At 48.1% G+C, this 210,105-nt stretch overlaps 2 protein-coding genes across 5 annotated transcripts; both read right to left on the reverse strand.

The window, feature by feature from the left end:
* Positions 1 to 12,931: 12,931 nt before the first annotated feature.
* Positions 12,932 to 125,351, reverse strand: KCNB1 (potassium voltage-gated channel subfamily B member 1). Of its 2 annotated transcripts, XR_009005512.1 has the most exons (4): positions 124,969 to 125,351; positions 123,023 to 123,755; positions 16,640 to 24,079; positions 12,932 to 14,724 (listed from the first exon to the last, which is right to left on the reverse strand). XR_009005512.1 is itself a non-coding variant. In XM_057529979.1 (3 exons), exons 2-3 carry the CDS (start codon positions 123,587 to 123,589, stop codon positions 22,067 to 22,069), a joined length of 2,580 nt encoding a protein of 859 aa, XP_057385962.1. In that variant the 5' UTR covers positions 123,590 to 123,755; positions 124,969 to 125,351; the 3' UTR covers positions 12,932 to 22,066. The 2 variants fall into 2 exon arrangements, 1 of the variants encoding a protein (XP_057385962.1); XM_057529979.1 differs by having other exon boundaries at positions 12,932 to 24,079.
* An 11,005-nt stretch (positions 125,352 to 136,356) lies between these two features.
* Positions 136,357 to 180,037, reverse strand: PTGIS (prostaglandin I2 synthase). 3 transcript variants are annotated; one of them, XM_057529659.1, is made up of 10 exons: positions 179,873 to 180,037; positions 169,668 to 169,890; positions 167,659 to 167,837; positions 164,995 to 165,138; positions 160,351 to 160,502; positions 150,688 to 150,869; positions 143,079 to 143,247; positions 141,910 to 142,091; positions 139,473 to 139,624; positions 136,357 to 136,986 (listed from the first exon to the last, which is right to left on the reverse strand). In XM_057529659.1, the coding sequence occupies exons 1-10, from the start codon at positions 179,944 to 179,946 to the stop codon at positions 136,842 to 136,844; spliced, it is 1,602 nt and encodes a 533-aa protein (XP_057385642.1). In that variant the 5' UTR covers positions 179,947 to 180,037; the 3' UTR covers positions 136,357 to 136,841. The 3 variants fall into 3 exon arrangements, with proteins under 3 accessions (XP_057385642.1, XP_057385643.1, XP_007185513.2); XM_057529660.1 differs by having other exon boundaries at positions 169,668 to 169,791; positions 179,873 to 180,035; XM_007185451.2 differs by lacking the exon at positions 179,873 to 180,037 and adding an exon at positions 176,747 to 176,784.
* Between the last annotated feature and the right edge of the window lie 30,068 nt (positions 180,038 to 210,105).

The raw sequence follows: 210,105 nt of genomic DNA on the forward strand, positions 1-210,105 counted from the left end.
TTAATTTATTTATTTATGGCTGTGTTGGGTCTTCGTTTCTGTGCGAGGGCTTTCTCTAGTTGCGGCGAGCGGGGGCCACTCTTCATCGCGGTGCGTGGGCTTCTCACCATCGTGGCCTCTCCAGTTGCGGAGCACAGGCTCCAGACGCGCAGGCTCAGTAGTTGTGGCTCACGGGCCTAGTTGCTCCGCGGCATGTGGGATCTTCCCAGACCAGGGCTCGAACCCGTGTCCCCTGCATTGGCAGGCGGACTCTCAACCACTGCACCACCAGGGAAGCCCTAGAAATCACCTTTTGATACATCTGACTTTTGGTTGCCTTCCTGCTGGGGTAGTGGGAAATTTGGTCTCAGTCATTCTCAGGGATCCCCACTTCCCTGGCTTTATTCATTCATTTAACAAATATTTATTGAGCACCCAATCTGTGTGAGGCAATGTTTTAGAGGCTGGGAATACAACAGTGAACAAAGCAGACAAAAACCTCTGCCTGCATAGAGCTGGCATTTTAGCAGGTAGACATTAAATAAGATACAAAGGAAAAATACGTATTATGTCAGATGATTTTAAATGTTCAGTAGAGAAAATAAAGCAAGGTGATGGTGGTGGGGATATGGACTGTGGGTGAAGGTTTGCAGTTTTAGACAGTGGTAGGGTGTCAGAGCCTCGTTGAGAAAGTGACCTTTGAGCACAGGTTGAAGGAGGGAAGAGAGGGAGCTACGTGGTTATCTGGGGCAAGAACATCCCAGACAGAGCAAACAGCAAGTGCAAAGGCCCTGGCGCAGGAAAGTGAGCATGTATGAAACCCTATTGTGCAGTTATATCTCTTGGCACGTGTGCATGTATGGTGTTATGTGGCACACATTTAGTGGTAGATGGGTGGTTGTGCCGTGGATGTGGATGTGTACACATGGATGGAGACGTGCGTACATGTTTGTTCACACAAACATGTGGCTGTGCTTGGCCACGGATGCTGTGCCCGCACAATGCAGGGGATGCCATCCATGCAGATTACAATGGGATGGGACCTCCTGGGGCTGTGCCGTGCAGTGGCCCTGTGCAGATTTATGAGTAAATATTGAAACATAAAAACATGTCTGTGAGAGTAAAGTCAGAAAGAGAAAAACAAATACCGTAGGCTAACACATATATATGGAATCTAAAAAAAAAAAAAAAAGGTTCTGAAGAACCTAGGGGCAGGACAGGCATAAAGACACAGACATAGAGAATGGACTTGAGGACACAGGGAGGGGGAACGGTAAGCTGGGACAAAGTGAGAGAGTGGCATGGACATATCTACACTACCAAATATAAAATAGATAACTAGTGGGAAGCAGCTGCACAGCACAGGGAGATCAGCTCGGTGCTTTGTGACCACCTAGAGGAGTGGGATAGGGAGGGTGGGAGGGAGACACAAGAGGGAGGAGATATGGGGATATGTGTATATGTATAGCTGATTCACTTTGTTACAAAGCAGAAACTAACACACCACTGTAAAGCAATTATACTCCAATAAAGATGTTAAAAAAAAACAAAAAAGCAAAAAAACATGTCTGTGAAAATGTCCATATGTGCATGTGTCTGGACACTTGCATATAAGTGATATGTAAATGTGTGCATATGGATATGTCTTTATTTAAAATGTTAATATTTTGAATATCATGGATTTTTACAATACTGATTTTTAAAAATATTATTTATCTTGATTCCTGAGTTTTTTGGTCTCCCCTTACAATTTATGCCACACACTCCTTACCATAGTCCTGGCCCTGCTCTGCCCTGGGGATGTATATAAAATGAATGTGGGGGAGGCCTGGCTGAGGCAAGGGAAGCCTTTCCTTCTAGTATCTTCCAGCATCTGTGCTCATCAGCACATGACCAGAATCCAAGCCCAGTCTGAGCACCTCTTGTTCCTCTAAGACAAGATTTATTGAGTGTTGCTATGTGCATACATATTTTCATTTCATCCTTACAACCGTCCTCTGGGGGTAGATATTTGTTCATTCAATTGCACATGTATTTATTTATGGCCTACTATGTGCCAGGAGCACCATCTGGTATTCCTGCTGGCCCAGTATACAATGTTTTTGGTAACAGCACCCCGGTTTTTTTGCGGAGAACCTAGCCTCTCCCCCTCACAGTCCAAACGTCTCAGACTTTGGAGCTAGGGGGAGGGCTTTCTGCACCCCTTCCCCTAGCTCCAGGAGTGGGCATGTGGCCCAGGTGGCCCAATCAGCATAGTCAATTCCTCTGGCTATAAAGATTGGTTATGGAATGAGCATATGACCCAAGTTGGTCCAATCAGAGTGAATCCTAGGACTTTTGCTGCCCTGTTGGGAAAAAAGCTCTCTTTCAACCTAGATTTCTAGCTGTAAGAAATCTGATATAATCCTGGAGGGAGGGTCCACTACATGGAAAAAGAGAAAAAAACTGAGCCCTTGGCATCTTTAGAGCCTCTGGATCCAACTATACCTGAAGCTATTGCCTGAAGAATTTCCAGTTCTAAGAGTTTACAATTGGTTTTTAAAGTTAAATCGGTTTGAGAAGGTATCTGAAATCCTGTGCTTGGCATCTTTATACATTATCTCCCTTAATTCAGAGATGAACTCGGTGAAGGGGCTAAGATTATAAAGGAACTGAGCCTCAGGGAAGGAAGCAGCTTGTCCAAGGTCACATAGCAAATCCGTAGTTGAAGCTTGGATTCGAACCCAGATCTCCCTGCCTCCTGAGCCTTTCTACCATTTCACTTTGTCTGACCTCTGGACAAGAGGGTCTGTGGGGATAATAGACAAAAGACCTGAGTCCCATTTTGGCCACTATTTTGCTGTGTGACCTTGATCAAGTCATTTCTCCAACATGAGCCTCAGTTTTCCCATCTATAAAATGGGGAACATAGTAGTGCCTACACCATCTGGTTGTCATGAAGGTTAAATGAAATGACCCATGTAAGTAAAGCGCTTAGAACAGGGCTGGGCAGGTAGCAGTGAACATGAGCTATTATTATCATGGCTCTTTTTTGGAGGAAACGAAGGAGGTCTGGGGGCTTCATCCTTGCCTGCAGCCAACATGCTCACTGCCTCCCTGCTGATCACAGGTTCCCTTGGGTGGCGCCTTCATCCAACTCCTGCCAGATGAGCAGACCTGGCTCACTTACCCAGCAAGCAGGCACTTAAGCAGATTCTTCCCCAGTTTCTCTTTTAATTTTCATTACATAAATTCCACATTTCCTGGAATAAAGATCTTGAGCGGCTGGACTCATTTGGAAATCAAGTCAGCAAAGACCTCATTTATTTTAATGGGGCTGCTAGGTGGCTGAGACAAGGATGGATGGTAGCGACTCCCAGCTGAGCTGCTCCTGGCTGAGCTCTCAGATGCTGCCTTGGAGGAGCAGATTCTTCTAGGTTCAGTGGGGACTGTTTTCATCATGTGAGAGGCTCCTGGATGCACAGACTGTGTTGTGCCCTGGCTTAAACCTCCCAATGGCTGCCCATTGTGCTCAGAGTTACCCTGCTTAACAAGGTGCTGTGTGATGGACCCCTGCTGACCTCTCCCACCTCCTACCCACGACTCTTCTCACTCATCCCTCTCCAGCCAAGCTGGCCTCCTGAGAGTGTTCCTACCTCAGTGCCTTTGCACTTGCTGTGCCTTCTACCTGAAAAGCTCTCCCAGCTCTTCTGGTGGCTAGCTCCTTCTGTCAATCAGATCTTGTCTCACAATCACCACCTCTGGGCAGTCTTCCCTGACTGTCCAGTCATCCTATATCACCACCTGTTTCATTTTCTCCATAGCGCTGAGCAGTTTATATCTTTTTGTTTACTTATTTGCCTATTTGTTTATTGGTTGTCTCCTCTATGAGAATACAAACCCCATGAGAGCACAGATGCCTACCTCATTCACCTTTGCCTCCCTAGGACCTGGCACAGAGAAGGTGCTCAATAAATATTTGTGAAATGAATGCCTGAATTCATTTAGCAAACTTTTACTGAGTGCCTTCCCTGTGCCAGGCTCTGTGCTGGTGCTTGGAACAGAGATAAGACATGGTTGTTGCCTGCATGGAGCTTATAGTCTGGGGCAGAGAGGGACAAGCCACAGTAACTTTTATTGACTGTGACAAGGACTTTACAAGAGACAGCACACTTGATCCTCACTACAGCCCTGGGAACTAGCTGTTACAAGTTCATGAAGCACAGAGAGGTAAAATAACTTGCCCTACGTCACACAGCAAAGAAGTAGTGTAGGCAGAATTTGCACTCAGATGCTTCAGACCCCAACATTTCTTTTCTGAACCACTAGATTGAGCTGCAGCTTGAAATGCCACCCCCTCACCCCAAAGGCCCTCTTTCCCCTTCAGCAATTTCCTGTTTATTAGCACAGGGTTAATTGCCAGCACATCTGACAGCCGAATCATTTGTTTCCTCATTTCCCATCTGCAGAGGGTCAAACCCCCTTCCCCTTGGGAAACCGAGAGTAGATTCCCTTAGAAGTTTTGTTTTTCTGATTCCAATACCCTCTCCCTGACTCTTTCCTTTGATATCCAGGATGGGCAATAAGAAGAACACACACACATTTCAGAAAAGCACAAGAATATCTGCCTGGCCTTAGCTTCCTAGAATGTCTCATCAGAGGCTGTTTAATTAGCCCCAAACCTTTGCAGCCCGGCACCTCCAGACATGCTGCCAGCTGGCTCTTCACAAACAGCTTGCCTAATATTTGCTGTGGGGACATGTGGCCATCAGGAGGGGGCATGTCCCCAGACAGGCAATGAGCTCAGGACATGGGCATCGCCACACCTGCTCCTCTCCCCGAGGACGGGGGAAAGAGCTGTGCAGCCACTGACAACACAGTGTTTTTTGAGCTTGGGTCGTGTGTGTACACTTGTGTGTGGGCAGAAATGTAGACAGAGGCCAAACCAAGGCCGATGAGGGCCCGGAGGGAGGGACATGGAAGCGTGCACCTGCAGTGTGGCAGTGGCCAGTGGCTGTGCTGGACCTGCTTTCCCTTGTGCCATTGCTTCTCAGATATTTTTGACCATGAGTTGCAGGAAGAAGTATTTTTGCATCATGACCTGTATCACACACACACACACACACACACACACAAGTGAAATGAAAGTTTCATGAATCTGTACTCACTTTATTGTGAGCAATGCATGCTGATCTATTATGTTCTGTTCTAATCTGGTCTAGTCTATATCATTCTTTCATCAAAAAAGTTCTAGTTGTGACCCATGAAATAGATTTCAAAGTCCCCTAATGCAGGAATTTGTAATCTGGGTCTGTGAACTTGGATGGGCAAAACTCTATAGCTTTATTTTCACTGACTTCTAGCTGAAATGTAGCACTTCCTTTAGTTAGAAATATAGGCAAAAAAATTTTAGTACCATAAGCAGTATTTGTGACATTGTCACTAACAAACAATATAGATTATTTTGCATCCCATTATAGCTGTTTCAGATGCCTTGAAACAGCCTATAAATGCTTCTCTACCTCAAAATTATGGTAGTTACTAGACCCACTGCTAGGTCCTGTTATTTGACTTGCTAAGAAGCACATGTATCATTGTATCATGTATTAAAAATATTTTGATAATTGCATTTCAACAGAATATGTTTCTTTTGTAAACGTAGGTATTTTATTTTATGCACTTAAAATTATTATTTGAGAAGGGGTCTGTGGACTTCACTGGACTGCCTGGGGGTCCACAGCACACAAAGTTTAAGAAGGGGGTCCCAGCTCACAGTTTATGAAACACTGCCCCAAGCTGTAAGCTCTGGGAGAGCAGAGCCCTGGAGTCTCTAACTGGTGTGTGCCCCCTGAGCCAGCACTGAAATCACATTAATGGCCAGTGTTTGAGTAGCACTTACCATGTGCCTGCCTCTATACTAGGCACTCTATGTGGGTCATTTGTTTTAATCTTTACACCAACCTTGTGAGATAGGTACTATTTTTTGCCGTGTCTCTTTCTGTCTCTTTACTCAAGTTCATTTTTCTTCTTAGCACCAGATGTGTCATACATTTTAACTCTGTTGATTGGCAGCCTTCCCCTCTCGAATATTGGTCTCTCTCTTTAAGGCAGAAATTTGCTTTGCAAATTCCAAGTCCCCCGGGGGACAGGGCCGAGACCAGGGTGAGGTGAGTGAGGAAGTCATCTCTCATGCGATATTTAAGGGTGTGCCCCAAACTCAGTAATCAAGAGAAAGCATATTAAAAAAATTAATGCAAAAAATCCACCATTAACAAGATATCAACATTTCAAATAATGACAGAATCCAACTCTGCACTGGTACAATTCTGCCTTGGTCACCTCATCCCATTCTTGGCCCTGAGGGACTTAATTAATATATAACCATTGCTTAAGGGAATTAGCCTTATTCTGCAGATGGGAACACTGAGGCACAGAAACTAGAGACCTCCCTGATGCCATATAACTACTAAATGGAGGAGTCAGGATTTTGAACCCAGGCAGTCTGGCTCTGTACAAGCCCTCTCAAACCCTGCACTGCTCTGTCTACTGAATTATTATGCTTGATCCTTTTGGTAGAGGTAGTAACCTGGTAAAATTGGACAGACCTGGGTTAAAATCTTGGCTTTGCCTCTTCCTAGCTAGGTGACCTTGGACAAGTCAACTTACTGCCCTTTGCTTCAGTCCCCTTGGCTGCAAGATGCAGGTAATAACAATGTTTTCCTAGTAGTGCTTAGTGAGGATTGGGGGAGATAACACATCGGAAGGGCTTAGCAAAGCATCTGGGACAATAGGAGATCTTGGGTCACATCCTGTTTCCTGCAGGCACCTGTGATCTGTGTGTATGCATGTGTGTATATGTCTGGTTTTTTTCAAAGCCCCCTCACCTGTTTCTAAGGTGAATAAGTGTGGGCTCCCTCTTTAGATTGTTACCTTCATGAGGGCAGGGACTCTGCCCAATCCAGCAGCAAGCAGAGGGTCTACTACCCAGTAAGTGCTCAATAAATGTTTATGGAAGGCAAGAAGGCATGAAGGAGGGAGGAAAATAAAGAAGGGGAAGGAAGGAAGGGAGGAAGGAAGGAAGGAAGGTAGGAAGGAAGGAAGGAAGGAAGGAAAGGAGGGGGAGAGGGAGAAAAGAAGGAAAGAAGAAAGAAACAAAGGAGGGAAGGATGTCTTATTTTATCTCAGAATTGCAATGCTTATCCATAGCTGACATGTAGAAGATGCCAATATATGTGTGTTGAGTGAATAATTATTATAGCTTTATAATAAGTCTTGAAGTTGGGTAGTGTCAGTTCCCCAATATTTGTTCTTCTTCAATATTGTGTTTTCTATTCAGGATCTTTTACTTCTTCATATAAACTTTAGAATCTGTTTCTTGATATCCACAAAATAATTTGCTGGAATTTTGCTTGGCATTGCAGGGAATCTTTAGATGAAGTTGGGAAGAACTGACATCTTGACAGTATCAAATCTTCATATCTGTAAGATGGAATATCTCTCCATTTATTTAGTTCTTTGATTTCATTCATTATACTTTTGTTGTTTTCCTTATATAGATCTTATACATATCTGTTGGATTTATAACTATTTCAGTTTTTTGGTTGCTAATGTAAACAGTATTGTTTTGTTTGTTTGTTTTTTAAATTAATTAATTAATTTATTTTTGGCTGAGTTGAGTCTTCATTGCTTCGCGCGGGCTTTCTCTAGTTGCAGCGAGTGGGGGCTACTCTTCGTTGCGGTGCGCGGGCTTCTCATTGCGGTGGCTTCTCTTGTTGCGGAGCGCAGGCTCTATGCGCGCGGGCTTCAGTAGTTGTGGCTCACAGGCTTAGTTGCTCCGCGGCATGTGGGATCTTCCCGGACCAGGACTCGAACCCGTGAACCCCTGCATTGGCAGGCAGATTCTCAACCACTGCGCCACCAGGGAAGCCCCCTAAATAACTTTTTAAAAACATTTCTTTGATTACATAGTTACAAGGGGGAACCTTGAGACCATAAGGTTGCAGCTGGTTATGTTGTTCTCAGTAGGGCAAGTGGCATCCTTGGGTTTGGCAAAGTTCAAAGAAAGTTCAAGTTCTCATTGATGTAAGGATGTGTCTGAGACCAGATTCTCAATGGCAGACGTTTCCATTCTTATATGCCTGAACTATGATGACTCCATTATCGTCAGAACAATAGCAGAGAAGGAAATATCTGGGTAAATAAGATAGACTATTATGTTTCTTTTGAGCTCTTTGAAGTATGTTTAATGTTTGAAAGTGAAAATTACAAACAAATAAAAAAATAAAAACATTTCTTTCAAGGCAGGTATACTGGCAACAAATTTCTTCAGTTTTTGTTTGTCTGAGAAAAATCACTATTTCTCCTTCAGTTTTTTTTTTTTTTTTGGACACGCTCTGCCTCTTGCAGAATTTTACTTCCCCGACCAGGGATTGAACCCGTGCCCTGGGTAGTGAAAGTGCCGAGTCCTAACTACTGGACTGCCAGGGAATTCCCTCTCCTTCACTTCTGAAGAATAATTTTGGAGGGTCCAGAATTGTAGGCTTTTTTTTTTTTTTCTTTCAACACTTTAAATATTTCATTCCACTCTCTTCTTGCTTTCATGGTTTCTGAGGAAAAGCTGGATGTAATTCTTATCTTTGTTCCTCTAGAGGAGAGGTGTTTTTTCCTTGGGCATCTTTCAGGATTTTTTCTTTTTCCTTTCCTTTCTTCCTTTTTTCTCTCCCTCCCTCCCTTCCTTCCTTTCTTTTTCATTTTGGTCAGTTAGTTTAATAGGCATTCCGAGGGAGAAGAGAGGGGAAGGAACACGTGGTATTTAAGGAATTTCAGTCTTCGGCATTGCAGTTCCCCCAGCCGGGCTCAGGAGGTCTTCCTATTAATGATCCCGGGACCGATAAGATAGGTAACAGTGGAGGTTTGGGGTATTTGGGTTCATCATGACAATAAGTGCCACCATCTACTACTACCGTCTACTACTAAGACTATGGGCCAAGCCTAATGCCATGCCCAGCACTTAGGTCTAAACTGACACAACGCTGCAAAATAGCTGCCACACTCGGCAGGCACAGGCGAGAATCAGAGACCTGAGGAGGGGACTCGCCCAAGGTCACACGGTAGTCGGGACTCACCCCTCTGCTCCTCCTTTCAGCAGCGCAAGGTCAGCGCTCAGTAGGACAACTGCTCTCGTGCATGCACGTCCCGGTGAAGATAGAAGTCTGGCAGGGGCTCAGTCTTTTCCGATTTTACCTCCCGCCTCGGTCAAATGAGCCAACATGTGCCGCCACACATTCCACGACGACCCACCGTGCTCGAATCCCCGCCCCCTTCCCTCCCCCACCCCCTCCTGGGTACTCACCTGCACCCAGCTGCAGCCCAGGACAGCCTTCTGAGCTTCTGGAGGGACGATGATCGGGGGCGAGAGGCCCTGGTACAAGAAGTGAACTGTGGCGACCCCCGCCTGCCGAGGCGTCAACGAGAGAGCGGCGGTGGAGCGGGACCCGGATCCCTGGAGAGGTGGATTCGACCGCGCTGGAAAGCAGCTGAGCAGCGGCCGCTGGCTGGGCCACCGCTCAGCTCTCTCAGGAGTTATTCTTATCTTTGGTTCTCTATAGTTTGAAAATGACATGCTTGGGTGTAGGGTGTTTTTTGTTTGTTTGTTTTGTTTTTGTGTTTTGTTTGCATTTATCCTACTTTGTGTTCTCCCAACTTCCTGGATCTGTGGTTTGGTGTCTGACATTAATTTGCAGAAATAGACAATCATTATTTTTTCAAATATTTCGTTTGTTCGTCTTTTTCATCTCTTTCTGGTGTTCCCATTACATATATGTTAAACCTTTTGTAGTTACCCTACAGTCCTTCTATATTCTCTTCTCTTTTTTTCAGTCTTTGTTCTCTTGGCTTTTCAGCTTTTGAGTTTCCCCTCTGCTGGAGGGAGGAATTTACATTCTATTGGAGGGAGTAAACAATAAGCAAAATGAACACATAAAATACAGTGTGTCAGAGGGTGGTAATCGTTATGGAGAACAATTAAGCAGAGAAGGGGATGGATTGGGAGATGTGTGCATGTGAAGGGGGGTCAGTGTGGGAGGCTGCTACTATAAATAGGGAGTGAGCCACTGTGACTAGCCTGGAGAAGATGTTCCAGGTAGAGGGGAGAGCCAGAGCAAAAGCCCTAGGGTGGAAGTGTGCTTGGTGTATTGGAAAATTGGCTGGTGGCTAATGTGTGTGATGGGAGTGAAGGAAGTAAAGAGTAATAAGATAGGAGGTCAGAGAGGGTGGAAGGGTCTGAGAGGGCGGCCAGAAATGAGCAGCATCACTAGATAAACCCATGGTGGGCATGTGTGAGGACAGCAATGAGGCCAGTGACAATGGAGTGAAGCATCCTTAGGGGAGAGCAGAGGGAGATGAAATCAGAGCGGCAGGCAGGGGCCAGGGGATGTATGGCCTTGTAGACAATGCCAAGGACTTTGGGTTTTATTCAAAATGTGATGGGAAGCCTTTGGAAGGTTTTGACAGAGAAGTGACATGATCGAACTGACAGTTTGACAGGATCCCTCTGGCCACTGTGTTGAGAAGAGCCTGAAAGGGATCAAAGGCGGAAACAGGGAGCCTGGTCCGGAGGCTGCTGCAATCATTAGGCAACAGACAATGACAAGCTGGCCCAGAGCTATGGCAGCGGAGGGGTGAGAAGTGCAGATTCCAGATCTATTTTGAAGGCAGAGCCCACAGGAACCGCTGACAGGCCATTCATTTCAGCACTGTTTGTTACAGCAAAAGTTTGGAAGCAACCTTAATGTTCAGCTGTAGGAGACTAGCAGTTACTGTGTACAGTGGAATAGGACATAGGCTTGCAAAAGAAGGAGGAAGCTCTCTGTGTATCCATACAGAATGATTTTCAAGATATATTAAATGAAAAAAGCAAAGTGCAGAACAGTGTAAATGTTACTATTTGTGTGGGGTAAAACCAAACACACACACACACACTTATACGTGTGTGTGTGTGTGTGTGTGTGTGTGTGTGTGTGTGTTTGCCAAGAATGTCTCTGGAAGTATATATGAGGAACTGGTAGCAGTAGTTGCTTCTGGAGACAGGGGCCTGGGGTCTAGAGGTGTGAGGGAAATTTCACTTTTCAATATACTTTTTGGATTTTGAATTTTGTACCTCTTCCAGTGGTTCTCAACTGGAGGTGATTTTGTCCCTCAGGGGACATCTGGCCATGTCTAGAGACATTTTTGGTTGTCACAGCTGGGGAGAGGGTGTTCTTGGAATCTAGTGGGTGGAGGCCAGGGGTGCTGCTAAACATACTGCAGTGTGTAGGACAGCCCCCATCACAAAGAATGATCCAGCCCCAAATGTCAATGGTGCTGAGGCTGAGAAACCCTGATCTATGGAAAAAATTAAGGTTCCATTTTTTAAGGACAGTCTTTTATTCTGAGATACTATTTTGTGGGGGAGATTTGAAATATCTTTTGTTTTACTAGGAAATGGTGATAGTACATGGTCGTTACTTTGGCACAAAAAAAAAAAAAAAAAAAAAAATGCCAGCAAGGCTTATATACTTCCCCAAACTGAACTGGCAATTTTATTGGCCTATGAAATTCTAAAGTTGGAAACTACTCTTTCCAGGCTTTGGAACGTTGTGGTTTTAAAATATGTCCACAAATTCTTCTATACTTTTGTCTTTATGAGGTGCAATTCCTCTTAACTTTTTTCTTTTTTTTTTTTTTGCCATGCAGCATGTGAGATCTTAGTTCCCCAGCCAGGGATCCAACCCATGCCCCCTGCATTGGAAGTGTGGAGTCTTAACCATTGGACTGCCAGGGAAGTCCCCAGTTCCTCTTATCTTGAGTATGAGCTAATGAATAGAATTTGGTAGAAGTGATGCTGTCTGATTTCTGAGACTAGGTCACAAAAGGCATTGTACTTCCTCCTTGCTTTCTCTCTCTTTGATCACTCACTCTGGGAGAAGCCATCTGTCATGTTGTAAGAACATTCAAGAAGTCCTGTGGAGCGGCCCACATGGTGAGGAACTGAGGCCTCCTGCCAACAGCCAGCAGGGATCTGAGGCCTCCTGAGTCATGTCAGAATCAGATCTTCCAGCCTCAGTCCAGCCTTCAGATGACTGCAGCTGATGTCTTGATTGCAGTCTCATGAGAAACTGCCCCCCACCCCACCAGCCAGAACTACTCAGCTAAAGACCCTCCTGAATACCTGACCCACAAAAACTATGAGATAATAAATGCTTCAAGCTACTCAGTTTGGGGGTAACTTGTTACACAGCAATAGATAACTAATATAGAAATCATCAAGCCCTGTCAATCAAGGTGATCACAATAGGGCAACGTATGAGCAGGGTAGCCTGTCCACAGATGTTTTTCTTTGGCTACTACAGGACCAAAAGAAAAAAACAGAATTAGTTGTTAACACTAAAGAGTTGGGATACTTCCCATAAAAATCAAGATTTCTGACTTCTCTGAAAAAGTCTGAGGATCTGGCATTGCTGGGCCTGCATCTCTGTGTGGTGACAACCAGCCAGAGATGAATAGAGTTCACCCCTTTAGACAGGGAATGTGATCTTCAGTTCGCCACACTCACCACTGCTCCCTATGTGTCTTAGCTGGGTTGCTTTACTCAGTTATGTTACCTGCTTAACTTCTGTAGGCATTTGAGCTTATAAATTGTATTAGGAGACATTTTTATGAGGTATCAAGGCTAGGAATACCCAGGCATCGTTGACATGAGAGTCAAATGACCAGAATTGGGGTTCCATGGACACAGCGTGGGTTAGGTTACCACTGCTTGCATATTGGGATGACAAGTCAGTAATATTTTCATGCCTCCTCTCTTTCAGATGAAGAGAAACAGTCAGCGCTGCTCTTCCAGGCCCCCAGGCTCTCCAATTCAGCCTCCCTTACAGATCTTCACACCCTCACCTCCCTGTGCCCTCCAGAAAATAAACCACCAAGCTTGTTTTCTCCATACCTTTTTTTATTGAACTCTGCAGACTCATTAAGGGACCATTTGCTTAGCAATTCTTAAACATTTGGACGTATTTTACAAGACAGGACAGCAGCTGGAGGTCACAATTTCATCTCATCACATGCATAAAAAGACACTGGGTTTTTTGTTGTTTGGTTTCCTCGTGTGTGTGTGTGTGTGTGTGTGTGTGTGTGTGTGTGTGTGTGTGTGTATGATGCTCATTTTCACCTTTACAGGAAGGACTAGAGACATCAACTGACCAGAGATGAACAGAACCCATGAACGTGACCCCGAGAAAAAGCGGCTAAGGACATTGGTCATTTATGGCTAATGTGATTGGCCCCCATTATGGGTGGGGCGATCAGAATGGCTTTGCTGGCAGAAAAGCCTCAACCTCACGCCATGGTTCCTGGGAGAGACAGAGGGTCTTAGCTGATGGGATCAGGGAGCATGCTACCATGGGGGGGCATTGGGCTCAGAAAAAAGGAAGACCATTGGCTCTAAAAGCTGGAGGACAGGCTGGCCCTGTTTTCCAGCTCAGCTCCCACGGCTCAGGGAATGCGATCCAGTTTCCAGATATCAGCTCCCACATTCCTGCCCCCAGCAAGTCCCAGACCAGGGGAAACTGTTACCTTGGACCCTTGGCTTAGCCTATTGGAAAACCACCTTGTAGTCTCCCATGGGCTAGTGTGAGCTAAACTAGAGCACGAGGCTGAAAATGCAGGATAGGAGGGTCAAAAGGAGGCTGGGCTGTCCCCATAGCCCCCTGGAAGTGTAGCTCTGAGAAGACCCTTAGGGCAGAAAATTTGACCGTCATCTTGACCCCTAATTGAGTCAAAGAACAGATGGCACTGATGGGGCTTACGGGCTTCAATGGGAGGAGCCTCCCACTTCTCCTTCCTTCCCAGTTAGGAATACCTCAAGCCAGGTGAGAACGAATGAACTCCTCTCTCCACTCACACATTCACTCATTCATTCATTCACTCAGAAGTCACTCATTTACACAGTCACTCAAAAAAAAAAAAAAAAAACACAGGTTGGGTGACCACTATGTGCCAAAGTCATATGTTGGGGGATAACCCTGAGTTCCTTGACCTTGGAATGAAGCCAGGACAGGCCTGGAGAGCAAAGGGGCCAGCTGCACAACCCAGCAGCTGCTGATCTTCCTCTTCCCCACCCTGCAGGCATCCAGAGCTCAGATGTCAAGCTCATCAGAGAGAGAACCCAAAGCCCTGGTGAAGACCAGGGAGCCTGAGCCCCGTTGTGGAGAAGTCCAGATCTCATGGGCATCTTCTTTTTTTTTTTTTTAATTTATTTATTTTATTTATTCTTTTATTTTTTTGGCTGCGTTGGGTCTTCATTGCTGCGCGTGGGCTTTCTCTAGTTGAGGCGAGCAGGGGCTACTCTTCACTGCAGTGCGCGGGCTTCTCATTGCGGTGGCTTCTCTTGTTGTGGAGCACGGGCTCTAGGCGCAGGGGCTTCAGTAGTTGTGGCATGCAGGCTCAGTAGTTGTGGCTCACAGGCTCTAGAGCGAAGGCTCAGTAGTTGTGACACGTGGGCTCACTAGTTGTGGAGCATGGGCTTAGTTGCTCCGTGGCACGTGGGATCTTCCCTGACCAGGGCTCGAACCCGTGTCCCCTGCATTGGCAGGCGGATTCTTAACCACTGTGCCACCAGGGAAGCCCCTCATGGGCATCTTCTTCTGTGCTTCCCTCCTTGTTTTCCAAACCTGGATCAGTTTAGGGAGGCAGGACGTATGCAACAGTCCATGCAGGACTCTGGAGAGCTTCCTAATGGGACAGAATTGGGAGTTTTCTTCATTTTCCAGAATTGTCATCTCATTGCAGCCAGCAACTTGAGCTATTTCTGTAGGGCAGAGCCTCAGAGGGGCTTGGAAACTGGGTTTTTGTTTAATTTTGGGAGGAAGGCAGCTGCTCAGACTATCCGTCAAAACCTATGGCCTTGCCTCATCCTATAATGAAGCAACCTGAGACTTCCTGGACTTGGGGTCACCCTGAGGATGAAGCCCCACTTCCTCCAAGCCCACCATACACAGTTAGATGGAACTTTAAAACCTCTTTTGTCAAATGCTGTCCTTGGCGAATGCGGTATCCAGACTCACTTGGGAAGGGGCTACTGAGGTGGGAGAGTGGGCATTCAACCTGCAGGTAGCCGAAGCCTCGTTTTGTTGTAAAACTAGATTGTGGCTGTCTCTTTCTTTTGGCCCTTCTGGACTTACTTCATTGGGTGGGGACTTTCAAGGGTCTTGAATGGGATTTCCTGTTTTATTTGCCAAAAAAAAAAAAAAAGCCCTTTGGGGATGGTACCATTTGCTATTGCCTGGCCAGTTTGTTCATTACGCAGCTGGCGAGTGGGTTAAGGATAATTGTATCTCTTGTACAGAAAGCCTGAGGCCTACGAGGGCCCAGGGCCTGGGCAGAAGGGCTGAAGCACCGTGAGAAGGCCACCCAAACGGCGGGGGCGGGGGGGGGCGTTGCTCCTTGGCTGGCCTGGGGGAGGGGAGCACGAGCCTCAACCCACACAGTGTGGTCCCTGTCAGGGAACTGGAGGTGGATAAGCGACCAACAGAGTCACTAAAACTGTCCAAGATGGGGAGCAGAGAGGATCAGGGTATCCTGCTGCCACTTCCCTCCCTGACATCGCCCCAGAAAGCTCCGCATTCTAGAATCTGAGTTTCTGCTAACTGTGCTCTCTGCCTCTGCCCCAGTGGCTTGAGCCTGTGCTCGGATGTTCAAACCACACACACGCACACGTGCATACATTGGAAGGGGGTGGGGCGGAGGTGCTGGAGAGAGAACTTCCCCAGACGTTCAGTTCAGTCAGCATGCAGTGCTAGGTTCCCTCAGCAACATCCGTTTTGTACATCAACTAGCCTGTCTTTAAACACCTGTGCTGTCAGAGAGCTCATTACCCAACAGGGCATCGAGTTCCATGGTGAGGCAGGCCCACCTATTAGAAGTGCTTCCTTAATTTGAGCCAAAATTGACGGCCCTGTCCCTTTCATGCAGGAGAAACTTTCAGAGACTGGCATGCAGACATAATGTGGGCAGGTGGGCTCTCCTTCAGGTGAATTGCATCCCCATCCCCGCCAACCTTTAGATCTCTCCAGGATCTTTGCAAGAAGGAATGGAGAGTTAGCAGTGAAGATGAGGAGGGGTCACTCGATTAACAGAGTCCCTTCCAAATCCATGTCTTCAAGATGGCATTTTGGGGAGTTCAGGAGAAATTCCAGGTTAAGCCAATATCAAGGTCAGTGGATGGAAACCCAGACTACACAACTTCTAGATGAAAATGGCCACAGGCAAGGGTGTTTGCTTATCTGGGCATCAAACCTAGCAAATGACTGGGAGACAATTTTGTTGTTGTTGTTCTTGTGCAGTAGTTTAAAAAAATCTTGTCTGTTTTATTTGGCTCTGGTTCAAACCAGATTACCAGGAATTTGGGGGTGGGGTGGGGGTGGGGGAAACGCTTATTAGAATCTTAGTCCAGAATGACACATTTGTACTTCGGATGGTTTCATCTTGGGGTTGACCCAACAGGGATGGCTCACTGCCATCTGGGGGTCCTGATTTGGCTCAGATCTCTGACCTGGGCAGAGGCCAGAGCCCTGTAGCTGACAGCGAGTTACAGGGCAGGTGGGATATGAAAATCTATAGGTACAAGATGGAGACTATCTGGGCTTACTTCATCTTCCTGCATGAGCTGATGGATGGAGAATCATTTCCTGCTGAAGATCCTGCTTCGTGAGATGTCCTCTGCCCACCCGAGGCCTGGAAACCGCCTGGTGGAATTAATTATCAGGATAGTCCAGACACTCCCCGAGGCCTGGATAGGCGGAAGCTGGAAAAATACCACTGCCCTTGCCACGAATCTCTGGCTCTGTGGAGCCAGGAAGCTGGAAAGGGAAGGGGAGATGAGATGGCAGATTCTGGGGACACGTCTTCTCAGGATTTGGCTGCAAGCTTGTCTGGCCACTGTTTTTTGGTAAGCCTGTTGGAAATGGATTGAAATGAAGAACTGATAAAAAGTTGATGAGATCTGAGGCCCAGGATTTTCTCTAAGTTTCGTAAGAACCTGAAAGTGCCCTGACCTTCAGATCCAATTGATGTCACAGGGGAGCAGGGCGCTGGGCGTGGCAGCAGGCCAGCCAAGAGGGGTTTAGGTGTCTTCTGAATCTCAGAAATGCCAGAGGGAGGCTTTCTCGCACGAGATTTTAGATTCCAAGATCTCTGGAAATGAACAAACTCAGTCCCTTTAGATCCCCGGAACGGTGTGGAGGATGAGCTAAACCAGCCCACATCCCATCCTGATTTTGAGGGCCATCTGTAGCCCTGCTTCCCCTGGTTTCACTCCTGCATCTGTGTTCTGGATTTTTAAGAACAATAAATAGAACAGACAGAATGAGGAAAGTAACAGGTCAACAGATTCTAGGCCTTGTGTCAGGAAATGCCTGCATGAGGAAGTCAGACCCCAAAGTCTTTCCCCACCTCCAGAAAATCAGAATCAAAAAGAAGAAGACAAAAAACGATCCAAGGAGCAACAGGAGGAAATGAAGGAGACCAGAAGATATCAGCTGCGATTATGACCAACAATAAAACCCCTAAGATGTTATTCTGTATTACAAAAGAAGAAATTAGACTCAATGGCCCAATTATAAATTTGCTAAAAATACATATATATATATTTTATCTGAACAGAAAAATAGACTACTCTGAGATGCGTGGACATCCTATGATGTAGTCACGCATCAGATACTTCTAGAGCCAGAAAAATGGCAACAGAAAATGCAGAGGTAACTCTTATTTCTGGGTGTAGCCAGGGCTGGTTTGAGTCGCCCGGGTTGAGTGAAAGCATTTGGATGCTGTCATGTAAGCAGTGGGATGTGAGGAAATTTTAGCTCAGGGCTGCAGGTTCTCCACTGTCCTGCTGGGGGAGTCAGGGGAAGCCCCCTTTTAACGCCTGCCAACTTCGCAGCAGTAGAAAAAGTCCTTTCTCAAAGGATCACATGCTAGAGGCTTCTCGCCACATTGGATTCAAAGTTACTTGACTGGAGGCTGAAGCCCGGGGTCATGTTACTTGAGACTAGTTGGCAGAGCAATGAGGAAAGGAGAGAGAGAGAGAGACACCTGGCATTAGTGACCCTTGTCCGGGGTGAATTTTAAATTTCCCCCTGCCCATGGACTATACACTCCAGCCATAACTTGGAGCAAGACAGAAATATACAACAGTTACAAACATCAACAATACATTACAGTTTTACAGAAGAGGATACGGTTCTGTTTTTTCTCCTTAGAAACGTGGATCTTATTCAGAGAAAGGGCAGGGGTGAGGCTTACAGTTACTAAGACACGGCGGAGGAGAGGTTAGGAATCAGTCTGAAAAAGTTTGTATCACCAGCAATTCAAAGGGGCAAGCCAGGTGGGTTGAAAGGAAATGGCCTCCTCAGGATTTTGCCGTTTCCTCATCGTCATTTTCTTCCTTCTTGATCCCCAGTGCTTTTAGAGAAAGGGGCTTCACGGGAATGAATGTTCTTTCCTCTTTTTTCTTTCCCCATTAAGTGTGCTTAAGGTAAAATTCCTAAAGAAGGCACTGAGAAATCTACTGCACCGAAGTCCTATTGTTCTTCTTTACCCCAAAGTAAAAAGGTGAATAAATGGACTCCTCCAGAGCTTTCCCACCTCTCTCTGCTGGTCTTGGGCAGTCCCCTGTGTGATCAGGACACAGAGCTACCTGGTCCCTAGCCCTTTTTGATAATGGTGTAAGTTTGGTGGGGTTCTTGATGAGTTTTACTGACTTTGCCAAAGGGACCAGGCATCCATTCACCTCCGGTCCCTAGATTCATTTCTTTCCAATTCATTCATTCATGACTTGTTTTTTTCCCACTTTCGTTGGTTTAGGAATGGGTGGTACATGGACCATCAAGTTAAAGCAGTATTTGCCTCCAAACCATTGCTTTCCTCTCCTCCATCAACACCCGTCTATCAAGGTTAGCTTCTCACTGGAGACTCAGGTAGATATCCCAGTGCGCGTAAACAGGTACAGGTAGGGTGTACACATATTAAGAATCTGGATATGTTTCTTTTTGGCAGGTGGGGGCCTGGGAGAACTTACAATACTCTATTTTGAATCGGCACAGGGTAAAAGCTATATTCCTACAATACATCCACAAGTAAAAGGAAAACCCAAAACAAAACGCAATACTTTCTAAGCATAGTATATGCTGAGTTTCAGTTATTCTGTTTCTATAAGAACTCTATAGGACTCTGGCTATTAAGCCTGAAAAGGTAGGTTCTTAATGATACTTCTGAATTCATCCTTCAAAAGTGACTCAATAAAATGCTACTTTAAGTTCAGACAAAATACATGAGGAAGGAAGGGGTAGGTCCTGCATGACCACACAAGGCAGAAAGGGCCTTTGGTTAGAGACAAGGAGAGTTGCACCAATTGGTTATTAGTTTAAAAAAAAAAGAAAGAAAGAAATCACTTCTAATCTGTACACTTCTCGTCTGCTTCAACCAGCAAATGAAATGCCTCGATTTGAAGAAGGGGTGGTAAGTTCCTTCTCGCTATATATGGCTATATTTAAACATGTTCACTTTCCTGATATGTAAAATAGACTATATTATTATTATTAATTTTCACAGATAGCATCAGCTCTAAAAAATCTGAATCGGAAATCACAACTATTTACTTTTATCAAAAAGCATTTGTTTGTTTTCCCTGAATTTTCACATTTGTGCTGATGGCAGATGTAAATGGTGATGGCAACAAAGAGACGTGAGATGGCCCAGGGAGGACTGTTCTGCGGCCTTTCCTCCACAGGCCCCCGCTTGTACTGTGTGCTCAGTAAAGCACCTTGGGAGCTTCCTCTCTCTGGTGTGCCGCCAGCACAGGATGACCTCATACTCCCTGCCCCTTAAACCCCTTTGCATTTGCTGCGAGAGTACTCCGAAGATACTTCCAGAGTCAAGATACTTTGTTAGCGCAGCAGAAAACAGGACTGCACCCTCTTGGAGGGATTTACAATCCTTGGAGATGCTGAGAAGCAGTATGAACCGGGTGCATACGCAGCAGAGAACACGCGTTTTTAAGGGCAGTGGAATGATCCCATGTCATCATACCTGTGACAGGTTGCCCAACCTCATGCCACTGTGCAGAGGGCAGGCAGAATGACGCCATGATGTCTGTGCACTGACAGGTGGATTGTGCCATTGTACTAACAGGCAAACCAACAACATATTCTATGAAGGACAGGGAAACCATGTTTTGTTCCATCAGGAAGACGTATGCCTGGCACTGTATTGAGGATCGACAGATCTACCCTATCGTACTTGGGACCCCATCCTTCGAAACTGTATTAGGAGGACAACATCGGTTCACTGTACTAAAGACAAGCAGATCAATAATGTGTCATCTTTACTGACACATGGGCCAACAGCTTGGCATCCTGCTAACCAGCAGCTCCACCCCGTGTTACTGACCTGAGGAATGGCCAACACTACCATGCTGTTGGACTAAAATCAGGCAGGTCAACGCCAGGTCATCAAACTAAGACAGGAAGACCAACACCAAGAGATAGACCAGAACCGCTCACAATGCACACAGATACTTATTGCTTTTGTCGGTACTGGCTGCATTGATGGCTGCAGAAAGGAGAGCTGAGCTGTTAGTACAGACAGTGACACTGAAAACACACCAACACCTGGTCGACAAGAAAGAGAACAGAGTAAAACACCCAATGCCCAACCGTCTACTTCATTCTTCTGAGATGTTCCTGTTTGCTGTACACATGATTTTATAAGGGGCCCAATGCAGAGGCCAAGAACCCTTCCTGATGCAAGAGGGTTAAGGGGAAGCTTCAGGGCGGCAGGGAAGGAGCCCACAGACTTTGACACAGCAGACAGCAATACCAGCACAGTATCACTCACCGTGGCCAGACACACGCCTGGAGCAAAAACCCAACTGTAGTCCCAACAAGTGGCCCACGGGAAATCATGCTTGTTTTAAAGTGCAAGATGTTGACACTGTCCCTGGTAGAACCTATTTTTGAAAAACATAAAGTGCTTTTTATTTTAACTTTTTTTTTTTTCAAACTTGAATATCACAGGAAACAAAAAAGAATTTCTATTATAGTAAATGCTTTCCCTGCCCCAGCAGGAAGTATTCAAAAGTCTGAACTGGGCATTTCAATTGGGGTTTTTTCTTTTCCTTTCGTTTTTTTCAGGTAAAAAAAAATCAGATTTTATTCTGTTCTTCGGTAACATACAGTCTCTTTGAATAAGCTATTCTTCTGCATATTTGACACTTGCATATCTTTTGAGTCTACACTAGCGATGTACAGAAAGCATTTTCCTTCTATAACCCTAAAGCAATGCTCAGAGTTCATACTGTTGGCTGAGTGCCCGCCTTCTGAACCCTTCCCAGATTGCCAGGGGGCAAGTAGAATTGAGTACAAGTGGTGCAACTCACCCTGATGATATCTCAAAATAAAATCTCAGGTACTACGGAATACTGAAGTCAATGAAGACATTTGAGGAAGGGTTTTGCGCTGGGATCGTGGCTTATGGTGCAGTTTTCCCCATGACACAAGCATTCCCTGTAGCCTTCTAACAGTGAGATCCATCCAGCAGGTGATGGACAGAAGTTCCTAGAGGTGGCCAGGCAACACCCAAAACCAAATTGGTCAACCCACTCTTTTAACACCAGCCACTTTTTCCGGCATCCTTCTCCAGCTGAAGCCAGGAGGGAAGGAGATCTTGCCCTCAGAGGCTGTGATGGAAAGCCACGAGAGAAGAATGGGGAGTAGGTGGCCTTGGTTATGTCTAGAACGTGGTAGTGGTGGCTGTGAGTTCTGCTCTTGTCATCTTCCAAAGAGGGCCGTGGAGCTGTTACAAGGAGGCGGCATACCCTGTGGCTTGGCCAGCTTCCATCTGATGGACCCGTTAACGACTCTCAAGGTTTTAAGGGAGCTTTCTCTGGTCTCTCTTCTTTCTGGGGGCTTTGCCGAGCCTTTCTGTCTCAGAGGTCATGCAGAAAAGCTCCACGGCAGGTAAGCTGAACAGCACTCCTCTTTGGACCCTGCCACAAGTCTCTCCTCCGTGTGGAGGTGGTTCAGATGCTCTGATCCCGTGTGCTTCCATGGGCTCCTCCCCCCGGCAACACGCGGACGTCGGGGGAGATGTGGTTCTCAAGCTTGCACTTTTCCTGACCACTGGGAGTTTTTCCAGTCAATGCTTCTGTAGAGTAAATACAGTTCTGCCTTAAGAACTTAGGGGAGGTGGGTAAGGGGGAGCTTTCAAAGTGGTTCTTCTCTGATCTTGTCCCGACACTGAACTTGGGACTAGTGTTCCCGTGGAGGCTCTTGGGGGGGCTGGAGTCCACACTGTAGAGCACTTGCCCCTCATCATCTGTGTCCGCATCAATGTACTGGTGGATACCTGCTTCAAAGTTGAACGCTATTGCTGTGTGTTTCTCTGGCGACCGGGGGGGTGTCCTAGCACTTGCAGTGGTGTAGATGGAGGACTCTGGACTCAGCACAGGCCTGTCCAAGAGTGTGGCACACTCCAGCCCAGCAACAGCTGCTGCAGCACCCCCCCGGTTCCTAAGAGGGTCATGGTACATCCCCAGAACGGGGACTAATGGTCTGGGATCGCCCTCCATGAAGTTGACTTTAAGTGCTCGAAGCTTCAAGGGGTTGGTGGTCTTCATGGAACTCTTGGGGCTCTCAATGAAGAAAGCAGAGGGATGGCTGGCATCAGGGGTGGGGTTGGCCTCCACAAACCTACTACCAGTGGCACCCAGAGCTCCCTGCCAGCCAACCTCTGGGGCCATGCCACCTCCAGTTTTGCTGGGGAGTGATGCCAAAGGGCTGTGGGAGAATCTGGTGGCTTCAGGGAAGTCTGTGGCACAGCTAATGAAGCTATCAATGCTCGACATGCTTCGCATGTCAATGACCCCTTCTGTACGAGTGGGCAGAGGGGCTACGGGGCTGGGGATGCTCTCCATTTCAAGTTCTTCCTTTGGTTTGCTCTGTGTTGCTGACTCCTTAGTATTGAGGATGGGTTGAGATTGTGTCTTGGCCATCTTATTGTACATGTCTTCCAACTGCTGGACGTTCAGGTGCTGAGGACTAGAAGACGATCTGGCCTTCTCAGGGGATCCCTGCTCCTTGGTTTCAAAGGACTTACTTGAGCTGGTTTCGGACAGTGTCCTCTTTGTCCATTTCCATTTGTTGGGAGACAAGTGATTATCTTGCACTACTTTGTCTTTCTGACCCACATTATCTCCACTTTTCTCAACCACAATGTCCATCACCTCGATGCTCCGGGGGAATGCATCCTTCATGTTCATGGATACGATGCTGCCATTTCTCTTGGCTCTCTCCAGAGCCTCTCTCCGCTTGATTGCTTTCTCCTGCCTCTTCTGCTCCTTGTAGAACTCAGAGAAGTTATTGACAATGATGGGGATGGGAAGAGCAATCACCAGGACCCCTGCAATGCAGCAAAGACCCCCCACAATTTTCCCCAGGAGAGTCTTGGGGTAGATGTCTCCATACCCAACAGTCGTCATGGTGATGGTGGCCCACCAGAAAGAGGCTGGGATGCTTTTGAACTTGGTGTCATCCTCATCCTTCTCGGCAAAGAAGACAAGGCTGGAGAAGATCATGATGCCCATGGCAAGGAAGAGGATGAGCAAGCCCAGCTCGTTGTAGCTCCTCCGCAGAGTGAAGCCCAAGGACTGGAGGCCAGTGGAGTGACGTGCGAGCTTAAGAATGCGGAGAATACGCATGATGCGGAAGATCTGGACCACGCGGCGGACATTCTGGAACTGCAGCACACTCTTGTTAGATTCAGTGAGGAAGATGGTGACATAATATGGCAGGATGGCCAACAAGTCAATGGCGTTGAGCGGGCCCTTGAAGAACTTCCACTTTTTGGGGGAGGAGAGGAACCGCAGCAGGTACTCCATGGTGAACCACGCAATGCACACGGCCTCCACGTGGGCCAGCTGGGGGTTGTCTGTGGTCTGGCCAAACTCATCAAGGCTCTGCAGCTCGGGCAGTGTGTTGAGAGACAGGGCAATGGTGGAGAGGACGATGAACATGATGGAAATTATGGCAAGGATCTGTGAGGAGAAGAGAGTGGAATTTAGTTATCAACCACCAATGGGATGGTCATCCTAATACTCTGGGTCTGCAGGACATTCCTCAACATTCAAGAGCATTTTCATAGCTCACTAATTACCTAATGACTGGATGTTTGAGCTAAAAAGATTATTTATTCAAATCCATTTATCATATAGACGTGGAAACTGAGGCCCAGAGAACTGAAATGATTTCAAGCTAATCATCAAGCCCAAGGGTCAGTCAATTTTTTCTATAAAGGGCCAGATAGTAAATCTTTTAGACTTTGAAGCCCATGAATTCTTTGTTGCAACCACTTAACTCTGCAGTTATAGCATGAAAACAGCCTTAGATAATACATAAATGAATGAGCATAGCTGTTTCAATAAAACTTTATTTACAAAAACAGGAAGTGGGCTGAATTTGACCTGCAAGCCATAGTTGGCCGTCTCGTGATCTAGACCAGTGGTTCATAACTATTATGGGGTGGGGTACCGCTTTCCCGACATTATACTAATGATAATATCAATAGTTACCCTTTATCGAGCATTCATTGTATTCCAGGCACGAAGCTTGTCACTTTCCATGCAATTCCTTATTTCATTCTTACAACAACCCCGTTAAGGACTGTACTTCCAATGAAAAGATGAGGAAACCTAGGCTTCCAAAGCTAGTAAGTTGCAGTATTTTAACCTGGATCTGTCTGACCCCAATACATGAGCTCTGAAGAATGTGTTAGAAATGAGATGAAAGCTACAGACCTTTTTGCTAAACGCTCAAGGTTTTGCAGATGATTTTCAGGGAGGCCTAGACATCCTGGTCTCATGTTATTAACTCCTGAGTGTGACTATGAATTTTTGAGGCTAAGGATCACAGCTTAACTACCTTTGAGTCCCCTGGATCAAGAAGAGGGTTTGGTCCAGATGTTTGGGCTCACTGGATGTTTGTTGAATTTAATGGAACCTAGGCTCGTCTACAGCTTATGCAGAAATGCAAGCAGATGTAATAAATTGCTCTAGGGTCTTTTTTTCAAAAATACAAATCCAGTCACATCACTCTCCTGCTTAATAAATTTCCAGGATTCTTCAGGAAAAAATCTAAACTCCTAAACTTATCTATCAGCCCTCCTCCCCACCCCCCAAAAGCTGTCCTCTTCTCATGGGCTTGTGCCTCTGTTTCTGCTGCCCCTGCTAAAGGGCAGCGGGTCGGGGTGGGGTCTCCATGCTTGTATCATTTGATCCCGGCTGCCGCTGAGTGGCCCAGAGATGGACAGAAAACCCAGGCTGGGCTGAACCAGTCCACCATGGAAGATTTGAGTTCAGGGATCCAGGGGTGAGTGGGTTATGGGGGTGGTGAGCCTCTGAATTAAATGGTCAAGTACAATCCAGGCCTGAACCAGCTTCATGATAAGCCCAAGCCTCAAGCGACTTTTCACCCACGTTGTAAGGGATCAGAAAAACCATTAAAAAATCAGAGAAAGCTGAACCTTTTAGAGAAGCCAGAGATTAAAGGGAAGAGGCAGAGAGAAGGAGCAGACAGGACACAGGAGATTTGAAAAGGGTGTAGAGGGCCACAGTTAAAAGCTTGGGCTCTGGTGTCAGGTTGTTTTGGATTCAAGTCTCAGCGCTTCCACTTCCTTACCTTTAGTCAGGCATTTAACTTCTCTAAGCCTCAGTTTCTTCATCTGCAAAATGGGATGATAATGACAATATCTATCTCAGAGAGCTGCTGTGAAGATTAAATGTGTTAACACATGCAAAGCACTCAGGACAGGTTCCAGCAGCACCTAGTGCATGTCTAATAAATGTTAGCTGTCATCACAGGGGAAATAGCTCAGCCCACACCCTGTCAGCCCAGACCACCCAGCCTCCGAGGGGCCAGCTAGTCTTTGCTTCTCGCCCTTGTTTTGAAACTGCCTGCCGTATCCTGAAAGTAAATGCTGCTGCTGCTTGGGTGAGCATGAGAGGGTTCTGTCCCCTGCAATAAATCCCTGATCAGGACATATGGTTGCCAAGTCTCTCTGAGTTTGACTCTGACCCCTCTCTTTGGCCTCTCCTGCCGCAGGTTCCCAAATTTCACGCTTCCCTAATCACAGGCTATCGTTGGTCAGTTCTGCAGGTCTGTCCCTCTTCCTCTCTGTCCAGTGAATTCCAATCCATCTTTTAAAACGCAGCCCATATGGCCCCTCCCTGCAGAGGTCATCCCTGGAGGGGCCAGCCACTCCATCCTCTGGGGTCCCTCGTCATTTTGCCAGCCTTGGGGTTCTTAGCACACTACAGCCTACTACAGGTGTGTGTGTGTGTGTGTGTGTGTGTGTGTGTGTGTGAATGTGTCCATCAAAGCCCAGAATCTGTGAGCTTTGTGGGGACAGGGATGGATTCTGAGATTCACCTCTGCACCCTCAGCACCTAGGACAACGGGTTTTCATGTTGTTTCTTGGCTGTGGCTCAAGTTCACGGCCATTTATGGGTCCGGTGCCTTGGGCATTGCAACTTTCCTTGCCTCAGTTTCCTTATTTGTAAAATGGGGATCTTCCAGTAGTTCTTAACTGGGGATGATTTTGACCCCTCCCCCTTCCCTTGGGGACATTTGGCAAATCCTGCAGGAATTTCTGGTTGTCACGATTTGGAGGAGGGGTGATACTGGCAGCTGGTGGGTGGAGCCAGGGATGCTGTTAAATACAATGCACAGGGCAGTCCCCACCATGGAGAACGGTCAGGCCCCAAATGTTAATAGTACCAACGTTGAGAAACTCTGGGCTATACCAGTTGTCAGCCCCTCAGGAGCTGTAGAATGAGGGAAAAGAGCTGTTAGCACAGAGCTAGGCACAGAGTGGGTCTGACCTTACAGAGCAGCCAGCTGGGACCTCGGGCTGAGCCCCTGCAGTGGAGCTGCTACAGTTTCTGACTCCTGGCCCTGAGGGCAGCTGCAGGAGAAGGAGCAGATTCCTGGGGAGTCTGTTCCTTTAAGAGCTGGGAGATCTCGTTTCCCCCTGAGGCTGGCAGGGGAAGCCTGCTCCAGTTTCTAACCCCCAGACAACTCCAGGGAAGGCCCACATAATTGATGTCTGCTGACAGATGCATGAATTATGCACCCACCTATTGTACAGTCCTTAGCGCTGTTATTCTAAGGCGGGCACCCCCTCTTTGTACCCCAGAAAGTGCTCTCCCCTCCCGTCCTCTCAGCCTGAGGATGCTTAGGAAAGAAGAAAATGCAGGCAGAGGCCTCACTGCATCCTGGAGGGGGGTGTCCGCTGCTCAGGGTTGGGTTGGGAGGGTCAGAGGGTGCCAGGCCGCCTGCCCTGGCACATGCACTCATCAAATAGCACTTGTGCTAATGCAGTGTGACCTACCCTTCCTAGCCCTGCCCACAAGACTGCTTTCTCTTCCAGACCTGCTGAAGCCCTTAGGGTCAGGGTTACACTTCCTGACTGGGGAGCTCCTGAACATGAGTTAAACCCTCTGTGCCTCAGTCTCCTCATCTGTAAGACGGGGGTGGGTCACTGCAAGGTGGCAAAGAGAATTCAATGAATTCATAAGGCCCTTAGATCAACTTTTATTGCTTTTATTATTTCACAACATTATACTTATTTATAAGCTGGTTGGACTTGGCTCTGAGCAGTAGTGTTATTATTCCCACCTGGCTGAGTGGCCTTGGACAAGTCACTTCCTCTCTCTGAGACTCCATTTCTTTATCTCTAAAATGGAGATGAAAGTAATTGAGCACCTACCACATAACAGCCACTTAATATATATTTTATGTTATTAAATTATTATTTGGATAATTTATTGTCACCCTTACCCCCAGCCTCTGGACTGGTTGCTTCTGGAGGTCCAGGACTAGGTCTGTGGACCCCAGTGCCTGGCTAAGGCAGCAGACATCCTCTAAACAGTCTTGAACCCAAATGAACAGTGTTGATTTGGTCTCTGGGATGGGCTTCAGGGATGGGGGACCAGCCAGGCCAGCATTGAGTCCTCCCGGCCCCAGCTCAAACCCCTGGCCAGGTCCCTGCATTTTCAGCCTTGCTTTCCTGGATCTGAGCCCAATCGGGTTTGGGCAGGACTCCAGGAACCCAGGGAGCAGAGGCAGGAAACAGGACCAGGACTCAGAGGCTGTCCCCAAATTCCCTCCCTGCAATGAGGTTCTGAATCCTGTAGCCTACTTGTCTGCACCGAGCGTGGGAGGGGGCTTTGGTCCTCTGAGAGAAGAGATTAGCAGGTAGGGGTACCCAGGGGGGAATCAAGGGTTCTGGAGCCAGGCCTTTCTCATCCTAAAAAAAATTGTTGGCTCTGGTGGTTAATCACAGGATGCCTACCTTTGGCTCCAGCAATAAACAGACTGTTTATCATTTGCTCTGAACACTTCCCTGCTCTTCCAGGAATATGGACAAGGCACAGAATGTCTGTGCAGAAAAGGGTCCAGGCTCCTTTCTGGAAGGATGGGGAGACTCAAGCAGAGAAGGGAAGGGACTAGTCTATGGTCACACAGCCCATTGGGGTCAAGTCTGTGCAGCGACACTAGAAGCTCTGGCCAGCAGAGAGCTGCACCTAGTATTCAGGTCCTGCAAACTGTTTTCATACACATTCATCTTCATAGCAGCATTATTTGTAAGAGGCAAAAAGTGAAATGAACCCGAATGTCCATCAACTGATGGATATACAAACTGTGGTCTATCTATACAATGGAATATTATTCAGTCATATAAAGGAATGAAATACGAATACATGATACAATATGGATGAATCTTGAAAACATTATGCTGAGTGCAAGAAGCCAGACACAAAAAGCCACATAGTGTATGATTCCATTTATATGAAATGACCAGATAAGACACACCTATAAAGACAGAAGGCAGGTTAGTTGTTGCCAGGGTGGGGACAGGGATTAACAGTTAATGGGCATGAAGGATCTCATGGGGATGATGAAAATGTTATAAAATTGATTTAGGATGATGGTTGTACAACTTGGCAAATTTACTGAAAAATCATTGACTTGCTCACTGGAAATGGTGAATTATATGCTATGTAAAATTAGCCTCAATATAAGTTATATAAAAAGTTGCTTTCCATAAAAACTATCCTATTGCTTTTAATCCTCACAACCACACTGATGGGTCACAGGAGAGAAGCAGAAATCTGAGCAAGCTACAGCCCTGCTGTAATCCCTGAAATGGCTCCCCATGAAGTTCTGATCCTTTTGCATTTAGTTGGCATATATTTACCGAGCACTTACTAAGTGCTATGCTCTTTGCTGGGGATGCAGCATGGATAAGAAAGACAATTTCCCTGGCCTTAAGGAACTGGTAGGGAAAGGCAGACAAGAAAACCCATAAACCAATAAAGGAGCAAGATGATGTCAGATAGTATTATGTGCTACATGTTACTGAGAAAAACAAACCAAGGAGTATCAGTAGAGAAGCACTGGGGGTGTCCACATGAGGTTGGGTGGTCAGGACAGGCCTTTCACAAGAGATGTGCTGGTTCTGAGACTTGAAGGTGAGGAGTATGTCATTCAAAGATCTGAGCATTCCAGGTACAAGCATAGCATGTGCAAAGGCCCTGGGGTGGGAATGAGCTTGGTATATCAAGCAACAGAAAGAAGCTCAGTGTGGGTGGGGCTGCATGAGCAAGGCGGAGATGAGGTCAGAGAGGCAGGAGGCATAAAAAGGAGATTTGGCTTTTGTATTAAGTCCACCTTTCTTCTCTCTCCAGACCATTTCCTCCATTTCCCATTGCATACTCCATAATGAATCCTGGCAAAACCACTTACAGTTCCCAAGCCATGCTGCCATGGTTGCTCACACCTCCAGGCCCTTGTCCATGCTGTCCCTTCTGCCTGGAGTGCCCTTCCTCCCCTACTTCTCCTGGCTGATTCCTACAGCCTGTTCTGGCCTCAGCTCAGAGGCCACTTGCTCCAGTGAGCCCTCTCTGACTCCCAGTTGTGGGTTGAGAACACCCACCCTCTGGACTCTCACAACCCTTGAGTTTGTCCCTTCACGGCACTGATCTTTCCAAGCTGGAATTTTCTCCTCTGTGTCCCGCAATACAATGTCAGCTGCATGAGGGCCCAGGCTGGGTTTGTATTGCGTTGCTGTATCCCCAGCTCCTGAAACAGTGCCTGGCACAGAGCAGGAGATCCCTAAGTAGTTAATAAATGAATGATCAAGCAAACGAAAGAAATGGAGGCTCAGAGAATGAAGTGACTTTTCCAGGGCCACACAGCTTGCAAGGAGTAGATCTGGGACTCCAGTTCAGGTCTGTGCGTCTCCCCAAGACGTTTTCAAGGACGTAGGAGGTGGCAGTTTCTGGACCATCAAACCTTTTGCTCCTTTTATGGTGCTTCCGCTTCCCCAGCTTTAAGGGGGGATTACAGATGGGGAGTTTTAATCAGAAGGGTCACTGGCGCAGATCCGATTAAGGGGATTGGGAGCAGGCTGATGGTTTTGGCTCCCTCCTGTGCAGGTAGGGGCCTCTGGTGGGGGGGTTGGTGAGAAATTGGAGTCGGGAGCCTGCAGGGGGCGCTCGTGGCACAAAGGGACAGGAATCCAGGGACAATAGAGGATGAAGGCCTTGGGGTGAGCCAGGCAACAGAGGCCTTCACCATGAGAAGGCAACCGAGACACAAAGATGGAAACAGGGTGCAGTGACATTGCTGGGTGTGTCCCAGGCGTTATAAACCAGAGGCTTTGGGGCTGAGAAATTTATTTTTACTTATTTGTCCAAGTTTCCAAATTAGGAGATTTCTCATAAAAATCTAGATTTTCAGATTTCCCTTGGAACGTCACATGCTGTGTCTACACATTCAACCTGCATTCCCCATGGCAACAACTTGCTGGCGCTAAGGAGTAGCTGTCCCTTTAGACAGGGCACGGGCTCCCCAGTGTCCACAGGCCCCTTCACTCCTTTCGTTATCTGTCAGGTCTCTGTAGGTGTTGGGTTTGCCCCCTGGACCCACTGATATGACATTGAAGACAGCAACACTTACCTGACCTGCTACCATATACGAAGAACTTTCCAGACAAGACCTGCATCTAGTTGCACACGTCAGGAGCCTAAGGGTCACACTTGCCACATCCAACCCCATCCTTTGCCTCCATATCCAAACTGTCACCAAGTGTTGTCCATTCTGGCTCACAAACATCTTTGGATCTGTTCCATTCGCTCCACCTGCTAAACCATGACCCTGTCCCAAGTCACCTTCACCTCCCATTGGACCACTGCAAACTGACCTCTTTCTGGTGTCCCCAAAGCCACTAGATGTCCCCAATATCTATTCTTCACTTCTTTCATTGTAATAGAGTTTTAGCGGGACAAAGGGTTACCCAGAATGAAGACTACATTTTCCAGCTTCCCTTGTAGTTACATGTGGCCATGTGACTAAGCTTGGCCAATGGAATGTGAGCAAAAATGATGCTTGCCCTCTCTCCTTTTCCTCTTTCTTGCTGGAGGGGAGGCAGAGGTGATGTGCAGAGCTGGAGCAACTATCTTGGATCTGAGATGGAAGCTAACCCCTGCCCTGGACTGGCCCTTTACTGAAGAAGTTTGCCAGCTCCTGGTCTACCTCATAATATCCATCTTGTTTAAGCTGCTGTATTTTGGGGTCTTACAGTTACAGTCACTTAGTCTATATCCTGCCTAACTCTCCACCCTTGTCTTGTTCCATGCTCCCCTTTGCTTTCTCATCTCAGGCACATTAGCTTTCCTTTGGTCCCTCATAGTCTCCATGATCCTTCTTGCCACAGGGACTTTGCTCATGCGGTTCCTTCTGCCTGGAATGCTTTTCCCTCCACTCTGCTTGGTTAACTCCTACTCATCCTTCTTAGCTCAGCTCAGGCATCACCTCCTCAGGGAAGCCATCCCTGACCAGGTCAAATTCCTAATTGCAGGCTCTAGTAGTACTATGCCCTTCTCCTCATAATGCTGTCCAAGTTGCAATTTTACTATAATGCCCACCTCTGTAGAATGTAAGCAACTGGAGGGCAGGGGTTGTGTCTAAATAAAGAATGTTATTTCATCCCCCAAACAACCCCAAACAATCTGCAGGGTATGCTGTGTCCCCTCCCTCCATTTTATAATGGGGAAAGCTGAGGCTGAGAAAGACTATATCCAAAGCGACAATTAGGGAAGTGGTAGAGGCAGGGTTTAAATCCATGTCTACTAGACTCTGAAGCACCCACACCCACTTTTTTTTAAACACTGAGGACCTTTCTTATCCCAGGATCCTGGGGTCTGGATTATGGTTTTTAATGTATGCCCTCACTTGAACCATCTTCCCTAGGTGACCTGACTCTTCGCAAAAAGCTCTGGGTTGGGTATCCTCTTCCTACCATGTCAACTAAGTTCTCATGAGCTTTGCCAAAGCAGGAATTCTAGAAGCGGTGCTGTTACAACCTCCTGCCCATCTGAGGACAATGTCTCCGATGGGGGTGGGAACTTGACTCTGATCCCTATAGAGGGAGGAGGTGATGGGGAGAAACGTGGGGCAGTGTCCTTCCTGCCTGAGTGATCGCCAAGTCCTGATATTTGCTGAGGGCATGCGGAGCTGAGGAAGGGACTGTCAGTCTTAACGGTGATGAATGTCCATCCCTGCTGCAGAGAGCAATGTTTTGAATAAAAAACAGGGAGCATAGGAGATGTTAGGCAAGGGCAGTGTCCACAGGCTCTGCCCAGCCACAAACCTGTCCTCTTGCCCCCTGAGTCTGACAGGATGGGGAGTGGGAAGGGTAGTCTCTGAGAGCTTGGCTGAGGTGGTTGGGTTGCTAAAAGAAACTAAATGTGTTAGTCTGGATGCTGGGATTGGGTACCACTCTGGCTAATGTCAGAACGATGGCTCTGTGAGTGGTCATTTTGACAACAGTCAGTTTTGCTGGTTAATGCCCAATATACATTTAGAAAGAGGCATCTGGGTGACTTAACAATAGTTCTTTTTCACATAGCATTTTAGTCTCACTAGAGATTCATATTGAGGTAAAATGGATGTGTGGATAGTCTAGAAACCTACTTTCTAATTCTAGCTGGGCATCCTTAGGCCAAGTGTCTTCACATCTCTGATCTTTTTCATGCAATATCTACTGAGGGTCTGTAGCTGCAGGAATGGAGGTCTCATGCTCAGAGGATGGAGCTACTGGATTCTCGAGTCACCACTTGGAAGAGAGCTGTGCGGGGTTGTTACTGTATCCTCAGTGGGAATCACATGAGTCAGAAATAAACTTTGACGTATAAAGTCATGAGACTGTGTGTTCGTACGTACTGCAGCATAATCTAGGTTATTCTAATTCATCCGGTTGAGTTGGAGTGCAGGTTCTATCCTCTGGTTTTAGCTGAACTAGTCCTTGCACACAAAGATGAAAGGCTTACAAAGATCCTCGCAAAGAAACAACTGCTCGGAGATAGTATTAATAATCCAAGCCCAGGAGAACATCAAGACAATAGCTAAACTGATACTTCTCCTCCTGGTATGAGTCCTTCAACAGTAACAATGTGAGGTTAAAAACAATGATGATCTCATCATGTCATCATTATCAGGGAGACTCTGTAATATGGATTTTCACCCACTCTCTTTTACGGTGATCCCTGGCTTCATTCACTCATCGCATATAGGAAGAAGGCAGGATAAGTGAATTAAAAAAATGAATGAATGGACTAGGTCCAGTGGGACGGAGGTACTAGAATGCACTGGTTAAGAACTAGACCTGCATTTTAATCCCAGCTTCTTAATTTTCCAGGCTTGAGACCTTGGACATGTTACTTAACCTCTCTGAGCCTCAATTTCCTCATCTCTGCAATGACGATAACCAGTTCCTATTTCACTGAGGATTCATTGAGACAATGGCTGGCACACAGTAGAGGCCCAGTGAATGTTAGCTGCTCATTTTTTTAAAAACTAGGAGGAAGACTTCAGCTCAATGTGAGACTATACGAAGGTGGGAGCCGTTACAATTAGTTATTATTATTATTCATTGGAGGGAGGCCAAAGGGTGGGTATCCTTTACACAGCTGTGTAAATTTACACAAGGAACTTCACCTCAGTTTCCTTGTCAGTAGAAAGGGAATAATAATACCTACATGGTCAGGTTTTTATTAAGATTGACCTCATTCATTCATTCAATGATGCCAGGTACCATTTTAATCTCTAGGGATACAGCAGTGAACAAACCAGGCAAAAATCCCAGCTTGTGTAGAGCTGACCATCTTGTAGAGGGAAGGGATACACAGTGAACAGTAGCAAGTCAACAGGATAATTTCAGGTGGTGAAAGTTGCTAGGAAAAAATGAAGAAGGTCAGTGGGAAAGAGAATGACCATGAGGTGGGTTTACTTTAGCTGAGGTGGTCAGGGAGCGCTTCTCTGTGGAGGTGACATTGAAACTGAGACTTGAATGATAAGGAGGAGTTGCTATGTGACCATCAGTGGGAAAAGCATTCCAGGCAGAGGGAACAGCAAGTGCAAAGGCCCTGAGGTGGGAACGTGTTGGGCCAGTGTGAAGTAGGGCTACTGAAAGGGAGAGGAAGAGGAGGTGAGGTGAGAGAGGTAGTGGGGGCAGGTGTTAAAGGGTCTCCAGGCCACACACACTAAATGTAGAACATGTCATGATTATTAGTGGTATTATTAGCAGCAGTCTTCCTCTGACTCCCTTCTTCATGACCGACTAAGGACCTGCTTTGGAAAAGACAATCATTCTGGAGGAGTCCCTCAGATATTCAGCCAAGAATCCTGTCAGGTCAATTTAGCCAGGATCCCCTTTTTCCCTGATGTTTCCTCTTAGTAATTTTCCATCCACTGACCCCCATCTGCTCCCTGGCTATAAACACCCACTTGAATGAAACTTACAAGCTTTTGCACAGTAAAGGAAACCATAAACAAGAGGAAAAGACAACCCTCAGAATGGGAGAAAATATTTGCAAACAAAGCAACTGACAAAGGATTAATCTCCAAAATATACAAGCAGCTCATACAGCTCAACATCAAAAAAACAAATAACCCAATCCAAAAATGGGCAGAAGACCTAAATAGACATTTCTCCAAAGAAGATATACAGATTGTCAACAAACACACGAAAGGATGCTCAACATCACTAATCATTAGAGAAATGCAAATCAAAACTACAATGAGGAATCACCTCATGCTGGTCAGAATGGCCATCATGAAAAAATCTACAAACAATAAATGCTGGAGAGGGTGTGGAGAAAAGGGAACCCTCTTGCACTCTTGGTGGGAATGTAAATTGATACAGCCACTATGGAGGACAGTATGGAGGTTCCTTAAAAAACTAAAAATAGAACTACCATATGACCCAGTAATCCCACTACTGGGCATATAACCTGAGAAAACCATAATTCAAAAAGAGTCATGTACCACAATGTTTATTGTAGCTCTATTTACAATAGCCAGGACACGGAAGCAACCTAAGTGTCCATCGACAGATGAATGGATAAAGAAGATGTGGCACATATATACAATGGAATATTACTCAGCCATAAAAAAAATAAAATTGAGTTATTTGTAGTGAGGTGGATGGACCTAGAGACTGTCATACAGAGTGAAGTAAGTCAGAAAGAGAAAAACAAATACCATATGCTAACACATATATATGGAATCTAAAAAAAAAGGTTCTGAAGAACCTAGGGGCAGGACAGGAATAAAGACGCAAATGTAGAGAATGGACTTGAGGACAGTGGGAAGGGTAAGCTGGGACGAATTGAGAGAGTGGCATGGACATATATACACTACCAAATGTAAAACCGATAGCTAGTGGGAAGCAGCCGCATAGCACAGGGAGATCAGCTCTGTGCTTTGTGACCACCTAAAGGGGTGGGATAGGGAGGGTGGGAGGGAGATGCAAGAGGGAGGGTATATGGGGATATCTGTATACGTATAGCTGATTCACTTTGTTATACAGCAGAAACTAACACACCACTGTAAAGCAATTATACTCCAATAAAGATGTTAAAAAAAACAAAAACAAAAAACATCCACTTGCTCATGCTGTATTCAGAGCTGAGCCCAATCTCTCTCTTACTGTAAAATCCCATTGCAGTGGTCCCCACACATGTCTCAATGGTCCTGAATAAAGTCTGCCTTACCATCTTAGCAAGTGTCATTGATTTTTTTTTCTTTGACACCTTTCTTCTCTGGACCCCAGTAGCCTCTCATTTTCCTGTTATAAAAGGGAGTCAACAGAGCCTTTGGCACCTTCTCGTTTGCTGCTCTGTGGGCCTGGAGAGCCCTTTCCCCACTCCCTCTCTCTTACACAGTTTGCTTTCTGACTTCTTTCAGGACTCAGCGGAAATGTCACCTCCTCAAAAAAGCCTTTTCAACTTTCCGCAGACTGAATTAAACGCCCTTCTGATGTGTTTCTCAACTCTTTTATTGCCCCTGTCATAGCAGTCTTTTTAAGGTAGAAACTAGGCCTTGTCCCTCCCCTTTTCAGCCCTCCAGTGGCTTCCTACTGTGCTCAATATAAGGTTCCATCTCTTATGGGCCTTACAAGACCCTGCCTGATCTCATCCGTGTTGGCCTCTCAGATCTCTTCTCCTCTGCTCTCTCCCACACAATCCCTCTCCTCTAGCCACACTGGCCATCTATCTGCTCCTCAACATGCCAGGATCATTCCTGCCTCAGGACCTTTGCACTTGCTGTTTTCTCTCCCTGGAATGCCGTCCCTCCAGATTTCTCTATGGCTGGCTCCTTCTTATCCCTCACATTTCCTCCTTAGAGAGGCTGTCTCTGACAACCTGATCCAAAAGAAACTCCTCCCTACTCACTCAATCTTGCCATCCTGTTTTACCTCGTTGGGGATTTGCCACAATCTGCAGTCATCTTGTTTATTCATTTGCTCACTCATTTATTTTTTTCTTCCCCACTGACCTTGGTTAGCACTATGAGGGCAGGGACCATGTCTATCTTGCAAGGCTGGATCCCCCGTTGCCCGGCACTGAGCTTGGTATGGAGTTGACACTCAACAAATACTGGTGCAGTAAATGAACAAATGAATGGATGGATGAGTGGATGGCTGTTGGGTGGGTGGATGGATGGGTGGGTGGGTTTAGAAGCCATGGCCTCAACTAGACCACCCAAATGTAACAAGTTTATTGAGTACTCACCCTGCATGAGACACTATGGGGAAACACAAGCTGGAATTAGCAGCTGAACATCTAATAATAATGACATAACAAAAACAACTAGTATTTATTGATTACTCACCATGCCAGGCACTGTACCAACTGCTTTACATGGGCAGTCTCATTAACTCCTTAAGTCAACCCTAAGATGTAGATACTCTCATAATCCCTGTTTTGTAGTTGGGAAAACCAAGGCACAGAGAGGCAAGGCTTCCTGGAGGAGGAATCCTTTGGGCTGGACCTTGAGGGCTAGAGATGGATTCCAGCAGGCAGAGATGAGAGGAGGAGGTGTTCTAGGTGGAGGTAACCATACGTGCAAAGGCTTGGAGGTGGGGAATGAGAGTCAACCTGGTTTGGCTGGGGCGGGTGTGCACAGAGAGAGAGGCTGGCAAGAGTGGAAGCCACCACCTACTAAGCGCCTACTGCATGCCATTTACTCACTCAAGGCATTTCCTCACAACCACCCCAGGAGGCAAGTTTTATCACCTCCACTTTTCAGAGGACCAATCTGAGGCTTGGAGCAGCTAAATAACTTGCCCAAAGTCACACAGCAGAATTAGGGTTGAACTGAGGCCTGCCTAACTCTGGAGTGGGCATGCTGGGTCAGAGGGGTATTCAGGGGTCGAGAAGAGAGAAGACAAAGGCAAGCTGTTAAGTGAGCATGTACTAAGAGCCAGGCACAGCATATTATCTCATCTAATTCTCACAAGTACCCAGGCGGTAGGTATTTTTGTAGAGTTTTTTTTGTTTTGTTTTTTTGGCCACGCCGTGCAGCTTATGGGATCTTAGTTCACCTGCCAGGGATCGAACCCTGGTCCCGGCAGTGGAAGCACGAAATCCTAACCACTGGACCGCCAGAGAATTCCCATGTAGTTTTTGATGTTTAAGACTGTTTAGCATTTTTTGGGGAGAATCAACCCTTTTCCACTCTTATGTATTGAGTGAAGTTGACCCTATTCCCCAGTCCCAGGGAGGGTAAGAATGAGATCAAAGCTTACCGGTTAGGATAATCTATCCCCCTGGACACAGTGATTGGTTTAGCAGTGTGGGCATGACTCAAACTGGCTAATCAAGTTTCATCCTGGGATTGTTTCTGGAATTATTGGGAAAGAGGTACTCTCTTTCGTCAGAGACTGCTGAATTGACAAGATATCAACCTATGGGGGCCATAAAGTAATCTTTGGCCCTCTGGAAAGAATCTGTCCAAGAATATAGCCAATGTAGAGGGACTCAATGCTAAGAGACAAAGGCAAGTTTCTGATGACACTATTTGAGTACCTGGATACAGCCATTCCTGAAGCCATTAGCTTTGGACTGTCAAATAATAGGAACCAATCAGTGCCCTTTTTTTGATTTGGGTTTATGACTATTGCAAATAAAAAGTGAACTGGCTAACAAAATTCTTAACTTCATTTAACAGGCAAGATAATTAAGATTCATAAAGGTAAAGTGACTCGCCCAGGATCACACAGCCAGGAAGTGACTGAATCACACTGAGATATAACATAGAAGGTGCCTGGCATCTAATAGGTCCTCAATAAATGCCAGTTCCCGTTCCCCACAAACCAAAGAATGGCAGAGTAGAGGACTGGAAGAGATATGCCATGTGGAGCTCCAAGCTGCTGCTGGTCAGATTCCGGATTCCATCTGGAAACTTCCAAACTGTGTTGGGGTCTGGCAGGAGTGGGAACCAAGGCTTAGGAGTTGGCGAATAAAGTGAATCAGCTGCCAGGATGTCAGTGTTTAAACAAAACTCCTGAGGATCTCACTCCCTCCAAAAAATGCCATCTGAGGGTCCTGGCTGCAACCCAAGGTTTCCAGGGAAGGTCCTGAAGTCCTAACACTTAGAAACTTATACTTTGTAGGAGCATGCGCAGATAATGGTTTCAGTATTGCCAAGGATTCTGTGGTCATTGAACTTTTCAGAGCTCCTTTTCACTGGAGCTGGACAAAGAATAAAGGGTTTAACCTGCAAACTCTGACACTGAACAGAGTTGGGTTGTAATCCTGGCTCTTGCCAGCTGGGTGACCTCTGGTACATTACTTAACCTCTCTGAGCCTTGGTTTCCCATTGTGTGAAATGGACAGGAATGGAGGAAGTCAGGCAAAGCAGGTAAAAGCTTTTAGTTCAGAGTTTAGAATCTCTCTAGTCTTTGGGCCACACAAGTGAGTTCTACATACAGGCTGAGCCCTGGCGTAGACGATCATGTCATCTCTCTGAGCCTCAGTTTTCTCACCTGTAACATGGGGTTCAGAATAGTCTGCACCACACAGGTGTTTGTGAGGCAGGGAAGAAATCATGGGGGGAACATGCGTACCCCAAACTTCCACTTGGTGCCAGTGAAGGGTGAGTGTCTGTGACAAATACGAACTGAGGGCTGGAGGGCCCCACCTACCTACAAGCAGGTGGTTTTGGCCCACACCGTGGATGATTTGCCAAAATGTATTTCCCCTACAAATCCAGATTTCCAGCTTCTCAAAAGGAAAAAAAAAAAAGCAATCTGAAGCTCTGGCTCCTCTGAGCCCCTGTTCCTCTGTGAACGCTGGGCTGGGGCTGAGCACCAGCTAGCCCAGGCCTGTGCTTTTCAAGTCTTATAAGCAGCCCCCGCGAGTTGTTTATGAGGCCTACTTGGCCTCTGCAGGGATCTCAGTTTGTGAGCCTAGGCATAAATCATTAGAAGTGTGGCCAGCGATGAGGGAAAGAATTAAACAGTGCCAGGGAAACAGTCATGGGCCCCTTAAGGAACGCTGGGTCCGCAGCTGGCTCCATGGGATGCTCTGAATCAGGGATGTGGGGCTGGAATCCCCACCTGCTCTAGCTCCTCACCCCTTCCATACTGTGGCCTGCTCTTCCTGGTCTGTAGGAAAGCCGTGTTGTTGCTTCCTTAGAGCCCCTGATGCATTTTTTCCCCTGCTTCCAGACCTCTCTGAAGCCCTCCCCACCCCCATTCTCCACTACCCACTCTGCCAATAAAACAAAGTGATGGGATTAAAAAAATAGGGAGGGGAGGAGTGATTACTTCAGTTCAAGTGGCCAGGAAGGGCCTCTCTGAGGAGCTGACATTTGAGTGGAGATCTGAGGGATGCGAAGGAGCCGGGCATGGGAAGACCTGGGGACAAGGTGTTCCAGGAAGAGGTAACAGCGAGTGCAAAGGCCCTGAGGCAGAGAAGAGATGGTAAGAGGAAGAGAAGGGAGAGCTGTGTACCCGGAGCTGGGAGAAAGGTAAGGCGTGTCAGAGATGAGGTCCAAGAGAGAAGTGAAGAAAGCCTTGAAGACCTGATAGGATGTTTCTATTCTGAGAACCACACAAGCCACAGAGGGCTTCTCAGCAGGCTAGTGACACGGCCTAACGTAGATTTTAAGATCCTCCAGCTGCATTTGGTAACGGCCTGTAGGGAGATTGGAATAGAAGCAGGAATCTAAGCGAGGAAGCCTGGCAGGTGTCCAGGTGAGAGATGGTGGTGGCTGTTGAGAATACAGAAGAAAGGTTTAAGGCATATTTTGGATGTGAAACTAACCACATTGCTGATGGCTCAGACGTGTGAAGTGAGGGAAAGAAGAATCAAGGAGGAATTCCAGGTTCCATCCTGAGCAACCAGGAGGCTCGTGGTGGCCTTTTCTGAGATGGGGAGGACGGGGAGGAACATGCTGGAGAGGCCAGAGGAGCACCTGGGGCCAGATCATGATGGGCTGTGAACTCTGGCTGAGGGGTCTGGAGGAGGCCCTGCAGGCAATGGGGAGCTATGGAGGGCTTTTGAGCGGTAGCAGAATATTCATTCAGTCATTCAACAAACGTTTATGGGCCGAGGTGATCCACATTCTGCTCTCTTCCAGACAGTGATGCACCCCCCAACCAGCAATGGGTTTAGGGGCGCAAATCACATTCCTGAGACCAGAGCGCTGATAAGGAGATCTCACCTGCTGGTCCATGGGTTCCCTTCCCCTCCTTCTCCATCCCCTGCTTTAGGAGCCGATGTGCATTTTAAAATCTTTATTTACTCACTGATTGCCTGTCCTCCCCTCTAAAAGCTCCATGAATGTAGTGACCATCTTTGTCACTTCTGTGTCCCCCATGCTTAGACCTGTGCCGGGCACACAGTAGGTGTTCCATGACTATTTATTGAGGAACCAAATTTTTAAAAAAGCCCCAGTCTGCCATCTTGAAGGACCAAGTGAGAGGCTATCAAGCGCCGGCCTCAGGCCTGGAACACAGCAGACGTTCGGCAAATGGTGATGAAAATGCATGGAAAATATAGGCACACTGTCTGCAGCACTGGCCCAGTGTCTGGTGGGTCTTGAGGCCTTCCCCAGTACAGGATGGGCCTGAGGGGTGGGGACAGAGAGGTGGCCTGTGACCCACCCTCCTGGGCCCCTGTCTCGGGCCTAGACTGGAGAGGTAGGCGTGGTGTCTGAACTAATCCCAGCTAAGCAGCCAGACGTGTAAGGATATGTAATCCGAGGCCTGAGCACACACTGTCCTTTCGGCTTTAGCCTGACCTTGGCTAGGATGACCCAAGTCGAGGTGGACACCCCGGCCCCCCAAGGTCCCCCAGAGCTGAGACCCTCTACACAGCCAGGGACAAAGACAAAATGGAGCCCTTCTCTGAAGGCAGAGAGTGACAAACTCACCCAGGCCTCCCCCACCTTCCACCCCTGCCAATGTGGGGAGTGCATCTCTGCACCCCTCCCCCATTCCTGCATCTCTGTCTCAGAGTCCTCCCTGATGTGGGAAACACTGTACAAAAACATTGTGTCAGGGAAGAAAAGAAGGATCCATTCATTCAGCAAATATTTATGGAGCCTAAACTATGTGCGAAGCCCTGTTATAGATTCTCAGGACAGCAGTGACCAAGGCAGACCTTGTCTTCAAGTCTCTGACATTTGGGTCGGGGGAGATGATATTAAATGAGGAAACATAAATGAACAAGGTTACTTCAGATACCACAAAGACAAGAAAATGGGCTAATGGGATAGAGTGTGACTGGGTGTAGGGAGGGCATTGTTAGCTGTGGTGGTCAGGGAGGGCTTCTTTGAGGAGGTAACATCTGACCTGAAGGAGAAGGATTCAGCTGTTTAAGATCTAGCAGAGGAGTGTCCAGTCAGAGGGAAGAGATTTTAATCCTCCTAAGTTATATAAATTGGCACCATTACCTCCGTTTATTGAGTACTTACTATATGCCAGGCCCTGCTCTAAGCAATAAGTTGTTTAACACTTAAAACAATCCATTATTGTTGTCCCATTTTATGGATGAGGAAACTGAGCCACAGAGAAGTTAAGTACTTTGCCTAAGGCCACACAGCTAGCAAATAGCAGAGCGGGGATTTGAACCCAGGTCTGCTCTCTCCTACAACTTAGGATGAGTTTTCCCCCATCCTCAGGGCACAAGGAGGAGAAAAATTAATTGTTGAGCACCTACCAAGCACCAGACCCTTTGACCTCTGTCATCTTTGCCTGGCCCTACCTCTGAAGTCCACCCACTGGTTTCCTGCCATCTCTTTCCTCCTCCCCTGTTACAACCTTGTCCACCTCCAGCTCCGGGAGTGGCCACGTGACCCAGGCTGGTCCAATCAGCATATTTCAACCCTCTTAGACACAGTGATTGGCTGGAAGGATGGGCATGTTACACAAGATGGGCCAATGAGAGCAAGTCCTGGGACTTCGGATGTAATCCTGGGCTGGAGAGGAGCAGTTCTCTTACGAAGGGGAATGTCTAGCTGGGAGATGAGGAGCCAGGAAGCCCAGAGAGCTTGCCTGAGAGTGAAGCTCAGCCAGGGGAAGGCAGAGACCAAAGATGGAGAGAGACTAAGTTGCAATGACAAGTCCTGACAATATGGTTCTAGGGCCTGTGTATCTGGGCCAGAAGCCAGAGCAACTTCTTGACTTTCCAGTTGTTTGAGCCAATAAATCACCTCTCCCTTTCTTTTCGAGCCTAAGCCAGTCTGAATTGGATTTCTGTCACTTGCAACTGAAATCAGAATATTTTTTTCCTCCTGGAATGTCCTCCCTTCTCTTCTCTCCTCCTACCAATAGTACTGTTCTTACGACCATCAGGAATATAACCATCATTGTCATCACTAATGCAATTACTACTTTCATTAATACTTCTATTACCACTGCCAGTAATAACACCATCATCACCACCATGAACATATGACTGCTGGGGCCATTATTGCTGCTATGATTGGTGCTGGTATTACTACTATTACCTCTATTAATGTCACAATCTCCATTTGTAAACCTCCCTTGTTTACAAAGCCTTTTCACCATCCATTGCAAGGGCAAGGACATCATTAAGGTTTGCACAGGTGATGGAGTCTGCCTACAGCCATAGGCAAGGCTACTCAGATTAACATTCATTCACTCCCTCACCTACTCATTCATTTATTGAAGAGATGCCATTGACTGCCTTCCGCATGAGGATGGGCTCCATTAGATGCTGGGATGCAGCAGCGAATATAGACCTGGTTCCTGCCCTCGCTGGGTTGCCAGTCAGGGGGACATTCCAAGAAGTTTCCTCACAGCCCACACAAGAAGCCTGGCCAGGATCATTCTCTCCTATTCAGGGTTCTGAGACTATAGTAGAGGAGGAGCCCTGTCTGTAGGCAGAATTGAAGGACTGCTGTGGATTTTACCTCTTACCTGAGCTGCCTTGGCCAATGGTCTCAGCCTCTCAACATTTCTCCCCAACTAGACAGTGAATTCCTCGTGTGTGTATGTGTGTGTGTGTGTGTGTGTGTGTGTGTGTGTGTGGCGGGGGTGGGGGGGCAGGGCTTGGGGAGTATGGGTTGAGGTGGGGAGAGAGCCTGACTTTACTTCTCTGTCTCTGCACAGTGCCTAGTATAGGGCTAGGCACATAGTAGGGGCTCAATAAATGCTTATTAATGGATTGTTTTTCAGAGGCAGAACTAAGTCTCCTTTCTTCCATCCACGCAAATTTCTATCCATTCGTTTATCTAACATACATCTAACTCTTCCTTTCACCTACCCTCCATTCTTATATTCAGGCAGCCAGCCAGCCATCCACCTACCAGTCTACCTTTATCTGTCTACTCATCTATGCATCCATTCACCCAACCATATACTGTCCATCTTCCTCCCTCTCACTCTCCTTCCATCCATCTATTCATTCATCCAGCCAGCTTTCTATCTGTCAATTCTTTTCCTTTTTTAAGATTTATTATTTATTTATTTATTTTATTTATTTTTGGCTGTGTCGGGTCTTTAGTTGTGGCACGCGGGATCTTCGTTGAGGCATGCGGGATCTTTCATTGCAGTGCACACGGGCTCTTTGTTGGGCACATGGGCTTCTCTCTAGTTGTGGCGTGTGGGCTTTCTCTTCTCTAGTTGTGACGCGTGGGTTCCAGGGCACGTGGGCTCTGTAGTTTGCGGCATGCAGGCTCTCTAGTTGAGACGCAAGAGCTCAGTAGTTGTGGCAGGCTGGTTTGTTGCCCCGTGGCATGTAGGATCTTAGTTCCTTGACCAGGGATCGAACCTGCGTCCCCTGCATTGGAAAGTGGATTCTTTACCACTGGACCACCAGGGAAGTCCCTCCATCTGTCAATTCTTCCACTTTCCTTTTCTCTCTTCTTTCTCTTCCCTCCCTCCCTTCATTCTTTCCTCCTTCCACTCATTCTCCATTTTTAAATTCATCCATCTTCTCTCCACTTAACCAGCATCCACCATCCTTTATTCTTCTACCATCCATCCATCCATCCATCCATCCATCCATCCATCCATCCTTTCCTCTCTCTCATTTCCTGTGTTTGTCTTTGTCTCCATCTTTCTTTTAATCAATTATTCATTCATCCCTCAAGCATGTCAGGCCCTGTGTCAGCTGCCACGGGTAAGGTAATCACCACTTGATTCCTTCCTCAGAGAAATCACATTTAAACCAGACCGGTGACTCCTCAGGACCAGGCTCCCTTTTGCTGTCCCTATAGTCTCTCTCCCGAACCCTCCAAGGGACCCCAGCTCTCATCCAGGCATGTTTTTCTTGCCTGTGCTTGGAATCTTCCCTAGAGTTCCAGCCCACAGCCCCAGCAGAGATTATAAACACAGCCACTTTCTCCGGCTGTTGCTAGAGCTGTTCTTAACCCCTGCCTTCAGAGAACACAGCCCTGGACAGGGCCAAGTTGCCACACAGCTCTGTGCAGCTGTGTACGAAAACAGTACAGTACTGCTTAAGCGCCTACTGAGTACTGGCATAATGAGGGGAGTAATGAAGAAGATGACCTAAAATTTCAGAGTCCGAAGGCTGCTCCCTGGTTCAACCCTTTCCTTACATCCATTCTAGGGTAAGAGGCTGGGAACAGCCCAGAGAGGAGAGTGACTAATCAAGGTCGCCAGGCCACTCTGTGGCAAAACCAGGATTAGATTAGGGGTCTCCTGACCTGGGGCTCCATCCCCTTCCTGACTGGTCCCGGCCTCTACCCATTCTCCTTGGGTAATTTAGGTTGATTCCAGCCTCCAGGTTTTTGTTCTTGCTATGCCTCTTCCCAGCCTCCTTCTCTAGAATGTTAACATTTTCCTGGCTCTTAGCAATTTGCGATGAGTTTGCAAGATTGAACAAACAAACAAAACCTTGATTCTCTCAGCCACTTTTGAGGCACTCCGAATTCCTCCAGGGCTTCTTATCTTCCCTGACAACCCAGGCCCAATCCCTCGCTTCCTTTTAAAACTCTTCCTTCCGGTTTCCTGAGGAGTGCTCTGTCCCTCCCCCTTAGAGCCAGCCAGGGGTGGAAAACGCAGTGGTCTACAGGGCCCAGGCAGGAAGTGCAAATAACTCCAGCTGGCTGGATGTAAAATTCCAGGAGCGGGGAGGGGTGCTCAGGCTACTTCTCACCAGCTCCAGGAGGGAACAGAGGTGACCCAAAGGTGGCCTAATTTTCCAACTTCTTAAGAGAAACCAAAAAAAATCTAGTTTTTTCCCTGAAATCTTCCAAATTGTTAACGCTGGCAGCTGATTAAAATATGTAAATGCAGTTCAATTCAGACAATACACATTAGCAGGCTAGATCTGCTTCTCTCTTCACAATCTCATCTGGTAGATAGTTCCCTCCTCCTGCACAAATTGCCACAAGAGAGCCTCGCTCCAAGAAGAGATTATTGCTTTGAATACAAATGACACAATCATAACAGTAGCAGCTACCTCAAATTCGATAACCAAACACTCAAATCACCACTATGAGATATTGTTGTCATTTTACAAATGAAGAAAACGAGAGGCTCAGAGAGGTTAAGGAACTTGCCCAAGGTCACACAGCTAAATGACAACCTGGATTTGAGCCCAGGTCTGTGTGACTCCAAGACGGTGATCTAGCCCAGTGGTGGTGGCGGTGCTGTCCCTTTGGAGGCATTTTGGAAATGTGAGGGTGGGCAGGCATTTCTGATTGTCACGTGATGGGGTGGGTGTGCTACTGGTGTTCAGTGGGCGGGAGCCAGGGATGGGAGAAGTCTTGTGATGTACAGTCTTGCATCAAAATCTCACCCTGCCTCCAGGACAATAGTGCCCCCAGTTTCTCCCTTCCCCCACGTTGGTAGCTATTATTATATGCCAGCTGTATGCCAGGGACTTGAGATCCAGCAGCACAATGAGGTAGGTACTGTCAGTAACCCCACTTTACAGATGAGAAAACTACAGCTTGGAGGCGGGTGGGTGGTGACTTGACAAAGGTTACATGAAGTGGCACCAGGGCCAAGACTAGGGTGAAAAAATTAAAGGGTGCAAAATGGAAGGGAGTCCCTCAAAACTCAGTAATCAATATAAATAATATTTTAATGCAATATTTTAGAAAATCAAACTTAATGCAAAAAAATGCATGATGAACAAAGCATCTATATCTCACATAAAGACAGGATCTGCCATGTTGAGCCATCCTGGAGTCTGAAGGAAAAGAAAAAATCAATAATACTGATTCTGGATTTTTGTGCCTCGCCTGCCACCCCCAAGCCCCGGCCCCAAGGCCACACTAATGGTAGGTACCCTGTCTCTCTATCACTAGCCTCAGTGAGACGGGGAATGGGGAGGCCAGTCTTCCACCCGCAACTCGCCAGGCCTTAATTGCGACTGGTTAAATTATAGGCCTCAGAAAGCCATGATTTGTAAGCAGAAGACAGACAGGCCTTTAATTAGAGCCAGGAGGGTGGGTGGCTGGCTAATACTAAGTTCCGTAATAAGAGCTGTATTTCTGAATTCTCTGGCTTGATCACACCCATTCTGGAGGCCTCTTTGGAAACCTGTTCATAAAAAATAGTGTAAACAGCTATTTCTACCCCGGGAGAAGGAAAACGACTCTGCAGCAGGGCGACCATAACAAGGGTGGGCTCTGGGGGCAGTAGGTCTGGGACAAACTCCAGCCTTGCCACTGACCTGCTGTGTGGCCTTGGGCAAGTCACAGCCCTCTCTGAACTTCTGTTTCCTCATCTGCAACACAAGGATGAGAAAGACCTACCTTGCTGGTGGTGAGGATGATTAGAAATAATACACAGTAGGTTCATATCCCTCGTGGGTTTGTTTCCAAGGATAACCACGTGAGATGAATCATGAATCACCATCCTTTACTCTTGAAAATGCCTACCTTTAAATTGGGAGGGCCCAAAACCTGGAAGTTCAAAAGGCAAGAAGTAACGTCCTTCACTTCAGACGCGGTCTACCTCTTTGTGACTGGGAGGCCCATGTCTAAATTAGGGCCGTTAGGGAAAGGTGAAAGGATGAAGGAGGAAATAAAGAATTGTTCTTTTTCTGTCTCTTTTCCTTCTCAAGCGAGAAAAATCCAGTTCTCATGTATTAGATGCTTGGGTAAGAAAGTCTGTTCTAGCTAAAAGTCTGTGGCTCATAGAAGCACTCGCTGTGGTTCTGGTTTGAAGAAACAACTGCCGGGTTTCCAGACTTCCTGAGCTGCCTATTTCTGGCTGTGAGCACACATGGGAGCTGGTTAATGTCTACAGAGCTAGTCTGGAGTGGCTGAGAATTCACAGTGGATTCAGCCAGGGGCGGCTGACTTCCTTGGTAGCTTTAGCAGGAATGAGTAGCAAGGCTCGTTCAGACTGGTCAGGAGGGAATCTGTGCTGGTGTTGCCTCCTTTATTTCCAAGGCTAATTGCTGAGGATGTGCACAGATTGGAAAAAAACACAAGCTGCTCTCAGTGTGCAAGGCCCCTGATAATGTAAATAAAGTGTAAATAAACCATTAGGTTGAGGATAGAAGGAGCAACAGATAACAGAGTGGCCTGCTCAGAGACTGGTTGGAGGTCGGCGCCAATGGTTCTGTGGGGGGGGCGGGGTACTGCCCACACGGCAGGTGCTGGAAAAGTTCGAGGGCGTCCCAAGGGTGGGGGAGAACACTGAGGCACTCAGTGGGCAGAGGCTGGCATGCCAGGCGACCTGTGACGCACGCATGAGGCAGGGCTGCTTATGATTTCCTGACTCCATCTAAACACATCAAATATCTTCTGCCAATGCCAAGGTTTAACATACCCTGAATTTTCCAGAAATGCAACCATTGAATAAAACAGCTGAAGAACTGTACTTTCATCTGTTCAGGACTTTACTAAGTTACTCACCACACTGGAAAAACCACGTGGCTGATGGCAACGCCACTTGTGGTATTTGGGCTGCCGACATACCTGTAGCTCTCTGTTTTTGTCACTGTCACACAGTGCTTCTATGTATAGGGTAAGCATCTGACACTTCATCGTGTTTTCTGGTGTCATTGTCGTGACCAGGCATTTGCATATTGAAATGCATGAGAGTTTAATATAAATTATTATCCTTATAATTCTCCTTTCTACTAAAGTTAGGGCATTACATATATTGTTTTGGCGGGGGGAGTTATGTATACAGGTAAAGTATATTATCTACTTTTTTTTTTTTTCTTTTTGGCGTGTGGCATGCGGGATCTTATTTCCCCGATCAGGGATTGAACCCGTGCCCCCCGCAGTGGAAGCACGGAGTCTTAACCAGGGAAGTCAAGTATACTATCTATGAATTTCATTTTAGGGCAGTAAGTGGTGAGAGGAGTTAACAAAATATTTGTTATATGTAAAGGGGGCTTGGGGTTGGGCGAGTGGAGAACCATTACCGTGAATGATGTGTGTGTTTATACATCTTCCCTTCTCAGGGCTGCCTTCCTTGACCCTCTCCTCCCTCCCCGATGAGGGCATGTCTCTCCGCTCATGCTTTCAGGGCCAGGCTGAGGCATGCACTGTACAACCCTGAGAGTGAACATCTTAAATTTTATGCCCTGGGCACCTCACTCGTCTCACTCTCTTCCTGGCCCTGCCAACACGAGTTTGAATATTTGTATGATTCGCTGCAACGCCTGCCTCCACTGCTTCACTGGGAGGTCCAGTCCAGGGCCCAGTCTGCCGTGTTCATCCATGATCCTGCAGCGCCTAGCACTGTGGTGCTTGAGGCACTGTGGTCACTGGCTGAAGGAATGAAGGGCTGGTATATTTCATATATATGTAAATAAAAATGAATTCATTTCAACTTTATGGCAGGACGAAAGATGATCAGCTCTGGACCAGGCGCCAGGTCTGCAAAAGCAAGTAAGACACAATCCTCCTCCCTGTCTAGTAGCAGAGAGACAGACATGCAAATTATCGCAAAGCAGAGTGGGGCGTCCCAGGGAGAAGGGGGAGCCCGCAGCCTGGGAGAAACCAAGTCCATCTGGGGGTGGGGAGAGGGAAGACTTTCTACAGGAGGCACCACTTGAGTCCTGGGGGAGAGCAGTTTGCCAGGCAGCTACCCACCATCCAGTCTAACCGGCTATTTTATAGACGAGGAAACTGAGTCTGGTTCTAGGTCCAGCTCTGCCACTGCCCTGCTGCGTGACCTCAGCAAGTCTTTCCCCTTCTTTGGGCCTCACTCTCCCCATCTGTACAATGAATGACCTCCAGGGTCAGCCTATCTTGTAGGACAGAGGTCTTAAACTGGCAGCTCTCAGGCTGGATCTCACCTGCTGATGGCTGTTACCTGCCTGATGCCAGGATGCGTTTGAGCTGATGAGCTATGTCTGAGGTCTTCACGAAGGCTAGAAACTTTATAAATTAGATGCCAACATTTTAGATTACACCCGAAAGCACTGGTTTTCAGCCAGGTGTGATTTTACTCCCCAGGGAACATTTGGCGATGTACCCCCTACGGAAGGTTTTGGTTGTCACAGTGGGCGTGGAGTGGGGGCGGGGGTGCGGCCTGAGTGACATCTAGTGGGTGGAGGCCAGGCATGCCGCTAAACTTCCGACAGTGCAGACCCCTACCCCACCCCACCAGCAACGAATTCTCCCACGGTGCTGACGTCGAGATGCCCTGGCTAAAAATCAAGGCCTTTTTCTGGGCCACACCAGCTCCTGGGAGGGTCCCACCGGATCCCATTGTCGTTCTACTTGGCAATTAATCACCAGCCTTTCTCTGTAGTCTGGAATTGTTCTCTGTTTTGTTACCATGCTTTTTCGCTTCAGGCCTAGACTCCCTGCTAGCCTCCAGCTCCCCGGGAGCAGGGCGTGCCTCTCCTGCTCACTCTTGACTTCACCTGACTTCTTTGGTTCAAACCTCGAGGCACCTTGGACACAAGGCCTGCATGTTAAGACCCTTCTTTTCCACATGGGCACAGGTGGAAGCACAGAGGGTGACACTGGCTTGACCAAAGTCACACAGCGAAGGAAGTGCTAGGGCTGAGATTTGAACCCAGGCACCCTGACCCCCAGCTCGTTCTCTGAAGCTTTGTTTCTGAGACTTGACCTCCTCTGGGGTTCAGGTTTTCTATGTCCTCTCTGCTCACCACCCTCTATGCCTTTCTGGTTAGAACTGAGCCTTAACGTTACGTTGGAAACAGAAACAAACGCTGTCTTTGAATCCTCCCTCTCGGTGATGTGCTGAGGCTTTGAGTTAGATCTCAGAAGGACTTTCTGACAATGGTATGTTAGGGTGGGACGAAGGAATGGCATGAATGGGGGGGATAAGGTGGCACACAACACGGGGGCTGAGAAAACAGGCTCTGGAGACAGAACTGAGTTCTAGTGTTTGGGTTTCACCCTAGACTAGGACAAATTCCTTTACGTCTCCGAGTCTCAGTTTCCCTGTCTGTGAAATGGGTGCCGTGATCCTTCCTCACTCATTGAGTTGTGAGGATTTGACGGGAACATGCACGTGGAGGGCTGGCCCAGGGCCTGTTCAATGAGGGGAGCAGGGGTGGCTGTTAACTCCAAGGTCTGTGGAGGCAGGGGTGTGACTGGAGAATTCTAGAAGGTGACAGCGTGTCTTCCTCTCCAGAGGGTAGAGGAAGGAAATGGCCCTTTCAACTGCCTTGCTTTCTCTTTTAGGAATTCTCCCCCACACACCTCTCTGCCCACTTTCATGCCACAAATTTCTCATCCCCCAACCTTAGCCAGCAGCCCCCAGGGCGTTGAGTACTTCACCAAGAGAGGAGCCTAGAAGCTTTGCTCGGCTCTTCTCTGGCTGCGGCACGTTTCACATTTTATGTCCGCTCAGTCGCCACGTACTGGACACTTTATGTGGGCCCGGCACTGTGCTGGGGCCGCAACAGTGAATGAGGCAGGAAGTCACGGTCCTCAGGGGAGAGGAGGAGCCGACAAGCAGATAAATAAAGGCAGGCAGCGAGGGGGTTAACAGGCAATGGGGAGAGGTGCCTGTGGGAGGGAGGCAGCTGGTCAAGAAAGGCCCCTCGGGCTTCCCTGGTGGCGCAGTGGTTAAGAATCTGCCTGCCAATGCAGGGGACGCAGGTTCGAGCCCTGGTCCGGGAAGATCCCACATGCCGCGGAGCAACTAGGCCCCTGCGCCACAACTACTGAGCCTGCGCTCTAGAGCCCGCGAGCCACTACTACTGAGTCCACGTGCTGCAACTACTGAAGCCCGCGCGCCTGGAGCCCGTGCTCCACAACAAGAGAAGCCACCACAGTGAGAAGCCCACGCACCGCAATGAAGAGTAGCCCCCGCTCGCCACAACTAGAGAAAGCCCGCGCGCAAAAACGAAGACTCAACGCAGCCAAATAAATAAATAAAATAAAATAAATAAATAAAATTAATAATTAAAAAATTAAAAGTTAAAAAATTTTTTAAAAAGAAAAAAAAAAGGCCCCTCTGAGGTGCCTGCACAGCTGAAGTCTGAGCATGAGCACATCAAGACAGAGGAAACAGCAAGTGCAAAGGCCCTGAGTCAGGAACAAGGTATGTTTCAGGGCCAGAAAGAGGCCAGTGTGGAAGAAGCAAGGGAAAGGAAGGTCAGAGATGATGATGGAGAGGCAGGAGGGAACCAGATCACACAGGGTTTTGAAGGCCAGAGTGAGGAGCTTCCAATTTTTTCTAAAAACCCAGAGGAAGAGGAGGCTCTGGGTGCAGGGTGGAAGAGCTGCCTTTCTGCTGGGAGTGCCAGGGCTCATGGATACCAGCCTCAATCCTGCCTCCTCACTTTTGCTCAGGCAGATTTGCCTGCCTGGGATGCCCTTTCCTTTCCCCTCACCTGTCCAGCTTCTCTTCAGCCCACCCTTCCTCAGGAAGCCCTCCCTGACAGCTGAGCCCATGGGGACCTCTTCCTCCCTGACCACCCCTCTGACATTGAAATCCTCTGGGAAATTTTGCTAACAATGTAGATTCCTGGTCCTCCACACAGAGAATGATTCAGGAGGTCTGCAGTAGCACCCAGGAATCTGCATTTTTAACAAACTCTTCCAGATGATTCCGTTACTGGGCCTTAGAGAGACAGTTGCTGGCATTTTCCCAGAGCAACCTCAGGCAGTAGGGTGGGTGGTGTGTATATGGAAGGGGAGGGAAGGGGGCAGTCAGTGGAACCAGAAGACCCTGGGTTCAAATCTCAGCTCTCCTGCTTACCCAGCTGGGTGATCTTGGGCAAGTGCCATCACCTCTTTGAGCCTCAGTTTCCTCATCTATAAAATGGGCATAGTCACACCTAACTTGAAGTGCTGTGAAGGAGATCTGTCCGCATAATGTGCTTAGCCCAGGGGGCGGCCCACAATTGGTGCTTAATAAACCCTGTCTGGTCTTCACCCCATAGCAGCTTCCCGAGGGCCTGAATGAGACCAGTTAACACACTGAGGTTTGTTGTGTACCAGGCAATGCTATCTAGACCAGGGGTCGGCAAACTTTTTCTTTAAAGGGCCAGACAGCCAATATTTTAGACTTTGTGGGTCACATGGTCTGTCGCAACCACTCCACTCTGCGCTTGGCACAAAGGCAGCCAGAAACAAACAGAAACAAATGGCCTGGCTGTGTTCCAATAGGACTTTATGGACAGTGGAATTTGAATTTCATATAATTTTCACATATCACGAAATTTCTTCTTTTGATATTTTTCAGTGACTTGAAAATATAAAAACCACTCTTAACTTGCAAGCCATACAAAAAGGGGTGGTGGGATAGACTTGGCCTGTGGGCCCTGGGTTGCTGACCACTGCTCTGGACACTTTGTGTGTATTCACTCCTGGAACCCTTATGAAATAGGCATGTTATTACAACTGAATTTTCAGATGAGGAAATGGAGGCTCAGAGAGGCTAAGATCCTTGTGCCAGGTCCATCTGACCCCTGTTGCGAGAGATGGTGGTGAGATTTGGACGCAGGCAGAGCTGGTTCAGAGCCCTCACTGTTAACACTGTGTTCTCCTGTCCTGTTGGGGCTCCACACGCCTTAGATGTATACACCACATTTCAAGAACCAGTGACCTCTCCTTATTGAGAGAGAAAGAGAAGAAACAACTTCGATATTGTTTAAGCCACTCCCACTTGGGTCTCTATCACAGCAGCCAAATCTGTATCTTATGTAAGTAATTCGTAGAATAATTGGGGGGGGGGAGGGTGGCTACTAAGCAGGGTGGTTGACGATGGCCTTTCTGAGAGGAGACGTTTGAGCTGAGATCTGACTGTGAGAAGGAGCTGATCATGGGAAGAGCCCTGGCAGACAGTCCCAGGCAGAGATCCGTAAGTGCAAAGGCCCTGGGGTCGGAGGAACTTTCAGGGCTACCCTACCTTTTAATTCACATCCCACTAACAGGCTGTGCTGTGATCATCCATGGGGTTCTCCCTCCTGTGGCAAGTGGCTTGATTTCTCATCTGAGAAATGAGATAAGAATAGTACTCTTTTCATGGGGCTTTCGTGAGGATTGATGAATGCATACCTGGTTCTTAGGATGGTGCCTGGTCCATAATGGGTGCTCAATAAACGGTGGATCTGTTTCCTGTCTTCTCTGAAAAGAGGTGGCCTTGGAACTGCATGCTTCCCAAGTCAGAGGGGAGTGTCACCAATGACTTAATGTGCAAGAACAGCTTTCTCATGTGGAAATTTTCTCTCTCTCACACCCTTCTTGTCTCTCTTTTTCTACTCCCTCCATCCATCCATCCGTCCACCCACCCACCCATCCTTCCTTCCTTCCTTCTACCATCTATATACTTACCCACCACCTATCTGTCCCATCTACCCACTTGTTCATCTATTGTTTATCTATCCACCCATCCACATGTCCACCCACCCATCCATCTGTGTATCTATCTATCTATCTATCTAGCCATCCATCCATCCATCCATCCAGCATTTATGGAGGGCCTGTGCCAGATTCTGGGGATGCAGAAACTATATAAACTCAGTCTATGCCCTTGAGGAGCTCAAAGTCCCTTAGGCAAATAAGTACCTAAGCTGCTTTGTAAAACATGACAGAGAGTAGAGAGTTTGAATTTCCACTCTGCCACCTCTGCCACTTCTCTTGCATGACCTCAAGATAGTGACTTTACCTCCTTCAACCTTAACTTTCTCATCAGTAAAACAGAGGCAATCATCTCTATCTCCAAAGATTAGATGAGACCAGAAAGATAAAGTACTTCTTACAGAGCTTGGCACATAATAGGCATTTAAAATATGGTTCCTATTATTCTAAGCGGAAACACAGGAAGTTTTCTTGGAGGCTTCTAGGCTTGACGTAAAAGGATGGAAAGAATTTGGCTACGTGAGAGTTAACAGGGGAAAGTTAATTCTAGGCAGAGGGCATAACAAGAGCAAAGGCAGAGACAGGGAAATCCAGGGTTCACAGAAAGGCCAGTGGAAGAGGAATCTCTGGTTTCCCTCCCTCAGTGTTCTCGGGGCAGCAGGTCCAGAGAACTGAAAAAACCAGAGAGGGGAGGGTGGGTGCAGGACAGGCCCTGAGGGGCGAGGACCTGCAGTCCAGGTGATCCAGATAGCCACAGGCAGACAGAACTGGGTCATGGGAATTAATCTAGGCCACAAGGTGGGCTCCCCTCCACCCACCCTCTGGGCTGGCGGGGCCTGGCTGGGTGGGAAGAGGTTTGCTTTGACACTGGGCTGTCCCATGGGCGTCTCAAACTTAACAAGGCCAAGCAGTGCTCTTGAGCCCCTACTTGCTCTTTACTGGATTTGGCCTGTTTTGGCAAATGGCAGCCCCATGCTCCCAAATCCCTAGGCCACCAACCTGGGGGCCCTCCTTGACTGCTCGCTGCCCTGTGGGCTCCACCTGCAAAACGGATCCGGAGTCTGACCACTTCTCCCTGGTCCAGGTCCCTCCACCGCCACCACCCTGGTCCAGGTCCCTGAGGTATCCTGCAAGGACGGCAGTGGCCTCCGCACAGTGTCCGCGTGTCCTCCCTTACCCCTGCAGTCCTTTTCCTACTCCGAATGATCTTTTAAAAACATACATTGATCCTGTCACTGCCCTGCTCAAAAGCCCCTAGGGGTGTCCCATGAACTTGGAATAAAAGCCAGCGGCCACACCATGGCCTCAAGGCCCTGCTTGATCTGGCTCTGGCTGCCTCTCCCATCTCATGCCCACCCCCTCGCTCACACTGCCCTCCCGGCTGCTCCTCCAGTATCCCAGACTGGCCCCAACCTCAGGGCCTTTGCACGTGTGGTTCTCACTACTCCTCCCTAGATCTCTGCAGGTCTCTTTCCTCCTCACCCTTCAGGTTTCAGCTCAGAGGTTACCTCCACAGAGAGGTCTTCCTGACCACCTTGGTAAAGCAGCCCACCCACCCCCCCTCACTTGTTATCCCAGGATCCTCTTTCAGGGCTTTTAAAGCACTCAGTCATTTGTTTCTTGACTTGTTGATTGTCTCATACACTAGAATGAGGGGGCAGGGACTGTGTCTGCCTTCATCCCCTGTGTATCCCAGCTCCCTGGTACAAAGGAGGTGCTCAATAAATGTTTGTTGGATGAATGAATACACAAGGCCTTCTCCAGTGGGGAAGTTGAAGAGACTTCTCAGAATCAGAATCACAGGCTCATGGGAGTACTTTTGAAACATCTGAGTGGTGAGCTTCCGAAAGATCATCAGAGCCACCATGCCCGTTATACAGGTGTGGAATCTGAGGCCCAGAGAGGGGAAGGAACTGGCCCTCAGGCACACAGCCCTGCTGTGGCAGAATTAGGGCTGGGACCCAGGCTTCCCTCTTTTCAGCCTCTCAGCCGGGGGCTTGTTCTCTGTCATGACCTCATAGAATCCTCCCGATAACCCCCTTCCCTACCTGCCCCCCTCCACCTTTCCAGAGCCTGCAGACCCTGCCACACTGGCTGCCCCCTCCTCACAGCACTGCACCAGCCACCCCACCTTCCTTTGCCCCAAGTCTTCTAGACTTGTTGGCTTCTGGAAAGCCCAGAAGGAAGCAGAAAAACTGCAGCCTTCTCCCCTCTGGGGTGGCAGTGGGGTGTTGGAGAGGCAAGATCACTGGGTGAGGGGTTTTTGCTACCTCTGGGGTCACAGCCAAGGGTAACCCAGCCCCAGAAACCCCTGCCCAGACTCAGCCCTAGTCCTGCCAGGCCTTGGCTGCCCAGAGCCCTCATTGCCAGTCAGAGGATTATTCCTTGACCTCCTGCAGATCTAGATGGGAGGGCTGGCAGTACGCAGGCCCGGGCAGGCCAGGGTTTGCAGCTCTCCTTGGTCCAGTGGCTTTGGGACAGCCTCTTCTTTCTCTGAGCCTCAGTCTCCCCGTGTGTAAAATGGGGTGAAACTACTGACATTGCAGAGAAATCAATAGGAAATCTTTTCTTGCTTCCCACAGAAAACATCAGCAACCACAGTTTGAGCACCTACTGTATGAACTTTTCTAAGTGTTTTAATTGTAGCTTTTAAGCCTCTACAAGGGCCACCTGAGTAAGAGCTACATTTACAAAACAACCCAGAGAACATACCACCCCCTGAAATAAACGCTCCCCACACAACATGGATCCTGATGATGACATTCTCTGGCTTTTTTTGTTCTTGTTTTTTCAATGGTGGTTGTGACCCACTAAATTGATTCTATGACCAGCCGTTTGACCCGCCGTACTGTGTTAACTCACTTAAACCTCTCAAAACCCTATGAGAGAAGAACTATTAATACCTCATTTTAAAAATCAGGAAAGAGCTTGCCGGAGTAAGCGATGGGGCTTTGAGACCAAGCCAGACCTCAAACCTTAACCGCTGTGCTCAGCTGCCCCTTTAAGGGCTGGGCTGGGTAAGTAGGGCCCCTTCCTGGGATGGGGTGATGGAAACCTTTCCACAATCCCCTGGCAATTTCCCTTCCTTGGCCCCAGGCAGCTCCTCTTTTGGTTTTCCTAAGCAAGATGTCAGGTTAGTAAAACAGATCCCAGAGTTTAATTAAAATAATGAGCCGTGCCGAAGGAAGGGCTCTAGGGCCAGCCAGAGTAGGGAAGATGAATTACAGTTTTGTTCGGGGAAGAGGTAGGGAGGAAGGGAGGGAAGGAGAGGGATGGTGAGTGAGTACGAGAGGGAAGATGATAGGAGAGAAGAGAAAAGAAGAAGAAAGAGAAGGAAAGAGTGGGAGAGAGCAAGAGAAAGGAAGAGCAAGAGAAGGTGGTGGGGAGAGGGTGATAGAGGAGAGAGACAGACAGACAGACAGACCTGAGAGGGCAATCATGTTTTGAGTTGGTGCTGCTCACATTCTTGCCTCCTCTAAGCCCTCCTCCCAGAGAATCCCAAGATCAGAATCTTCTACAAGATCCGAACTTGTCACTCCTCTGCTTCAGAGCTTTCTGTGGTTCCCCCGTGCCCTCAGAATAAACCCAGACTCCTAAGTGTGGCTCTCAAGGCCCTGAAAGATATGGCTCCTGTTGCCCCTCCCGCTGTCTCTGTCCCCACACCCCTCCTCGCCTCCCCACAGCCCATGTCCCCTCTCCCCGTCTCCGCGCCGGGCTGTTCCACGGGGCCATACAAGGGCTCTGCTCTCTCCTCACTCCTCTTGCCCCAGATCACACTGGCTCCTCCTTCAAGGTCTCTTTAAATATCATCTGGGGACACAGGGCTGAACCCGACTGGCAACACCCCATTCCTGAGCTCACAGTTCAGAGCGGAAGCCGGAGCACACACAAGTAATGAATAAAAGGAGGTAAGATTTAAGGCACTGAGTGGAAAAGCAGTGACCGACCTTCTGAGCACTCTCTGTGCCAGGCCCTGCTCAGAAGGCTTTATGTGCATTTATTGCATCTCGCTCCAGCCCCAAAAGGTGGGCGTTAGTACTGTCTTCACCCCTGTGAGCAGTGAAACAGGCTGCTTGCAGCTTGTCGGGGCAGAGCCGGTTCCACTCGGGAAGCCTGGCTTTGAAACCACCAGGCTTCAGGGTGGCTCCAAAGAGTGAGGAGATGGGCGAGGAGGGCAGGTGGGTGGGCACAAGGAGAGGGAGGCAGTTGATGTTTGGTGGCCTCGGAAGGTGATCTGCTCAGAGAGAGAGAGGGGCTGGCCATGCAAAGATGGAGGAGTGTGTTCCGGGGTAGCTGCACGGTGGGATATTCTGAGCCCAGCCCACCTCAGCACCCCATGAGTTCCCATCCTTTTAAAAATGTGCTTGCCCCGGGCCAGTGTGGGCACTGGGAGAGGCCACAGTCAAGTCCACTGAAGGCCTTGGTGAGTTCCAGACCAGTGGCAGGTCACTAGGCTCTTTCCTCTCTGTGGGTGACCTTGGGGAAAGGTCTAGGGGACCCAAGAGGGGAGGGGCCATCAGTCTTTCCAGCAACCAGAGGTCAGGGGAGGGCCATGCCTGTCTCTTGGAATATAATGTCTTTTCAGTTGTCACTGAATGAATATCAACAAATGGCTTCATTGGGAATTCCCTGGTGGTCCAGTGGTTAGGACTCCACGCTTCCATTGCAGGGGGCACAGGTTCGCTCCCTGGTCGGGGAACTAAGATCCCACATCCCACGTGCCACATGGTGTGGTCAAAAATAAAAAAATGTGAAAAAGAATGGTTTCATTCATTCATTCGCCCATTCCAGCCTCACCATGGCCCGCTTGCCCTCTGAAGTCCTCTGTAACCTCATCTCCTGCTCCTCTGCCCCGACATGCTCCATTCCAGCCTCAAGGGCCTTCTTGCCATTTCCCAATATATTGAGCTCATTTTTTGTCCCAGGGCCTTTGCATTGCAGTCCCTTCTGCCTGGAAGTTTCTTCGTCCATTTTGTGATGCTATCCCTAATCGAGCCTCAGCTTCCAGGAAGGGGTTGGAGGTGCGCAAAAGAGGGGCCATTCCACCCAGACCTCATAATCCCTAAGGGTCTTAAACAAGAGTTTTCATGATATAGACATAAGGTTCCTCACTGCACCATTGTTTATTAGATCAGAAAGTTCAGAAACAACCTCAGTGTCCATCAACAGGGGAAAAGTTAAATCAGCAGTGGGTGAGCCACACAACGGAATACTATGCAGCTGTAAAAAGGAGCAAGGTGGCTCAATACACATAATAGCGGATAATCCCTGAGGAATGACGTTAGCAAACAGAGCAAGATGAGAACAATGTTTGTAACCAGTCCCCATTTCAGTAAAACACAGAAAAAAGGATCTACACATACATGGATTGGGATGAACTTGTATATAGATAAATTGTTTCTGGAAGGGATAAGAAGAAATTGGTAACAGTGGCTGCCTCTGGGGAGGAGGGCTGGGGGAAGGGGCAGGAGAAGGACTTTTCACTATGTGCCCTTTTGGACACTTTGATTTTCATACCAAGAAAATATATCACCTATTCAAAAACCTGACATCCCAATATTTTTAGGATTTTGACCTTAACTCTAGATGGGTTACATACATAAACAGGGACACGGTGACGATGATGAAAAAAGGCCATGTTCGTCAAACCTCACCATCTTTGTATCCCATTACTGGCTCATGCCTCGAGAACAACATGAATTTAAAATACAAATATATAAGTACATAAAACAAATCCTGTGGTCATCTTGTGAGCCTCACACATACATTGTGCTGTAATTTTGTGCAGGTGGGCCAAAAGCATGAATTTGTTCAATTTAATATTTTAAAATTTTATTCTATTTTATTTATTTTATTTATTTGGTTACGCTGGGTTTTAGTTGCGGCTGGCAGGCTCCTTAGTTGCAGCTCGCTGGCTCCTTAGTTGCAGCTCGCCAGCTCTTTAGTTGTGGCATGCAAACTCTTAGTTGCGGCATGCGCGTGGGATCTAGTTCCCTGACCAGGGATCGAACCCGGGCCCCCTGGATTGGGAGCTTGGAGTCTTAACCACTGCGCCACCAGGGAAGCCCCTAATATTTTAAATGTACCATAACTTTTGGGATGTCTTCATTTGGGGGCTTTTAAAAAAATAAATTAATATTCCAGGAGTCTCAAAAAATAGAAGTCTTCCAGGCTTCTCTTGGCCTGAGGGACCCTGTCCCGGTTTCCCTCAGGGAGAGACCAGGGAAGCTCAGAGAAGAGGAACAGTAAACCCACAGTCCCACATTTAGCCACTCCCAGGGGACGATGACAAGTTCACTAGGATGCAGAGGCTGGGCCAGGCCCGCCCCTGGGAACGTGGCCCCTGGTGAACGGGGGCAGGAGGGAATACCAGCCTGGGAGGCTGGTCTGGCTACGAACTGGGGGGACCATCTTGTTTTTTAGCTACCGTTCTGGGAACTGAGCTAGAAGCTCCACCCAGTTCTGTCCGAACCCACAGCCCAGGCTTTTTAGCCACTAGATCAAAGTGAGAGATGTTGATACTGTATGTTTTCACTTACAAATCTATAAAATGAAATAAACATCAATATAACAAAACTGAAACAGACTCACAGATACAGAGAATGGACTAGTGGTTACCAGAGGGAAGAAGGGCAAGATAGGGGAAGGGGATTAAGGGGTATAAATTACTAGGTATAAAATTAATAAGATACAAGGATGTAATGTACAGTACAGGGCATATAGGCAATATTTCATAATAACTTTAAATGGAGTATAATCTATAAGAACATAGAATCACTATGTTGTACACCCGAAACTAATATAATATTGCAAATAAACTATACTTCAATAAGAAAAAGTGAGATATGTTGATCTAGCGTGGCTGTGACATGGCTTGAACCAAGGTCAAAGTTTCCCACTAGCCTGCAGGACAGCAGAAATGACCAAATGTCACTACTAATGAGGTACACGAGTTTAACACCTTTGTGAGCATTGCCCTTCACTGTCTTCAAAGCTGGTGCCCAGCCTGCATCTTACTTCTCACGGCCACCCTAGGAGGTAGCAGGATTGGTTTCATAATTCTCACTTTACAGACAGGGAAGCTGAGACTCAGAGTGGGGAGGGGACTCGTCTAAGGTCACACAGCAGGGGAGTATCATACATGGTAGGTGTCTCCAGTCCAGAGCTCTCTCTGAGACACCACCTGGGGGAAGCCAGGGTGGGCCTCACCCAGTGCCTGGGTCCCCAGGGCAAGGATAGACAAGGCCCCCACCTCCTCAGGTGGGCAGAGACCAGGTGACCTAGTCTAGACTGTGCTGCTGAGCCTGGGGGTGGGGGGGGGGAGGCACGTGGAGGCACCAGTGACAGGGAATCTCAGGGTATCTAATGGATCAGTGAGACCTGTCACATCCGCCTTCAAGAGGTATCTGGAGTGTACCCACCTCTCACCACCCCGACAGATGCCCCCTGGCCAGGCCACCATCCTCTTCTGCCTGGATGGCTGCGATCACCTCCTCACTATCTTCCTGCTTCTGTCCTGATCCCTACAAGAAACCCACTCCATCTTCCACATTCATCTGGAGGGATCCCGTCAGAACCTAAGCCGGGTCATTTCACTCTTCTTTGCTCAAAACACTGCCATGTGTCCCAGTGCGCTCAGAACAGAAGCCGAAGTCCTTACAAGGCCCACAAGGCCCTGCGTGGTCGGCCCCTCCTTCCCTCTCTGACCCGTCTCTCTCCACTCCTCCCCTCGCTCACTTGGCTCCAGCCCCGCTGGCTTTCTTGCTGCTCCTGGAACACACCAGGCACTCTTCAGCCTCAGGGCCTTTGCGCTGGCTGTTCCCCTCTGCTGGAACACCCCACCCCGACATACATACTCATCTCCTTTCTTCATTTCTTTCAGGTCTCTGCTTAAACGTCACGTCCCCAGAATGGCTTACCCTGACCTACTTCAAGCGGCACCAACCTCCCATGAATATCTGAATATCTGTGTCCTTACTCCTGACATATTACATCTATGCATAGATATTATATATTTAATTGTGTCCTGTTGTTTTTGTTCTTCTCTCCTTTCTAGAATGCAAGCTTCATGAGCTGGGGAGGCTTGGTTCTTTTCCTTCATTACTGTATCCTCGGAGCCTAGCAAGGGGCTAGTGGACAGTAGACACTAAATAAAGATTTGCTGGAGAACAAACAAATGAATCCAGGTCTCCAGACAGACTCCTCAGAACTCCGACTGGGCCAAGGAGCTCTGAAATGCCCCATGGATCTTTCTCTCCAGGAAATGCAAACCCTGCTTCCCACTGGGGTTGGGTAGTTTGCTGGCCACATGCCCAAGTCACTGCAGTGACTATACCCATTTGGTGTGTTTCTGTGATTGAAGGCAAAGCGCGCTCTGTTTCCTCAAGGTACTCACACAAACACAATGAGAACGTTTTGGGGCTCAAGGTAAAATTTGTAGAGTGAAATGTTGCTCCAAATGCATGGTTTACAAGGAACCAGAAATGATTTCTTTGTAAACAGGAAATGAGATCTTATGCAAAATAAGCTTTCCTTGGGGTTGGCTCCCTTTTTCAAAAGGCCATTATTAGGCAGAAAATAATCATTCATAATAACGATAGTTACCACTAACTGAGCAGCTATTATGGGCGAGGCACTGTATGAAGTACACTGTCTACTTCATCCTCATGATATCCCTGAATAGTATTCCTGCCTGCCAGAAAAGGAAACGGAGGATCGAGAAGTGAAGTGATTTGTCTGATGTCCCACAGTCACTAAGAGTAGAAGACAGCACCCAAACCCTGGTCTTCTCACCCCAAATCCAAGAAAAGGTCCTCTAAGGACACTGGCACTAGCATTTGCTAAGACAACCGTGCAGATAAGGACAGGCCTGCTGGCCAGGGTCTGAGAAAAACAAAGGATTCTAGATCATCCAGATGACAAGGGTAGCCAGTCATGCAGTACCCGGAGTTCGGGCTGGGGTTACACGTCACTGCTGGTGTGTTCCTGGAAGACAACCAGAGAGCTCTGGCCACTTCCCCCTAAAAGCTCTGGTGAAAGGCGAGGAAAGGTGTGTTTGGAGAAGCTTCTTTGGATTCCATTAAAGCAGGTGCTTAGGGGCCTGGAGCCGCCACGTGCATGTTGCCCCACCGACTCACTGTTGGGTCTCCCCACTTCTGAGAGGATGTTGTGACCCAAGGCTGAGCAAGAAGGCCTGGATATCCAAGTACACAATCCCTCGGGGATGGAGGGCAGGGACGCTGGCCTAGGGGCATAGAACAGACAGGGTAGGGACCTGCTTCACGCTTGGCCCATGAGGCAAAATGAAATCTGGCTCAAACCAACTATTGCCAACCTGAGGTGGTAAGGAGAGTCTTGTCCTGGGGCAGGCCCTTCTGGTCTAATAGTCCCACGCAACATCTGCCTCCAAAACCTCACGACCTACTGACGAGCCATGAACTTACCAGTCACTTGAGTCTTCATGATCTTTACCTCTCCTTCCATTAAGAGGGGAGGTCTGGGTCCCTTCCTCCTGAATTTGGGCTCTGCAATTGCTTGTTCAGTGGAGTATGGCAGAAATGATGGGGTGCCAGTGCTGGGACCCAAACCTTGAGAAACTGGCATCTATCACTTCCTGTTTCTCGGTATGATCACTCTTGGAGCCCAGCCACCGTGCTGTGAGGAGGCATGAGCTACTCCATGGAGAGGAACTGACAGCCGGGAACGACTCCCCGGGCTGGGCTGTGTGAGTGAGCCCCCGCTGAGGTGCCCCCGTGGATACCACGTGCAGGGTAGAAATGAACTAGCCCCACCCAGCCCTGCACATGTTGCAGATTCATGGACAAATAAATGACTGAGTTTGTTTCAAGCCACTAAGTTTTGAGGGTGGCTTGTCATGCAACAAGAGATAACCAGAACACCTCCCCAACTTGGAAGACATTTCCTGTGTCTTGCAGGAACCCCAAATCCAGGTGTAGGACGTTAATACCAACAGAGAGGCCTGGTTATTGAAAAGAAGGCTAATAAATCAGGCCAGAAAACTTCACCTGCTGACTTTCCCCCATCTCTCTCCAGTCTCGTCAACTAGAATAGCTAAGTATAGTCTTGGACTCTTCCCTATTTGAGATAGAATCCTCTGTTAACCAACACCCACCCCCCCAGATCCTCGATAGTCAGGGGTGAAGGTGGCAAAGGTGGAGAATAGATGTTTCCTTTAATTCAGGATTTTAGATATTTTCATGGAACATGGAATCATCTGGTAGCTATAGTCCTATGTGGAATATCAAAGGAAAGAAGACCATTGCATAGGAAAGCACCAGAAACCTCTCCTTCTGCCCTTCTCTTTTAATGATCATGTGGGGCTGCCATGGATATGGAACTGGGAAGAGATGGGGGAAATTCGGCCTGGAAAATCTTCATGAACGCCCCTTTCTCTAGGTCTTGGACTGGCTTCATGGAAGTGATTTGCCTGCTTTTCATGGAAGTGGGTTTGTCATGTGGTTTTAAAAGTCTCTAAAACTCTGTCTACCAAACTGTCCCTCTCTTATTTTAAGCTAGCTTGAACTCCCCAAAGGGCCAAGATGACAGGACAGGCCCAAGGAGTGCCAATAGAGGGATCCTAGCCATGACAGTCAAGGCCCGCTCTGAAACTGACAGCACCCAAAAAGCTCTCGTCAGCATTACCTTGGAAAATTCTCTCAGGAACCCGGTGAAGGTGACTGGATACAAACTGTGGTCTATCCAAAGAATGAAATACTACTCAGCAATAAAAAGGACTGGAGCACAGATGCACCATGGCTAAACCTCCAAAATAAATTGTGCTAAGTGAAAGAAGCCAGACACAAAAGGCCACATATCATATGATTCCATTTCTATGAAATGTCCAGAAGAGGCAGATCCACAGAGATAAAACATAAATTAGTGGTTTTCTGGGCCTGTGGGTGGGAATGGGGAGTGAATGCAAGTAGGCGGGAGGGTTTTGGGGGAAATGTTCTGAAATTGGATCATAGCGATGGCTGTACAACTCCGTAAATATACGAAAAATTATTGAATTGTACATTTAAAATGAAGGAATGTTATGGTATATAAATTATTCCCCAATAGAGCCATTTAAAAAACCCAGGGAAGTCAGAGGGAGGAGCCGGGGGTGGGGACTGGGGGGTAGTTAAGGCCTCCTGGAGCACAGGAGATAAATGGGTATGTACTGGTTAGAACGGATGGAAGCTGTGATTTTCTTAGTCGCCTAACTGGGGAAAGCAAGGAGCAGAAGACCTCTGACTTCCTACTAGTTAAAAAGAGATTATATTGTGACGGGGATAAAAGCTGAGAATCATAATGATAACGGCTGACATTATTAAGCGCTGATTCTTCACCACCAGGTGCTGCGCGAAGCAGTTTACACACATGAACTCCTTTGCTCCTCCCAACAGCCCTATGAACTGATGCTGGGAGAAAATTCTCCATGGGTCGCTCCATGTCTGCGTGTCTTCTGAGCAAGAGACACTGAGAGCTTTGTACTGGACTCTCTTCTCAAGGATGTCTGTATAGCAAGCAGCCTTGGAAGATAGAAAGAGTATCTCCCTCTGGGGCAGAGAGAGTTGTTTCCCAATCGCTATAATAAAGATAAGGTCTCCCTCCAGAGCAAAGGCTGCGTGGGTTTGCCAGCAGCCCTCTTATAAGATTGGGGGTTTCCTAAGCCCGGGGATCCTCAGTTGTGACAAGTCCAGGTGGTGCAGCATCCAGCTGGGTCACCTTGCAGTGCTCCCACGGAACCTGGGGGCAAAGACAGCTGATGCCAATGTGAAGTTCATGCCACCTGCCGTGCTGCGAGTAATAAAGTCCTTTGTCTCCTGACCCAGGGGTCTCGTGTCTGCTGCTGGTATCTATTAAACTGTGGCAGGCTCACTTGTTAGCTTGCAAGCAAAGTAAAATCTCAGAACCCTCCACAGTTCTTGACAGTTGGCGCTCACATCACCCCCATTTTACAGATGAGGACTCTGAGACCCAGAGAATTAAAGCTTCTCGTTCAAGGTCACACAGCTAGCAAGTGACAGAGCTGGGACTGAAACCCAGACAGATTGGGAAAGGCAGGAGATCTGAGCAGGGGACTGGCGAAGGTAACACCTGGGAGTGACAGGAGCTGAAAGCTCCGAAGATACACAGAAGGTCGTGCCTCTCAGCCTCCCAACCCCATACACCCCCAGATGCTGCCCTCCCCACATCCGGCTGCTGGGGCTGAGCAGCCGTTTGGGACGGCTGCGATATATTTAACGGTGAGTCACGCTCTCCCCCAGCAATCAGCAGTGGCAGGCTCGGGAGGATGCAGGGAGCATCTCCGGGAATCCAAGCCTGAGGGTCGCCATGGCAACCCCACCCAACTCGCTTGCCAACAGCTGGGATGCCAGTGCCTGAATCAAGGTAGAAAATAGTCTCATAGGCCGAGTGCGGCCAAGGACAGGAGCAGGCCTGCCACACGCCATCACTGGTGGGTTCACCAGGGGTTGCTGCAGGAGTCCTGAGGACTTGGTGATCAGGAAGTCTCATAGGCGCGCTGGTGAGCTCAGAGACCCCCCATGGAGGCCTGATGTCCCTGGCCTGCTGCGATGAGGGTACTTGACTTGACAGGTACTCTGGTGAGCACCATCTCTTTCTGCCTTTGTTCCTCTCGGTTTGTCTGTCTCTCTCATACATACCCACCCTCATGAAGGCCCCTCTCCATCTGAGGCTTCTGACAAAGCATGATTACAACAGCTACAGACTGCTGGCAACCTGGGGATGTTAACCACAGACCAACATCTTCCAGGATAATTTTGAAGACTTCAGAACCTAAGACAAAACAGCCACACCCACACTCCCACACCAAATATCAATATTCTAGTGAAAGCAGTTTGGAACCCATTCATTCATTCATTCATAAATTCATTCATTCATCAACTTGATGTCTTAATTGTTCATTCTGAATTAAATTCAGGCTCCTACAGGCCCTGTATAGATGTGGACCCGGTTATCTCTCTATCCTCATCCCCTTCCACTCTCCTCCTTTCTTACTCCACTCCAGCCCACTAGCCTCGTTGCTGCGCCTCAAAGATAGCAGGCTCTTTCCTGCCTCAGGGCCTTTGCACTTGTAGTTCTAACTTCCTGGAAAGTTCTTCCTCCAGATAACCACAGCCTGACTCCCTCACTCCCTTTTCGTCTCTGCACAGGTGTCATCTCCTCAGAGAGACACTGTCAACACCACCCTAGGAGAAAGCTCCCAATCCAGCCTCAAGGATAAGGTCCAATGTATCTACGTCACGTATAACACAGACTGTGACTTAGATTCTTCTATTTGTGACAAGGAAAGGGAAATTGAAAATTCGTGGCCTGTAAATTGAATCTGGCCCACAGATACGCTTTGTTTGGTCTAAATAGTGTTTCCAAAACATTGAATTAGTTGCTAACATTCACAAAATTGGGGAGATTTCATTTTAAAGTACCGATTTTCAACTTCTCTTGCAAAACTGGAGGATCAAGCTACCCGTTCCTGCATCTCAGCCGCTGGCGGGGGCTGAGCAGCGGCCACCCCTTTAGACAGAGCGTGAGAATTCCTGTCTGCCAGGTGCACCACTGGGCCCCCTTCATTTATTTACACAGCCACGCGCAGCCTCTGGGGGGTCTTTATGCTCGCAATCCAGGTCTCCAAGCTGAGGTCACTAAGCTTGGTTTTGGATGGAGGGAGTGGGACATCACAGTTTTTTTTTTACCTTAATCAGTTAGAATTGAGTTTCTGGACTAATGCAGGCATTCTAGGTGAAGGCACTGAGTAAGCAAAGGCATGAAAACGTAGGGCAAGTTCTAGGACTGCCAAGAAGTAGTATGGAGTGGGAAGAGGTCAGCAAAGTCATTCGGGACCAGAATCTGCAGGGCCTTGAATGCCTTGTTAAGTCCTCCAACTTTTCCTGAGGGTAGCGGGGAGCCCCAGAAGATCGTGGAGGAAGGCAAGGGACACGGTCAGAGTCAGCAGGGGTGTGGGGAAGCAGGAGTGAGGATCACCCATGATATCAAGTCTGGCTCAGGGCTCTCTTGGGGCCAAACCCCAGCCTAGAGAGCATTCAGGGGTGAGAGGGGTGGTGTCTTCCACCAGCCCCTCAGCTCCCGGCTCCTTCCTCTGGCTGTCTGATAATAACTGTTTTCAATACGGACGTTCTGGGTCCCCTGCCATGGATCACTCAGCCACCCTTCCAGAGAGAAAACAAAGAGCTTTGTTTTTCCATGTCTATTTTAGACTGCTGCCTACATCTTTGTTCTCCATGAGGAACGCACATCCCCAGGGGGCCCCTTTCTCAGTTGTGGCCCAGCAGCCAGGTCTGGACCACCAGGCTGGGTTCCATTACAGGAAAGAACCAGCAGATGTAGCAGAATCATGCCAATTAGTCTGGGAGCTGCCTGGGGATGGTGGCGTCATTAAGTCTCAGGGATGTGGAGGTGAGGGGGAAGGAAGCTCGCCCCAGTCCACATGCCCATCCTAGACGGACCTTCTTGAACTATTCTGAATAGCTAGGAAGAGCCCGCTCTCCTTGTCTCCTGAAGATGTTCCCTGGAGTTTGGGAGTTTGTATCGTGTGGTACATTTGTGCCCATTTTACTGATGGGCTGAGAGACGCAGGAACTCTACTGAACCTGGGTGGGTCCAGCTCACCCATTTTACAGGTGGTAAAACTGAGGCCTGAAAAGGAAGCATGGTTTGCTCAAGATTATAGCGCAGTTGGCCACAATCTGAAAAGACCAGAATGTAAAATCTCAGAGGGCATGCACTTTGTTTGCCTTGGTCACAATTCCATCCCCACCACACAACATAGTACCTGGCAAATAATAGGCTCTTGATAAATATATGTTGAATGAATAAATAACATCACTTCAGCTGTTTTAAGCTTTTACAAATAAGTCTCACACACATTCCCTCATTTCGACTGTCATCATTATCTTTCAAGCCAGGAATGGTATTTTTCCTCATTTTGTAGGTGAGGAAATGGAGGTTCAGAAAGGTTTAGTCACCTATCTGAGATCACACAGCCTGGAAAGAGCAGACCTAAATCCATAACATCTTACTGTGGGCTGAGGATCCCTTAGAATATTCGAGTGGAGGAAGAGACCTTGGGAACACCCAGCTATGAGGTAAAAGCCTTGATCCACAAGAGCAGCTCTGACCTAAATTATACTCCACAATCTGGGGGGAGAGAGAGACCAAGAGAACAGTTCCTCAAACTGTTAAACAGAGTTGCCATACAAGCCAGCAATTTCACTCCTAGGTATATATCCAAGAGAAGTGAAAACCTCTATCCACACAAAAACTTGTACATGAATGTTCATAGCAGTCTTATTCATAATAGCCAAAAAGTAGAAAAAAAACCAAATGCCCATAAACTGACAAAGGATAAACAAAATGTGGCATATCCATACAATGCAATATTATTTGTCTATAAAAAGGAATGAAGCACTGATACATGCTACAACATGGATGAACCTCGAAAACGTATGCTAAGTGAAAGAAGCCAGACACAAAAGGCCACATGGTGTATGACTCCATTTATATGAAATGTCCAGAAGAGGCAAATCTATACAAACGGAAAGCAGATTAGCGGTTGCCAGGGGCCGAGGGAAAGCAGGAATGGAGAGTGACTGCTAATGGATATGGGGTTTCTTTTGGGGATGATGTAAATGTTCTAGAATCAGACTGTGGTGATAGCTGTACAACTCTGTGAATATACTAAAAACTACTGAGTTATACCTTTTAAATGGGTGAATTTGTATGCCACATGAATTATATCCCAACCAAACCATTTTTAAAAGAATACCAAGAGAAGCATTTCCATGACAACAGAGTTTTAGAAGGAGGAACACACAAATGAGAAGACGTCCCCATCATGGGCAGCCCCATGCTGTCTTCCGGGATGTCTCAAGAAGGATTTCAAGACAGAATTCCAACCCCAAGCCCCAACAGTTCACCTTAGGGCTTGTTCCTAGAGAATTGAGAATCTGCAGGACACTTCCTTCAGGAAGCCCTTCCATATATCCTAACCACAGATGAGAAAAGGAACACAGCGTGATGACTGGGCAACATCTGGTGTCCAGGTGCTCTGCCTTTGATATCTTACTGAAGCCACGCAACAGCCTTGCTGAGTGCGAGAGAACATCCTCACCCCTATTATCTGGGCAAAGAAATGGAGGCTCAGAGAAAGGAAATGACTTGCCCAAGGTCACATAGGGTGTGATGCTCTCAGCTACATCATAGCACAAGGGATTTGCCTAGGCAGACTTGGGGCCACTTGCAGGGGAACCCCAGTCAAGTTCCTCACTCTCTGTAGGCCTTGGTTTCCCCATTTGTACCATGAAATGTCCCCTTCCCTGTCTTGGTGGGGGCTTCAGCCGGACCACCCCTAACTGCCTCTGATATAATGGTTCTCCACATTTCATCAGGTTTCATTTGAACAAAGCCAAACGTCTTTTCTCAGGACCCCACTCACCCAGGGATTCTAGGCTAAATCTGTGCTGTTTTTCTCAACTCTGTCCTTCTAACGCTTGGCATGCCACTCTGCACTGTGGCCTCTATAACCACTTCTCAAATAACCCTGATGCTGGGGTTCAAGGAAGAAGACAAGGTTGCTGCCTTGTGAAGCATTTGCATGATGCGATTTCACAGGCTTTCTTTCTTCAGAGCTAAATGAGATGCTTTTCAGGGGCCCTCCCTTTACTTTCAAAGTTCAGCTTTGGGGTTTGCAGACCTGAGATGAATTTCCCACCAAAGTGTACAGACAAAGCTGCAAACACACACCCTTTCATGTCTCCATCCATCCAACCATCCATCCATCCATTTCCCCATTCATTCATTAATTCAACAAAAATTTATTGAGGGCCTTCTATGTGCCAGGCACTGTGCTAGTCACTGGGTACCATGGAAGAAAAGATAAAACAAGCTCCTTGTCCTCATGGAACTCACAGACTAGTGGAGGAAGATGGGTCTTAGTAGACCCACAAAATAGCAACACAAATTGGGATGAATGCCACCAGAGAAAAGCTCAGAATAATAAGGGGGACCTAATTTCTACTGGGGGGCAGAGGAGATCTCTCTGAGGAGGTTGATATGTGAGATAAGTATGATTTACAATTTATCAGTGAGAAATGCTCTTGGTTGAAGAAGTAGAAAATGCTGACTCGTAGAGACTCAAACCAGCAGGGCATTCATAATCCCACATAACAAAATGTCCTGAGATAGGTACCCCATCACTGAGGTTCACAACAATATCATAAAAGATCCAAGTTCTCTACCATCCGTTCTACCATCCTCAGAGGACTGGCTCCATTCTCAGGCTCACTCACCTCATGGACCCAAGATGGCTGCCACTGCTCTGGCCATCACATGAAGACATGGCCACACAAGAAAAGGAAAAAAGTCCTTCTCTTCCTCCTATCATTTTCTGAAGTAGAGAAAAACATTTCCAGAAACTCCCCAGCAGATTTGATGGGTGGCATCATACATCCTCACCTAAAGCATCACTGGTAAAAGTAATGGGGCCACCATGATTGTCTCAAACCAGCAGTTTTTACCCAAAGGTGATTTTTTTCCTCCTTGGGACATTTGGAGACATTTTTGGTGCAATAATTGTGTGTGTTGGGGGTGCTACTGGCATCTGGCAGGTAGAGGCCAGGGATGCTACTTAACATCCTATAGCACACAGGACAGCCCCACAGCACAATTATCCAGATGTCAACAGTGCTGAGGTTGAAAAACCATGTCTTAGCCCAATCAGAAGCAAATCCTGACTCCTGGGGGCAGCAGGTGGAAGGGGGTGGGAAATTGGTTAGGGAAGCTTCCTGGAGGCTGTAACAGCTCAGCTCAGTCTAAAAAGATGGACATTGGCCAGACCAATCCAGGAAATGAGTCAAGCCTAGCATCTGGCCAGTGTACCAGCAGAAACGCAGATGACCCCCTCCATCTTTCCTGCCTCTACCACCAGGATGTAAGCCCATGTGGGTACAGGTCTTGCCTGTCCTACTCAGTGCTTTATCCCCATTCCCAGTTCAGTGACTGTCACAGAGGATGTTCAGCAGGTCATTGGTAAAGAAGATGTGAATGGAATGGAGGCAGCAGACTCTTGACTGTGAAATCTCTGGGAATCTCTGGGCATCACACAGAGTGGACATCACATCACACAGAATGAATAAGCATAGGGGGCGCAGTCAGTCAGCAGTAGTAAGACCCCCCCAAACCGGTTCAATCCCATCATGGTACAGACGGGGAGACACTGGGAAGGGGTGAGTCCAAACTCACTCAGCAAGCGGCAGATGCAGGCCACGTCCCCCTTTCCGAGCCCAGGATCAACACCAACTGGTAGAACCGGAATGATTGTTTAGAGACACATGATGCAGCCGATCATAATTTCTAGTTCCTAAATCCAAGTCTATTTGGGGGATTTGGGCATGCCCCACCTCCCATCTCCTCACAAAGCAGTCTTCCCGGATTTGCTTACCTCGTGACCCCAAAAGGATGCTGAGCAGGGCCGCCATTTTGTCACTCCCATTCCCTGCTCAGATCGCAAAATGGCCGGCCCATGTATTGATGCATGTTTTGTTTGGACCACACAGTTCTCAAAGAATTTATGATTCGCCTTCTTTGCCAACAATATAAGTAATTGGGACAGTGAGCCTATAATCCAAATTTCTCACTTTTCTTAGATAAGTGGAAGGTTTGGCAGCACCGTGCCCATTTTTCTGCCTGGCAGCCATTTCCTGGAGCTGGAGTGTGTCTGCCCCTTTAGTTGGGACACAAGCGCTCCATCCCAGCCCAGGGCCCTCCTGGCACGTCCCTCACGTACAGGCTGGGCGAGGCATTCTGAGGTTACAACCCAGCCCCAGCGGGTGGGGCACAGGCGTGAGTGGGCGAGGCTGCGCTGGACCCCGGGCCGGACACTCTTCCCCTCTCTTGGAAGGAAGCGCCTGGGTGACCATGGCAACATGCTGCCATTTGTAATACGTCTTCCATTCGAAATGGAGAGACAAGTACATCTCTCTTCTCTGCTCAGGCGACATCAACTCCTGGTGCCCCCCAAACCTAAGAGCCAGAAGGAGGAAGAGTGTGATCTGTCTTCTCCAATATGGGCCCCAAAGGCAGATGCCCCCAAACACCCCCATTTGTTCAACCAACCCAGAGGTGGGGGGTAGGGAGGGGTTGATTTAGATTCCATCTTATATAAAAAGACCAGAAAATGTTTGATTAGAGATAGAGGAAGGCGTGGGTGTCTGAGACGGGGCTCTATTTCTGGGCAAACGTACACATTCCCTGCTGCCTCCCCTCCCCTCCCTCCTCCCCTCCCCTCCCCTCCCTCCTCCCCTCCCTCCTCCCCTCCCCCCTCCCTCCTCCCCTCCCTCCTCCCCTCCCTCCTCCCCTCCCCTCCCTCCTCCCCTCCTCCCCTTCCTCTGGGCAGCAGCGCAGACTCTCCAGGCCGCTCAACGCCGCCATCTTCCCCTCAGCCATGACCCCAGCCCTCTGCCAATATCCTGGAGTCCCCAGTGCATCCGGCATGTTTCTACACTGCTTACAGGATCAGAAGGGAATGAAATGAGAGAATCATCCAGAAATAAGGAAATGCCCCACGCAATATTTCCCTTTGAAACTAAGAAGCTGAAACCCCGAACTGCAGCGGAAATCGGAAGCCTCATTGAGAAACGAAGCAAAGAGAAGAGTGCCAATAAGCACCCAAGTCCCCTCCTGGGAGTGAAAACCATAAATATTAATGGCCATAATCATCTGGTATTAGTCATATGCCTTGTAAATTAAGGGCTTTTTACCGGGAGTAAACAGCCGTGTTAATGGCAGCAAAAGGTAACCGTGTGGCTGGCTGCACGCCAGGTGTGGCCCGCCAAGGTGATGGCAGAAATCAAAACAGGCCCAATCTGTGAAGTGGGGCAGCGGCTTCTAGAACAGGCGGGGTCAGGGGGCAGGGGGTGTGGCCAACCCTCTCAGTGTCTGCAGTTTCCATGCAGGGTCGCGGGCCAAAGCTGATCTGACAGATACAGCTTCAGACAGTGAAGTCTGGGAAGATAAAGCTTCCAGGGAGAGGTGAGGCCAGGTGGGCAGGGAGAGGGGGGTCTCAGGGAGGTGATTCCAAGGGTGCAAACGCTTGGGCTGAGGGCAGAGGGCGGAAGTTCTGGCTGCTGCCAATCCTGTTGCATTGCAGCCTTGATCTCTTTGATATGTGATGCAGCCCCATCTCTTCTTCCTCTGCCTTCTTTCCCCTCTTCTCGTCATCTTCCTTCTCTGCCTCTACGCCTGCCAGGGCTGACTTCTCCATGAAACACCAGAGACACAGAGCGTGGGGCTCACACGGCTTCTAAGGTCCCCTCCCCAGTGTTCTAATTTCTTTATAACTAGAAGGAAAATGATTTTTTTTTTTTTTTGGCCGTGCCGTGTGGCTTGTGGGGTCTTAGTTTGCCCACCAGGCATCGAACCTGGGTCACTGCAGTGAAAGCTCCGAGTCCTAACCACTGGACCACCAGGGAATTCCCCGGAAAACAGTGAACTTGTAGATAGCAGAAGATGTTTCAATATGTAATCTTAATCTAGTCATCTTTATATCAATGCAGCCATCAAATGTAATGTTGAATAATTTTCATGGAGAAAGGCGAAAGTACCCAGGGCCCCTGAAATGCATAACGTGGTCCTGCTTTCTGTCACCCCCTCTTCTCCACCTCCTCTCCCTTATCCTCCTCCCACTCCTCCTTTTTCCTTCTCCTCAACCTCCTTCTCCCCTTTCTCCGACTTCTCCCCTTCCTCCCACTAACCATGGGGTCTTAAGCAATCAGCATTGCCTTATGGAGTCTCAGTTTCATCCTGTGCAAAAAGGGCTAATAACAATAATTAATAGTAATGACGAGTCAGTGAAATAACATCAGGGAAAGCTTTTGACACAAAGCAGTGCTCAGCAGTGGTACTTCCCTTCCTTTCCAGGAGGTTCTGGAGTCCTGGGAGTCAGAGGTGTGATTTATTTGAAAATCTCAGGGGACAAAGTCCCTGGTCATATGCGCCCCACCTCCCCCCTGCTAAATGCATCATCAGGCCCTCTCTCTCCCTGTTTCCTAGGCTCCCCTGTTCCCCTTAAGGATAAAGGCTTCTCTTGACCCTCCGAGAAAACGCACAAGGCACTTGATCAGATAGATCAACTAATGCCTCCAAATCCCAACAGAAAGCAAGCATCCATTTGGCTGGCTCTGGCAAGGGAGGGGGGCCTCCCAGCTCCTTGTCAGCCAGGACTGGATGCATAATTTGCAGAACCCAGTGCCAAATGAAAATGCAGGGCCTCTTGTTCAGAAATTATTATGATTTTCCAGACAGTGACAGCAGAGCATAAACAGAGTATGGGGCCCTTCTGAGCGCGGGGCCCAGTGCTACCGCAGGAGCTGGGGGCTCGTGACAGTGCCTGTGATCAGCTCGGGGCTGCCGGCCTGAGGGTGGGTGTGGCAGTGGGAGGGGGAGGTGACAGCAGTGATTCTGACTCCCTTTGATTCCCCACAGCCCCACTCCACATAGCAGGTGCCCTGCAAGTGCTTACTTACTCACGGTTCACTCATTTATCCTCTCAGCGTTGGGCCTAGGGTGTCAGGTGAGACCCCTCCCTGGGGGCTGTGCCCTGGACCCTCTCCCTCCTCCCTCTTCCAGCTTCCCTCAGATCCCTGGCTCCCAGTTATGCTGGCCATAAGCACCCTCACCCCTGCCGATCGCACACAGCATAGGCCAGGAATAAAAATGAAATGAAATAATAATGGCTGAAATAGGAAAAGCCAGAATTTATTAAGCATTTACAAGGTGCTGGTCTAAGCTCTGGGTCTATCTCAACCTATTTTAATTCTCACAAGGACCTTCTGAGGTGGGTCCTATACTGATCTCCATTTGGCAGAGGCGGAAACTGAGGCACAGAGAGGTCAGGTCCCTTGCCCAAGGCCACACAATGGGGATGTGGCAGACCTGGGCTCCAGTGAAGGCTGGTGCTGGTTCAGAGCAGGGGCAGGAAGGGGGGTCATGTGGCCTGTTCCCAGCCTCTGGGCAGGAGACCTACAGACCCCTACGAGATGCTTTCTCCTGGGAGTGGGGTAGAGAGCATGGGTGACCGAAGAGTAGTGTGTGGACCCTGGGAGCGCGCTGGGCTGCGAGTCCTGAGACCTGCGTTAGAGTCTGGGTTCGACCGATACGTCAACCTGCAAGGTCACGCACCCTGATGTGCGCCTCCTGCCAGCTTTGCTGACCTCCCCTCCTGCGCCCTCCCTTCACTCCTACAGCAACACACTGGCCTCTCCACTGTTCCTAGACTCTGCCAAATGCATTCCCATCCCAGGACCTCTGCACTTGCTGCTTTCATTTCCGGAGCGCCCTCGTGCAGTGATTCACATGGCTCCTTATTTTTCTGGTTTAAAGTCAAGGCCCACGAAGCATGTGTGTGTGGGAGGGGTGGAGAGCATGATCTGTCTTCTCTGTGACAGAGGCTTCTCTGACTGCCTCACCTGGAAATATATGTAAACTGCTTTGAACAGCACCCAACACTTGGTAAACGCCACAGAATTGTCTAGTACTATTATTGTCATCTAAATTTGCAGCCCCTCAACTTGTCCCTCAACTCCCTCTATTCTTCTTCACCGCTCTTATCCCTTCCTGAAATTATCTTACACGTTTGTCTACTCGTGTACCATCTGCCTCTCCCACTACAGGGCGAGCTCCACTGGGCTGGGATTCAGTCACTTTGGACCCCGCGAGTTAGCACAGGGCTCAGCTGGTATCCCAGGGCCGGGAAAGTCACCTCTCTGAGCCTCACTTTTTTCAAGAGGTAACAGCAGCTCCCACAAAGGCTGAGGAGCAGATGGAAGGAGGGGAGACCCAGCCATGGTTCTGTGATACTGGGGAGGGGACTGCAGTGACGGTCCCTAGAGCTGAGTCCCGAAAGCTGGCCATGGCTGCCGGTCGGCATAGAGGGCTGCCCTGGCTGTCTGGCCTGACCCAGGAGACCGCCCAGCCACAGATAGCATCCTGGGATGGGGCGGGGGGGGCGGGCGGGCGTCCCCTGAGCTTTTGACTTCAGTCCTGCCCTGATCTGGAAGGCAGCTGAGGGGGCTGGGCCATGTAGACCTTTGTCATTCAATTCACTCCCTCAAGAAATATTCATGATTAGCCATCCCACTGGGAAATCCCACTTCACACACACTAAGATGGCTAGAATAAAAAACAGACAGTAACAAGTGTTGAAGATGTAGAGGAACTGGAACCCTCGTATATTGCTGGTGGGAATGCAAGACAGCACAGCCACTTGGGAAAATAGTCTGGCGGCTCCTCAAAAGGTTAAACATAGGACTTCCCTGGTGGCGCAGTGGTTACTAATCCGCCTGCCAATGCAGGGGACACGGGTTCGAGCCCTGGTCCAGGAAGATCCCACATGCCGCGGAGCAACTAAGCCCGTGCGCCACAACTACTGAGCCCGCGTGCCACAACTACTGAAGCCCGTGCACCCTAGAGCCCGTGCTCCACAATAAGAGAAGCTACCACAATGAGAAGCCTGCGCACCGCAACGAAGAGTAGCCCCCGCTCACCGCAACTAGAGAAAGCCCACGCGCAGCAATGAAGACCCAACACAGCCAAAAATAAAAAATAAATAAATAAATAAATAAAATAAAATAAATTAAAAAAAAAGTTAAACATAGAGTTACCATATGACCCAGCAATTCCACCCCTAAGTATACACCCAAGAGAAATGAAAACCTATGTCCACACAAAAACTTGTATACAAATGTTCACAGCAGCATTATTTATCATAGCCCAAAGTGGGAACAACCTGAATATCCATCAGCTGACAAAAGATAAACAAAATGCAGTATTCTCCATACAATGGAATATTATTCAGCCATAGAAATGAATGAAGTACTGATACATGCTACACAGAAGAACTTTGAAAACATTATGCTAACTGAAAGAAGCCAGACACAAAAGGCTGCATATTATATGACCCCACTTATGTGAAATGTCCAGAAGAGACAAATCGATAGAGACAGAAAGTAGATTAGTGGTTGCCTAGGACTGGAAAGGGGTGGGGGAAATAGGGGGTGATTGCTAGTGGGTATGGGGTTTCCTTTTGGGGTGATAGAAATGCTTTAAAATTGATTATGGTGATGGTTGCACCGCTCTGTATATACTAAAAATGATTGAATTATGCACTTTAAGTGGGTGAATTATACATCCCAATATCTCAGCAGAGCTGTTATATGTATGTGGATATGTATGTAGATAGATATATTTATGAAATATCTACTATGAGCCAAGTAAGCAAAGCAAAACCCCTGCCCTCTCAGGAAGCTAACAAGGAAGAGACAAGGGAACAAATAAAAGTGTGATTTGACTCTTGGTGATAAGAAAAATAAAGCAGGAAAGGAAGAGAGGGATAGATGGCAGGGGAGAGGCACTGTAGTTCAGGAAAGCCACTCTGAGGGGGTGACATTTGAACAGAGACGCTGAATGAAGAGATTGAGGGAGTCACAGATATCTGGTGGGAGAGCACCTGGAGAAACAGCAAGTGCAAAGGCCCTGAGGCAGAAGCAATAATCCAGTGGGGCTGGAATGTAAGGAGCCAGAGGGAGGGTGGCAGGAGGTGAGGTCAGAGAATTGATGGGGGCTGGATCATGGAGGGCCTGGTGGGCTGTGGTAAGAACTGTAGCTTTATTCGGAGCGAGGTGGGAGCCATGGGGGAGTTTAGAGCAGAGGAGGGATGGGTTCTGACTAAAGTTTTCATGGGCTCCCTCTGGCTGGGAATGGAGAATGGACTCGGGGATGGAAGTGGGCAGGGTGGAAGCTGGGAAACCAGGGAGGAGGCTACCATAATGGGCCATGTGAGAGATGATGGGGGCTTGGCTCTGGGGATGGAAGTGCGGGAAGTGGTCAGGCGCTGGGTGTGGAGTGTACCATCCCATCCCTGGTCTTGTCTGCACCTCCCCACAGCCCTGACATTTGCAGGGACTTTTATTGCCATTTAACTTGCCCATTGGTCAGCTGGGAGAAGGGGCTTCCTACCTAATGAACAGTCTGCACTCCTTGCACTGTCCAAGGTCAACACCCAATCCACAGCCCTTACCCAGAACCCTGAAAACTCCTATGGATTTGTAGACTCAGGATCCTTGCTGCTTCTCTCTCCTGTGACCAAGTGTCCTGACCCCGTCTGGGCCCTGGCTCAGCCTCCACTACCAATTTCATGAGAAACCCAACCCCACCCAACACTTTATCATTCTGGCAGACTTAACTGCAGACTCAGTTTCTTCATCTATAAAATGGGAATAATAATAGATAACTTGAATGACCGTTGTCAGGGTTAAGTGAGTTAATGTATGTAAAAGCACTTAGAACAGTGCCTGGCACATGGTTGCATTCAATAAATGTTGGCTGTTATTATTATTGTATATTATGTATTATTATTGTATATTATTATTGCTGTATTATGATTAGTGGTAAGGGGTATTTGGCAGATCATGGGGTGAGGGGTTCATGTATTAAAGGATGCTAACTCAGAGCTAATTCTCTTCCCTTGCCCCATTCCCACCAGCAAATTCCTGTCTTCTTCTCACGAAGCATAATTTCTCTCCCTTTCTGGGAAGCATTGGCTCTACTCCCAACCACCCAGAGGCTCACTCATTTCAAGAGGTCTTAAGAAGCCATCTCCCCAATAGCACTGGGCTCCTGGGAGGAATTCTCCTGCCAGCCGCTCAAAGAATGTGTTTTTCTGTACCTTGTTTAAGGAAATGGAAGCACAGAAAGATGGAGAAATGTGCCCAAGGTCACAAAACTTAGATGTGGCAGACCTGGGAATTTAATCCACATCTGATGCTAAAGCAACTGTTTAAAGATAGAAAGCTGGTGTTACTGAGTGCCTATTATGTTCCAGGCATTTTGTAGGCATTGCCTTTTTTTAAATTGTATTTTTACAAAAATTATATTTTTTTGAGAAAGTCATACATGCATACAGTTTAAAAATCAAAAGGTACAAGAGGGTATACATACAGGTAAGGGGGGATCTCCCTTCTGTCCCCATTCCTGTCATTCAGCTCCCCTCCCTGGAGCCAGCCACTGTCCCAGTTTGTTATGGATCCTTCCAGTGATGAGCTATGAATGGCAGACCCCACTTGCCTACCCAATATCCACCCTCCACCTTACTAACAGAATCCCAATTTTGTTCAGGCAGCCACGTGCCCAGGTAAAAATGCTTATGTTCCCAGACTCCCTTGCAACTAGGAGCAGCCATGTGACCCAGTTCTGTGCAAAAGCTCCTGGGCAAGTCATTCCTTTCTACTTCCCCCCAAAGACAAAGCACGTTTTGCCCTTTGCCCTTCCTTTCCCTTCCTGCCTGGAATGTGGACTTGATGCCTGGAGGCAGTGCAGCCATTTTGAAACCATGAGGATCAAAGCCACATGCTCTGGAACAGGAAGAAGGAAGATGCCTGAGTCCTTGAGCATCTGGGTCGGCACTGGTCCACCCAGCTCTGGACTTTTGTTGTGTTTGTTCAAACCATTGTTTGTTGAATTTTCTGTTCCTTGCAGCTGCATGCCTTCCTAGCTGATGTACTATACATACATAAGCATTTATATTTATCTGTATTCTTTCTTCCCCACAAAAATGAAGCATTTTTTACACCTACCCTTCAGAATCTTACTTCTGCACTTAATGATGTATCTTGGAAGTTGTTACAAATCAGTACACACAAAGCTCCAAACGTAATTAAATTATTGTGTCAAAGACTTTGCACACATGCCCCGTAAGTCCTTCAACCAGACCTCTCTTAGGCCTCATTTGGATTGTTCTCAACCTTACAAAGATTATCCAGGTATATATATTTCCCACATGTGAGGGCATATCTACAGGAGTAGAAAGGGTAGATGCCTTTTAAATGTTCCCAAATGTCAAATTGCCCTGCAAAGAGGTTTGGCCAATTTGCATTCCACCAGCAATGTGCTAGAGACCCCATGCATTGTCTCTAATCCTTGCAATGACAAAAATTGCTAATGCCCATTTTGCCAAGACTTAGGGAATTGTATGTGGCCTACCCAAGGTCATGGCAGGTAACTGGTAGAACTGGGATTTGAACCAAGGTCTGTCTGATGTCAAAGCTGTGCTTTTAAACACTTACATGACATTGCTTCCCAGGCAGGCTGGATTCCAGAGAATCTCATCAAAGAGGGAAGAGTGAATATAACCTGGGTGCTGGTCTGTGCCTGAGAAGGGCCTTTGGGTGGAGCTGCGAAGAATACATCCTAGGCTGGCTTTCTTCTCAGATCTGCCACTGCCTTGCTGTGTGAGCAAGTTCTGCCCCCTCTCTGGGCCTCAGTTTCCCCATCTGTAAAATGGGTAGCTTGGAGTTGTGGATCTCTAAGACCTTCTAATACTCAGCTTCTGGAAAATCCCCAATGTCTGAGGGTCTCCAGGGAGACGCTTTTTCAGCCCCCAAAATGGAAACAGTCTTCTGAGCAATTTCTCCTCCGTTCCTGACCAATCAGAGGTCAGTAGCATCCAGGGGCTTCTATTTCTATCTGTGGACCGTAGTCACACTCCCTGGGGGAGGCTGGGCTGCGGAGCAGAGAACGGCCTGGCTGCTCTGTTTCCTGTTTAGAGCACATCTTCTTCCAGCTCTCTCTGACACCTGGATTCTGAGGGCAATGATTCTAATTATGGCTTCATATACCCAGAGCTTACCATAGGTCAGGCACTTGCCAAAGTGTTTTACAAATATAACGTATACACATTTGGAAGAGAGAGCCTATTCTCATCCTATTTTCCTTATCCAACTTTACAGATAAGGAAACAGAGGCACAGAGGGGTTAAACGGCTTGCCTAAGATCACTCAGCCAGTAAGTGGCAGGCCAAGGTTTGGCTCCAGGAAGCCTGGGCCAGAGTCCGTGCCCTTAACACAGGGTTTCTCCACCAAGGCACTGCTGGGCTGGAGCATTCTTGTCTGGGGGGCAGTGCATTGTAGGATGTTTAGCAGCGTCCCTAGCCTCTACCCACTAGATGCCAATAGCACCCATCCTCCTGGGTGTGGCCACCCAAAATATCCCATACGTTGTCAAGTGTGCCCTGGGGGCCAAAACACCCCTGGCTGAGAACTGTTGCCTTAACTACAGCTCTGGAGGAATGGATTCTGGGTCCATCTGGGGGCTCTTACCCTCCTGATCCCAGATTAGGCTCCTGGGAGGCACTGCGAAATCTGAGAGACCCGTGCTGGAGGTCCATGCCCTGTGTAGGTGATGGAGGTGTTGCAGGCCAGCCTTCTCTGAGACTGGTGATGGGAAAACTCAGTGAGGGTCATTGGTGGACAGCAGCGTGGTGGTGGAGTGGGTTTGGAGGTCAGCTGGGTGACCTTGGGCAAGTGCCTTAACTTCTCTGGGATGCCGTCTTCTCAGTCAAAATCAGTGATAACCGCTTGCCGAGTTGAGGTGTGAAGCAGGGGTCACATTATGGGGGAAGAAAAATGAAAACCAGAAACTACCTCAATGTAAGGTCTACTTAAATAAATTATGGTTCATCCATGGCCTGGAAGATTATGTAGCCATTAAAAATGAATGAGGTCAATGTATTTTTGCTGATGTGGAAAGAGCTCTAAGGTTTATTAATTTATTAATAGTTAAAAGGCAAGGTATAGAGCAGGATGTATGAAATAATCCCATTGGTATTGGTATTAGAAAAAAAATTGAATGTTCAGCATATCCTTATTGAAAACCTACTACTTGCTAGGCAGTGTTCTAAGCAGTAGGAATACAGAACAGACAAATCCCTGTTTCCTCAGAGCTTGTGGAATGTGAGTATGAAGATTCAAACACATGAAGATTTTATAAGAAGTACAAGAAAATGGTTTCTTCTGAGCCTGGAGACGTGGGGGTGAGACTGCTATCCTTCCACTGTATACCCTTCGGTATTGTCTGAACTAGTCTTCACTGGGTGCGTGCATTCATTTTAATTATCAGTTTTTAAAAGACCAGATCAAAGAATTAGAGGCAAAGCACAGTGCCCGGTTGCCTTTGTTATGATCACGTATTCAGTAACTGTTTCTTGAGCACCTACTATGTGCAGCTACTATGCTGGGTGCTGAGGAAGAGTGGTGAGCAGGAAAGATGAGAAACCAGCCCTCAAGGGGTAGGCACTCTAGTTGTGGGGCACAGACCCACTGGAGAAGTAACTACAAGTGTCATTCGTGTTACAATGATGACGTCCAGGGGATTACAGAGGCATCAGCACTTAACAGAGGGGAGGCCTACAGATTTGGGGAGTTGGCCAGGGGTCAGGAGCCTGGGCTCTAGCCCTCTCTCCCCTGACACAACTTCCCTGCCCCCCACTGTTCACAGGGTGTGGCCTCGTGTGGCTCTGGAGCTAAAACAACTAAAATTGACTGAGAACGTACAACCTACGAGGCACTCTGTAAGCACTTTCTATATATTAATTTACTTAATCCTTACTACAACCTTATGAAGTAAACAGGATTTTTATCCCTATGCTACAGATAAGAAAGCTAAGGCACAGAGAGGATGAGTAACTTGCCCAAGGTCACTCATGCAGCTGGTACGTGGCAGAATCAGAACTGAAACCCAGGTTGTCTGCTGCAGACCCCAAACTTGTAAATACTTCCTTTTATGACTTCTCCTTTTCCTCCTCTTCCCTGCTCATCAGGGGCCGCGCCCTCTGCCTCCACGCCCTCCCCCAGACTGAGGATGGCCCTCTGGTCCCACCTCCAGCAGAACATGCAAGGATGAGGGAACATCCCTCCGCACCCTCACCTGCCTCCGTGGCTCATGTGGCATCTTGGCTTTGCCCTCAGAGCCCAGGGGGAAGAGGGGTCAGAATGGGCAGGAACCACCAGGAGCACACGGTGCCTCTGCCTGCCTGTCCTTTAGGGATAAGGGCCTGCGTTGACTCTTAGAGCCCAAGGATACAGACTGAATCTAATTCCAGACCCTGAAAGAGCCCTGCCCTGGGTCACAAACTGGGTCCTAATCTTGGTCACACTGAATCCCGGCTCTGGCCACAGATTCCTTCACGACCCTGCTCCTAGTCTAAGCCCTGACCCTGGTTACGACAGAGCTCTCACTTCGGTCACAATCTGAGCCCTGGTCCTGGTCACAGACCCAGTCTTAGGCTGAGCCATGATCCAGGTCACACACTGACCTCAGACTCAGATTTAGCTCTGATCCTTGTCAAGAATAAGCCCCGACCCTCATCACGCACTGAGTCCTGACCCTGGTCACACACTGAGCTTTACCTTGGCCTCAGGCAGAGAGCACCATCCCCACCTGCTGCTTTCTACCATCCAAGGGTCTGGAGAACTTCTAGAATGCACTCTTCCCACCTATCCCTGAGCTTGGACCAGTCATTCCCTCCACCTGTGTGAGGATGGTCCAGACTGCCATCTCCCAGGGCCAGTCTGGGGGACCTGGGGAGCCCTAAGAAAGACCAGGAAGGCATGATTTAGATAGAGCTAAATTCTTGGGAGGCCCCTTCCATCCAGAGGATCTCAAACCCCTCCTATTTCTCCCTGCCCGTCTCCTTCTTTCATGTTCATGCACACATTTATCTTGAAATAAAATTCATCAGCAGAATTCTGTCTTTAAGGAAGGGAGGTCAGATAGCCACCCAGCAGCTGGGCAAAATTCTCTTATCAGGAGGAAGTGCCGCCAGCAGGAGAGGACAGTGCCCTCTTTTCCCCGCCAAGCATTACCCTCTCCCCCCCCGAGCCTGGCTTGATTCTGAGGGGCTGTGGAGTCCCCAGTGGGTGGAGAAGGCCTGCTGGCAGGAGGACCTGTCTCCCCAGCAGCAGCTGTCTGCCCCTCAGATGGCCAGGGTCTGCCTCAGGGCCTGGGAATCAGCCCGTGTCTGAACAACAATAGTGTAAAGATTTGAAAAGGGTCCCCCCTTCCAAGGGTGGCAGGGCCTGGGCAGGGCGTGACACATTGGGAGCATGTCCCTGTGGTCTCCTTGAAGAATGATGTTTCCTCCATCAGGCCCCTGGGGGGGTTCCCTGAAAATGGGGGTGGGGGACGGTGTGAGGAGCACACATTCATCACCTTCCTCATTCCCCCAGAGTGCAAACACGTGAAATCATGGAGATGGAGCAGATGCTGAGTTTTCCACCCTGTTCCCCTCCCTCCTCTGGAGGGGAAAGGACTTCAGCTCCTGTGGGTGGTGGGGGCAGGGGGGTACTTTGGGGGGTACATGGGGATACATGGGGTGCATGGGGTACATGGGGGTACATTGAGGGGTCCATGGGGTCCATGGGGTGTACATGGGGTACATGGAGGGGTACATGGGGTACATGGAGGGGTACATGGGGTACATGGGGTACATGGAGGGGTACATGGGGTACATGGAGGGGTACATGGGGGTACATGGGGTACATGGAGGGGTACATGGGGGTGCATGGGGTGCATGGGGGTACATGGGGTACATGGAGGGGTACATGGGGTACATGGGGGTACATGGAGGGGTACATGGGGTACATGGAGGGGTACATGGGGGTACATGGGGTCCATGGGGTCCATGGGGGTCCATGGGGGTCCATGGGGTACATGGAGGGGTACATGGGGTACATGGAGGGGTACATGGAGGGGTGCATGGGGGTGCATGGGGTGTATATGGGGTACATGGGGTACATGGGGGTACATGGGGTGCATGGGGTACATGGAGGGGTACATGGGGGTACATGGAGGGGTACATGGGGGTACATGGAGGGGTACATGGGGGTACATGGGGTACATGGAGGGGTACATGGGGGTACATGGGGTACATGGAGGGGTACATGGAGGGGTGCATGGGGGTGCATGGGGTGTATATGGGGTACATGGGGGTGCATGGGGTACATGGGGGTACATGGTGGGTACATGGAGGGGTGCATGGGGGTGCATGGGGTGTATATGGGGTACATGGGGGTGCATGGGGTACATGGAGGGGGTACATGGGGGTACATGGGGTACATGGGGGTACATGGAGGGGTACATGGGGGTACATGGGGTGTATATGGGGTACATGGGGTACATGGGGGTGCATGGGGTACATGGGGGTACATGGTGGGTACATGGGGGTACATGGGGTACATGGAGGGGGTACATGGGGGTACATGGGGGTACATGGAGGGGGTACATGGGGGTACATGGAGGGGTACATGGGGGTACATGGAGGGGTACATGGGGGGAAGGAGGGAAGCGTGGTTGCTGAGGCCGGCTGGGGGTATTTCAGCTGGGCGTCCTTCAAACCCCACCACTACCTAGGACAGCCTGTGAGTTGTGTCCTAGTTGGGGAGTCAAGAGTCAAATATCCAGTGAGCCAGTCAGTGGGACATGGAGGTGGAAAAACAGTCAGTCAGCCTGTCGGCCATCTTGTCAGTCAGACACAGAGACAGGCAGATATGTCAGTCACTCAGCTATTTGATCAGGCACACGGTCAGACAGCCAGGCTGAGAGACGAATGGTCAGTCAGTCAGACAAGGAGATGGACAGAGAGACGTCCTGTCATCATCTGTTATATACAACAGGCAGCCAGCAGTCAGATTGACAAACAGGCTGTCCACCCTCTTGCCAGTCAGACATGGAGACAGCCAGCCAGGCGGGCAGTCAGACCAGGAGATGAAGAGATAGGCTCGGCCAGTCAGCTAACTACAGCCGAACACCCTGGAAAACAGACAGCCCAACAGGCTGTCAGCCAGACAGACGTGAAGGCAGGCAGATCACCAGGTGATCACTCAGCCATTGGGTCAGACACCCAGGCAGAATGGACAGACAGACAGTCAGTCAGACACTCATAAAGGCATTTAAACAAGGAGATGGACAATTTGTTACGCATCCAGTTAGATACAACAGTCAGTCAGACAGGCAGACAGACGGTCAGTCATCCATTCAGTCAGAGGTCTCACAGTGTCATCACACAGGGAGCCATTCAGTTTCACAACCACTCCGTCAGTCTGGAGACAAAGAGGTGATCACCCACTCAGCACAGGTGAGTCAGGCAGACACCTAGGCGGACAGAAAGACACAGCCAGACAACCATTCATCCAGTCAGCCGTCCAGCCAGTCGGACACCCAGGCAGGAAGGCAGACAGACCAACAGTGACCTAGGCTTGTAACCAGTTTGTTAGACGGACAGATCATCAGGAAGACAGGCAACCGCCAAGCTAATCATTTAGACACGCCTCCTCCAGTCAGTGGTGTGGTGGACGAATCAGACAGACCCAACTTGCTCCCCGGCCAGTGACCCAGCTGGTCATTACGATCCAGGCCAGGCAGTGTAGTAACTGGACACTGTGAGGGATGCTGGGAAATGGGACAGATGGTCACAGAATAAGCAACCGGGGATCTGAACACCCTTCGCAAGACCCTGACACAGACACCTAAACAGTCAGGGAAAGCTTCCCGGAAGAGGAGGAAAGAGGACCAGGCTCAGCAGTCGAGAGCAAAGCATTCTGGGTGGGCTAGCTGCCCAGCCCCCAGCCAGGACTGGAGGCAATTTTCCAGTTTGTGTCTCCTCTTTCCTTAACCCCAGTCCTCTTCTAGCTCTGGGCACGGGGTCCACACATTCCCCAACCTTTTTATCCTCACCATGCCCTGCCCTATCCCAGGAGCCCTTTCTCCCTCTGAAGCATGTCAGACACATTGCCAGGACCTGGGAACACCCCAAAGCTTCCTACTTTTTACAGGTTGCAGGGCTACAGAAGGGCTGTCGTGCGTGCGTGTGTGTGTGTGTGTGTGTGTGTGTGTGTGTGTTTGGGGATGGTGTGTGGAGTCCTTGTTGGGCCCCCTCCTTTCTCACAGCTCTGCCAAGTTTTCCCTTCCTCCCTCCTCCCCTGGAGCTGGGGGTGGGGAGGACCTCCCACCTCCCAGGCCACTTCCCATTTTGGGAATTGGGCTGAGAACTATGCAAGGAGACAGAAATAATTCCTTTTTCGAGCCTGGCCTGGGCCATAGCAGCCCAAACATTGGCCCAAAACCAGTGCTGGGGAGGGGCCCAGGAGGGGGCAGCTGGGGGCGGGGCTGAGCCCTGGGGCCCAGGGAGACAGAGGCCTGGGTGTCCAGAAAATCGTCCTCAGACAGCCCCAGGGCTAGGTCCCAGGAACTTGGAAGACACAGAAGCTCCCAGCGGGGAGCTGCCAGGCCAGAAAAGGTTGGGGGAGGGGTATGGGGAGCAGGATAAAGAAAGAGGAAGAAAGAAGTCACAGATTCCCCGCTGGCAAAGACAACTTGAAAAATAGACCATGTCTGGAAGACAAGAAGGGATCTCTGATATCTCCTGAGAACACGCCCCTCCCACAGGCAGACAGGGTTTCAGCAAAATGGGGGCAGACCCACTGACCCCTCAAGTAAGAGATGGTGGCCAGGGAAGCACTTAAGCACACAGGTGGTACACACGAAACGCAAGTGTCCTTCTGATGGGAATTCAAATACAGCCAGCTTAGTACCCCGGCTGCACTGCCTCCTAGCATGTGACCTGGGCAAGTCACTTCAACTTGCTCAATGTCACATTTCACATCTGTGAAATGGGAGCAATTGTAACAGAGAAGAGCTAAATCAGACGCGCCACGTTGGATCTGTTTCTTTGACTTTAACCTTTGCTTTTCGTTGATTTTGTTATTATAATCATACATAATGGCCTGCCGCAGGGAACCCTGCCCACCTGTGAATGGCTGCTAGAAAGTAGAAACTAACACATCCCCTCACCGAGGCTGGTCATTCCAGGAGATGTTTTGCAAGACTGATGGCCCTTTTACTTTACTTCCTCACCGCCTCTCCCTCTCTGATTCTATAAAAGAAACTGGCATCCAGACCCAGATAAGATGTTTTTTCAGAGACACTAATTTGCCGGCTTTCCAATAAAGTCGTATTCCTTGTCTCCGATTCACTGGCCTGTGGTGCGGTGAGCAGAGCAAGCTTGGACTCGGTAACAAATTTGGCTTAGCCAGCCAGGAGCCTTGCTGCTCGTGGCTAGCCGGCCCCGGTCAGGGAATACTGGGGCAAGGCCCTAGCAGCTGCCAGGACCATTTGTCCTGAGGATCGTCCCTTCAAAGTTCCCTGAAGCGGCACCAGCTACACCAGCACTTGGCAGTTGAAGCAAGGAGCTGACCAACTTCAATTTGGGGCTACGAGTCGACAGACTCGATTCGATTCTGGAACTTCGGTTCCATCTGGGGAACTTTGGTTCCAATTTGGGGAACTTCGGTTCCATCCGGGGAACTTTGGTTCCATTTGGGGCTACAAGTTGACGGACTCAGTTTCTGGAGGGTAAGTCACTCCGGCGTGCAGGCCGGGAACATATTCCCCCCTCAATCTGGGCTTTTCCCTTACGGGACAAGCCAATCTGGTCGGGGTACCCTGTTGGAGGGGAGAATTTTTGTTGGACTCTACCTGATTCTGGGAACCGGTTCACTGAGAACTAGTTCGTTGGTTTTGTAGGGTAAGTCTACCCGATCTGGGAACTAGTTCATTGGTTTTGTCTTGGCTTTGTGTGTATCGATGCTAGAATTTGTGCCTTTTGTGTTGGAATTTGTCTGCGTCTTTTGTGTTTTGGTGTTATCAAACTTATAAAAATGGGAGATACTCCATTTATCCTGAAGGAGAGCCCTTTGGGGCATATATTAGATAAATGGGCAAAACAGCTGTGGGCCTATGATTAAGAAAGACATGATGTTCTATTGTAATAGGGTGTGGACCCAGTATATGTTAGGATCCGAAGAATGATGGCCCCTGAATGGCTCACTCAATTATTATACAGTCTCGCAGTTAGAAATGTTCTGCAAAAGAGCAGGGAAAAGAGATAAGATTCCAAATGTAGGAGCATTTATGCTGTTGCATCAGGGGGAAAAGGAGTCAGAGGGCTGCCCCCTAATGGTGCTGTGGTCTAAAAGGAAACACCAAGGAAAACCTGTTCTACAAGGGAAGAGGGAGAAAATGAGAGTGGGGACATGTTATTTCAAAACTTAACCCCCCCTCCAGCCTATCCAGCTCCCCCAGTGCCCGAGCAGGCTGCACCAGCAGTTGTTCCAACTGCCCCCCCCCCACCCCATGCCGCCAACATATTCTCACTGCCTCCTGTTTCCCCTACCTGTGGGGATCAAATAGAAGTTCCTATGGTAACCCCCGGGGCACAGGGACCTGCTTTAGTATCACCATCTAAGACCCAACAGGGCACCCAGTTTGGACCTAGAGCCACTTGTGCAGCAGGGCAATTTCCCTCGCCCCGATATCCTGTAAGAGGCCAGGGGACTCCCTTGGACTTGAGGCGTCCAATTCTGATTTCCCCACAGGAGCCCCGGGTGACATTGACAGTGGGGAACAAGTTGATTGATTTTCTAATAAATACGGGTGATCTTAAGAGGCTTGTAAATATTAAACAAAGGGGAAACAAAGTCATCCTAGGAAAAACTTGCCTGTATCTTTGAGATACAAATGTTCTATCTGGTCTTCTCAGAAACCTTTATCTCTGCCATCTTTTTAAAATGTAAATTTTGAAAAAGAGGGTATGGTAATTTAGAACTTGACTTGTTTTCCATGAATATTAGTAGAAAGGGTTTAGCCATCTAGATAAGGGAGTTGATTTGTTCCATCTGCCAGAAACCCAACTTTAATCCAACCTCTTCTGTAAACTGATGGATTTTACACTGCCGTGCCTGACTCAGGGCTGAAATTTTGAAATGAGAACTATGATGTCTCTCTGTTTGTGTGTTTGTATGTGTTTTTGTCTTTGGATAACATTGCTGAGGTTAATCTGTAAGTGAGCTCTATTTTATTGGCTTAAAGAAAAGTAAGCACTTTCAAACCAAACAATTCTAAATACAAGAGAAATTAAGCTAAATGAGTTTCATGTTCACGTGAACTGGAAAATATTTAGTATTAAATTAATGTCTGGTATTAATGTTTAAGTTTGTTGATCTAATTAATATAGACATGTCTTTAGAGCCATCAACATTAAGTATAGTACTTTCACTGCACCTAGGTCTAATAGAAGTTAAATGAAATCTTGTTATATCTGTTGCAAATTTGTCAGCAATAAAAGTAACTTGATATGATGAAACTTTAAAGTAATTATAAATGAGATAAGAGCTTTTAGGTAAACTATAAAAATATTTTTATGTTCTAAAAATCATCTAAAATAGTTTCTCCAGATTTTGGTAACTATTACTTGCCTCTTGGTTGTCGTTAGAAATTAAGGTTTTTAAGAGTCAGGGATTCTAATTTAAATATATAATTAAAGCTACTGAAAATAATAAAACATTTCCGTACGGTGGAATGTGTGTTTTCAGTTAAGAAGGTATGAGAAATGGAATTACATTTTACTGAGAAAGTTTTGTACATGGTCAGGATTAACAAAATTTAGATTGAAGTTAACTAAGTAAATGGATTTTTTTAAGTAAGCTAATACAAGACTGGAATTTGATCTCTCTCTGTTAGAAGTGCTTCTTTTGATAACAGATTATATAAGTTTCTCTGCCCTTAGGTGATCCATATTTGTTTTCTTTTCATCGTTTTGTGACTTTGGTTAAATGGATAAGTACTGTTTCACAGTGACCTATGATCCTGTTGTGTTTTAAAACCTTTTTGATATTTTTGATAAACTTCCCAAATATCAAAATCTGACTCAAGCTTTTTAGCCTCCAGCTGACTCTGGGATACTCTGAAAGAACATCCCTGAGACATCTCAGAGACAGATGTCAAACTAAGTTTATTTGATATGTTAAATTGCTTCAAAAACATTGTCAAGTGATTGGAGATGAACCTTAGATTATAGTGTGTGGAGATATGTCATTTATATAGATATTCTAAAATTTACATGGAATCCCTAACATCTGATATGTCCTGATATGTTATCAATCATTATACTAGCTATTCTAAAATGGTATATCCAAGTTTCCTGCTAATTGCGTTGTACTCAAATCTTTATCCATGCTATTTTAAGTTTTGTCCTGATGCTTTTACAAAATGAAGATTTTCAAGAAGACTGATAAAAAGGAACTTTTTAAGAAATACAAGTTTCTGATAGCCTTTAGATAATATCACTGGACTGGGTAACAAATGACAAAACTAATGGGAAACCTGACTATTTCATCCAGATCAACGGGAATTAATTACATGAGACTGAATAAACTGGTAAATATGATTTATAACTTTACGACTTTGGGAAATACATTGGCTTTAATCTTTGTTTTTCGGAAAAACTTTTTCTCTTGTGCTATGACCTACAACAAGTTGATAAAGTATGCCTTTGTAAACAAAGACGAAACATTTATCTTTTTCTCTCTACCTGATCCTGCCAGAATTTGTTGTCTCCAGCTGGCTCTCCTGTGGACTTGATATTATGCTAATCATTGTTTTAATTTGTTCTTTATTTCCAAATTGTTTGTGCTTTGTGTCTCCCCGCTGTACTGTCTTTGTCAATATTACTAGCTGCATTGCTTATATCCTATTTTATAAGATCGTTGTCCCTTGCAGTACCCAGTGTGTAACCGAGCCTCCAACAAAACTTCTATGGCTAAACATCTTAAGGAAATAGATCACTTTTATAACATAAAATAATTGTAATAATATGATTCTAAGTATGGGAAGAAGCAACAAGGGAAAATGTCTCCTGGATCATAATTAGAGGATCCAGAGAATCTTTAATTATCAATAGGGCCTAATCCAAAAATTAGCACCTAGAGTGGCATATCAAGAATTTTCCCTTGACCTGGGATGAGCCTCCCAGAACCGTGGGACAAAATCTTATCATGAAATAGCTCCCAAATATTGGTAAAATTCCTGATCAAGAGGAGAGGATCAGTCATCGGCGATTGCAGCCCTCCAACGTGAGCCGGTGAACCCTGAGGAAACTCAGGAAGGAGAATACCTGCCATCTAGCAGCCATCAGACTGCAGCCACTCCCTATGGTGAGCCCTGAGGAAACTCAGGATGTGAAAATACAGGATACAGGCCCCAGATAGCTGTGGTGCATATCAAAGAAATGATTTCAGTGAGCCCAGACTCTTGTATCTTCCCATACAAAGAAAAATGCTATATTTCTTAACTTGAGATGTGGCCTCCTGGATTTGAAGCCCTCAAAATTCCTGATAACTCTCAACTTTTAGGTTGTGAATATTTTTAAGTATGCAGGTGTAAAGTAGACACTTCCAAAGCGGAACAAAAGACAAATCTCAACATTTGGAACACTGACACCAGTGGTGGACACTCCCAGAAAGATCCACCTGACGGAGTAGTTAGAACGTTGTCACCCCTTTTTCCACAAGACTGTGGAATGGACATGACAGTGGGGAATTGTAACAGGGAAGAGCTAAATCAGACTCCATGTTCGATCTGTTTCTTTGACTATAACCTTTGCTTTTCGTTGATTTTGTTATTATAATCATACATAATGGCCTGCCGCAGGGAACCCTGCCCACCTGTGAAAGGCTGCAAGAAAGAAGAAATTAACACATCCCCTCACCGAGGCTGGTCATTCCAGGAGATGTTTTGCAAGACTGATGGCCCTTTTACTTTACTTGCTCACCGCCTCTCCCTCTCTGATTCTATAAAAGAAACTGGCATCCAGACCCAGATAAGATGGTTTTTTAGAGACACTAGTCTGTCATCTTCTTGGTCTGCTGGCTTTCCGAATAAAGTTGTATTCCTTGTCTCAACACCTCGTCTCCGATTCATTGGCCTGTTGTGCGGCGAGCAGAGCAAGCTTGGACTCGGTAACACAATGACAGAACCTACACTCCAGGGTGGCTACAAGGATTAAATGACATGATGGGGGTAGAAAATCTAGCACGGAGTAGGCGTACAATGCATTTTAGTCCTTCTTTTCCTTCTTAAAGCATTATTCTTATCTCAGTGCGGTCTTAACAGCAACCCAGACAAAGGTAGATCTCAGTGCACATTTTCTAGGTGACACCCACCTGGAACCTCGTCTCTCTGAGCTTCAGTTTCCCCTTGTGTAAATGATAGTTTAGGACAAGAGGAGGTATCCCTGAGAGCCAGCCCTTTCATTGCTGTCATCATTAGAGTCTCTGGTGATCTTCAACATATGATTGCATCATTCCCAGCATGCATTTTCCCTTTGCCAACCTCTTCCTGGTCAGCTGGGATCCATCTGGTCCTCAGGAAGCTGACTCTGCCCCTGCCCCGGGCATAAGCCAATCAGCACATTGCATCCCCCAGGATAGGCACATTGCATCCTCTAGCCACTGAGATTGCTCAGAGTGTGGCATGTGACTTAAACTAGTCCAGTGAGATTGACTTCTGAGACTTTTGCTGGAATGCTGGGAGTTCTCTTTTCATCTGGACGACATGGTGTGCAAATGTGAAGCCTAGAATTACCTTTAGGGCTCCCATGAGGGGGGCCAGCCCAAGAGCAAAGCTGACTCACAGAGAAAGGCAAAGCAGAATGAATCATAGACATTGAAAAGACATTGTGACCCCTCTTTTACCCCTGGATCAAAACTCACTGAGACTTTTCAGTTACGCCATCCAATAAATGCCCTTCATTGTTTATGCCAGTTTGATTTGGTTTTCTTTTTCTTGCCCCCAAATACATCCTTACAGACATATCTCTTTTACCAAAGACTTTCCACCAGTTTTAATCCTCATTGTGACCTTTCTAAATAGATACTATCATTCTTCCATTTTAGAGATGAGGAAACTGACGCTCGGAAAAATGAATTGACTTGCTCAAAATTACAGAGGCAGAAAGTGTCAGTGCTGGGATTTGAATCTGGAAACGCCTTATGTTCCTTTCTTCATGCTATATGACCTCCCCATTTCTCATCTATCTCTGAGCAATTGAAAGTAAGAAAAACAGTAACAACACTAAACAACAATAATAATTGTTCCAGGGAAGACAAATCTCAAAACGTCAAAGCCTGGAAGATTCTTAGAGATCATTCAAGTTAACCTCCCTCAACCCTCCATTTTGTAGATGGGGAGACTGAGGCCCAGAGAGGGGAAGGGACACAGGGTGAAAGAAGCAGATTGGGAACCAGGGCCTGGGAGAGCAAGAGGAGATGGTTCCTGCAAGAACGGATGGTTTATCTGCTGTTTTGTGTCTGCCTGGAGGGCTTCCTGTTGGTAACAAATCCCTTCACTCTTTAGAGGAACTGTCCCTCTGCTCTGGAGCCAGGTGGCTTGGTTGAGGCTGAGCCCACCTCTAGCTCTAGGCCTGGCCAATCAGAACTGTGCGTTCCCCTGGCAGCAACAAACGGCTCCGTTTGAGCACATGACCAAATCAAGCCAATCAGAGTGGACCCTGGAACTTGTGGGGGGACTACAGAAAAGAGGGGCTCTAAGTCTAGAACTCCAGGCTCAGAGCCTGTGGCAGGCCACCGTGGCAGGTTACAGTTTAATAATCTAGCTCGTTTTCACAGCATGCATTTTTAAACTTGCTTTCCATTTAGGGTAAGCAACACAACCCAGTTTGCTGGGCCCATCCCAATTTTAAAACTGAAAAGTTCCATGTCCAGAGAACTGCCTCAGTCCCAGGCAAATGGGGACAGGGAAGGTTGGTCACTCTACTTCAATTTAGGGGTATCTGATATTGGTTTTCCATTAATAGCAGATTCCTTTTAAAATAAACTTACTTAAATTTAATAAGTGGGCCGTTTACAGGAAAAATACTAAGAAAATAATAGTACCTTTAGTGAAAGGAAATGGTAAGAAGAAATCATGAAAGCTGCATGTCAGTGCCTGACAGTCATGGGAGACACACATGCCTGCAAGTTCCTGGGTCGCTGGCCTGCTAGCTGTTTGACCCTGGACAAGTTGCTCACCCTCTCTGAGCCGCCATGTCCTCCCCAGCTCACAAGGCGGTGGAAAGGACAGAGGCAGGGCTGGCGCGGGCAGGCAGGCTCTGTTTATACTCTTAAAGTGTGGGCTCCTCCCAGGGCAAAACCTGCAGCCAAGAGTGGCTCACAAGTTGTTGGAGGAGGCCCTTCATCCGCCTGCTGCGCTTGGCTGATGGGACCTTGTCTGCAAATTAGCCACCAGTCAGCCAAGACGCCCTTTAGAGATGCTAATTGCCTGGAGTCCAGGAGTCCACACTCCTCCCTGGCACAGGCGGCTGGCTGTCAATCTCTTGCCATTGTTGTCTGGAACAGCGCTTGATTTGTCTACACAGACCAGGGGCCTGGCATGCTGTTAGCATCTAACCATGGCACGGTGCGTGGAGCGTGGTCCGGCGATGCTCCTGCGTGTAGCACACAGGTGCTAGCAGACATCTATCCCTGTGGACATCCCTGTGGACGCATGTGCACCCTCCTGCTCTCTGTGGACACGTGTGCACCCTCGTGCCTGCCCGCTGGGGCCCTCAAGTTTGGGGATGAATGAGTGTATATGTGTGCTCTGTGAACCACGCATAAACCTGCACAGAAAGAGCCCCAGACAAGGTACATACAGGCATGCTACGTGGGGCTGTTGTGAGGATTAAATGACAGACACCTGTAAGGCGCCCAGAACGGTGCCTGGCACGTGGTTAGTTAGCCCTCGGTAAATGAGATCACATAAGTGATCATTTTCCCCCATAGCTCTTTTTTTTTTTTTCTTGGAATAATTTTTTACTTATAGATGAGGAAATTGAGACCCATACACGAGAATTTGCCCAGTGTCACATTGGCAGTTCTGGAGCCAGGATGAAAGGCTCACATGCCTGATTCCCAGGCCAGCCCCATAGCTCTTATTTATTGAGGTATAATTTACACATATAAAATGCACACGTTTTAAGTGTTTCAGTGCAATGCCTTTTGATAAATGGAAACACCTGTGTAACCACCATCCCAATTAAGGTACACATATTTCCATCACCCGAGAAAGTTCCCTCGGGACCCTCTTCCAGTCGATATCCCCAGAGGCAACCACTGTTCTGATTTCTCTCACCAAAGTTTAGTTTTGCCTATTCTTGAAGCTCATATAGAGATGGTGACTATTAACATACTCAGACACACGCAAGTAAGCAGGCAGAGCCACACACACTCGCACATACGTGCATGGAAGCTCACGGATGCACCCAGATACACACTGAGAAAGGGGTATTTCTAAGCTGTAAATCCCTGGGTTTCAGTCTGCAGCTCAGATTAGCCTCTCAAGGTCCCGGTAGCTAAGGGAGGTGGGGAAGCTCCTGGCACTGGGACCAGACCACGGGGAGGCTCCTTCAGCATCTCCTTTAGCTGCCCCTTGCTGGATGACCTCAGGAAAGTACGTAAAATCTCAGTTTTCTCCTCCATAAAATGGGATGACTAACATCCTCCTCCCTTGGATTGACCACTTACTATGTGCCAGGCACTGTTCTAAGGCCTGTACAAGTCCTAACCCACTCCATTCTTCCAGCCAGCTTAGTAGTTAGACCCCTCTCTTATGGGTAAGGGAACTGAGGCACAGAGAGGTGGAGCAGCTTGTCCAAGGTCACACAGCTGGGAAGTGGCAGAGTTGGATTTAACCCAGTATGGCTCCAGAGCCTTCACTCACCACCCTTACAGTATACCCCTCCCCATGGAGAGACTATGAGGGTTATTATCTATTCCACGCCCTGGAAAACAGTAGGTGCTTAATAAATATGAGATGCGGCTACTACCAAGAACATTCATGTCCACTATCTCAGTGATGCCTCAGCAGAACCTAATTTTACAGATGAGAAGACTGAGGCTCAGAGAAGTCAGTGGCAAAAAAATCCAGGTCTTCTGATTCTAAATCCCACATTCTTTTTATTCTCCCCAGTAGGGCTATCCTATCCCACGAGGAAGGGAATTTGTTTTGTTTACTACCATGTTCCCAGAACCTAGAAGAGTGCCTGGCATGTACTCAGCACTCAATAAATGTTTTTCCAATGAATGGGTACAGCAGGGAGCTGGGAGGAATCACCCAGTCCAATGTCCTCCTTTGTAGTTGGGGGATCCAGAACCTAGCGAGGGGGTGTGACTTGTCCAAGGTCACACTGTGCCTTAGGACCATTGAATCTATCAATTTCTCCCTGCCTGGTTCACTCTCTCTACTTCCTGACCTGAGCAGGCCAAAAGCTTTTGGGAGCCCATGAGACACCCTCAAAGGCCATGTTAATGGGGAGCTGGCACAGAGCCTCTCCCAAATTCATTATGCTGTCCAAGGTCGGCGTGGAAGGCTGCCAAGCTAAACCTCAGAAAACGCCCGAGCAGAAGGGAAACAAGGCCCAGCTTGCCAGGGCTTTTGCGCCGGGGATGGGGAGCATTCCTGGCGGAGAGGGCGGGGAGGGAAGGCCAGGCCAGCCTTTAAAAGCCCTTTGTGCACAAATGCTTGAACTGCAGCCCACTCTGGCCATCGTCCCCACCAAGTCAGCAGAAGAAGCTAAAGCTTTCAGCCCAGCAGGACAAGGGGAGTGGCCTGAGGTCTGTGCTTGTGGGGACAGGGTCAATGAGATCCCATCCTGAAGATGAAGGAGAAATAAGAGGAGGGTGGGAATGCTGGGGAGGGAGTAGACTGCCCGAGACCGAGAGTCACTTTTAGTTATAAATCCCTAGCATTTGTACATTTTAAACACACAATGACTTCCCTTCATGACCGTTAAGTGGGTGTCCCTAGAAGCAGAGATTGAGAGCCTTATGTGCAAGATTTATTGAGGAGACAGCAAGCGAGGGAAGCAGGACCCGGCAGGGCAGGAGCTACGGTAAGATGGGGTCTTACAGGAAGCTAGCTTCAGCCTGATCCCACCACGGGGAACTTGGGAGCGTGAACGGCACCTGAAGTTGATCTCACCTTAAAGTAAGAAGGCAGAGCTTTTGTACCCCTGACTCAGTGAGTCATTGGCTACAGGCTGCCAGTGATGGGGGGAGGGGGCAGGAGGACGGAGCTGTTGTAGGGTGTAGTCCCCCAAGCAGGTGACTCCCATTGGCCAAGGGCAATTGTGAGAGGGGGGCAGGTATGAGAAGGAGGCAGTTGTAACTTATCAGCAGCTGGTACTCAGAGCAGTTGCAAGGGGTGGGGGTGGGGGTATGGGGGGAGGGGGAGAGAGGTGCAGGTGCACCAGCCTGGAAAGGGGATGTAGGTGAGGCACCTACAGCATCCATCTTTTTTTTTTTTTTTTAAAGTTTATTTATTTTATTTATTTAGTTTTGGCTGTGTTGGGTCTTCGTTGCTGCACAGGGGCTTTCTCTAGTTGCGGCGAGCAGGGGCTACTCTTCGTTGAGGTACGAGGGCTTCTCATTGCGGTGGCTTCTGTTGTTGCAGAGCACGGGCTTTAGGCGCACGGGCTTCAATAGTTGTGACTTGTGGGCTCTAGAGCTCAGGCTCAGTAGCTGTGGCGCTCGGACTGAGTTGCTCTGCGGCATGTGGGATCTTCCCGGACCAGGGCTCAAACCCTTGTCCCCTGCCTTGGCAGGCAGATTCTTAACCACTGCACCACCAGGGAAGCCCCAGCATCCATCTTGACTTACTGCATTAACTCATCACTACCTAAACCTCCCCAACTTAGGGCCAACCCTTGGAAGAAAATGAGGAAAAGACTGAATAGTGCTGAGGTTAAGTTTCCACCACCCTCCCTCCATTGCAGGCCATGGAATCCAGTATTTGGAAAATAAGAAATTAAAAAAGAAACGGCACTTCATACATCTGGGCTCACAGAATACAAGTTAGAACTATTCTGTCTGTAGGATTCTAGAATCTGTGACACACTCAGGGTGGCGTGTCAGAATCATTGCTTTCAGGCGCTCTGAGCTGATCTGCCTGCTGGGGAGGCCTCACCAAGGGAAGACGGGATGGGGCCCAGCTGGAGGCCCAGGCTGTGCAGATGGAGTTACAAGGTGAAGAAAGACAAAGCGGCCTAGCCAGGCCTCCGGGGAGGCCCCGGAACAGGCCGCGGGAGGACGGCGAGATCTGATCCTGTGAGCAGGGGAGGTGGTGGAGCAGGGATGTGGGGCAGAGGATCCTTGGGCAGGTGAGGGCCTGGCCTGCAGCCCCCATCCCAGCTGCGAAAGGCACCAGAGCCTTCGGCCCTGAGCAGGCCCAAGGGCAGGGCCACACCTCACCCTCACCCATGCCAAGCTCCAGCCCCCTCACCTGGGCACAGCGCTCTCTACAGTGAGCAAAACACCTATTAGTTCAGCATTCTGAAGTGGGTGAGTCAAAATTCTACACAAAGGGAAACGGAAGCTTAGAGAGATGCAGTGACTTCGTGCATGAACAAGTGTTGATTAAGCACCTACTCTGTGCCTGGCACTAATCCAGGTGCTGGGGATACTTTAATAAACAAAACAGAAAGCCCTGGTCACATGAAGCTGATATTCAAGTAGGCCAAGAGTGGGGTGGGCCAGAAGGGAATAACTGCTATGGAAAAATAAATAAATAAATAAAGCAGGGAAGGGAGAAAGAGTGCAGGGTGCAGAAGTCGCCATTTAAAGATGGAGGGTGAGAGACAGGAGAAGAACTCCAGCTTTGGAGTTAGGCGGTTTCGGTGTTTGAATCCCAGCTGTGCCAGGTACTCAGGGCGGAGCCTTGGGCAGAGGACTTGGACTCTCTGAGCCTCAGTATCCTCACCTATAAAAAGGAGGCTGGGGCTTCCCTGGTGGCGCAGCGGTTGAGAATCTGCCTGCCAATGCAGGGGACACGGGTTCGAGCCCTGGTCTGGGAAGATCCCACATGCCGCAGAGCAACTAGGCCCGTGAGCCACAGCTACTGAGCCTGCGCGTCTGGAGCCTGTGCTCCGCAACAAGAGAGGCCGCGACAGTGAGAGGCCCGCGCACCGCGATGAAGAGCGGCCCCCCGCTTGCCACAACTAGAGAAAGCCCTCGCACAGAAACGAAGACCCAACACAGCCAAAAATTAATAAAATTAATTAATTAATTAATTAATTTAAAAAAAAAAAAAGGAGGCTGCTGTGAGAAGCACGTGGCTGAAGAAGGAGTTTTTATGGTGAGCCCCAAGGCAGAGGCACTGTGCTCTTAAAATGTACTTCAAGGACCACCGGCATCAGAATCCACTGAGATCCCTGTTAGAATGCAGATCCCAGGCGGCATCTAGAGACTTTGATTCTGTGGTCTGAGTGATGGACCTGGGAATCTGAATTCTTCTGGGGTTTGAGAATCCCTGACCTGGGCTTGGGTGTGGGGTTAAGGAGCCTGTGGCCGCCTCCCTGATGAAGACTCACGGGTCCCCAGAGTGGAAACGCCCTTAAAGATCACACAACCCAGCAATGTGCTCCTAGTATGCAGACAAGGAACCTGAAGACCAGAGAAGCTAAGTGACTTGCCCAAGGCCACACAGCAGGAAAGCTGGGTCTGGGATGGTTGACAGCTGGATGGAGAGGTAACAGCTGGTTCAGATAACAAGCAGTCAGACCCCAGATATTGGGGGTAGGGTCAGAGTGAGAGTTGAATCTCATCCCGGGAATCTTATCCTGCTAGACTGGGAGATGGATGAGTGTTTCCTTCCCATTTGAGACTGTTAAATGATCCTCCCCAGACTCCTGCTCAGTTAATTCCTTGGAGAAAAAGGGAGCCTTCCCTTGGACCACTCTGACCAGCCCAGGGCACCCTAGCCTCCCAGTGAGCCCCTTCCTACAGCCCAGTGGACTTGCTGAACCCCTAGGGGTGCCAATGTGGGACACATACCACCAGTACCAGATGCATTGAAATCTGATTTCTCAACCTCAGTGCACCCTGGAATCACTTTGGGAGCTTTGCAGAATACCAGTCCCTGGGTCCTACCCCCAGAGATTGATTGAATTGGTCTGGAGCGTGGCCTGGTATTGGGATTTTCCAAAGATTCTCAGATGATTCTCACGTGCAGCCAAGACTGGGTTAGCTGTACAGGGAAGGACATCAAATCCCATTGATTCAAAAAAAAAAAAAAAATCCCATTGATTCAAAGTGAGAAGGTGTTAGCCTTTCCGATTCTCCTTCAAACCTTCAGACTCCCTTAAGGGGAAAGTCCCTGTTGGAAGCTAATGGGACTATCACACCTCTCGAACACACATACGTCTCCCCCTTGAACCCAGAGAGAGCAGGTGTCGGGCTCCAGCATCGGGCTGGAATTTCATAACATGATTTATGGCAAATGGTACCAATTCTTCGTGATATCAAATTTCCTCTTAAAATAACTTGATTGAAGTAAAATAAATTAATTAACGAATATTAAGCAAATCCTATTTCGGGTATTTCCCCTGCACTCAGTGGTGGTTTCTGACCCAAGTGGGTCCCCTCACTTATGTCCTCCTCTGGCCACAGGGATTGGTTCAGAGATGAGCACATGACCCAAGTGTGTCCAATCAGAGCCAACCCTGGGACTTCTGCTGGAACAGCCAGGGAAGAGGGCCTCTCTTTCTGCTGGCTTTGGTGTTCAGAAGATGAAGTTCAGAGAAAATGTCAGCTCAGAGAGAGGAAGTGACCTGTCTGAGGCTCCAGGCACTAGTGGTGGAGCTGGGATTTGAACCAAGTCCATCTGCCCCCAAAGGTAGTGCAACTTCCAACTAAACCATATTTCTGGTGAATTTTTCATTTAGAAACCTCCCTCAGAACTTCTGTTTCCTGGGTTTAGAGTCTTCGTATGTGGCATTTGCTTTAGAAAAACTCAGTAACACCCTATAAAAGATAACCCAAGTAGGTACCTTTAAAAAGCTGATAGAAAACACGAATTATCATTCAATACGTTCCGAGCACCAGAGAAGATATTTGGCTGTTTGCAAAGAATTTGGTGCCCTTCCTCCTTTCAGTTTGGGATGATAAGAGCATTCTGGTTGGAGTTCTGGCCAGGCCTTTAAAACTATTTCACCCACTCCTAACCCAAAGGAGTTCGATATTTGCTTCCTGGCAACTGTGACTAACCTCTGAATTCTTTCATCCATCAATTCATTCAACACAATCCTACAGAGTGCTTACAGGGAGGTAGGCACAGTGCTAGGTGCAGGAGACACAGATGAACACAGCAGACAAGTCCTGCCATCAGGGAGCTCACGGTCCACACGGGGCAAGGGAAGGCAGAATAATCAGATATCAGCAAAATGGATGTGAAATTACAGTGGGAACAAGGGCCATCCAACAGAGGTACATAGAACTTTGAAAACCATAACTGGGAGGTTTGACCTGTTCAGAGATCATGGACGGCTTCCTGGAGGAGGTGACATTCGATCTGGGAGCTTCAGGATGAGCAGGCAATACTGGGTGAAGAAGAAAGGAAAAAAAATTCCAGGCTGAGGGAAAGCATGTGCAAAGGCCCAAAGCAAGAAGGAATTTAGTATGAGATCAGTGTGGCTGGACACAAGGAACCAGGAGACTGTGGTGGGAGATGAAGTCAGAGAGGTGGGGGTGCCTGGCCACATGGAAACTTGCAGGCCACTCACTGGGAGGAGATTTAACCTCTCCTTCCACCCATTCTCCAGCAAATCAAATGGAAATCACCCACCTTTCCCCTCCTCCCTCCTTTACATCATAAAACTGTGAAAAACCCCACTGCCCTTATGACTTATGGAATTTGAAAAATACAACAAAATATCCACACAATTGAGATTCTTTAAAAACTTGGGGTGTTTGAGCTACTTAAGGAGAAAAGGGAGAAGAGCAAAAATAGAAAGGCAAGAAGCCCATGAATAAAAGGAAGAAGCAAGTGAGGGAGAGCTATGGAGAGAAGGAGAGCAGCACGGGGGTGGGCGTGTGTGGGGGTGTGTGGGGGTGCTGGCTCAGTGCCTGGGCTCTGCAGGTAACAGCCTGGGGTCAGATGCTGCCCTGCCCTCTCTTAGCTGCATCCTTGCATGTATTACTCTGCCTCTCCGGGGCTCAGTTTCCACATCTGTAAAATGGGGATAATAACAGTACATTCCCCATAGGGCGTTGTGAGGACTATCCGAGTTAACGTCTGTATGAGTGGTACAGGAATGTTAGCTATGTGGGTGCTGGCAGAGAAATAGGCTGGATGGTGCCTCTGAAGCCCTCAGAGTCCCCAGGGAAACCTGGGCTCAGCCTGGACAGCTGGAGGGTGAGAAGTACTGAGGAGACACAGGGCCCACAGTGATGGGCTAGTATGAGACAGGCTTTGGAGGGCAGCTAAGAAATCTTCCTGGGAGAGCGAAACTCCTCCTCCCTTGAGTGAGAATGTCTTATATCTGGGAGGAGGAACCAGGTTCTGCATTTTTCTGAGTGAAAGGGAAGGGCTTCTGGGCACCTCCTCTAAGGAACCTTCAGTTCAGGGAAGATTAACCCCAGAGCAATGAACTTTGGAATCCAAAAGCAGTGACCAAAGGGGTCTGATGATAAATTCTTGAAAGAAATACCAGGGCCCATTGTGGGGCTTAGAATGTCATCAAGTTTGGGAAGTCAAGGGAATTTCCTAGCGGTCCAGTCATTAGGACTCCTCACTTTCACTGCCGAGGGCATCGGTTCAATCCCTGGTCGAGGAACAAAGATCCCGCAAGCCACGCAGCATGGCAAAAAAAAAAAAAAAAAAAAGGAAGTCAAGGGAAGGGTGTTCAAATAGAGTTTTAAAGGATGAATTAAGGAGGCCAAGGGGGCCAGGGTAGGGGCTACAAGCTTGTGCTAGTCAGCACAGCATGTGCAAAGGTCCTGAGATGAGACCTGGAATGGTGTCCTGAAGATCTGAGAAAGGAGATAGCGAGCCATATGATGTGTCTGTAATGTGAAGGTGGGGTAGTACTCCTTATAGGTCCTTAGTGGCCAGGTAAGGGTTTTGGAAATTATCCTGAGAACAATGAGAAACCATGGAGGGGCTGATACCTCTTCCTACCGCTGCTCCCCCTCACCCCCATTCAAAAACTGTCTAGGTAGAGTGGATATGATTGGACATGGGCTCTGCATGGAATGATTTGAGAGCTTGGAAAATACTCTGAGACTATATCAGAAAGAGCAGTAGTCATTCATTCATCCATTCATTCATTTATTCAACAAATATTTATTTAGTAACTACTATATGCTAAGCAGGATTTTAGCACTAGGAAGATAGAAGTAAAACCTGAACAAGTTCCTCTCTAATGGAGCTTATAATGCAATAGAATGAGACAGAGAAGAGCCAGATAAATATATAGCATTCTAGGTGGTGGAAAGGACTACGAGAAAAATAAAAGAAGGTAAAGAATGGAGTGTGTGAAGATCAGGGGGAGGGGGTGCTGTAACCATTTACTAGCGGATGTGACCCAGCAAATCGTCCCTGCAGACCCGCATTCCACCCAGTGTCCCCTGAGTGTCCATTATTTGCACCATTGTAAGCAGAGTTTAAAGATGATTTTTTAGCACTTCTCCATCCCACAATCAATTAAGCTCCCCCTCTACTTTGCACCAAGAGTGCATTTGTGGTGACCACAGTGACCAGCAAACTGTTCCACTTCCCTACGTGTTGCTGCCAGCCACATGTAAGGAAGCCACAAGCACTAGGCACTCTGTTCCCACCTTTGCCTGACACCATTTGCCTTTCTGTGGATAATAGGGTGGTGAGATCATCCAGGTGCCCTGCAGGGGGTTGGCAGGGCTGCATCCCTGGGCCTGTTCCAGGCCAGCCAGCAAGAAAAAGAAGTGGATTTAAGCGAAGTTGACAACAGGTTCGAGGGTTTCTGGCAGGAGTGGGGCAGGGGAGCCATTCTTCAGCCGCCTTCCCGAGGAGCACGTCACCTCTACCAGCACCACCCGAGTGGATGGGCGTCAGAAACAGAAAGAGGTGTAACAGAACCCCCCTGGCTAAATGGAGATTTGGGAACCTTCTGTGGTTTGCATTTCTTCAGGAACTCTGCCAGGAGGGGGATGATGAGCAGTAATGACACACACAAGGGATGAGACCCACAAATAACGACTTGGAAACAGGAGTTCCAACTCTAAACACCAGTGTTCCGAATGTGCCTGCCAGAATTCTGATCACAAACACCACCGAAGTGTCGTGACCTTGAAACCTCAGAATTCCAACTCCGACCATGAGTTCCAACCTGAAACATCAGCATTCCAACCTTGTCTGCTGAAGTTTTCAATCACAAATATCAACACTCTGGCCGTGTACTCCTTGGGTCCAATTACAAATCTGAGGATTCAGACCTTGGATGGCAGCCTTCTGACCTTGAACCCCAGAGTTGTGACCTCGAATGACGATGCTCCAAGAATGAACATCAACCACAGCGGTGATCTTGAGTGACAGAATTGCAACCCTGAACACCAGAATTCCAATCCCAGGCACCCTAATCTCTACCAAGAATTTCTGAAATCCCAAGCTTTCCAGCCTGAATTTGTAGAGCTAACATCACTCCATAAGGATATAAAGTTGAATTCTACACAATAAACTCTCCCACAGCCCCCAGAAATAAGCCAGAGGCTTGGATGATGATGAAGAGGATGCAAATAACAGTACGAATAACACTGGCTCACATTTATTTGTTGCACTTTGCTGAGCACTTCACATGCTATATCTCATTGCATCCTCTGGACCACCCCCAGGGAATTTATTATTCCCACTTTACAGATGAGGAACCTGAGGCTCAGAGTCAGTCTGGTTTGCTGACTCAATATTCAGTGCTTTTCCCAACCACTTCAGCAGATTTTTCCTCCTGCTCTCTTCAGAGTTTGGGTAGGGGGACCTAGGATCCTATTAGCTAATAAATTTAGGACTTACCTGTGAATTTCCCTGACCTGTGTTGTCATTCACCGGGGATGGGCTGCCTTGAGTTTTGGAGCCCCACCTGTGTGGGACAGTCATTCATTCAACAGACACTTGCCACCCTGTGCTGTGCTTCAGTAAGGAGAAGGGAGAGGGGACCTGTTACTTCTGACACCCAGGCTCTATACCCTTCCTCCCCACTCACTTCAGGATGGGAGGGTCTCAGAGGCAAGAAGTGATCACCCACTGATATTTCTAGCCATCGAAGGTTCTATGCTGCAGGGGTCAAGAAGTGGAGCCCCAAAGGCTGAATGTGGTCCCCAGACGTGTTCTGTTTGGCTCACTCAAATGTTTTTAATTTTTAAAAATTATTTGGCAACATTGAAAAATGGGGATATCTCAGTGAAAGCTAAAATTTCTGGCTGGGCCCAGAACCTGGTCTGGATGCAGAATCCAGCCTTGAGCTGAATAGCAGCTGCCTCCTTGGATGGGCACATACACTCCAGTTCACCACAGTCCCCATCACTCTCTCCTGCCTCCTTAACTGAGTGTTGAAAACCACCTCTTTGGATTGGCTTATCCTCCCAGTCGTGAGGCCAGCAAGAGTCTAGAATTTTTATGCAGGGGGTGGGTACTGGTGGGTAGAAACCTGAAGGAAGGGGGAGGGGAACTAGGGGACTTGCCTTGGGTTGCATTTGCATGGGGCTTTATGTAGGATGGGGAAGGCTCCACGTGCCCACATCAATGGATGCGGGGTGTGATGGAGACTGGGGAGAAGGTTGGGGGGAGGGTCTAAGCCCCCCGCTCTCCAGTCACTCCTTGGCACAGCCATTGCGTGAAGGCTTCAAGCAGGCAAAGCTGTCATAAGAGGCCTGATTAAGGCAAGGTTTGGGCTAGCCTCTCTTTCCTCTCTCCCTCTTGACAAAAGGAAGAGAGAAGGAAAACCAACAACATGAACGGAGCATCCGTGCCTGGCCAGCGCAGTGCTGGCCACTCTGGCACAGATGAGTGCACCTGTCTTTCCAGTAGTCCTGCTTGGCAAGTTACCATGCCCATTTTCCAGGTAGGGAAACTGAGGCCCAGAGAGATGATGGGTCTGTTTGCCCCGGGTCTCGTAGCTCACATGTGGCGGTGTTAGGATTATGAACCCAGGCCTCCAGAGTTCCAGGCCAGAGCTCTTTCCACTCATCCTACCAGGGAGATGACATATGAGAGGAGGAAAAACACTGGTGAAGAGGAGTGGAAGGACACGTGCCCCAAGTGGGCCTAATCTGAAAATAAACCAGAGAGACATTTTATCATTGAAAGAGTGGAAATGCCACCAAGTCCAAACTGGTTGTTCAAGGTCAGGGAGGGCCTTTCTGAAGAGGTGACATATGAGCCAAGATCTGAAGGATGAGAAGGGGCAGCTGGCATTGCAAGACACAGAGCCAGAGGCCCAGAAAGGTTAAGTGATTTGTTCAAGGTCACATGGCTAACTTGTGCCTTCCCTCCCTCCCTCCAGTCCTCCAACAAACCCCCTCTGACAAAGCCAGCCCCTCCTTGCATCAGGCCCTGGGGTGACTTTAGAACACAGGTCAGAAAACTTTCCCTGTAAATGCTGTTGTTACCAAAAAGCAACCATAGATAATAGGTAAATGAACGTGTTGATGTTCCAATAAAGCTTTATTTACAAAACTGGCAGCCTACCCTGCTTTAGAACACAGAAATGAGTACGATACAGTCCTAGATTTTGAGAATATCCTGCTTTAGTTGGGGCGATAATACAAGTTTAGAAGAAAATAGAATACACGAGGGAGCGTGCTAAATGGTGCAGGAGAGGTAGAAACAGAATTTGTGGAAGAAGATCACTTCTGCGGCTCAGGAAGGAGAGAAATCAAGTTCAGGTTCTCAGACAGGGCCACCTGCACTCCTCTTTGACCTTGGCCTGTTATTCTCTATCTAAACACCTTCTTTCCTTCCCAGCATACATATTACACTTTGTGATTATTCTTTCATTTAACTTTTTATTTGTTTAATGCCTATCTCCCTCCAGCAGGCTATAAACTCCATAATGGCTATGGATTATTTTTGCCAGCTTACATTTATTCTCTCCTTTTTTGCTAACAGTATTTCAATTTTTCTTTGAAGAACCCCCCGTTTCCCATTCTCAGTCCCAACTCAGAACCAGCCATTGTCATGTGACCCAGACCTGGCTAAGCGATTGGCTTAGGGATGGACCAGTGAAAATCAGCCCTGGGATTTTGCTGGAATTACTGGGGAAGACACTTGCTTTTTCCCCAGGATGGAAGCCTACAGTTGCTGGGTGCTGTCTTTCCAGCCATGTTTGCACAGCCTGCTGAGAAGCCAACATGGATAAGAAGAGACTTAGATGGATTGGAGACCAATTCTTGATGACATATTTAAGCCCCAGATCCAGCCCTGCCTGAAGCCCTACCTAACCCAGGACTTTTCAATTACATTTTTTTTTTGATTAAGTCCATTTGAACTGCATTTTTGTCACCCACAACCAAAGGAATCCTAAACCAATAGATACACAAGTGCTTCTCACGCACCCTGCACAATGCCTGGCATATAGTAACATGCAATAAATGTTTGTCACACAGACAACAGGTGGCATTGAAGGAGGACCTCAAAACATGCACATATACCCACATGAAGTTAGAAGGATCAGAGAAGCCTAGAAAGGAAACTAACTTTGAATCCAATAGGATTGTCCCAGGAATAGGAGGGAATGACTGAATCAAATTTCGGTCAGTATTTCAAGGAACAATAAGGGATGTGTAAACATACCCACAGCATAAGAGATAAAAGAAAATTGATCTATTCAGTGGGAATTCTAGACATGTTGAAGGCTGGTTCAACATTATCTTTTTTTTTTTGCGGCCACACTTTGCGACATGCAGGATCTTAGTTCCCCATCCAGGGATCGAACCTATGCCCCCTGCATTGGGAGCGCAGAGTCTTCACCACTGGACGGCTGGGCAAGTCCCCCAGCATTATCTTATCTCCACCTTTCTTTCTGTTCTCACATGCCCTTGGCAGGGCAATCATGCACTGCCTCTTCGGTACGAACAGTTGGGTCTACAAAGACTCTGAGAAGCAATGCTGGCCAAGGTAAGGGGCCCCAAGGATCACACAGGCCTTGGAAAGACTCAGGGATGGGCCTTAGGTAGCAATTAGTGAAATATAATGCTCTATGTTTAGATGCTGTTTGATTCCAGGTGCATTACCTGGCAGATGTGAATGATGATGTGGAATTGGCCAATATAACATTATTCTCTCAAAGACAGTGTCTGTCTGCCAGGCCATGGTGGGCAATTATGGTGGAGACCAGCCCTGCTGCAGAGCAAAAATGGAGCAGACAGGGTGTGAAGGAACACCTCAGGTGTCTAATTCAATAGCACCTCCTTGCTGTGAATGGAAGGCCAGAAGTCACTTCTTTCTGGCCCAGGAAGTATGGGGATGGTAGTGGGCAGGTAGAGATAAGGAAGGTGGGAGGAGATTGGAGGGGGTACACCTGGGAGACCTTTACCTTGTATGGGAGACCCCTCTGATTAATCACCATAAGATCATGCAAGTTTGCTCATTCATTCACTCACCAATTGTTTACTAACACGAAACTGCAATAAAAATGAATAATAACAGCAATGGTTAACTCGTACTGAACACATACTGAGTACCAGGGATTGCTGAGTGCTTCATATAGAATTGTCACAGGAATTCCCTGGAGGTCCAGTGGTTAGGACTACGAGCTCTCGCTGCCGAGGGCCCGAGTTCAATCCCTGGTTGGGGAACTAAGATCCCACAAGCTGCACAGTGCGGCCAAAAAAGAAAGAAAGAAATAGAATTGTTACTCTGGTTGTTATGAGGCTCCCCAGATTATGGATCAGGAAATTGAAGCCCAGAGAAATTCATTCCCCCAAGGGCACACAGCTTGACTCATCATCGAGCTAGGATTTGAATGTAGGCAGTCGGGCTGCAGAGCCTGCTCTCTTAAGCATTCCTGTCTCTCTGTGGGCCAGGCCTGGCATCCACAGACAAACTCATAAGCTAGTCTTCAGAGCGTTTTGTGCAAGGAAGTTATGAACATCAGGTTTCTGGAGCACAGAGGAGGGAGCAGGCAGTGCTGCCTGATGGGGGTGTGGGTGGTGGAGGGAGGGAGAAGCTGGGCCTTGAAGGGTGAGGAGAGAGAGGCTGCAGGCAGACAAGAGGGAGAAGGGAGTGCAAAGCAGAGGAATCAGCTTGGGCAGAAGTGTGGAGCAGGACCCAGGAAGGATGGTGTATTTGGGGAATGCAAGAAGGTGGGTGTACCATGGACAGAGGACGGGGGATACGAAGGTGGAGAGGTTGGCTGAGGTCTTGAAGGTCAGGCTGAGGAGTTTGGACTTTATTCTGGGGGCAGTGAGAACCATGGAAGGGTTTTTGGAAGGGGATGATTAGCATGAGCAGATTACACTTGAGAAAGATGGCTTGGGTTCCCTGCAGAGAAGGGACTGGAAGGGGACAGCTGGAGGCAGGGAGGCCAGTGCAGAGGCTCAGACTCTGAGGAAAGACCAAAGTCCAACAGCAACAAAGTCATCCCTCTGATCTTACCTCCCCAGCTCCCCTGCTTTCACTCTGCTCTGGCCACACTGGCCACCTGGCTGTTTCTTGACTGCCTCAGACATGTTCTTGCCCCAGGGCCTTAGCACGTGCTGTTTTCTCCACCAGAAACACTCTCCCCCGCCAAAGTCCACATGCCTCCCTCTCTCCCTTCCTGCAGGTTTCTGCTTAATTGGCACCTTCTTGGTGAGGCCTTTTCTGACCATCCTGGTTAAACACCCCGCACCCGAACACTCCCGCCCCCTTCCCTGCTAACCTTTCTTCGTGTCACCTGTTACAACCAAAATATTGCATATTTATTTCATCTTGTCATTTCATCCATGAATACTTCAGTATGTATCTCTAAAATATAAATATTTCCAAACATAATCACAATAGCAATTATTACACCTAAAAAATAGCATTCATTCCGCCATAACATCAAATATCCAGTTAGCATTCATCTTCCTCTGACTGTCTCATGATTTGTTTTTCACAGTTTCTCAGCTCCAGGAAGTATCTGTATTTGTTTCTTTTTTGAATGGTCTTAATCTCTCTATTCGCTGGAATCTCGGTGCCATGAGGGCTGGAATCTTTGTTTTGTTCTCTGTGCTGTGTCCCCAACACTTAGGACAGTGCTCGGCACACAGTAGGAGCTCAATAAATCTTGTTGAATAAATGAATACAACCAATCCTAATAGTAACAGCTGCTATTGAGCTTGTGGGGTTTACTATATTACATCATCTAATCCTCACAACCTCTTTATAAGGTAAGGGCTGTGATTGGGCCCATTTTCCAGATGGGGAAACTGAGCCACTTGGCTCAAGGACTCACAGCTAGAAAATGGCCAGGGCCTAAGACCCATCACATGGACTGGGCATCTGTGGCTGCTGGTGGAGGCTGAGGTTTTGTGGTTGCCCAGGAACCGCCCCCACATCCCACATGTATCCCCAATCCAGCCACCTTTCACAGACTTACCTCCCTCTTCCAAGCTGCCATCTTTTCTCTGTCTCTCTCTTTTTTTTTTTTTTTGGCCGCACCGTGTGGCTTGGGGGATCTTAGTTCCCCAACCAGGGATCAAACCCGGGATCCGGCAGTGAGAGTGCCGAGTCCTAACCACTGGACCACCAGGGAGTCCCCCGCCATCTTCTCTTGACTGCAATGCTGCAACATCCTCCTGGCAGCTGCTCATCTTTTATTTCTCTAATGCCCACTCTTCATGCAACACCTAGGGGGTGGCGGCCAGGGATGCTGCTAAACATCTTATAATGCACAGGACAGCCCCCAGCAACAGAGAATTATCCCTCCCCAAATGTCAGCAGCGCTGAGGTTGAAAGGCCAGAGATGTCCTGCACCCAGAGCATGGCAGAAGCAGATGAGAGTCAGACTTCTAGAAATGTGTTAGTGATAATAATGAAAGTCCCAAAGTTTGTAAACAAAGCTCAAAGGCCTAAATGCAAGGCCTGAAGGTATAAAACTCTTAGAAGAAATCATGGGGAAAACACTTCATGACATTGGATTTGGCAATGACTTCTTGGATCTGACACCAAAAGCACAGGCAACAAAAGAAAACATAGACAAGTTGGACTTCATCAAAATTTAAAACTTCTGTGCCTCAAAGGACACAGTCAACAGAGTACAAAGGCAACCTACCAAATGGGAAAACATATCTGTAGATCATATATCTGATAAGGGGTTGATATCCAGAATATATAAAGAAACTGCTACAACTCAAGAATAAAAAACAAACAACCCGGGCTTCCCTTGTGGCACAGTGGTTGAGAATCTGCCTGCCAATGCAGGGGACACGGGTTCGAGCCCTGGTCTGGGAAGATCCCACATGCTGCAGAGCAACTAGGCCCATGAGCCACAATTGCTGAGCCTGCGCGTCTGGAGCCTGTGCTCCGCAACAAGAGAGGCCACGATAGTGAGAAGCCCGCGCACCGCGATGAAGAGTGGCCCCCGCTTGCCGCAACTAGAGAAAGCCCTCGCACAGAAACGAAGACCCAACACAGCCATAAATAAATAAATAAATAAATAAAATTAAAAAACAAAAACAAACAAACAACCCGATTAGAAGATGGGCAACTTACTTAAATAGATATTTCTCCAAAGAAGATATGCACATGGCCAACAAGCATACGAAAAGGTATTCAACATCACTAATCATTAGGGAAATGCAAGTCAAAATCACAATGAGATACCACCTCATATCCGTTAAGATGGCTATGATAAACAAAACAAAACCAAAAAAACACAGGAAATAACAAGTGTTGGTGAGGATGTGGAGAAACTGGAACCCTTGTGCACTGTTGGTAGGAATGTAAAATGGTGTAGCTGCCATGAAAGACAGTATGGAGAGTCCTCAAACAATTAAAAATAGAATTACCACATAATCCAGCAATTCCACTGCCGGATATACACCCAAAAGAACTGAAAGCAGGGTCTCGAAGAGATATTTGTACAGCCACGTTCCTAGCAGCATTATTCACGAAATAGCCGAAAGGTGGAAGCAACCCAAGTGTCCATTGATAGGTGAACGGATAAATAAAATGTTGTATATACACAAAATGTATTATTATTCAGCCTTAAAAAGGAAGGAAATTCTGACACATGCAACAACATGGGGGACCCCTGAGGATATTACACTAAGTGAAATAAGCCAGTCATGAAAAGACAAATACTGGACCGAGAGTAGTCAAACTCATAAAGACAGAAAGTAGAAGAGTGGATGCCAGGGGCTGAGGGGTGGGAATGGAGTTATTGCTTCACAGGTACAGAGTTTCAGTTTTGCAAAAGAAAAAGTTCCGGAGATTGGCTGCACAACAATGTGAATATACTTAACACTACTGAACTATCCACTTAAAAATGGTTACGATGGTAAATTTCATGTTATGTATATTTTACCACAAATAAAAAAGAAATCACCCAGAGATTGTTTCAATTGTGGGGTCCAGGTATGGGTGTTTGTCGAAGCTCAGGTGACCCAAATGTTCAGACAGTGGTGATCACCCTGCTCTGTGAAGTGTGCCCTATTTATTATTCCCATTCCCAGCACGGGTGAGGTGACTTGTGGGCTTATATCGCCAGGAAGCAGTGGTGGTGGAATTGGAACCCAGGCCATACCCGTACCCGCAGGAATATGTCTCACGTGGTAACATTACGTCTTATTTGCTATTTATGTCATCAGGGAAATTTTAGAGGAGAATTGGTGCTCTGGATACGAACATGTGAATTCTGGCTCCCGCCCCACCTGCCTCCAATTTGGGGGCAGGGGTGTGCCTCTGTCCCTGTCCCCATCCGGTCGAGCCCACCTCTACCAGAGACACCAAAATCAAGAATATCCCACGTCAGGGAGAAGGTAAGGCCTTATCTTAATATTTAAATTATCTATTAAAATAATGCTTAATGCTAACCCTATGTCTCCAATAGTCCCATCCCATAGTCTTTGGGGTCAAGGTCATAATGGAGCAGGAGCCAGGAACACTCCCAAGTTAGGAGGGAGATGCTGAAGGTCTCTCACCTCCGCAGCACTTCAGTTCCCTAAGGTGAAGAGGCATCCTGGAGCTCTTCTCTCACTTCCTGAAGGTCATTCACAAGGCACAGAGGCCAGATCATGGGCTCGCAGTCCTCCCATTCGCTGTGTGACCCTGAGCCAGCCACTTCACCTCTCGGGGCCTCAGTTTCCACAGCTGTAAGATGAGGATAATTATCCCTCCCTCGTGAGGTGACTGTGGGAATCAGATACCACAGGGCATTTAATGCTCCTTGCACTGCGTCAGGCACAGTGGTAGCTGCGGCTGCTATTGTTTTTATTTTCTCCAGGAGCTGGAAATGAGGCTGACCGAGCCCAACCAGCCCTGGAATTTTTTCTTGCAAGATGATCCCCGATAGGAGTTTGAGGTTTCCCACAGGTCTTTTGTTGCATCCTTAGAGGCAGATCCTAAGATAAAGATCTGAGTAAAGTGGCTTATGTAGGAAGTGATCCTAGAAAACACTGGTAGGGGAGAGGAGACGTGAGACAGGGAAGGCAAAGAGGCCAAACAGAGTGTACTATCAAGCAAGGAACCACTGTGGGCACCTGGGGCTGAATTCTGCTGAGGAACTCTGGGGCAAGTGTGGACCATGAACCTCTGAGTTATATCCCCATCCAGGGGGAGGGAGCTGAAGTATTATACACCTTCCCCATCAGTCATCAGTTGAGGGCTGCTCCCTCCAGGTAGGGCCTTAACTCCCTCTCTTTACTGAACTCCACAGGCCAGAGGAAGCTTCTAGGCAAAGAACTGCAGGTGCTGGCAGCTGGGAGTTGGGCTAGTGGCACTGAAAAGGTAAGAGCTAAAAGGATATGGGTGGGACACTGACCATATCTTCCCCATCAGGATTGGGTCCCCGTTCTGCTCCAATTGCCTATGTGACGTTGAGCAAAGTTATGTAACCTCACCTTATAATGAACATGTATCTTTTTATAATAATGAATTTTTGAAAAGGATCTTATTTAACTGGCAGGAGAGTCCAGAGGGTTAAATGAAATGACAATTAAAAACAAAACAAAACAAAATCCCTAACAGTTACTGAGGGCTTTCTATGTGTCAAACCCTATTTGAAATGCTTTGCATGCATTAATTCATTTAATTCTGGTGGCGATTCAATGAGGCAGCCCCTGCTATTGCCCCCATTTTATGATTGAAGGAACCGGGGCACAAGGAGGTGCAGTAGTTTGTCACATGTCACATGGTGAGTAACAGGGGAGTCAAATTTTGAACTTGGTCCCATCCACAACAGGTTGAACTTGGGTAACCCTAAAATCAGGGCTCCCATCCACGACACTATCAAGTATAGGAAGTACACATAGTGCTGGGTATGGAGTTGGTGCTTAATGCGTGCTTGTTCTCTTTCAGTTAATTAAGCTTTGGCCAAACTGTTCATTTGGCCAGCACTTGTCCTTCCTAAACTTTTTCACAATCTCTAGCTTTTTGTAGCCTTTCAAAACCCCTGGGAGACCAGCTGCCCAGGTATGATCCTGGTCAAGCACCCTGGAGGAATGGAAATACCCCTGAACCTCAGTGAGGGTAACGGGGGCGGGGGGGAGGGAGGGAGGGGCAGAAAGGCCTGAAAATGGCCCCTGATCTTTCCCCAACTTGTTGTGTGACTCAGGCAAGTCCTTGAAGCATCCTCCGTGTTTCCCCTTATCAAATCAGGATACTGGATTTATGAAGCGTGGCTTCAGTGCTTTCCATGCACGATCATACTTAATCCTCCAGGCAACCCTGGGAGGTAGCTTTTATTATCATCCTCATTTACAGATTAGGAAATGGAAGTTACGAGAAATGAAATGATTTGTCCAAAGTCCAGAGCTAGGAAATGTCAGGGCTGGGAATCAAACCCAGGTCTGTGTGACCCCACAGCTGGGATTCTGAATCTCTGGCATATTGGGTTGGCCAAAAAGTTAGTTCAGGGTTTCCATAACAAAAACCTGAGCGAACTTTTGGCCAACCCAATACAAACATCCAGGATGACTGACCCGGGCCAGCAAGAGCCTCAGCCAGACGATTCATAGCACTGGAGGGGCCCCATGGATTCTGAGTTGGTTTCCCTCATTTTTCTTGATGATAAAACATGAATCCCTCCTGGATCAAGTCAAGGAAGTAGAAGCATCATCACACTAAAGGCATGAAATCCCAAGGGGGCAGGTGGTGATCCTACAATCAACACTGTAATAGGGGATGTTGCCAACCAGGGGAGTAGCTAGAAGAGAGGAATTTGGTGATAATACTAATCATCACTGTTGTCACATATAGAACATTTATTACATGCCAGGCACTGGGTTAAGCTCTTTATGCAGATTATCTCCTAATGGCCCTAAGAGGCAGGCTCCATTATAATTCCCATTTTCTAGAGGAGGAAACTAACACTCAGAGGAGGAAAGGAACTTACCCAAGGTCATATTCCTGGTAAGCAATGTAGAAATGAATCACATCTGTTGGACCCCAGAGCTGAATCTTTTTCTTTGGGCGGGGAGGGGAGGCTTTTAAAAAATATATTTATTTATTTATTTTGCCTGCACCGGGTATTAGTTGTGGCATGAGAACTCTTAGTTGAGGCATGCATGCAAGATCTAGTTGCCCGACCAGGGATTGAAACCAGGCCCCCTGCATTGGGAGCACAGAGTCTTATCCACTTGGACCACCAGGGAAGTCCCCAGAGCTGATTTTTAATCAAATTCTGTGGTGGGCAAAGTACTGACCAAAGTCTCTAAATAAAGAATACTCTCACAATGGAATATAATAATAATAATTCATGGGCTTCCCTGGTGGCGCAGTGGTTGAGAGTCTGCCTGCCGGTGCAGGGGACACGGGTTCGAGCCCTGGTCTGGGAAGATCCCATATGCCGCGGAGCAACTAGGCCCGTGAGCCACAGCTGCTGAGCCTGCACGTCTGGAGCCTGTGCTCCACAACAAGAGAGGCGGCTGCGACAGTGAGAGGCCCGCGCACTGCGATGAAGAGTGGCCCCCACTTGCCGCAACTGGAGAAAGCCCTCGCACAGAAACGAAGACCCAGCACAGCCATAAATAAATAAATAAATAAATATTAAAATAATAATAATAATAATTCATATGTATAAAGTACTTTCTATTTGCAAATTACATTCACCATCTGAAATCTCATTGAATCATTAAAACAGTCCCAACAGGTGGGCACTTATACCATCACCATTTGGCAGATGATCTCACTGAAGCTCAGAGAGCTTGAATGAGCTGCCCAAGATTCCAGATTGAAGAAGCACAGGTTTGGGAACCAGACCAACTTGGGTTCAAACCCTTGCTCTGCCATTTTCATTCCTTCAGCAAATACTGACTGAGCACTTAGCTGTGTGAGCTCTGGCAAGTGACTGCCCCTCTCAGAGTTTCCATTTCCTCTTTATAAAAGAATATTAATACCACTCATCAAATCCATTCCCTCCCTCATCTGAAAATGCCAGACGCTTTTCCAGGCTTCCCTGCAGATAGAGCATGAGCATGTGACCTGATGCCGGCCAATGGGATTTAAAAAGAAGTCTGCCAGGGGGCTGCTGGGAAAGGTTTGCCTTGCAGAAAAAAAAAAAGTGGCACCTAAGAGGGCACGCTCTTCTTCACTGGTCAGACATCATGTGCCTACATTCGAAGGCTGGAGCTAGGTAGCCATTTTGTGAGATGAGGCATCCAGCCTGAGGACCAAGCCACCTGCAGGAGTTGGAGGAGCAGAAGGACAGAAAGAATCTAGAATCCTAATGGCATCATGGAACCATTAACACAAAAGCAGCTATTGGAACTTCCCGTTAAGTGAGAAGATGCACCTTCCTCCTTACAGAAGCCACTTCCAGGTTTCTATCTGTGACTTGTAGCCCAAACTGGCAGATTACCTTGATTGAATTGTTGAAGGGATTTCAATGAGATAGTGCATAGAAAGTATCACTAATCAGTGCCTGGCACAATAAACAGCAGCTACTCTGGAAATTAGGAAATTATCTCAGGCTTTAACCCTGAGACTTTTCCAGGGACCGCAGACACTCCTGGCCTGGCAAATTAGTTCCCTGTCTCTCCTACTGAGAAAAGCCTGTAGTTTTCCCAGAAAGCAGAAACTCAGTGGTGGCCCAGCACTGCAGTCATGCCACTCTGATGAAGCTGACCCCAGCTTCCAAACAAGAATCAACCACACTGCCTTTTGCCTAATGGATTTTGATTTTCACTCCCCTGACGGGGAAGGCGAGGGCCTGTGCTTTGGTTTGTCTCTGTGTTGCCAGAACATCCATCAATTATTAACAGTGGCAGCTTAGCCTTCCAGTACTGCTATCAGAAGGAAAGGGCTTGCTGCAACTCAGCCCACCCAGCCATAGAGAAAGGACTCTGCTCCCGATTATTTATAACAATAAGCCCTACGTACTGTGGGTTAGGCACTGTGCTAAATTTTGACAAACATGATTTTATGATGACCCTGCAAGGTGGGCCTTTTATCTATACTTTAGGAGGCTAAAGCTTGGAGAGGTGAAGAACTTGCTTAAGGCCAGAAACTGGGGAGGGGGTGAACATGGGCTTGGAACCCAGGTCTGTCCTTGCTCTTAAATATATGAGGTATGGCCATTTCTGTATCTCACAATCACCCGGCAATGATCCTCCACTTGACTTCTTATTCTGTGACCTCTGAGAAATTTCTACAGGCCTTGCTGTTCTGACAAGCAAAGCATCCAAGTTGGGGGGCTGGATGGGGGTGGGGAGGGCAAAGAACAAATGATTGAAGGAGGCCAGAGGCACAGAGAACTGGGCTGCAGGTGGGCTGGGAGGAAGGAATGACAGATTCCCAGACCCTGAGACACAGTGACTGACTGATTGCCTGCATCATTCATTCATTCCACATGTAGTTATCTGGAGATCCTCTGTGCCAGGCACCACGCTGGGTGCTGGAAACAGGGCAGTGAATACAACTCGACGCTCATACTCTTGTGGGGGAGAAACGGAGAAACACAAGGAAGCAAGTATAATTTCAGATGGTGCTTAAACCCTATGCAGGAAAGACACTGCAAGATGTGACAGAGTGTAAGGGGAGGGAGGCTGTTTTAATCAGGGGTCACGAAAGGTCTCTCAGAGGAAGGGACACTTAAGCAGGGACCAGCTCCTATGGGGAATGAGGAGGAGCGGCCAGCCATGGGACAATATGGGGAAGAGAATTCTAGGCGGCAGGAACAGCAAGTGCAAAGGTCCTGAGTTAGGATAACGCCTGACCTGTTTAGGGAACAGCAAGGAGGCCAGTGGGGCTGAAACTGAGTGAACAGAGGAGAGAAGAGATGAGCTCAGAGAGGTCATGAAGCTGGATTCGTGGTGAAGCGTTTGGACTTTATTCTGAGTGTGATGGGAAACCTCTCTGGAGCATTTCGAGCAGATGAATAATGCGATCCAATAACATTTAGAAAAGCTCATTCCGGCTGCTGAATGGGGAATGGATTACAGGGGGCAAAGGTGGAAGCAGGGAGACTGCGGAGGAGAGTATGGTACTTAATCACTATGGAAAGAACCGTGCCTTCAAAATCACACTTGAGTTTGAGTTTCTGGCTACTCCTGTTGGCCTGTCGCACGACCTTAGGTGAGTTACTTAACCTCTCTGATCTTCCCTCTTTGTGAAAGGTGGGATAATAGTAGAGAATTGGTATAAGGCTAAATGTGTTGTTATACTTCATACACAGTAGATATGTGATCGATGGCAGGATTTCTATACTGAGGGCCAATGAGCCTGCCTGCCTCACCATTTCAGCCTTGGCTGCAGAATATCCTAGGCTGTCGTCCATCTGCTAGGACTAGCCGGCAGCCCCAGCCTAGGATCACAGAGAGGTCATGAAACTCGTCCCTGTGAGCGGATTAACCCGAGGGAGAGATGAAGCTGTTGATTCCTAAACAGCACCTTTTGCAAGCCTGAGCTACTTGCCTAGATGTCAGGCACCAACCCAAACACAGCCTTTTGCCTGCTTCTTCTGGGGAAGTGACCCTCTCCTCCTCTGCCCCTCACTCTCTTGTCTTAGGGACAGGGCAGGAAGGAGGGAGGGTCATATCTGGGTCTAAACCAGGTGTGGAGGGGAAGAACCCGTGTCAGGCCTGGAAATAGCAAAATAAGTCTGTTGATCCTAAGCCGGTTAAGGGTGAGTGACTATGCCTTAAGAGAGAGGCTTTTTGGACATGAAACCTGGGGCAGGATTATGGCCAGAGGCAGCCCACAGAAGAGGAAACAGGCCTAGGAATCTCTCTGTCCTCTTTAGAGTCGACATGGAAGAGAGAAAACCTTTGGGCCTCTCTCCACCCTCCAACCAGCCACTCAGTCCTACATTCACTCTCAAAGGCCTCTCCTTGGGCAGACAGATCTGGAGAAAGGACCCCACAAAACCCGCTACAGACCCAGCCCTGTAGGTGGGCCTTTAGTGGGGGGCAGTTGAGCCAGGGAGCACCCACAATGAGAGGCCAGGCTGGACAGGAGGCAGCCCTAGCTAATACATCATGGCTGGTACGTAGACTTCCTCTTCTCTTTCTCCTTTCGCCATGAATACATTTACCTGCCCCCCTTTTTTGGCCCTGCTCTCAGAGAACGAGTTATGTTCAACACATCTTTCCCAACTTGGTTTTCCTGGATTTTGACATCAACACCTCTCTTTTCTGGGCTCCCCCTGGGTCCCACATGGCCTCTTTTATAGCACTGCACACACTGTGCTGTCATTTACTCCCAAATCCCAGCACACTGGCCACGTGAAGACAGGCCCCCACCTCTCTGAGGCATCCCCGAGTCCCAACCTGACACAGAGAAGTTGCTTATCAACAAATGACCTCCTGTCCTGGCCTGACCCCCACCCCAATCCTTTCTTAGTCCCTTACAGCCTCTGCTTTTTTATCTGAGAGCACACAGGACTCCCTGGCCTACCCAGTGTGATTGAACTCATTCCTGCCTCTTTCTCCTGCTTTATTTTTCACATTGCCTCATTTTTTTTCTGTCCTATTTCAAAATTTACATCGTCTTCCGACAGCCAAAGCATCTTTAGAAGCTGCATCAAACCATTCTTGGAATCAACTCACCAAATTAAGAAAGACCAAACCAGGGGTGACCCCTCGCCCACAAGCATCCACAGCCAGCTGCATGCGTCATGCACGCACACACCCACCCCTCAGAGTCCCTTTGCCTCGTTTTTCTCGCTTATGTTAAAACCGCCTGACAGTATCTCAACGTCCTCCACGTATGTCTATAAGCTGCCTTCATTCCCTTCTTGGGGCAAAATGAGGTTATAAATATAGGGATAAGTATTAAAATTGCAGGGTGACCCCCCTCCAGCCCGGGTCTGGGCATCCACAAGGGAGCATTATGTAGAATAGACCAAACTCAACTCTACTCCATCCCAAAGCTTTATTGCCTCTCCGTGCCCTTTTTATTTGCAGTGTCCATTCTCTTGCTGTGGGTTTTCATAAGTCTCTGTAAATCCTTTTCTCCAACAAAGTTGGGGTATAAATTATTGAATGATAAAAGGATGAGGTGGCCAGTGCCACATAGGAACAGTCTGAAGGGGTTGTTGGTCCTCACCTCTGAGATCTCAGCCATAGCCCTTCCTCTTTTCTGGTCTTCACATTTGGGAACTAAGCCAGAGTCCCCCAGCCGTGGTCCTCGATCTGGGGACACAGGCAGAATGCCCCAGCCCAGCAGCCCCTAGATTTCACACTCACCTTGGCGGCCACAGAGGAATTGGGCTTCTCCAGTAAGTCCCAGAGCTTTTTTCTCTTCTCCGCGCAGCACGTGTTATCGAACTCCTCACCCTCCCGCTCCCGTAGGGTTTCTGCCTCACGCTTGAGCTCCTCATTCATCTGTTCCTTCTTCTGGTGGTAGCGGGCCTGGCAGCAGGACTCCAGGTAGATTTCGTCGATGCCCCAGTAGTCGAGCTCTTGGCTGAAGCTGAGCGCGCACATCTCCTCCATCATGTGCAGCCGTCCGGTGCGGTAGAAGTTGAGGATGGAGGTGAAGGCGCCCGGGTGGCGGTCGAAGAAGTACTCATTGTCGTCGAGGCTGTAGTCATCGCACACCTCCAGCAGCGAGTCGTGCGTGTTGCAGTCGCGCAGCTTGCCCAGCCGTGTGCGGGGCAGGCGGTCCAGGGTGCGCCAGAGCACCTCGTGCGCCAGCCCACCGACGTTGAGGCGGACGCGCCTCGAGCACGCCTTGCTGCGCACGATCTCCATGGGCTCGGGTGGCAGCGAGCTGGTGGAACGGGAGCCATGCTTCGTCATGCCCGCCGGCATCGCTGGTCCGGCCGCCCCCGCCCCCCCTGCCCCCCCAGGCCGCTGTCACTGGAGGGCAAGGCCAGCCGCCGCGGGGGAGGGGGGCAGGGAGCGCTGTGGGCTGCTGGGGGCGCAGGGGGCCGCGCGGGCGCGTGTCACGGCCGTCTTCTCACCTCCATCCCGACGGCTGCGAGGCAGAAAGCAGACGCAGGTCAGCAAACAGGGAGCTGTGCGCGGCCCCTCCCCACCTCTCCACCCGGGCCCTAGCCGGCCTTGACCTTCCCGGCGCTTAAGCCGCTCAGGCCCACAGAAAGGCTGGGCGCTGTCCCTCGAGACGGTGCTGAAGCCCGCCCCACCCCGTGGCCGGAGGGAGGGGCCGCCCTTCGGGGCGGGGAGAGGGTCCCCAAGAGGCGCCCCGGGGCCCCAGGAGGCCCTACCCCGGGCTTCTGCTGCCGGGACCCGACCCGGCCGCCTGGGGCGCTGTCCGCCCCTTCGAGTGCTGAAACTCGCTTCTCCCTAGGTCTCCCCGTCCAGTCCCCGACCTGGCCCCGCAATGAGGAGAAGAGGGGAGCTGCATGAGAAAACTTTTTTTTTTTTTTTAACTTCTCATCTTTTCCTTCCCCCGCTCCGAGATAATTAGGATTTGAGGGCTTGGGGGTGGCAGCGGGATTGCTTTTTCTAAACCTTTAAAGATTTGGAGGAATTCCGGAGGGTTTCAGGTGCCCACCTGTCGGTCACAACAGACGGGGTGGTCATGAAGCCCCACTGTCCTGAAGCGACCCCTCTCCCCAAGCCACGGGAGCATCTCTTGAGGTCTCTCCGGCAACGAGGTGAACCCTGAAGACGCAAAGCCAAGCTCTGCGCGGGGTCCCGCCCCTCCCTCTGCGCCCCCTGCCCCACGGCAGGAGGGGGGAACAGAGTCCTGGGGATCCACCTGGGCCGTCACCCCCTCGCTCCTTCCCCGCCCCCTTCTCCTTGTCTTCCTCCTCTTCCTCCTCCTCCTTCTCCTCCTCCTCCTCCTCCTTCTCCTCGCTCCTTTCCTGCGGTGGCTTTTTATAACTCCGGGTTCTGCGCCTTTCCCGGGGCTTGGAAGGGAAGGGGTGGGGGAGGTGGGAGGCGGGGAAATGAGCTGAATTTTCTGGCCTTTTCAAAACGAGCCCTCCTCCCTCCGCGCACTGGTGATTTCATGGGCTCCTCTGAGCCCCCAGGCATGTGAAGCTCACGCCCTAACCCCTCACCCCAGAATGCGGATCGCGCACCTCCCCGGGCCCAGGCCCTTCACCCACCCCACCCCCCCCGCCTGAAACCGCGGAGCCTGGGTAGACCAACAGGCCGAACCGCGGCAGGCGAGCCCCCCTCCTGTGTCCCCCTGCGCCCCCGCCGCGCGCCCCAACACTCACCCCCAGGGTGGCCGCCTCCCGGGGCCAGGGACCGCGCATCGCCGCGGTCGCCCGGGCGCCCCAGCCCGCGGGCAGCGGCGGACCCGGGGCCGGGCTGGGCCCGGCCTACGCCGGACGGGCAGGCGACGCGCCGGAGCAGCAGGCGCTGCGGGGCCGAAGCGCGCTCTCCAAGGCTGGGGGCGCGGACGGGCGCTGGGGGCGCGGGTGGCAAGACCGGGATCGGGCGGCGCCTCCTGCTCCACCTCCTCCTCCTCCTTCTCCTGCTCCCGCGGCAGCGGTGGCGGCTGCTTGGGCGAGATCAACAAGTCGGGGCTGAGCTTCGGCTCCGCGCTCGCTGCGATTCTGTCCCGCACTTCTGAGAGCCCAGAGTCGGGCACCGAGGCGGGACGGCGCCACCTGCGGGTCGGAAGCGTGCGCGCCGCTTAACTCCTGCCTGCCCGGGCCAGCCCGTTGGTGAGGCTGGGGGCGGGCTGGGGTGTTGGGCGAAGGAGGGGCGCCTAGCGGTTTGGCCCTTCCCACCTGGGCTACCTGCACTGCCTGCCTCTCAATCCCGGCTTCCTTCATCCGGTCAATAAAGTGGCTTGAGCGCCTACTGTGTGAAGGGCACAAAGATAAGCGTCCGAGATACAGCTGTGAACCAAACGCAGAAGTCCAGCCCTTGTGGAGCTGGTTGGAAACAGACCAAAACCAAGAAAGTCAAAGAATATGTCAGACGATGATAAGCACAGTGGGGATAATGAAGCAGGGGAGAGGGATAGAGGCAGGGGTAGGGGGAGAAGATTGCAATTTTAAATAGCCCTTGCTTTCGTGAGCTTCCATTCTAGATTCTAAAATCTAATTCTAGAATGGAATTCTAGATTCTAGTGGGGGAAGGTGAGCAATGAATACATCAACAAATAAATATCCAGTGTGGCAGTTGGTGATAACGGTTAAGAAGAAAAATAAAGCAAGGTGACGGGAAGAGAGAGTGAAGGGTGAGCTAGCTTATAAAGCCTGGTGAGTCAATCATTCATTCATGTTACTTTGGACAGCTGGTTATTGAGAGCTTCCTGTGGGCCAGACCCTGTGCCAGGGTCAACAAAGAAAACGTCCCCCCCTGGAGCTCCCTGTCCAGTGGGGGAGACAGAATCGATCAAATAATCTCCAGAAATGAATAAAAAACTGAAGGATTTACCTAGAGAAGTGAGCAAGGCCTCCCTAAGGATGCCATAGTTGGGCCCCATGTTTACTCATTTACGCTTTCAAATACATATTTACTGCATGATAAGTAAATAGGTGCTGTGGACACAGCGGTGAGCCCCTGTTCTGGAGGAGAAAAACTGAGCAAGCCACAGTGCCCTAAGGTAAGATCCTTCCCCATCTGGCCCTTTCCTTCATTTCTAAAATTAAGGAATTCATTTCCATGGAGTTGCACATAAAATTATTATATATTTTAATCTGTTCATTTCTCATCACCTCCATCATCATGATCCGTGCCCAAGATGCCATCATCTTGTAGGTAGAGGCCAGGGATGCTACTAAACATCCTCCAATGCACAGGTTGGAGCCCCGCAATAAAGAATTCTCCAGCCCTGAATGTCAATGGTGCCAAGGTTGGGAAACCTTAGATTAATTTAATAGAAGGCAAAGGTATTTCCCAGTCTGGAAATGCTATTCCCTCAACCAGTAAGTAGTGAGCACCTATTATGTGCCAGGTACTACTCTGAACACTGGAAATACAGTGAGAATAAAACAGGCCGTCTCTACACTCATGGACTTATATTCTGGTGGGGGATACAGTTAACAAACAAGTAAAAAAATAAACCAGCTCATTTGAATTGTGTTAAATGCCATGAAGAAAAGTAAGCGAGAGGAAGTGATAGAGCATGACTGGGAGAGGTATCAGCAACTTTAGATAGGGTGGTCAGGCAGGAAAGGCTTCCTGGAGGAGGTGATCTATCTAAGGCAAGAACCTGAGGGCAGGGAGAAGACAACCATGTGAAGTCCTGAGGATGCAGGTACAGGCAGGGGAAACAGAACAGGCAAAAGCCCTAAGGCAGAAATGAGCTTGGGAAAGGAAGTTAGAGAAGTGGATGGAACCAGGCCAGGCAGAGCCCTTTGGGGATTTTATTCTCAAGGTTAAGGAATGTTTTTGAGTTTTTTTCTTAATTGTGATGGGAAGCCATGATAAGAGTTTTAAGCAGAGAAGTTCCATGTGCTGGTATATGTTTCTGGTATATGATTCTTCCAGCTGCTGTGTGCATTATGGAATTTGGGGGACAAAAGGTAGCAGCAGGCAGACCCATCAAGAGACTTCTGCAATTGTCCAGGCCAGAGATAATGGGGTTTGGACTGGGATGATAGTGGTGGGAATAGCTGGGCAATTTCATAGCTGCAGGGCTCTGACAGGGGAGAGTCCTCCCCAAGTCCAAGGCTAGTGCTAGATATTCCTTGTCATTCAGATTTGTCACTCCAGGTGGCCCAATTCCTGCAAAGTTCTGGCTCTGGCTCCAGATTCAGATAAAGAACATCTGTGTACAATTGGATGTTAGAAGTGCAGATAGTGCAAACAGTTCTGTAACTTTTATGCAAAAGCCCTGTTGCTACTACTTGTTCATACATTTACTCAGTGCAAAGGATTCAGTGCAAACTTAAGAAGGAAGTAAGTGTTGCTAGTGGCTCAAAGAGTGAGTTCTGGAGTAAGAATGATTGGTGCCACTTTTTGCAAAATGACCTTGGCAAGTGGTTTAACCTCTCTGAGCCTCAATTTTTTTCTTCTGTGTGTAAAAGGAGGATGGAAATTATTATAAGGAATTTATAGAAAGCATTTACTCATTGCTAGCTCTCATCTGATAGATTCTAGGTTACTGAAGCGCAGGAGGTGGTCTGTCTTGCTCATCTCAAGTAACAGAATACTTTACTAACAGGAGCTTAAAGAATAAGGATATTTAGTTATCTCACATAAAAATTTAGGAAGAGGATGGTAGGAGAGTTGATTAAGCAGCTCAACTATGTTATTAAGGACCCAGGCTTCTTCCATTTTTTTTTTCTGTCTTCTTCAATATATTGGCTTTTTGTCCCAAACTTGTTGCCTCATATTCACAAAATGGTTGCCACCACTCCAGGCATAAGTCTCCATAAAACCATATTCAAAGGCAGAAAGAAGGAGATGGCCAAGGTGGCCAAAAATAATTCCCCTTTTATGCTTTTATCCGGCCCCCCCCCAAAATCTCTGCCAAGTTCCATATCATGGGTCACATGGCCACTCCTATACCAATCACTGTCAAAGGAAATAGGATTCACCCCATAGGGCTAGGCCAATTACTGCCCTTACAAAATTGAAGTTTATTTAACAAGGAAGAAGTGAAGATTAAAGTTGGGTAGGCAACCAACAGTGTCTGCCACACTGCTCCCATAGTGCCCAGCACAATGCCAGGTACAGAGTAAATGCTCAATAAATATTTATTGAATGAATAAATAAATCCTTTTATATGAAGGTATATAAGAAACTTATGAATAAGACACCTCTGACTCCAGGAGTATCCAGTCCTATTGGTGAGGGTGGGGGCAAGGTATATAAGAAATAAAACTGGCAAAGAGTTTCTCTTATGGGCCCCCTCTCTGACTCCAAGCCTTTCATGAGGAGACCTTCTGAGATGATTTACAGTCTCAAGTCAGCTAAACTGATATTTGTATATATCTTTTTAAAAGAAATCGTTAGTATGTAAGCAGTGTTCAAGTCCTCTGGGCAATCCCCTATGCTAAATAGCAGAGGTCATGAGCTGGTTATCTGCAGACTTTTGTTGCGTGGCCATCACAGATTTTTTTTTTTTTTAGTTAATATTTAAATATCAGAGGGATTTCCATGAAAATCTGGATTTCTGGCTTCTCTTGAAAAATTAGAGGAACTGATTAACACTGGTCCACATTCCTGTGTAACATGGCAATTACAGCTGGCACAGAGGAGTGGCTGGCCTTGAATCACAGCCACCCCCTTTAGGCAGGATGTGCTCTCTATTATGCTACAGTCTCCACCTCTCCCTAATATTCCTCACTCAAGACACTTTTCTTATTTATGTTACTTTCCTGGCCTTGGTATAAATTTAAGTTCATGCTTGTTGCACACAAAGGCCAAGGAAGTCCAAAGAAGTTGTCTTGACGCTCTCTGTTTCCCCAGGCTCTGCATAGTGCCCAATTTAGAAATTTTATGTTCTAAATGAAGACTATAAATTATTTGAAAGCACCTGGTCTTCATTTCTTAGAATTTTCCACCATCATAAGTAGAGAGACTATCTAGAAATAAAGCCAATAGAAGGGAATGTAGAGCCCAGAGACTGAGATACTGAGTCCTATCAATGTCATTAGAGCTCCTGGATCCAGCCATGCCTGAAGGCAGTGCCTCTGGGTTTTCCACTTATGTGAACTAGTAAATACCCCTTCTTACCTAAGCCAGATTGTGTTGTGATTTTGTCATTTAAGTCCCAAAGAGCCCAACTGATTCAATTCTCTCTCCACTAACCAGAAGTTTACCATCTCCTTATAATGTACTTATAGGAAACAGTGCAAAAAGAGTAATAAAACTTAGAATGTTCTACGGAGAAGGAGCCCTGCATTAAGAGTTCAAGTATAACCATCTCATCCTGATGGTCAACCAGTGAGTAGGCAGCCGAGTACCAGCACGAGGTCACAAACCATCTTCTGCTCAGGCCCTCTCAGCAGACTTCCCACTGAGAGGTGTTGAGAGTTTTCTCCGAGGCTGAATGAGGTCAAGTCAGCCCAATTCTTCCATGTGAATACAAGTGAATCCCCGTCTAAGCTGGGCTGGCAAGAGACATGTCCACTTGAAGTCAGATTTTTTTTCTTGGACTCCATAATACCAGGCATCGCTTATTTATAATCCCACTGAGTATCCTACTCAGGTTTCTCAGCACTTTTGGGCACTAAGCAAAACTAATTAATCCCCTCTCCCCTCTGCCCACAGACCCTTGGGAAGGAATAATTGTTTTCGGTTATGAGGGTACCCAAAGGCTCAAGGGATATAATTGACATCTCAGGACAACTGCTCTATGCTGTGGCCTTGCCCAGATACAGTTCCCGTAGCCCCAGGGATTTTTCTAGCAGCTTGGACTACAGTCTTTTTGCCCATTTCTCTTTTGCCCCAATAATAATAATAAAATCCAATAATAACAATCATAATCATGAGTAAAATGGGGTTAATGATAGAATCTACCTCCCAGGGTTGCTGGTGGGACTAATGAGATAAGGCATGTGAAGTGCTTAGCACCATACACAACACTAGCAAGTACACATTAATATAACTTTAGTAACTATACTAACAACCACAATAACAGCAGCTAACATTGATTAAGCAGTTACTATATGCCAGGCACTGTACCTATTAGCTGTTGGATGATCTTTGAGTGACCAGATGTCTGATTCTAGTACTTTTTCAATCTAGCCTGATTACCTTTATCAAGCCCTGGGGTTCCTGGCCCAGGTTCCTGGAAAGTGGGTGAGCTTGATTTTCTGACCAACCCAAACATTTTTCCATTTTTCTTTTCATCTTTTGCTCACCACCTACCCATCAACCCAACCACCCATTCATCCATCCATATACTCAGCCACCAAACTATCCAACTATACACCCACACATTTATCTACCCACTCACCCATCAATCCATGCACTCACTTATTCACTCATCCATCTTTCTTTCCGTTCATTCACATATTCTATCCACTATCCATCTTTCTACCCACTCATTCACCCATCTATCATTATCCAGCCATCTACCCATCCATATAACATCTGTCTTTCCATCCACCTGTCTATCTACCCATTCACTTTTCCATCTATCCATCCATCGATCGATCAATCCATCCATCCATCCATATGCCCAATCACTTACCCACCTAGTCACTCATCCACCTACTATCTACCCACCCGTGCATCTACCTACTCATTCATCCCACCACCCAATCACTCATCCAGCCCAAATATTCATGCATCTACCCACCACTCACCCACCCACCCAGCCACCCTACCCACTTTCTCAGCCATCCCCACCCATCTACCACCTAACATTTTGGAGTGTTTACTACACATAATGCTCTGTGCTAAGCTGTGGCATGGTCTCTTGAGCTCCCTCCCTGGGAGGAAATGTGGACATGACCAGAGGGTCCCCACAGAGGGAGATAGGTAAACCTGCACGTAGTCCATTGAGCCCCTTCATGGCCTGGACTTTGCCAAAGCCACTGGCTTCCAGGGTCTGTGGTCAAACAATGATAAAATACAGGGTGAAGATGGACTGAGGCATGGGCTTCCAGCAGAGCAATTAGAGGTAAACTAATACCTCTTCCCCACAGAAAAGCCTGGGAACTCCAAGATGCAGTAGAAAAGGAGTGAGTCAGCAAAAGGAGGAAAAAGCCACAGAGATCAAGAGCTAATTAACCGATTCTCCTAAGATATCATTAAATCCAGCCCTCCTGCCCTTTGGAGACTGATCACTCTCCTACTTCCTTTCCATCGCCCTTGTCCACTCTGTCCTGACCTCATCTGCCTCCTCTCTCATCTCCCTTCCCTCATTTTATACTTCCTTGACTCCAACGTCCCTGCTGCGACCAGGGTTGACCTTTAAAGGCACAAGTCTGACCACATCACTCCCCTGCTTATAATGCTTTATGACTCCTCGTTGTCCAGGATAAATGACAAACTCTCCCAAGATGAGAAAAAGGCCATTCATTCACTTATTAGCACATATTTCCCAAGCACCTATTAGGTGCCAAGCTTAGCTTGCGTGTTGGGAATCCAACAGTGGTGAAACCAACCTGCTGTCCTGGAGCTCCCATTTAAATGGGAGACATAACCAGAGACATTTAAAAATAATCTAATATTGATACTCAATGTGAAGGAAATAAGTAAAAGTGTGAGAATAAGAATAATGGGGAGGAGAGGCAGCGATTTCAGCTCAAGAACTTCCTGCGAGAGTGATGATGCTGATGAGTCTTAAGTCAGAGTGATCACCAAACCATAAACATAGAAGGGAGAGCAGGTGCAAAGGCCCTGGGGCGGGTGGGAGGGTTGAAGGAGACGGAAGACGACAGGTGTGGCCAGGGCGGAGTGTATGAGGGCAAGAATGGGCTGAAAAGGAGTAGGAAAGAAAAACAGAGGAGGAGAGAAAAACCGTGTAGGTGAGGGTTGTCTGGAGGTTCTTGGATTTTATAGCAAGAGCATTGGCGGGTTTTAAGCAAAGAAAAGTCCAAGTCCTGGAGCTGCAGACCTCTGATAGAAAGTCAATGGCTCAGAGAAGTCAAGTGTTGTCCCTTTGGCCCTGCATGTGGCTCAGACCATGACTGGTAAACAGGAGAGCATAATGCAGCACTTGTCAAGCTGGGGTGCAGTGCCCTTCTGCAGGCACATACTGGCCTCCTGGAGAGAAAGACTACATTTCCCAGCCTCCTATGCAGTAAGGAGTATCATGTGACTAAATTGTGACCAATGGGATAGAAACAAGTTTTTCTCCTCTTTCCTTCTCTCCCCTTCCTGCTGGCTGGAATGTGGACAAAATGGCTGGAGCTCAAGCAGCCATACTGGTCCCTGAGGTGGAAAGCACTGGTTACAGATGCTGGAAGGACCAAAAGGAAGAGGCCTGGTGACTGTGGAGATGCCACACCACCTCTGATCTCCTACATCTGCATGAGAGAGAAAGAAATGTCTGCTGTGTTGAATGTAAACATTTTAACGTATAAAATGTTGCTGTGTTACTTTGTGCCTCCATGGCCCCCCACAGATGAAGGACATTTGCCTCTGGACACTATTTTTTTTTTTTTTTTTTTTGGCTGAGCTGAGCGGCATGCGGGATCTTAGTTCCCTGACCAGGGATGGAACCTGTGCCCACTGCAGTGGAAGCACAGAGTCTTAACCACTGGACCACCAGGGAAGTACCAGGACATTATTTTTACTCAAAGATGTGAGAGAAAAAAACGATTTTCCCTTTTCAATTTTTCTCAAAGCTAATATAATTCATTTTTTCCCAGGAATTCCCTGGCGGTCCAGTGGTTAGGACTCTGAGCTTCCACTGCCGGGGGCTTGGGTTCTATCCCTAGTCGGGGAACTAAGATCCTGCATGCTGTGCGGTGTGGCCAAAAAAAAAAAAAAAAAAAAAAAAATTCTTCTTTTTAATATTAAAATAAATGCATATATCTGCATGAAGGATAGGTAACATTTAGTGAACTTGTAAGACACTTTTTCTGCTTGCCTTACTTTGGGTTGTGAGCCTCTTCCCCAAGATCCGCTAAGGGCACCCGGTCCCTTCTCTGCCATCAGGAGGATTGTTGATAGGAAGATCCTGAACACGGTCTCAGGAAGCAGGGAGGCCTGCATTTGAATCTCGTGTCTACTACTTACTAACCACGAGATCCTAGGCCAGCCACTTCACTTTCTGACCCTCAGTTTCTTCCTTTGTAAAAATGGAGATAATAATATATGGTCTGGAGGGTGGCTGGTGGTGTGACTTGATTCTGTCCATGAAAGGCCCTGTCCCAGAGCCGGGCACACAGGCACTCTGTGCTCCCTTCCCAGGCGCTAACCTCGCTATTCTGGACACAGCCGACTCTCAATCTGAATCACACTCAGAGGCAGTTCCAAAAACAAGGGTGATTTAATATATTTCAGCATATTTCGACTTGACGATATTATATAAAAATAGAATTCTTTATTAAAACAGCAAGGCGGAATAATCACTGCTACTCACGGAACACCGTCTTTAAGAAACAACGACAACAAACATCCAAATCAGTGACGTTGAGCCAGACGATTCAACTCTCCAAGCTTGTTTTTCCATCTGGAGAATGGGCAGGTGGGATGTCCCCAGCTCACTGTGGGCGGGACCCACCGGTGGCAGGAGATGACCCTGGGCAGCCCTCGCACCAGGCGTAATGCACGCCCGTGTGGTGGGCAGCTTACTCCTCTTTCTCTCCCTTCCCCCCACCACCCCGCCCCGTGACTGTCATGGACAGAGTCTCAGGGTGGTGCTGGCGTGGCCTTAACGCCACTCAAGCATGTTTGTTTCATTTTGTAACAGAGAAGAGACAGAGCTCAGGCTCCAAGCCTTGGTGACACCAGCACAGAGGACCCCTCCCCAGCAGATTTCTTTTTCAGTCACTTTCTATTTCTGGCAGCAAGCGATACATGTTTTTACCGGCAGAGGAAAAAAAGTCCCCTTTTTAAACAAAGTTAAGTTTAAAAAATGAGACTGTTTAAAGGAAAATATCTGGTAAATAACAATACAAAATATAGCAAAAAATAATAATCACGATGATGGTAAAGAAACACTCCATTAGGTCAACCTAAGAGTATTTCTGACATAGGTCCTGCAATTTTGTGATTCTAAAGCAAGGTATGAAGAAATACAATGACATCTGGGTACCTTCCTAAATAACCTGTAGCAAGGAGCTAACCCACTCATCTCTCCCTCTTTTCTCTATAGCTTATATTTTTTCAAAGAAGAAAGAAAAAATAATAAAGATTGAAACAAAGGTGGGTTTAAAGCATTGTCTCCCAAGCTGTACTTCAATATCTCTGATACCACCTGGAGCTGCCTGGTGGGAGAATCGTCTCTTCGTAATGATTGTGGCTCCAAGGAGGTGTCACCTTTAAAGGGAATAGGCCCTTTTTCGAACACAGGTGAGAATCTAGTCTCAGTGACAAAGCAGCCCTGATTTGGAAGGGGGAAATCAGAAGGGCTTTTCCCCAGCACATCAGGGTAGCAGCCACGTACAAGAGATCTTCCTGGAGCTATTTCTGCTGGCCTCCTTCCTTCCCTTCCAAGCCAGGAAGGATGAGGCAGCTGAGGGTTGCCATGGAAACCGGCTCTGTCCTCCCACAGGAGGCTGCCAGCCCTGATTTCCTGCAGAGTTAAGAAGCAGGAGGCAGTGGGGGTCACCCAGGCGTGAAGATGGGTTTCCCTGGGGATATCCCGCCTCCTGCCAATCACAGTACCTGTCTGGGAATCCTGGGGCCGCCTGGAGGCTGAGGGCCAGGGAAGCCCCCAAGCCCCAGTGCCGCTCTGAGAAGAGACTGGCCCCTGGAACATTCAGAGATCTCAGGTCCTCTCTTCTTGCTCCAGCTAAAGCTACAGGGACCTAGCGATGTGTGTGTATGTGTGTCTACATCTCATGAGATGCATCCACCCATGGGTGTCTCTGGCTCTCTCAGCTCTCTGATGCCAAACAGAACTGCCGCTCCACTACCCCACTGAGCCCAAAGAGCACAGAGCCGCCCATCTAGCATTTGCTACTGGGATAGTAAGTCTGTTTGCAAAATTCTACCAGCTTACAAGCTGTGTGACTCTGGGCAAGTCACTTCACCTCTCTGAGCCCATTTCCTCAACTATAAAGAGGGCATAACCATCCTCTCTTTGCAGAGATGCCGTGAAAAGTAGAAATACTATATCTACTGTTCCTGTCACAGGCATTTAGAGGGTCCTCAATAAACAGGACCTAATATTAATAATAATACTTATCGTCATAATAAAAGGTTCCAGGCAATTTTTCTTTTTGATCTTTTTTTTTTTTCTAAAGCTGATGCAAAGGCAAGTTTTCATCACTGATCTGTTTGATCAAAGGGTGGTGCACCCAGGATAGGATGGGCCATTGGTCTGAGAACCAATCAGCGGGTTCCCACCACCTCCTACAGTAACACCTCTAAGAGTAGGAACAGGGTTCTCAAACTTGGGTGCCTTCGGGGGACAGGAGGTGCTGTGAGCAGAAAAGCAGACCAAGTAGGAATCCTGGTGAACCAGAGCACACAGGCCCCGGATCGGGGAGGCGGCTACTACTCAGCTCTGGCCAGCGGCTGCCCTTGGGAATATGGGCCCAGTGTGGACAGATCTTTCAAGTTTTCAAGAGAAGCTGGACATTCTGAATCAACTTTCCCAAAGATGACAAGATAACACTAATGTATTTTTTTTTTTTTTTTTTTTTTTTTACTAATGTATTTTTTAAATAAATGTAGGACAAACAAAACAGGCCTGCAATCTGGACAGTGCCCACAGCTGGAGCTTCTAAGCTAGAATGCAGGAAACCAACACCTCCTGTTCTTTGGCTTGACCAGTCCCAGGAGCCCTGGCCGCTTCCTTTCACGGGGGCCATCCAGTCGGGGCTGCGTCTTGGTAACTCCCTGCGTGAGTCCCAGCGCTGGGAAAACCCACCCCATCCGGAGCGCATAACTCTAACACAGAGAAGCCTGCTCCCTGGAGCCCATCATCTGGAGGCTGCTCCCACTCCACACCGTGGATGCACCAGCATCGGGAAACCCTCCAGCGTTCTCCCAAGGATCGGTGTGAACGGAGAGATGGGGGAAGTGTCTAGCAAGTGGGGTGCCTAGGAAAGCAGATATTCTAAGAGACTCTCTGGCTTTAGGTAGTTTAATAAAATTTTGGGGACAGAATTTATTTCAACAGACGCACTGCTAGGCCCCAAATGGCCTTTTTATGGCCAGCATCTGATTTGACTGGTTAGGGTCTGGACCACACCATTGGCAGGGCCTTGGACGGCAGCCCATGGGGGTTGGGGGAAGAGCAGTGGGGTCTCCTAGCTGTGCCCTGTCTGCCCGAGCTTGAGTGGATATTTAGAGGAGCAAGAGGAGCTGGGAGTGGGAAGAGCCTCATTTTGGAGCTTAACCTTTGCAGCAGATAATCCGCAGAGCTTTTGGTGCCTTTTTTTCGCTCCCCTTCTTTCCCCTCCCCCAGACACAGCCTTCTAGGAAAAACAGTAGGGAAGGGATAATGCTTGGCACTGTTGGGTGTTCCAAGCTCTGCACCCAGGCCGAACGCAGGCACAGAACGTTGGGCGACTAGGGGCAGGCTGGGTGCATGGAGTCCCATCTGCCCCGGAGCTCAAGGCCGGATGCGGTAACGGACAGGCACGTCATGTTCTGGCTGCATCAGCCCGAAGCCGTACCTGCTGAGGTCAAACTCGGGCATCTCCACGTCCGGGCTGATCAGCTCCAGGTCAAAGCGCGTCAGCACAAGGAACACGAATCTGCAGAGAGACAGTGTCGAAGGCGTGAAGGGGGAGAGTGGGAGGCCTGTTTGGAGTCAGGCAGGAAAGCAATGGCGTCCTCCTGGGTCTCACCCCAGCTCTCACTTTGGTTAAAGTGGGAAAGGAGGGCGAGAGAGCAGAGCACAGGCGTTTCCTGCTCACCAGTCCAGGAGCTCCCGAGTCCTGGCTGACGGCCTGTGGGCAGGAGTGACGTGGGGCAATTCCACACCAAAGCATTTCAGAGCCAGTGCCTGACTCTCCAGCTTTCTCTGCTGCCTGGCAGCTGTGTGGGTTCCATGCTGAGATGATGGAGTGGGAAGATGGGAAGATCCCGGCCCCTGAGTCCCTGCACGGAGGGGAAGAGCCCACCAAACCCACAGCCGACGTTGTGTGAGTGGGAACTAAACCTTTGTTATACGAGCCACTGAGACTTGGAGGTCGTTTGACACAGCAGAGCACAGCCTAGCTTCTGATTAACACGGACAGTGACCCTTCCTGATTCTTCCCACCATACTCATCCCAGACCCCCACCAAACCCCTGGAACTGTCTGCCACGTCAGGGCTGCTGCTGAGCCGTAGCTGCCTTCGTGAGATCAGAAGCAGGCACCCCTCCCTCCAGATATCTTACTGCCGTCTGGGGAAAACTGTTAGAATATACCAACTGTGCAAGAGCAGGTAGGCACTCTTCACTGCCATCTTCTGGAAAGCTGTCCTAATAAGTACACAAACCACGTGATGATGTAATCAGTGGGCCCCTAAATGTGGTGGCAGCCCCACCTGATGTGAACTGGTTCCACCTGCCTTATCTTACCACCACCTGTGTTAATAAAGGTCAGGCTGGATCCTCTACTACTCTGGACCCTACCACCCGCTCCCACCGCGACCCAGGTGCCCAGTGCCGGACAGAATACATGGCAGGGATTCTTTAATCTTATTGAACGAGTGAAAAACAGGGAAGATGAGGACAGAGCAATGTCAACGTTCTGGACAGGAGAGCTGGGCGCACACCTGGGTTCTGCCTTTTGTTTTTTGGCCATGGGATCTTAGTTCCCCTACCAAGGATCGAACCCATGCCCCCTGCAGTGGAAGCACAGAGTCTTAACCACTGGACCACCAGGGAAGTCCCTGGGCTCTGCCTCTAAAGGGCGTGTGATTCTTCCCACTCTGGGCCTCGGTTTCCCCATCTGGTCAAAGAAGGTCAACAAGGTGGGATGTATCCATTCCAGCTCTGAAGCTGCAGGATGGTAGAGGGTGAGTTTATATGGGTGGGGTGGGGGGGTGGAAGGTGTCTGTACCCACACCTGGATTTGGATCCTGGCACCTCCACTCACCAGGTACCTGACCGTGAAGAATGATTTGACCTCTGGAGTCAGTGATAGACTGACCACCTGGCAGGTATCATGACAATTAAGTGAGATAAAAATAATAACAAATTAGCTCAATTATTGAACACTATGTTCCAGACACTGTGCTAAGCATTTCGTATTCATTATCTCTTTTTATCTGTCCAAAAACTTTATGGAGTGGAACTTCAGTCGGTTCTCCTGTAACAATTGTTTTGAACATGTGAATTTGTTCCAGTGGGACTGATCTATTAGGGCACAAATGAAGTGTAACACAAATTTCACATGTGCTTGTGGTCATTTCATCTGCAAGAAACACTGGGAGAATGAAAAACTGCACCCAGCTGATCCAAGCTGAGCAGGAATTCACAAAACGCACACACGCACACACCAGTGGGTGGTGACCCACACCATTCCCATCAGGCGTCCGACCTCAGATAACCTTCCTCCCAGGCTTCATCGTAACTCACAGCTCTATCCAATGACCACTTGCATGGCAAATGTCAGGTCATTTTCAAAGTAAAGCGCCATATTTATTGTAGCACTTAGGCATTTCTATTTATTCCATTTAACATGTGTAAATCTATACTACTGTATTTTCCTAGGTGCCTATCTTTTCGTGTGTGTGTCACTGATGAAGTTATTGAGGGTTGGGCCCCAGCCCTATTTCCCCCACAATCCTGTGGTTTTTACTTTGTGATTTCCCATGGTGCAGGGATTTTTAGGAATGCACATGAAGCGTTAGAGCAGAACCAACTGTATTATTATCTCCATTTTACTGTTGAGAAAGCTGAGGCCAAAAGCTTAATGTAATGTGCCCATTCACTAGCATACTGCCTAAACATTAATAATATTAGTAATCACAATAATAACTTTTATTAAATACCTACAATGAGCCAGGCAGTGGCTCAAGTACCTAGAAAGGTCCAATTCATTTGTCCCGACACCCCTGGGATGTAGTACGATCAGTACTCCTATTTTACAGTTGAGGAAACAGAGGCACAGAAGGTTACCCAGCTGGACAGAAGGACAGGCAGATGTCATAACCCCTGGTCCAATCTGTTTGTGATCCGAGGGCCGAGGCTCTTGGGGCCCAGGGAAGAGAATTTATGGGGCACTCGGCTCCCCGTGCCCGGTACTCACTGTTTGATGCTGCTGATGGCATAACCCCTCCCCAGACACTGGTTGTGCCCTGCTCCCCACGGCATGCTGTAATTCTTCAGTCGCTTCCCATCCTTGTAAAAGTCTTTCTTCTCTGATCCATCAGGGTTCAGGAATCGGTTGTATTTAAATACCTGAAATAGGAAGAAGGTCCCTTTCTGATGCCACCCCCAAAATAGGCATGCACCAAGAAAAATGTATGAGGATGTTCATCCCAGTCTTGTTTATAAGAGAGAAAAACTGGAAATAATGTAAAGCTCAACTGATAGGGGACTGGTTAAAAATTATGGCAGCTATTTAAAAGGTTGAGCTTGGTCTGTGTGTGCTGACAGGGAAAGAACTTTTAAGACTGGTTGTTGAGGGCTTCCCTGGTGGCGCAGTGGTTAAGAATCTGCCTGCCAATGCAGGGGACACAGGTTCGAGCCCTGCTCCAGGAAGATCCCACATGCCGTGGAGCAACTAAGCCCGTGCGCCACAGCTACTGAGCCTGCGCTCTAGAGCCCGCGAGCCACAACTACTGAAGCTCTCACGCCTAGAGCCCGTGCTCTGCAACAAGAGAAGCCACGACAATGAGAAGCCCACGCACCGCAACGAAGACCCAATACAGCCAAAAATAAAAACAAATAAATAAATTACTTTAAAAAAAAATAGGGCTTCCCTAGTGGCACAGTGGTTGAGAGTCCGCCTGCCAATGCAGGGGACACGGGTTCGAGCCCTGGTCTGGGAAGATCCCACATGCCACGGAGCGACTAGGCCCATGAGCCACAATTACTGAGCCTGCGTGTCTGGAGCCTGCGCTCCGCAACAAGAGAGGCCATGATAGTGAGAGGCCCGCGCACCGCGATGAAGAGTGGTCCCCACTTGCCGCAATTAGAGAAAGCCCTCGCACAGAAACAAAGACCCAACACAGCCATAAATCAATCAATCAATCAATCAATCAATAAAAAAAGAGACACGTCATCGTCTCTAAGAATGAAACTAACATTAAAAATTAAAAAAATAAAAAATAAAAAATAAAAGGACTGGTTGTTGAGTGAAAAAAGAAAGTGTTGGAATAGTATGTATTGTGTGATCCTATACCACACACCTGCCTATTCATATGTGTATAAGTGTGCTGTGTGTATGTCTGTAAAGGCATAAATATTATCTAAAGGACACACTCCCAACCACTGTTAGAGAACCCGGTGGAGCTGGAGAGGAAGGGGAATGAAGACAAATTTTTACTTTTAGATATATATGTCTATATTTCTATCTTATAAGTATATATTACTTTTGCAATTTAAAATAAAAGAAATTAAAATTATTTTTAAAAAAGAGAATGCCAATTTCCTTTGGTTACATTGTAGAGTGGTAATGTGAAGATTGTATCTGAGCATAGGGCTTTGTTGTACAGAGTAGGTGCTAAATGAAGGATGGGTGGAAGGATAGGTGAATGGACCAGTGGATAGACAGGTGGAAGAGTGAGTTGATGGATGGATGGATGCATGGATGGATAGATAGATGGATGGATGGATGTTGGGTGGATGGATGGATGCATGGATGGATGGTTGGGTGGGTGGATGGATGGATGCATGGATGGATGGATGGATGGATGGATGGTTGGGTGGGTGGGTGGGTGGATGCATGGATGGATGGATGGATGGATGGATGGATGGATGGATGGATGGTTGGGTGGGTGGGTGGGTGGATGCGTGGATGGATGGATGGATGGATGGATGTTGGGTGGATGGATGGATGGATGGATGGTTGGGTGGGTGGGTGGGTGGATGCATGGATGGATGGATGGATGGATGGATGTTGGGTGGATGGATGGATGCATGGATGGATGGTTGGGTGGGTGGGTGGGTGGATGCATGGATGGATGGATGGATGGATGGATGGATGGATGGTTGGGTGGGTGGGTGGGTGGATGGATGGATGGATGGATGGATGGATGGATGGATGGATGGTTGGGTGGGTGGGTGGGAGCGTGGATGGATGGATGGATGTTGGGTGGGAGGGTGGATGGATGCATGGATGCACAGCACAGAACCTGGCACACAGTAAACATCCAAATCTGTTAGAAATTGTAAAAGTTTGTCCCATCTCAAATTCCAGGGAGAGGTAAAAGTGCTGAGAAGCTGACATTATAACACTCTGAAAACAGGAAAAATGGCTCAGCTGTCCCCTGCAAAGCGCTTAGTGTGTGCCAGGTGCTATGAAGATCTTTCTTACACGATCACATTTAATCTTCCTGACAACCCTGTGAGGCAGGTGCTATTTTGAGGTCCATTTCACAGGCAAGGAAACAGAGATACAGAGAGATGAAGTGATCTGGGCAAGGTTCCACAGCAAACAAAGAGCAGAATTGGCTGCCACTCAGATAGGACAGATCCTGAAGCCACTCATCTTCCCCCACAGTCCCTGGTATGCCTTTTACCTCTGGGTCTGTGTAGATCTCCGGGTCCTTCTGGGGACTCAGGAAGGGGAAGAGGAGGAGGCGGTCGCCACATCGCAGGGTGAATTCCCGCCCATCTGCCATGGGCAAGGCCAGGTCCACCACGACCTCGCGGGTGATGAAGGGTGCGGCGGTGAGCCTGAGGCTCTCACTCAGCACGCTGTCTGCACAGGGCAGGTACAAGCGGGGGTCAGCACTGTCCTCTTCCCCACTCGAATGCCACCCCCAGCTCTCATTTTACAGAGGCAGGTGGGAAGGCTCAGAGAGGGTGCATGACTTGCCCACCATCACAAAGCAAGACCCAAAATGGCCAAGCGATGAGATGTGATTGCTGCAGTCTTCAGAGACTTTGGACGTGAAGGTTTGGGTCTGACCCTAAAAGAAGCTGTGAGGGAAGGTGTCTTCCAGGGAGATACAGAGGAGGCTAGGGAAAGAGCAGGGCCATCCATATTGGTTGTGTCTGCCTGTCCAGCATACATTCCCCTTCTGGAAACAGTTCCCTGCTTTCTTCTGGGGACCATCCCCTCCCCCACTCTCAGGGGTTGGGCTGTTGATTTCACTCCCAACGCCTGGGACTGGGCTGTGATTGGCTAATCAGAGCATCCATGATCGGCTCCAGATGGGCACACGACCCAAAGAGAGCCAAAGAGACACATTCCTGGGGCTCTGGGTAGGAACGTGGCAGAGAAGCACACCCTCCCAGAGCCGGGAACACATCAGCCAGGAGCCACTGGCAGCCATCTTGCCAGCCTGAGACTGGAGTCAACCCAGTGGAAAATGAGGCTGAGGATGGAGAGAGACAAAGACCTGATGGCATTGTTAAAGCACCTGGATCCACCTGTGCCTGAAGCCAGTACCTCTAGACTTTTTAGTTACCTGCCCCAAATGAAGTCCCTTTTCTGCTTCAGCCCATTTAAGTTAGGTTTTTTGCCACTTGCAACAAAAAATCTCCCACTGAGACCATGAAACATGGGTAGTGGAGACCAGGGCATGGAGATGCCAGGTCTATGAAGATAGGAGGCCCAGGGGGACCCTAGGTCAGAGGACACTGATGGACCCTGGACGCTGGGAACCCATGACCGGGAGGGAGGGCTTGGGGGCCCATGATGCCCTGGTCTTTGGGGCTGTCTTGGAGGGTCTGACTGTCTCACCAAGCACAGGCATGCTGTCCAAAACCTTCTGTGGGAGGGTGGTCATCTGCGAAATGGGCTGCTCTACTCGCAAGAGAATAGGCTCAAGCTCTCCACGGACAGCAGCCAGGGCCTCGGGGTTCTTGAGGAGGAAGAGCAGAAGCCAGAAGGCAGCAGGACCCACGTTCCCCTGAAATGAGAAGGAGCCCCCGTTACACCATCAAGAGGGCAAAGCTGGGGTGAGAGCTGACCGGTCTGTGCCATGGACACAGCCTGGGTCAAGGCACTGGGGTCGGGAGGCCTGGGTTCCCACTCCTGATGACCCATGTCTGTCTTCAGCCTCAGGACACGGCCCAAATATGCTTTGTGGCTTTGGCCTAGCCCAATGCCTGCTTCAAGGCCACTCTTGGCATCCCTGACCTTGAGCAAAATCATTGATCTGAGGTCACACAGGTAACCTCCATAGCTAATCAGCGAAAATGTCAGTAAAAAGAACAAAGTATATCAGTTAAGATTACTGTTAACATCTGAGGATGGATGCAGCCTTAGCCCCAATTCCCCAACCTTCCCTGCATGCATGCTTCTTACCATGTGACTCTGCACTTCCTCACATTAAAGGGGCAGAGTGTATTTCCTCAGCCCCTTGGATTTGGGCTCAGCCATGTGACCTGCTTAGGCCAATAGAATGAGGCAGAATTGACAGAACAGCAGTGCTAAGTCTAGGCCTTAAGAGACCTTGTGGGTTTCTACTTGCCCGGCGAGCTGGCTGGTCCCAAGAGGAAGATGAGAAACACACGGAGCAGAGCTGCGCGGTCCAGCCGAGCCTGGTCTAGACCAGCTGACTCCCAGCAGACGCACAGACAGGTGAGTTAGATAAACGCTCATCAAGGTATGCCACTGAGTTTTTGTGGTTGGTTGTTATGCAGCAATAAGAAACTGGTACAAAATCTGACTGTTTGCTTTCAAATATTTGAGTATTGTGTGCATATATAGCAAAGCAGCAATAATCAATGATGACTGTGAAAGCTATTAGTTTCTTGAACAAAAATTATGTAAAACTTCCCAATAGTTAAATAATTAGGAAAATGGATAAAATTTCTTGCTCCAAGACTTCAGTCTTGGCTCAATATATTAATACTCCGGTATTCAGCATGTGGCTAAGATATGATGGGGTATCCTTAAATGAACTCTAGATATGGTTGGAATACCAATTAACCTCGATTTGGAGGAAGATTTTTGTCTACCATAAATGACCAGCCTATCCAGTCTTAATAATGGTATATTAAGGAGTCATCAAATATCACGTTTACCCAGAAATTCTATTACAGACACTATTGCACATGGACGAAAAGACATTTGCACAAGGATATTTCTCACGGTGCTGATGTAACAGCAAAAGATTGGAAGCAACCTCAATAGGAGATCAGTGAGATAAATGATGATCCATCCATAGGATGATGACACCGGAAGTTGCTAAAAAGGAGCTGACTTTGTGCGCGCTGATAGGGGACAGTAGCCAAGACGCACTGAAGCAAGATGCGGGACGGGGCCTCATCGTGCTACCATTTGTGTGTACGTTTAAAGAGGGACATATATGAAGAAGCACAGACCATCCCTAGAAGGAGATTCAAGAACCTGGCAACTGAGGTTTCCTCTGGGACAGAAGCTGGGAGGGGGGAGAGGCAGAAAATAAATGCACAAAGCATCAATGATGGTGAAACAGATTTTCTTTCTCTTTAGCTACCATGAATTCAGAGGTGCCAGGTGCCCTCATTCAATCTTCCTATCAAGCAGGCACCTTTATCACACCTTTTACTGAAAAGGAAAACTAAGCACGCCCTAGTCCCTCCCCACTGCTCAGCATACTGTGGGGGGCTCAGTGGTATTTGTCAAATAAACATCTATGTTCCTTTGGGCTGGGGACCTCCAAGGCAGCCTTGGAGGTGGGCTGGCACAGCCCAGGACCAGGACCAGGACCAGGACCAGGCAGAGTTGGGTTCAAATCCCAGCTGCCCACTTCCTGTGATTCTGGACAAGCCACTCCCCTCTGGGTTTCAGAACCTCCCTCTTGGTAAAATGGGAATAAATACGTGCCCACTCCTGGGGCGGCCACAAGGAATACTAGTGACCCCCACAGGCTGAGCACACAGTAGGTGTTCAGAAGTGGTCTCCCTCTCTCACCAGCCCCTCCCTCGGGTTCGAGAACCGATGGAGGCCTTGGACTCTCTCTGAGATTTCCTCCAGCGCCTCAGGTCCGGCTGAAACAAGCATGGTCACTTGCTGTCCATCACTTGAACAGCCAGGGGAATGCAGGCAATAAATAATTCAGCTTTGGGTTAACTCAGTGCCAAGGCCATTTTACCTGCCCAGATGGTCAGATGGGGGCCACCACTCATTAATTACAAAGCAGGAGTGGGAAACAAGGCTGCTCGGTTAACTCTGCTTTCAGGAAGAAACTGTGGCAAGTTAGGGAGGTGACGAAGACTGTTTTCCGCCCAGCTGCACCGATGTGTGAGCGTGCATGTGTGTACGATCACACAACCATGAGATCTTTCGTCCACTACCCTGGAAGCTGAGTGTTCTCCCGCAGGACCTTGCATCAGTTTACCCAAGAGGACACTTCTGGTCTAATCTCCCTCCCTCCCACTGCAGCCAAAGTCCACCACCCAGCAGCGCCTGTGCTCTGTTCTACCTTTTCTGTGAACGACGGTACCTGACCTCCAGGGGGCGCTCACTGTGAGCCAGACCCGGTGCTCAGCGGCTCACGTGCGCCACCTTGTGGTCTCCTCTCCACACTGTCAGTCAACTGGAGTGGGGACACCTGCAGCCCTGCACCACTCTCCTGCCTTTGGGTAACAGCAGCCCATTTTCCTTCGGAGAACTACCTCCACTTCATGTGAAGTCCAGTGGATTGTCTGGGGCGAAACCACCCCCTCCAGACCTCAGGTGTGACCATGTGACCCCAGCCTGGGCCACTCAGTCAGTGACGGACTCAGAGGGGACAGGTGACCCGGGCTGCGCCAGTGGGTATCAGACTTGGGGTTTGTGCTGGAATTCACGGGAGAAAGAATCCCTCCTCCATGGGGACTGCCAAGTTGCCAAGAGCTGCTGGTGGCCTTTGCTGCCACCACCTGGGAAAGCCCATGTGAGGCGCGAAGAGAACACAGAGGTGAGGGGTGGGAGATCACAGATTACATTTATTTTCATTTTTTTGTGATTAAAATTTTTTTCTAAAGGAATAAAAAAATACTCTAAGTGCAAAGTAGATCCTGGATTGGATCCTGGAAGAGAAAAGGGACAGTAGTGGAAAAACTGGGGAAATCTGGATAAAGTATGGACTTTCAATTAATAGTTATGTACCAACGCTGATTTCTTAGTTTTCCCACATGCACGGTGGTTCTGTAAGAGGTTAACACTGGGGGGAGCTTGGTGAAGGGTATTTGGGAACTCTCTGTACTATCTTTGCAACTCTTCTATAACCTAAAATTATCTCAAAATGAAACTACTGAAGGGGAAAACCCAATTCTGTGCACAGCTATTATTCTTATTACCTCCTCTTTTTGGATGGTGAAACTGAAGCCCAGAAAAGTGAAGTGATCTATTCAAGGTCACACAACTAGTCAGTGGCAGAGCTGGGATCCCACCCGAGTCTGTCTGACTCAAAACACTGCTTTTGCTTTTCATCCTCACGTTGCAGTGCCTCCACGATCACGATCGCAATCATTATCTCCACTGAGCAGCTGAGCATCTGCAAACCCCGTGCCTGTGCGGCTCCCACAGTCCGCCTCCCCCCACTCAGGACCACCCAGGAGTTCCTGCAGCCATGGCTGCTGAGGCCAAGGCAGATGTGGAGAAGGAAGAGAAGAATGAAACTTGAGTGATGGGGCTGCAACAGTTAGCGGTGTCAGTCCCAGCATTACCGTGGTCAGCAGAACCGCGCATTGCCTGACAGCTCAGAGCGAGGAGAGCAGCTCGGACCATGATGGGCCTGCAGGGGCAGGCCTTTGGGAGCTCTCCTCCCTCCGCCCAATCAGCCCACCCCAACCCAACCCACGTCCCCTAAGAGCCAGCCTCTTCCCCTGCCTGGACCTTGGATCTCAGCCCACCAGGCCCTCCTCTAGCCCCTGGATGCTGGAGCCCCCTTGACCCCTCCATCAGCCTAGACCCCAGGTCTGGGGTTCTGGACTCATGGAACCTTTTCGAGGATCCTGTGAGATGATGTTTGTAAAGTGCTCAACCGGGTGACTGGCACAGGGTAAGCGCTCAATAATATCTTTTGAAATGATTATTCCTCACTCGGATCTGACAACAGCAATCCCAGCTACCATTTCTCAACCCCTTGGAACACTTTCCGCAGCCAGCCTCTGGGTGGCGCTTCCTCCCAGTTCCCCTCCCTGGCGGCTCCTCAGTCTCCCTTGCTGGCTCTCCGCATCTTTCCGACCCCCACACTGGAGAGGCCCAGGGCTTGGCCCGCTTCTCCATCCACCCTTGAACAACCATCTCTGCACTGTCAACCCCCCAACATGTCCAGCCTGGACCTTAACCCTGGACTCCAGACTCTTCTTTTCTTCAGGCACTCCTACCTACCCGCTCTCCACCTAGAACTCAACATGCCCCAAACAAACCCCCGACTTTCTCCCCCAAAAGTCACTCCTTCCACCATCTTCCTCAACTTCAGCCTTCCTGCTGCTCACACCCAAGCCTGGAGTCATCCTGGTTGACATCTTCTCCTAATGTCCCATCCAAGAGCAAAGCCTGTTGACTCTACCTGGAAATATGTCCAGAAGCCAATCACTCTCCCTTCTGCCCTCTGGTTCAGCACCATCCTCTCTTGCCTGGATATTGCTGTGGCCTCCTCCCTGGTCTCCTTGCCTCCACTGCCCCCACTACAGTCTATTCTCAGCAATGTAGCCAGAATGACCCTTCTAAAGCAGAAGGCAGGCCATGTCACTCCTCTGCTCAGAGCCTTTAAAGGGTTTCCATTTCAGAGGAAGAGCCAAAAGTGCTCTCCATGGCCTACAGGGTCCTGCATGGTCTGGCACCTGCTACCTCCCTGCCACATCACCCTCATCCCCACCTCAGGGCCTTTGCACTTGCTGCCCACCCCCTCCCCGATCCTACACATCTACATGGCTCACTCTCTCACTTGCTTTGAGGTTCTGCTCAGATGTCACCCTCTTGGTGAGGCCTTCCTTGACCACTCAGAAAAGCAGCCCCTCCTCGCTCCTGCCACCATTCCCTTTCCCTGCTTTATCCATTCTCCATAGAACTTATTATCTGTAATACATTTTACAGACTTACGTGTTTAGTAATTGTCTGTCTCCTCCCACCAGAATGTCAGCTCCTTAAGGGCAGGGGTCTTTGTTCTGCTCCCTGCTCTCTTCCCAGCTTCTAGAATGGTGCCTGGCACACAGTGGGCCCTCACTAAGTATTTCTTGGATATGTTTATTGAGCGCTAGTTACCTGCCAAGCACAGTTACAGGATTTTACATGGGTTGCTTCCTTTCACCCTCCCCACAACGCCTTGAGGAAGGTCCTGCCGTCTCTATCTTACAGAGGAGTAAAGCGAGGCACTAAGAAGGGACTGACTTGCCAAGAAGTGGCAAAGTCAGGATCCAAGTTCAGGCAGGTTGTTCACAGAGCCTGTGCCCCAAACCACTGGGCGACCCAGCCTCTTGGCCCTACTCTCAAAAGACTCGAGATCTTGAAGGGTCTTCCACCTGCCTGAATTCTGGACGCTGCCAACAACTCAATCTCAGAGGACACCCTGACCCCAACTCTTGCCCAGTTCTCCTGGCCCCGACAAAGGCTGTTTGCCGGGCTTGCTGCCACTCAAGCCCCCAGGCCAGCATCCAGTTCTGCTGACAGAGGTCATTTCCATAGGGGATTCTGGGGACAGTTTGGAGTCCCAAGTCACTGCCCATAAATATGTTATTAGACACTAATGGGGCCCCAACTGCTGATTAAACCCAGTCCCCAACCCTTCCCAGCCTCTGCCTGCAAGGACAGTTAATGGCTCTGGGAAAAAACTAAAAATAAGTCGCAAGTCAATGGGAGAGGAATTACCCAGAAATGTCAGCCTGTGTAACTGTCACTGCCGAGGTGGGGCCCAAAGAAGGAGGGGGCTCAGGGTTGGGGCGAGGGCAGCAGCCAGGCCTGGGGACGCAGCATCCTCAGCCCTGCTTTCTCTCACTCCAATATCTAGTCCCTTACCAGCTTCAGTGGCCCTGTCTTCCCTTGGTTTCCAGAATCTATCCACTTCTTCCTCATCTCCATGGCCACCACCTGGTCCTGCCACCACTGTCTCCTCACTGGTGTCCCTGCCTCTCAGATCCTGTCCCTCCTCTGCTCAGAACCCTGCCAGGGCTCCCACCTCACCCAGAACAAAATCTCAAGTCCTTAGTTACTAGGACTCACAGGGCCCTCCATGATCTCTGCCCTCATTCCCACCACCCCTCCTCACTCTGCTTCGGCCACAATCAACTCCTTGCTGTTGCACAAACACTTGGCATCATCCAACCCCAGGGCCTTTGCACATGCTGTTTCCCCTTCCTGGAATACTCTATCCCCACATCTTCCCCCACATCCCCAAATCTAGATCTTTCTTATCATCCAGGGTTCAGCTCAGTCATCTCCTCCTCAGAGAGGCCACCCTGGCCAGAGTAGACCCCCAGGACCTATCTAGTCATGACCCTGTTTTATATCCTGCATATCCGCATCTAAAATCACCCTGTATCTCTTTCCCTGATGTCTGCCCCACCCCTGCCCCTGGCTGAAACAAAAGCAACACAAAGCAGGGTCTTTGAGGTCCATGGTAAGTACTCAGTGGAACTTTTAAATGAGTCTTCAAGATAACTGGTCTGCATATTTCAGTAATCTCAAGGTTGTGAGAAACAACAAAAGGCACCAAAACTGTTCCATATCAAAGAAAACTAAAAAGGCAGAATGACTAAATGCAGCGTGTGCTCCTGAGTTGGATGCTGGACCAAGATGAGCCATAAAGAATATTATTAAGACAACTGGCAAAACTGGAATGTGGGCTGTATATTAGATAATGATCCTGTATCTGGGTTAACTGTCCTGAATTTAATCACTGTGCTGTGGTGATGTAAGGGAATATTCTTGCTCCTAGGAGATGCACGCTGAAGTAATTAGGGGCAAAGAATCCTGATGTCTGCGACTAAATTGCAAATGGTTCAATAAGATACGCACAGCAGGAGAGAGAGAGAAAGCAAATGTGGTCAAATGTTTAAAACTGGGGAATCAAGGTGAAGTATATATGAGTTCATTAAACTATTCATACAGCTTCTCTGTAAGTTTGATGTTTTTCCAAATTAAAAAAATATATATCGAATGAATGATCCTGTTCATGAGACTGACAGTTAAGAGAGTCAGGGAACTGGGGCAGACGGCGGGGTGTGTGTGCACCTACCCACAGCCAGACTCACAGTGCAACACTCTCGCACACGTACACCTACATGCACACAGATGTGAGCGCCCATGCAGGCACATGCACATGTACTCGCAGACATGTGCCTAAGTGTGCCTGATGGCACACACGCACGAGTGCACACACGCACACACAAGCACTCATATGCACAACCTCACATCCACACCTGCACACACCCACCTGTGTGGCCCAGAGCTGCAGCACCAGAGCCCGCGCCTGCATCTCCTCCGACACGCCCATCTCCTCCAGGTGCAGCAGGTAACTCTCCAGCCATTTGCTCCGGTGGGCCCGAGTGGCCAGCCTGGCTGGGGACAACAGCTTCCACAGGCGACCTTTGACCCTGCACACCTGGTCCTTATCCCCTGCAGGGACGGAGCACAGAGGATGAGGGTTACAGATCCACCTCCAGCCTAGGGTCACCCAGCCCTGACCTCCCATTAGGCCAAGGGTCTTCCGGGTGTCACCCCAGGGCATGGGGAGTTCCTGTGGGAAAGAGGCGACAGGGACTCCGGCCCTTAAATGCTGGCCTGGCCCAGAGGAGGTACTCAGTCAACATTTGCTAAATGAATGGGCTTCTCAGCACAGCAGGGGGAGGGGCAGGAAACAGGGAGCCACGTTCTCCCTTCCTGGGGTCCGATCCGAGGAACACCAGCCCACGTGGGCGGGGAGACCCTGAGAGCACGCTCAGCACAGCGTCACTCAGGGGTAACGACCAAACTGACCACCAAGAGGGGGCAGGTTGGTCTGGGGTCTCAAACTCAACTACCTGCAGGAAAGGCAGGTAAAGTGAATGAGGGAGGAGGAACGGGAAGGGGCCCAACGGGAGGGTCGGGTGGCTACACTCAGCTCCAGCGACCAGCCCAGCACAGCCAGGGAGCCTGGGTTTCTAGAAGAAACTGAAATCCAGATGTTCAGGGGGAATCTTCTCACGTGTTTTAAAGTTAGCATCTCAGTAAGAAATTTTTAAATCACTGCGCAGGCCACAAAAGCATCTCAAGTTAAACTGGCTCACGGATCACCAGTTCGAAAACACCATTAAATAAACAATGGTGTGTTTACATTCTGGAAAACCGTGAAGCAGTGAAAACCAATGAGGAAGTTCTTTATGTCCAGCCCCCACCGGGCCCACACAGGCAGACGATTGAAGGAATAAAGTCAGATGCTTATTTATTTATTGTATTAATGCTACAAGATGATGCTGTATTGACATATATATATGTGCAAATATACGATCTGGTTTTTCCAAAATCACTCCTTGGAAAAGGGGGAGTCGCTTGGATTGCTACAAAATTCCAAAGTACTAGAAACTCTCTCACTGACTTTTTTGAGCCACAAAGCAGTGTTTCAGGAAGATCCATCCACCCAGTGGCTCTAAACCAGGCTGCACGTTACAGGATGTAAAACGTAGGCAAAACTTATTGAAGTATATTAGTTACGTTTTCAAATAATATGCTCCATGTGCTTTTCTTCAACCTCTAGACACTTTTTCAGGTGACATACTTCTCAGTTTAAAGCAATGAGGCCAATTGTTCATCTGAAATACACGATTTTCCTCTTTCCTAAATTTTCAGGTACTGGAGCATCACCAGGCAGGTTTAAATCTCTGGCTGCTCAGGTCCCCACCCCACCCCACCTCCACCATTCTCATGAGAATCTCTGGGGGTGCGGCCCAGGCACACGGAGCTTTTAAACAGGTGGGTGCAGGGTGCAGGAGGTGCTGAAGCCACCTCAGTTGATGCTGGTTCTAGATGCTTACTTACAGGACCAATCTGATGAGATTGTTAACAAAAGGAGGTAAAGGGCTTCCCTGGTGGCGCAGTGGTTAAGAATCCGCCTGCCAATGCAGGGGACACGGGTTCGAGCCCTGGTCCAGGAAAATCCCACATGCCGCAGAGCAACTAAGCCCGTGCGCCACAACTACTGAGCCTGCGCTCTAGAGCCCATGAGCCACAACTGCTGAGCCCGCGTGCCACAACTAATGAAGCCCGCGTGCCTTGAGCCTGTACTCGGCAACAAGGGAAGCCACCACAATGAGAAGCCCGCGCACCACAACGAAGAGTAGCCCCTGCTCGCCGCAACTAGAGAAAGCCCACGCACAGCAACGAAGACCCAATGCAGCCAAAAACAAATAAATAAATAAATTTTTTAAAAAAGAGAGAAAAGAATCAAAATAAAATTAAATTAAAATTTTTAAAAAAAGGAGGTAAAGAAATTTAACACAGATTTAGAAATGACTGGTATTTTTTAAGGTCTGACAGCACAACTGCAGGTCTTGAATGTCACTGTAAATACGGCTTTTAAGGATGACTTTCAAAAGCAATGCAGTATGAAAAGACAACCGACAGAATGGGAGAAAATATTTGCACATGATACAGATACTTGTATACACCCATGTTCATAGCAGCATTATTCACAATAGTCAAAAGGTCGAAATAACCCGTGTCCATCAACAGATGAATTGGTAGACAAGAGGTGGCATATCCATACAATGGAATATTATCCAGCCTTAAAAAGAAGGACATTCTGGGCTTCCCTGGTGGCGCAGTGGTTGAGAGTCTGCCTGCTAATGCAGGGGACACGGGTTCGGGCCCTGGTCTGGGAAGATCCCACATGCCGCAGAGCGGCTGGGCCCGTGAGCCACAATTACTGAGCCTGCGCGTCTGGAGCCTGTGCTCCGCAACAAGAGAGGCCGTGACAGTGAGAGGCCCGCGCACCGTGATGAAGAGTGGCTCCCGCTTGCCGCAACTAGAGAAAGCCCTAGCACAGAAACGAAGACCCAACATAGCAATCAATCAATCAATCAATTAATCAATAAAAAAATAAAATCTTTAAAAAAAAAAAAAAAAAAAAAAAGAAGGACATTCTGACACATGCTACAACATGGATGAATCCTGAGAACGTTATACTAAGTGAAATAAGGCAGACACAAAAAGAGAAATATTGCATGATTCCACTTATACGAGGTACCCAGAATAGGCAAATTCATAGAGACAGAGAGTAGAATACAGGTTAATAGGGGTGGAGGGAGGGAGAGATGGGGAGTTATTATTTAATGGATACAGATCTTCTGGTATGATGAAAAACTTCTGGAAATACATAATGGTATGGCTACACAACATTGTGAAGGTATTTATTGCCACTGAATTTTATACTTAAAATGGTTTAAATGGTAAATTTTATGTCATATATATTTTACCACCACTAAGAAAACAGGAAGATATATGAATGTCATTTGGCAAATGAGCCAAAGATGGTGGTGTATAATAAAAAATTGGACTGGCAAAAAAACAAGTAAAAAAAATATATAGCAGCAATTTGATCAAATCTGCCTAACATTTGGAGAGTTCTTAGAACAGTGCAGGATACATGAAATCTTACACAAGAGTTAGCTATTGCTACTCTACATTGTTATAAAAAGGCAAAGTGTCCACATCAGTGTGTTTACTATGCATTTGTGGGCAAAAGAGAAAAACAAGAATATAGCACATTTGCTTGTATTTGGGTAAAGGAACTCTGGAAGGATCCAAGAGAAACTAATAAAAGCAGCCAATTGTGGAGAGTGGGAATTGGGTGGAAGGAGGGATGGCAAGAAGGGAGAGGAGACTTTTCACTGTTACCATTTTGTATTTTCAATGTTTGAACCACGTGAAACATATTCAAAATCTGGCACCACCCCCATCCCTGTAAAACATTTCCAGCGAAAGATCACAGATTCATAGACTTACAGATTCAAAAAGTTCATTCTGTATTTCAAACAGATGATCGGGAGTGAAGAAGAGGGGTTCTGAAAAACTGAGTTTGGTGACTCCACCTGGGACCCCGCTGATGGGGAAGACGCAGGTGTCAAAGGTGGAGTCTGAATAAGCCAATTCCTGAAATGTGAGCGTGGGAAGAAAGCAACATTTCTAAACGGTTAGTTTATACAACATGTGAGCTTAACGAGGGATGTTCAACAAAATCAATAAGGAGACGTTATTTCATTTCCAGTCCTAATTATTTCCATGTTTAGTTTGACCAAAAAAACAAAGCAAGACAAAACAAAAAAACTTTCCCACTGAGAAAACCAGGGTTTGCTGTGTATTTAGATCAGAGTATAATTGGGGCTCATACTGTATTTTACCACGTGGAGAAGGGTCTAGAACTGCTCTGTCCAGGAAGGAAGCCACAAGCCACATGTGCTTACTGAGTACATGAAATGTGGCCGCCTGGAACTGAGACGTGCTATGAGTAGAAAGTACACCGCAGATTTCAAGTCTTAGCATGAGAAACAAAATGTAAAATATCGCAAGAATTTTTATATTAATTACATGCTGAAATGCTAATATCTTAGATATACTGGGTTAAAGAAAAAATATAATATTTTTTATATTTTATACAATCGATTTATATTTTATAAAATTGATTTCACCTCTTCCTTTTTTTAAATGTGTCTACTAGAAAATTTAAAATTACATATATGACTGGCATTCTATTTCTACAGGATAGCACTGTTCTAGCAGGATAACACCAAATTGATAACAATGGTTATCTTGGTGACAGATGTAGAGGGAGTGTGGTCAAAAGAGAATTTGCCTTCTCTGTAATATTTGATTTTTTTTTTCACAAGAGGCAGAGGAGCCAAGTTAACAGCCCAAACTCTGGAGCAGAGTGCCTGACCTTGAACAAGGCACCTCACCTCTGAACACCTCAGTTTTCTTACCTATAAATTGAGGTAAGAGTACTCATCACATAGGGTTATACAGGGATTGAACGCATTAACATATAAAGTCCGAAGAGGGATGCCTAGCACAGGCCTAATAAACATTAGCTATATTATTAAACAAAGCTTAATGAATGATAGTAAATTATTAGTCCAAGGAGAATGTATTCATGTATTATTTCTATAAGTAAGAAATAATAATAAATTGTGAGATAACGAACACCCAGTTTGCAGCCATAGAGACCCAGGTTGAAATCCCAGCTCAGCCCCTTCCTAGAAGGATGATCTTGGGCAAATCACTTTGTATCTCTGAGTCTCAGTTCCCCATCTGTAAAATGGAGGCAACCTGGCTCACAGGATCATTAGGAGGACTCAAAAAGATCACACACAGAACACACTCTGTACTGGCAGGGGTTTGGTAAGTTGTACTTGCTACATTTCTGCCATTTTTATAAGGTATTATTCATCAGTCCCAGTGTAATGACTCAACGCTGTGAATCAGAACTGGCCGGCTCATGTGACTGGTAACTTGGTCAGAGGCAGGAGAAACAGATTTGATGTCAGACCTCCCATGCTGTGTGGGCTTGGCTGAGGCCCTGTCCATCTCTGGGCCTCAGTCTCTCCATTTGTAAAGTAAGAGGCCTAGGCTTGGAAACACCTCTGACCACTGGAGACCTGAGGGTACAGTTCAGAGAGGCCCCCAGCGGAGACATTTTTTTTTTTTAAGTCTTGTGTTTTACCTTTAAAATGCATTTGATTTTTGCATTAGACCCTGTGATTCTTTAATATAAGAATGCTTTTTTCCCCCCAAACAATATTTAAACAAATAATAATAATCCAGTGAAATGATTATTCCAGAAAGAAGCAGTATGCTGAGCTTGGGGCTCTATTTAACTCCCTACTACCCCCCAACTCCCTCCTGTATGAGAAGCACCAGACTCAGTGGTCTAAGGGTCTCCAAAAGGGTCAATTTTCTTTTAAAATGTTTATATTTCTAAAAGCAGAGGAGGAATAATGCATGCAAATGGTAAATAACAACAACGACAATAATAATAAAAGAAAAAGAAAGAAAGAAACTCTAAGAGTTCAAATGGGCGTAAGAGTCTCTCCATCCCATCTCAGCTTTCCCAGAGGCAAAAATCTATAAATGTTCCCACATTTAAACACAAACACACACCCCCCCCATACCCTCTGTTCTGCACCTTTTTCATGACAGTAGATTTCATCCTATAGCAGTATATCCCATTACTTTCTACAGTTGCATAGTTTTCCTTTGTGTGAAAGCATAATTTATTTCATCAGCTACTACGGGGGACATCTAGGTTGTTTGTAGGGTTTGCTAAAACAAGTGACATGCTAATGAATATCTGTGGATCCGTAGACACATGCAAGCATTTCTGTGGGGTAATTCCAAGAAGCGGAAGTACAGGAGCAAAGGAATGTGTACTTTATATGTTGATAGGTTCTACCAAATCACTCTTCGAAAGAAGCTGCATAGCCTCACATGCCCACAACCAGGTCTGAGGGCCGTTCTGCACCTCAGCCTCCAGTCCCTAGCTGAGAAACCTTCCCCAACATCGCCACCTGCTGCCCACAATGGGAAATGCAGCCTTCCCATACCCAGCCCAGAGCTGCTCCCAGAAAAACAGGGAGAGTTCCCCTCTGCATCTACCCAGACTCCCCTGGAGCATCTGTACGGAGGAAACGGCAACAGAGAAACTACTTTTTCCTGGAGAAGCAATCCGTGCCGGCACGTGTCAGTGCTTTATGCACTAGATTTTGCAATCAGACAGACCAAGTTTCCCTTTTGCTGGCTCTGCCACCTACCAGCTGTGTGTCTATGACAAGTGACTTCACCTCTCTGAGCCTCAGTTTCTTTACCTGCAAAATGAATTTAATAATACCAACTTTCCAGCACTGATGGCAGGATTCAATAAGATAAGGAGTTGCCTCTAAAAAGACATTAAGAATCATGAACAGGCAACTCACAAAGAGGAAAAGCAAATGGCTGGTAACACTAAAAGATGTTTCATCACAGTAGTCAGGGAAATGCCCATAAAGCCAGATGCCCTTTTTTGCCCATCAGATTGGCAAGGGTTTAAACACCGATAACTGCATGTTGAAAAGGTGGTGGGAAAATGCAAATTAAAACAACAAGTTACCCACCTCTGTCCATTAGATTGGCAAACAAATGGAAAGACTGAAAAAATCTGGTGGGGAATGAGCAGACTCCTTTCCTTTGGGGAGGCATACGAATGCTCCATGGTTTTGGAAATGATGTCGCAACAGCTAATAAAAGTTTTAATGTGCATGCCCTTTGACCCAGCAAACCCACTTCCAGGAAACTGTTAGAGAGAAATAAAATCACCAGATGGTAAACGAGATACAAGTACAAGGAAATACTATAACAGTAACGCACACGAAAAAGGAAACAATTTTAAATATCCGTTGGAGGGGGATGGCTGCCTAAATATTGACCTGCAAGAGCCAGAAAGATGTCTGGATTTTCTACGTTGAGTTTTACATCCCTCTACTTTGCTATATTCATTTTTGCTTGAGTTAGTTTTATCATAGATTTTCTGGGGTTTTCTGGGTATAGCATCAGATTATCTGCAAACAGGGATACTTTTATTTCTTCTTTACTCATTCTTATATTGGTAATTGATTTCTCTTATCTAAGTGCATTGGTTAATGCCTCTAGAAGATGTGTGTATTGACAAGGGAGACTGTATATTGTTAGGTTAAAAAAATAAGTTGTAGTTAATAGATATAATCCCTTTCTATAAATACACACAGTGACACTTTAGATACATATATTTGTCTCCATTTTCAAAATAGAATATCCCTACAAAACACTGTGAAGGGATACATCAGCATGTTAACGTTGGTTTCCATAGGAAGCTGAGCTTGGAAGACTGAGTATTATTACTTTTTACTGTCTACATCTACCACAAGAATATGTTTCTTTTTTAATTTAAACAATCTAATGTGTTAAAGTTTGATTTTTAAAAATATATAAATAAATGAAATGGGGTCATGAGCTGTTGTGAGCACTGAATCAGACAATGTTTAACCTGGTATCTGGCACAAAGAAAATGTTCAACAAATAGTGTTTTTTCTTTATCACCTCAGCCAATCCTAACAGCCACCTTCTAGGAAGATCCTACTGTTCTCCCCATCTTACAGATGGGATCACTGAGGCACACAGAGAATACATAAGAGCCAGTAAACTGCCTCAAGCCACCTGAGCCCAGAGTCTGTCTCGACCACTGCCTTCAACTGCTCCTCCGGAGAAAAGACCTAGGGCAAAAAGAAGTTGAGTAGGGACTTCCCTGGTGGCACAGTAGTTAAGAATCCGCCTGCCAATGCGGGGGACACGGGTTCAAGCCCTGGTCCGGGAAGACCCCACATGCCGCGGAGCAACTAAGCCTATGCGCCACAACTACTGAGCCTGTGCTCTGCAGCCCACAAGCCACAACTACTAAGCCCACGTGCCACAACTACTGAAGCCCGTGCACCTAGACTCCATGCTCTGCAACAAGAGAAACCACAGCAGTGAGAAGCCCGTGCACCCCAACGAAGAGTAGCCCCCACTTGCTGCAACTAGAGAAAGCCCGTGCACAGCAACAAAGACCCAACGCAGCCAAAAATTTAAAATTTAATTAATTAATTAATTAAAAAATAAATAAAAAGAAGTTAAGTAACTTGCCCCAAATCACCAGCAAGGAAGCAGCACAGTGGGGATCTGAACCCAGGTCTTATTGCAAGTATCTGAGACCAGGACACACAGTATTTCTCAACCTTCCTACAGCACCTGTCATACATGCAGTATGCCAGCCTCACTGGAGATTCAGATTCAAATGGACCATGATGGGGCTTGGTGACTTGTCTTATTAACAAGGACCCCAGAGGATTCTTCTCACTGGGGAAGTCTGAGACACAGTGGCCAGGGGAGAATGCAGCTCAGTGGCTCCTATGGCCCTGGCACTCTGAATCCAGCAGGAAGCTCTTTACCAATATTGAGTCCACAGAAATGAATGACGTGGGTTTTTACAAACCGATGTGGAAAGTTCTAGATGTGGAGTTCAGTGAAAATGCTAAGTAGCAGAACAATGCCTCTCCAGTGTGCTATGTCGATGTTATAAAAGCACAGGGCTGATAACTAAGAAAAACGAAGGCATGTGTGCTCAGAAAGACATGCTCAAGAATGTTCGTAACAAGCTAACCAAACCAGAAACCAGAAACCACCAAGATGTCCATCCACTAGGAATAGATAACAAATTGTGGTTATTACGCTGATGAAATACTTCACAGCAACGAAAAAGAACAAACTATAGATACATTCAACCTGCATGAATCTTACAGACATGAAGCTGAGTGAAAGAAATCATATATGAAAGGGCACATGTTGTATGATTCGTTTTAAAGGAAGTGTAAGAACAGGTAAAACTAAGCTGAGGTGAAAGAAATCCATAGAGTGGCTAACTCTGGGGGGCGGATATTGACTGGGAAAGGGCATAAAAAGTTTAGATTTACCTCGAAGCTGTGCATTTAGGACATGTGTGCTTTCCTGTATATAAATTATGCCTCAGTAAAAAAAAGAAATTAAAAACCTTAAAAATAGAAAAAAAATGACACATAACTCTGTGTGTGTGTGTGTGTGTGTGTGTGTGTGTGTTTAGAGAGAGTTCTGCAGGATATACTCCAAGCTAGTAATAATGGTCACCTCTGTGGAGGGGAGGGGGAGTGGTGGGCTGGGATGGGGAGAAGTTGGAGAATTCTTTTATTGTTCCCTCTAAATTATTCTATATGGCTGGAATTTCTTATAATCAGCATAAACTACTTGTAAAAAATTCTAGAGCAAATTAAATCTTAAAACTAGAAAAGGAGCATACATACACACACACACACACTCAAGGTCCCCAGGCCCCACTCTAGATGTGCTGTATCAGAATTTCCACCAGGAACCCCAGCTCTAGTCCAAGCCCTGCCTCCCCACCACTCTGCTCTTGCACACCCCAGTGACGGGGATCTCACTACCGTCAAGGGCATTAGAATGTCTTTCCTCCTACGTTATCTATGATCCTCCCGCTCTGGGTCCCTCCATTAGCCCCACCGCCCACCAGGGCCCCCATGGTGCTTACCCACTGACAGGGAGCCACGTGCCAGTTTGGGGAGCAGCAGGTCAAGCTGGCGGAAGGTGTGGAAGATGTCGGCTGAGTGGCTGCGGTCCTGGGCCTGGCTCTCCTGGGTGTGTGGCGGTGCCTCGACACCGTACAGAGTCAGGTAGCCGGCTCTGGGGGCAGCAGACAGCTGGTCAGGGGGTTGTCTTTGGATACTCCCGGCCGAACGCTCCCAGGGCTGCCTACACGTTTTCTTCATTTGTACGCCTGAGGAGCACCTAATCTTCCTACCATACGTCAGGGACCTCTCTGGGCCACAGAGTCAGCAGAGAAGAAAACAGACAAAACCCTCACACCCTCATGGAGCCAGCACTCTAATGAGGGAGACAGACAGACAGAGAAACGGGTGGACGAGTCATAGGTCAGCTGGGGCTCAGAGGGAGGGACAAAGAGGGAGGGGGTGGGGAGGGGCTCTCGGTGAAGGATGAGGAGCCAGCACGGGGAGAGCAGAGGGAGGGGCCCGAGGCACAGGGAAGAGCCAACCTCCTGCGGCAGGAAGGAGACAGAGCGTGGAGGAGCTGCCCGGAGGCTGGTGAGCAGAGCAGAGTGAGGGGTGGCCAGTGGGGCGAGATGGGGGCACCGATCAGGAAAGGAGGCTCCTGCCCCTGGAGAGGGAGTCACGGTGGGCTCCCTGGAGGAGGCAGGTCTGAGCTGAGACCTGCAGGATAAGCAGGGGAAAGGGGTTCGGGCAGAGGGCACGGTCCCCGCAAAGGCCCAGAGCCAAGGGAGCAACCACAGCCAGGTCAGGGCACTGCCAGGTACTGCTGGCCCAGGTGCTGGACTGGAGAGCGAGGGGCCGGGGCGCAGCACCCTGGGAGTTTGCAGGGCCAGTTACACAGGGCAGGCAGAGGGCTGGGTGTCAAGGGTGAGAAGGTTGGCCTTGACCCAAAGAGCCCCAAGGGGTCTGAGCAGGAGAGGGACAGGGCCTGGTGGGGGGTATGGAGAGAGGATGAGACACAGGAGCAAGTGCGAGCCCTCGTGTGCACGCACACACACTCACAACACACACACAACACACTCACAACACACACACACACACCGCCCACAGGAATGCTCTCAGAGGAAATGTTTTCACCACCAGCCACTTTTTAATGCTCCAGGAGCCCAGCCCCACTGGCCTCCGTCCTGGGAGGAAAACCGCAGGTTTTCACTTTTCCACGTGGTGAGAGGGGCCAGGACTTCTGAGAGAGACACCATGAAGCCCTGATCCAGCCCCCCTCAGCTCCTCCAAGTCCCTGGATCTCCCAGGAGAGGGATTTTCCTGAGAAGGAGAGGAAAGAAGCAGGAATGAGGGAGGATGGGGCTGAGAAAGGCCTGTCTGGTCCCCACTTTGTCCCTCATTCACACAGTGTAGACATGTAGTAGGTCTTCAATAAATGTTCTATCAATGGATGAATGGATGGATGGGAGGGAGGATGGGTGGATGGCTGGGAGGGAGGACGAGTGGCTGGATGAATGGATGGATGGTTGGGAAGGAGGGAGGGAGAGTGGGTGGATGGATGCATGGATAGCTAGAACTTAATCCAGAGAACACTGATCTTGGAAGAAAATATGGGGTCACCATGATTCTGAGCTCAGTTATCCAGGCTACTCTCCCACCTTCTCCCTGCATCCCACTCACCTTCCCCTCAACCAGTTTTGGCCTCCATGCCCCCCAGAGATGGCCGAGTTCAAGACCTGCCCATCCCACTGGACTAAAAGGAAGCAATCCTTCCTTCAGAACAGCTGAAACAAGCTACCTATAGAGTCTAACCCGTCGGCCCTACTGATGCCTCTGCAACAGCCCAGAAAGAATTCCCTCCTCCTTTTCCTCCAAACGTGTAAGCCCCTGGATCCCTCCTCTTCAGACGAATGTCCTCAGTCTCCTTATGGCAGAAGTTGTAAAGGTGCAGCCCACAATCTAGATTCAGTCCAGAAACGTGTTTTGTTTGGTTAATAGAGTTTTCCTAAAAACAAACCGAATGCATATTTAAACATTTGGGGAAAGTCATACAAAATCTGGGTTTCCCCCTCCATCTCATTTTGAAAAAGGAGAAAGTCTGACCACTGGGAACCTGCAGTCCTGCCTGGAAGCCCTGGGTAGGAGTGGAGTCACGGCCACCCCTCTTAGACGGGCACAAGCTGGCAGGGTCAGACGGTCCTCCCCAGGCCCTGCGGTCTCTGTGACACTGCAGTTAAACACCTGTCACCATTTGTCATCCTACTTGCACTGGTTTTTTTCTTAAAGCAGAAAACTAGTTCCTTAGGTAAAATTTCTACCAAAAATAGGCAATGAAAAATAACCCCTCCCCCAAAGAAAAGAAAACCAGGAAGACCACGAGGTTTCACACTGTGGACATGAGGCCCCTTCCTACGGCACCTCCACATCAAACTAACACCTAACACAGCTGAAGACAGGCAATAAATAATTACATGACCTATAAATAACACACATGACCTATAGGTGGCGCTAGGAGCCATAAAGAAAAAGCTGGAATGGGTGGGGTAATGAGAGGGCCATCATATTAAATGGGGTGGCAGGAAAGACCTCCCTGAGCAGGTGACCCTTGAGATGAGACTTGAATGAAGTGAGGCGGGAGCCATGCCGACATATAGGGAAGAGCATTCCTGGGCAAGGGAACGGAAACTGCAAAGGCCTTGAGTTGGGAGCATGCCTGGCCTGTTCAAGGGGCAGCAAGGAGGCTGGTGAGATGATACCAGCGGAATCAGAGTTAGAACTCTGGATGTGATTGAGTGAGGCAGGGGCCCACACAGGACAGGTTGGAATCTCACGGTCTCGGGCTACGTGAACACACACCTCTGTACCAGTGTGGCTGTCATCCAACTTGCCTACTGCTTTTCTATTTCAGGGGCTGCAGACGGCGATGAAAAGGCCCAAGGAGGCAGGAGCTGCAGCCCAGGGCTCAGGCCCTGAAGACACAGGGGTCCATTTACATCTGCCCTCCTGCACTGTGCCTGCTGTTACCATGAGCCTAAACGGACCCAGCTGCCACCACGTGGCCCCCACCTCCCCCAGTGCCTCAGCTTCTTCTCTGACTTCTTTGCCCACACAAGGATACAGGATGGCAGGAGCTAGGAGACCTGGGAGTGCCCTGCTGTGAACTTGCTGGGTGGTTTTAGCTGACCCTCTCTGGACCTCAGTCTCCACACGATGACAGGGTGGACCAGACCTGCATCACCCAGACCAATCACAGCCATTGATGGTGTCTGCACCACTCCAAGGTGAAATGAGAAAAAGGGGACACATCAAGGGTCATGCTTGAGAGTGTAGACTCTGCATCCAGCCCTGCCAGGACCCCAACTGTGGGACTCTGGGCAAATGATTTAGACTCTCCAGGCCTTAGTTATCTCATCTGTCAAATGGGGTTTGTAAAGTACCCGCTTCACAGAGTTGTTGTGAGGATTAAATGTATTAGCGCACACTGAGCCTACATGAACACACACGTCATAAATATTCCTGTGTGCCCATATGTGTCAGCAAATGCCTGTCCTTTATCCTCAAACTGTGTTGCTGTAATTTTTTGGAGCGGTTGAAATGTCTCGCTTTTATGAGATGCTGGTCATTAGGGGCGCCACCAAAAACTACTGGCTCTCTTTCCCTCACTGCCTGTGGCCATGCTCCTCCATCCCCGCCGCCACGCAGTCAAATCCACCAGCAGGTCCCACCGACCCCATCCCCCAAAGCTACCCAAATTCTCACCATCGCCTGGTCCAGGCCACCATTCTGTCTCACCTGGGCAACTACAACAGCCTCCTAACAGGTCCCCCTGCCTCCCTTTCATTGCCATCCACCCAAACTATGGTCTAGTCTCTATCTGGCAGCCAAAGACAGCTTTTAAAACTCTAAGTCCAGGGCTTCCCTGGTGGTGCAGTGGTTGAGGGTCTGCCTGCCGATGCAGGGGACACGGGTTCGAGCCCTGGTCTGGGAAGATCCCGTGTGCCGCGGAGCAGCTGGGCCCGTGAGCCACAATTGTTGAGCCTGCACGTCTGGAGCCTGTGCTCCGCAACAAGAGAGGCCACGATAGTGAGAGGCCCGCGCACCGCGATGAGGAGTGGCCCCCGCTTGCCGCAACTAGAGAAAGCCCTCACACGGAAACAAAGACCCAACACAGCCATAAATAAATAAATAAAAATAAAATACTTTAAAAAAAAAAAAGAGCTTCTCCCTATGTTAAAAAACAAAAAACAAAAAACAAAAAAAACCTCTAAGTCCAATGGTGTCATGCCTCTGCTTAAACCCCCAATGTCACTCATCTCACGTAGAATAAATTCCAAAGCCTTCCATGGCCTTGAGGCTCTGTGAGACCCAGTTTCTCCCAGTTTCTCTGACCTCATCCCCCCCAACCCCGCCCCACCTCCTTGGCTCATTAGGCTCCAGCCGCAGTGGCCCTCTCGCCAAACATCTGGGTGACCAGCAAGGCCCCTTTTCTGGCCTGTGTCTCCTTTACAGCCCATAGGCTGAGTCAGGCGACCACTCCGAGGCCCAGATACAAAATGTTGTCTTGCGGCCTTTGCTTTGGAGCATCCCAAACTGCTTCCCCATCCACAAAGTCCTCCTGGTTCCCTTGGCCACTATTAATGGCTGGTCCAGAGTGCTGGGCTCACCTGAGCAGGAAGCTGTAGGAGAATTCGAGGAGTCCCATCTCATGCCAGCCACTGCCTGCTTCCGTGGTGTCACCCAGCAGGACAGTGTGGAGGTTGGTATACATGGCTTCCGTGAGCGCCTGGAGCTCTTTGTGGAGGAGAGTCCTGGGGCAAGGAACAAAGGTGTGAGAGTGTAGCTTCCAAAAATATATATATATATGCACACAGGCACCTCCTTGGACAAACCTCAGAGTCCCAGGGCTCCAGTTCCTCATTGGCGATGAGGGCTTTTGGAAGATTGGCTTAAACAAAATATTATTATTTCTATCATCATCAACAATGACGATAGTTACTATTTATTTTGCCAAGCACAATGATCTCATTTTATCTTTTGACAGCCCTAGGGATAACAGTTACTATTATGATACCCATTTACAGATGGAGAGACTCAGGGACAGAGAGGAAAGTGACTTGCCAAGGTCACCCAGCCAGTAAGTGATACAGCTGGGACTGAAACCCTGATCTGCCCAACTCCAGAGTCTGAACTTTTAAACGGGATAGTCATCCCCTCTCGGGGCACACGAGCTTGGATAAGGAACCCACAGACTTGCAGAAGAGAGAGAACTAAGAAACCAGCCCTTTCTCCTTGAGATCCAAAGTTAGGGAGACCTGTTTGGATAAAGTGTCCTGGACCAAGGACTGCTAATAAACATGACTCCAAGTGAATGCTCCATGAGGAATAAGGGAATCTGGCTGGTGATCTGGTCTCATCGTGTGTACCTAGGAGTCTGAGGAGAGGACCAGTTCTGGGAGAGCATGTGGCTGAAGCCAGAAGCCCCTCTGTACTGAGCCTCCACAATACAGTCAATATTGAGCCATGACTGAACATATGATTAGAAGCCAGGAAAGATGGGATCTTCTAAGTTTAAGGCCCCTCTACACCGCACAAGGATCTAAACCATAAAGGACCCCACGGCATCAAGCGAAGCGTCCATGGGGTGGTGCAGAGCCGATGTTCCACAGCGACACCTTGTGGCAGCAACAAGACCAGTGCTAGTGTACCCATCAGGTGCTCTGGTTCTCTGTCGCCACCTGCTGTTTGGACACAGGATGGACCCCTTTAGACTGAATAAGCCCCTGGGTTCTTGGATAATTCAAGACGGGAAAGCTTCCAGAGGGGTTCCACGAACTTCCAGGTGACAAAAGCTTTGGGATGTTTCACTGTTGGAAAAACAATAGACACGACCCATGTGAGATAATGTGTGTGAAGGGCTTAACACAGCACTTGGCACATTGTAAGTGCTTAATACATGGGAGCTGACACAGTGATCAACCCTGCTGCAGCTGTTCCCTTGACTCCACTCCAAGCACTAGTTCTTGACAGAGACAGTAGCCCCCAATAGATGTGGCAGCCATGCCCAGAAGACCTCATGCCAGCTTTTGAGAAATGCCCAGAAACTCTCGGGAGTAGACATTGGAGGAAACTGGGATCCTCCCTGGGTAGGGGGTTTGGATGCAGTGAACTGTGGACTCTTGTTGCTAATGGGACCCCTAGAATAGCAGGACCCAGGACACTCAGGCTCAGCAATACTCCTAGCAGCTGTCCCACAAAGCCAAGGTCAGACTGAGCATTGCCTCTCATCCATGTTCACCTCATGATGCTGGCCTTTCCTCAGCTTTAGCAGTCCTGCAAAACCCAGCCTTCTAGATGCTTTTCCTGACTCCAGGAGGTGAGTCTTCCTGGAGAGAGATCACTAAAGATGACCATCAGACCGTGTGCACTCTTTAGGGGAGGATGCAGAGTCTTACTCCTCAGTATCTCGGTGGGAGGAGAATGGGCTGTGGAGCCTGCAGACCTGGGTTCAAATCCCAGCTCTGACACTTACTAGCAGTAGACCTTGGGTAAGTCACTTCACTTCTCTGAGCCTCTGTTTCCTCATCTGTAAAATATGGATAAAAATACCTACCTCTGAAGCTGTTGCACAGATATGAACACGTGCCTATCAAACACCTGGCATTTGGCAGGTGTCTTCAGAGGGAGGTTGGCGTCATTCTGCACTCCTGCATCTAGGATGGTGACCAGTGTATGAATGAATACAGGGTAGATGCCCTCACAGGTCCTTTTGTTGATGTAAGTATTACTTATGTTTCAGGACCTGCACCACTTCCTAGCTGTGTGATCTCGGGCAAGTCACTTCTCTTCTCTGAGTCCCGTATCCTCATCTATAAAATGGGGCTGTAAGTTACCCTCCAGCATTGGTGTGAAGACTCATGAGATCATGCATGATGCTTGGCACAGAGTATGGACTCAAAAATATTAATCACCCCACCACCTCCCTTTATTTGACAGATGTGGAAACAGAGGCTCGGTGCGGGGGCGCTGGTTTGCCCAAAGTCACAAAGCTAGGCAGTGGGAAAGCTGGGATTTGAATCTAGGTCTAGCTGACCCCAACCCTGGTCTTCTTCTACTAAAAATCAGAGCTGCCTCTTGGGAAGTAAAGAGTTCTTCAGCCCAATTCTCTAGGGTTGTTTCTTGTTCTGTTTTTGTTTGTTTTCACAAAACGAAATGTCTTTACTGGACACCTGCTGTGGAAACAAGCTCAGCTCACACAGGACTTGAACTACGCGGGTAGAAGCCGATTGCCCACCCTGGCCCACCCATGGGTACCATCTGCACACACTCACGGTTTCATCTTGGACTTTTCATCACTGGGGCTGTAATGAGGAAGCTGCACGTCGAAAATCCTCTCCATGAGGAAGACGGCGTAGGCGTGGAAGTCCAGCCTGGTGCGAGGCTCCCACACCACCATGTCATAGGAGTGTGGGTCCAGGAGGACAGTGACATACCTGCCCCCCACCAGCACCTGGGAAGTTCGCAGGGATGGAGTGAGGAGTACGACTATGAACAACAGCAGTTCTCAGAGGTCGATTTACCCCATGCCAGGCAGGGGCCCCACCAGGTACTTAACAGACAATGCCCCCTCATCTACCTCTCACAACCACCCGGTAAGGCAGGGACCATCATTCACCCATTTATAGCTGAAATGTGATAAGGCATATAATGTGCCCGAGATCACACAGCTGAGAAGTGGCAGAGCTGGGAATGGAATTCGGCACTTTTTCTGAACCAAAGGTTATGCTCTTAACCACCTCACTTTTCAGCATCTTCCATGGTTATCTCGGTTAATGTCGTATCTCCAGCAGCCAGGAGAGAGTCTGCCCACAGAAGTAGCAGATGGATGTGTGTGCATCATAGGTGGATGGATGGGATGGATGGGATGGATGGATGGATGGATGGATGGATGGATGGATGAACTGGGTGGGTGGATGGATGGATGGACGGATGGATGGGATGGATGGATGAATGTATAGATGGATGGATGGGAGGATGTCGGTGGATAAATGGATATATTATAGGTGTGGGTGGGTGGATGGATGGATGAGTGGATAAATGGATGGAAGAAAGGAAGGAAGGATGGATGGATGTTGTTGGATAAATGCTGGTGCATGTGAAAGCAAAACCTTCTTTGGGAGGCTGAGCTCTGTATGTAACATGCTGCTCAAGACGGGAAGGAAACAGCACTGGAGAGCTGTAATCCTGCAGTCAACAAAGGTAAGGGCATTTTCCCTCAAATGTCTGTGGAGGGGGTCAAACAACTCTAACTACCCACTGCCTTAGCCCTGTTTTCAAAATGTGGTCTGTGAGTCATGTTAATCAAACTCTCTTATAAAATACAAGCCAATATCCAAGAAAAATGCTATTGGATGGATGGTTAGATGGGTGGATAAATGGAAGGATAGATCACTGAATGTGTGTTGGATGGAAAGATGGATGGATGGGCAGCTAGAGGTTGGTTGCAAACTAAATGTATGAATGAATGTTGGGTACATGGATGGCAGGATGCTAAGTGGATACTGGGTAAACAGATTGAAGGGTGAATGTTGGATTCACTTCTAACTTCCAAGTTAGAAGGAGACGTGGAAGGTGGATGGATGAGTGATATAAATAGATGTATATAGAGTGGACAGACATTGGATATTGAAAGGATAGATAACCAAATGCTGGGTGGTAGTGGCAGATGGACGGAAACATGGGCAGATAAGCAGAAGAATGGAAGTTGGTGGAAATTGACTATATGGTTGAAAGTTGGGTGGATGCTACGTCCATGAGCGGAAGAATGCTGGATAAATTGGGTAGACAGGCAGAGGAATAGATGATGGATAAGTGGATGGATAGACAGATTTTGGATAGGTATTTAGAAAGACGGACGAATGAGTGGATAGATGGAGGTTGATGGAAATGGAATATATGAATGAATATTGGATGGATATTAAGATGGAAGAAGGCTGCTTAGATATTGGGCAGATAGGCAGAAGGACAGATGTTAGATGGATGGGTGGATGTGGGACAGATGGAAGTTGAATGAATGGATAGAGGTCGGTTAGATGAACACACCAAGTATTGGATAATATTAAATGACTGCATAGCTGCATGTTGGGAAGATGCTAGAGGGATAATGAAGGGATGAATGTTAGATAAATGTTGGATGTACAGTTGGATAGGCATATAGAAAGTTGGTTGGATCACTGAATGGTTAGTGTATGGATGGGTATTGAAGAAATCAGTAAACACCAGGTTTAATAGGCCCAGCTGCTCATCCCCTTCCCTCCCAAGAGGCAAAAGAGGCACTTACAGTAAAGATATCACCATGCTTCTCCTTCATCCTAGTGAGGAAGCTGGCAGCATCTTTTCCAAACTCCAAAGCATAGCCCAACCAGGGGATACTGCCCAGGTCCAGGGGAGGCTCGCCAGGTCGCCTGCAGAAGCCACAGCACTTATCACCATTTGGTGAAGCAGGGAAGAGGATAAAGAGTGTGGGGCATGGCGTGAGATTTTCCGTGGAGAGGAAGGCTTCCCTGCGGAGACATTTGACCAAAGACCTGAAGGCGGTGAGGGAGGGAGCCACATGGATATCTAAAAGAAGAGCTTCCAAGCAGAGGGAACAAGGGCAAAGGCCCCTAAGTTGGATCGTGCCTGGTGTGTTCAAAGAACAGTGAGGAGGCCAGGGTGGCTGGATGTGGGAACAAGACGCGTACAGTAGAAGGTGAGGCCGGAACAGGAACAGGGGCCAGACCATGCAGGGCCTTGTAGGCAGCTCTGAGGACTTCAGCTTTTGCTCTGAATGAGGTGGGAGCCACTGGAGTTTGAAGCAGAGGAGGGACAGGATTTCGCTTTGGTTTTTACAAGAGGCTTTTGGCTGCTGAGTAGGGAATAGACCACAGGGGGCTGAGAGCAGAAGCTGGGGTACCAGTTGATGTTGGTACATTCTGGGGGGTCCAGTTAAGGTGGTCACCTCTCTGCAGGTAGGAGAACCTTCCAGAACCCAGTAGTATTAGGATACAGAGTTCTCTGTTTGAGCCAGCATGGACCAGGGTCCTGGTCATCTCACACTTCCTCTCATGCCCACCGAGAAAGGGTGAGGCTGGAGAGCATGCCTGGATGGCAGGAGGTGGTAGAAGAACTGCCCTTATCGCTGACCCCTGACTGCCCCTCTCCAGCTCAGAATCTGAGGTATCTCAGGAGGCCAGAGGCCATGCCCATGGCCTGTGGGGATGCCCCAGGGGTACAGGTAGCTCAGCCAGGGGGTAGGAAGGTTGTGTGTGATATTCAAGGTCAAAATCTCATCTGTGAGAGCAGAGGGGCTCCTCTGAGGCTATAATAACATATCTACAGCTCACTACGGTGGATGGAATTCTAAGGTGCCTACAATGACCTACAACTGAGTGAGGTAGATGATACAGTTAACTTTGAGAAAGGATGATTCTTCTTAGTGGACCTGACCTAATCAGGTGAGGACAGGGCTTACAAGGGGCAGGGATCTTCCTGGCAAAAGAGACTGAGATTTGGCATAAGGGAGATTCTTTGCTGCTGGCTTTGAAGATGGAAGGGGCCACATGGCAAGGAATGCATGGGGCCTCTAGGGGCTATGAGTGGACCTTGGCTGACAGCAAGCAAGGAAATGGGGACCTCAGTCCCACAACCACAAGGAGCTGGATTCAGCCAGATTCTTCCCTGGAGGTTCCTGATAGGAAGGCAGCCTGGCCAACACCTTAATTTCTGCCTTGTAAGACTCTGGACAGAGAACACAGACACACTGTGCTGGACTTCTGATCTATTGAAGTGTGAGCTAATAAATGGGTGTTGTTTTAAGCTCCCAACTATATGGTAATTTGTTACACAGCAAGAGATAACTAATACACTCAAACTGACATTGCACTTGCACTGGGCCCTGCCCTTGGCCAGGCATTTGATATATGAATGTCTCATCTCATCCTCCCCAACCACCCTCTAAGGGAGGGGCTATTAGCTAAAGAGAGCTATGTTATGATCACAAAATGGGCTTCACAATATTACATTCACACCTTCACCAAATATTAACTATAAAGCAGGTATCGTCCTGGGCACTGGAGATACAGGAGTGAACAGGGAAGATGAGGTGGAGGGCCCTGACCTCACAGGGCTTACATAACTAATAAGGGGAGACAGACAAAAACAAAGAAGCAATATCATTTCAGAGAGCGAGAAGTGTGATGAAGAAAGTAAAGGAGATAAAACGTGACAATGAAAAGACAAATAACCCAATTTAACAATGCACAAAAGAATCTGAATGGACAGTTCTCCAAGGAAGATATACAAATGGCCAGTAAGCACATGAAAAGATTCTCAACATCATTAGTCATTGGGGAAATGAAAATCAAAACGACAAGCAGTACCACTTCAAATCCACTAAGATGGCCATAATGTTAAAAAAAAAAAAATGAAAATAAGTGCTGGAAAGAATGTGGAGAAATGGGAATCCTCATGTATTTCTAGTGGGAATGTACAATGGTGCAGCTGCTTTGGAAACTAGTCTCGCAGTTTCTTGAAAGATTAAAAGAGTGACTATATGACCCAGCAATATACCCCAAAGAATTGAAAACATAAGTTCATACATAAACTTATACACTATTGTTCATAGTATCATTAATCATAATAGCCCCAAAGTGGAACCTACCCAAATGTCCACCGACGGACGAATGTATAAACACAATGTGGTGTATTCATACTGTGGAATATTATTCAGTCATGAAAAGGAGTGAAGTACTGATTCATGCTACAATTTGGAAGCACCTCAAAACCATCATGCTCAGTAAAAGAAGCCAGACACAAAAGGCCACATAGGGTATGATTCTATTTCTATGAATGTCCAGAAAAGGCAAATCAATGGAGATAGAAAGTAGGTTCGTGGTCTCCAGGGTCTGAGGGGAGGGTGGAATGGAGAGTGACCGCTCATGGGTACCAGCTTTCTTTTTGGAGTGATGAATATATTCCAGAGTTAGATAGTGGTGATGGGTGCACAGCCCTGTGGCTATACTAAAAACCATTGAATTGTATATTTTAAAAGGGTGAGTTTTATAGTATGTGAAATACATCTCATTAAAGAAAAAAGAAGGGCGATATGAGATAGTGGGGAGTCGCTAGTTTAGAGAAGGTGGTCAGGGAGGGCCTCTCCAAGGAGGTGCCATGTGAGCAGAGACTGGAAGGAAGAGCGGGAAGAAGAACCTTACAGGCAGAGGGAACAGCAAGTGCAAAGGCCCTGGGGTAAGAGCACACTTGGTGAGGTTCTCAAGACAGCAGGAGCCGCTGTGGTGGGAGTGGAGGATGTGGGGGTGAAAGACTGGAAATGACCTGGGGACCAAGAGGGCCAGTGGCCGAGGACAGAGTCTGGCTTTTATTACAAGTGTGGTGGGGACCCTCTGGAGGGTTTGAAGTAGGATTTAGGAAGTGATGTGATTGTGCTTTTAAAAGGTTGCAAGAGGGAATTCCCTGGCGGTCCAGTGGTTAGGACTCCGCGCTTCCACTGCAGGAGGCACAGGTTCAATCCCTGGTCAGGGAACTAAGATGCCGCAGGCTGCACGGTGCAGCCAAAAAAAAAAAAAAAATGTTGCAAGAGCAAGAGACAGGAGGGAGATGTGTCAGGAGACTAAAGCAATAACGGTGGGAGTGGAGGCTGTGATCCCCCAGGAGCCAGGCCTAGCATCCGATTCCTCCACTTCCAGGTCGGGGGGTTTCGTGACATCCCCAGAAGTCCAGGGGGGACCACCTTCCCTTCATCCTTCTTCCCCTCCCTGTCTACCTTCTTCCACCACGGCCTCCTGCCTCCTCAGTCTGACTGTCCCCCAACATAACCCAAAGCGGGGAACAGGTGGTGGACAGAGAGACTGGCTAGATTTGAGGGCCAGAGTTTGGGAAATATGGAAGCAGAACCAGAGGTGAGGGTTGAGGGCATTAGGAAGTGCCTCCCCCCACCCACTTCCTCCTCTCTCCCCACTCCCACCCTGCCTCTGAGCCCATCACTGAGGACACTTGCAAAGGTGCAGCTCGGGGATTCTAAGGGGGTGCTGGGGACGTGCCAAGACCCTTCCTTTCCCCTCACCTCTCTGTGAGCCACTTCTCCCGAAGGCTCCGTTTAAAGGCTCGCACAGCACCGGGCTGGAGGAGCCCAGCGTGCACCAGCCCTCTCCCAGTCCAGGTGTGAGCCCAGAGACAGGACACAGGAGCGGCGATTTTTGCACAAGAGGCAGGAGGGCAGGATGGTTGTTATGAGCCTGACTTTAGCACCACACATCCTGGCTTCAAATCCCAGCCATGCTTCTTGCTGGCCATGTGACTTTATTTCCCTACGCCCGTTTCCTCACCTGTAAAAGAGGAGTGACGACACTACTGACCACACTGGGCTGTGATGAAGATGAAGGGGGCTGTAGAACAGTGCCTGGCACCTGGCAACCGGGGAGCAGCTGGGGTGGGTCTGAGAAGCAGGACCAATATGACTCCCGGGTGCCATTTCTTGAGCAACGGCTATATGCCAGGTGCAAAGGTTTCCTTGCTTGGTAATAACGGCTGATACTTGATGAGCCCTGACTGTGCTATCCTTTGAGGAAGGAAGCATTGTATTTCTATCAAGCCCATTTTACAGCAGATGAAACTGAGGCACAGAAGGGGCTGAGCCACTTGCCCGAGGGCCCACCGTGGAGGGTCTGGGTTTCTAATCCAGGCAGGCCTGGCTGCAGAGCCCACACTCTTGATGCTACGCTGGCCCCAAGTCACCCCAAGTGGACATCTGCACAGCCACTTTGCAGGTGAGGAAACTGAAACACAGAGAGGTTTCAGCAACCTTCCCAAACGCAGGGCCTGAGATTTTCCCCTAAGATTTTCCCCTTTTGGGGTGTGGGTGGGGCTTCCTTTCCCTGCCTTTGACTCTGGCTGCCACCGGAGCTCCCCAGCGAGCCTGGTGTTATTTCTGGCAGCATTCATCTTTCCCCTGAAGATTTCCAAGGAGGTGCGGACAAAGGCAGGAAGCTGGGAGCCCAGGCATCTGATTCCTGATGTTGCCAGAGGCTCCTTCAGCCCCCGGGCCCTGAATCCAACTCAGGGCCAGGTCACATTCCAGGGTGACTCAGCCAGAGGCCAGCGGGGGCGAAGGAGGCTCTATTTTGGGGTCTGCGGTCTCTAGACTCCCTCATGGACACTCTCACTATTCTGAGGCACTGCCAGGCCCTGGGGGGCAGGGATGCAGGGCGTGACCCTCTCATCCCCAGCTCCTGCCCACACGGCTGATCGCTGCCTTCCCTTCCTGGTTCAGATACCAAGGCATCTTTTTTGATTCTCCCCTGGAGATTTGATTCCCATCATGTGGGTTCCTCAAAAACCTGCCCATTCTTTTCTCACAGAGCCCACCGCCAATCCCATCATCTGTCCTGTCTCTCTCTCTCCCACTCGTACCTTTGAGAAAATCAGGGAGAAAGTCATGCATGGATATCAACCACCTTTGTGTCCCTTGAAGTATCACACCCTCTCTGGACAGAAGTTCCATGAAGGCAGACACTTCTTGTACACCCAACACTTAGAACAGTGCCTGGGACATAGTAGACGCTTAATAAATATGTCTCAGATGAACGAATCATGCACACAGTTGGTGCTCAATGAGCAGCACCGGCCTCCCAGACTCGTAAGAAGGTTAAGGGAGCTAATGCAGGTCAAGAGCCTGACACACAGTCTGCATTCCGGCTTGCCCAGAGCAGAAGCTGCTCATTTAGCTGTGCAGTGTTGGTAGGTTGCCCAACCTCTCTGTCCAGTAGTTTCAGCTCAATTCAGGGCCTCAAGGAGGATTTAATGGAGGAACAGAGGGGCTGGTTGCTGCCCAGCTGGGTTGGAACAACCTGAGCCTGTTTAAACTGTTTAACCCATTCTCTCCCCAGGGCTCATCCACAGGCTGTCTGCCACTAACCAAGGGTCTCCCTAACCCTCTTCTGCTCTTCCCTCCCATTGCCTCCCATGGTGTAGAAAAAGCATGTGGCTGCCTTGCTCTAGGTTCTGTTTTCCTGTTTTTGTAATAGACACAGATTCATAGAATTGTTCCTCAGCATAATAAAAGAACAGTAGAGCAGGTATAGTGATAAATAGAACAGCTGCATGTTGGAGAGGCAATAGGGAGTGGTGGAGACTGTGGCAAGGTTTAGAGCAGATTCTACAACTGAGTCCCAGGCAAGTGTTGCTAGATCTTCCAATTTTTTTCAGGAGAAGCTGGAAATCTGGGGGTTTGTGTGTGGACTCCCCTAGTTTTCCCCCCTTGTACTGTGTGGTCCACATCAGACCCACCTGGGGCTGAATCCAGTCATAGACTACCATTTGGTGACCTCTGGTTAGTGCATGTTAGAATGAGACAGATTTATTTTTGCCTAGTAATTCTGTATCCTGCAAGGGCCCAGAATGACCCTTGTGCCTCTAGGAACCCTCATCTGATGCCACTGTGCCACCCAGAAAAGGGTCTCCCACCCAGGAGACTCCTTCCAATGCTCCCTGGAGCAGCCACACAAGCCCAAAGAGGAAGACAGACGCATTCAGCCTGGTGCAGTGGCTGGGGCCTGAGAGACCAGCCGCGTGAGCCAGCTCAGAGCCCAGATGGAGAAACTAAGGCCCGGAAAGCAGGAAGGATGTTTCTGATACTCACATGGCAGATAATTAGCCCCAGTGGGCACAGCAGTCAGACTCCTAAGTCCCAACACAAGGCCTCCTAACTCCCTGCTCACCACCTTTCCCAGGAGAAAATACTCGCGGTTACTGAGCCGGGTTTTAAAATTCTTTGTCATAATGGCAGAAGTTTGCATTTGGACTGGGAACTAGATGATATTAAGAATTATCTTTTAGGGAGTTCCCCGGTGGTCCAGTGGTTAGGACTCCTTGCTCTCACTGCCAGGGGCCTGGTTCCATCCCTGGTTGGGGAACTAAAATCCCACAAGCCGTGCGGTGTGGCCAAAAAAAAAAAAAAAAAAGATAGCAGAAATTTATTTTTAAAAAAAGAATTATTTTTTATATTCTCAGGCAGAATAGTAGCATCACAATTGTTAACATGCACCCTGAAATACTTAATGCTGAGATATCATGATATCTGTAATCTTTAAAAATATGTTAACAGCTGTCAAATCAAGGTGATGGGTACAAGGGGTTCTTATACTGTTCGTTTAATTTCTTCTGTATAGTTGAAACTTTTCATAGTTAAAAATGTTTTAATTTTTTAAAAAGGCCAGACGTAAAGACAAGAGTAAGTGACTGACTGAAGTAGTGCTTTTTTTACCCTTTAACTGAGAAAAGCATGAATTTTGGAACCAGCTAGATGTAGAATATAACTTCTGTGTGGCCTTAAGGAGGTCACTTAGCCTTTCTAAGCCTCACCTGTCAGGTGGGGTGATGCACATCACCTCGGGGGCTGATCAGGAGAAGTGAATGAGCCATGGGAGGTGCAGGGCCTCGCGTGTTTTGACCCAAACTTTGGATCGCCATCAACACGGCATCAGTCTCGTCTACCTCTTTTTCCAACACTTGATTATTTGTGGTTCCTGAAGAATCTTCTGGTCATAGCTGCATCTCTTACTATCTTAATATCATGTGGTTTAAGACTTTTGAGCAATCAGATCACAAATAAAATGTGTGGGAAGCATGAAAATTCATTTTTTCTGAAAATTAAAAATTCCTGAAGCCCAAATTTTTAGTCCACGCGATCCTGGGCAAGTTGCTTGGCCTCTCTGGGCCTCAGTTTTCTCCTCTGTAAAATGGGGGTAACAAGAGTGCCCCCATCTCCAAGTTAGGAGAAAATGAGATTGGGGGCCTAAATTCCGGCCCCTGTGGGGTCTCCCAAGGGTCCACGCAACTCTGCCCCCCCAGGGTCCACACTACCACCTGCACAACTGTCAGTGACCCCCATTCCCACACTTCTCCCCAGTACCCACCTGGTGAAACTTCTAAGCTGTCCACAGGTATAAAAATCAACAACTCACCCTCAAAGACAAATTAGCTCTCTGGATTGATAGCAAGAATTAGCTAAAATAATGTCTGACATTCCTTCTAATCCAGCAATTCCACTCTCACCTACTATTATCGTCACCATTCCCTGTTTTGTTTTGTTTTGTTGGGGGGTTTTTTGGCAGTGCCGTGTGGCCTGTGGGATCTTAGTTCCCTGCCCAGGGATCGAACCTGTGCCCCCTGAAGTGGAAGCACGGAATCCTAAACAGTAGACTGCCAGGCAATTCCATCATCGTTCCCATTTTAAAGACTGGGAAACTGGACTTCTCTGGCGGTCCAGTGGTTAAGACTGCGCTTCCACTGCAGGGGGTGCAGGTTCGATCCCTGGTCAGGGAACTAAGATCCTGCATGCCTTGTGGTGTGGCCAAAAAAAAAAAAAAAAAAAGCATAAAGATTGGGAAACTGAGGCAGAGAGCAGTTACTCAACTTGTTCTTATTCCTGGAGGCTGGGAGTTTCCATATGCTAAGCACCCAGGTACCCAGCCTCCCAGAATCCATGTATTCTGTGGCTGCCCTCATCTGCCCCAGAGAAAAGCGCAGACCAGGAGGCCCTACAGGATGAGCCCAGTACATTGTCTGAAATAGCAAAAACACTGGAAGCAACTTGAGTCCCTCAATAGGGACAGGAATAAAAAGGGAAAAATAAACCTGCACCTATTCATACTATGGAATACTAAGCAAAAGACTGAAAGAATGAATTAGATCTCCACATAGCAACATGGACAGATGTCAAAACGAAAACCTGGAGTGAAAACAGCAAAGGTACAGTCTGAAAACAACTCTGTACAGAGTTTCCAAAAAGCCTGACAACTTAGGAAAAATAATTTATTTCTCTATAAGGAAACTTATCTGTGGCCTTTTTCGTTTTCATTTTTCCAGGCAAATGATTGAATGTATGGTGTGAAGTTTCACCTGGAAAGGTGTCCAGAGGTTGAAGAAAAATATCGTGAACTCACTGTGTGGAAATTCAACTAACACATTGTTTAAAAATTAAAGGTTTCCAGAAAATTTCTGGAATTTTCAGACACTCTGATTTAAACACACACACACCCCACACTTCCACCGCCCTGTGTTATCTACGAGCTAATGTCTATGCGTATAAGAATAATTTTTAAAATAGCTGGGAGGCTGAGGAGATATGACAACCAAAGGCAGTACCCTGGATGAGATCCTAGCACAGAAAGAAGACGTTAATGGAAAAACTGATGAAATTCAAATAAAGTCTGGAGTTTGGTTAATCGTAACAGACCAGTGTTGGTTTTTTTAGTTTTAATGACTGTACCATGATAATGTAAGAGGTTAACAATAGCAGAAACTGTGAGGGGTATTTGGGAACTCTTTGTACAACTTCTCTGTAAATATAAAACCACTCTAAAATAAAAAGTCTAAAATAAAAAATCTTTTTAAAAGATCTGGGAGGTTCCTCTCAAATTAATCAACAGGAGAGGTCCTGAGTTGTCGGAAGAGTGGTTAGAAGGGCTTCAGTCTTATCTATAATGGGATAAATGCTTAAGTCAAATGTATTCCTTGTGCAATTCAAATTAATTTTTAAAATATTTTATAAAAAGGAAAAGATCTATACTGCCATCTCCTTGATTTGAGATGGATGAGTTTTACTTTTCTCCTAAATCGCAGATTCTCGATGGAGCAGGAGAACCTTGGGGGCTAGGAAGCTGAGGCATTTGGTTCCGGTTCTACTCCGCCCGAGGAGACCTCAGCAGAAGGGAGACCCCTTTGTGGGCCTGAGTTTCTTAGGCAGAGGGAAATACCGAGCCTACTCAGCCCCTGCGTCCGGATCGGGGAATCCTGTGGAAGGTGGTTCCAGGGCCGCTAAGAGGGCATCCTTCAGGGCCTCTGCCTTCCCCAGCCTCAACTCTGCCGTCTGTGTAATGGGGGTGAGAGCAAGCCTGGGGGTTGACACCGAGTTGGTGCACGATCCAGGAAGAGGCTGAAGAGCGGGAGGGGGCTTCTTCCACCGGGAGTCACACCGAGCATGTCCACGCACCCACTCTGCACCCGTGACTCTCGGTTCTCACCTGAAACCCCCTCGCGGGTCCCGGGCACCGCTCTCTGGGCCAGGCCCGGGCTTCTCGCGCCCCGGCCGAGCGAGTGTGTGCGGTGGGTGAGCAGCCCTCTGGGACTCCTCTCCCTGCACCTTCCCGCGCGCGTCTCCCCAACTCTGAGCCCTCTTTAAGCCCTCTGGGCCTGGCCCCCTCTCCGGGGCGGGGGAGGAGCGCAGAAGCCCCTTCGGCCGGACACCTGGGCTCCCACCTCCAGGCTCGCCCGGGGGGTGTAGGGGACGGTGGGAGGAGGACCCCCTCCTGCCCGGGGGACTGGAGCGGGGTTTCCGACGCGGGCCCGCCGCTGGCTCGGCGACCCCCTCGCTGCAGCCGGGGCGCGGGCCTGAGCGGAGACGACCCTTTGTCTGGCCGGGGGCGGCGCTGGCGGGCCGGGGTGGGGGGAGCCGGGGGCGGGGCGGGCCGGGCGGGGGGCACTCACCGCGTGCGCCGGCGGGTCAGCAACAGCAGCAGCAGCAGCGCGGCCAGAAGGCCGAAGACCACGGCCCAGGACATGGCAGGGCCGGCGACCAGGCAGCGGCTGCGGAGCGCCGGAGGCGGCCGGGCTGGCTTGGGGGCCACGGGGGCCCAGCCCCGGAGCCGACCCCGCCCCCACGCCCCTCCCTCTCTCCCCCGCCCACCCGCTTACGGGCGGGGGCAGGGCCTGCGATCCCTCCCAGGTCCAGCGGGTGGGTGGGGTCGCTCTTGGAGACTCCGCTCGGCTCAGCTTCTGCGGGACAGGCTCCGAACCCCTGGCCCAGGAAAGGGTGGGAGGGGTGTGCGTGGAAAATGTGGGTGCGGGGGACGGGAAGGAAGGGGATGCGGTGGGACGGGAGGGATGGTGGAGGGGAAAGGGAGGGGATGTGCAGGGAGGGAGGGGTTACGCGGGGGGGTGGGGGAGGAATGGGGGATTTGGGGAAGAGGAAGGAAGGGAATATGGGGGGACGGAGGGGTGATGGGGATAGAGAAAGTGTGAGGATGAGAGGTCAAGCGGTGGCAGAGGAGGGATTGGGGGTGGGAGGGGACTGGAAGGGCCTTTCCTCCACATTCCACCTAAACAGTCTCCACCACTCTAGCCGCCCCCCGCCCCTCACCCATCCCATCCCCACCCCACCCCGGATGGGCTAGAGACCATTAGTTTTCTATTCTGTTGGTCTGGGCGGAGTGGGGTTGTACCGCCCCCTGTTTTACCTTCAATAACTACAGTGGAGGGGGCACAAGAGCTCAGAGCACCCCGCTCTGAGTCCCTCATCTGCAACTGCTGTAGGGACAATAAGTGTACATCACCCACCTGTACCTGCAGCACAGCAGGGGCTCAGAATATGGTGGACATTGTCACATTACCTGGTACTTAGGGTGTTGGCCTCTGGTGCCAGTGACTCTGCAAGAGACCACCCCTGGGCACTGGCGAGAACCTGGGCTCCCAGCTGGAAGGGTCTGGACCTCACTCCACCCTCTCCACTCCCTACACACACCCCACCCCATTTACACCTGGGAAACCTTGGCCAGGGAACTTACCCTCTCTTAAGCCGCTTCCTTATTTGGGGACAGAGAGGTCAGAGTTGTACTTTACCTTAAGGGGTTGCTGTGAAGAATTGATGAGAGCTTGTCAGTAGAGGGAAGTGCAAACTAGGAGTGCTGGGCACGTGTGAGTTTTGTGAGGCAGTGGGCAGAGTGTGGAGCTGGGACCCAGAATGTCTGATTCTAATCCTGGGGCTGCCGCTCACTGCTGGGTGAACTGAGACAGGTTTCATTTCATCTTAGCAACAGCCTCCTGGCTGAGCCGTTACTCCTCCCTGGTCTCCTGGCTTCTGCCCTCATCTCTCTGCAGTCCATTCTCCCTGCAGTTGTCAGAAGAATCCTGCTAGAACCTAAGTCAGGTCCTCTACTGAATCCTGCTCAGAGCCCTCCATGGCTCCACCTCACTCAGAGCACAGCCCAAGTCCTTACAAGGTCCTGTAAGGACTTGATCTGCCCTCTCCCACCTCTACCTCCCTGCCCTCGTGTCCTCCCACTGTCTGCCTCACCCACTCCGCTCCAGCCACACTCATCTCTCACCCTGCCCCAAGTATTCCAAACTCACTCCCACCTCAGGGCCTTTGCACTTGCTATTCCTTCCGATTGGAACACTCTTCTCTCATATATTTGCACAGCTGGCTTTTTTCATCACATCCCTCATCCCTCTGTCTCTGCTCAGCTGTCAACTGCTCAAAGAAGCCCTCCCTGACTGCCTGGTCTAAGGCAGTCACATCAGCCCTGTCTATTGCCTTGAACTGTTTTTGGGTTTTTTTTTTTTCCTCGACAGTACTTAACATTTCCTGCTATCATATTAGAGCTTCATTTATTTGCCTGTTTAATGTCGGCTGTCAAGGCAGTTGGATGACCCTCATGTGGCCTCAGCAGACTGAGAACATCAAGAGGCAAAAGGAGTCTCTTGAACCTCTTGTTTATTCATCCGGCTTACCCACCAGCAAAGCTGACAATCCCAAAAAGGCCACAGAACAGGCCTGGAGGATTTTCTCCAAATTTGGGGAGCCCCACGGGGCAGCCTTCTGGCAGTGGGGTTCACAGTCCGGCTTGGCCAATACTAAACCGTGTGACCCCAGGCAGTCTGCTCCACCTCCCTGAGCCGAGGTGCCTCATCGGTGAAATGGGGATGAAGTGAAGAGTAAATGACCTAATCCAGGTGACACAATTGTCAGAGTGCCGGACGCACAGTGAGCATGAGTGGGGGTCAACTGCCATTAGCACTTAATTCCAATCCAGCCTCTCACCATATGTGAGATCAAGGCTTGGTCTCAGTTTTCTTATCTGAGAAATGGGGAGAACAGTTCCTTCCTCACAGGACAGTTGTGAGGACTGAATTAAATGATGAGAGAATGAAATCACCCAGCATGGGGCCTGGCACACAGTAGGTGCTCAATAAATGTTAGCTCTCCAATCCCACACCCCTGGCTTGAGTGCAAACTAGCATCACCTCAGTCCAAATCCCCCCCAAATCACATGTCCCTCTTCCCCCCTCAGCCCAGGGGCAAAATCCCCCCCAGGGAAGGAGGCCAGCTGCTCACACACCAAAGAGAGAAGAAGGTTTTGGGGACCCTGGCTTTTCCCTTGCTATCAGAATCTGATTTTGTTCACGAATCAAGCAGGTGTTTAGGAAGATGGCCCCACCCCCTTCCCACAGAATGAACCACCATTGGTCTGAGCCAGCCAGGGACATCCCTCTTTGCTAGGGATTGGTCCAGTGGTGGCCACGTGAGCACCATCTGGACATTTGTTGGGGGCTTCTGGGAATTTTTTCCCTCCCTATTCTCCTCCTTTTCTTTGGGGGCCATTGTGTAAGGATGTGATGGTGGGGATATTATGAAGGAAGGCCAGGAAAATGGCAGAACCCCAAACCAGAGCTGCAGAAGAACCATCCCTGGAACCACTTACCTCCAGACTTATTGTTTAATGAGATAATCAAATGCCTTTGTTGCTGAAGACACAGTGAGTCAGATTTTCTCTTACTTGCCGCCAAAAACTTTCCTAACTAAGATGACTTCCAGTTATGGCTGTGCCGAGGACAAGGTGAGGTAATCATGCATCCAAATCACCTTGCCCATGAGGAGCATTCAAAAATGTCACTTCATCTCGTTAGTTTTGCTTTTTGTTTTTTTTTTTTACAGCTCAGTCTTTCTATGCTTATTGGGCTAATAGGGCATTCAACTTTCTGGTTATGGCATCTTGCAAGAACAGGCAGGCTCTGAAAAGTAGCAGAAATTCCAAATTCCCCTGACCCGTGAGGACTAACAGGGCCCTGCAGAGGGCAGGGCTGGTATGTCCTCAAGAATGAAGAGGAGGGAAGACACCCCAAGAGTGACCCTCAGCCCATGGTGAAGGGCTTGAGAGCCAGGTTCAAATCCCAACATTGCCCACTCGCTTGCTGTATGAAACCTAAGCAAGTCACTTCACCTCTCTGAGCCTCAACTACCTTATCTGTGCAGTGGACGTGTTGCTGGTAGTGGTGATGGCAGGGAGGCACCCAGCGGGATTTCAAACCCAGCATTTAAGCCTTCATCTGAGAAGTGAAGCCCACATGTCAGGTGGACCTCAGGAAACCCCTCCTTCCATCCAGCTGTACCAGGGGCTGCCACCCGGTGACAAGCATCGGACTTTCCCCTGTAGGAGTCTCGGTATGTCCGGATGTCCGCTGTCCACTAGAGCCAAGACATCTGGGCAAGTCTCTGGGCCCGCCTGACCTCCACTCTCTTATCTGGCTACTGTAAGGTCATAAGGATAATGACAAGCCCCAACTCCTTCAGAAAATGGGGGGCTTCGCCTGGGAAAGGACAGCCCTTCCAACCCCATGCCCCTGCTTCCTCTCTTCCAGGAACCAGGTCTGGTTCATGTCTGCATCCTAAAGGCCACAAACCAAATGTGTCAGGAAAGGAAAATATGTGTGTTGCCTTCTTCAAAGCTGAAAACCAGCCCCATCAGAGACAGGCAGTTTTAAATACTTCCGTAATTATAGTTCTAACTTTAGTCGGTAATTTGGGCCATTCAAAAGACTTTCTCATATTTACTCATTGAATCTCTACAAAGCCCTTATAAAATGGGTACTGTTATTATTCCCAATGTGCAAATGGTGAAACCAAGGCCCAGAGAGCCTCAGTAACTTACCCAAAGTCACACAACACTTCCTTTCATAGACTTGAGCCTGGGACTTTGATGCCCTCTGAGGACAGGCTATTTTCCCTGGGGTGTGAACACACCAGGGGCTTTCCCACCCCCATAGCTTTGCTCATGCTGTTTACCTGCCTGGAAGCCTTCTCTTTCTCTTCCTTTTGGTTTATCCAAATCTGTTATGGGAAGGTGTGTTAGTTCAGGTCCTCTGAGACAGCCAAGATGAGACGAGACATACAAGAAATTTACTGGGGAAAAGGCCAGGGAGGAAAGTGAGGGGGAAGCCAGAGGAGGCTGGAAGAAAGGGAAGGAAGGAAGAGGGAGGGAAAGAAGGGAGGAGGATTGGTTGGTTATAGACTGCAGGGTAGTTCTAAAAATGTTCAGTAAGGCTGACGGGAAGTCCTTGAGCCTCTAGAGGAGCCCTGTGTCTCCAGGAAATGGGCCTGCCTTGGGATCCCTGCCTCCCTCTGTGATTAACTGTGAGAAGCCCCTGGGAAGCATGGCCTCCACTCAACTGTGAGGATGAATCCATGGTCCATCTGTCAACTAGGCTCCACACAGAAGACTTGAGAGGTACATTTTCACAGCTGCTGAAGTGAAGAAGTACATCTGCCACCTAAAACAACAACCAAAAAAACAGCAACAAAAAAGCTGACTATATATGCTTCTATAAGCATGAACCATATCAGTGCAAGAAGAAATTCTTCCACTTACAGAAGCTGGGCCAGGTTGAGAGTGGAGGGGAAGGAGAGACCAAAGGTGCAAAACTGCTATTGTTTTTGTGCTGCCAAAGAGAGGGTGGCAAACTCAAGTCTCCAAGCAAGTAAGGTAAATGAATGAAGCGAGCCTGTCATATCAGGGAGGCAATAGGGAGGAGTGGGGACAGTGGAAAACTGGAGAGCACCACCCCATCCAAAAGGAAGCTGCCTCTACTCAGTTCAGCCAACTGTGGCCATGCAGAAATACAGCCCAGTGTGGCCAGGCCTTCTGATTCAAGAGAAGCCAGAAATAATGGCTCACATTATTTTAAAACACTGAATGGGCCAATAACACACATCTGCCACCTGACTTTGGCCCTGGAGTTTAGTTGTGCCAGAGGCCAGTGGCTTAGCCATTTTGGGGTGTGCAAAACAGGTCTGGAGTTGGGAGGTTGAACTAAATCACTCTGTAGAATTAAGGAAGTATAGTGGAGTTTCAGGGGGAAGCCAGAGGCAGTGAAGGCCAGGCTGACATGAGGGCAGGTTGGGGGCGTGTGTAGAAAATCAGCCAAGTGAAATTCCCTGTGGAATTAGGAGTGGCCAAATGACCATTACAGTTGGAGCCGGGTAATACTGAGTGTTTATTTGTTTCCTGTGTTGGGCTATGGAATAGCAACACACATACGCACGCTCACACGTCACCCCCAGTTGCGCCCACATATTCAGAAACAGTCTGCTACACACACAGGGTGAACACCTCATTCTAACTTGCCCAGACTTTCCTGGTTTTAGTCCTGAAAGTCCCATGTCGCGGGAAATCCCTCAGTCCTGGACAGCCACGAAGGTTGGTCACACTATCAACACACTTCTGTAGCGTGTGAGTGGGCTGGAGATGGGTTCAGTGCTGTGGCAGCCATCTTGGGCACTGAGGAGAGTCATCACCAAGTCACATGATTAATTAACTACCCCAGGACCATGCTGTGGTAGATTAGAACATGGTCTCTACACAGGGAGATCAGCTCGGTGCTTTGTGACCACCTAGAGGGGTGGGATAGGGAGGGTGGGAAGGAGGCACAAGAGGGAGGGGATATGGGAATATATGTATACGTATAGCTGATACACTTTGTTATACAGCAGAAACTAACACAACATTGTAAAGCAATTATACTCCAATAAAGATGTTAAAAAAAAAAAAAGAACATGGTTTCTAATTCTGACACTTGCCCTGTGTTGGAATTAGACAATCATACCCTTTGCTGTACGTCTGCAGAGCCTCCCACTATGGCCAGAGAATACCCATTCTGAGTAAGGATGCGAGAGAAATGCTGTATCTCCATGTGACCTTCCTGGTTTCTGCCGTTGGCCACAACACATGGAGCAAGGCTGAGCTCAGCCTGCAGCCTGAAGCAAGACTCCCCAGCGGATCTGCAGACCCATGAGTGAGAAAAATGAGAATCTGCTATTAAAAGTCATGGAGGTTTTGAGGCTTTTGTTAGGCAGCAAAAGCTGACTGATCTAGGCTTTGTCTCTCAAAGTTTGGAGTCAATTTGGTTAGATGTTCTTTGTACCGGTTAGATACAGAATAGGCTACTTTCCATGCTTCGGGACTTGGTTTTCGCATCTGTACAAGGGGGAAATGACAGGGCCTCCCTCCCATGGTGGTTGGAAGGACTCGAGAAGATCATGGGTCTAGTGCATACCGTAGGCATTTAATAAAAGGGAGTTTATTAAAGAGGTGAAATTCTTTCAGCGCACACTTGCTGAACACTTATTTCCCAGCATTGTGCTAGCCTCCTCTAGTCAAGAATTTTAGAGGAGGAAGCAAAGAAGGCAAACCTCCCCCATTTTGGTCATTTTCAAACAGGAGTAGAAAAACCACGTCTGGATTAGAGGCAGAGGGATGGAGGAAATGACCTCTTTTCTGACATCCAGGACTTGGGGCTGAATTGTCTATATGATGGGGGCATATCTGTGGGTTAGGAGACTTGAGGGTCTCTAAGAAACAAGGATTTCAGCTGTAATAAAGCCATCCTCCAGCGTCCTTCCCCAGAGAGAGCCAGGATTTTGTAAGGAATGTGGTCGGCAAAAAGCCCAGAGGCTGGGGGCAGGCCTCATCTCAGGCTGGAGGTAATGTTCCGGAGTGGTCCTGCCCGCGTTCCAGGCTATCTGTCCGAGGGGACGGTGCTGGAGCAGAGCAGCTGTGGCAAGCCCCCCCCTCCTTTGATATCCCCAGGACAGGGGTGTAGGTGGCCCCATGGCTTCCAACCAGCTGCCTTGGCCCTTTGGATTGGAAAAAATGAGGCAGCCAGACCTCAATCTCCTCAACTCCCTGCTGTCCTGCCTGAGCACCAGCCTGACCCAGAAGAGAAGGAGAAAAAAACCCCACGTTGATCCGATACACAGACAGACCTCAAGTGCTGGCCCTCCTGCTACCTACAGCACCGCAAGAGCCTCAGAACCTCTGTTTTCTCGTGCAGAAATGGGGACAACACTCAATACTGCTCTGCTTATGTCTCAGAGGAACTGAAAGGACCCAATAAGAGAATGGGGGTAGGAAAATGGCTGCAGAAGTTAATATTTTCCCCTCCTCCTTCTAGAAATTATACCAAGGCATCAAAGAGAATGAAAAAAAAAAAACCCACAAACTCCATTTCTAGCAAAACCAGGAGAGAGTTATAATCCATAGACTTCATAGTATGTGTGAAATTTTCCAAAAGCAGTTTTGAAATAGGGCAGAAGTCATACAGGAGGTGGTGAGTGGGTTCAGTGGTGGCAAATCTCAGAAAGCATCAGCAAAAATGTACTTTCTGGGGATGAGTGCTTGCCTTGAGGTGAAAAGGGCAAGAGACCATCTGGTTTTTCTCCTTATTTATAAAAATGAATGTAGGAACTGGGGTGAGTAGCAGAAGCCCTCTTGGATCTGGTTTGATTCTGAGAAACAGAGATGGTATAACAAAGAATGAGAGAGAAGACATATTTGCAGGGAACAATCTGTCTTTTTGGCAGAGAGGAGAGAACGTTTTAGTTATGAAGTCTAAGAAAATACCCTCTTTCTTCCCAGCACCCACAAGAACAGTCAGCAAATAGCCGACACAGGAAAATCAAGCCCTTCCAATGACAAGTTTTTAAAAATAAGTGTAGGGACGTCCCTGGTGGCGCAGTGGATAAGACACCACGCTCCCAATGCAGGCGGCCCGGGTTTGATCCCTGGTCAGGGAACTAGATCCCACATGCTTGCCGCAACTAAGAGTTCCCATGCCACAACTAAGGAGCCCGCCTGCCGCAACAAAGACACCACGCAACCAAATAAATAAATAAATATTTTTAAAAAGTGTAAAAGCCTTGATAACAAAGATATAATAAACTATGCAGAAAAGAGCATAAAAATCTACCAACAGATGAAAAATGTTAACACAGAGAGGATGAAAATTATATCCAAATAATTTTGGCATGAATAAAAAAAGTGAACTAGCAATTACCTCTATTAAGGAAAAGAAAAAAAGCAGACATAATTAAAGAACTCAGGAAGAACATGGCAGGCAAAAGGAGGTAATGAACATGAGCTGGCAGAGCTCATGAAAGAAATAGAAAGGAGAAATTGCACAAGTGAAGACAGACTTGGAAAGAACATGAAGGAGAACAGACTTGCAGAAAATACAGTGAGGGATATGGATGACAGAAATGAGAAAAGAGAAAAAATGAAAGAGAAGTAAAGAAAGCAGTAGAAAGACTAGAAAGAAAGTGATAGGTAAAGGAGAGCCAACGTATGCATAATTGGAGACTTCAAAAGAGAAATACAAAATAATTGAACAGAACAAATACATAAAGGTATAATCCAAGAAAACTTGAAATAAAAGAGGGCTCGAATCTACACATTGAAAGGTGACACTATGTGCCAGTGTCCAGAGTGGCCGACACTAAACAATATGCCAGTAAAGTTATTATATGTTAAAGATAAAGAAAGAATCCTTTAGAAAACCAGACAAAAACCAGATGGTCTCATTTGCAACACCTGGGAGCTGGAGCATAGCCTTCAAAGCGGATACATCAAGTGATCGCACTACAAGGGTATTTAACAGTACAAAAGTAAGCAGTAAAAAACATTGACTAAAATTAGGAAATAGAGGGAAAGGGAAGGGAGAACGAGAAAATGTAATTTTATGAAAGGGAACTAATAGACACTCTCTTAAAAAATAAAGGACTAAGGACATCACATCGTATTATATGCATAAAGGTAACCATTAGGCAAAAACTCCAAACTTTCCTAAATGTTGGAAGAATTACCTACAGAAAATAAAGCAAATTTTAAAAAAGCAGACTGCATAGTGAAAGCCTTTTAACTACCTTCCCCCCCAGGAAAAACCCAAAATGGCAGAATTCTGACTAACTATACCACTAAAGCAATAAATATAAACATGCTTAGCTGTGGAAAGAAAAAAATTTTTTCAGATTGAATCACAAAGCAGAATCTGATTTTATGTTGTATACAAGAGAGTCACTAAAACAAGTGATTGTAGGGACTTCCCTGGCGGTCCGGTGTTTAAGACTCCTTGCTTCCACCGCAGGGGGTGAGGGTTCAATCCCTGATAGGGGAACTAAAATCCCACATGCCCTGTGACAGGGCCAAAATAAATAAATAAATAAAACAGGTGATTGAGAAAGATTAAACATGAAGGGGGGAGGGACGGAATATATCAGACAAATGCAAACAAAATGAAGGGAGGGACTGCAGCCTTCTATGAGATGAAATTAGAGGAGGAAAGTAGTAAACAAGACAGAGAAGAGCTCTGTATGGTACTAAGGCTCCAATTGTCATTAAAGATAGAAAGATGTGAGCATCCATGTACCAAATAACCCTAAATTCGCCTTGCCCTAAAACATGTAGTTATAAGTCAAGGAGACTTTATCACTTCTCTCAGCCCTTGAAAGATTGAGAAGACAGAAAATAAGGATATAGAAGGCAAAAATAGCATAATGAACATTCACTAATACAAGCCATATATTAGGCTACAAAGAAAGCCTCAATAATTTTTTTTAAAGTGGAACAGTACAAATGATACTCTCAGGTCTCAATGCAATAAAGTTAGAAATAAATAATAATATAATTTAAGAGGGCATATTCACCTAGAAAAAGTTTTAAACGATCTCTTAACTCTTTAGCTAAAGAGGAAATAAAACCAATATTGAAGAATTCTTAAAACACAATGATAATAGAAGTTCTATATATCAAAATCTGGGGGCTTCACCTAAAGCAGTGTTCAGCTATAAATATCCTTATTAGCCTTAAGTATCACTAAAAAAAAGAAAAAGAAGAAATTGAATTAAGCATTTGATTCAAAAGTTTTATGAAAAGGAATGACTGAAGAAAACAAACTGAAGGAAAGCAAAATAATTAATATGAATAAAGCAGAAATCGATGAGTTACAAAATAGAAGAAAAATAGGCTAATAAACAAACCCCCGAAGCCGGTTCTTTTGGTGACGGCAGGGAATGGAGGCAACAACAATAAAACAGAGAAACCATTAGTTCCCACAATCCAGAAAAGATGGACAAAGTGTAAGGATATGTAATAAGAAATGATAAGGGGAGAATTACCACAGAGAAAAAGAGAAAATTAAAAGGATCACAAGGGTCTACTTTGTTCACCTCTATATAATTAAAATTGAAAATACAGATGAAAAGGATAATTTATCAGGAAAACATAATTTACTATTTGGCTTCAGAACAAAGAAAAAATAGATGGGGTCCCATAGAAGTGCTTCTCCAACTTTAATGGACACACAAATCACCTGAAGTTCTTCAGACTCTGGTTCTGGGATTTTGCCCGAGATCCTGAATTCTATAAAGTTCCCAGTTGCTGCTGCTGTCTACATGAGTGTCAAGGCCATAGAAGAAAATAGAGAAGGTTGACAAAGATCTGCCCACAAAAAACCTATCTTACGGACTTCCCTGGTGGCGCACTGGTTAAGAATCCACCTGCCAATGCAGGTGACACAGGTTCGAGCCCTGGTCCGGGAAGATCCCACACGCCGTGGAGCAACTAAGCCTGTGCGCCACAACTAGTGAGCCTGTGCTCTAGAGCCTGCGAGCCACAACTACTGAGCTCACGTGCCACAACTACTGAAGCCTGCACGCCTAGAGCCCGTGCTCCGCAACAAGAGAAACCACCGCAATGAGAAGCCCGAGCACTGCAACGAAGAGTAGCCCCCGCTCGCCGCAACTAGAGAAAGCCCGCACAGCAACGAAGACCCAACGCAGCCAAAAATAAATAAACAAATTTATTTTTAAAAAAAACCTATCTTGGGCTTCCCTGGTGGTGCAGTGGTTGAGAATCTGCCTGCCAATGCAGGGAACACGGGTTCGAGCCCTGGTCTGGGAAGATCCCACATGCCACGGAGCAACTGGGCCCGTGAGCCACAACTACTGAGCCTGCGCGTCTGGAGCCTGTGCTCCGCAACAAGAGAGGCCACGATAGTGAGAGGCCCGCGCACTGCAATGAAGAGTGGCCCCCGCTTGCCGCAACTAGAGAAAGCCCTAGCACAGAAACGAAGACCCAACATAGTAATCAATCAATCAATCAATAAATCTTTAAAAAAAAAAAAACCTATCTTACCTAGCTTTGCAGGCAAATCCTATGAAACTTTTAAAGACTAGATCATTCTAAGGTAGTTAAGTTGTTTGAGAGCAAGGTAAAGAAAGAAAACGTTACAATTATTTTTATGAAGCAAGTATTATGTTGATACTGAAGCCTGACAAGAATTGTACAAAGAAAGTAACAAACTTCGCTTGTAAGTATCAACACAAAAATTCTAAATAAAATGTTAGTAAACACAACCATAAGCACAATAGAAAGAATAATACATCATGACCAAGTGGGTTTTAATCCAGGAAAGCAAAGCTAATTCAATGTTAGAAAATCTATTAATGTAATTTATGAGGAGAAAGGTCATATGATTCTGTTTAGGGCTAAAAAGACATTTGAGAAAGTCCAACATGCATTCTTGATAAAAATTCATACACATGTATTCAATAAGAATCATGAATACTCAGTATAACAGAAATAGATATTTACCTCTTTAACGTGGTAAAATATATTGTGGAGTACATCATGCTTATTGAAAAATCCCTAGGGGCATTTCCACTAAAGGACGGAGACAAAAGCTTCCAGTTTAACACAGAGCTGGATATTTAAGATAGCACTGGGGGACTTTCCTGGTGGCTCAGTGGTTAAGAATCCGCCTGCCAATGCAGGGACACAGGTTCAATCCCTGGTCCAGGAAGATCCCACATGCCACGGAGCAAGTAAGCCCGTGTGCCACAACTGCTGAGCCCACACACCGCAACTACTGAAGCCCACGCGCCTAGAGCCTGTGCTCCGCAACAAAGAGTAGCCCCCGCTCACCACTAGAGACAGCCTGCGCACAGCAATGAATACCCAACACAGCCAAAAATATAAATAAATTTTTTTTTTAATTTATTTAAAAAAAGATAGTATTGGAAGTACTAGTCAGTACAATTGGATGGCAAAAGGGAAAATGAGATACAAAAACTGAATAGGTGAAAGTAGAATTGCCAATGTTACACATATGAAATGATTCTGTGTGTAAGAAACCCAAGATAATTCAGTAAGGTAACAAGATACAAATTTAGCATACATAAATCAGTAGCTTTCCTATATTCAAGCAATCATCAGTTGGAAGATATATTGAAAGAAGTTTCCACTTACAATAACAAAATTAAGATTAAATATCTAGTAATAAAATTAAACAAAAGATGTGTAAGACCTACATGAAGAAAACCTGAATTCACCATGGAAGGTTACAAAAAAATACTTGAAGTGAAAAGGTACACGGTGATTTTGTAAAGTTTTTTTAAAATTAATTTATTATTTATTTATTTTAAATGCAGATTCCAGGGCAATCTGAATTTTTAAAAATTAATTAATTAATTAATTAATTAATTAATTTATGGCTGTGTTGGGTCTTCGTTTCTGTGTGAGGGCTTTCTCTAGTTGCGGCAAGTGGGGGCCACTCTTCATCGCGGTGCGCAGGCCTCTCACTATCGCAGCCTCTCTTGTTGCGGAGCACAGCCTCCAGATGCACAGGCTCAGTAGCTGTGGCTCACGGGCCTAGTTGCTCTGCGGCATGTGGAATCTTCCCAGACCAGGGCTCGAACCCGTGTCCCCTGCATTGGCAGGCAGATTCTCAACCACTGTGCCACCAGGGAAGCCCTATACTGTGATTTTTGGATGGCAAGTTTCATCATGAAAACAATGTCTGTTATTCCTAAATTGATTTATACGTTCCTTGTTACTATAATAAAAGTACCATCAGCCTTTTAACCAGAGAAAATAATTTTAAAATTAATCCTGTGAAAAATTAAACAAGCAAAAATATCCAAGAAATCTCTGGAAGAGAGGGAAACAGCACTATCAGATGTTAAACCATGTCATAAAATCTCAGTAATTCAAACATTGTAGTACTCGGCTATATCAATAGACAGATTGATGAAGAAAACTGAAAGCCCAGACATAGATCCAAATCCATTCAGGAATTCAGGATGTGATAAAGTTAATGGGGCAGGTTGTATTTTCTATAAATATTTGGAAAGGATAGTAACAGATCAGCTCCAGGGACTTGAGAAGCGGGAGTCAGGGGCTTGGAGAGTAGGAGCCAAAGGATGGGGTCTTCAGGGTACCAACTATTTCTCTTCTTAGCGTTAGTTCCCCTTGAGTTTCTGGTTCTCCCTAGAGAGTGTCGGATTCATTGAATTTGGGTCATATGCCCACCCACTGATCTGGATGGACAGTCAAACAAGGTGGTAGTCCCCAAAGGAGGACCAGAAAGTGGGGTGGGAAGGTTAAACATTGGGCAGGGATGGCCATATGCCCATTTTACAGATGAGGAAAGGAAAGCTGAGAGAGGGACAGGGATTGGCAAGGCCACAGAGCCCAGGGACAGTGGATTCTGGGATCCAACCAGAGGCCCCAGCTGCCTTTCTCCTCCTGGGCTCCAGGCTGGCAGGGGAACAAAAGGACACTGTGCTCCTGGCAGGGATGAATGGCTGGCTCCTGGGGACGCACCCTGACCCATATGAGGCCTCCGTGGTTCAGGAAACCACCTCAGACTGAGCTGCATTCAGGAGTCGAGGTCTCCTCTTTTGGCTCCTTCTACAGTGAACAGACCCCCCTTCAAATGTGGCCCTGCCCCTCAACTCCAGCCCTAAGGTTTTTAGGAGAAGCCAGGGAAAAAAGCCTATTTTTCCAATATGTAAAGCACTGCATGGACCAAATAAAACATGTCCAGGTTGGAGGCAGCCCAAGGATGGCTAGTTTGTAAGTCCTGGAATGCTCCATTCTGCACACAAAAATTAAAGCTCTGTTTAAATAGATACTACTAGGGTTGCACTAGGGTTGCAAACTTCCTCACTTTGAATTCGGATATGCAAAGAAAAATCTAGTGCCATGATTAAGAGTGAGGGATATTCTGGAGCCAGAGGACCTGGGTTCAAATTCCAGCTCTGCCACTTACTGTGTGGCATCAGGCAAGTCATTTAACCTCTCTGGGCCACAGTTTCCCTTGGGGGGACACATGTAATCAGTGTCTGGCATATAGTAAATACCACAAAAAAACTCTGCTACTGTCCTTGGTTCTCGGTCTGATCTTTTCATGAGCTTCACGTGGTAAAAAATACAAAACCTTAAACCAGGCTAATCATTTAAACTGTTCAGGGAAGACCAGCTTCACTCGGGTGTTTCAGGGACAAGTGTGGCTGTTCAGTTCCCCTGCCTCCTTGCTCCTCTCCAAGATGGCATCTGCCCGTACCTTATCCAAGGAGAAAGGTCAGGTTCGTAAGTGACATTTACTGAGTGTCCCCTCTGCACTAGCAGATACAGATGCCCGAGCTCCGGGAATCCTCATAACCACTCCTGGGCGGAGGAATTGAGACTCCCTGAACCAGTGTTGGGGAGCTTGCAAGCAATGGAAGCGCATGAGACTCCACGATGTCTGACTCCGAAGCCCGGCTTTTCTCTGCTCCTATCAACTCTGTTCCCATTCCCGGGGATGGGACAAGATTCAGAAGCTTGTATGCTCCAAGTGACCCATATCACTTGATCTCTAAAGGAAAAACTTTCTCTACCTTACCCACAAAGTGTGTCCATTTGTCTACATTTTTCTTTGCAAACGATAGGAACTCAACTCAAATTGGCTTGAGGCAAAAAAAAAAAAAAAAAAAGGTAATTTATTGGCTCAAACAGGGAAAGTCCAGGGTTGGAATCCTGGCTTCAGGGAGTTGTGGGTTGGGGGGGCAGACAGCTTCAGGTAAAGCAGGATCCAGGGACTCCAAGGATGTTAGGATTTGTTTCGCTTCATCTTTCAGTTCTCTTTCCTCTGTGTTGGCTTCATCCATAGACAGCCTGTCCCTGTGTTGTATCACGATGGCGTTTAGCAGCCCTTATATCCTGCCAGCTCAGCAATCCCAGTGGGAGGAGAGTCTCTTTGTCAAGTAGTCTTAGTGAAAGTCTGAGACTGATTCAGGTTGGCCTTATTTAAGTCAGATGCAAATCCCTTTACTAATCCCTGAAGCCGTATGGGATGCTCACATGGGCCAGGCCCGGATCTCCTGCCAACTTCTGGAGGTGGAGCTGCAGACTGGAGTAGTTTCACTGCAGTGTTGAGTAATTAACGGCCTCCGTGGACTCAAGTGTGCAACATGAGCTTATTCCACATGTTCTGGCTTTGAGACTTGCTCTGACCGATGGAATGCAGGGAAGCAATGCCGTACCTGTTCCCAGCCTTGGCCTCGAGAGTCCCTGCAGTTTGTACTCTCTCTTGGAACCACTGTGAGTACAAGCCGGACTATGCTGGAGGATGAGAAACCACATGAAAGAGAGTCCAGTCCCCCACAGAGGCTGTCCTAGAACAGCAGACAGCCAGCTGACCTCCCAAAATGTAAGCATGCCCAGCCAAAGTCAGCAGAGCTGCCTACCCAATCCGAAGCTGACCCCAGATGCATGAGACCAGCTGAGACCCAAACTGCCCTGTGGATCTATTCACTTGTGGGCAACAATAAATACTAATTATTTTAAGACACTGAGTCTTAGGACAACTTATGTACCCAAAACTGACAGATACAGGAGTTGGTCCACCAGAACCATGTGGATTGAGTGGAGGAGGACTGCTTTTTAAAATGAGACATGGGTTCTATTATCAGAAAGGCAGGATGAATCTTGGGGAATCTATTATTTATTGCTCTACAACTATCATCCCCATTTTGCAAGTAAGGAAACTGAAGCTCAGAGAGTCTCCTCAACTGGTAAGTGAGAGAGAGATGAATTTGAGCCTTGGCCTAATCTACCAAGTCTCCCAGAATAAGTACAAACATTAAGTGATGAACCCAGATTCAGTGGAGCATGGACGCAAATGTGACCACGCACCTGAGATGAATCAGTCGCGGCAGTTGAATACTGATTTTAGTTGAGTTTCCTGGCAGCCAAGGTGAAAAGGGAAATGTATTGAGTTGCTTCAATCTGTTCACCTGATATTTAATGAAGGAGGAAGTGGGGAGGAGAAGGAAAGAAAGAGAAAAAGAGACTATATACAAGGTTGTCTAAAGACAAATGTTTTTCTAGCCTTGACTCCAAGATGGCAGTGAGGGCTCCTTACATAAGGAATCTAACAGAAAAAAAATGGTTCTTAAGGTAGATGCTGCTCATTTTATTCCCCATAAAAGTTAAAGGCAGTCTGTGAACTCACAGGCATTTCTGGGAGGAACTCAGGTAATGAGGTCCTTTCCCTTTCTCTCTTTTTCTTGCTTTCCTCTCTCCTCCCTCCTTTCTTTCTTCCTTCTTTTCTTCCTTTCTCTCTTTCTTTATTTCTAACAACATAGAAGTTTATTTCTGTCTCTAGTGTGACAATTTAGAGATCACTGATCCAGGGCTGGTGAGTTGGCTCAGCCATTCCTCCCATGCAGCTTCAATCTCTGGGTTCCAGGTGGCTGCTTTGGCTCCTGCCTTTAAGCCTGCTTTCCAACAAGAAGAAAATGGGAAAAAGCAAGAGTTTGCTTCTGAGTAATCTTATTTACCTTCTGGCAGGACTGGGACTGACAGAAACCAAGGGAACAGAGGTCGGGTGCATTTGTAAAGATGAAAATTGAAAGGTTGCCAAGGTTCAAATCCCGCCTTGGCCATTTACTAGCTGTATTAGTTTCCTGTCGCTTGGTGACTTACAACAACAGAAACTCATTCTCTCACAGTTCTGGATACCAGAAGGTCAACATCAGTTTCACGGGGTCAAAAACCCCATTGCAAGGAGTTGGCTGGGCAGAGCTCCCTCTGGTGGCTGCTGGCATTCCTTTGTTTGTTGCAACATCACTGCAACCTCTGCCTCTGTCTTCACGTCACCCTCTCCTCTGCATGTTCATCGACTCTTCCTCTGCCTTGCTCTTATCATGACACATGTAGTGGCACTTACAGCCCTCCTGGATAATCCAGAATAATCTCCTCATCTCAAAATCCTTAATTTAATCACAAATGCAAAGACTTTACCACAACATTCACAGGTTCCAGGGATTATGACCTGATATCTTGGAGGCCCACCGTTTAGCCCACTGCACCAGCTGTGTGAGCTCGGGCAAGTGTCTTCACCTTCCTGTGCTTCAGCTTCCTTACTGTAAAATGACAGTAGCCACCTCTGTAGGTTATTATGAGGATTAAATAAATTAATCACATAAAGCACTTCAAAGGGTGACCAGCACATGACAAGAGCTTTGTGTCAGCTTTTAATATGATCAACACGCTTCCGCCATGACTAAAATCCCCGTAAGGACATTTCCCATCTTTGTCCTGTTCACCACTGTCTTCGCAGCACCTGCCACAGGGACTTACACACTGTAGGCGCTCAGTAAATATTTAATGCACACGTGCAACTGGCTGGCTGTGTGGCTTTAAGGAAGTTGTTTTTCCTCTCTGGGCCTTGGTTTCCTCATGCCTCCATGAGCGCTGCTGTTGGGGAAAGTACATTTCTCTGTTTGGAAGGGTGTGTCCCTGTCGGGGGTAGAGGGTTTGGGGGTCAGGGGACGGCTGCAGCTGCTTTCTCTCTGAGTCACCAGATTTCTCAACTTGAAGCTGACTGTCTAAATATTATGAGCAAGCCGGTTGGAGATAAGGTGGGGAAACACTGATTTGGCCAAAGCTGTAGCCAAGGCGCTTGGTCTGGACTTCCCTGAAACTTTTCAGCAACATGACTTGGAGCTTAGCACCTGCCAGGAAAACAGGCCGCTGACGCACAACCAAGAGGGACGTCCCAGATGCCTGGCTTTAGAATCTGCTCTGGCCGTCTCTGTTCACAGAGCCAGCATCTACTCAAATCCTTGTGGCTCAAGTGGAGAAACTGAGACCAAAAAGAGTGAAGACCTTGTCCGAAGTTATGCTGCCCAATGAGGCTAAGATGCAGGATCCAGCCAGCACCTGCAGGAACCAACCAGGCAAAGGGAGAGGGAAAGCTGCAGGCATGTGCAAATGACCAGGGGTGAGAGATGGGACTTAGAGTCAGAAACTAGGGTAGAGGAGAGAGAGGGGGCTACATTACATGCCCAGGACTTTGGACTCAATTCTGAGGAGAAAGGGGAACCATTGATGGTTTTAGGAAGAGGAGCAACTAGATCTGAGAGTCTTTTTTTTTTTTTTTTATAAATTTATTTATTTAATTTATTTATTTATTTTTGGCTGCACTGGGTCTTCGTTGCTGCACGCGGGCTTTCTCTAGTTGCGGCGAGCAGGGGCTACTCTTCGTTGCAGTGAGCGGGCTTCTCACTGCGGTGGCTTCTCTTGTTGCGGAGCACGGGCTCTAGGAGCACGGGCTTCAGTAGTTGCGGCGCGTGGACTCAGTAGTTGTGGCTCGTGGGCTCTAGAGCGCAGGCTCAGTAGTTGTGGCGCACGGCCTTAGTTGCTCCGCGGCATGTGGGATCTTCCTGGCCCAGGGATCGAACCCGTGTCCCCTGAACTGGCAGGCGGATTCTTAACCACTGTGCCACTAGGGAAGCCCTGAGAGTCTTTTTCCAGGTGTGATCCACAGACCATCAGCATCAGAATCACCTCCAGTGGGGACGAGGAGGAGGCTGTCAAAACACAGACTTCTGGGGTCCCCCATAACGGGCTCTTCATTTTAAGAGACCCTTCTCCGAGGTGATTCTGAAGCACACCCACTGTTCCAATGAGTCCAAAAATGCTGGGTAACATTCCAGTTTAAAGATCTGGACTCTGTCAGACCTGGTTTCAAATCCCAGCTCTGCCACTCACTTGCTGTGTGACTTTAGGCCAGTTACTGCACCTCTCTGAGCCTGTTTCCCCTTCTCTGAAATGGAGACAATCTTAGTCTTTGCCTCTCAGGGTTCTTCTAAGGACCAAGTAAGATAATGTACAAAAAGTGCTCAACACAGGTCTAGAACCTTCTTAGTGCTCAAAAAACACTAAGTGATGTGGTGATTAGGGATTCACCGTGGTGGCCATGTGGAGGAGGGGACGGAAGGGAGCAAGCGTGGAGGCAGGGAGACCAGTGAGGGTGGCTGCAGGACGTGCCTGTGGTTGGGATGTGGAAACAGGTTGGACGAGGTCCTCTTTGCATAGCACCAAGTGGTGCCTTCAGCTACGCTGCACTGTGAACAGCGCCGCCCGGCATCCTGCTAGGAGATAGTCTGGGGCTGGAGAGAAGAGGGGGGAGTAAACAGAGGAGAGTAATAATAACTACATTCGAAGCCACAGACTCGGTGCTTAGCATGTGCCAGACCCTGTGTGAGCTGCTTCGGGTACGTCATCTTCACAACAGCCCTATGATGTGAGGATCACTTTATCCAGGGGTTTCTCAACCTCCACACTACTGACGTTTGTACCGGGTAACTCTGTTGTGTGGTGCCAGGTTTGCACTGTGGGATGTTCTAGCAACATCCCTGGCTTCTACCCACTAGATGCCCATAGCACCCTTTGCCAGTGGTGATGACCAAAAATGTCTCCAGACTTTGCCAAATGTTTCCCAGGCGGCAGAATCAACCCCAGTTAAGTCCCAGTGTGTTATCCTCGTTGTACAAGGAGGAGAAAAAGGCTCAGAGCCAAAGCATCTTGCCCACAGTCACTCAGCTAAGAAGCAGCAGGATTCGAATTCTGGCTCAGAGCCCTGGATGTTGACCTCTGCTGTGAAGGAGGTCAACTCTTTGCAGTGGCAGACCCAGGTTGTATATATGGGAGGGGCTGGGGGGTGGCGGTCTGGTCCAAAGGGGCAGCCTGCTAGGGATGTGAGTTGCACTAACTTAGATCGTATGTTTATTGGGGGTGGCTTTGGGAGGGGTGACGGAGATGATGGGGGAGCCAGATTCACCCATCACCACCGAGCCTCCTCTAGGTGCCACCACTGACTGCCCTGGACGGTGGGGCTGAGCGAGATGGGCGTTGAAGGGGCAGAAAGGACCCAGATGATGCCGTTGGGAGAAGCTGTGAGGTCATTGGGGCCTGGAACCTTGCTGCCAGGAGCCTCCCAAAACTCTGTCTGAGACCTTCAGGCTAAATATTTATACTGTGAGCTCTCTTTTCCTTCCTGCATGGGCAGATGGACGCTTAGAGATGGGTCCAGGAGATATGGGGAGACAGAATCCAGGGAAAGGGAAAGAGTTGAGGCTACAGGCCAGGAGATTGGAGACCAGAAATAAATGTCCGTTCCTCAGCTTGACATCCAAAGCCTTCCAGAGCGGGACCCGGTGCCAACAGTCTTCTCCCTCAGGGAGGCATGGAATTCAAATGTGTTTTTGTTTTCTTAAGAGATGTGGAAGAAAATGATATGTTTCTTCTGCCCAGTCTTGATCTTTTTAAGCATGGGAGTTGGAGATGAGGGGACAATTAAGTCAAAAAAGTATGCCCAGAGAAGAACCATTTTTCTAGACCCCAAAATACTTTGTTTATACAGATGGTTGCTGTCAAAGGCCTGACTCTGAGCACTTGAAGAAGGTGTATTTGTGTTGGAGGGGCCTCTGGGTGAGCTGAGTAATCATAGTCAAGGTCCTGACAGTTTAAGCCACAGTGGGCTCTGCTCTCCATCGGAGATGACAGGCCCCTCCGATGGGTTCTTCTTCCAGGCGGTGGAGACCGATAAGGGCCCTCATGCTGTCAGTTTAAATAAATCAGAAAGAGAAAAACAAATACCATATGCTAACGCACATGTATGGAATCTTAAAAAACGGTACTGATGAACCTAGTGGAAGGGCAGCCGTAAAGACGCACATGTAGAGAATGGACTTGAGGACACAGTGGAGGAAGGGGAAGGTGGGGTGACGTGAGAGAGTAGCACTGACATATATACACCACCAAGTGTAAAATACACGGCTAGTGGGAAGCTGCTGCATAGCACAGAGAGATCAGCTCGGTGCTTTGTGATGACCTGGGGGGTGGCATGGGGAGGGTGGGAGGGAGGCTCAAGAGGGAGAGCATATGGGGATATACGTATACGTACAGCTGATTCACTTTGTTGTACAGCAGAAACTAACACAACATTGTAAAGCAATTATACTCCAATGAAAACATTAAAAAACAACAAAAAAAGCGGATCTGACTCAGTAGGTCTGGGGCGGGGCGTGAGATTCTGCTTTTCTAATAGGCTCCCCAGCAATGTTGATGCTACATTTAGAGAGGCGGGTCCTTAGCACATGGCTTGACGCTTGAGGTCATTGCCAGGGGCAAGCTTTATCATTGTTTACCAAGTGTGCTGTGCGTGCCCCTGCCGCTAGACCTTTGCTCCCACTGTCCCTGCCACCTGGCACGCCCTCCCTCTCTCTGCTAAGCCTCTCCGTGAGCTCCCTGCCAGACAGAGCACTTCCTCCAGCTGGTACGTGCTCCGCTTAAGGATTCAGGAAATATCTAAGCTCGAAGGATCTTTGAAATAATCTCCTTCAACTGTCTTCAGAGTTCCAGGTGCTTTTGTGGTAAGAGCTAAAATCCCAGCTCAACCCGGCCAAAGCAGAAAAAAAATTTTTAAATAATGACTTATTGGCTCATGTAAATGAGAAACCAAAAATATTTCTTGAAGCAATGTTTGTCATAATCCAAAACTGGAAGCAATCTACATGTGTCCTGCTGTTTAAAAGGTTGGGGAGGTTTGCGTATGCCGACCTGAAAAATCTCCAAGATGTATTATTAAGAGAGAAAAGCAAGCACAGAATGATATATACAATAGTATATCACTTATTTGAAATAGTATCATCACTTATATGATATATACAATAGTATATCACTTATTTTAATAGTATATCACACACAAAAAAATCTTGGTGTCTTCTACAAATCTGTATAAATTTGCATGGCTGCATAGAATAAGAATTAGACAAGGTTTCTCAACCTGGGCACCACTTGGGGCAGGATAATTCTCTGCTGTGGAGGCCGTCCTGTGCTTTCAGAACGTTTAGCAGCATCCCTGGTCTCCACCCACTAGATGCTGACAGCACCACTCCCCCAGGTGTGACACCAAAATGTCACCAGGCATTGCCAAATGTGCCCTGGGGGGGCAAAAGCACCCCTGGTTTAGAACCACTGGAATAAGATCTGGAAGAGCCCATTTCAAAGAAATAAGATCAGTTACCTCTGGGGGGTGTGGGAAGGACTGGGATGGAGATGGAGGTTTTTCATTCATCACTGATTCATTCATTCATCTATTTCATACATTCTGTTTCTTTGGTGGAACCTGACTGATTCAGGAAGGATAAATGAAATAATACTTAGAAAGTCTGGCACATAGTAAATGCTCAAGAAATACCAGCACCATTGTGGTGGCTTCTGTCACTCCTCTTCCCTCACCTAAAAGGGCAGATCTCGTCTTGAGGTCATTCTGAGACCAGCAGACATGGCTGAAAAAGCACTGACCTGGGAGCCAGAGGACATCAGCTCAGGCTCACGCCCGCCCCCTTCCTAGCGAGATCTCCTCTGAGCCTCAACAGCCTCCATCTGTAGAATATCAGTAATCTTACCCCTCGCAGGCTTGCTGTGACTAGATGCCACCCTGACTGTGTAACACCTGGGACACCAGAGATGGCTGATTAAGCTTCGTGGTCTCCAGGTGTGTTTATTTACTCGGCATGTCACAGGCACAAATGCATTGTACTAGGTATTGTGGGGGATTATAACCCACATAGAAGCCGGGGCGTCACATGGCTCAGTCTTTGAAGGAAGACACATCTTCCTTCCTTCCATCTCCAGACACCCTGGAGATGCTTGGACTTGAGGGAGCCAGGAGGGAGGGGAGCTGCAATGGGCCTGGATGAGTCTGTGGTGGGGATCACGATGACCCAGTAACTTTCCTCCAAGATCAGTGTTCTTAGGATTAAGTCCTAACCATCCATCACCCACCCACCCACTCTCCTTCCCGCCTTCTCATCCATCCATGCATTGAACATTTATTGAAGACCTACTGTGTGTCTACACTGTGAATGAGGGACAAAGTGGGGACCAGACAGGACTTTCTCAGCCCCATCCTTCCTCATTCCTGCTTCTTTCCTCTCCTTCTCCCGAAAATCCCTGTCCTGGGAGATCCAGGGACTTGGAGGAGCTGAGGGGTGCTGGATCAGGGCTCATGGTGTCTCTCTCAGAAGTCCTGGCCCCTCTCACCACGTGGAAAAAGTGAAAACCTGTGGTTTTCCTCCCAGGACTGACGCCAGTGCGGCTGGGCTCCTGGAGCATTGAAAGTGAAAACGTGGGTGGTTGGGACTTCCCTGGAGGTCCAGTGGTTAAGACTCCACGCTTGCACTGCGGGGGGATGCAGGTTGGATCCCTGGTCAGGGAACTAAATCCCACATGCTGCATGGAGCGGCCAAAAAACCCCCGAAAACAAACAAACAAACAAAAAAAACATGGGTGGTAAAAACATTTCCTCCGGGAGCTTCCGGGTGGGAGTTGGGGGGAGAGATAGCAGAGAGCCTCACACTGACCCCAGCCCCCTGTCTGCCCAAGGGGCTGCCTGGGCCCCCCTGCTGTGTTGGAAAATTCCTGCAGGTACAGTCAATGATGGGTTCCAATCCCGCCATTGTGCATGGGGTCCCCCAGTGATGTGTCCTACATCCCCCCTTCCTCCTGCTACCCCGTCCTCCAGGGAATGGATACTCTGTAGTCTATTTAGCCTCTGGCCTCTCCCCAGTGGAAGGACATTCTGGTCACACATCCCCGTGACTGAGCCCCAGCTATGCCCCAGGCGACTATAATTCATCATTCATTTCATGTCACCACCAACGCCCTTGGGTGGTAGACACCCATGTTGTCTCCATTTTACAGACTTGGAAACTGAGGCACAGAGAGGCTAAGTCCCTTGTCCAAGGTCACACAGCAGGTAAGCAGCAGTGCTGGGACTCCAGAGCCACATGTCACCATCATCTTAGTGGAAGTAAGCTCATAGAGTAGGACGGGTCTCAGCAAGGTGTCCACGATGGACACGAGAGGAGAAAGGGGGACTTTGGGGCTCTGGCTTCAAACCCTCGCTCTGTGGGAAACAGCTACAACTTCACCTCCTCCCTCCCACGTCCCCGGCCTGTCACCACCCTGTTCATCTACGTCTCTCCCGAAAGCCCAGGTTTTCCTTGTTGCTCACTGTGGCTGCAGGAATTACATCAGCCCATGAAGGCAGGACCTGGTCTGTCCAGTTCAGGGCCATGCATGGCCCAGGCCCATGTCAGGATTCAGTACATTTTGGGCAAAGACCTTTGGGATCAGTTGTCAGTTAATCAGTCAGTTGCGGCTCAGAGGCAGCCCCAGTGCTGACTCTGTGAGCCTAGTAAACTACATTCCCCCACCACCCCCCACGAGCCTCCCTTCCCTCATCTGTAAAATGGGCAGTGTAAAGCTTATCTTGTAGGTCCTACAAATACTAAATGCTCAAGCAATGAGCTGGAAGGGCCATAGGGTCCAGGGTTGTGAACTCAGACATCCCAGCACCCCAAGACACAAGTGAGAAATGATGGAGTGGGCTGGCCGCAGACTGTGATAGCCCCTAGTCAGCTCCAGTCACCAGCTGCCAGATCTTCTCATTTTTCAAGAGAAGCCAGAAATCTAGAGTTTACGAGAAGTTTCCCAACTCTTAAGTGCCGGCAGCTAATCTAAAACATTTAAACACTTCTGCGGGAAGGATGTGACTGCAGGCTGTCAATTTGAGACCCCTGAATAATCCAACCTCTTGTGCCTCAGATGTGGAGATTGAGGCCCAGAGAGGGTGAGCCACCAGCCCCAAGTCACAGAGCACAGGAAGTAGAGGGGAAATGGCGACCTTTATCCCCCAGCTGCAGCCCAGCTGCCCAAGCCTAGGGTGTAGGCGGGCCTGCTCGCCACGATCCCAAGGGAGGCAATGCAACCTTCACCTCCCAGGCCTGGAAGTTCTGGGGTGAGAGAGAGAGGTCACGGTATCTCTGCCCAACCTGCCTAGACCAGGCTGTATCAGGCTATGAGATCCAGAGAATAATTCCAAGCAACAGGCTGGCCCAGGAAGCAAGACCCGGGGTGGGATGGGAGTGGAAGGGAGTATGTTCCTTCCTCACTTCAGTGACTTGGAAACCATTTCAGCCTGGGCAGAGCCAGGCAAGGGGCAGGTCTCGGTTCAGCTCCTGTCTGGAGAAGTATGTTCCGCTGCTGAGGCTGGGACCTTCAGCCTAGCACTGCCCTTAGAGGTCTGGCTGAGAGGACAACAAGATGTGCCAGGCCCATCTCAGCAGAACTCACCTGACACCCCACGATCTCCCTGAGCGCCCCCCTCCATCCTCCCATCACCATGGCTGCCCTGCTGTGCCTGCAACATACCAGGCGTGCTCCCAGCTCAGGGCCTTGGCACTTGTGGGTCCCCCCACCTGGTACACTTTCCCCCATTATCCATATGGTTCATGTCCTCACCTCTTTCAGGCCCCTGTTAAATGTGACCTTCTCAGGGAAGGTCACATTTTAAGCAGGTTGAACCTGCCTGTTCACCGTGCTTAAAATTGCAAACCATCCCTACAGTCCTTAACCTCCATCTGGCTTTATTTTTCCCCACAGCACTTATCACCACCTAGCATATTATATGTTTCATTTCTTTATCATGTATTAGTTTCCTGTTGCAGCTGTAACAAATCACAATTTGGTTGCTTAAAACAATACAGATTTATTATCTTACAGTGCCGGAGGTCAGAAGTTCAAACTGGATCTCCTTAGGCCAAAATCAAGGGGCAGGGTTGACTTCCTTGGGGAGATTCAGAGAGAGAATCTGCTCCCTTGCCTTTTCCAGCTTCTACAGGCTGCCTGCATCCCTTGGCTCGTGGCCCTACCCTCCAGCTTCAAAGCCAGCAGAGGCAGGTCTGGTCTGTCTGGTGCTGCATCCCTCTGGCTCTGACTCTCCTGCTTCCCTCTTGTACTTACAAGGATGCTTGCAATTAAATTGGGCCCACTGGATAATCCAGGACCATCTCCCAGCTCAAGGTCAGCTGCTCAGCAACCTTAATTCCACTGCCACCTTAACTCCCTATGTAACTAGCATATTCACTGGTTCCAGGGGTTCAATGGACGTGGATGGGGGTGGGGGGGGGCATTATTCTACCTACCACACACACACACAGACACACACACATGCCAACAGAGCTCCAGGAGGGCACAGATTGTTGTCCGTCTGGTTTACTACTTTATGCCTAGTGCCTGGTGCTTAATCAGTGCTCAATAACATTTGGTGACTGGATGGGTGGATAAAGCAGAATGTGGTGACTGACGGAAAGGGAGGCCTGAGAGGTGACTCAGACACCCCAGGGGTACTCCCCATCTTACTCATGGGACCTTGGCTCAGAGGAACCCAATATGCCTAGGGCTGGGGCGCTGTGACTTAGCCCCTGGCCTCGCTGTACCCGCCAGAGCACTTCCCACTCTGTCATCCTGAGCCCACAGAAAGAGGACGGATGTGGGTGGTCTCACTCCCTCACCACTTAGCTCATCCCCTTCCTGGACTGAGCTTTCATTTCTCTGACAGGCCCTGGGCTGCATGTGGGAGGCCCAGAGAAAAGGCCCGAACTCTGGGCGGCTCCAAGAGGGGATAGTCCCAGCCCTGACCCCCTCTCTGCCGGCGCCCCCCACCCTCAAGAGCTCTCCTCCCAAGGCCGTGCCAGGCGGCGTGTGCAGACAGCTGCCCAGCCCCAGCCTGTCCATCCAGGGCGGGGTGGGGTGGGGGGGGACCCAGCAGGACCCAATTAGTCACGTAGCAGCTGGAGTTCTCTCCTCCTTCCAGCGATGCAGGCCCTCCTGCCTTCAAAGGAGACAGGCTCAGGGCCCAGGTTTTCTCATGGCAAAAAAATGTTCCGCCCCAAAGGACATGAGCAAACAGCCTGCTAGGAAGGCAGTGGAGATAACGGTGTTTCAGCATAGCAGGAGACACTCATCCCCAGCAACACGCAGAGACCTTGGAAACAGAATGTTGAGTGAAAGAAGTGAGAAACAGAAGAAGAACTTGTCTATAAATTAAAAACACCCACGTGTAAAATAATATTACTTGTTTTACAAAGACACATACATACCCAGAGACAGATGTCACAGGCTTGGGCATTAAGGATGAAGGGAAAAAATACAACAAAATATAACAAAGTAAAACCATGGAGTTCCCTGACACAAACCAACTGACAGCATGCTTAACTCAATAGGTAAAAGGTGTCTGCTTCACTCTCAATTTAAGAAGAGAGGTTTAAACTATACTAAGATATCTGCTTTCATCTATTAGAGTGACCAAAAAATCCAAAAGTTCATAATACATGGTATTGGCAAGTTTGCGGGGAAAGAGGCAGCCTCACATATCATTGGTGGGAGAATAAATCGGTACAATCTCTGCAAAGTGCAATTTGATCATACAGATCAAAATGTAAAACGCACAAATGTGTCATAAAATCTCACACACAAAGAAAGATATTAAGGAGAAAGACACTTACTACAGTATTATCTGGTAAGAGCAAAAAGCTAGAAATAACCTAAGGGCCCAGCAATAAGTGAATGATTAAGTAAAAAACGGTCCAGCCACATAATGGAATACTACGCAGCTGTGGAAAAGGATGATACAAGACATCATCATCCTATTTAATGAATTAGGAAGATCAATAAGATATTTCAAGAGGAAAAAGCAAGATGCAAGACATGGGTTGTATTATGCTTCTATTTGTGTAAATAAAGAGTGTCTGTGGTCGTGTCATGGTCAGACTTTCTCTGGAGGAGCCCACGTGAGACTGGAAACAGGGTTGCCTTGGGAAAGACAACTGGGAGAGCTGGGAGTCAGGGTGGGGAAAAGACAATTTTCACTGCTTACCTTTATGCGCCATTTGAATTTTTATCATTTACGTGTCTTGCCTATGTTTTGAATGTAATTTTTTTACATGAAAAAGCAACACTCAATTGATCACAAAATTTAAACAATGAAATACAAACAGTATGAACCAATTGTCCCTAACCCTCCCCCTGAAACCACTACTATTAACCGCTTTCCAGATTTAATATAAGATCTTAAATTTTGACATGTTTCTGTATTGTTTGAATTTGTACGACAGGCTGCATGACTTGAAATTAAACATGAAACTGCTTTCTTTTTAACTCAAGAGACCAGCAAGGAAGCAGTTGTAGTTGTAAAGGTGAGAAGAGATGGTGACCTGGACAGGCTGTGGAACAGTGAAGTGGCCGGTTTCCGGAGACGAGTGTAAGCGCCAGACGAGAGGGCAGGTGGGGACAGGAGGGAGGATGTGCCGTGATCTCATGTCCAAGTGGACACCAGTGTGTCGGTCCCAGACAGGACTGGGGAGACTGGAGTCAGGGTCAGAAACTCAGTGATGGGGGTCACGGAGTACCAGGAGTGGGTACAAGGGTCCCGGATTTTAGCGGCTGGGACTCTTGAGGTCAGAGCAAGAAGCATGGATAATGGACTCAGTTTCAAGAGTTAAACTCCAGATTTACTTGGAGTTCTTGGGACTTCCCTGGCGGTCCAGTGGTTAGGACTCCGTGCTTCCACTGCAGGGGGCACAGGTTCAATCCCTGGTCGGGGAACTAAGATCCCACATGCCTCGTGGCCAAAAAACAAAAAAACAGATGTACATGGAGTTCTGGAGTCTGGATTCACTGCTGGGAAGTTTGGAGTGAAGTGATGATTATGATGATCCCAACAATAAGAGTAACAGAGGCCAACACTTTGTAGCACTTACTAGAAGCCACGTGCTTTACACGTGTTAACTCCTTTAATCCCACAGCCACCCTCTAGAGAGGTGCTGTCATCCCCATTTCACAGATGAGAAGACTAAGACACAGAGAGGTGAAGTAACTTGCCCAAGTCACACAGCTTATGGGCAATGGAGAAGGGCAGGGTGCACCACTGAGCAAAAAGGAGGTCCCTTCCCCCCAGAGTCCCAAATTCAACCTTCCTCAGTACCTCCATCTCTCCTGCCACCACTGCATGGACAACTGCCACAAGCCCCTCCTCAGCCTCCCTGCTTCTGCCCTCACCCCCCCAACCCCTTTTCCACCAACTGATCGAAGTTAACATAACCGATAAATGATAATGACAATCAATAATTATTTCAATAACTGGCCTGTACTCCTCAAAAATTATAAAGATTAAGGACAGAATCTGTCAGATTAAAAGAGACTAAAGAAACAACAAAGTCCTATTGTATAGCACAGGGAACTATAATCAATATCCTTTGATAAACCATAATGAAAAAGTATATGAAAAAGAATGTATATATGTGTATAACCGAATCACTTTGCTGTACAGCAGAAATTAACACAACATTGTAAATCAACTATATGTCAATAAAATACATTTTAAAAAAAGAGAGAGAGACAGAAGAGACATGACGACTAAGTATGATGCACAATCCAAATTAGACTCTGGATGGAGGGGGGCGAGGAATTGCTATGAAGGACACCACTGGGACAGTTGGCAAAATGTTTATGGGCTTTGGGTAGCATCTCTAGTAAAGCTGCTGAATTTGATGGCTACAGGGTTGGATAAGGGAATGCCATTGTTCATAGGAAATACACACTAAAATATTTAGGGGTAAAGGACCGTCATATCTGCAATGTATTCTCAAATGATTCAGGGGGAAAAAAAAAAGATTTCTCCAGAAGAGAGAGAGAAAGAGTGAATGATAAAACAAATGTAGCAAAATGTGGTTAACAATTGGTAAATCTGGGTAAAGGGGTTTTTAGAGTTCATTATACCATTCTTGCAACTTTCATTTCTTTCAAAATTAAAAACCTTTTCCAAAGTCCTAGCATCCCCCTGTGGTGGGTAAACCCTCCGTGTCGTAAGCC

This window comes from Balaenoptera acutorostrata, chromosome 15, assembly GCF_949987535.1.
Source record: "Balaenoptera acutorostrata chromosome 15, mBalAcu1.1, whole genome shotgun sequence".
In the NCBI taxonomy this organism is placed as follows: Eukaryota; Metazoa; Chordata; class Mammalia; order Artiodactyla; family Balaenopteridae; genus Balaenoptera; species Balaenoptera acutorostrata.

Coding starts and splice junctions, on each gene's coding strand:
- PTGIS (XM_057529659.1), bottom strand. CDS start 179,946: ATGTCCTGGGCCGTGGTCTTCGGCCTTCTGGCCGCGCTGCTGCTGCTG. Junction 165,139..167,658: donor GAAAAGTCCAAGATGAAACC/GTGAGTGTGTGC, acceptor TCCTTGCCCCAG/GACTCTCCTCCACAAAGAGC. Junction 142,092..143,078: donor GGACAGCATGCCTGTGCTTG/GTGAGACAGTCA, acceptor TGCCCTGTGCAG/ACAGCGTGCTGAGTGAGAGC.
- KCNB1 (XM_057529979.1), bottom strand. CDS start 123,589: ATGCCGGCGGGCATGACGAAGCATGGCTCCCGTTCCACCAGCTCGCTG. Junction 24,080..123,022: donor ATTCCTCTGTGGCCGCCAAG/GTGAGTGTGAAA, acceptor TTCTCCTCACAG/ATCCTTGCCATAATTTCCAT.